Genomic DNA, 288,358 nt, shown 5'->3' with positions numbered 1-288,358 from the left:
CACAAAATACTCAAATATTTAACTTTAAGGTCCTTACTTGGGTGATAAACACCTGATAGTCACAGGCTATAAAAATGGTTAACAAAATAATAGTGTATGATAATGACTAGCCTTGTCTAATATCTCAGTTTTCATAAATAATCTAAGTATAGTTGTGAAAAATAAATAAATTAGGTAAACATAAATGGCACAAATGTTTATAAACTCTTCATAGTTTCAAAAAATCTTTTTGGTAACTTTAAATCTTAAAATTATATTAAATTAAGAAATAAGTACTCATTAAGCATCTGGGTCATTTTCAAATAAGATCAAACACTAAAACATACATTGCTAAACATAAATTTATTTGTTCCTGGCTTTTCAAATTTTATAAAAAGACTATATTTATGTCTATTAATACTCCTTGAAAATTATGTTATGGAGAAATATGTTCCTAACATTATAAAATGATTCTCATCTACAAAATATTGATATGTGACAAAAAGTTCAAACTTTCTTACTTCCTATGTTTCACTAAAATTTAAGGTTACTAAGAGTTAAAATTCTACTAATTTATATATATTACTATATACAAAGTATACCAAAAAAGTAAAATATCTTTTAAATGAGAAAAATAATAAGGAAGGCCGGGCGCGGTGGCTCAAGCCTGTAATCCCAGCACTTTGGGAGGCCGAGACGGGCGGATCACGAGGTCAGGAGATCGAGACCATCCTGGCTAACACGGTGAAACCCCGTCTCTACTAAAAAAAAAACACAAAAAACTAGCCGGGCGCGGTGGCGGGCGCCTGCAGTCCCAGCTACTCGGGAGGCTGAGGCAGGAGAATGGCGTGAACCCGGGAGGCGGAGCTTGCAGTGAGCTGAGATCCGGCCACTGCACTCCAGCCTGGGCGGCAGAGCGAGACTCCGTCTCAAAAAAAAAAAAAAAAAAAAAAAAGAAAAATAATAAGGAAGACATAAAACATGTTCCTTATTGAAAAAAACCTTTTTTCTAATTCATAAGTTGTTTAAAGATTATTTCAAAATATGAATTTAAAAAGAAAATCAAACCAAGACATAAGGAAGCTAATAAGTAACACACAGAGAGAGATAAAAACAACAACAACAACAACAACAAAAAAAGAAAACCACTGTTACAGATACAAAAATGTATTTTTGGTAAAAAAAATTAAAAAGAAAAAAATAATTTTCAAAATAATTAAAAAATTTGTTCTATGGTAAAATGAGTGGCTATTTACAAAAGAAAAGTGGAACAAAACTAAAGACTTAAGCCTGTTGTCAAAGATCCGCACGGGTCATGAAGAGTCCTAAAGGATAAATTTAGTTTTAAAAATGTGTGTGTAATCCTCATGTTCTCTCTTATAAGTGGGAGTTGAACAATGAGAACACATGGACACAGGGAGGGGAACATCACACACTGGGGCCTGTTGCTGGATGAGGTTAAGGGGAGGGAGAGCATTAGGACAAATGCCTAATGTATCTGGGGCTTAAAACCTAGACAAGTTAATAGGTGCAGCAGACCACCATGGCACATGTGTACCTATGTAATAAACCTGCACCTTCTGCGCATGTATCCCAGAACTTAAAGTAAAATAAAAATAAATAAATAAATAAACGTGTGTTTAATCAAGTTGAGTAAAAGTAAAATTATTTTTAAGTCTTTCTAAAGATTGAGACATACACACACACACACACAGATACAAGTTTTCTGTTATAACTACAAAGAGTTCTTACAATATTGATCTTCTCTAGTAATATTTACAAGAAGTTACAAGTTTTGACTTCTAATTCTGAAAATTTTCAGCCATCATCTGAACCACAGCTTTTATTTGTTTTATAGTCTCCATTTAATGTCCCTGGTTTCAGGCTAACAATACTGTCTTCTTCACTTAAAAACGCAATTTCATTTCTAGAGGTAGAGTTTTTTTCTTAAAAGGTTTCAATTCAATTTTGCTGTATCTCACAACACAGAATTTACAGGTCATACATTACTGCCTTTTGTTCTTCCTTTTTCTCTCCTTAAACAGATACATCTCTTTGCTTGGCTGGGGCGATAACACCGTCTTTCAACTTTTTTTGTCTGCCCCAGTAACTTTTTCCTCTGGTCCTGACTCTGTTGGTGTGGCCCAGTGTGAAAATGTTTGTCTGAAAGGCCTAAAAAAGTAATATTTTCCTCCAGTATAACTTGATTCTGTACTCTTGACTTTTCTTGGTATGTTTTGATTGTTCCATTTAGCAGGAAATTTTACACACTTTTACTTTTTTTAAGAGCCATGTACTCCTCTGCTTAAGGTAGTAGTTTTCTTGTTTACTTCTTCTAAGATATGGTGTAAACTCTAACCTTAGACACATACTTTTCTTGTGCCTGATTAAAGTTAAGTACCTTTTCACCAGGTTTGACTTCCAGATTATCTAAGCAGGCTTTCCGTAATGCAAAACAATCACACTGTACGTTTTTTCTTTACCTTTTGGTAACTGGCCTATAAAATAAAGAATTTGTAATTTCTTGTGCTTCATGTTGCTTTTATTAGTTTTTCTGATTAGTTTAAAAAACTAAGCTTTATAAGGGTTATGTTTTCTGTCAGGCCTCTGAGCCCAAGCCAAGCCATCGCATCCCCTGTGACTTGCACGTATATGCCCAGATGGCCTGAAGTAACTGAAGAATCACAAAAGTAGTGAAAATGTCCTGCCCCGCCTTAACTGATGACATTCCGCCACAAAAGAAGTGAAAATGGCCGGTGCTTGCCTTAAGCGATGACGTTACCTTGTGAAATTCCTTTTCCTGGCTCATCCTGGCTCAAAAAGCTCCCCCACTGAGCACCTTGTGACCCCCACCCCTGCCCACCGGAGAACAACCCCCTTTTGACTGTAATTTTCCTTTACCTACCCAAATCCTATAAAACGGCCCCACCCTTATCTCCCTTGCTGACTCTCTTTTCGGACTCAGCCGGCCTGCACCCAGGTGAAATAAACAGCCATGTTGCTCACACAAAGCCTGTTTGGTGGTCTCTTCACACAGACGCGCATGACAGTTTCTTTTTAATATCCATGTAACTTTCTGTATTGCTTTTGAAGTCTTTGATTGTCACTCTGGTTAAATAAATGACTACTATTTCTGTGACCTGTTAACTTGTTTGATCAAATGTTTTGAAACTTTCAACCTCTCTGACAGGGTTTTCCAGGACCAAGTTCTAAATTAAGTCATTTTGACCTAAAATTAACTTTGAGATTTTCCAGTTGGGGCCCTGGAGAATCTGAAAGGATATATCTCTCATTTTGTAGAGATATTAAATAATTAGGTTTATTCTGTAAATTGTATGGGAAGAAACATTGCCAAATGATAAGTGATGCTAGATTTTCTTGTAATTGCATATATGGGTATGTTATTGACATAAACGTTCTAAAATTATAGAAAACTCTTAAAAATATTTTATCAGACTTGATTCTGGTTATTATGCTGTATGCCACAAAATAACCAAATTTCCTTGTCAATTTCTGGTTCTGATAAACTTTCATCAGGTTTTTAACCATGGTTATTCTAAGTTTTTTGTTTTATACAGTTATTATTTAAAATACTTCTCTAAAGGCATCTGCAGTCAGATTCATGAAAAAACTCTAACGAGTACATTTAAATACAGGCTTCTAGAAACTTCAAGATCAATGGACTAAATAAGAAATTTTTTCAATTCTGACTTTTAAAAAACCTGATAAATTCATGAAACTGTTAACCAAGATCAAGTACAATAAAATAAATTATATAAATATAACTGAACTAATGAAAAAAGTATGGTTTTTATAGACTCTGTTGACCAGGCTGGACCGCAGTGGTGTGATCTCACTGCAACCTCTGCCTCCCAGGTTCAAGAGATTCTCTCCTTCCTCAGTCTCCCGAGTAGCTGGGATTAAAGGCACCCACCACCACGCCTGGCTAATTTTTGTATTTTTAGTAGAGATGGGATTTCACCATGTTGGGCAGGCTGGTCTGGAACTCCTGGCCTCAAGTGATCCGCCGCCTTGGCCTCCCAAAGTGCTGGGATTACAGGAGTGAGCCACCACATCTGACCACAATGCTGATTCTTTATTTAAATATTTTGTCTTCCAAATTTAAGAAAACTTTCTGTCTTAAACTGCTTACAATTTACAGCAGGCTGGGCACAGTGGCTCACACCTGTAATCCCAGCACTTTAGGAGGCCAAAGTGGGCCAGTTGCTTGACACCAGGAGTTTGTTGGAGACCAGCCCTGGAAACATGCGGAAGCCCCAACTCTACGGAAAATACAAAAATTAGTCGAGCATGCTGACAACTGCCTGTAGTACTAGCTACTCTGGAACTGAGACAGGAGGATCCCTTGAGTCTGGGGGTTGGAGGCTTCAGTGAGCCTGGGCAACAGAGAGAGACTCTGTCGCAAAACAAACAAACAAACAAATAAATAAAAGACTATGCAGCAATTTAGTAAAATATACCTTTGTAAACAAAAGTGAGAACATTTACTTTTTCTCTGCACACTTGATTCTTCCAAAATTTGAAAACTATTCATAAGTCTTCTCATTTTTTATGAAAATATAACTGTTTACTTAAGTTCAGTAAGATTCAGCTCTTTTTATAACAGGATACAGTTGAAAATACTGGTTAAATTACCAATATTTGACTAAAATATCATATTTAAATTGTTTAGAGGTACTACAGGTCGAAATCTGCCTTGGTTTGGCTTCCTAGGGACAAAAGGGTTTGTTTGGTTTTTTTGTTGTTTTGTTTGTTTGTTTGTTTGTTTTTTGAGACAGAGTCTCGCTCTGCTGCCCAGGCTGGAGTGCAGTGGCAAGATCTCTGCTCACTGCAACCTCCGCCTCCCAGGTTCAAGTGATTCTCCTGCCTCAGCCTCCTGAGTAACTGGGACTACAGGTGTGTGCCGTCACGCCCAGCTAATTTTTATATTTTTTTAGTAGAGAAGGGGTTTCATCATGTTGGCCAGCCTGATCTCAAATTCCTGACTTCGGGTGATCCGACCTCCTCAGGCTCCCAAACTGCTGGGATTACCTGCGTGACCCATGGCGCCCAGCCCTCAAAAGGTTGTAATTGTTTTAATTTAATTTAATGTAACTTAATTTAGGAGAGTTAAGTAATTAAACATGAGGCCAAAGTACGTAAGAAAGTGGCAGTCTCTTATTGCAAATATGCACACACTCTCAGGTGATATTCTCCGGTCCACAAATGCAGGGGCCGAAGAAGTCACACCACGCTTACCGGCAGCGGAGTTTTATGCCTGGGAGCTGGAGGGGGAGGAGTTTAAGGCGTGTGTGTAGGAGTGACTTCTTGAATTTCGGTGTCCCCGGCTTGATGTCACTCTGCGCATGCTCAGTTGATTTAGTTCTTTCCCCGGGCACGGGAAAATCTGTGATGAAGAACCCGGAAACAACAGGGACTTCTCCATCTTGTTCACCTTCCTCCATCTTGTCCCTTCCCCCTCACCCAAACAGTAATCTGAGAATAATATGTGGTCAAATCACTATTCTCACAGACAAGATTTGCTAAAACTAAGCTTATCTAAAAAACAAATGTCTTACTCTGATTGATAAAAATCAGGATGTCTATAGAGAAAACAAGTTTGACTCCAAAGAAAAAACTAAGCCGGGGGTGGTGGCTCATGCCTGTAAGCCCAGCACTTTGGGAGGCTGAGGCAGGCAGATCACCTGAGGTCAGAAATTTGAGACTGGCCTGACTAACATGGAGGAACCCTGTCTCTACTAAAAATACAAAATTAGCCAGACATAGTGGTGTATGCCTGTAGTCCCAGCTACTCAGGAGGCTGAGGCAGGAGAATCTCTTGAACTCTGGAGGTGGAGGTTGCGGTGAGCTGAGATCATGCCATTGCACTCCAGCCTGGGCAACAAGAGTGAAACTTCATTTCAAAAAAAAAGAGAAAAAACTATGATACATCTGTTGGTAGATTGCAGCCCTGTACGTGGTTTCCACATTCTCGTTATTTACCTGTAGAGTGGACTTAGATCCTGAATTTTCATGATTGCCTCCAATATTCGGCCACAGTTCTCCAACTAAGAACAAAAATTGCTCTATTCTTAAAGTCCTAAATGCTAAAGCTAGTTAACTTAATATACATTTCAAGGGACAAGTCTCATGCCTAGTATATGAGCCGCACAAGAAGCTCATCAAACCTGATGTCATAACCAGACACAAGCAGTTGATGACTTCATGCTGTGGATGACTTTCCCAATGCTCTCATACTATATCAACTTTTTAATAACCTGCTTCTTTTTTCCCATAACCGTACATGATGAACATCTTTGCATTTTAAAAAATCTGACCACACTTTTTAAAAACTTTCTTATTTTAAAATACAACATGCATAAAACTGAAGTATACATTATAACAGAATAAATATAAAATGAACACTCAAGGATACAGCAGCTACCTGGGATAAGATGGAGAACATGGCCACTCCACAGGGACTCCCTCCAGGACTACCACCACCACCACTCATAAGGCCACATGATCTTTTCTAAGAACACATAATATTTGCTCCTTCACGTGGATGAACCACAGTTCATTTAATGTAATGTGTCAAATTGTTGGGCATTTTGAGTGTTTCTGGTTTCTGCTGGAGTGAATATCTCGCAGGTACTTCTGCATACTTACTTGTGTCTCTCAGTGATTTCTTTGGGTAAAGTCATAGAAGGGAAATATCTGGTTCAAAGGGTGTGCATATTTTTAAGGCTTTTGATACATTGTTGCAAATTGCCTTTTTATAGGCAGTAGGAGGGTTGGGTCTCAGCAGCCCTTCAGCCTGGTGGATGTTTACTCATCTGGTAGGTGAAAGTATCTCATTGTCTCAATGCATTTGCGTGTCTTTTCTGTTGATGAAATGACATCATTTATGTCATGTAATTATACTTGTCCTCCAAGAATTACCAGTGAGAGATCCTATTATTAAAACATATAATCTCAAGAGCGTGTCCTATCTCTATGTCCACCCATAAGTGATAAAAATCCCACCCCACCCTTTCTCTTTCCCACTCCACATCTGGAACCATTTATCAGCTCCCAGACTTGAAGCCAAACCTGACCTCATTGCAAAGTCCTTGGTTGTGCTAATAAGCAGCTACTGGAAACTGGGCTAAGTCACTCCCCTCTCTGAGCCTCATGGTCCTCAGCTGACAAGGGCTTAGCAAATGAGAGAAACATGGAAGTGGAATAGAATTATGAACTCTAACTTTAATAAACTAATACATGTTGAACATCTATTATATGCTAGGTACTGTGCTAGATACTTCGTGCCTCACGCATCCATGTGAAGAGACCACCAAACAGGCTTTGTGTGAGCAACAAGGCTGTTTATTTCACCTGGGTGCAGGCGGGCTGAGTCCGAAAAGAGAGTCAACAAAGGGTGGTGGAATTATCATTAGTTCTTACAGGTTTGGGGATAGGCAGTGGCGTTAAGAGCAACGTTTTGCGAGCGGGGGGTGGATCTCATAAAGTACATTCTCAAGAGTGGGGAGAATTACAAAGAACCTTCTTAAGGGTGGGGGAGATTATAAAGAACCTTTTTTTTTTTTTTTTTTTTTGAGACGGAGTCTCGCTCTGTCGCCCAGGCTGGAGTGCAGTGGCGCGATCTCGGCTCACTGCAAGCTCCGCCTCCCGGGTTCACGCCATTCTCCTGCCTCAGCCTCCCGAGTAGCTGGGACTACAGGCGCCCACAACCGCGCCCGGCTAATTTTTTGTATTTTTAGTAGAGACGGGGTTTCACCGTGGTCTCGATCTCCTGACCTTGTGATCCGCCCGCCTCGGCCTCCCAAAGTGCTGGGATTACAGGCGTGAGCCACCGCGCCCGGCTAAAGAACCTTTTTAAAGGTTGGGAAGATTACAAAGTACAGTGATCAGTTAGGGTGGGCCAGAAACACAAATCACAATGGTGGAATGTCATCAGTTAAGGCTATTTTCACTTCTTTTGTGGATCTTCAGTTGCCTCAGCCCATCTGGATGTATACGTGCAGGTCACAGGGGATACGATGGCTTAGCTTGGGCTCAGAGGCCTGACACTTTGCATGCTTCATTTCTGAGTTTTGCAACAACACTGTGAAGCAAGTATTATAATCTCTATTTTACACGTGAGGAAACTGAGGCTCAGAGAGGTGAAGTGACTTGCCCATGGTCCCACCGCTGGGAAGACTAACAGGCCTGGCTGATTCCCAAGAATCTGCTCTTTCTGGGAGGACCCAGCACCATCAACATCTCTGGACAGGCATATGGAATGACTATCATTAAATGGTGTCTAGAGCATGTCTTATCAGAAATGTTCTTGGATAATCCCTTTTTTCCCGCTATGGTGTCCCATTGCTGTTTGTCCCATGCACCCCTCCAGAATGTGGGGGGGGACTGTTGCTTGCTGGAAGACCTCCCCAGGACTCAGAGCCCACTTTAGTTAAGCTCTGCAAGAATGATAGGAGGCTCATCCCTCCTTTGGCTCCGTTCTTTGTCTCGACCTCCTGTTACCACCACCTTCCCCACCTTCTCTTGGCTTCTCTGAGACTCACCTGTCCAGGAAGCCCTCCATGATGAAAACTCAGAGTTAACCTGAAGGACTTTCAGAAGAAAAGAACAAGAAGAGAGGGCTTGCCATGACTAAATGTCAACCCTACGCAGGGACTTCACCTACATCATTTCATGCAATTAGCACCCCAACTGTAGGAACTATTATATCCCCATTTTGCCAATGGGGAAGCTGAGCTTCCGGCAGGTAAAGTTCTGAACCGAGAGTTCATGGCTAATGAGAAGAACTAATACTTATTTAGCATATAAGCACCAGGGATGGCTATAAACCACTTGCATGTAATCATCATATTCTACACATCTCCAAAAGGTAGGGTACTGTTTTTATCATCCCCACTGTATAAATGGAAATACCAAGGCAGAAAAAAAAAGTAATTTGCCAAAGATGTCCCAGCTAGTAAGTAGAGCTGGGATTAGAATCCAGGCAGTCGGCCAGGTTTGTCCCTAACCACCATGTCTGGATGACCCCAAACCTCCATGGTTTCTTTTTCCTAAGCAACGAAGTGCCTTCTAAATGCAAAGGTTGGTGGGGAAATGCTTGAAGTCAACATTCTCCCTGTGTAGTTTGAGGAACCTGACACCCAGAGAGAGTGTTTCTGGCTCTAGGTCCCAGGTCTTGTGACTGCAGATCCAGTCTTACCACAATCCAGCCCACACCGCCTCTACTCAGAGGGAGAAAGGGTGTTGCTGCTGATCTCACCTCCTCCCTGCCCCCTCGGTGGTGGTGGGCCAGGACTCTCTCTGAAAGAGGGATCGTGTGTTTAATTATTATGTGAGTAACCGTGGGAGGCTTCCTGGCTGATTATTAATAGAAGCTGGAGAAGGTGTGCGTGTTTAGCAGCAGGCCAGCAGTTTGGGATGCCAGGCTGGCTTGGTCTCTTGGTTTGTGGAGTCACCTGAATGATTTGACTCATCTCCTGACTGAGGGCTTGGCTTCTTACTTCGGAGACACCCCATTCCCAAGGCAAATTGCTGCCTTGCCTCTCTCCTTACACTCGTTTACATCATCTATTTCCAGGCTGCCTGCAGGAACTGAAGCCTCTAGGCAAAGAGACCTGGATTTATTCCTTGCAGATCTCAGCTACATTGTCTAACCTCTTGGGACCTCAGTTGCCTCATCTTTGAAATGGGCATGCCGACATCCAACTCGTCATGAGGACTTATGGAGATGATTGCACCTCAGGCACTCAGGAAGCTGCCACCATTGTGACTAGTATCATTCGGAGTCTGCCACGTTGGAACCTGCTGGCCACAGACCCTAACAAAACTGTTCCTTTGCTGCAAATGTCTTTTCCAGGTCTTTCCCCCTTTTCTCCACATGGGGAGTGATGGTCCTATGAGGAAGAATAATGTATTGCAGTATTAGACAGTGGGGTTCTTCTTTTTATTTTTTTCAGCAGGGCTCTTGGGAAGAAACCTGGCCATTTGAGCCCTCTTGACCTGGGGGTTAGGGTGACCGGGCCCAAAGCAAGACACAGTTTGACTTTTGTTTTGATACGACTTAAGGCATGAAAAGATTTGATCAAGAATCCCAGAAGGGAAGGAGAGAAACTTAAAGCTGGAGAAGAAAGAACACTTCGCCTGAGCTGGGGGCAGGGTCTGGGGTTCTGCTAGCAGCAGGGACCCTTGCTCCTGCCCTGGGGAGGTAGAGGGACTGCTATGTCCTCAACCCACCCTGTCTGGAGAGACTGGTGCCCAGGCAGCAACCCCTGCTCCGAAGAAACCCTGAGTTCCCCAATGCCTGCCCGCTCTGTGAAAGAACACATGAAACTTTGCCTGACATTGGTGCAGGGGAGCTGGGTGCCCACTCACGACAGAGACCAAATTTCCCACTGAGCCAGCGGAATGAGGGCTGCAAGTTCCCACGGACTTAAAAAAAAGTAAGAAAAATGGATATTTCTTGCACATCTGAACTTGTGGCCTCAGATCTCTGCCCCTGCCCCCCTCCCCGCCACCGTGTTGGACCTCTGCACCACTGCAAGGGCGAGAGCAGCAGTGCATGAAGCTGCCATGTAGAAAACAGGTCTTGAGAAGAAATGTCCGTGATAATACAGCGGCTGCAGTTCTGCGAAGGGACAACCCCTGATGGCTAGACCTGCACTGTCTAATACAACAGCCGGCAGCCACACGGGTGTGTGTTTAAATTCATTCAAAGGAAATGAAATTAAAAATTGGCCATGCTTCAGGTGCTCAATAACCCCTGTGACCAGTGGCTGCTGAGACTGGCCGCACACACTTCTATCATTGCAGAATGTTCTCTTGGTCTACTGGTTTATTTGTCTAGACAATTCTATCTAGAGTAAGTAACACGGAACAATTCCCCAAAAAGCACTGGGAGAAAACTTTCTTTATTCCTCTGCACAACAGGTGAAGACTACCTCTGTTTTCAGGGACAGTTTTAATGATTTCTAGCAGTCAATGTGGAGGAGGAGGCCTACAATTACGCTTGGGGGTGGATACAATTTGTGTGGAGGAAGGACGTGTGTGCAAATAACTTCTACCTGGCAAGCACAGGAAGTTTGTGGACACTTTGTTCCTCGAAACACCTCTGTAGGGCCCTCCTTTGGAGACCTTCCAGGCTGGCCTCTCTGGCCAAGTCTCCACTGCCCACGTGTCCCAGCCCCTCACGATGATGACTCTGAAAAAAAGGTATTTTGGAAAAGCAGTGTCACATGTGAGCCCCATTTTCTGTTTGCAGGCCTGTCTCTCCTCTGTGGGGGTTAGCTCTTCGAGAAACATCTCCAGTGTATCCCCAGCAGCCAGAGCCTGGCTACACACAGTAGAGGTTTAATAAGTGTTGATGAGATGAACGGGCACGTTGGCAGATGGGAGGCTGAATTGGGGTGGCTGCCTTTGGCCTCCAACAAAACTGGGTGTAAACTTCATCTTCTCCAGAATATCTTTGTGGACTCCAACCCCCAACTCTGGGCACAATGGTATTCCTAGATTCCGTGATTGCTTTCCTAGATTCCCAGAAGGGGTTGTGGTATAATAGGTGGAAGAGCTGAAGGATCCATAACCAGAAAACGGGGAAGGTTGGGAAGGGGAGGGTTCAGATAGAAACTCAGTAGACAAGGCGGAAGAAGAAAGCCTCATGGGGGACACTGGGGGTGGACAGGCCCTTCTGTCCAGGGGTTTCCCCAGCAGCAGGGGGAAGTAAGTACCAGGTGACACCTCTGTGTGTTGCTCAGAATCTTTTAAAATTTGTGCAGGGAGAATACAATGGAATATTTCACATGCGTCTTATATCCAAGCAATGGAAATTCCATTGCAGATAGGTGCTGGAGAAGCCTTTTATAAAGTTCCCCAGGGCAGGGCAGGAGGAGAAGCCAGACCCAGGAGTCAATCCCAAGCCTGGAGGGTAGGCCCTGCTTTGGGTGACCCACCAGGCAACTAACTGGGTGACCCCCTATCCGAGGGCCTTGCTCAACCCCCGTCAGCTCTGCTGGCGGCATTTGAGGGCTTCTCTGCAGGATGCCAGTGCAGAGCGCTGTTCTACCAGGCGGCCCATCCCTTCAGGTGTCTCCCTAGCTTCTCTGACAGCTTTGCCACGTTGCACCTGCTTGCCCGCGTGCTCAGTCACGTCCTCCTCGTCCGCCGCGTTCCCCAGGCAGCTGTGTCAGCCTCCCAAGATGCAGGTAAGCCTCTGGCCTGGGGCCAGGTGTCTCCGGCCTGGCTCACCTGCTGGGTAGGTGACTGTTAGCATCGCTGCCTCTCCCCTAAAAGAAATCCCCTATTTTCACCCTTAGGCACTCAGGTACCATACCGACTACAAACAGTTTTATCTGTGCCTTTAAGCATTTACAATTGAGATATCCACCGGTATTGAGTGAAACGCCTGTTTCCAGTAAACATTTAAGGCTGCATTCATTCATTCATCATGCATTGAGTTAGCTCAGACCTGGTTTGTCCGGGAATGTTCCCTACTAGGAGCACAGCGTCCAATTCCACTGAATGCTAGAGGGAGAAGCATAGACAGGAACCTCGGCCTTTGAGGTGTGGAGAGGAGGTGGGCGGGTACTCACCATCCATTGTAATTGTAGCTTATTCTTACTGACAGCAAATCCTGTGCCAGGCCCTGTTCTAAGGACTCTCCATATTGAAAGCCTCAGAACATTCGTATGAGGGAGATGTTACTATGCTACCAGTTTTGTAAATGAGGAAAGTGAACACAGACAGTTTAAGTGAAAAAAGTGTCACATCACAGAGCTTGTAGCAGTTTGCTAGGGCTGCCAAAATAAACAACTGCAGGCTGTGGGGTTCAAACAACAGAAATGGATTCCCTCACAGGTCTGGGGCCCGGAAGTCTGAGATCAAGGTGTTGGCAGAGTTGGTTTCTTCTGAGGCCTCTCTGGCTTGTAGATGGTTGTCTTCTTTGTGTGTCTTCAGATGGTCTTCCCTCTGTACCTATGGCATGTTTTCTCCTCTCCTAAGGACACCAGTCACATTGGATTAGGCCACCCTAGTAATCTTATTTTAACTTGAGGACCTCTGTAAAGACCTGTCTTCCAATACAGTCACATCCTAAGGTACTAGGGGTTAGGATATCATCCTACGAATTTGTGGGACACAATTTAGCCCATACTAGAAGCTAGTAGGTGACAGAGTCAGGATTTAAATTCAGGCTGACGGGCTCCAGAATCCATGTGCTGCCTCTCAGAGAGACTTCCCACGCTGGGTAAAAAGTCTGCAGTGATCCTCTACCCTAGGGTTGGAGAAAATTTTCCAGAGTCAGGGTACTGTGGGGAATGAATGGGAGACTGTTGGTACCCTCCAGCCTCCCCTGACAGCTTCCAAGCCCTGAGCACCCCATACGCCCTGGATGTCCTGAAGCTCCAAATGCATTCTCCTTACATGGCCAGGGAATTTCCTTCTTCCTTAGAAGAGACAGGGAGACATAAATAAAAGACCCCCTTCTCTGCCAGGCACCTTTCTGGGCACTGCCCCACGGGACCCACCCAATTTAAACAATAACCCAGCAAGTTAGTGATTGTTATCCCCAGGGAGTAAATGGAAGCCAGCTTCTTTATCATCCGACCTTTCTCCTAAATCTCAGAGACACCTCATCAGGGAATATTCTAGCTAGAAGGTCCTTATCAGTTACAGGATCCAACAATCCTGTAGATAAAAAAACCAACGCTCAGAGAAGGATGTGGTATATTGGAGTCACAAAGCCCATTCAAGTCAGAGGCATGACTCTAACTGTATGGCTATGAACTGTGAGACCACGGCAGCAGAGACTGTGTCTGTCTTAGTTACCCTGGGTCCCCAGGATGGAGAATCAGATGAGCACAGAGGAAACCCTTTCTACATATTGAAGAATTAATAAATTATTCAACAATGAATACATTATTCAACAATGAATACATTAATTCCCAGCCCAAGCCCTTGTTTTGGTCTCAAATAAAGAAATAATAGGTTGTATTCAATCTCCTCTTCATCTTTCATAATAGAACACCAAATTTTAACAGATATCCAGCCCAAATAAATATTTCCCGGTTTCTCTTGTATGTGACTGTGTTTTGGCCAACGCAATCTAATTAGAAGTGGTTGAAACCTAGAAAATACGCTTCAAGAAAAAGCACGCACAAGTTAATTTGTTTCTTCCTTTATGCTGGCAAGAGTGAAATGCAATGGCTGGAGCTCCAGCAGTTACTGTGGACCACGAGGTGACCTTAGGCATGAAACCAATGCAGCACAGAACAACGGAGAGAAGGAACCTGATTAATCAACACTCTGGGGCTCCATACCAGCCCAGACAGCTCCTCGGGTTGCCTTGGACACAACAGAGAAGTAAACGCCTATGTTGCTTAAACGGCTGTTATTTGGGGTTTTTTTCTATTACTCATAATTAGACGTAATCTCACTACTCTAATGACGGAGCCCATTAGAGGCAACATAGATTAGTCAAGAGCTCAGAATGTAAATCCAGATGCACTTGCTAAGGGCATGACCTTATACAAGCTACTTCACTCTCTGGAGTCTCAGTTTCCTCATCCGTACAATGGGTTTAATAACAGCATTTATTCTCTTTCTCAGTACTGCCTATGAGGTGGCAGCCATCTCCTCAGCATCATGGCCACCCTTAGACCCCTTGTGAAGCCCAAGATCATCAAAAGGAGAACCAAGAAGTTCATCCATCACCAGTCAGACTGATACGTCAAAATTAAGTGTAACTGACAGGAACCCAGAGGTATTGACAACAGGGTTCACAGAAGGTTCAAAGGCCAGATCTTGATGCCCAACATTGGGAGCAACCAAAAAACAAAGCACATACTGCCCAGAGGCTTCTGGAAGTTCCTGATCCACAACGTCAAGGAGCTGGAAGTGCTGCTGATTTGCAACAAATCTCCCCGTGCTGACATCGCTCACAATGTTTCCTCCAAGAACCACAAAAGCCATTATGAAAAGAGCCGCCCAGCTAGCCATCACAGCCACCAACCCTAATGCCAGGCAGCGCAGCAAAGAAAATGAGTAGACAGCTCATGTGCACATTTTGTGTTTAAATAAAACTGTAAAAACTGCCAAAAAAAAAATAGCATTTATCCCATGAGATTGGCATAATCCATGGTGTAGATAAACGGTGATACATCATATGAAGTACAAGCGCATAGCTCACTGTGAGGCCCAGGCAGTGGCGTGCTCAGCAGAGTTCTTGCCTTTAGCAGCCAGACCCCAGCATGGGGGTGTGGGATCAGTTTTTGTCAGATGAGGATGATGATGATGATAATGATGATGAGGATGAGGATGCTTTACTTACTCTCACAAGTGACCATGAGCTAGCTTGGTCTTGACTGAGGGGCAGCCCAGGACTCCTGGCTGAACCTTCATCAGTGGAGCAGAGGGGTGCCAGGAAGAATAAGGCACAGTGGGGGACTTCCTGGACAATCCAGCCTTTACCAGCTTGGAGGAGTTTTTGGAAAGGTGGGTGGTTCCATAGGGATGTGGGCTGACCATTCCACAGTGCTGCAGAAATCAGAACAAAACAAAACGAGCTATAATAGTGAAACCATGTGCCCTGTGCATCCAAATTAAACAGCTCTACCACTCTGTGGCCCCAAATATGTTCCAACACTTCAAGTTAAGGAACAAACAGAAATCAGATCCAGACAAGTTTCGTTTGGGAGGATTTGTTCTGCCTCATAACTGTTGTTTAAACAGGCAGGAAATTTACTCAGCCAGCTTACTAGCTCTGAGACCTTGGGAAGAAGCCATTTAAACTCTCTAAGCCTTAATTTTACTACTGTACAATGGGGGTAGTAACATCTACCTCAAAAGATGACTGAAGAGATTAAATAGATTGTCTAGCAAACAGTCAGTACTTAATAAATATCTTCCGTCCGTTTCCTTTCCCACAGGGCCACCACAGCAGAGCCTAGAGAAGTAGTGCCGAGTGAACTGGATACACAGCGTTTATTTCAAGTGTGTAACTGTAGGCTGGGTGCAGTGGCTCGGGTCTATAATCCCAGCGCTTTGAGAAGCCAAAGTGGGAGGATAACTTGAGGCCAGGAGTTTGAGACCAGCCTGTGAGACCCCATCTCCACAAAAAACACAAAAAAATTAGCTGGATGTGGTGGTGCACGCCTGTAGTCCCAGCTACTCAGGAGGCTGAGGAGGGAGGATCGCTTGAACCTGTGAGTTTGAGGCTGCAGTAAGCTGTGACTATGCCACCACCCTCCAGCCTAGGTGACACAGCAAGATCTTGTCTCCAAAATAAAGAAACAAAATAAAAAGTGCGAATGCAGAAGAACATGTGTTGGTCCTACAGAATCTCCTGAAGAAAGGTGAGCCAGGCAGGGGTTGAGTTCATGCCAAATGCCAGTCCCTCAAGGTAGAGCAGGACCTTGCAGGAAAGCTCTGTCCATGACCCGGTCCACATCACATCAAAGAGAAATGTTTTGATGTTAATTAAATGATGTGAAAGTGGTCATCTATTTTAATGTTCTTTAAGTATTAAAAGTGCTTTCTATTGTCATTTTTGATAGAATCTGAGAAATCAGAGGAAGCAAGATTGTGATGGGGCTTTAGATATCTATCTAGAATTACTAAGTGGATTTCACCTCTCCTGCACGTCAGTCAATGGACAATGGCTGTCTGGAACATGGCATTGAGAAGAATTCTCCATGTCATAGGGTAGACTAGCTATGTCTAGGGTAGACTAGCAATCTCTACCCTAGACGTAACATAGAAATGTGACATGTACACATGGTCAGGGTATTTGCCATTCCTGACCTAGTCCCTTTGCCCCATCTGGCTAAACCTAGACTATGTGAACATAACCAATTATCTAGTGAGGCTAGATAATAGCTAGGTAGTTGCTCAGAGATCTCTCCCTGGTGAAAGTCTCCACTAGGCAGAGCTGGAAGTGAAAGATATGTTAACACATGGATCCCATGTGGTTACCCTGAACTGAGCACAAAATACCAAGCACTTTACATGCATTATTTCTAATCCTCCCAAGAATTCTGTAAGTTGGTCACAAGTGTACCCATTCCGTAGATTAGGAAACTGAGTTCTCACGAGCTTAAGCGACTTGCCCAGAGTTACCCTTAACTGTTGAGCATCAGAGCTGGAAGCTGCTCCCCTATCTAACACAGAAACCCACACTGTCTTTCCTTGGGCTACACTGTGCTTTCAGGAAGGAAAGGGAGCGGACAGTCTGACTAGGTGATGGCTGACGGAAGCTTTCTTGTTCCTCTGCCGTTGCTGGGTTGCCTGGACAACCTCCTCGGGCCTCTACTTGGCTTTGACTGTGGGACACAACCTTGGCTTTCGCCAGACAGCTGGGTGCGTCCTCCAGTTGGGAAAGGTTGGTAAAGCCTGCGTTTTGCCCCAGACAGGTCAACTCAGGCCAGAAGCACGTTCTTCATGGACTCACCTTGAGAAAGCCACTTCTCTGCATGCAGAGGCAGGGCCGGATGCTGACTCAGGGCTGCCTGGATGGTCTGGGGTTGCTCATTCTTGCACAACTGGGAGTGTTACGACCTGCGGTCTGTCGGCCAGCCCCTTGCCTGTGAGCAGAGACTCTGAGGGGCCTATCCAGGCTCCTCCTTGGAACACAGGAGCCATTCCTCACCTCTGCCTTGTACCCCTCCATCTCCACGTGACTTTGTGCTAACTTTGCAAAGGTTTCAATGCTTATCAAGTATCTTTGAATAGGAAATACATTTCAATAGCTTACAAAATAAGCAGTTTCGAAAGGCACACAGGAAAAGTTCTTATCCCCATTTTTGCCCGCCATCCATTGAGTTCCCCACCCCTACCATAATAACCACCTTTATTACCTTCCTGAGATTCCTACAGAAAACAAACATGTATAAAGGTATATGCTTATCACCACGTACTTCCGTCACACAAAGTAGCATACCATAAACACCTCTGGCATCCTATTTCAAGTACCAATATATCCCGTATCTCTCATAACATATAAAAATATTTTTATTCTTTTCAGCACCTGCATATATGCCATTTAATGGATATAGTAAGATTATTTAATTAGTCTCCTCTTGATGGACGTTATGTATGTTTCCAATGTTTTACTACAAGCAATGCTGCAATAATTTGTCACTTAGTAACTGAGCAAGCTTATCAGTTGGATAAATTCCCAGAAATGAGAGTGATGGCTCAAAGGGTGTATATGCTTTCATGGCTTTGCTAGTATTTCAAAATTGCCCTCCATAGAGTTTGTACCAATTTACGCTCTCACCAGCAATTTACCAGTTTCCACCCAACCTCACAAACACAATGTATGGTCAATATTTAGTTTTTTTTACCAACCTGACAGATGAAAAATGGTATCTCAGTATTGTTTTAATTTGATTATCTCTTATGTTGTGTCTTTCTGTATTTTAAAAACTGTTTATGTTTTTTACTGTGAACTTTCTATTCATATCTTTGGCCCATTTTTCTTTTTGTTACTACTCTTTTTAGTATTTCTGAGAGCACTTTACATATTATGAAGATTAAAAGCTTGATCTGTAATATGACTTGCAAATATTTTGCCTAGCTTGATTTTGTCTTTTGATTTTGCTAATGGTTTTATTATTCTAGGTAGAAATTTTTAAAAATTGTATATCGTATAATTTGTCAATCAATTCTTTTATGAATATTGGATTCTGAACTGTAATTAAATAAGCCTTCTTACTCCATATTTTCCTGTAATATTTTTATAGTTTGAAATTTTATATTTAACTATTTTATCTATTTGGAATTTATTCTAGTGTATGAAATGAGCTACGTTTAGACTGATATTCAGTGGACCTACTATTCTTTATTGAATCTTTTCTCTGCTGACTTAAGATACCACTTTTATCTTACTTTATACTACATTACAGAATGTATCTTATTGTATTAATCAACTTTCTCTCCTGTTACATTGGACTATTTATGTAACAGTGCAATACTAATTTAATTAATGGTTAATCAAATTCACTAATTATTGAGCTCCATGACATATTTTAATATCTGATATGACTGGACCCCTAGTCATTGTTCATTTTGTTCAGATTTGTCCTTGTTTTCAATATAGACTTTAGAATCATCTAGTTTACTTTGTTTGTTTGTTTGTTTGTTTTTCTGAGATAGTCTTGCTCTGTCACCCAGGCTGGAGCACAATGATGCGATCTTGGCTCACTGCAACCTCCGCCTCCTAGGTTCAAGCAATTTTCCTGCCTCAGCCTCCCCAGTAGCTGGGATTACAGGCACCCGCAACCACGTCCAACTAATTTTTTTTGTATTTTTAGTACAGACGGGGTTTTACCATGTTGGTCAGGTTGGTCTCAAACTCCTGACCTTAGGTGATCCCTCAGTCTCAGCCTCCCAAAGGTGTGAGCCACCACACCTGGCCTGTCTAGTCTACTTCTAAAACCAAAACTAAAACTTGATATTTTTGTTAGGATTACATTAAATTTAGAAACCAACTTAGAGAGATTTGGCATTGTTACACAATTGAATTTCCCTCACCAAGAACAGATTACATCATTTCCTTTGTTCAAGTGTACCTTTGTATTTTATGTAATTATAATAAATTATGTTAACAGATTTTATAATGTGGAACACATTCTTGAATTCTTGCATAAATTCTACCGGGTCATAATGTTTAATTCTCTTAGTGTCATACTAGATTTTATTTGTTAATATATTATTTAAAATTTTTGTTTTAACATCTATTTGGGAGACATTTTTTTGTGTGAAATCTTTCTCAATATTTGGTGCTGATGTGTTTTTCACTTCATGAAAGAATTACAAAATTTCCCTTTTCTCTATGTACTAGATTAATATAAATCATGCTGGAACTGTTTACCTTCTAAGGATTTGGCAGACGTCCTCTGTGAAAACATCTTTTCCCTTTTGCTCAGAGGTGGGGAAGAAGAGATGGTTTACTTTCTGGCAACTTTTTATATTTATTCTCTGGTAATTACAAAGTTTGAATTTTTGTTATTTTCTGGGGTCAAATTTCATAAATTTTTTGTCTGGAAAGATTTTTATTTCACCTGGGTTCCAAACATTTTTTCAAGTTTATTTGCATTATGAAAAATTTTAGACATATATAAGGTTAGGAAAGAATAGTATACTGAGATCCAGCTACCCAGGACCCAGCAACTATCATTTCACAGTCACTCCTATTGCATGTGGAATCCCACGCTGCTTCCCCCCACCCTCCTCCTGAGTCTGGAGTATTTTGAAGCAATGCTGGGATATTGTATTCTTTTGCTTGCAGAACTTTCAGGCTGTGTCACTAAAACATAAGTATTATTTTTTAAACAGGAAGTCATTCAGTTATTTGTTGAAATCAGGGTCCAAATAAGCTCTAGGCAATTACACCTGCTGGGTATGTGTCTTAAATCTCTTCATGTATAGGTTTTTCTGTAAATCTCACCTCCTCCTCTCCCAGATATCTTTCCTCAGAATTTATTTGTTGAATAAACAAAGTCATTTTCCTGGTAGACCTTTTTTTTTTTTTTTTTTTGAGATGAAGTCTCACTCTCACCTAGGCTGGAGTGCAGTGGCATGATCTCGGCTCACTGCAGCCTTCACCTCCCAGGTTCAAGCGATTCTTCTGCCTCAGCCTTTTGAGTACCTGGGACTACAAGCACATGCCACCACACCTAGCTAATATTTGTATTTTTAATAGAGATGGGGGTTTCACCATGTGTGCCAGGCTGGTCTTGAACTCCTGACCTCAAGTGGTTCATGTGCCTGAGCCTCCCAAAGTGCTGGGATTATAGGCGTCAGCCACCAAACCTGGCCTTCCTGGTAGACTTTCCATAATCTGAAACGTGCTGATTTTCTCTCTAGGTATCATTTAGTATGTTCTTATTTCCCCTGCATTCTTCCATCTGGAGGCTAGATCAAATTCAGGTTCTTTTTTTGGCTAAGAGTACGTTATAAGCAGTAGTGTGTCAAATTTATTTGAAAGTTGAGCAATGTGGTCTCATGATTCTTTTAATTTTCTCTCTTTTCATGATTCTTTCCTACTTACCATTTCTTATTTATTGAATCTTTTTTCCTTTTTTTCTTAAGCAGGTTGGATTATAGTTCATCTATTTTGTCTTATTTTTTTTCAAATGAATACATGTCAGTTTCACTTATTAGTTTGCTTTCTGCTTTTATCCTTAAAGTGACTTCTCTCTAGTCATATATTTCAATGTTCTTTTTCTAACCTTTGTGTCTAATGCATACTTTATTTTATTTAATTTTACATAATTATTTAAGTCTGTGAATTTTTCTATGAGCACTTTTTATCTCTATCCATATGTTCGGCTGCATTATTCCTTAGACATTCTGCAGTTTGGGTTTGTATTTCCTTTTTGACCAAAGAGTTATTTAGAAGATAACACTTTTCAGAGTTTCCAAGTAAAAGAGCCTATAGTTTTATTATTAATTTCTAGTCTTACTGAATTATAGTCAGAAAATGGTTTGTACTGTTTTGACATTTTGGAATTTATTAAGGTTTTCTTTTTGGCCTAGTATGTTCAGTTGAAGATGTTTTAAAAACATTTGAAAAGGGAGGATGAGGCAGGAGAATTACTTGAACCTGGGAGGCGAAGGTTGCAGTCAAAGTGAGCTGAGATCGTGCCACTGCACTCCAGGCTGGGCAACAAGAGCAAAACTCTGTCTCAAAAAAAAAAAAAAAAAAAAAAAAAAAAAAAAAAAACCTAAAAAATTTAAAAAGGAATATATTCTAGTTTCAGGGTATGGCATTTGAAATATATGCCAAATATAGTTTATACATTATATTTTTAATTCTGTATTTGAATTTTTGGATCTATCAGGGACTTAAACGAAAATGAATTAAATTCTCCTAATAACCAGTGTTTTTGTTTCTTCCTCCTTTTAGCTCCTATAATTTGTACTTTATGGCTATTACTACTATTATATTTAGTTACAATATTTATAACTTTAATTTTTATCATGAGTTATACCCTTTAGTTTATAAGTTTACAATTTTGTCTTATTTAATGCTTTTTTTGGAAGAATTCCGCTTTGTCTGATATTAAGATTGTGACCACTGCTTTCTCTTGGTTGTTTTTGCCTGCAAGTGTTGCACATCTTTGCATTTTCAATTTGTATGAACCACTTTATTTGATATGTCTAAATGTGATACATTATACATTGAGTTTTTCTCTGTAGTTCAATCTGGGAACTTTTTTCTTTTATAGGCAAGCTAAACTCATTTACGGTGACTGATATGACAAATAACATTTAGTCTTTTTTTGTCATATGATTTTGTGTATTGTTTTCTATTTTAAGAGTTTAAAAATTTAACAGGTGATCTCTGTGTGTGTGTGAGTGAGTGATTCTTAAAATTTGGAAAGTTAATATTTTTATTATAATACCTGTCTGCATAATTATATCTTGGTCTATTTCTTTAGTTTCTTTTAGTTCACTCCCATAAGTAATAATAAAATTCACACTCCCTGATTGGATTTCAGTTAAGGCTATTATTTTTCTTAGCAGTATCTTTTAATTATTAACTATGCTTAGAACTCCACTATTTGATGTGTCAAATGTAAACAATTCTTACACTTCCAACTATTGCAGATGAAGATATCAGCAAAATTACAATACTTCTCATCCCACTTTTCGTTAGCTGTATTTGTATTCAGCTCTGTCACCCAAACTCCATCTTTGTTTTAGCCTCAATTTACCAGTTAAATATATTTAAAGATATCCATGCTCACAATCAACCTTTTGTCAAAGTTCTCCATGACATTGTGGTGAGCAGAAATTAGGTTCATCTTTCAGTACTTCTCTCCCTCAAAAAGGACTCATGAGAACGTTTCCTGAGTTCTTGCATAGTTAAACCTATTTGTCTTTAAGACCAGCCTTACTGGGTATAAATCTTTGTCTCACACATTCTTTTCTTGAAGGTATTGTTGTGTTGTGTCGTTCCACTTTACGTTCTGATATTGAATCTTCTGATATTGGGTTGCTGCGGCCTGTAGAAAATCAGCCTGATTTTTAACCCCTTATTATATGTGACTTGAGCTTTTTGCCTGGCTGGCCAAATAATTGTTTCTTTACCTTAAGTTCAATAACTTTATAGGCGTATATTATCAGTGTTGACTACTTTGGATCAGTTTTCTCTGACATAGAGTATCCTTTGAATATATAGATTCAAGTCTTCTTTTATTTGAGGAAAATAAGTATGTTAGTCTCAATATTCACAAATTATGTTTAATAGTTTCTACCACATAGGGCGGTTGTGAGGATTCCTGAGCTAATGCATGGGAATCACATGTTTCAGTGTCTAATTTCATCTTCAGAAATAAAATTATCATTATTATTATTACTATTTTAAAAGTATTGAATGAGTGCCTTCTCTTGGTTAAGCACAAAGTAATGCCAAAAATAGGTAAGTCACACACATTATCCTTAAGTACCCATGTGTGGTCATCATGTGGTATGTGCTTTCATCATGTAAACACGTAATACCAAAGTGCCCCAAGGAAGGACGCAGGAACCAAGGAGGATCAAAGACGTATTCATGGAAGCAGAGACCAATTAAGTTGAATGTTGGCTGTTATTAAATTTTATATGGTAGTGAGATGATGAAATCAAGTGAAAAGTTGTAGGCAGGGGCATTTTGGGCAAAAAGAACTGCATGAACCAAGGCTTGGAGGTGAGAGAGAGCATGGTATGTTTGAGAAACTGCATATGGCTATAGAAAGAAAGAATGATGGGTGGAGAAGTGGGAGAAGCAGATGAAGGCCATGTCTTGCAAAGTCCTGGGAGCCAGGGAGGAGCTGGGCTCCATGATACAGGATGTGAGGGGCTTCTGCAAGACTATAAACAGAGTGTTCTAGTTAGATGGGGGCTTTATATTGGTAACTCTGACTACAGGATGGACAATGGATTGAGGAGAGTGGCAAGACCAGGAAGGACAGGGAGGGGACAGTTCCACTCATCTAGGTAAGATGTGCTGGTTTTCTGGCCCTCAATTACATCTGTATTAGTTAGTTCTCACATTGCTATAAACACCTGAGACTGAGTAATTTATGAAGAAAAGAAATTTAATTTGTTCATAGTTCTGCAGGAACCTGTACAGGAAACATAGCAACTTCTGCTTCTGGGGAGGCCTCAGGAAGCTTAACAAGCATGGTGGAAGGGGCAGGGGAAGCAGTCACAGCTTACATGGCCATAGCAGAAGCAAGAGAGAGGGGTGAGGTGCCACACACTTTTAAACCACTAGATCTCACAATAATTCACTATGATGAGGACAGGACCAAGGGAGAAATCTGCCCTCGTGATTCAGTTACCTCCCACCAGGTAACATCTCCAACATTAAGGACTACAATTTGACTTGAGATTTAGGCAGGGAAACAGATCTAATCCATATTATTCCACCCCTGATCCCTTCAAATCTCATGTCCTTCTCACATTGCAAAATACAATCATGCCTCCCTAATGAGTTCCTCAAAGTCTTAACTCATTCTAGCATTAACTCCAAAGTCTCATTTGAGACAAGGCAAGTCCATTCCACCTATCAGCCTGTAAAATCAAAAACAGGTAGGTTACTTCCAAGATACAATGAAGGTATAGGCATTAGGTAAATACTTCCGTTCCACATGGTAGAAATTGGCCAAAAGAAAGGAGCTACAGGCCCCATGGAAGTATGAAACCCAGCAGGATGGTCATTAAACCTTAAAGCACCAAAATAATATCCTTTGACTCTATGTCCCACATCCAGGACACACTGGTGAGGGGTGACCTCTCAAGGCTTTGGGTAGCTCTGCTCTGGTGGCTTTGCAGGATTTAGCCTCTGTGGATGCTCTCACAGACTGATGCTGAATGCCTGTGTCTTTTGCAGCTGCAGGGTGCAAGCTGCCTGTGGATCTGCTATTCTGGTGAATGGTAGCCCCCTTCTCACAGCTCCACTAGGCAGTGCTCCAATGGGGACTCTGTGTGGGGGCTCCAACCCCACATTTCCCCTCTGACTGACCTAGTAGAGGTTCTCTGTGAGGGCTCCATCCCTGCAGCAGACTTCTGCCTAGACATCCAGGCTTTTCCATACATCCTCTGAAATCTAGGCAGAGGCTTCCAAGCCTCAACTCTTGCATTCTGTGCACCCATGGGCTTAACACCATGTAGAAGTTGGCAAGGTTTACAGCTTGTACCCTCTGAAGCAGTGGCCTGAGCAGTATCTGGGGCCTTTTGAGCTGAGGCCTCCCAGGATGCAGGGAGCATTGTCCAGAGGCTGTGGAGGGCAGCAGGGCCCTGGGCCTGACCCACAAAACCATTCTTCACTTCTAGGCCTCCAGACCTGTGATGGAAGGGGCTGCCATTTAGGTCTCTGAAATGCCTTCGAAGCCTTCTCCCCATTGTCTTGGCTAATAGCACTGGGCTCCTTTTTACTCATGTAAATTTCTGCAGCCTGCTTGAATTTCTCCTCTGTAAATGGGCTTTTTTTTGTACCACATGGCCAGGCTGCAAGTTTTTCAAACTTTTATGCTCTGCTTCTTCTTTAAATATAAGTTCCAATTTCAGGTCACTTCTTTGTTCATCCATCTGAACATAAGCTGTTAGAAGCAGCCAGTCCACATCTTAAACACTTTATTGGTTAGACATTTCTTCCCTATACCCTAAATCATCACTCTCAAGTTCAACATTCCACAGATATGTAAAGCAGGGGCACCATGCAGCCAGACTCTTTGCTAAGGTACAGCAAAAGTGCCCTTTACTCTAGTTTCCAATAAGTTCCTCATCTCCATCTGAGATCTTATCAGTCTGGCCATCTCTGTGCATGTTACTATCAGCATTCAGATTGCAACCATTAAACAAGTTTCTAGGATGTTCCCTCATCTTCCTGTCTTCTTCTGAGCCTTCCAAACTCTTCCAACCTCTGTCCATTACTGAGTTTCAAGCCACTTCAATGTATTCAGGTATCTTTTTAGTAATGCCTTACTCCTTGGTACCAATTATCTCTATTAGTTCTTGCACTGTTAGAAAGAAATACCTGAGACTAGGTAATTTACAAAGAAAAGGTTTAATTGGCTCACAGTTTTGCAGACTGCATAGGAAGCATAGTGGCTTCTGCTTCTTGGGGCTTCAGACAACTTACAATCATGGTTGTAGCAGGTTAAAGGGAAGGAGGTGAATCTTACATGGCCAGAGCCATAGCAAGAGAGACCGAGGGAGGTGCCACATACTTTTTTTGTTTGTTTGTTTGCTTTTGTTTTTGAGATGGAGTTTCACTCTTGTTCTCCAGGTTGGAGTGCAATGGCATGATCTCAGCTCACTGCAACCTCCGCCTCCCAGGTTGAAGTGATTCTTCTGTCTCAGCCTCCCAAGTAGCTGGTATTACAGGCATGTGCCACCACACCTGGCTAATTTTGTATTTTTAGTAGAGATGGGGTTTCTCCATGTTGGTCAGGCTGGTCTTGAACTCTCGGCCTCAGGTGATCCACCCACCTCGGCCTCCCAAAGTGCTAGGATTGCAGATGTGAGCCACTGCTCTTGGTCATGCCACATACTTTTAAACAACCAGAACTCATGAGAACTCACCATCACAAGGACAGTACCAAGCAGGATATCCACCTCCATGATCCAAACACCTCCCGCCAGGCCCCACCTCCAACACTGGGGATTACAATTCAACTTGTAATTTGGGCAAGGACACAGATCTAAACCATATCAGCATCTATGTGGATTAGGGCTCCTGCCAGCCCCTCTGCCCCTAGGCTAAGTGCCCTTTGCTGGCTACCTTGTACTTAACTGAACCCTTGGTCCCAGTGGAATGGAGAGTGAACAGCTCTAAGACAAAGGATAACATGACTCAGTGGGTTGACTGAGATAGATGAGGAAGAGGAAGAAGTTAAGATGACTCCCTGGGTTTCTGGTTTGAGCAAGTATGAGCCTGGAGAAGCCATTCACAGAGACCAGAAACACCAGGGGAGATGAGGGCCTGGTGTCAGATGAGTTCAGATGTCTTGGGGACATGGCAACGGAAACACCTTGGAAATATCCAATAGATGATTGGTTACATATTTCTGGAGCAGGAAAATATCTGATCTGGAGTGATCAGCATATTGTAGGTGGCATCTGAAAGCAGGGCACATATTTTACCTTCCGTAGATTAGAAATGTATTTCCTAAGATATAGTCATAAAAGTTCTGGACCAGTGGTTCTTAACCAAGATGATTTTGCCCCTACGGAATATTTGGCAATATCTGGAGACTTTTTTGGTTAACGTAATTGATGAGAGGGGCTATTGGCGTCTGGTAGGTAGGGACCAAAGATGCTGCTAAATATTTCACAGTACATAGGGCAGCCCCCTTAACAAAGAACTGTTCACATTATCAGTAAAGTGATCTGATACATGAAGCAACAGTGAAATCTTAATGATTAAGCACTCAGTGTGTTACCTTGACAACTGAGATCATATCTCAAATCCCATTTCCCACCTGGGTGACCAGCTAAGAAATTTACTTGCTCACCCAGGCTCCAGTTTTCTTATCTTTAAAAACAGGCATAAATCAGGCCAGGCATGGTGGCTCACAGCTGTAATCCCAGCACTTTTGGAGGTCGAGGCAGGCAGATTACTTGAGGACAGGAGTTCGAGACCAATCTGGTCAAAATGGTGAAATTCCGTCTCTACTAAAAATACAAAAATTAGCCAGGTGTGGTGGAGGGCACCTATAGTCCCAGCTACTCAGGAGGCTGAGGCAAGAGAATCATTTGAACCTGGGAAGCAGATGTTGCAGTGAGCTGAGATTGCACCACTGCACTCACGCCTGAGTGATAACAGCAAAACTCTATCTCAAAAAAATGTTTTTAAAAAGGCATAATTCATCCTTACCTCATTAATTTTGTAGGATACTTAATTACACATTAAAATGTGTATATAATAAGTACTCAGCCAATGTTAGTTTGTTTTTGTTTTTTTTATCTTACCCTACAAATCTCCTACCTTAGAAATTTAATTTCCATGGGAAGCTTGGGTGTTCCAACCCTCCTCAACCAGGACCCAGGTGGCAGGTGGTGGCAGACACAGTGGCCTTCAGACCTCATGTCAACTCTTGACTGTACAGCAGGGCTCTCCAACACCTCTATTCAAAGATGCCTACCCCCCAGCCTCCCTCTATTGCATAAATCTGTCTCATGCTCACCACGGCACTCACCATGATGGTGTTTCTGTCTTTACTAGCTGGCCTGTTGCTTGCTTTCCCTGCAAAGTGTAAGACCAGGAGGAAAGGAGGCCTGTTTGTCCTAGAATCCTTTGTGCATAAAACACTGCCTAGAATATCACGGACACACGATACATATTTTGCACACGAAATGAATAAATACACAAATAATTCTGCCCCAGTTTAAAAACAAAACAAACAAAAACCTGTCAGAGCAAAGTTATAGTCATAGCCCTCTGTGACTTAGGGCTGAGGGTCTTCAAAGACGGAGATGGAGGTGGGGGAGGTGGCCCACTGGCCACAAAGACCCTGCTGGGGGAGCACACACTTAGAGCAGGTCTAGATACAAGGCCAAGCTCCTGGAGCTCAGAGCCCTGGAGGGAGCTGAGAAGAAACTGCAGGAGGGAAGATGCACATAGCTTCACAAACCTCTGAAGGTGCTGTTGGTCTGGCCTTCTTAATATAGAAGAATTTGGAGCTCGGCTCCTGCTTGGTGGAAACTGAAAGAGCACCCACAGATAAGTAAGCCCATTTCCTTGCTGCTCAGGAAAATACCCAGGTCTGCAGACAAGCAAGACCTGCCCAAGCCACAAGGAGAGGTAAGGAGAGGGAGGTACCAGGATTGCAGAGAAGGTTTAAAATCACATTTATTTGTTAGAAGGTCATTCCTACTGGCCTTTTCATTCACACCCCTGTTACTAAAATTGCAGCATTGTCTTTCAAAACAGTCCCTTGAATGCAGCATCCTTCACTCTGTGGTGGCTCAAAGCTCTTTCTGAGTCTACCCAGGTTGCTCCAGTGTTGGCTATCAGGAAGCATTCTCCTCTGCCCAACTCTCAACAAGAACTCATTCATTCAAAAACAATTTCCTGAGCATCCCTCCTGTCTGAAAGATGTGGACACAGAGGAGTAAGATGCTGTCCCTGACCTTGAGGAGTTCACAGTCCACCAATGGAGGCAAACATGGGGGACAGCTTCACGGTGATGGCAGTAGGTGGAAAGACATTTGTGGGCTTTCTAACAACCACAGAAATCTTTATAGAGTTAGAGAAATGGAGGCAGTTGGTCTAAAGAAGCTTGTCCGGAATGCTCAAGTCAAAATGAGAAAGCTAAGAAAACACAGAGTGGCCTCTTAGGTGACTTGAGACTCTCTCATTATGTCGCCCATACAGTTTTCCCTTCTGCTCCAAGGCCCCAGGTAGAATTTTCCCTTCTCCTCCAAGGCCCCAGGTAGACGGGCCCCCTGAAGCCATGTCACGTGACTAGGCATGGAGAGCAGTAGTGACTGGTGGCACCTGCCGTTGGCATCTCCAGTGTCCACTCTGCAGGCTCCCCTTTCCTGCTGCAACAGTGAGCAGTAATGCTCCTGATGGTGGCGCCCCCACCAGCTTGGGCCCTACAGGTAGGATAAGTATGTGAGCCCTCACCTGCTCCATGACAGTTACATAGGGAAAGTAAGAAACAAACCTTTATTGGTTAAAGTCACTGAGATTTTGGTTTTTCTTGAAGCATAGTAGAGTGTGTCCTGACTGATACCACCCAACCCCAAATGACCTTACTCACAAAGTCTACAATTTAATCCCTAGAAATTTCTTTTCTCAGGGTAAAGATTGATACATTTTATTGTATTAGTCAGGCTTAGCTAGTTTAGGCAACAACAAAAATTCCCTAATCTAAGATGGATTTATTTGGTGCTCAGATCAGAGTCAGATTTGAGTCATGCGGCTCTATTCCATACTGTACCTCTGCCATCAGGACACGTAGCCTGCAAGGTTGCTGTAACAGGAGAAAAGGGAGGCAGCAGATTGACTTGCAACTGACAAAAGCCACTCTGCTCACAGTCCATTGGCCAGAAATAAACATATGGCCCCAAACTGGATCTGGGATGGTCAGTCTTATGTGTCAACTTGAATGGGCCATGAGATGCCCAGATTAAACATTCTTTTGGAGTTTGTCTGTGAGGGTGTTTTAGGATGAGATTAGCATTTGAATCAGCAGACTCAGTGAAGTAGATGGCCCTCCCCAGTGTGGGTGGTCACCATCCAGTCCATCAACAGCCTGCATAGAGCAAGTCAGAGGAATGGGGAATTTCCCTCCATTTTTACAGCATTACTGCTTGAGCTGTAACATCACCTCTCACCTTCTCCTGCCCTTAGAATAGGATTGACATCATTGGCTCCCCTGGTTCCAGGCCTTTGGACTGATCTTCAGCTTGCACATGGCAGATCATGGGAGTTCTCAGCCTCCGTAATCACATGAGCCAATTCCTCATAATAAACCTCTCTTCTCTCTCTCTCCATATATATGCGTGTGTGTGTGTGTGTGTGTGTGTGTGTGTGTGTGTGTATGTATTAGGTCCCTCTCCTGTGGTCTCAGAACATGATCAATTTCCATACTGCACCTGCAGACAGCAGGTAGGAGGTATTCTTGGGCATCTGTCATGCTGAACTAAATGCCTTTTACCTGTGTAAGCTCAAGAAAGTCCTATAACCTCTCCATGTCTCCGTTCCTATATCTGTAAAATGAGAATAATACTGCAATCAATCTAATAGGATTGTTGCGAGGAATCAATAAATTAATATATAGGAAGCATTTACAAGTCCCTGACACAGCCGGGCGTGGTGGCTCACGCCTGTAATCCTAGCACTTTGGAAGGCCAAGTCAGGTGGATCACGAGGTCAGGAGTTCAAGAACAGCCTGGCCAAGGTGGTGAAACCTCGCCTCTACTAAAAACACAAAAATTAACCAGGAGTGGTGGCAGGCACCTGTAATCCCAGCTACTCAGGAGGCTGAGGCAGATGAGGCAGAGAATTGTTTGAACCCAGGAGGCGGAGGTTGCAGTGAGCCGAGATCAGACCACTGCACTCCAGCCTGGGCAACACAGTGAGACTTCATCTCAAAAAAAAAAAAAAAAAAAAAAGTTCCTGGCACAAATTATACAACTGCTAGCTATTATTTTTATTATCGTTACTTACTATTATCTACCCGTCTCCTGCCAAACCCTGTATGAACCACAGTCTGGCTAGTGTGAGTTACATAGGTGTGCCACCCTACCCTGCATCCATCATTTGTTTACTGTACAAAAAAATTTACTTCATATCCCACCCCACTTAAAAATGTGCTACTGAAGTCAAGCTAAGGGTATGAAAAAAAAATGTGCCAATGGACATTCATGCAAGAAAAACAGTTGTTTATGATGACCTAAGCTCAGAATCTAGCTACATGTTATATAGGCACTCAGAAGGGCTTTTGTGCACACTGTTAATATTTCCTAAATGTTCTAGGAAGCATCTACAGTGTAAACTGAGAGAAGCTTGTGCTTTGTTTGGTCTGGAGTTCTTTCAAGAGTTTCTTGCTATTTGGGAAAATTATAACACTCACAGCAATTCTACTCATAGTTTTTGAATCACCAGCAAAACACACCCAAGTTGGTCTGTGTTTATAAGTGTGCATTCACAGTGGTTTCTTATTTATACATGTTGGGAATCTGATTGTTTCATCATGTCTTCCAGTATGGTCATGCCCAAGCACCTGCATATTTAGAAATGTACTACAAATCATTTTTATTCCATTTCTCCTTTATATGTAAAAGTGCATAAAATCTATTGTCTTAAGATTATATATGTAAGGAGATCATAGGATCTATAATTTGGATTTTAGATAGTAAAGAATATCTACTTTACAAAGGGGAATGGAGTCATCAATTTATTTATTTTCTAGGAAATAAATGGGTCAGAAAGAGGAAGCTTGCACTGGCAGAGGGTGTGGTGGAATTCCAGGTATGTAAACAGCGTTTAGAGAAGTTAACCTATGCTCCTCTATCATTCTTCCCTAGCCTTCTGAACTGTATTTTCTTCCAGCTTCTAAGACACAGGCAGTATCCTTGCATCTTTCACTTTTAAATTATCTAGAAATAATTATGTTTCTTGGTCCTCATATCCCAGTGGGTTTGGGTTTTTTTGTTTGTTTGTTTGTTTTGTTTTGTTTTAGAAGAAACAGCACTGGGTGAGGAGACAGAGGACCTCAGTTTGAGTCTTCGGCTTATGACCTCAGGACACTGCATTTGTCTGCGCCTCTGTTTCTTCATCTGCAAAAGTGAGAGCACTCGTCTCATTTCTGAGCGGGGAGTGTTTTGAGCTCTGTAAGGGGCCACAGGAAAACAAGGCAGCAGGCCCAGGAGGGCCAAGACCACAGCCCCTGGAAAGAATAAATCATGTCTCCTGGAGAGCAAGGCTTGTTGGGAGGAGCTCAGACTGGTTCTGCCCCGCAGCAGGCCCTGGGACTCAAGTCTGCTCTCTGAGCCTCAGTTTCCCCATCTGCAAAGCAGGCACAGAGGCAGAACTAACTAGATGAACTCTAAGCTTCCTTTGCTCACAGAAGCCCTGTAAAATTAATTTAAAGGTAGATTTGCCCACAGAAACGAGAAATATATTTATTCAGAAGAGATAGTTTCTGTGTGATGGTTTAATTTTGTGTCAGCTTGACTGGGCCAAGGCGTTAATGCCCTGATGCACCATTTTTTTCTGAGTGTATCTGTGCAGATGTTTCTGGATAAGACTAGCATTTAAGTGGGGGGACTTAGTAAAGCAGATGGCCCTTCCCAATATGGGTGGGAACCATCTAATCCATCGAGGGCCTGAATAGAACAAAAAGGTAGAGGAAGGAGGGAAAGATTCGTCCCTTTTGCTTCCTGCATGCCTGGTTGAGCTGGAGCATCTCATCTTCTCTTGCCCTTGGACTGGGACTTATAGCATCAAATTCCCTGGTTCTCAGGCCTTCGGACTCAGGCTGGAATTACAGCACTCACTTTTCTGGGTCTCTAGCTGGTGGATAGAAGATGGTGAGAATTCTCAGCCTCCACAACCACATTAGTCAATTCCTCACAATCTTTTCATTAATTATATCTATATCTATATCTTTTTTTTTTTTTTTGAGACGGAGTCTCGCTGTGTCTCCCAGGCTGGAGTGCAGTGGCCGGATCTCGGCTCACTGCAAGCTCCGCCTCCCGGGTTCACGCCATTCTCCCGCCTCAGCCTCCCAAGTAGCTGAGACTACAGGCGCCCGCCACCACGCCCGGCTAGTTTTTTGTATTTTTAGTAGAGACGGGGTTTCACCATGTTAGCCAGGATAGTCTCGATCTCCTGACCTCGTGATCCGCCCGCCTCGGCCTCCCAAAGTGCTGGGATTACAGGCTTGAGCCACCGCGCCCGGCCTCTATATCTATATCTATATGTCTTTCCTATTGGGTCTGTTTTTTTGGAAAGCCATAATACATTCTAATCTAATGATGGAAAGAAGTTAAGCCCCAATTGTTCCACATGTCTGGGAATTGCGTTGGAAGAAATAGTCTCCTAGTGGAAGGTGACGGTGGTCATTTCCACATACTGTGGAAGCTCCCAGACAAGGCACATTGTATCTGAAACACAGGCAAAGGGCTGTCACTCATACCCTGGGTTAGTACCAGGGACATGCATTCTCTCATTTGATTAACATATTCTCTCTCTAACCAGGCTCCGTGCTGGGTGCACCACTTAGGCCACACTAGGTCATCAGAGGAAGCAGATACAGAGAAGAGCTGAGCCCAGGCTCTGTGCTAATTGTGATGACCGAGGTAGCTCAGACAACTGTGGCAGGGAGTATAGAGCAGGGTCACCTCACCCAGCCAGGGCACATAGATGTCAGGAGAAGTGCCAAGGAGGCATAATACTTCTAGATAAAGAGAAGGTTTGGAAAGCATGGTAGTTCCAGGCAGTGGGAACAGCCTGTGAAAAAGCATGGAAGCATGAGAAAATGTGGTGGGTTTTAGGAATGATTAATAATCATATCTATTGCGCATAACATATGGGGTTTGGAAAACCTAGAATTGAGGCTGATTGAGTAGATAGGGGCTGGCCAGGAGGGCCCTTGTATACTCTCATGAGGAGTCATGATTGGCCTTTGGGCAATTGGGAGCCATTGAGGAATTAGAAACAGGAGGCTGACATAGTCAGATCTGTGTTTTCAAAAGACCTTGATGTCTTCCATTATGTGCGGAAGCACCAAGTCAGGGAGATAATGCGAGAGAGAATGAAAATTGAACCACGACTGTGGCTATGGGAGTCAATGCAAGACTGATCTGAACGACACTCTAGGTGGAAGAAGAGAAAAGGGAAATCAGAGGGTAGCCTGAGTGGCTGCTGTCAACAAGTCCTTGGGTAGGGAATATTTCCCAGACATGTAGGGGATAAATGTAAGGCATCTGAAATATAAGATGATGATGGGCAACTGATATAGGACACTGTCACCTTAGTCTTTGTGCCAATCCTGAAAGTTGGTTGCTTTGGGATGTTGGATTTTCAGAGAGAAAGTGACTTGCCCAAGTTCACACCTCCAGGAATCCAGCTATGATTACAACTGCCCTATATTAACTGGGACCTGGAAGGACAGAAGTTTGAGAAGCCCTACCAGAAGCTCTCAGTGGCCTGCTGCTGTGCCATTGAAATGTATTTCAGCATCTAAGAGAGACTGCATTGTCCTCCCGGCAGCCCTGGACCGGACCCTGTAGCATGATGAGCTACTCCGGAAGAGAAGAGACAAAGTTCACTCCTCTGAGCAGCAGGGTCTTTGGTTGCCATGTGACTGAAGATGGGTAGAGATTTTTGTTTTGTAAACATAATAAAAATAAAAAATAATAAAACGAGGTATGATTTCTTCCATGAAAAACCAAAAAATCTCTCTCATAGTCTCCTAGTCTGAATGCCTCCTTCCTTCTCTCTTCCCTTTGGCTCGTAAATTCCTCATTCCTGCCAAATAGGTTGGTTGAGTTGGAAACATTAATTGTTTGCTCTGGTGGATGCCAAGGTTCCTGCCTGGCCTTCCTCATCTGACCCAAGTTCATGTGCCTTCCAAAGCCCAGCTTAGATGACCCCTTTTCTTGGACCCTCCCTGCTGCCCAGCCATGCACACATGCAGCTAGCTGAGGTCAGTCACTGTCTCTTGAGCCCTCCTCAGCTCTGGGGTGACCCTCCTCCTCTCAGCACCTGCTCCCATGGGCTTCCCCCTTAGACTCTGAGAATCCTTTCCTGGAAGTGGGGGCCTTGTCTTCTCTGCCTTCATATCTTCCTTCCTAAAATGACTGCCACCAAAATGCTGAATCAGTGGACAAATGGATGAATAAATGAGTGGATTTAAAAGATGCTAGTGAGGTGAACTGTCATGAACACACTATCTCTGAGACATTAAAAATGTTCTATTAAGTTATTTTTATAAAACACATGCACCAAGCCCAAAATATCCTTACAGTGCCCAAGTTTCTAAAGTGAAAAGTGAGTCTTCTTTCCAGCTCCCAGATCACTCTCCAGATGCTGTTGCCCACAGGCGTCTTCTTCCGTTTTGAGACATTTCTCTTTTACATTGTTGACACAATAGGAGGCATGCTGCACAAACTGTTCAAATAAAAGAAATAAAATAAAAAGAAATATTTGCATTTCTTTTAACAATATCATGGAGATCGTTCCACATCATTTTCCATTCAGAGTTATGGAGTTCCTTTTTACATATATATAATAGTTTATTTGGCCAAGCTTCTATTGGAAGACAAGGATGACATGCCAATTAATATTCTCAACTCCTGGGCTTGTTATCCTTCATCCACACTAGAACTAGGTGCTCTTTGATTCATTTTGGACCTTGCTGGTGACTTCTGGTTGAAAGAGATGGTGGCGTCAATGTGCATTCAACGGTTCTATTTTCATTGTATTTACTTAATAATTAATGTTTTTAAATACTTTTGCCAAACACTGTGAAAATACTTCAGAGGCAGGGACAATATCATCCACAATAACTGCTCTCATGTGGCACTAAATACATGTCTGAAATTAATGGGTAAATGAATATTTGGGTGCTCGAATCTCGATGATACGAGTTGGAAAGGGTTGGCGAATATTTTCTGAAGCAAAGTCAGTGGCTTAAAAGCCCCGTTGATTAAGATATTTCCTGCATTATATTCCACCAAATCAATGAAGCAATTCATTTAATCTACTTTCTATTAATGGCTGGTTAAGCTCCTTCCAATCCTTTACTATTGTAAACAATGTTGTGCACTTTTCTGAGTATTTTCTTATGAAATAGCTCTAGAAAGTCCTAAATGACAAATGGCTGAATCAAAACGTTCACTGTTTTTAGAAGTTTCTGATATATATATATATATGAACATATACATATATATGATCGATTTTTTTCCTCTAGAAGATTTGCAGAAATTTTCACTCCAACAGGGGCCTCTGAATCTTTGTCATACCTTGTTCCATCCTTGGGCAGGGAAAATCATGTGAAATGTAGACATGTGTTTCTTCAATTATTAGTTCTGTTGAGCATACCTTTACATGTGTGTTGGCCATTTGTATTTCTTGTGTGAATTATTTGTTCATTTCCATGGTCCGTTTTTCCACTGGGATTTTGCTTTAGTTCTTTCCCAGCAGAATGTCACTGTGGGGTTTCCAGTGAACCATGTCCCCTGGTGTGTGTGCCCTTGTTCCCTTCCCCCTTGAATTTGGCCAGGCTGCTTGGGTGACTCACTCTAACTGATACCATGTGGCAGATGTAACATTGGGACAGTTATAGGGCTAAGCCTTCAGAAAGCCTGGCAGCATCTGCCTTTGCTCTGTTGGAATCCAGCAGCCATGTACCAAGTCCAGCTACCTTCACACCCCCAGACTGTGAGAAGTCTGAAGCAGCCACATGGAGAAACCACAAGGAAGACTGCTGAGGCCCAAGTCCACAGCCTTGCCTGAACTCCTTGCAGCCAGCCGCGTGTGTGAGCCATCTCAGAGGAGGGTCCCCCAGCCTCCCCTAGCCACCTGAGCTGCCATCCCCTGTCCAAATTGTAGAATCAAGAGCAAATAAGTAAAACAACTGTCGTTTCAAGCCACTAGTTTGGGGTAGTTTGTTACACACCGAACTACCATTAAAAACCCAAAACACTTACATTATGTAAGAATTCTACAGATGAAGATTTACGTATTGAAGGTATTAACTGTCAGAAGTTAACTATCATGGTTAGATATCAAGGTAAGATCTAACCACAATTCATACAGTATATTGTGTGTGTGATGCTCTTTAAGTCTCTTTTAACCTGGAGACATGTCTCCAGCCTGCACCTTGATTATTTTGTATTTTTGTACTGGTGGAGAGAAGCCAGATGTCTTGAAGATTGTCTCCTCTAGAATTGTCTGCTGCCTCCTCATCCACTTGCAGTTGGTTTCCAGCTGGGCTTGGACATGGTCATTTTCAGAGCCAGATTTGGTCTGTGGTATGTCTTTATCAGCAGCCCATCTGCAAGCCACGATGAGAGGACTCAGAAGAAAGTAACCCTGCCAAAGCCTTAATTTCAAAGTCCAGCCCCCAGAATTGTGAGAAAATAATTAAATTTCTGTTGTTTAGTTCTGTGGTACTTTTTTACGGCAGCACAAGCAAACTAATATAGCAGATAATCCTTAACATACCCCCAGCATGCAGGAATTCCTTGTCATTACATATTATAGGTGAAAGAGGTGAGGTTAGAACAGATTAACTCACCTGTCCAAGGTCATCTGATATTGTTTGGCTGTGTCCCCACCCAAACCTCATCTTGAATTCCCATGTGTTGTGGGAGGGACCTGGTGGGAGGTAATTGAATCATGGGGGCGAGTTTTTCCTGTGCTGTTCTCATGACAGTGAATAAATCTCATGAGACCTCATGGTTTTAAAAAGGGGAGTTTGCCTGAACAAGCTCTCTTTTCCTGTCACCATCCATGTAAGATGTGACTTGCTCCTCCTTGCCTTCCGCCATGATTGTGAGGCATCCCCAGCCACGTGGAACTATAAATCCATTAAACTTCTTTCTTTTGTAAATTGCCCAGTCTCAGGTGTGTCTTTATCAGCAGCCTCTGCCAGCCACGATGAGAGGCCTCAGAAGAAAGTCACCCTGCCAAAGCTTTCATTTTGGACTTCCAGCCTCCAGAATTGTGAGAAAATAAATAAATTTCTGTTGTTTAGGTCTGTGTTATGTCTTACGGCAGCACAAGCAAACTAATATAGCAGTTAATCTGTGACATACTCCCAGCATTTACGAATCCTTATCATTAAACATTATAGGTGAAGTTGAGGTTAGAACAGATTCAGTCACCTGCCCAAGGTCATCCTATTAGCAAATGGCAGAGCAGATGCTCAGACCAAAAACTATCTTATTCCAAACCCCACACCAAAACCTCCTCCAAAAAATGTCAACAGAAATACCAACATACTCAGAATGTCATATGGACTGGGAATGATATAAGATTCCTGCCCTCTGCCCCATTTTCTTGTGAAATTTTCTCTGGACCTGAGAGAATCAATAAATGACCCCTCCCTCACTCAACACTTCTGTCCTGTCTGGGCCACATATGTTGGGGTTAAGAACATGGAATTTGGAGTTAAACTGGTCAGGATCTGAGCTCCTGGCGACTTGGCTGTGGGTTTGCTGTGTGAAGATGGGTGTTATTCAACCTCTCCGAGCCTCATTTTCCTCATGGAGAAGACTTATTTGCTCTCAACCTTGTGAGGTAACTGTGGGAATTCAGGAGACAAAAGCTGTAGCTCATGGCCCCGAACTTGGCCCCGAGGGGTACCCAGTAACTCAGAAGCCTCAGGACAGGAGTCCTCAGGGCAGTTCTGCTCTCTGGGCCGGTCTCAGCAGCATCCCCTTCTCCCCCAAGAGGTCTCTTGGCCACCAAGGGACTGGGTCTCACTGGGCCTCACTGGGCTGTGTATCTTCAGAGCACAGCCCAATGCCTGGCTCCTAGTAGGCCCTTGGGAAATATGGGTTGAACAAATTAAAGTGGAAACAGTAAATAGAAAAACAAATCTGTTTGGAAACTTCTGTGATGCTATTTGTGCTTTTAGATATAATCTCCCAGAATCCTCTTATTATTTTAATAATTTAGAATTTTATTAAGCTCCTTAAGAAGATGCCAATCGACCTTGTGGTACTACAGGGTGCTGGCCCATTCCAGAGCTGAGCTTCAAAGTGGGTCGGTGGCTGCATCCCCCTGGCCTAGGTATAGTATTCTTCCTCATGGGATCTGAACTCTAGGTCTTGTGATTCATACAAACATATGCAGGGTGGCCCTCAGATGTAATTTAAGGACCCTCTCCAAGCGACAGGGCCAACTCTGAGTGGAAGTGCTGTAAGCCCACTAGTGGGGTGGGCAGAAAGATAAGACGTGTGGGTGTGAAAAGACACGTGTGTGTGTGATGTTCCTCTCCCACAGCAGGAAGCATCCAGGGTGCCAAGGCTGGCCCACACCACCTCTGTGACCTCCCTTCCCTACCCTGCCAGCATCTGGTCCACGCAACACTGTATTGTGCATTTGAAGCTCAGCGATCGTTTTCTAGGGCACGACTTAGAAACTGGGACACAGATCACTATTGATTGGTGAAGACCAAGAGCGTTTCCTCACAGGGCTGAAAAGGTCATTGGCAATTCATTTATTCATTCACCCGTGCATTCACTCACTCAAGAAACTGGCTCTGATCAAGTGCTTGCTGACCTGGGGGTTGGAAGATAAATGAGACCTGGTCTCTGCCCTCTAGACACTTCTGGCCAAACACAAACAAGCATGACACTAAATACCTACAGTGATGTGTGCTTTGCAGAGCCAGGTATGGTACTGGGGAATAAGAGGTCAGCATCTTAACCAACCTAGTGTGAGGGAAGGGAAGAAAGGGGGTAGGGGGACAGGATGGTCTAATTAATAGAAGTGCTGGTCTTTAGGTTCCTGCTCATGAAAATACAACACGTGCACCATCATCTTTATTCTCCTAAGAACCCCAAGAAGATCTGATTCTCAGCCCTCATTTTATAGACAGAGTATCAAGGTTGACAGAGGTGGGGTAATTTTTCCTAACAAGAAAATGATGCAGATGGGATCTGAACCCAGATGTCTGACCCTGAACCCAGATGTCCGACCCTGAGTCCGGCCACTACCATCAGGCAATCAGGAAGGGGCAGATGCAACTAAGACAGAAACTCAAAAGCTGAGAAGGGAAAGAGCAGCCCATCAGAGCTGCAGTGAGCGTGGCAGGGCAGGGGAAATGGTGAGTAGTGGTGGGGCGGAGAGGGAGGATTGAGACCTAAGGGGCTCTTGCCTGGAGCCTCCATTAGCTCAGGGTGGGGCAATGCCCAGAGAGGTGAAGGGAATTGTCAAAGATACACGACCCCAGTGGCAGAACAAGAATTTTGACCCAGCATTCTCTGCATGAGAACCTGCTGTTCTTGGCTGGGCGTGCCGGCTCATGCCTGAAATCCCAGCACTTTGGGAGGCTGAGACAGGTGGATAACTTAAGGCCAGGAGTTCGAGACCAGCCTGACCAACATGGTGAAACCCCGTCTCTACTGAAAATGCAAAAAATTAATTGGGTGTGGTGTGGTGGCACACGCCTGACACATGGAAGGCTGAGGCATGAGAATCATTTAAACCTGGGAGGCAGAGGTTGCAGTGAGCTGAGGTCGCGCCGCTGCACCCCAGCCTGGGTGACAAAGCAAGACTCTGTCTCAAAAAAACAAACAACAAACAAACAAAAAACCTGCTGCTCTTTCCTCTGCAAGGGCTGCCTGGCCAGCCCTGGTCAGCCTTGGGCCTGAGAGGAGCCAAGGTCGGCTGGGCAGTGAGGTGGGGGATATGGGAGGGAGAGAACCAGTCATCTGCTTTTTTTCTCTTCTAGTTAAATAAAAACTCAAATAACAAAAGTGCTGCCTAAGCCCTAAGCCTTCGTGCACACAAGGCCATATCCAGATGGATTTGCTAGGCTGGTTGGTCGAACTCCTCTGGAGATGGGGCCAAAGCTGGCAAATATTTAACCAGGGAGGGGACGGGTAGGTCCCACGCTTCCCCAGACCTGCACGACTCAGCCCCAGCGATGACCCCGGGTACTTGGAAGAAGTGCTGTGTGAGATTTCTGCCTGCATCTGTCTCCCCATCCCCCACCACTGTGGTCTGGGGGTGTCTTCAGGCAGCTGCAAGCCTGAAAGGTGCAGGATCCATCTTTTGCTGGAAAGAAAACTTCTCCAGACCCTCAGCACTGAACAGCTGAGGTGAAGGAATCTTCTACAATCAGGGCATAAACGCTTAGAGGGAAGGTTTATTGTCTCTTCTTTACAGATGGGGAAACTGGGGCCCAGAGAAGGGAAACCCTTACCTAGTGTCACCACAGCAGAATAGGGATGTAAACTCAGTGTCCTGACAGCCAGTTGTGGGCTTTATCCTCCCCAGTTTAGTCTGCCTGGGCTGCCATAAACAAACATCACAGACTAGGGAGCTTAAAGAACATACTCATTTCTCACAAGTTTGGGGGCTGGGAAGTCCAAGATCAAGGCGCTGGCAGATCTGGTGTCTGATGAGGGCTCCCTTCTCACTTTGCAGGTGGCCACCGTCTTGCTGTGTCCTCACATGGAGGAGACAGAGATTTCATGTCTCTTCCTCTTTTTATAAGGGCAGTTACATCACAAGGCTCCCAGCCTCATGACCTCCTCTAATCCTAATTGCCTCCCAAACACCTCACCTCCAAACACCATCACACTGAGATTCAGGCTTTAACTATGAATCTGGAGGAGGCACAAACATTCAGTCCATTGCACTCCCCAAGACTGGGATATACCTTGTGCCTCTTTGGTTCTTCACCCAACTGCAAAATCTCTATCCCACCCCTCCTACCCCTATTGTCAAAATCAGTCTGTCTCCTCCCGGGGTCCTGAGCACCCTCCTCAGGGACTCAGGAACCTCTTAATCTCTCTCTGCAATTCTGGAGCTGGCTCAGTGCCTGGCCCAGGGCGAGTGCTAAGGGAATATTTATTAAATCAATTTAACTTACTCTCTTAATGCATTCCACATCCTGCTTCCAGAGTTATCTTTCTGTTTGTGTACAGGAGGGCAAGGCAGGCAGAAGGTTCAGCCCATGCAAAGGCCTCATGGCAGGAGTGTTCATAGTCAGTACTAGGAAGTTGGAGGAGGCCAGTGTGTGGCTGGAGCACAGAGCAAAGGGAAAGTCTCAGGGCAGTGTGTTAGTCCACTCAGGTTGCTATAAAAAAGTACCACAGACTGGGGGCTTAAGCAACAGACACTTATTTTCTTACAATCCTGGAGGCTGGAAATCTGAGTCCAGGGTGTCAGCAGGACTGGTTTCTTCTGAGACCTACCTCTTTGGCTTGTTTGCCATATTCTCCCTGTGCCTTCGTGGGGTCTTCCCTCTGTTTGTATGTGTCCCAGTCTCTTCTTATAAGGACAACAGTCATATTGAATTAGGCCCCACACTAGCAGCCTCATTTTATCTTAATTACCTCTTTAAAGACCCTCTCTCTAAATGCGGTCACATTCTGAGGTCCTGGGGTTTAGGACTTCAACATAGGAGTTTCTGGGAGACACAGTTTATCCATAACAGGCAGGGCCTTGGAAGGCTTTGCAGAGCCTCAGAGGGAGTTTGGACCTTATTCTAAGTTGCTGTGAGACCAGCAGAAGCCTTTCAGCCAAAAGAAAAAGCACTTTTGCTTTTGAAAAAGATCCCCATGGCTGCTGTGTGGTAACTCAACTTCCACGGGGTTAAGGGTTGAAACAAAGAAGAGGCCCTTGGAGTGGCCCAGTGGACAGATGATGCTGGCCAGACCAGGGCAGGATGGGGAAGGTGGGGAGAAGTGGCTGGGGCGGGGTAAGTTTAGAGACAGAAATGACAGTCATGCTGACAAATGGATGGATGGAGGATTTGAGAGACAGAAGATATAAAGGAAAACTGGATTCAAGTCTTGCTCAGCCTCACAGTGGTGAGGTGACTTTGGGGAGGTGATTTCATGTCACTGGGCTCCTGCTAAGAAGTCTGTAAAATCTGAATCAGGAGGCACAGCTCACCGGCAGATGGGGAAGTAATGTGTGGAAAGTGTCCCATGGAGGCGCATTCATGGGTACTGATGCTGAGCATCCAATATATGTCCCCCAGGCCAGGCACTGGGCCCGACATCCATGGTGGGGGTGATCCAGTCCCTGTAGGGGTATCTCCCGTGCCTCCCAGGGAGTCCATTCCAACACCCAGATGCTCTGTTCAATTTTCAGCAACGTCTACCCTTATTTCTTAGTTTTATCTCTCTAAGTTACCAAAGCAAGTCCATGTCACACTTGTCCCTTCAGGTATGGGAGTCCCCTGTTCCATTCCCATCCTGTGGCAGGTTACCATGGAGTCAGAGATTTGGAGATTTGTGTTAGCTTTTTTTTTTTTTTTTTCCTTGAGATAGGGTCTTGCTCTGTTGTCCAGGCTACAGCACTAACCTCCAGGAGTCAAGTGATCCTCTCAACTTAGGCTCTCAAGTAGCTGGGACTACAGGCGTGCACCAGTGAATCCAGCTAATTTTTCTATTTTATGTAGAGACAGGGTTTCTCCATGCTGCCCAGGCTGGTCTCGAGCTCCTGGGCTTAAGCAATTCTTCCACCTCAGCTTCCCAAAGTGTTGGGATTATAGGGGTGAACCACCACACTTGGCCTGGAGGTTTGAATCCCAGCCCTGGCTCTTAGAGACTGTGTGATCCTGGCTGGCCACATCACCTCCTGGGGTCTTTCTTGCTTTCTTCAGACATAAGGTAAGAATAATCATAATCGAATCACAGGCTGCCGTGAAGAGCAAACAAGATGAGCTCACACAACGGTCAGGACCCAATAAAGGGCAGCAATTTTAACATCAAAATACATCTGTGACAAAATAAAAGTTACTTAAACTTTGTGTGGGAGGCTTCTTGCAAGCTTTAGGATGGGGAAAAACAGATTTGGTGGATCTCCCAGTTTTATTTCCTAGACCATGCCTATGCCACCAGTGAAGCCATTGTCTGGATCATTAGTTGTGGTTATTTTCTCTGTTAGGGTCCCAGTCGTCTTCTCCTCCCTGAGCACACGCTTCATGTGACCAGCATCTCAGTATTTCTGTCCCACTCTTGTTATTCTGAGTTATGGCTGTCATTGACACCACCCTACAGCCCTTCAGAAAGACTTCCGCCTGACGCCCACTCACTTCCTGCTGCCCTCAGCCAAGCATCATGGCCGCCCAGAACAGACGTGATGGGGATCAGGCCGTGCTTGGCCCACGGGCTTCTGCTGAGAGGAAACTCTTTGTCAGCTGGGACGTACTAAAGAACGGGCTGAACTCTAGGTGGTCCCTACCCCACCTTACCAACCACACACCCGTTATGTCGTCCATTCCACTCCGCCTTCCCCTTTCCCCCACCCCATAGGAGTACCTTCCAGACCCACTCACCTTTTACAGAGGAAATGACCAACAAGACCACCAAGGCCTGCCTATCCCAGAGAGCAGCCTTAGAGGGATGCAGATGGGGTTCACCAACATCATTTTTGAGGCACATGCATAAGGTGTTAAATAAAATCAAACCACAGCAGACAAAATTTCTTCCCAGTTCCTTTGATCCTTCTGGTTACATCGAGGAGCAGGCCTCAGTTTCCCACCAGGGCAGATGCTAACACTTCCTCTACTCTCCTTTTAATCTGGAAAGAATAGCCTCTGGGCTGGGCACCTCCCCAGGCAGCTGGATCTAGCTGGAAGTTAATATCTTGCTTGCTTTTGATTGTGTTTATTTTTACCCAGGCCAGCCAAACTGCTTCTCCACTTAGAACAGCTATACACTGGTTTTCCTTTAATTTTTATATTTCAATTTATACAAAGGGATCCATTAAATTTTCAAAAATATAGAGAAATGAGTTTTAAAAAGTGTACTTGGATTATGGCAAAAATCATAACTGTGGTACATGAAAAACTACCATTTGGAAACATTACTTGGACACAAACAGGAATCCAGGCAGGGAGAAAGTGAGGCCCTGGAAGGGGCTTCCCCTCAGCTAATATTTGGTGGAGCTGGGCCGATGGAGGAAGTCACATTTGTTATGGGCTCCCTATGCACTAGTATTGTCCACACCCAGTTGCTCTATACAAGCAGCCTGCGAGTTGCTATTTTCCCTGCAGAACCCAGTTCTGAAAACTGGGTTTCAGAGAGGTTGGGTGACTTTTCCAAAGTCACACAGCTAATTGAGGTAGAGGCAGGACCAGAGGCCGTGTTTCCTGGGCCTATGTTCTTAGAAAGAACCCTAGCCTAAAGCCTTCCCCAAAAAACCCCTCTCCCTGCCCTGTACATCTGGGGAGCTGAGTATATAAGGCCTGAGCTGGCCTTTATCTTGACATGAAGGGCAGAACTTCTCCTTGTACTGACCCACAGCCAAATGCTGACTCACCTCCTAAACCCACAGAACTCAATTTTCTCCTACAAAAGCCAAGTTCAGCCCAGCCAGAATTCTTGTGCCAAGGAGTACCTACTTGGGGCTAGGGCCTCATTTATATTAAACTGACTTTGCATACAGCCTTCTGTGTTAGCCCATTTTAGAGCTTAGTATACTGAGGCCCAGACTGGTTCTATAACTTGTCAAAATTCACCCCGCTGAGAAGAAAAAGAACTGAAATTCCCAGTCGCATTGGTCTAGCTCCAATGCTGACATCAGCATCAGTATCCCTTCCCTTGACCTATAATTTCAGAGAAGCCCCAGTCTTCCCTGACCCCACTATCTCTGCAGTAACCTGAGTCTCTCATCCCTGATCTCCCTCCTGGGGCTGGAAGCACTGCTTTTGGCAGCATCTGTTAAAAAGGCCACGTGGACTCCCACTATGACAGTGGGTTCCTGGGAAGAGGTGGGACTGGGGATCTGAAGGAGGCAGGTAGGTCCAGCTTCTCCCATGACAGATCCTGCCTCCGGGGTATTCACACCCTTGGCCTCGAGGGGCCAGAGCAGAGGGAAGGGTCTGGACTGGGAAGTCAGAAATCTCTCTGGTGGACACTCACTCACTCCTAGTGACCTTAGGCAAACTGTAGCCTCTCCATTTAATCATCTGTAAAATGGAAAAGAGCTTCAGGAATTTTGAAGTTGCAGGCATCATATGGCCCACAAGCTTGTCTTGGTGTTTTTAACGAAAGATGAATAATGCTCAATATTTAATCTCTCTAAAGTAATGTCAGGGGGAGTCAGATAGAGGGTCTGTCTACAAAAGGTACATCTCCCTCCCTTCCTCCCTTTCTTTCTTCCTTCCTTCCTTGCTCCCTCTCTCCCTCCCTTGTTCTTTTCTTCTCCTTTCTTTTTTTTCTCTCTCTTTATTGCTTTCTGTCTCTTCCTTTCTCTCCCTCCATTCCTCCCTCCCTCTCATGTCCCACCCTCTGTCCCTCCTCTTTTCTTTCTTTTATCTTTGCTTGTTTGTTTATTTGTTTGTTTCGGGGGAGGGCACACTGATGCATGTATGGAAAGGAAAACTCTTCCTGTTAATATACAAAGTGAATCTGTGGCCACGGCTGCACCCCTCATTTTCATGGTCTGCTGCCTGTCCCAGGAGGCTGTGGCTCTGGACTGGAAGGGCTGGAGGTCCCCTCCCTGAGGACAGCCTCTGCAGCTGCTGGCCAAAGGCACGGCAGCCCCAAGAGTCAGCCGCCCGAGGCTGAGTCTGGAATGTCTTGTTTTGTTGTGTCATTAACACAGTGTTCATTTTTAGGGCCTGACTTGGGAACGGGTGCCAAGAGCATTCCTGAGGGGTCAGAAGGGAGCGTGTTTATTGTCAGGCTACAGAAGTAACTTCCTTCAGTAATCCCTCAAGTACTCAGCAGACCTTCATTAGGCACCTACTACTGTGTACCAACCACTACACCAGGACCCAGAGATGCAGAGAGGATCAATTAGCTCTAATCCCTGTCCTTGGACAGCTCCCAGGACTGTGGGAGAGGCTGACCTATCAAGGGACAGCCCCCAGGGGTAAGAACAGTGACAATGGAAAGCCCAGTGCACCGTAGGGTAGAGATGGTGACGCAGAGAGGTGGCCTCCAGGCTGCTTGAGTGCACCGGCCCTTTATTCTAGGGAATGTACTAGAAGGACATAGTTACCTCTCCAAGAGGGCCTTTTGCAAAGGTATTCTTTTGCAGTGCGTGATTTTTTTTTTTCCTAATTGCAAGACTCACTTATTCCTACTTTCAAAAATGCTATGAAATATGTGAGTCCAACAGTAAACATTCCTCAGAGATAACCAATGTTGGCTGTGTGCATTTCTTCAGCATTTTCTTGCAGGCTTCAGCATAACTAACACTCCTGGGGCCTCATGTGCCCCAGACCTCCTGAGAAGGCAGCATGCAACCGCTCACTAAGGTAAGTACCATCTGCACGTCCAGCTTACATGTGGAGAAATTGAGACACACTCGGAATGAGTCACTTGGTCCAGATCACGTAGGAAGGAAATAGCAAACCAGGACTCAAACCCAGGATATCAGGCTCCCTCCGAGCCCTTACTCCTGAGAGGCAAGAAGTCAAACGTGGCTAGGCACGGTGGCTCAGGCTCGTAATCCCGGCATTTTGGGAGGCTGAGGCGGGAGGATGACTTGAGACCAGGAGTTCAAGACCATCCTGGGTGACATAGTGAGAGATACCATCTCTACCGAAAAATTTAAAAATTAACTGGGCATGGTGGTGGCATGACTGTAGTCCCAGCTGCTCAGGAGGTTAAAGTGGGAGGACTGCTTGACCCCAGCAGTTTGAGGCTGTTGTGAGCCGTGATTGTGCCACTTCACTCCAGCCTGGAAGACAGAGCAAGACCCTGTCTCAAAAAAAAAAAAAAAAAAAAAAAATTAGTCCAGTAACCCCCATCCTCACCTGGCTAGTGTAGGAGCCAAGGTTTGCACCCAAGCAGTCTTATTCCATAACACTTGGACTCAACCACGCTCTTTGCTGCCTTCACCCTAATGATGACATATATATACTTACATGAAAACATTATTTACCAGTGTCTCATGGTGAACATGATATTCTGCACTTCAAGTAGATCTTGTATCACTTTCAGTGTTATTACAAGCAAATCTGCCTCCTTCACTTCAAGGTCAATTTGGCAATCCAAATCTCAGCATACCATTGTTGATTTGCCCAATGTCTTCTTTATAATTTTTTTGGGTGGTTTCTGATTATCTGCGCTTGCAAACAATGCTTCCACAGAGATCTCGGCACAGGTTGCTGAGAGTTGCATCAGGACTGATTCCTAGAAGAGGGACGGCTGGGTCAGTGGTGTGCACCTGCACACCCTGGCATACCTGCCCAGAGGCCCCTGCAAAGACTTCCAGGGCTCATTTTCATCACCTAAAGGAAGAATGTCAGAGCCAGGTGGCGTTCAAAGGCTTTTCCCCACCATAGCTGGTGGTGGGACTCCATTTCACAGTTTTCATGCACTGTGCATTTTTCTCTGTACTCCTAGATTGCTTTGGGAAGGTCATGATCTAAAAAGGAGAAAAAAAAGAGAAATCAATCATGCTGTCAGCAAATGCCACGGTGCAGTCAGCAGCTGACATTTCCAAGAGACTTGGCTTGGCTTGGCAGTTCTTGTGTGTAAGTTACACAGTGGTGCCTCTTCCTCCAAGCAGCCCCAGAGAGCAGAATCCCGGCTGGATTTCAGGTTTTCTGTGCCCCCGTGGCCAGGCGCCCTTGTGCAGTGCACAGCCTGACCAACCTTACACATTATTTTAGTTAGAGCTGTAAGCTGGATCCCAGCTGCCTGGACTCAAATCTAATCTTTAAATCCTATTAACCATATGCCCTTAGGCAAGCTACTTAAACTCTGTGTGTCAATTTCCTGGTGTGAAATAGAAGCTGATTATAATAATAGTGCCTCCTTTATAGGGCACAGCAGCAGCCGTGAGGAATTAAGTTAAAATATCAAAAGCCCTTAGAAGAGTACCTGGCATATAATAAACACTCCATAGACGTTTGCTACTGAGCAATTAATAATCCTACTGTGCCATTATTTAAGGAGGCGCTACCATTCTGCCCCAAGGCTTTATTTTTCTCCAAATACAAAGACTTTCTTGGGCTTTCAAGGTAGCGTGTTTTGATGGAAAGATGCTGGGTTTGGGAACCAGAGATAATGGAGTTGGAATCCTGGCTTCTTTCCCTTCCATCCTTGTGACTTCAAGCAACTCCCTTTGCCAATCTCACCTTGACTGTGAAGAATTTTGTTTCTATATTGGAGACCTAGTAGTGTCCCTAGCAAGGAACTGCACAGTGGATACTGGTTTCTCTCCCAATTCAGGACACTAGGACTCAGCACAGGATAGAAGGTGAGGGTTTGGGTCATTTCCCAGGAAGGGGGTGGGAGGTGGAAGAATCCAGAGAGAAGCACACATTTTGTTCCCAGTGCAGCCTTGCCAGCCTCTCAAAGGCCTATCCCAGGGCCATCCCAATGCCCAGCCCCTGGCAGGCTCCCACATGCCAGGCCAGCATTCCTGCACTTCCAACCTTGCTCATTCAAGAGCCAACACTTGCACCACCTCCTCCTGGAAGCTTAGAACCTTTCTTCAAACTAGGATTATTCCCTCCTAAGACCTCTCACATCTCTTAGCTTGTGCCTTTTTTGCAGGTGCTTTGATTCCCCTTGTACTGAGCTGCTTCTATTCTCTTTAGGAGACTGGCAACTTCCTAAAGGTAGAGGTTGGTGTAATGGGGGTGGGAGCATTGGCAGATGGTGAGATGGGGACATTGGAGTTGTGGCTTTATCATGGAACAGTTCCAGGGTTTAGTTCCTAGTCCCACCTCTCACTAAGCCAATATCCTTGGGTAAGGCACTTAACATCTCTGCTTTTCTTTTCCTTCCTTAGCATGAGTTGGGAGATAAGTGGCCACCGTTACTGAGTGTCTACTCTGCCCTGCTCTGCACCTGTGGATCTTCAGAACAAAGAAGCTTAGTTCTTCTCCTGCCCATTTTGTAGGGGAGGAAACAGTGGAAACTCAGAGGTGCAGACATTTGCCTAAGGATATACAGAAGATAAGGAGCAGAGCTGACATCAGAACTCAAGCTTGCAAATGTGTATGTGGGCCACCATGCCACATCTGCCACCTCTCTCACAGCACTGCTGGGGGAACAGGGGAGGCATTGGAGGTGGCGGGCTTTGCCCTACTACGCATGGCATATGCATTTTAAATAAGGACTTTGATCTGGAAGCAGGATAGGGTATTTATTGCTTCAACTCAGCTTGATTTGGGCTCTTTTGTCCCACAAATGACACCAACCCTCACCAGGCCTGAAGACCTTGTCTGGAAGAGAAGGAGCAGTGGCGTGAAGTCAGAAGAGGCGCGATTACCTGCCAGCTTTGCCTCTGTGTTCTCTCCCTGAGCCTCTGGAATCACATTTCAGCCTTGGTTTTGCTATGAGAATTTGGAAGCAGCATGTGTAAAAACCCTAGCTCAGACTGGGCACTGGATGGACATCAGCAGTGAAGATTCACCGAGTTTGCCCCAAGGCAGGCAGTGGAACAGGTACATTAATGCATATCCCAAATCCTCACAGCCACCCAGAGGTAGACCCTGTTACTGTCATCACAGCTGCCCAGTCAGAAAACTGAAGTTCTGAACAATGCAAGAACGGCATTGTGAGTGGATTTTCAACCCAGGTGAGTTGGCAGACATGTGTAAACGCTAGATTTGACCATTTAGTTTATGACACAGCACAACCCACAAGCTTGGAGTGTTTATATGAGAATTCAGAAATACAGACTCAGGGGCAGGCATTGCCTGGGTCCATGTCCTTTCCCCCGGGCTGTCTGCCCCTGGGCTGTTTATAATGTTACTGGAATTTACTTAATGCCAAGTGAGTAACAGACTGTTCACCAGCATTTGTTTTGTGACTCTCACTTTTAAACCGGGTTGGAGTCTAACCCGATAAGGCTCAACCCAGTAAACAGCCTATGGAATGACAAACATTTCTGTTAGCCTCAGCAACGGCTACACATTACGCCTCCCATTGGCAGAAACTGCCCCTTTGTAAAAGAGATGGTAGTTTGGGAATGACATAAACAAGGGTAGAAAATGTCAATTCCTGCAAAGCTTTTTTTTTTTTTTTTTTTTTTTTTTCCTGAGACGGAGTCTCGCTGTCTCCCAGGCTGGAGTGAGTGGCACAATCTTGGCTCACTGCAAGCTCCACCTCCTGGGTTCACGCCATTCTCCTGCCTCAGCCTCCCGAGTAGCTGGGACTACAGGCGCCCGCCACCACACCTGGCTAATTTTTTTGTGTTTTTAATAGAGATGGGGTTTCACCACATTAGCCAGGATGGTCTTGATCTCCTGACCTTGTGATCCGCCCGCCCTGGCCTCCCAAAAGCCTTTTTTTCCCCCTCATCTTACTGTATCCATTCCTTTTACATGAACTGGCATGTCGGAAGAGCATTACAATGACAGGTGCCTGGGTTTAGGCTGCGTGACATCAGGCGAGTCACTTATCATCTCTGAGTATTACCGTCTTCAAGAGGAATAATTACACGTATCCACCTGAGTGGTGAGGAATAATAAGACAGAAAAAAGCAAAGACAGTGCTGACAGATGGGCAATGCTTGATTTATGTTAATTTTTTTCCTTTCCTCACTGTTAGGCGTAATTTTATCTGTTTCTTTTTCAGAAATGCATTTGAGTAGAGATGTGCGTTTGTAAGAGGTTGCTCTTGAGAATGTGACAAAAATCGCTGTGTGCCACCTGGCTTTCTTCTTTGTGAATCTATATCTAGGCGCGGACTAGATTGATGCTCTGTGGTATTATTCAAACCAACAGCATTTATTGAATACCATTGTAAGTTTGGCCCGATGGAGCCAGGAGCTGGGGAGTTGAGGAAAACCTGGTACTGCGGAAAGGAGCTCACATCCCAGCTGGGGAGGCAGGAAGCTCTGGCCTGAATAAACCAGGGATTGAAGAGACAAGCACAGCCTCTGAGTATCCCCAGGGAGTTATTCCTCCAGATTGTGGGGCTCTGGGGATACTTTCTGGAGGAGATGGTACGTTCAGAGTCCCCCAAACATGAGTGAGGCTGCTACCGCCAGAGATATGGAGAAAGGCATCCCAGGCAGAGGGAACAACAAAGAAATGGCTGTGCTGTGCAATTTGTGAAACAGTCATGGGGAGCAGTGGCTCTCAAACTCAAGTGAGCATTGGAATCGCCTGGTGGGTGCATTAAAACATAGACTACTGCACCCTGTGCCAGCACCAGAGCTCCCAACTTGGGCAGTCTGGAGAGCAGCCTGTGAGTTTGCATTCTAACAAGTCCCCAGGCGCTGTTGCTGCTGTTGGTCCACACAGGAAGAAGACGTTGTAGAGGAAGCAGATAGGTTGGATGGAGCCAAAGCATGGAGGAACGCGAGCACCCGCCTGGTGCATCACTCACTGGCTATAGCCATCAATGTGTTCATTCAGCCCTTTACTGAGCAAGCAGCACCTCTGAGCCCTACTGTGTGCTAGTACAGTGATGGACTCTAGGTATACAGCGATGAATACAGCAGTCTGGGTTTTGCCATATCTTTACCCTGCTAGGGTTCTCAGAGGAGGATGGATGATATCCTATGTGACGTCACAGGCTGATGACCCTCTGGGCATCCAGGCACAGAAGGCAGGGGCTCTGGAGGTGAAAGTTGCCTTCAACCTCATGGCCCTTTAACAAAAGGCCTCGTCTTACCCATGTTAAATTCAGTTTAGTTTAAATGTTTCTTCCTACATAGTGAACTATCACCTAACTGGATGTGTTAACAGGCTATAAACAACTCTAGTACCAATCTCTGGGTTTCAGCCAATCAAAGACGGCCAACTGTTCAAACCATGTTCAAACAAGTCAAATGCCAAGCTAGAACCCATCCAGCTGTTTCTGTACCTTACCTCCATTTTCTATATGTCACTCTCTTTTTTTCTGCCCATAAATCATCCTCGACCACGCGGTAGCCTGGAAGCCTCCCTGAACCTATCCTGTTTTGGGGATTGCCCAATTCAAGAACCATTTTTCACTCAATTAAATTCTGTTACATTTAGTTTTTCTAAATGTAAGGTTTTTCTCAGGTTTTTCCTTTAACGCCCAAAACACCCTGTGGTGTTTAAGGGAAGAATTGCTGCAGAGCTGACTTTCCTAATAATGAGGGTGATTGAGTCTAATTGTTGCAATATAGGGTCGGCTGCTCCAACTGAGACCAAAAACAATGTGATGGAAACAAAAGAGTATTTTATTTCTCTTTTCATGCAATGGTCTGGGCTTGGGAAATTTCTGGAAGAAATGTTTGTTTCATCGGGGCCCTGGCTCCTTCCTCTGTACTTCTCCACCCTCCCTGGGGTGTTGCTTCATTCACAGGGTTGGCGATGATTTACAGCCAGGTGCCCCAATGCATAACTCGTGGGCATGTTGCATGGAACACAAGGAGAGTGGTGCTCTCTGGAGCCATGCAACACAGTGCTGCCTCTGTGAGGAGAGAAACAGGAAAGGAGTGTGAAGAGGACATCCTTTCCCTTTTAGGGCTCACCCTGGAAGCTGTGCACCTCACTTCTGCTCACAAACCACAGACCAAAACCATCCCATGGCCTTAGATGGCTGCAATGGAGGTTGGGATGTGTGATCTTTATTATTGGCAGTCTTGTATTCAGCTAAACCCCAGCCATTTAATGAATGCAATCTATTCTCTTTTACTTCATTCTTTTAGATTAAGTTTTGTGTAGTCATTCTCTCTAAGGTGTCCTACTCCATCATCTTGCCTCCCTCCTTTGTTTATTGAAGAGATACAGATATTTCCTTGTGGACAATTATTTTACCCCATCAAAATTCTCTGCAAACCTTCTAGAATTAGATCCATTATTCTCAATTCTAACTTTTCAGCAGAATCACAGGAGGGGTAAGGATGAAGATAGGGGAGGCTGTTAATAGTGATGTTCCAGCCTTTTTGCCAGAAAAACAAATTTAATTTGTTTGTGGTAGGGTTGAAACATCAGGAATTTTGTAAAGCCCCCACTCATTATCTAGGTTTAGTTCTTCTTCTCCCTTAAAGTATTAGGTTTCGGCTATCGGTCAGTGAGCTGAAAGACGAGCCATAGTGAACAGGAGGTGTGCAAAGGTATGCATTGAAATGTTGAGTGCTGGGTGCACAAAAACTGAGCCAGATATAAACACTTAGCACCCACAAGTGCTTGCCACACTGCCTCTGAAATGGAGCCTCCGTCCTACTGGCCCTCAGTGTCAACTCTTTGATAATTGATCACCAATTGTTCTGTGAAGATTCACTCCACAGCAAGTTTCTCTGTAGGGGGAGGGGAAGGAAGACAGGTTTAAACAGCAATGTCAAAAAGAAGGGAGAAGGAAAAAAGATATTCCAGGTGGTTATCTGTAGCTATAATTTAACTTCCTTCTACAAAGGTGGTCTGCCCTTAATTATATAGGTGGGTTTTCTGTATTTATTTATGTATGTATATGCATCCATTTAATTGCCTGTGTTTATAGGTTAATACCCCAAATGACCCTTTATTGGGATAAGACAGAATAATTCTTCGATTCCCTGCATCCCTATTCACATCCCTGTTCCTCCAGATGCTGACTTGCTTGTTCCCTCTTCCTTGAAACATTCTCCTCAGGCTCCACGTGCACAGTGAAGAAGCAGGCAACATGGCATCAGCCAGATAGAGAACCCATCTGCATAATAAAAGATTAGGGTGGGGCAGCCAGCTTCTTCACAAGCTATGCAAATGGCACACCTAGTCCAAACCAGTTCTTCCCTTGCCATGCAAATGGCCTGCCTGGTACAACCAATCCTCTGTGTCCTATGTAAATCAGACACCACCTCCTCAAGCTCATCTGTAAAACCTCCTGCAGTTTGCCACAGACTGGAAGACCCACTCAGGAGCCCCACTCTCTGCAGTAGAGAGAGCTTTTCTCTTTCTTTCACCTATTAAACATCTGCTCTTAACCTCACTCCTTGTGTGTCCACATCCTTGATTTCCTTGGCATGAGGGAACAGCCTTGGGTATTACCTCAGATGACGATAATGCTTCATCCGCACTGGATGTGAAAGATGAAGAATGCAGCCCAGACTGCTGCTGGCAGCCACTTTGTGATGAGAGAGGAATGAGCCTGTGGATGAAGCCAACACAGTGGAGGGAAGGATGGAGACATACATGGAAGAAACTGGGCCTTGTTGATAGCCATGGAGATGCTGAATCAAGCCTTTCCTGAAGCCTTTTCTAACTGCCAAGATTTTCAGATCTTACATCAACAAATTCCCTTCATCATTTAGTCTGGTTGTTGTATGTATATGCTGTTTCTTGTAGCTAAAATCATTGTAGCTTTTGTGAGATATTATAGTAGGTTCTGGAACATAGAAGATACATGCTCAAGTTAGTTACCATGTGCCCTGGAGACTGCCAGGCTCAGAAAACCATGCATGCCACCAACACATCTGTCCCTCAGCATTTTTATGTAGACAAAATCAAGTTAAAATGAAAACCATAGATGGTCTTAAGTGGGCACAGAAATCCTTAGCCTCCTTCAGTATTATGGAGGGGGCTATCTCACCTTTTTTAACTTCCTTGAAGGTAGAGCTGATTGGGGTGGGCAGTGGTGCTAGTATATTAGCCTTCTGCTTTTTTCTCTTTCTCTTTTTATCATTTATTTATTTATTTATTTGTTTAGTTTTGGCTGCTCCTCTGAGTCACTGCCCAAGATTGTAGAACATGTTATTAAGATGGGGTGATTACCGAAATTAGCTCTAACTTCACATGGCCCTGCAAGAATTGGGTGAAATGTGAACCCTGGAGATAGGCATCTCTTTCTCAAGAGTCTGCTACATGCACACTGGTCTGAATATGATCCTTCACTTCATCCAAGGGTAGGAAGCATTAGTCCCTTTGTAATGATGATGATTTTTATTTTTGAGGGTGGGTGGGTAACTACTTTTGGTGTCCATATTCTTTTATTGAAAATGAAAATATCTTTTATTTCCTGATAATGCATGATCTCGATCAGCCTTTACTGTGAATTATCCCATCACTATATACAGCTTGCATGATCTTTGAAATCTTGCACAAAAATACCTTGGGGTTATAAATTCAGTCACATTTGAATTGATTGTGGTGTAGATGAAGGTGAATTCAAACTGGGTCTCTGTATAGCTGTGTGGCCTTGGGAAAGTCACTTAGCTTCTCTGAGTCATTGTTCTTCCTGAGGAATGGGGAAGAGTCGTATTAGGCCAAGTAATGGCCTCAAAGATAATCCGGGTCTTAAGCCCTTAAACATGTGAATGATACTTTATATGGCAAAAGGGATTTTGCAGATGTGGCCAAGCTAAGAACTTTGTGATGGACAGATCATTCTGGATTATTCGAGTGTGCCCTAATTGTCATCACAAGTGTCCTTATAATGCAAAGGGGGTTTGGCAGAGAAGAAAAGATGATGTGGCCACAGATACAGGGATCAGAGTGCTGCGGCCACATGCCATAGAGTGCCAGCAGCCACAAGAAGCTGCAAGAGGCCAGGAACAGATTCTGCCCTAGACCCTCTGCAGGGAGCACAGCCCTGAAGCCACCTTGATTTTGGCACAGTGAAATTGATTTCTAAACTTCTAGCCTCCAGAACTGTGAGAGAATACATTTCTGCAGTTTTAAACCACACAGTTTGTAGTAGTTTGTTACAGCAGCTCTAGAAAATGAATGAAAGCATCACCAAGCACAGTTAGAATTCATGAGAGAACACCCATCCCCCGAAAGTCTACTGCTCTGAAATAACACCTAGAATATGTCCAAAATTCAGATTCCCAGGTTCCACCCCAGAAATACAAAACCAGAATGTTTAGGGGGTGGGCCCTGGGCAGCTGCATTTTTAACAAGCTGCCAGGTGATGCATGTGATTGGGGAGCTCCAGTTCTTTCATCAACATCAAGCTTGGCCCTCCCAGCAGGCCTGGAAGACAATTACCACTGAAGAACCCAGGGAAGCTGGAAGTAAAGGAAATCTCCAAAGAAGAAGGCTGGATGGGTACAATATCTAGGCATATAAAGTTCTTATCTATATTTTCATCTGCATATGTAGAATAAAGACACATTGTACATACATTAAAATAACCTAAACAGTACCTGCTCTATAGAAGAAAATAAGAGAAAATAATCCATACTTGCCACTTGAATCATGTGGGTAGTTTTGCTTGCTCTTCCTTCCCTCCATGAGAGTGTACCCCCAGTGGGTGTGAAACAGAGATGAGAGTCTGTTCCCTCAGTTCCCAAGTGCTCCCATTGTGTGGCACCTTTCACAACACCAGTGCCGCGCCAGGATTTAGCCAAGCATATTTTGATAAAATGTGGCATAAACCATTTTTGCTATGTATTGTGTATAACTGTGCAGAGCCATTGAACACTTCTTCAGTAAATATGTATTGAATATCAAGGATGAGCCAGGCTCTGGTATAGGTGGAACAAAGTGGCAAAGACCCTGTCCTTAGGGAGCACAGATTCTAACAGGGGGAGCCAAGAAACACAAGGAATAAAGAAGGAACTAAATGGCTTGTTAGTTGGAAGTTAGTTAGAAGAAAAATAAAGCAGACTAAGGGAGATCTGATGACTCAGGTTGAAGGGAGGTTTCAGTGATCCATTGCCACATAACAAACCCCAAATGTAATCATTTAAAACAACACCAATTTATTATTTTCTGCAATTCTGTCATCTGGGCTGGGCTCAGCTGAGTGGTTCTTCTGCTCCATGTGGAGCCTGCTGGTGCTGCACCAACTGAGTGGGCATGTCCTCTCACTTGTCTGGCACCTAATCTGAGATAGCTAGAACAGTTGGGGGTTCTTGGGCATCTCTTTTCAAGTGGCTTCTCCACCAGGCTTGCTGGGGCTTCCTCACAGCACGGTGGTCTCAGGAGTGGCAGATTTCTTACATGGAAGCTGGATTTCAAGAGGGAGGAAGGGAAAGCTCTCAATATGAGACATGGGCAGGTACAGTGTTATTTCCACCATGTGTACTGGTAGATGGAGTCAAAATCTAGCCCAGAGTCAAAGGGTGGGAAAAACCTTGCTGCCTTTTGCTATAAGGAGTGGCATACACATACAAGGAGGGAAGGTGTTTGAGGCAGCTACTGTTGGAAACTACCCTTCACAGGGAGGGGGACTCTTATATAGGAGAGGTCTCACTGATAAAGGTGCACATAAGGCAAGGCCAGAAAAAAATAAAGGAGACAGCAATATGGATATGTGGGAGGAAATAATTCTAGGCAGGCTGGGCATGGTGGCTCAGGCCTGTAATCCCAGCACTTTGGGAGGCTAAAGCGGGCAGATCACTTGAGGTCAGGATTTCAAGACCAGCCTGGCCAACATGGTGAAACCTCATCTCTACAAAACAAATACAACAACAACAAAAAAATTAGCTGGGTGTGATGGTATGCACCTGTAGTCCCAACTATGTGGGAGGCTGAGGCAGGAGAATCGCTTGAACCCAGCAGGCAGAGGTTGCAGTGAGCCAAGATTGTACCACTGCACTCCAGCCTGGGCAACAGAGCAAGACTCCATCTCAAAAAGTAACAAAATTCTTGGCAAAGGGAATAGCAGGTGCAAAAGGCCCTGAGTCAGAAACATACTTGGCATAACCGAGGACCAGCACAGAGTCCAGTGGGGCTGGAGCAGAAGATGTGAGGCCAAAGGTGTGGAGATGAGGTTGGAGAGAGTCTAGGTTGGCCATGGGTCATTGATGGTATTGGTGCATATGGGGTCATAGGGGCTACGAAAGGACTTGGTTTTAAACCTGAGAAGATGTGGTGTAGAGTGACCAGCTGACCCAGTTTGTGCAGGATGAAAAGGATTCCTGGTATATGGGAATTTCCATGCTACAACCAGGAAATAGACAAAAGGGAAGAGGCAGGAAGACTAAAAATATGAGGTGACTGCAGTACCCCAGGCTTGGGAAGATGACAACTTGGCCCAGAGAGGTAGTCATGAGGCAATAAGAACAGACATGGGCAATCCCTGCACGGTGTGGTTTCCCCCAACTGTGTGGCATGGGCAATTTACAAGCTTCCCAAGGGTAATTTTGATTATAAAAGACTTCGATATAACCAGTTATAATTTGACGGCAGCATAAAGCACAACTTCCTTGATGCTATATGTTCAGCAATGTCCCCTGGGTCCCATTCTGCCCAGCAGCCACAGGCAAATGGGCAAGGGTTGAGTCCAAGGTGTCCCCATCATGAGGCTTCCCCTTGCCCCATGGCAATGTAGAATCTCCTCTGCCAAGCTGGTTTCAGCTTCCTCCCACTTCACAGCTGTTGGGCCTTAAACTCGAGCCTTAAACAAGAAACACAGCACTGCCAGGAAAGCCCAGGAAACTGGCACAGGCTCCCTGAACTTGGTGATTCCCCTGCTGGTTTTATTCTCATGCCATATGGGCCAGCTGAGGCCAGATCCCACAGTCTGCACGGAGACTCCATGGTTCTTGGACACGCATGTCTTGGTCCCTGTGGTGAAGGGACCACTTCCCCAGTGGGAGCCGTGGAGGCCCCCTGCTCTCTGTGTCCATGGGTTACTTTGGCAGTGGTTCCTGAGCACTGGCCTAGGGACTGGTCATTCAGAGAGAACTGTGGCAGCCCAGCCCCACCCCTAGTAAGACAGATGCAGCCCACAGGGAGGGAGACATCACACACACGTCAGTTCAGTTGCAGGGAGCCAAATTTCTGACAGACGGAGGCCCAAGGAGATGGGGAGGCTCAGAGGCGGCCCGGGTTCCTTCCTGGAGGAAGTGGCAGGCAGAGGAGGACTAACCAGGGCAGAAGGGGACAGGACGTGTCCCAGGCAGCCCAACAGCTGGAGTGGGAACAGGAAGCCCCATGCCTGTGGTGTGGGGGGTAAAGAGGCACAGAATTTCGGTTTTGCCAGAGTAAGAAAGTAAGAAGGGAAGGGGCAGAAGGGGCGGAAGAGAGGCGAGGAAGTTGGCATCCTGTCTATAGCAGGGAGCTTATAGAATTTTCCATGCCAGGCAGAGACAGGGGCAGCTTTCCCTGAACCATCCCCCAACCCCAAGTCTTTGGCCACCTGAGCACCCAGCGGAGGCCCCTCTGCATGCCCCTCAGACTGCACATGAGTGCCCTGCACCCGCCTCTCAGCACTTTGCACCCTCCCCTCCCTGCTCCACCCTACCTGCAAGATAACAAAAGGCACTTTCTCCTTCCTCCCATGACCCACTTTCCAGGGCCAAAGCGGGCTGCTGACTTGATAACCTCGACCACAGGTACCCTGCCCACAATAACGTGTTTGCTCACACCCGGATTCCAACAGGGCAGGGCCCGATAACTGGAGTGATCTACACCACAATGCCTCAGATGGGAAAGGAAAGAGACCTTCCTCAAGGTCCCTCAGGTCCCACCAGGCCTGGTAGTCACGTTTCCAGACTGAGTCTCCTATCACTAAAGGTAATCAAGGATCGACCGTGGAAAGATAGAGCTGGTCAGGGAGAATCGAGACCAGTCAACCTCCAGTCTCCAACCTCATAGGGTCTCATGCCTGAATTCTGTGTCTACCTCCTTGTTTATTCACTGCCAATCCGTCTGTAAACATTCGCTGAGTGCCCCTGGGTGCCAGGCACAGACGGGGCTGGCTTCCATTCCCAGCTCTGTCTCTCGCCAGCTGTGCAACCTGGGAAACATAGGTTGTCTCTGCCTCACCTACAAAGTGAGAATTCAGTTACTGTGAGGGTCAGAGATAAGGTACACAAAGCTCCTCGTATACTGGAAGTGCTCAATAAATGCTAGCTGTCATCATTCCTTCAGACATGAAGAGGTCTGAGAGCTCTGGAAAGTTCTGACATTATAGGGTATCTCTGCTGGCATCCCACGGCCCAGGAGGCCCTGGTGTTAGCACCTCGCTCCTTTGCAGGGAGACAGCTGGTCCCGTTGAAAATGTAGACACTTTTGTGGCCACCCGTTCACCTGCACGCGCGCCCGTCTCACACCCAGCCCCCATGCCCTTATTACAGCAGTAGCTTTGAGGGGGCTATTATCCTCCCCAATTGTATAGACACAGAGGTAGTGTGTCCAGGGCCACCCAGAAAGTATGGAGCTGCAAAAAGTATGAAGTCCAAGCCTCTCGATTCCACAGACGTGGTGCCTGGGCCATTTCTAGACACATCCGTGCATCCCAAGCTGCTGCTCCTGGAGTGTCCTTCCTGGCTGTTCAAGCGCCAGCATTTCCTGCAGGCCCCAGTTCACAGGACCCTCTCTGAGAGGGCTTCCCGTGGGCCCTGGCAGAGTTTTAGGTTTCCCCTCAGCTCCCGCAGACCTTGCACATGGCTCTATTACAGCCTTTTGGAAAACTACTGTTAATTATCTGTTTATGTCTCCATTCCATTCCCCTGACCTGGAGCTGCCCAAAGTCCAAGACCTCGGCTTGAGAGGCAAGTCTGTTATCTCCCGGACCTTATCGCGCTCTGCCCTGGGTCACAGTCGTTTAGGTTTCTGCCTCATCTCCCTAGCGGGCTGCCCTCACTTTAAAACATTTAAAAAACCATTTCTCTTTCTATTAGCCACACTTTCCCTAGCCACAACTAGGTTGAGGCTGACAGTTTCCAAACCACAGGTTGGGGGCATAGGCAGGAGGGGAACATGCTGAGGGAGAGGGGCAGGGGATTTCCATAGCCTGGGAAAGCTGGGGAGAGGGCGGAGAGAAGAGAAGAGGAAGGAGGAGGAGGAGGAAGGAGGAAAAGAGAGAAAGGAAGAGGAGGAAAAGGGAGAGAGGAGAAAGAGCAGAAGAAGAAGAGCAGAAAGGAAGGAGGAAGCTTAATGTGTATAAAATGCACAGTGAAAACAGGGTTGACTGAGGTTCAAATGTGCCTTCCTGGGCAGCTCTTTCTCCAGCTCAGCTCTGGCTTCCCAGGGCCTTGTTTCTAGGTGCCCCTGTTCCAGGCCCACAGAGAGGCTCTTGTGTGGCTGATGCAGGTCGGCCATGAAGAAGCTATTTCCAGCAGGCTCTTTACTGGTGGAAACCTGCACCTGCCTAGGATCTGGTACCACACGTGATGGGCAGCCCAGCTGTGGGCCAGATCAGATTCTGAGGCTGGCTTTGGCACCAGCTGGCTGTGTGACTGTAAGCAGGCTACTAGGACCTTTGAGCCCCTATTTCTTCCACCCTGAAACAGGACTAGTAATTCCCAAGCCAGAGGGACCTTATCAGGGTTAAATGAAATGATGGAAGCAGGGTTTGGGGCACAGAGTGGGAGGGTGTTAGGACAATGGTAGCTCTCTTCCTGCGAGCAGCATGCTGACAGCTCAGAGGTGTGTGGATGCAGCCTGGGGACGTGCAGCTCCTCTTGCCAGGACTTGCGCAACTGATGGGATTTGTTGGGTGATCCGGTGACCTGTGGAGCAGGGAGGAGCTCTGGCGGTGGGGAGTGTGGAGGAGAAATCCACAAACCAGGGAGCCTAAAACTGCATGGCAGAAAGTTCTGAGCATCAGAGATGATGTGGCTAGTGCCACAGTCTGAGAAGTTCTCATTTTGAATTCCAGAGTCTTTGGGGGAAAAGAATCATAGGTATGTGTTTGTAAGGTCTCTTTCTGTTGCAAATGTCAGAAACTCAACTCAAATGGACGTAAGATACAAGGAAAATACCCTGGCTCATGTGGCCCAAAATTCTGAAGGGCTGCGAGTTTCAGGCAGGGCTGGATTCAGATATTTAGACATTGTCATCAGAATAGCATGTGTGTGTGTGTGCACATGCGTGCACGTGCATGTGCGTGTGTGTGCGTGCATGTGTGTGCCTGTGTGTGCACACATGTGCTCATGCATGTAGCCATGTCTACGGGCCATGGCTCTACTCTCTTTTATGTTGCCTTCAATGTCAGGCAAACTTCCCAAGCAATAATTAAGGTTTGGTCCTACAGCAGCATCAGGCTTGTACCCTACCCATTTACTGCTTACTATAGAGTTTCAGCAAAAGCCCTTGAGGCAGCTCTCACTGGACTGGTTTGGGTCATGGTTCAATTAGAGTCAGTCACGATGACCAGGGGATGGAATGTTCCCAATGGCCAGATGCACTCACTGGCTGAATAATGTCTACACACCATCCCCTTCCCCTATGTCCATATCCTAATCCCTGAAACCTAGGAATGTGTTACCTTCTATGGCAAAAGAGTCTTTACAGATAGATTTAAATTGAAGATCCTGAGATGGGGACGTTCTCCCCAGCTGTCTGGGTGGCCCTGGTATAATCACAATAGTCCTTATCAGGGGAAGTTGAGAGAGAAGAGGTGGCCTTGGAAACATAGTTGGAGCCATGGTTTGAAGATGGAGGAAACGGCTCTAGCAAGGAATGCAAGCAGCCTCTAGAAGCTGGGAAGGGCGAATAAATGATTCTCTCCTAGAACTTCCAAGAGGGAGTTTGGCCTTGCTGACACCTCTTGATCCAGCAAAACCCATTTCAAACTTCTGAAGTCTGGAGCTGTGAGAAAATACACTGTTGGCACACCTGTAGTCCCTGCTACTCGGGAGGCTGAGACAGGAGAATCACTTGAGCCCGGGAGGCGGAGGCTGCAGTGAGCTGAGATCATGCCACTGTGCTCCAGCCTGGGTGACAGAGCAAGACTCGTCTTGGAAAAAAAAAAAAAAAAAGAAAAGAAAAGAAAATACACTGGTGGTATAGTAAGCCGCTAATTTTGTGGCAATTTTTACTGCAGCTGTGGGAAGCTCATACACCAGGCTGGTTCACATGTGCATCTCTGGAGATGGGGCTGGGGGACATAGAGAGTCCCCCAAACTAGATGGACTGAGTGTGAAGGAGGGGCAGGACCCAAAGGCAAACAAAGCCCCTTTACCAAAGAAAGAGGGTGTGGGAGATGGGTGAAAAAGAAGGCAGAAGACACAAAAGACGCACAGGCATTGTGGGATTCCTTCCGTAGGAAGTTCAAGATCAGGCAAAACAAGCTCATGGAAGGACAGGTTGGGGCTGCTTTTCAGAGAAGGGCTGTATATTGACCAGGAAGGGGCACCAGGAGTCTGCAAAGCTGGGGAACGTTCTCTGTCTTGACTTCAGCGGTGGCTTCATGACGTGTATATATCTAAAAAATTCTCATAGGTCCACTTAAGATGTACACACTGCATTTTTCTCTCTGGGTGAGTCATTCCTCAATTAAACAGCAATAACAGGGATAATTCATGGCACCAAAACTCTGCCATTTGAACCCAATTAGCTGTCTTCTCTGTGCTCTAATAATATCGATTCATCTCAATCTTCACTCATTTGACAGAGGAGGAAACCAAGGCCCATGTGGTGAGGTGCAGAGCACAGGCGGAGTCATGTAGCCAGACCCAAGCCTGTCTACCATGCCCTTCCTCAGCTCCGACGCTTTGAGCTGGCCCAGTGTCCTGCTCTGCAGTCACGGGTGGGTCCCTCACCAGCACCGCCCCACCTGACGTCACAGTTACTCTTTGGGGCCTCCTGGGGAGAAAACATGAGTCTCTTCTCTTTTTCAGTGCTTTTGGGCTGCTAGAAACTTCCGCTCCCTCACTCACCTCTGCTGTCACTCGCCTGCTCTTACTCACCTTCTGCTGTCACCCACCTCCTTGGGATCTGATGCCCAGCTGAGGTCTCACTGCAACCCTTGTTACTGCCCCTATGGAAACACAAGACCTCCTGGGGCAGCGAGGTGAGGTTGTGCCTACTCTCGGCATGCCTTTTGCCATTCACTCCCTTTTATTCATTCAACAAACATTTCCTGAGGGCTCAGGAATTGGGGATACAGCTGCAAATGGGGCCTCAAGGCCCCTGCCCTCAGGCAGCTGACGGTCCAGATGGGAGACACACAGTAGCCAGGTACGAAACCATATGACTCCATAGATTACCCAGGCACCTGCCATGTAAGGGGGAAGCCAGATCACCTGGGCACCCAGGAAGCCCTTGCTGCTCACAGCCATCCTCTCCCCTCACCTTCAGCACACACTTTGGCTTAAGAGGGAGAAGCAAACTAAGCCGGGGGTATTAAATGAGGTCCCAAGTCCTCCAGCGTCCAAATCCTCTGAATGGCAAAGCCAGGCTTCTCCCCAGCGAGAATCTGGTGCCCTCCCTGCTCCAGGCTGGCCCGCTGCAGTTGTCAGCCTCCTCTGAGCCTCAGCTTCTGACTTCACGGAGGCCCTGCCATCTGTACAGCACATGTCCTCAGGTCCAGAAGAGACTGGGCAGAGCAGGTGTTCACATCCATTTTTCACACCTGCAAGCTGTGGCTCAGAGAGCAAAGAGTCCCACCCAGGGATACTGTTGCTGGTGGCAGGGCCTGGCACCTAACATCCATGCACCTTGGGGTAGAATTATAGGCTTGTCTCCTCCACTGACCTGGGCTCCAGGAGGGCTGGGGCAGGGTCTGGATTCAACTCCTAAACCCCAAGTGGGCCTTTTGCTGGGGCCTGGGAAACCAGGGTCTTTTCCCCGCTGGGGCTTACCCAGGCCATGGGTGCTTGTCAGTGCCTGGCACAATCCCAAGACCACTGCTCCAGGCTGGAGAAGAGGAGGGCAGTGGGAAGGCTGAAGGCAAGGGAGGGCTGAGGCTGGAAGCCACCTCCCATCTCCCTCCCACATGGAGACGTGCAGCGCCTCATGCCCCTCCCAGGAATCCCTCAAGGCCCAGAGGTGACTCAGTAACACGTGAGCTAAGCTGTCCGGGCTGTGTCCCGCCTCTTGCCAGATGCAGAGCCCAGTGGGTGGAGGGAACGTGCCACCTGCCACGTGCACCCCTGCAGCAGCTCAGCCAGCAGCAGCAGAGCCGCCCCTGCTTCTCCCTCCCAATCTCTCTCCTCTTCTTTGTGGGGACCTCACATGTTCCTCCTGCCTCCATTCAACCCTCACCTCACTCTGCAGGCATTAAATGCAGGACTGGTGGTTTGCTGTGCTAATGGTGCCACAAAAGCTACCTCCTGCAATCCTCTCTGCAATCCTGCCAGGCCAAGTGGGGAAACCAAGGCTCAGAGACGGTTTGTGACTTATGCAAGGAACCAAGATTCAAACTTAGCTCAGCCTAACCCCAAAGACTGTGCGATTTCTCTCTCATGAGCCATGCTGAGTGAGATCATTGACAAACTCTACCCCCTTTTGCCCATTTTACAGAAGGGGAGGGAAGACTGAGGCACAGGGAAGGGAGGTGACTGGTGGGGGAGAGAGACCGGCATAATGTTGTCCTAGGACAGCACAGTGGCTCTCTGTGTCCCCAGGGCACTGTGGCTGACACTGGGATGGACTCCCTGCCCTAGGAATGTGTGGTGAATGAATGAGTAGGTGCTGAATGTGCTCTTTCAATGTGATGGTCACAGGCCACATGTGGCTATGGGGCACTTGACATGTGACAAAGAAACCGAGTATCTCATTTGATTTAATTTTAATTTAAATGTAACATATCAATACTGTCTACAGCTGATATATTTCAAGACACACAGCATCATTTGCACCATGCTTTAGCACTTGTAGAGCAGTTTATAGCCTCCATCTGCTCTTCCGATTCTCAAAACTCACCAAGATCCACATTTCCACTTTCCAGAAGAACCTGAACTTCAGAGAGGTCAAGAGACTGGCCCAAGAACACACAGCCAGGACGTGGCAACACCAGAGACCCTGGCCACCCTGACTGTCTGCCAAATCCCTTTCCACTTTGTGCTTCAGTCACAGTCGCAAGTGCTTACATGGCAGGTCCACCCCCCAGTGCTGTGCCTACATTACCTCAATGATTCCATCCACTTCCCTAGGGGAAAAGGACACCAGTGTTAAAGTTCTAAGATGAGGGGACACAGACAAGCCGAATTCCTTGCCCACTGCTGCCTGGTTAGAAATCAGCAGAGCTGGGGTTTGCATTTGAGGGTCTGGGACTGGACTCCAACCTTTGTTACTATGTGAATGGCCTTTGAGTGGTGTGTGGAGCTTGCAGAGTCAGCAACGCTGCTGCCACTGAGCGCCTTGGGTGATGCCTGAGTCTCTGAGCACTGGGAAGCCACTGGGAGGTGTTGAGCTGGGACCATGGGAGCTTTAGGAGAGGGCTCTGCTGAGGCCTGGGGAGGGACAGCTGGGGTGAGCTCAGGACGGGGGTGTGCGGTAGGAGACTGCTTAATAGCCAGGCACTGGTCACAGAGAGGGAAACACAGAATGACTAGTTGGAGGACTTGGCTGCAAAGCCAGGCTGTGCAAAGATGCTGCCGCAGCACAAGTAGGGGAAGGGATACAGCCCAGAATTCTCAGGCGGCAGCCGCACTGCCGGGTGGAGGAACAAGAAGGCCCACGCAGAACGTTGCTGGAGGCAAAGGAGCATGATGAGGAGCAGGCGGGGTCTGTGGGAGGAGTCCCCTGCGGTGCCACAGGCTGCTGCCCAGGGCCGGTGACCCAACAGGAGGACACAGAGACTGCAGACGGGAGGCTCCAGGGCACCGGGTTTCCACATGGCTCTGCCCTTGGTGGCCCGAGGCCCCCTGTTTAACTCCAAGCCGCAGCTGCAGCCTCCCAGCCAACCAAGGACACCAAACATACCTTGTCGCAGGTTTCAACCAGACATACCAACGGTGACAGGTAAGGCGCCTCCGCCTGTATCTTCCATCTGCTCATGACTCTGAACACTTGCTTTAAGAGAGGGACAAAAACCCTAAAGGGAAAACAAACAAAAAGTGTCAGGTGATTCTGCTTGTAAAAAACTGACATACGATTAACTTTGAAGAAGGCTTAAAAGCTGCTTTATTGGGTAACAGTATAAAAAAAAACTTATTTAAAGGAACTACTTATTTAAAATTGCAAACCTCCCACACACCTCATGCCCTGTTCTTCTCTCCCATTTCTCTTCCTTTGTGGCACTGATTAGGGTTTCATATGCGGCTTTATGTAAGATACAAATTTATTCTGCTTAAAGGCTATCTTCTTCCATTGGAAACTAAGTTCCACGAGAGAAGGAATGTTTTGGACTTTCTTGTTCACCGTTGAACCTTTGGAGCCTAGAATTGTGCCTGGCATATAGCAGGTGCTCCATACGTTTCTGTTCAATGAATGAATGAAAGGGTGGCAACAAGAAAGCAACGATGCAACGTAATAACGTGGCACCCATGGAAGGAGGTGAGGAAGCATCTGTGAGGCCAGTCAATCACCGAGTGTCGTGCATCTGACATGCATTCAGGGGCTACTAGGGACCAGGCCCTGGGCTAGGGCTTTACAGAGGTGTCAAGCGAGGAGAACATTGTCTGCTAAGTCACAATATCTGGCTAGCACAGCTGAGGTCTCAGGTGAGGCACATTAAGCTCAGCTCAAGGCCATGAGCAAGGTGATGAGCAGGTTTGCCTGCTGCAGGCCGGTCTAGCCCGGCTGTTGGCAGAAATAGCAGGGAGAACTGTCCCAAGCAGGGCGGGGAGGGGCTTCCTGGCCTATTTTTTGTGCTGGCCATTCCTGTCTGCTTCTCCTCCACCCCACCTAGCTTCCCCTTTCATCCTGCAGACAGTCATCAGTGATTTGAAGCTGGGCTTGTCACTGCAAAGAATCTGGAAGCATTTCTAGGAGTTAGAGCTGAGAAGAAAGTGATGAGATGCAAGAGGCACGACAATGCCAGGCTGGTCGTGGTGGACGCAGAGCCCTAGAAGGGGCAGCTTGTGCCACAGAGGGGCCAGCAGAGCCCTGTCTCCTCTGCGAGTGAGCTCCTGTGTAAAACAAGTGCTGCAAGTTCTAGAGTCAGACAGGGCCACATTCAAATCTACCAGTGGCCCTTCCGAGCTGTGTGACCTTGAGCCAGGTACTTTTCCTCTCTAGACTCTGGTTTTCCGCAACTGTGGATGCATGCACATGTGCCCACACATACATACGTGTGTGCGCGTGCACACACACACACACACACGAGAGTAGTATATGTTTGCCTCACAGGGTTAATGTAAACATTATTAAATGGCATACATATAAAGCTTCCCTTTCCGGGCTTTGAGCTCAACTTTTAAATGCTTTTTAAAGAGATTAATAATCAATAATCAAGTGATGCACACATATTGCAAAACAATTATTAAAATGAGATAATCAAGAAGAAGAAATTTAAAATCACCTATCATTATAAGAATGAGAAGAAAAGCCACAGGCTGGGAGAAAATATTTACAAAAGACATGTCTGATAAAGGACTGTTATCCAAAATATACAAAGAACTCTTAACATATAATAAAGAAACAACACAATAATGGGCAAAAGGCCTGAACAAATACCTCACCAAAGGAGACACACAGATGGCAAATAAGCATATAAAAAGTGCTCAACATCATAAGTCATTAGAGACTTGCAAACTAAAGTCTAATGAGATGTCACTATTAGAATGGCCAAAATCCAAAACACTGGCAACACCAGATTCTGGAGAGGATGTGTGGAGCAAAATGAACTCTCATTTGTTGCTGGAGTATTAGTCTGTTCTTACACTATAAAGAATACCACCTGAGGCTGGGCACAGTGGCTCACACCTGTAATCCCACCACACTGGGAGGCCAAGGCAGGTGGATCGCCTGAGGTCAGAAGTTCTAAATCAGCCTGGCCAACATAGTGAAACTGCGTCTCTACTAAAAATACAAAAAATTAGCTGAGCGTGATGGCAGGTGCCTGTAAGCCCAGCTAATTGGGAGGCTGAGGCAGAATTGCTGGAACCTGGGAGGCGGAAGTTGCAGTGAGCAAGGATCATGCCACTGCACTCTAACCCCGGCAACAGAGTGAAACTCTGTCTCAGATAAATAAATAAATAAATAGAATACCACCTGAGACTGGGTAATTATAAAGGAAAGAGGTTTAATTGACTCACAGTTCTGCAGGTTTACCAGAAGTGTGGCTAGGAGGCCTCAGAAAACTTACTATCGTGGTGGAAGGCGAAGGGAAAGCAAGCACTTTTTCACAAGGCAGCAGGAGGGGGTATGTGGGAGAATGAGGAAGTGCCACACTTTAAAACCGTCAAATCTCGTGAGAATTCACTTATCATCACGAGAACAGCGTGGGGTAAACTGCCACCATGATCCAATCACCTCCCACCCATTCCCTCCCCTGACACGTGGGGATTACAACTGGAGAGGAGACTTGGGTGGGGACACAGAGCCAAACCATATCAGTTGGTAAGAATGCAAAATAGTACAGCTATGTTGGAAGACAGTGTGGCAGTTTCTTACAAAACTGGACATGGGTTCACCATATGATATGGTTTGGATCTGTGTCCCTACCCAAATCTCATGTTGAAATGTAACCTCAATGCTGGGGCCAGGTGGGAGGTGACTGGATCATGGAGGCAATTTCTTGTGGTTTAACACCATCCCCCTTTGGTGCTGTTGTCACGATAGTGAGTTCTCATGAGATCTGATTGTTTAAAACTGTTTGGCACCTCCCTTCCTCTTGCACTGGCCATGTGAAATGCTGGCTCTCCCTTTGCCAGCAAAGGTGAGTAAAAGTTTCCTGAGGTCTCCCCAGTAGAAGCCGCTATGATTCCTGAACAGCCTGCAGAACTGTGAGCCAATTAAACCTTTTTTCTTTTTATTAACAGATTACCCAATCTTAGGTATTGATAGCAGTGCGAAAATGAACTAATACACCACACTACCCAGAAATTGTGCTCCTTGGTGTTTACCCAAAGGATTGAAAACAAATGTCCACATGAAAACCTGCGTGCAGTTGCTTGTAGCAGCTTTGCATGTAATTGCCAAAACTTGGAGGCAACTAAGATGTCCTTTAGGGGGTGAATGAATAAATAGAATGTGGCTCATCTAGACAGTGGGATATTATGCAGCACTAAAAAGAAATGAGCTATCAAGCCATGAAAATATATGGAGGAAACTGAAATGCATATTATTAAGTGAAAGCAATCTGAAAAGGCTACATACCGTATGCCTCCAACTATATGGCATTTTGAAAAAGGCAAAACTAGTGACAGTAAAAAGATCAGTGGTTTCCAGGGGCGAGAGCGGAGGAGGGAGGAATAAGCAGACAGCAGAGGATGCTTAGGACGGTGAAACTCTGCGTGACACTCTAACGCTGGATCCATGTCATTATACATTTGTCAAAACCCATGCAATGTGCAGCACCAAGAGTGAACCCTAATGTAAATGGTGGTCTTTGGTGATGATGATGCATCTCTGTAAGATCATCAGCTGTCACAATGTATCCTCTGATGGGAGATGTTGATCATAGGGGAGGCTATGCATGTGTAGGGGCAGGTAGTATATGCGAAATCTCTGTGCCTTCCTCTCAGTTTTGCTGTGGACTTAAAACTGCTCAAAAAAATAGTCTGATAAAAAAAATCACTGATCATCCCATCCCCTGGTTGTATTTACTACTCTGTTCCTAGCACTTAGTGTGCTTCCTGGCACATAAATGGGCCGTTAACTCAATAAATGTTAGTTGGATAAATGAAGGAATAAACAAATAAACCCAAAATAATGTATTGACATTTTGGTGTATACAATTCCAGGGTGTTTTTTGCGGGGTGGGGAACAGAGTCTCGCTTTGTCAGGCTGGAGTGCCGTAGCACAATCTCGGCTCACTGTCACCTCTGCCTCTCAGGTTCAAGGAATTCTCCTGCCTCAGCCTCTGGAGTAGCTGGGATTACAAACGCCTGACACCATACCCAGCTAATTTTTTTTTTTTTTTTTTAGTAGAAACATGGTTTTGTCATGTTGGCCAGGCTGGTCTCGAACTCATGACCTCAGGTAATCTGCCTGCCTCTACCTCCCAAAGTGCTGGGATTACAGGTATGAGTAACCATGCCCGGCCAAACTCCAGTTACTTTCTATGCACATACATACTTTGTTCATTTAAATGAGATTCTACAGGACACATGATTTTTTATAATCAGTTTCATCTCTTGATATACTGTAACTGTTGCTCCAGGGCGATAAATACAGATATTCCTTAGGACCACTTTAATGGCTATGAGTCATTCTGCCACGTGGATAGACCATCATTCATCAAATTTAGCCCTTCTTTTGGCATCTGGGTTGATTTCATGTTGTTGCTTTCAGACACAACACAACAGGCATCCCCATATGCGTGTCGTTTCCTACGTGACTGTTTATCTGTCAGGATCAGTTTTAAACAGTCTGGGCAGGAGAGAGGGAAGATGGAGGTGATGTCATCTTGGCTTCTGGGTCTCCTGCCTGTAGGGGCGTCTCAGTGATGGTGTGCTGCGTGACTCATCTTCTCTGAGAACCTTCCCTGTGAACACACCAGGAACATGCCACCTGCATCAGCCCCACAGCGAGGGTGACCATTTGACCAACTCCAACAGAAGGCCTGGTGGTCTGACAGGGAGGAACATGCTCCTGGGGCCAGCAGGGCAGAGGGGGGCCTGGTTCTGTCACCCCTGAGCACCCAGCAAGAAAACCAGTCAGGCCTAGATTTGAGGCCTGGACTGCCACTTGTTAGGGTGTGTCTTTGGCGAAGTGACTTAACCTCTGAGTTTTGATCTTCTTATTTGTAAAACAGACATCACTCACCTTGTAGGGTTGTCAGGGGGATTAATGGTGATGATACATTAATGCTACAGGAGGTGTTTGTGCAGAGCTCAGCATGGGCTGAGTTCAGCCTGAGTTACTGTGTTGACATCACCACAAACCTGTACATAGGACATGGTGCACCTCGCACCACTCTGAGCTTCTACCTGCTGTAACGTACTGCCCTTTAGCCTTAGTCATGGACTGCTTCAGGAAATTTGTCAGATAGGAGCTGAGCCAGTGGGCCCCTGGGTTTAGAGTTTATTTTGGAAAGAAGCATCCTCACTCCCCCGGTGGGGCCTTTGTTCTCAGGGTAGGAAGAAGGGATTGGACCACGAGACTGGAGGTGGAACCATGGCCCTCAAGACTTCATGATCCTGGAGTCACCAGAGCTCTGAGCATCTGCGTCTCCATCTGTAAACCAAACTAGGGCTCACTGGGTCGCTAGGCCTTCCCAGCTCTGAGAGTCGCAAAATTGCTTCTGAGAAATGATAAATACAACAATCTACACCAACCCAAATTCAGCCCAAAGCCCTTTTTTGTAAGGATCGAAAGCTAAGAACGGTTTTTACATTTTTAAATAGTTGAAAAAAATCAAAAGAAGAATATTTTGTGACATGGGAAGATGATGCAAAATCCAGATACTAGCATCTATAAATAAAGTTATATTGGAAGCAAGCCACATTCACTCATTTGCACACTGACTATGGCGGCCTTGAGCTGAGGTGGCGGATAGAGTGGCTGCCACGTGCTTCTGCCAGCAGAGCCTGGGAGGTTTGCTGTCTGGCTTTTCCCTGGTCTAGGGTTGACTGCAGAGATTACTCACCATCTTTGGAATATCTGGAATTTTTCTTTCTTTCTTTAAAGGTCACTACTTCCAAAGACCAATAATGTTTAGAAAATAAAACAGAATGAGTAGAGAACTTCTTTAGCTTGTCCCAGATGCCTGGGCAGATAGCCCACGGCCCAGGGTTCTGCAGGGTTGGCCCAGGGCAAGGGTTTGTGGATGTGTGGAGTCTCAGTGCCAACCCCCTCTTTTGACACGCTCACCCTGCAGAGATCCAGTTAAGACATGCCCCTGTGAAGTGGCCAAAAAGGGATTAAAGAAGAAAAATCTGTGCAGTGCAGTGGGGCTAAGTGCGTGAGTGTGGAATCAGAGCTGAGTTCCAACCCCATCTACCTACTTCTTAGCTTGTGATCTTGGACATGATACATAACGTCTCAGTGACTCAGTGTGTTTATTGGTAAAAATGGGGAAAATAATAGAATCTATCTGTATTAGTTTGCAAGGGCTGCCACAATAAAGTACCACAGACATGGTGGCTTAAACAATAGAAATGAATTCTCTCAAAATTCTGTAGGCTAGAAGTTCGAGATCAAGGGATGGTCCCTACATATCTGGTTTCTTCTGAGGCCACTTTCCTTAGCTTGTAGCTGGCCATCTTCTTCCTGTGCCCTCACTTGGTCTTCCCTGTGCACCCTTTTGTGTTCAAATCTTTTCAAATCAGCCACATTGGATTAGGGTCCACCCTAATGAGTTCATTTTACCTTAATTACGCCTTCAAAGACCCCATCTCTAAATGCAGTCACATCCCGAGATCAGGGCTTAGGACTTCAACATACGCATATCAGGGGCATATGACTGAACCCATAAATGCTACCTCATAGGGGGATGCGGGGACTGAATGGAATCGGGAATTTGGAAAATTAGTGGTTTATGGAATCTTAGTGAGTCTTCAGCCAATGGAAGCTCTTATTTTCATTCATCACAATTAATATGCATCATGAGGGAGCTATTGCAGTGTATGGAAGAACACTGGAGGGACATACACGCAGGGTTTGAGGGGCTCCCGGGTGGTTCTGAGCAGCCCCGTTGGGGACAGTTGGGCAGTTTGGTCACTGCGCAACCCCAGAGGCTGGTGTTCATGTCGTTGTTATTATCATTATCAATTTGCACACTGATGAGAGACATTTTTCTGGCAGATGTCAGAAGAAAGAGCACCTTTTCTGAAATCCCCAGAGGCTCAGTAAGCCCAGGGCAGTGCTGCTTCCTAGCCTGACACTCAGGTTGAAGAATGCCATGTGGAGAACAGAGCTGGGCACACAGTCAGCGCTCAACACAGCTGTGCTGGACAAGTGCCCGCCAAGGGTCCCTCTCCTGGCCATTCCACCGGAATGCAAATTGCACGAGGGCAGGGGCACTGTCCCAGTTTCCATCTCGGCCATTGATGTGTTTCAGCCTCTACACAGTTTCTGGCACATAACAGGTGCTCAGCAAATATTTATTGAATGAAGTCAATGGAGCAGTTATAGCATTGTTTTTTCCTGTTCATTAAACAAGCCTTCTGCAAAATGCGTAGAGACTCAGGATGGGGGCACACTATCTATTGAACACTACCGTGTGTCAGCTGCTCTCTCACTCACTGTAGCCTTTATGCTTCCCTGTCCTGTTTCCTATCATCACAGCCCTGGAGGGTGGATCTTTTCCTGGAAAGGAAATGCACTGTCCATCAGAGCCAGCCGCTCCAGCTCTCTGAGCCTCCGTTCCTTTTGGCTGGAAGTACTAGATAAAACGGCTCAGCAGTGTGTCATGTACATAGTAGGTGCTCAAAAAATGTTACTTAGCCTTCTCCTCTTTCTCACCCCAGGATGGCTGGAATAATTCTCTCCATTCCAGCCATCAGCATTTCAAGCCCTCTCTTCATCCAGACGGCCTCACTGTTTATTCCTGGGACTTTAGAGGTGAAGGAAAAGAATAGAGCCGAGTGGAGGAAGAGGAAGGAGAAGGAGACCCCACCAAGGCCATGGGACAGGGCCTGAGGAGCCAACTCCTGAGCCTTGAGGGAAAGGTCACCACTCCCACCCTTGCAGGCTCAGGGACCTCCCATGCAGCAGCCAGGGGTCACAGGTGGCTTTGGGGATAGATAAATGTGGCAGCTGCCTGGGCTCCAGGCCTGGAGGAAGCATTGAGCATCTAGGGCCTAGAGCTGAATGGGCCCTTTCTCTTTCAGTAACAAACACATCCCTTGTTTGTAGGTTTGTTTGTGTGTTTGTCTCCCCAGGCTGTTTCTGTTCTCCTTCTCCTCCCACACAGCTCAGCCTCAGGCAGGCAGCTCCAAGAGCCCGGGGCTTCAGCACTTCCAGAGCATTGCTCATCTCTCCTCCAGCCAAGTACACAGAGCATCTGGGGATCAAAAGAGAAGGGGGGTCTTCAACGGATCCAAATCTACTTGGAAAAACAACCTGTCTGCTGAACTGACCTTAGGGAGCCCTTAACAAAGCGCAGGCACCATACTGGGTTTAGGCAGATAATCCTCATAGCAGTCCCTCAGGGCCGGGCTAGTTAGCCACACTTCAGATTGTGTCCCCCTCTAGCTTCAAGCTCTTCAAGGATCCACTTTTCTCACCAGATGAGGAGCTTGAGGCATAGAGAGCTCAATGCCTTTCCAGTTACAGTGGTTGAATCTGACCCCTGGACTCTCTACCCTTCTGCCTTGGGTGAGGATCCAGGCTCAGTACCCTCCTGCTTTGGGTGAGGATCCAGGCTCCGTACCCTCCTTTCTTGGGTGAAGATCAAGAATCAGTGCCTGCACCTCCCAGTTAAGCTTCCAGCTCCATCATCCTTTTCTTTACTACCACACCACTGGCACCTAAGTGCTACTATGCTCTCTGGGCCTCATTCCCCTCCTCTGTAAAATGCAGACAGCAACAATCCTACCTACCTCAGAGTCTGTCTTCAGGATGAAATGTTTTAATTCTTAGGAAGCACTGAGACCATGGCTTGGTCAAGAGAGTCCAGCTGTTCACATTTTCTCATCTTTGAAAGAACAGCTCAAGGAGATGCTGTTGTTATTCCCATTTTACAGGTGGGGCCACTAAAATGCAGGGAAATTAGGTAACTTGCCCAAGGGCATCATACTGCTAGGAATCAGAGGTGGCATGGGGGTTGGCTCTTTCTTGCCAAGGTCCCATACTGAAGTCCGGACGGGATGGAGGTAGAACCAGGAAGTCATGAGCCTGGATAATGACCAGAGGAAATCAGAAAGCTGGAGAACTTTCAGGTCATTCCACATGTTCAGATTTGTGAGGACCAGAGGCAGAGGAAGGCTGGGTGCCTAGATGTCTCAAAGGAGAAACTGATGTACTTTGTTGACTTGCAAACTTTGAGGGAGTTAGAGGAAGTCCTGATGTCAGCACCCCTGTGCCTTCTTTTCTGTTTCCCTGCCGAAACCAACACAGCAAGCATCCCCGAGTCACTCAGAAGCCTTGGACTGATGTGGCCCAAGTATCAGTGAACACTAGAAACTATCCCTCTCCATTTCTCTTTTTTTTTTTTAGATGGAGTCTTGCTCTGTCACCCAGGCTGGAGTGCAGTGGTGCGATCTCTGCTCATGGCAATCTCCACCTCCTGGGTTCACACCATTCTCCTTCCTCAGCCTTCCGTCCGAGTAGCTGGGACTATAGGTGCCAGCCACCACACCTGGCTAATTGTGTGTGTGTGTGTGTGTGTGTGTGTGTGAGAGAGTGTGTGTGTGTGTGTTTTTAGTAGAGATGGCGTTTCACCGTGTTAGCCAGGATGGTCTCGATCTCCTGACCTCGTGTTCCACCCGCCTCGGCCTCCCAATCCATTTCCCTTGAGTTTCCTTCTCATGCTTCCCACACAAGGCCGGGCTCACTGGCTGCTTTCTTCTGATGGAGACTTCCTATCCCCCACCCCTCCCTCTTCCAAAGCAATGGGGCAAAACAGTGGGGCTATGGGCTGCCAGCACTGTGCTGTGCAAAACACAAGGTCTCCTGATTAAGGTGAAATGGTGTCGTTGTCTAGGATAAATACCCGAGATCTTTTGTCTCAAGGCCACAGAAAACTAAGATGCGGATACACAAAAAGTGAGGTTCAGAGTGGAAGTTTAATAGGTGAAAGGAAGGTAAGAGCTCTCTCTGCTGCAGAGAGAGGGGTCTGGAGAAAGGGGTTGCCGCTTTGGCAGTGAAATGCAGGTTTTATAGATGAGCTTGAGGAGGCGGTGTCTGATTTACATAGGGCACGAAAGATTGGTCAGACCGGGTGTGCCATTTGCATAGTGCACGAAAAACTGGTTAGGACTAGATGTGCCATTTGCATTGTGCACGAAGAAGCTGGCCACCCCAGCCTAATATTTTATTGTGCAGATGGGTTTTCTACCTGGTCTGCGCCACGTTGCCTGTTCCTTCGCTGTGCATGTGGTGACAAAGAAAAGGGAAGATGGAGCCTCCATGTTGAACATACCTGGCTTCCAGGTAGCCTTTTATTATTGGTCCAGCTGCCGGCATTCACCTGTGCAAGTTTGCAGCTTGCTTACCTACGTTTGCAGCTCAATTTCTCAGGCTCCTCTTTGTTAGAAAGGAAATGATTTGGGGGTTGTTTTTTGTTAAAAAGTAAACTTTGCCAAGGACTCTTTTGCCCTTACTATCTGCCTAAATGATTTCTTTCCATCTCCTCTATCAAAGGCAAACGTGCCAAGGCCTCTCCAGTTCCTTGAACACACCCTGGGGGCTCGCCCAGGCTCCGAGAGAAGCATGCCCAGAAAAGCATATATTCTTCAACCAGGCAGGGTCTCCCAAGCAGATTCTGCACGTGCGATGCTCCCGCTCTGGGGTGGGGAAGGAGGGCAGGAATAGGTGGAGAATGTGTGTAAGTGGGGACTCAGGCTTGGCTCATGAGGGAAGATGGAGTCAGCACACAGCTCTCCAAGGGCAGGTCTTAGTACTCCATTTGGTGGTGCGGGTAGTCTTGGGCAAGCTGCCGAGGCTTGTGAGCCTCAAGGTCCTCTTTGGTGAAATGAGAGCACTGGGATTCCGGGCTCACTTCACCACATTTCCTCCTAAATTCTGAGCGTCTAAGTACTGCAGACTGCAACTCCATCATCCCCCTATCCCCAGGGCCTGGGCCATGCCAGGTACCCCATTTACTGGCACTGTTGAGTGCACAGTGCATGCCAGGCACCCCACAAGGACCTTCTCATGTTACCCTCATTGGCCCAGTTAGTATCTCCGTTTTACCCATGACAAGGCAGATGCTTGGAGAGGGGAGGGGAAGTCAGCATGCCCCAGATGGAGTTAGGACATGGTGGCCATCAAATCACAGCCGGGCTGATGACTTCAGAACCTGCCAGCTTAACCTCCCCACTACACTGGTACTACATGTGTTCAATAATTACTTATCGAACTGATGGAATTCAATGTTCAACTGAGGCAGTTGAGAGAAGGTGATGTATATAAAGAACCTAAGGCAACATGTGGTATTCAGTAGGAGTTTAATAAATAGTGTGTAGCTCCTCAAAGGAGCTGCCCTTTAGGGCTGTTGGCAGATTTTCTTGAGATAAAGCCATGTATAATCCAACACCCCAGAATGCTCAATAAATGCATCAAGTTCAAGTGTTCTGACTTAGCCCCGGAGAGGCTGAAAATCCAGCCCAAGAACATCTTTCCCACTGAGAAAAATGGTTGCACAGGCTGTTTGCCTTACTCAACTGTTGTTTTGTCTGAGCCTGAAGTACCACCATAGGCACAGTTGGGAGGTGAAGGCCGAGTCCTGGCAACACTTCTCACTGGTTTGAAATTCTGAGCTCTGGCCACAGAAGCACCATGTTTTCTGGGAGTAGCTATTGCTTGGAGAGAATGTGGTGAGGGAGAGAATGTGGTGAGGGCGAGACCCCACCCTTCCCTCAGCAGTTTCAGGAATAATAACACACAACAACCCATGATGATGGAATCTATTATTAAGACTGTTCTAAGCACTTTGCATGAGTCCACTCCTGGGTGAGATAAACACTATTCTTTTTTTTTTTTTTTTTTTTTTTTTTTTTTTTTTTTTTTTTTGAGACAGGGTCTCACTCTGTCATCCAGCTAATTTGTGTATATTTTGGTAAAGGCGGGGTTTCACCATGTTGGCCAGACTGGTTTTGAACTCCTGACCTCAAGTGATCCGCTCAGCCTCCCAAAGTGCTGTGATTATAGGCATGAGCCACCACACCCGATAATCACTATTCTTATTCCCATTTGTAGATAAGGAAACTGGTACAGAGAGGTCAGATAATTTGCTGAAGGTCACACAGCTAGCAGGCAGTGGAGCTGGGTGGGGTTTGAACTTGGGCTTTCTGGTTTCATAGTGTTCTCTAGTAACCCTTCTACCCTGCTGCCTTCCACAAGCCAGCCTGTAGCCAATTCTTCTGTGGTTAAGGGAATCGTTTTGCATGGTACTAATAGATGAACATTCCTTGTTCAATGTTATTCTTTTTTCTGAATTTTCAAAGCAACTTTTTATGGGTCCAGAGACGAGTAAGATACCTTCACTGGCCCTTGAAGGACTTATACTCTACTGGAGAAGGAAAAATGAGGCCATAATTTCACTTTCTCCTTTTGCCAGATGATGAAATATCAGGAGAGGCATGAAATTAACCCAAGGTCCCACAGGCAGGGAGGGGTAAAGTTGGAATTCTAACCCAGGTCAGGCTGCCTCCTTTCCATGCTCCCAAGCCACTAGAGAATGTACTTTGGCAGACACGACAGCTGTGTGCTAATATTTGACGGGCCCTTGAGGGGAAGAAGTTCTGCCTTCTTCTCTGGGATTCCAGAGGGGAGGACTACATCCTTGGTTGGAATTTAGAGGGAACAAACAGAGATCTAATATGGAGAAGACTTTTCATGGAGGGGAGCTCATGTATTTCTGAGGAATGCTTGCGTTTCAGGGACTACAGTGTATCTCTGGTGGTATAGAGAGACTAAGAATCCAGCCCCAGGTTAGCTCAGGACAAAGGAATGCAATATCTTCTTGCGTCTGTTTCTGTCCTGTCTGGAATTGAAAGTGCTCTAAGGAAAATACCCAAGGCACTCATGTTTCCCCACACAGCAGGCAGCAGACAGCATCTTGATTGGGATAATATTATTCTGTAGGTTCCTTCCATGATTTCCTCATAAATTCACCCTCATGAAAATCCAAGAGGAGTCCAGTGTTTATGTAAGACCCTGATCTTATTCTTCTTCCTCTTATGAAGTTAGATTAAATTAGTTAAGAAATGAAGGAAAAAAGAATTAAAAAATATTTCATCTCCTTTTCTCTGCATGAGTAAGTATGTTTACATGAAAAATAACAAAATGAATCAAAGAAGGAAGGAGGAAGAGAAGGAAAGAAAGATTGATTCATGTTGCTGGGAAATGAATACATCTTAAGGAGAAAAATAGGCTGGCGTGGTAAGCCTACCCACTGGATAATGTCCATCAGAGATCGGGCAGCTGCAGAAGAACCAGTATTCACTTTCCTATTCTCAGCTTAATGATCTGGTTAGGGAATATAGCCTCCATCAAATCTGGGATTCTAGAATCATACATGAATTGCTGTTTATTTCCTCCCTCTTGAAAATGACCTTAGAGATTGCCCCCACAGGATTTAGAATCACACACACACCTGAATTTCAATACTGGCTGCACTTCTTGGTGACAACAAGACTTTGGGAAAGCCGTGTCATCCCTCTGCATCTTGGCTCCTCCTCTTGTGAAAAGGAAGGAGCAGTCACACCTCTCCATGAGATCATGTGAGGGTGAAATGAGATTGCATGTGAAATGCTCAGGAAATGAGCTTGGCTCATGATAAATGCTTTTAAACAAAGTTATTTCCTTTCCTCTCTTTTAAGAAACTTTCCTAATTGGAGTTTTTAAATTGTGAAACAATTTCATTGTGTTTAGTTAAACAGTACAAAGTCTACTTCAAAAAAAAGTTGATAACCTTTTTGTGGCAGGGAATGCTATTTGGCCATCCAACATCCATTATTCATTTCTGTGTTAGTAATAAAACTATTATACTATCTGGGCTGCCCAAATACCATGCCATACAACAAGATACAATACAATATATCACAGTTACTGTGGCCAGCTAAAATAAAACTACATTTCCCAGCTTCCTTTGCAGCTAGGCATGGTTGGTGGGACTTCTGGGATAGCTCCCTGAAAGAGGCATAAACTGTTTCTTCCTTGCTCCTGCCTGGGCATGATACTGCAAGCACTGGCTGTCATCTTAGACCACAGGCGGCTTGAGGATGAAAGGATGTTGTTAAGGGCAGTGGAACAGAAAGAGACAGAGCCTGAGTGATGACCTAGAGCTGCAGCTGTATTAGTGCAGGACCATCTATTTCTGAACTTCCTTTACAAGAGAAAACTAAACTTCCTCTTTACTTCAACCACTTATTTTGGGGATTTCTGTTGTAGGAACCTGAATCTAATTATAAGTGATGACATGTCTTTTCCTTCTAGTCCCACCTCTTGACATAACTGGCATTAACAATTGTGTTTTTCTACATGTTTCTTTATGCTCATGGCAAAGATATATTTATGTACACACTTGTATAAAATGGTATCATGCTCTATACCATACTTTTTCATTGCTTAATCATATACATTTCAAGGTAAAATTTCTAGATCAGGGTATGCAGTTTTCTAACCTAATCCTTTTAACATTAGGCCATAAAATTATAGTATGGATACATTGTAATTTATTTTATTTTTTTAAAAGTTCCTCAAATATGTCAACTTTATTGTTTCTCTATACACACATTTATTTGATAATGAATATTGCAAAAATAATAGCACATCAAAGTTTCCTTTTATTGGTATCCAAATTTTTGAAAACCGGAAAATCTAATTATTATGCTGTAGCCCAACTACCCAATGTTTTCATTACATTATTTTCCCACAAGTGACCTTGAATCAGATTCTTGATATTGGGTTTCGTCTCACTGACTTTAGACTTCTAAAATACATGGGAACACTTATGTCCTTTTGGTATTTCTTTGGGTCAAAACAGTGAGTAAATGTAAAGTATACTGGGGTTATTCAAATACATTCAAACTACCTACACAGGTCTCTTAGACATCACTGATTTCATGGTAGGAAGGAAAAAAAAAACAAGAAGAAAAATGTATCATAGAACTCATTTTCTTTCTTTCTTTTTTTTTTTTTTTGAGATGGAGTCTCGCTCTATTGCCCAGGCTGGAGTGCAGTGGCCAGATCTCAGCTCACTGCAAGCTCCGCCTCCTGGGTTTACGCCATTCTCCTGCCTCAGCCTCCTGAGTAGCTGGGACTACAGGCGCCCGCCACCTCGCCCGGCTAGTTTTTTGTGTGTTTTTTTTTTAGTAGAGACGGGGTTTCACCGTGTTAGCCAGGATGGTCTCGATCTCCTGACCTCGTGATCCGCCCGTCTCGGCCTCCCAAAGTGCTGGGATTACAGGCTTGAGCCACCGCGCCCGGCAGAACTCATTTTCAAAATTATTTGTATACAGTCCATCCTACCATAGAGTAGTTTTCTCAACCTGCTACATAAAATTGCCAGCAAGAAAGAAAAGGGTGAGAATAAGCTTTCTGGCTGAATTGGTTCGGTGCCATAATTCCCTATTCTAGCATTCTCAGAAGAATCCCATCTGTGATACACACAGAAACCACAGCCACATTTGAATGGTTCACGTTTTGATCATTCTGAACTCCCTTAGGCCCAGTGTTTGTTTTCTTTCAAGCCTAGGAAACTTGCTGAGTGACACGTATCTACATTTTAACATCATTTCTTTCCATACAGATAGCAATGTTCTTACTCCCTCCTCCTGTAAGGTAAGCCATCTCTGATGTCCTGGAAGATCATTTTTCTTTTCTCCTGTTGTTAGAGTGAACCTTCTGGTAGAGAGGAAGGGAATTTGATACCAGAGTTGAGAAACAAGTTTAAGGTTCTTTATCAATGTCTCGGAGCAGAAGTTATGAGAGGCCCTGAATTGTCCTGGGAATTCTCTTCAGTGAGCATTTTTGAAGGCTTTGGGATCAAAGTTGGGTTAAACCTCTGTGATGGGTCCATTGGCAATTTAGACACAGCACTAAGCTCCTCTTGGGTCTTTGGAACCCAGCAGAAACCGATATCAGATTTTCAAATTGCCACAAGATAACCTGGAAAGAACTTTCTAGCCCAGAAAGACCCTGAAAACCCAAACTCCAACAAATGATAGTGAAAGAGCTGACCTGAAAATTTAGGTCCAGTCTCCTCTGAAAATACAGGTAAGCCAATTATATGTCGTAATTCATTTAATAATTGTCCTATTGCTATACTGAGAAGGTTTCTAGTTGTTTTTCAACTAACGTAAACCTTGCTACAATAGACATTTGGTACAAATAGCCTTGACAATAATGCTTTTATTTTTTAGCACAGATGTCCACAGTGGGGTGACTAGCTCCTTTCCCTTTTACGTCTCCTCTACCCCTTCCTTTTACAGATGAGGCAAGAGAGGTCCTGAAAGATGGTGTGCCAAAGACAACAGAGAAAGACAAAGCCAACAATGGCTCCAGAATCCTTCTGATTAGAATCTGAGGTCCACACCCCTATTTTCCTGTATTTTGTAGCAGTAAATATTTGTTGAAAGAATATGCTAGTAGTCTTTATTAAAAACTGTTCCACTAATCTCTGCTTGAACATATCTGATGAAAAAGAGAGTATCAACTGCTAGAATGTTCTTCCTACATTGTGTTCCAATCTAATTTCTTGAAACTTCACTTGCTACTCTCTGTTCTGACTTCTGGGGTACTGGAGAACTGGTCTACTTCCCCAAAGGACAGGTAGGACTCACGAAGGCAGGCACTTGGTGATAAAGGCATTGAGGATTGTCTCTTTGGGGCTCTCCACACTTCTCACATGTGGCGTGTATGCTACTGGTTAGGTAAGGAGCATGGCTTTGAGGATGCAAAGACAAATAAGACATGGTCTTTGATCTCAACATAGTTACTATCCCGAGTTTGGGGGACATCTCGCAGAGGTGTGGCTTATCCTCTGACAAACTCAGCTTTGGGGCGATCTGGGAACCCAGTGTGATGGCCACAGGGCATCACGTGAGGAATGTTCAGAGGGAGGAGAGGGATGTTTGGAGGGAGAAGAAAGCATGCTGTTGGGGCTAAAAGGTCATTTGAGAGACATAACTGGAAATAAAGTTGGATGAGGAAGAGGGCAGCCTGTTCTCACCCAAAGGAAGAAATCAATTCCGCTCTAAATGTTGATTTGCTTTTTCTGGAAATATTCCTTACTCAAAAGCACAGTCAGTCACATTCTCATGAGTCCCTCTCTCTCGCTCTCTGAGATAATTTAGAAAAGAACTGGAGAAAGCACAAGCTCTAGCTGCTTTTCCCTCCCAACATTCTAAGAAAGTCTTCTTGACTTGGTCATTACTGAGAGAGATCACAGCAATTAAATTTTCCTCTTATTAAAACATTAGGTAATTTGGTGGCGAAATAAAAGTTAAAAATGAATGGTCAAAATCTGTAGAAATTAAACCTTAAACAGCAAAAGGCAGGCAGGCAGCACTTTGGTGTAGAAAGAGCGTGAGGTATAAAGCAGAGGGCATTGAGTTGGAAGCCTAACTCTGTCACCTGTGGCTGGGGAATCTGACTGTGTCACTTCTCCTTGCAGTTTCATTTTCTTGTTGTGGAAAGAGGACAGAATGGTACCTACACAAAAGATGTCTGCAAGACAGTAAATAAAATAAAATAACTTCCATAAAATGCTTAGCCCACTGGAGGTGGCAAGTGCTTGTGGACTTTCCCCTTGCTTGTATTTCCACCTGTCATGGTTTAGGCACATACACAGAACATTCTCTCTGTTTTTCCTGGGTGGCTGAGGTCCTGCTTTAATTTTCAGAAAATAATACATGAAGAATATGGATCAGAAAAGGCACAAAACTCTACACAGTTCTCAGGGGTCCAAAGTGTCTGCTATGGTCTAAATGTTGGTGTCCCCACAAAATGTATATGGTGGAATCTAATACCCAATGTGGTAGTTTTAAAAGTTAAGGCCTGGCCGGGTGTAGTGGCTCACGCCTGTAATCCCATCACTTTGTGAAGCCGAGGTGGGTGAATCACAAGGTCTGGAGTTCAAGACCAGCCTGGCCAACATGGTGAAACCCCGTCTCTACTAAATATACCAAAAATTAGCTGGGTATGGTGATGGGTGCCTGTAATTCTAGCTACTCGGGAGGCTGAGGCAGGAGAGTCTCTTGAACGTGGGAGGCAGACGTTGCAGTGAGCCAAGATCATGCCATTGTACTCCAGCCCAGGCGACACTGTGAGACTCCATCTCAAAAAAAAAAAAAAAAAGTTAAGGCCTTTGGGAAGTGATCAAATCATGACGCTTTCAACCTCATGAATGAGATTAGTTCCCTTATAAATGAGGCCCAAGTGAGACCCTTTGCCCCTTCCACTCTGTGAGGACACAGCAAGAAGTTTCCATTGATGAGGAATGGGCCCACACCAGACACTGAATTTGCTGGTGCCTTGAATTTTTAAATTTATTTGTATTTTTAATTTTTTTTGGAGACAGTATTGCTCTGTTGCCCAGGCTGGGATGCAGTAGTGTGATCTCGCTCACTGCAGCCTCTACCTCCTGAGTTCAAGCAATTATCCTGCCTCAGCCTCCTGAGTAGCTGGGACTACAGGTGCATACCACCATGCCAGGCTAATTTTTATATTTTTAGTAGATATGGAGTATCACCAGTTCATCATGTTGACCAGGCTGATCTCAAACTCCCGACTTCAGGTGATCTGCCCACCTCGGCCTACCAAAGTGTTGGGATTACAGGCGTGAGCCACTGCACCAAGCCTCATGCCTTGAATTTGGACTTCACAGCCTCCAGAGCTATGAATGATAAATTTTGGTTGTTTACAAATTACCTAATCTAAGGTACATTGTTATAGCAGCCTGAATTGACTGGGACAGCTTCTCTTGGGCCTTTGCCCAAATCCAGTAATGCATAGATGGCCCATAAGGTTACCAAGCCAGGGAGGTTGGGCCACAGGTTGGGTTCTTCTATCCTATATTTGGCTGACTGCACTTTATATAAGCCAATAGATGATAGGACAAATGCAATGAATTTAGGGGAAAAAAGGGGAGAGACCTGAGGTCTTGTCCTGGTTCTGCCTTCTGGTGACCTGTGTGACCTGGAGCAAATCAGTTAACCTGAGTGTCAGGTCCCTGCTGTGTAAAACGGGGGTACTAACCCTCTTCTTGCCTCCCTGAAAAATTCTTCACAAATTCTTATGGAATACAACAATGAAACAGTTCAGAAAGTATTTAGTGTTGACAATGCAAAGGTTTCATAGGGACAAACTGCATAGGTGGTGAGAATACCCCATCTAAGGGACCACCAGGGAGTTGAGATTTTTGTCTTTGCTTTGTGGGGAGAATACTGGACTGCCCTTGTTCTACCTCAGCCCCCATCAGGCTGTAAATTTGTCTTCTAAGGTCTTGCTCCATAGGCCCCCCATGGGCTTAGACAATCCCATGCCAGTGATCAGTAAGCAGTCTGACCTCTGCTTTGACAGAGCAGGAGGATTCCAGGTTGTAAGATCTCTGCTGGGGTGAGTGTGGGTTACTGAAGATCTCAGATAAACAGCTGATGTCTGCAACAACAGAGCCTCTTACTGATGGTGTCTATAACAACTAGGCCTAGGTACAGCGGCCCTAGTCCTTGGAGTAAGGTGGCTCTGTTACCTTTGTTACCAATACACTTTGTTAACCCTCATATGGAACCAAATGCTGATTGGGAAGCCTTGTTGTTTATATCCTCATAGTGATACTCTTTATTGAAGGCTTGTTCTATGCCAAGTGCTTTTCTTACATTATTTTTCTCATCTGCTCCTCTTGCAGACTTTTGAATTCAGTGGCACTTCTACATAAATTAGTGCTTGACTAGTCATACCTATGTATATTTGAAAACTGGTAGTACATTTTGTGTGAGAAAAGGTTCATTTAGAGTACATGCCATGCCGGGTGCAATATGGCTTTAGGAATCCCTTCCATTACTCTCTAATGCTTTGGCAAACTTTGCCACAGGTCAGTAGAACATACTGATTGTGTTGGTTAGCGTATCAGTTTGGCTGCTGTAACATATAGTTCTAAAATAATAATGGCTTAAATAATGCAGAAATTTAAATTTAATTATCTTTCCCATAATGGTTGGGTAGGTGGGCCAGGTGTGGTGGTTCACACTTGTAATCCAGCACTTTGGGAGGCCGGGAGGATCATTTGATGTCAGGAGTTCAAGACTAGACTGGGTGAAACCCCATCTCTACAAAAAAAAAAAAAAAAAAAAAAAAAATTAGCCAGACATGATGGCACATGCCCGTAGTCCTAGTTACTCGGGGAGCTGAGGTGGGAGAATCACCTGAGCCTGGGAAGTCAAAGCTGCCGTGATTCGTGATCATGCCACTGCACTCCAGCCTGGGCAACAGAGTGAGACCTGTCTCAAATAAAAAGAAATAAAAGTTTGGGGAAGTGACCCAGGACTCATACAGTGACTCTACAGTAATCAGCATTCAAGCTTCTTTTGTCTCATTGTTCTAGAATTCTGAATATGTAACTTATATCTCATGATCCGAGATGGCTGCTTCAGTTCCATCTATCATATCATCATTCCATATAATGCGCATGGAGAAAGAGGAAGTTGCACATAATATTTCCTCTCACATCCCATGAATGAGAACTTAGTCCCATGATCTGATTGCAAAGGACTCTGGGAAATGTATATTTTAGCTGAGTGTTCTGCTTAGGTAAAAATTCTGCAATTCTAAAAGAAGTGGAGAACGGATATTGAAGGGCAACTCATGTCTGCCATAGAGGTCAAGATATGAACTTGGAGGCCTGTAAACATGAACGGAAACCCCAGTGCCATAGCTTCCTAGCTGTGTGACCTAGCAAGAGTATATCAGTTACCTATTGCTGTGTCACAAATAATCCCGAAACTTACCAGCTAAAGACAACAAGTGCTTATTATCTCACTGCTCCTACCTGTCAGGAATTTTGGGGGCAGCGTAGCTGGGTGATTCTAGCTCAGGATCTCTCATGGAATGGATTGTAATCATGACATTGGCTGGGGCTACAGTCACCAAGAGGCTTGACCATGGATTCCAGGAAGGCTCATCCACATGGTTGTTAGCAAAAGGCCTCAGTTCCTTACCATGTGGATGTCTCCATAGGGCTGTGTGGGTGTCCTCATGACATGGCTGCTGGCATCCCCACAATAAGAGATCCAGCAGAGAGAGCAAAGGGGAAGCCCAGCACATCCTATGACTCAGTCTTTAACACCATCTCTTCTGCCGTATTCTATCCATTATAGTCACCATGGGCAGCCCACACTCAAATGGAGGAGAATTTTCAAAGGCCCCACCTTTTGAAAAAAGGAGGATCAAAGAATTTGTGGACATATTTTGAAACCAACACAGCAAGTTAGTCATTTTTGCTAGCTGAAGTGCAATTTCTCCATCTATAAAATACCAGTAATGCCTGAGTCATAGGGCTGGGGAAGGGTTTATAAGAGAAAATGCTTGCAAAGGAGCAGATACATACTAATTATTCAGTAAGTGCTAGCTAACATTGTTCCCCAATTTTCCAAGATAGGCATGGCCTCACTCTCCCACCACCCACAATGGCCTGTGCAGACACAGAGCACATCTGCAGCACTCATTGCCAAGATATCATTGGAGAGATGCGTTTGTAAAGATCACTTGTAATTGTAAACATAGGAAATTAATTCAAGATCAGTGCTGCAAAGAGTGGGGATGAGCATGTCTGTTCCCAGCTATGGCAGCACAGTCATGTGGGGCAGCATAAACACAGCTCATAGCTCACTCCACGTGCCAACTTTGAAATTATGTGATTCGTATATACCATGGAATACTATGTAGCCATAAAAAAGGATGAGTTCATGTCATTTGTAGTGACATGGATGAAACTGGAAACCATCATTCTGAGCAAACTATCGCAAGGACAGAAAACAAAACTCTGCATGTTCTCACTCATAGGTGGGAACTGAACAATGAGAACACTTGGACATAGGGTGGGGAATATCACACACTGGGGCCTGTTGTGGGGTGGGGGGAGGAGGGAGGGATAGCATTAGGAGATATACCTAATGTAAATGACAAATTAACGGGTACAGCACACCAACATGACACATGTATACATATGTAACAAACCTGCACATTGTGCACATGTACCCTAGAACTTAAAGTATAATAATAATGAAAAAGAAGAAATTATATGATTCGTGTATGGTGGGGCTGGAGTGGGAAATTTGAAATACTTCAGATTTTGCAAACTGAGAATGTTTTGTCATTTTACATTGCATGACATCAAAATCACAGGATTTGGATTCACTCGGAATGTGATGACATTGTAGGTATTCATGTATCTATTTCTGCTGCTACGTGAATTGTTTGAGGACAGAGACCAGGACCTCAATAACCCAGTTCATCTTTGAATCCTCAGTTTTCTTCATCTGTCAATGGGGATGATCTCACTCACTCACACAGCTGCTGTGATGATTAAATGATCTAATGCAATAAAGTGCTTGGCAGAAATATGTTCCAACTGAGCACTCATTAAGTGGCAACTACTATTTCTTTTTAACTTTTAATTTCAGGAGTACAAGTGTGGTTTGTTACATGTAAAGTTGTATCATGGGGGTTTGTTGTACAGATTATTTCATCACCCAGGTATTAAGCCCAGTACCCATTAGTTATTTTTCCTGATCCCCTCCCTCCTCCCATCCTCCACCCTGCAAAAGGCCCCAATGTGTGTTGTTCTCTACATGTCCATGTGTTCTCATCATTTAGCTCCCACTCATAAGTGAGAATATGTGGTACTTGGCTTCCTGTTCCTATGATAGTTTACTAAGGATAATGGCCTCCAGGTCCATTGATGTCCCTGCAAAGGACATGAACTCATTCTTTTTTATGGCTGCATAGTGGATATGTACCACATTTTCTTTATCCGGTCTATCACTGATTGGCATTTAGGTTGACTCCATGTCTTTGCTATTATGAATAGTGCTGCAACAAACATACCCTTTACTGGTGGTAATCAGAGAAAGTCTTTCCTCAAGGGCTCAGTGGGGACAAAGTCCAGGAGGCCTGAGGTAGGGGGAAGTCAAGGGTAAGGGGAAAAAGTGGGAAGTAGACAAAATAGGGGAATCCTTCAAATAAGGACTCAAAAACTGGCATCCATGAGAAGTCAAGGCTCCCAAAGGTCAAGGGTCTAAGGCAGGCCAGCGTCCAGAGCAGGAGCCGACAGAGCCCATGGAAGACAACTGGAAATGGTGGCTGGGCTTGCCTTGGGCTGGGGACCACTCATCTTCCAGCTGCTGTGGCCAGACACAGAGCTGGGTGTCCAGGTCTTGATGTAGCCAAGAAGGCAGGGACCACTAGCAGCCCTGAACCTCTCTTCTGGAAGCAGCTGCCCAGGCTTTCTTAAGCTGTAGATTTCCAGGACCTGGCCCTTTCCTGCCATCTTCTTTGGCATGTCTGCAGGCTCTGCAGACCCAGCACATACAAATGGGTCTCCTCCTCAACCTGCCAGCTGGCTTCCTGCCATGTTTTTTCCTTGGCCTGCCGCTGGACCAGCCATCTCCCCACTCCTGCCTTCTCCCCATGCTTCTGGCCCACCTATCTGTGCCTCATCTCCTGTCACTTTTCTTCTCCCTCCCTTGGCTGGCATGGCTGGCGATGGCCTCTCCTGCTGCTGACCTGTCCTTTGCAGAGCCCGGCTAATGGCAGCTTGGAGCACTCCCACCCCCTGCTCCAAGACCTTCTGTGACTTTTTCTGACACACAGCTGGAAAAAACCCAGCAAACCAGGAGGAGGAAGTAGTTTACCTCCCAAAACACTCAGTATGAATTAATCCCCCAGCCCAGAAAACTTCCAAAACTCACCCTCGAAATTCCCCCCTCCCTCCCGTCCGTCCCTCTCTCTCTTCCCCAGGTCTTCGTCACGCTCGGAACTTCTACAATATACCTCATCACCACTCTTCTGCTAAATGGCTATTTATGTACCTATTGATTTTACTCCACTCAACTGTTGCTTAAAGGCTTTTTCTTATCCAACTATGTAAACATGATAACTATCAGGGCCAATATTCAGAATATTAAGCCCTCTGCAGGAGCGTCCTGACTGAAGAGAAGTCCTGGCTGTTGGATTAACAGATGTAAAAGATATAAAGAAGAATCAGATGGAGACTTTGGAATGAAAAACTATAAAAACTGAAACAAAAACCCCATCCACGAATGGGCTCAACAGCCTAATTGGAATAGAATCCTAACTTCAGGATTGATCTCCCTCATCTCCTGCACTATACCAATGGGTCCTGAAAATATGGGAACTGGGAATAACCATGTCTGTACTCTGAGGGGCTAACCCCAGGAGTGGTTCAGTGGAAAGGCTTGCTTAAGTGTTAGTGGAGTTTGATTTTGGCTATGAGGCCACTAACGGGTAGATGAAGCCTCTAGAGAAGTTGAAGTCTCCTTCTCCTGGGTTAACCCAAGGGCAACATAGACCCACCTCCCTGGATGAAGCTGTGGCTTCCAATTTAATTCAGCTTGCCCAAGGCACCATTAGAAAGTTTCATCCTTCAGTGGTCCTCCAGGAGATCTCAGCCTGCAGGGAACAGCTTCAAAGATTCCAGCCTGCAGCATTGACAGGGTCATTGAAAAGCATCATATCTGGCCCATGTTTCATCCAGGGAAACTAAGGCACAAAGGAAAAGGGACTTAGCTAAAGATCTATTTGAGTGAAACTGTAACAGGATTAGAATGAAACCTAGGCCTTCCATTTTAAAGTTTTTCTCCACCAACTCCCAGGAGTCCTTATCTTTTAAATCATGACTCCTAGTTCCCAGGAGCTGAGCCTGGGTTTGGTAGGAAGGCAAAGGTAGGGAAAGAAGCTGTTTTGCTCTCCATTCATTAAAAACTTATTTACTAAAAACCATATTGTCATTAGAGTTTGTAATGTTTGCCATTGCTGTGTAACAAACCACCCCAAAATTCAGTGGCTTGAAACCATAAGTATTTATTATTGCTCACAAGTCTTTCAGTGGGTGGTTGTGGTCATCTAGTCAGGCTGGGCTGATCTTGGCTAGGTTTTGTGCTAGATCAGCTGGCAGTGGCTGGCATGAAAGGACCTCACTCATATGTCCTGCAGTTGGCTTGCTGTAGGCTGCGGTGACAAAGGTGACTGGGTCATAAATATCTCACCCTCCAGTTGGCAAGTCCAAACTTGTTTACATGGTAGAGGAAAGTTTCTAAGAGAAGATGAAATGATTCAAAGCTTCTGAGCCCTAGGTTTCAAGCTCCACATCACTTCTACCTCATTCTTTTGCCATAGCAAGTTCCAACGCTGACCATGATTCTAGGAGTGGGGAAATAGATTCTACCGCTTGATGGACACAACAACAAAATCCCAGTGCCAAAAGGCATGGATGCAGGAGGGCTGGACAGTTGGGATCACTTTTTTAGTTTACCATGTGGCTGTTCAAAAATTTTGCTTCTATTTCTGTCTGGCTCTTAAGGGCTGTGTGAGCTGTGTTGGTCAATAAATTAGAGTGAATGAAATATGTCACTTCTGGGTGAAAACTTAAAAATCCAGTGTGTGATTCTCTACTTTCCCTTCCTTCTACTGTGAATAGCAGAGGATCACAATGGGGGCCTCCATGACCCCAAGTCCGTAAACGACTGGGATAATCAAATTCCATCCCTTAAGCCCTCGGTCACCCACATTACACATGTAGCATGAGTGAGAGCTACAACCTTTGTTGCTTGAAGTCTCTGAGATCTGGGAATATTTGTTACGTCATCATAACTTGTTATATCCTGACAGATACAAACCCCTACTATGTGCCAAACACTCTCCCACTGGGCATAAATAAGTGAATAGGAAAGGCACAATCCTTGCCCTTGGTCAGCTCACAGCCTTTTGAGAACAAAATACAAAACAAATGAAGAAATAAATGTATACTTATATGCACGTAAATTGTGATCTGTACTGTGAAAGAATAGAATTGGACTGAAAAAGAAATCAGGAATGAGAGGGACTGGGAAAGAGGGGAATCAATGCAGATCATATGGTTAAAGGCAAGCCTCTCTGGAAAGGAAGCCTGGAAGCCAAGACATGGAGGGTGGAAGGAAGAGAGCAGACGCAGCCTGGTAGCAAAAGTAAAGCATCCTGGGGCCGAATAGTGGGTGAGAAGGCAGAACAGAGTGTGAGAAAGCAGAACAGTGTGTTGGAAGGTGGAATAGAGTGTGCAAAGGTGGAACAGTGTGTGAGAAGGCGGAGAAGTGTGTGAGAAGACAAAACAGTGTGTGAGAAGGCAAAACAGTGTGTAGGAAGGCTGAAACAGTGTGTGAGAAGGCAGAACAATTTGTGAGAAGATGGAACAATGTGTGAGAAGGCGGAACACTCTGTGAGAAGGTGGAACAGTGTGTGAGAAGGTGGAACAGTGTGTGAGAAGGTGGAACAGTGTGTGAGAAGGCAGAACAGTGTGTGAGAGGGAGGAACAGTGTGTGAGAAGGCAAAACAGTGTGTGAGAAGGCAGAACAGAGTGTGAGAGGGTGGAACAGTGTGTGAGAAGGCAGAACAGTTTGTGAGAAGATGGAACAGTGTGTGAGAAGAACAGTGTGTGAGAAGGCGGAACAGTGTGTGAGAAGGCGGAACAGCGTGTGAGAAGGCGAAACAGTGTGTGAGAAGGCAGAACAGAGTGTGAGAGGGTGGAACAGTGTGTGAGAAGGCAGAACAGTTTGTGAGAAGATGGAAGAGTGTGTGAGAAGGCGGAACAGTGTGTGAGAAGGCGGAACAGCGTGTGAGAAGGCGAAACAGTGTGTGAGAGGGAGGAACAGTGTGTGAGAGGGAGGAACAGTGTATGGGAAGGCAAAACAGTGTGTGAGAAGGCAGAACAGAGTGTGAGAGGGTGGAACAGTGTGTGAGAAGGCTGAAGCAGTGTGCGAGAAGGCAGAACAGAGTGTGAGAGTGTGGAACAGTGTGTGAGAAGGCTGAAGCAGTGTGCGAGAAGGCAGAACAGAGTGTGAGAAGATGGAACAGTGTGTGAGAAGGCGGAACTGTGTGTGAGAAGGTGGAACAGTGTGTGAGAGGGAGGAACAGTGTGTGGGAAGGCAAAACTTTGTGTGAGAAGGCAGAACAGAGTGTGAGAGGGTGGAACAGTGTGTGAGAAGGCTGAAGCAGTGTGTAAGAAGGCAGAACAGAGTGTGAGAAGGTGGAACAGTGTGTGAGAAAGTGGAACAGTGTGTGAGAGGGTGGAACAGTGTGTGAGAGGGTGGAATAGAATGTGAGAAGGTAGAACAGTGTGTGAGAGGGTGGAACAGTGTGTGAGAGGGTGGAATAAAATGTGAGAAGGTAGAACAGTGTGTGAGAGGGTGGAATAGAATGTGAGAAGGTGGAACAGTGTGTGAGAGGGTGGAATAGAATGTGAGAAGGTAGAACAGTGTGTGAGAGGGTGGAATAGAATGTGAGAAGGTGGAACAGTGTGTGAGAGGGTGGAATAGAATGTGAGAAGGTAGAACAGTGTGTGAGAGGGTGGAATAGAATGTGAGAAGGTGGAACAGTGTGTGAGAGGGTGGAATAGAATGTGAGAAGGTAGAACAGTGTGTGAGAGGGTGGAATAGAATGTGAGAAGGTGGAACAGTGTGTGAGAGGGTGGAATAGAATGTGAGAAGGTAGAACAGTGTGTGAGAGGGTGGAATAGAATGTGAGAAGGTGGAACAGTGTGTGAGAGGGTGGAATAGAATGTGAGAAGGTGGAACAGTGTGTGAGAGGGTGGAATAGAATGTGAGAAGGTAGAACAGTGTGTGAGAGGGTGGAATAGAATGTGAGAAGGTGGAACAGTGTGTGAGAGGGTGGAATAGAATGTGAGAAGGTAGAACAGTGTGTGAGAGGGTGGAATAGAATGTGAGAAGGTGGAACAGTGTGTGAGAGGGTGGAATAGAATGTGAGAAGGTGGAACAGTGTGTGAGAGGGTGGAATAGAATGTGAGAAGGTAGAACAGTGTGTGAGAGGGTGGAATAGAATGTGAGAAGGTGGAACAGTGTGTGAGAGGGTGGAATAGAATGTGAGAAGGTGAACAGTGTGTGAGAGGGTGGAATAGAATGTGAGAAGGTAGAACAGTGTGTGAGAGGGTGGAATAGAATGTGAGAAGGTAGAACAGTGTGTGAGAGGGTGGAATAGAATGTGAGAAGGTGGAACAGTGTGTGAGAGGGTGGAATAGAATGTGAGAAGGTAGAACAGTGTGTGAGAGGGCAGAACAGAGTGTGAGAGGACCAGAGAAGGAAGGGTTGTCTCACTGCAGAAGTGAAAGGAGGCCAAGCAGCAGGGAGAAGTGAAAGGGCACGGTTCCCCAGGATGAGGAAGGAGTGAGGATGGGGCCACAGGACCTCAGAGCCTGTGGAGAGGAGCTTGGGCTTATTTGAGGCACCTGGGCCCCCCAGTGCTCAGGAATGTGAAATGGAGTCCTTTGGGAAGCTTCCCATTTCCTGCTGGGCTGGTGGGGGGGTGGTGCAGCAAGCTGGTCACATCCCTTGTCCTTGGGCACAAGCTCCGGAGATATCAAGGCTCATGCCAGGCCTCACCGCTGCCTCACAGAAAGGGAAGTGTGACTTCCCCACAGTAATTTTGACATAGCACAATAAACACTCCTCTCTTCCTGCTTGGCTGAGGCCCTGGTCAGGTGGACGCTGGCCATAGGCACCTCTCTGTGCTCTAGCCCCACTCTGGATCCTGCAGAGACCAGAGTAGGGGCAGCTGGTGACCAGAAAGCTGCCTGCAGTTGCTCACCCCTGCCAGCCTCCAGCAGGGCAAGAGACGTAGGCCCAGGGCTGGCTGGAGTGACTCAGATGTCCTCATAAGACACCTAGGCCAGGCCAGACTCTGGGATCCTCAGTGGTGTCCCAGCGAGAGTTTCAGTCCTCCCTCCCACGTGCCTGCAAGAAAAATAGTGTGTTGTATGGTGCCCATGAAGACCACAGGCCAGCGAGGCTCAGGGCCTGGGACGGGGCTGTGCAAACACACTCTTCTCCTCCATTTTCTCAGGCTGTGTTTCTGTCCCCTGTGACAGCTCCTGATGCATGACAATGTCCAGGCTTGTGGGTGAGTGTTTTGCTTGACAGTGGGTGTATGGGGGCAGGGAGAGGTGGGGGAAGCACAGACGGGATTTCGCCTGGGGTTTGTGTTCTACTTTTCTCAGTCTACACACTCGCACCACACTCACACACCCCACCACACATCACACCACACACACACCACACAAACCACACCACACCACACACACATCACATATCACACCACATACACACACCACACACACACCACATACATCACACCATACACACCACACACACACCACACAAACTACACCACACCACACATACATCACATATCACACCACATACATCACACCATACACACCACACCACACACACATCACATATCACACCACATACACACACCACACACATCACATATCACACCACATACACACACCACACACACACCACATACATCACACCATACACACCACACACAAACCACACACACCACACACATCACACCATACACACCACACATACACCACACACACACCACACACACACCACACACATCACACCATACACACCACACACACACCACAGACACACCACACCACACACACACATCACACACCACACACATATACCCACACACCACACACATACCACATACAAATAGTCACACAATACACCACACACAACACATACAACACCACACACACATACAAACACACACATATATCACACACCACACATAAATACCCACATGCCATACCACACACCACACACACCCAACACATATACCCACACAGTACACACCCCCCCACACACCACACACATATACCCACACACACCACGCACATACTACACACATACACCCACACACCATGCACACACCACACACACCACACACATACCCTCCCACACACACCACACAGCACACACACCCCCACATAAATACCCCCCCACACACTGCACACACCATGCACATATACCCACACCCACACCACACTGTGCACACACTGCCCACCCACTCTAATCTCTGCCTCCATCTCCATGTGCCATTTCCCTCTTTGTGCCTCAAATCTCCCTCTCCCTTCATCTATAAGGAGACCTGACTTTGGATTTAGAGCCCACCCTTAAATCCAGGACCATCTCATCATAAGATCCTTCATTACATCTACAAAGATACTTTTTCCAAATAAAGGTTTTTCCAAATGAGGTTCCAGCAGCTATATCTTTCCATATGAGGTTCCAGGCAGCTATATTTTTGAAGGGTAGCTCCGTTCAACTCACAGGGTCAGTGGGTTTCACTAGACTCCTAAAGGCAGTCTTGGAACTTGAGCCTTATGACTTTTCTCTTGGCGACGCTGCACAAACACACCACAGGTCACAGCAGTAATGAGAGCAGAATGGTACCTTCTGCACTGGGCCCCGCCAGCCACCATACAGAAAGGACTGGCTGGGCAGGGATTGCAGGAGCTTGCTGTGTTCTCTTTTGCCTCCTCCCCTTGGGGTCCTCGAATATGAGAATGATGTCGTAGTTGCAGCTGGCCCAAATACCCCACGAACGGTGAGGAAACTGAGGCCTAGCTCACATGAGGAGTCTCTGACCCAGCTGAGGGCCTGGCCAGGGACTGGAACTCTGGATTTTTGTATCACCTGGAGTAGGACCCAGAGGTGAGAAAGTAGTTTGAGAAACTGAAAGAAGTTATTGTGGCAGAGGTGACATGGACTCTGGGTGAGACTGACAGGTGGGCTGGGTAAGGCCCCGACAAGGATACCTTGCTATACCCCCTGGAACAGCAGGAGCCCCTGATCCAGGATTGGCTTCTCTCTGGTGACCTGTCCCATAGAGGGACAGACCCTACCTATCTTCCCAGATCAAAACATGCTTTTGATGGAAACACAATGAACCCGTTCACGCTAAGGCACAAAGGGTCATGGGGACAATCGGAGTTGACCTCTTCAGAGGCGCAGCCTTCTTCAGGAAGTGGACTCTGAGAAGACTCCGCCTGCAGGAATCTCCTGAACCCTCTCCCATCCTCTGTCTGCAATGCGTAAGGATGCTGGATTCAGAGAAGGGACGTGACTTGCCAAAGTCGCACAGTGAGTTAGTAGCAGAGTCAAGACCCAAGCCACAAGACTCCTACAGGTATCCTGCACTGTTTCTAGCCAGCAGCCCCCACACACAGTTCTCCCAGTCCAACAGCTCTCATTCTACAAACAAGCAAGCTGGGGCTGCCGGCTGAACATTGCTTTGTTGGTTTGGGAACAAAACAATAAAAACAATGTGTTGTGTAGACTCTTGTTTTGCTCACAAGCTGAGATCTCTTGGGGCAGAGTTCTTGCTGGGCCCTTCTGAGTCATTCAACTTCAGGCCATCGCAAGCCAGAGAAAAGAGATGTTTTCTGGGTCTGGAGTGGAATGAGGGTGTCTTCCTCCAGCCCCCCAGTTCCAGTCCTTGGTTCATGCTCCTTGTTCCCAAGGCCACTTCTGTTCTGAGAGTCATTTCAGGAGGTAGGCTATATGGGCTCTGAGGTCTAGAAGAATCAACTTTGTGTCCTGGGATCTCCTTTTCCCACTGTGTGACCTCAGGTGGATTGCTTAACCTCTCTGCAGTCTCTGGCACTCCCAGCTCAGGGATGCACAGAAGAGAACTTCTGTGGCTTACAGAAGAGAAGCCCCACCCTGCCTGGAGTCAGGAGCAACACAAATCCTCCATGTGAGCCAGTTTCCTCCACTCCACTTCAAACTCAAGGCGGTCCTTTCCTAGTGGTACAAACAGGAACTGAGCAGGCTGGAATGGCTGTTTAAAAGAACTCTCTGGCCAAGAGGGTGTGTCTATACAACTTGGTTCTCTGCCCCCAGGGCTCTGGGAAAAGTTCCAGGCCTGAGCAAGTTTATCAAATTCCTTTCTTTACCCACCCAGCCTTGAATTTCATGGAAAACAAAATAGAGAAGAAAAAAAAACAAAGTAGCTTAACATTTGCTTTAGTTATTGCATGGATTTTAAAGTCTCTCAAAGCTGGGTTTCTGCACTTGGCTGTCTCCTAACCGGTTCTCCTGGGTAAGATATTTCAGTCCCTCTGAGCTCAGTTTCCCCATTTCCTGCATGTATAATGGGCACAGTGACGAAGCTCCTGCTCTGTGTTGAAGGGTGAGCGAGCCATGCCGGAGAGCGTGCAGCACAGCTCTTGGTATGACGTTAGTGGTCACAGTATGACAGAACTGGTTGTTGCTGCTGTGGACAGCCTTTCTCACTCTCTGCCACAGTGTCTTCCTGCAACAATTCTTGGCTCTAGTGCTATTTCTGTGTTCATCCAGAAAGTTCTCGTTCTTCTCCACAAGATTGCTCAGCTGCTCACGTGCTGGTGATCTCAGTCAAAATGCTACTCTCTTTGGGCCACAACTTTCTCCCCTGAACAAGCAGAGGTTTAGTGACCTCTGAGGGATTGTTCGGCTGTGACATCCTCAGAGCCAATGTGGCCTTTGCATATTTTCAGAAAGCTATAACGTCCTTTTCCTCACACATTAACCTCCTCTTCTCCAACCCAAATGGAGCAAGTGCGTGTTTTGACTCTTCAGTATCCACTCCCCCTAGAGTCTGATAAGTGTCAGGTCTCTGAGCCCAAGCTAAGCCATCATATCCCCAGTGACCTGCACGTATATATCCAGATGGCCTGAAGCAACTGAAGATCCACAAAATAAGTGAAAATAGTCTTAACTGATGACATTCCACCATTGTGATTTGTTCCTGCCCCACCCTAACTGATCAATGTACTTTGCAATCTCCCCCACCCTTAAGAAGGTTCTTTGTAATTCTCCCCACCCTTGAGAATGTGCTTTGTGAGATCCACCCCTGCCCCCAAAACATTGCTCTTAACCCCACCGCCTATCCCAAAACCTGTAAGAACTAATGATAATCTCACCACCCTTTGCTGACTCTCTTTTTGGACTCAGCCCACCTGCACCCAGGTGAAATAAACAGCCTTGTTGCTCACACAAAGTCTGTTTGGGGGTCTCTTCACATGGACACGTGAGACATTTGGTGCTGAAACCCAGGTCAGGCGGACTCCTTCGGAAGACCAGTCCCCTGTCCTCACCCTCACTCTGTGAAGAGATCCCCCTACGACCTTGGGTCCTCAGACCAACCAACCCAAGGAACATCTCACCAATTTTAAATCAGGTAAGCGGCCTCTTTTTACTCTCTTCTCCAACCTCTCTCGCTATCCCCCAACCTCTTTCTCCTTTCATTCTTGGTGCCACCCTTCAATCTCTCCCTTCTCTTAATTTCAATTCCTTTCGTTTTCTGGTAGAGACAAAGGAGACACATTTTATCCGTGGACCCAAAACTCCCGCACCGGTCACGGACTCCGCAAGGCAGCCTACCCTTAGTGTTTAATCATTGCGGGGATGCTTCTCTGATTATTCACCCATGTTCCATTGGTGTCTGATCTCTGTGGGGACGCCTGCCTTGGTCATTCACCCACATTCCCTTGGTGGCAAGTCAATTGCAGGGATGCCTGCTCTGGCTGCTCACCCACCCCCTTCTCCATGTCTCTACCCTTCTCTTTAAACTTGCCTCCTTCACTATGGGTAATCTTCCACCCTCCATTCCTCTTCTTCTCCCTTAGCCTGTGTTCTCAAGAACTTAAAACCTCTTCAACTCTCACCTAACCTAAAATCTAAGTGTCTTATTTTCTTCTGCAACACCACTTGGCCCCAGTACAAACTCGACAATGGTTCTAAATGGCCAGAAAATGGAACTTTTGATTTCTCCATCCTATAAGACCTAGATAATTTTTGTCAAAAAATGGGCAAATGGTCTGAGGTGCCTGATGTCCAGGCATTCTTTTACACATTGGTCCCTCCCCAGTCTCTACTCCCAATGAGACTCATCCCAAATCTTTCTTCTTTCTCTCCTGTCTATTCCTTCAGTCTCCACCCCAAGCTCTGAGTCCTTTGAATCCTTCTTTTCTACAGACTCATCTGACCTCTCCCCTTCTCCCCAGGCTGCTTCTTGCCAGGCCAAGCCAGGTCCCAATTCCTCAGCCTCTGCTCCCCAACCCTGTAATCTTTCTATGACCTCCTCTCCTCACACCTGGTCCGGCTTACAGTTTCGTTCAGCAACTAGCCCTCCCACACCTGCCCAGCAATTTCCTCTTAAAAAGGTGGCTGGAGCTAAAGGCATAGTCAAGGTTAATGCTCCTTTTTCTTTGTCTGACTTCTCCCAAATCAGCTAGCATTTAGTCTCTTTTTCATCAAGTATAAAAACCCAGCCCAGTTCATGGCCCATTTTGCAACAACTCTTAGACACTTTACCACCCTAGACCCAGAGAGGCCAGAAGGCTGTCTTATTCTCTATGCGTTTTATTACCCAATCCCCTCCCGGCATTAGAAAAAAGCTCCAAAAATTAGATTCCAGCCCTCAAACCCCACAAAAGGACTCAATTAACCTTGCCTTCAAGGTATACAATAATAGAGTAGAGGCAACGTATTTCTGAGTTGCAGTTACTTGCCTCTACTGTGAGAGAAACCCCAGCCACATCTCCAGCACGCAAGAACTTCAAAACGCCTAAGCCACGTGGTCAGATGTTCCTTCAGGACTTCCTCCCCCAGGATCTCACTTCGAGTGCCAGAAATCTGGTCACTGGGCCAAGGAATGCCCGCAGTCTGGGATTCCTCCTAAGCCATGTCCCATCTGTGCGGGACCCCACTGGAAACTGGACTGTCCAACTGGCCCAAGGCTCTGACTGACTCCCTCCCAGATCTTCTCGGCTTAGCGGCTGAAGACTGACACTGCCCGATCGCCTCGGAAGCCCCCTGGACCATCATGGACGCTTTGGTTAACTCTTACAGTGGAGGGTAAGTCTGCCCCCTTCTTAATCAATACAGAGGCTACCCACTCCACATTACCTTCCTTTCAAGGGCCTGTTTTCCTTGCCTCCATAACTGTTGTGGGTATTGATGGCCAGGCTGCTAAACCTCATAAAACTCCCCAACTCTGGTGCCAACTTGGACAACATTCTTTTATGCACTCCTTTTTAGTTATCCCCACCTGCCCAGCTCCCTTATTAGGTCAAGACATTTTAACTAAATCATCTGCTTCCCTGACTATTCCTGGGCTACAGCCACACCTCATTGCCGCCTTTTTCCCCAGTTCAAAACCTCCTTCACATCCTCTCCTTGTATCTCCACACCTTAAACCACAAGTATAGGACACCTCTACTCCCTCCTTGGTGACGGATCATGTACCCCTTACTATCCCATTAAAGCCTAATCACCCTTACCCCGCTCAACGCCAATATCCCATCCCACAGCACGCTTTAAAAGGATTAAAGCCTGTTATCACTCACCTGTTACAACATGGCCTTTTAAAGCCTATGAACTCTCCTTACAATTCCCTCATTTTACCTGTCCAAAAACCAGACAAGTCTTACAGGTTAGTTCAGTATCTGCACCTTATCAACCAAATTGTCTTGCCTATCCACCCTGTGGTGCCAGACCCATATACTCTCCTATCCTCAATACCTCCCTCCACAACCCAGTATTCTGTTCTGGATCTCATGATTTATTTACTATTCCTTTGCACCCTTCATCCCAGCTTCTCTTTGCTTTCACTTGGACTGACCCTGACATCCATCAGGCTCAGCAAATTACCTGGGCTGTACTGCTGCAAGGCTTCACGGACAGCCCCCATTACTTCAGTCAAGCCCAAATTTCTTCCTCATCCATTACCTATCTCAACATAATTCTTCATGAAAACACACGTGCTCTCCCTGCTGATCGTGTCTGGCAAATCTCCCAAACCCCAACCCCTTCTACAAAATAACAACTCCTTTCTTTCCTGGGCATGGTAGGGTACTTTTGCCTTTAGATACCTGGTTTTGCCATCCTAACAAAACCACTATATAAACTCATAAAACCAAACCTAGCTGACCCCATAGGTCCTAAATCCTTTCACCACTCCTCTTTCTTTTCCTTAAAAACAGCCCTAGAAGCTGCCCACACACTAGCTCTCCCTAACTCATCCCACTCATCCCAACCCTTTTCATTACACACAGCCAAAGTGCAGGGCTGTGTGGTCGGAGTTCTTACACAAGAGCCAGGACCGCGCCCTGTAGCCTTTCTGTCCAAACAACTTGACCTTACTGTTTTAGTCTAGCCCTCATGTCTGCGTGTGGTGGCTGCTGCTGCCCTAATACTTTAAGAGGCCCTCAAAATCACAAACTATGCTCAACTCACTCTCTACAGTTCTCATAACTTCCAAAATCTATTTTCTTCCTCCGACCTGACACATATACTTTCTGCTCTCCGGCTCCTTCAGCTGTACTCACTCTTTGTTGAGTCTCCCACAGTTACCATTATTCCTGGCCTGGACTTCAATCCAGCCTCCCACATTATTCCTGATACCACACCTGACCCCCATGACTGTATCTCTCTGATCCACCTGACATTCACTGCATTTCCCCATATTTCCTTCTTCCCTGTTCCTTACCCTGATCACACTTGGTTTAGTGATGGCAGTTCCACCAGGCCTAATCACCACTCACTAGCAAAGGCAAAGGCAGGGTATGCTATACTATCTTCCACATCTGTCATTGAGACTACTGCTCTGCCCCCCTCCACTACCTCTCAGCAAGCCAAACTCATTGCCTTAACTCGAGCCCTCAATCTTGCAAAGGAATTACATGCCAATATTTATACTGACTCTAAATATGCCTTCCATATCCTGCACCACCATGCTGTTATATAGGCAAAAAGAGGTTTCCTCACTATGCAAAGGTCCTCCATCATTAATGCCTCTTTAATAAAAACTCTTCTCCAGGCTGCTTTACTTCCAAAGAAAGCTGGAGTTATTCACCACAAAGGCCATCAAAAGGCTTCAGATCCCATCTCTCAGGACAATGCTTATGCTAATAAGATAGCTAAAAAAGCAGCTAGCATTCCAATTTATATCCCTCACGGCAGGTTTTCTCTTTCTCATCTGGCCAGTCCCACCTACTCCCCAGCTGAAACTTCCACCTATCAGTCTCTTCCCACACAAGGCAAATGGTTCTTAGACCAAGGAAAATATCTCCTTCCAGCCTCACAGGCCCATTCTATTCTGTCGTCATTTCATAACCTCTTCCATGTAGGTTACAAGCTGCTAGCCCATCTTAGAACCTCTCATTTCCTTTCCATCGTGGAAATCTATCCTCAAGGAAGTCACTTCTCAGTGTTCCATCTGCTATTCTATTACTTCTCAGGGATTGTTCAGGCCCCCTCCCTTCCCTACACATCAAGCTCGGGGATTTGCCCCCTCCCAAGACTGGCAAATTAACTTTACTCACATGCCCCGAGTCAGAAAACTAAAATACCTCTTGGCCTGGGTAGACACTTTTACTGGATGGGTAGAGGCCTTTCCCACAGGGTCTAAGAAGGCCACCGCAGTCATTTCTTACCTTCTGTGGGACATAATTCCTCAGTTTGGCCTTCCCACCTCTATCCGGTCCAATAACGGACCGGCCTTTATTAGTCAAATCACCCAAGCAGTTTCTCAGGCTCTTGGTATTCAGCGGAACTGTCATACCCCTTACCGTCCTCAATCTTCAGGAAAGGTAGAATGGACTAGTGGCCTTTTAAAGACACACCTCACCAAGCTCAGTCTCCAACTTAAAAAGGACTGGACAGTACTTTTACCTCTTGCCCGTCTCAGAATTAGAGCCTGTCCTTGAGATGCTACAGGGTACTGTCCATTTGAACTTTCATATGGACGCACTTTCTTACTTGTCCCCAACCTCATCCCAGACACCAGCCCTCTAGGCGACTATCTTCCAGTCCTCCAGCAGGCTAGACAGGAAATTCACCAGGCTGCTAATCTTCTCTTGCCTACTCCAGATTCCCAGCCATATGAAGACACCCTAGCTGGATGATCAGTTCTTGTTAAGAATCTGACCCCTCAAACTCTACAACCTTCATGGACCAGACCCTACTTAGTCATCTATGGGACTCCAACTGCCGTCCACCTGCAGGACTCTCCCCATTGGGTTCACCATTCCAGGATAAAGCTGTGTCTGTCGGACAGTCTGCCTGATATCTCCTCTTCCTCCTGGAAGTCGCAAGTATTCTCCCCTACTTCCCTTAAACTCACTCACATTTCTGAAGAACAATATAACCCTTATGAGCCTAATACACCCCTTCATTCTATTAGAGCTATCCATCCTTACCCTACTCTTTGCAACAGGGCTTTATGCAGTCACCCCCACTACTTGGACTGTGTCCCAAAAACTTATCATCCCTACTATATTCTGTCTAGTCATACTCTTATTCACCATTCTCAACTACTCATAAATGACCTGCTCTTGTTTACACTGCTGGTTTACATTGTTTCTCCAACACATCACAGCTGATATCTCCTGGTGGTATCCGCAAACCGCCACTCTTGACTCCCTCTTGGAGTGGATAGACAATCTTTGGTGGCAGGGTACCCTCCAATACTTCCACAAAAGTATTGTGGAAGTTCTATTCTTTACTTTTATACACACTCTTATTCTCATTCCCATTCTTATGCCACTCTCTACCTCACCCTAGTTACCTCCAGCATACTATCAATCTCACCCACTCTCTCCTCACTGCCTCCAATCCTTCTCTAGCAAAGATCTGTTGGCTATGTGTTTCCCTTTCTTCCTGCTTTTACACAGCCATCCCCACTCTCCAGGCCGACTGGGCTACCTCTCCTGTCTCCCTGCACCTCCAAACCTCCTTTAATAGCCCTCACCTTCACCCGCCTAAGGAACTTATTTATTTTGTAGACAGATTTGATGAGAACTTCCCAGACATTTCATACCAACAAGCTGCCACACTTCTCCGCGTCTACTTATGGCACCTTTCTCCTTATGTCGATTCCACCCCCATCATATTTGGACCCCAACCACAAAAACAACTATCCCTGTTGCCACTCCTTTATGCATCTCCCGACGACAGCTTACTGGAATCCCTTTAGGCAACCTTCCGCTGTCCAAATGTTCCTTTACTTTATCTCAAGAACCCAGCCACACACACTACAAACAGATGGGAGCATTCCAACTTCACATTACTGATAAGCCCTCTATCATTACTGATGAACTCAAAAACATTGGCAGTCACTATTGTTTAAGAAGACACCTACCCTGCATCTCACTCCATCCTTGGCTACCTTCCCCCTGCTCGTCTGAATCTCCTCCTAGCCCCTCCTCTTGCTTGCTTATACCCAGGCCCATGAATGGCAGTGAAAGTTTACTTGTAGACACTATGTGCTTTCTTGTACACCATGAGAACTGAACCTCTCCCTCTACACAGTTGCACCATCAGTCCCCATTACAACCTCTAACAGCTGCTGCCCTTGCTGGATCTCTAGGATTTTGAGTGCAGGACTCCTCTGTCAGTACACCCTCTCACCGTTTCACTTTACATTTCCAGTTCTGCCTGACAAAAGGTCTCTTCTCTTTATGTGGCTCTTCCACCTACATGTGCCTACCCGCCAACTGGACGGGCACATGTACTCTAGTCTTCCTTACCCCAAAATCCAGTTTGCAGAAGGGAACGAACAATTGCCTGTCCCCCTCGTGACATCAACATGACAAAAAAGAGTCATCCCACTAATCCCTTTACTTGTGGGTCTAGGACTTTCTGCCTCCACTATTGCACTCAGAACTGGAATAGCAGGCATCTCAACCGCTACCACAACATTCCACAGCCTCTCTAACAACTTCTCTGCTAGTATTACAGACATATCAAAAACTTTATCTGTCCTCCAAGCCCAGGTTGACCCTTTAGCTGCAGTTGTCCTCCAGAACTGCCGAGGCCTCAATTTACTCACTGCTGAAAAAGCAGGACTTTGTATATTTTTAAATGAAGAGTGCTGTTTTTACCTAAATCAATCTAGCCTGGTATATGACAACATAAAAAAACTCAAGGATAGAGCCCAAAAACTCGCCAACCAAGCAAATAATTGTGCTGAACCCCCTTGGGCACTCCTCTCTAATTGGAAGTCCTGAGTACTCCCAATTCTTAGTCCTTTAATATCTATTTTTCTCCATCTTTTATTCGGACCTTGTGTCTTTCATCTAGTTTCTCAATTTATACAAAACCACATCCAGGCCATCACCAATAATTATATACAACAAATGCTCCTTCTAACAACCCCACAATATCACCCCTTACCCCAAAATCTTTCTTCAGTTTAATCTCTCCCACTCTAGGTTCCCACGCCACCCCTAATCCCACTTGAAGCAGTCCTGAGAAACATCGCTCATTATCTCTGTATACCACCCCCCAAAATTTTTGCCACCTCAACACTTAACCACCATTTTGTTTCATTTTTCTTATTAATATAAGAAGATAGGAATGTCAGGCCTCTGAGCCCAAGCTAAGCCATCATATCCCCTGTGACCTGCATGTATACATCCAGATGACCTGAAGCAACTGAAGATCCACAAAAGTGAAAATAGCTTAACTGATGACATTCCACCATTGTGATTTGTTTCTGCCCCACCCTAACTGATCAATGTACTTTGTAATCTCCCCTACCCGTAAGAAGTTTCCTTATAATCTCTCCTACCCTTAAGAAGGTTCTTTGTAATTCTCCCCACTTCGTACATTCTCAAGGGTGATCCACCTCCTGCCTGCAAAATATTGCTCCTAACTCCACCGCCTATCCCAAAACCTATAAGAACTAATGATAATCCCACCACCCTTTGCTGATTCCTTTTTCGGACTCAGCCCACTGGCACCCAGGTGAAATAAACAGCCTTGCTCACACAAAGCCTGCTTGGGGGTCTCTTCACACAGACACATGAGGCATCAAGAATTTTATTTAAAGAGTTATTCTCCCTCAGTTGTGGGCCAGTTTGGTGGGACATAAGTCAGCATGGGCTACACACCCCCGAGTGAGCTGTCGGTGTTTGGCCAAAGCCAGGCCCTTTACACTATCTTACCAGACTTTGAATCTCTGGCAGAGATATATGAGATGGAAGAATGAACAGAGGTCATTTGTTCCAGTGATTGGCCCCATGGTCATCTGAATACAGCTGCCAAAGATATCCATGTTTCTAATCCCTGGAATCTGTAAATATGTTATTTTAAATGGCAAAAAGCCGGATGCGGTGGTTCACGCCTATAATCCCAGTACTTTGAGAACCCGAGGTGGGTGGATCATGAGGTCAGGTGTTCGAGACCAGCCTGGCCAACATGGTGAAACCCCATCTTTACTAAAAATACAAAAATTAGCCAGAAGTGGTGGCCCATGCCTGTAATCCCAGCTATTCAGGAGGCTGAGGCAGGAAAATCCCTTGAACCCGGAAGGAAGAAGTTGTAGTGAGCTGAGATCATACCACTGCACCCCAGCCTGGATGACAGAGTGAGACTCTGTCTCAAAAAAATAAAATGTAAATAATAAATAAATAATAAAAAATAAATAAATGGCAAAACAATTTTGCAGATGTTATTAGGTTAAGATTTGAGATGATGTATTAGTCCGTTTGGGCTGCTATAAGAAAATACTTGATACTGGGTAATTGATAAACAGCATAAATTTATTTCTCACGGTTCTGGAGGCTGGGAAGTCCAAGATCAAGGTTCCAGCAGATTCAGTGTCTGGAGAGGGTCTGCTTTCTGATTCATACATGGCAGCGTCTAACTGTCTCCTCACATGGTGTAAGGAACAAACAGGTCCTTTTATGAATCTCATCCATGAAGATGGAGCCCTTATAATCTAATCACCTCCCGGAGGCTGCACCTCTTACTACCACCATGGTAGGGAGTAGGTTTCAACACATGGGTTTTGGGGGAACAAAATCATTCAGACTATAGCAGTTGAGGAAATTATATGGATTGACCTGGTAGACTAATATAATTACAAGGGTTCTTAGGAGAGGGAGGCAGGAGGATCAAGGTCAGAGGCAGAAGAAGATGATGTGATTATGGAAGCAAGGGCGAAAAGGGCATTTGACATGGGGGCCATGAGCCAAAGAATGTGGGCAGCCTCTAGAAGCTGGAAAAGGCAGAAAATAGATTCTCCCCTGGAGCCATCAAAAGGAATGCAAACCTGCTGACATCTGGATTTTAGACTTCAGACCTGAAGAATTATCAGTGAACAAATTTGTGTTTTTTGAAGCCACCAAATTTGCAGTTGTTACAACAGCAAGAGGAATCTAATGTAGGCCTTGGTGAGACATTGGCACTGAAGTCCTGGAGCTCCTGATTCCAGCCTTTTCCTGAGCCTGCCTGTTCAGCCTTCTCTTTGATTCTGCAATATTCCTGACGTTGCACTTTGCCCACGCTCCACTGAAGAGCCGCTCTACTGTGCTCGGCCCAGCTGAGCATGTTCTCCACCCTGTGTGGTTCTGTTTGCCCCACCTGGTTGCTCCTTTGGTTGTTTATTTCACATTTAGGTTGGCAGTTCTGACTCATAATAGCTGATAGAGCATGTGTTGATGATGTTTGTTTGGACTTGTTGCAAACACTCAAAGGAAGAATATTATGCTGGATGTAACAAATGCAAGTTTTTGGGTTTCTTAAGCTGCCTTTTAAGAAAATTTTAGAGAAAATACAGGAGAAAGATGAGCAGAGTCTGGAATCTTCCTGAGAGGGTTGGCCACAGTTGTATTCATCATGGTAGCTCATAGATCATAGAGGTCACCCCATTTTTGACTTCAGGGTTTGAAGAGAGCAGAACGTGTGTGACACAGAGAGCTCATGCAAAGGCGGCTCCTGTTAGCTTTGATTTTTGCTTTCATTTCTGTGAAAGCATTCCTAGTGCTAATGGTCTGAGACTTCAGTTATTTGTTTAACTCAGATATCTCTGGAAATCATGTTTTCCTGTGTTCCCCTATCACCATCTTCATTTTGTTGTTGTTGTTGTGTTGTTGTTGTTGTTGTGTTGTTGTTGTTATTGAGACAGAGTCTTGCTCTGTCACCTAGGATGGAGTGCAGTAGTGTGATTACAGTTCACTAGAGCCTCCACCTCCTAGTCTCAAGTGATCCTCCCACCTCAGCCTCCTGAGTAGCTAGGACTATAGGCATGTGCCACCATCCCTGGCAAATTTTATTATTTTTTTATTTTTTTATTTTTTGTAGAGATGGGGTCTACCTACGTTGCCTAGGCTGGTATCAAACTCCTGGGCTCCAGCAGTCCTCCCACTTCAGCCTCCCAAATTGCCAGGAATACAGGCATGAGCCACCACGCCCAACCACCATCTTTGTGTTTTCCCTGTACCCTTCTCCATTGGCCTCCAGACTCTTCTTCTCCTCTGGAACAGGAGTGATCTAAGAAACTAGGCCGTTGAACATTAACTCTCCCCTGCTTCACATTCATGAAAGCTTTCTATTGATCTCAGGCTAAAGGTTCGGCCTTTAAGCATGGCTGACCAGGTCTTTCCAGTTCCGTCCCTTCCCTTTCCCACAATGGGCCCCTGACACCTCCTCTTATTCCAGCCACATGAGATGTCTCTAGCTCCCGATCCACTTTGGATTTCCTGTCCCCAACCCTTTCCTCTGCCCACCATGCCAAGCCCATGAAGATGATAGAGAGCAATGGTTACATGGGCAAGCATTAATGGTCATAATCCTTGTTCTTCCATCTCCTAGCATTGTTGTCTTGGACACAGGACTTAACCTCACAGGGCCTTTGTTTTATCATTGCTCTGATGAGGAAAATAATATAACTCCTTCTGAAGGGTAGGGGTAAGTTTTAACGAATTTTTATACGTAGGGCTCAGAACAGTGCCTGGTATGTACTATATGATATTCTAGTTGCTATCTCATTTCTTTAGCTAAGAAAATATTTTCTGGTATTTCAAGACTCTGTTCAAATGATAATTCTTCCATGGAAACTTCTTTGAATTCTGCTATTTCACCCTCCCATTCTGCCAATGTTTGCTTCATATATTTTGGATCACTCATGTTTGGTACACAAATATTTATACTTGTTATATCTTACTGCTGAATTGACCCCATTATCACTATATAATGTCCTTTTTTCTCTTGTGATAGCATTTGATTTAATGTCTGTTTTGTCTGATTTTAGTAAACCACATCTACTTTTTTTGGGTTACAATTTGCATAAAATATATTTCTCTATTCTTTTACTTTCAGCCTATGTGTGTCCTTAAGATCTTAAGTGAGTCTCTTATAGGCAGCATATTATTAGATCCTATTCTAAAAATATCTGTTTGGCCCATCTATGTCTTTTGATTAGGGAGTGTAATCCATGTGGAACCTTCTTTAACCATTCCTTTCACTGTGAGGGTTCTTGGTGCCCTCAGAGCCTGAACATCTCCCAGCATGGCACTTGAGCTACTAGACTGTTGTATTTGTTTATTCTCAATATTTCATATAAGTCTGTGGCTCTTTGAGAATAAGAATTTTGCCATTTCTCCAGCCTCTTAGTATAGTGCCTGGCATTTAGCAGCCACTCCATACATTTTATTAAATGAACACTATAGATGAGAATAACAGTAGCTAATATTTATTGAACACTTGGGCTAGGTGCAGTGTGAAGCTCTTTACTTGCATTATTTCTTTCAATTCTTACCACAAACTTATGAAATAGGGACCATGATTATCTCTATTTTACACATAAGGAAACTCAAGTTCAAAGGAGTAAAGAGAATTTTGAAATTTACCCAAATGGAAAATAGCAGACCAGGATTCAAGTCCAGGTCAGCCAATTCCAACGCTGAGTTTTTACCCACCTCACCACTGCATCAGTTAGCATTAGGGATTGCAGCATATAACAGAAAACCCCAAGTTAGTTTCCTAGACAGGAGGAAAGTTATTTCTCTCTTATGCAAATGAAGCCCAAAGGAATGCAGCCCAGGTTGGCCTGGCCACACAGCAGTTTCACCAGGAGACTAAGTTTCTGTTTCTGTGTGCCTCCCTCAGTATACAGCTTCTGTCTTCAAGGTGTCGTGGCCCAGGATGGCTTATATAGCTCCAGCCAAACATATATTAGGCACTGTTCTAAGCCCTACTGATAACATCCACATTCCACATCAATGGCAGGGTGGGGCAGGTCAGAAGGGGCACTCTTTCCCTTCAAGTTAACTTGCTGGAAATTTTATGAAAATTTTTTATTGCTGTATAAGAAATTACCAAAACTTAACAACTTAAAACAACATGCCTGTATTGCATCAGTTTCTGTGAGTTAGGAGTCTAGGCATGGCCTAACTGGGCTCTCTACTTCAGGTTCTCATGAAACTGCAATCCAGGTAACCTTGGCTATGTTCTCATCAGAGGCTCAACTGGGGAAGTGCCTACCATAATAATAGACTAGTAAGAAATCCACTTCTTTAAAACAGCAGTGATGGAAGCTTTTGCCTATCATAGCAAGTTTACATTTATGTATGCCTGCTGCATTAGCACATCTCAACACACTTATTCTGCCTTTGGCATCCTTAATTTTTGTGGAGGCTGTCTCATCAGTTATAGTCAATATTTTTTGGGGCAATAACACCAAAATCAGGATGTTTCTTCAGTATATTCTTCTTCATAGACTTGTTCTGGCATCAAGTTTTTATTGGGAATGGCCTTGGCAAACTCATCAATTAATTTCTCTGTTGCTTCATCATCAGCAGATGCTTTATGGTTACAAATCATTAAAAATTTAATGTCATGTCTTTTCTCCAAATTCTACAACCATCTTGTTGAATTTTCACAGTTTCCTTCAATTTGCAGTTCACTGGGATTGATATTTGCTTGTTTCATGATCACCATACTATTAAGTGGCATGTGTTCACTGCAATGCTGACAGATTCATTTTTTTCAAAACACAACTGAGACCTTCATTTTTGGCTTGATGCTGAAAATTTAGTGTTTTTCTATTATTTTAATGTATGTTCATCACTTTCAGCATAGAACTTTAATAACTTATCATTCTGTTTCTGCAGGTTCTATATGGTGGACATTACAACACCACAGTCTTCTATAAGATATTTCACACTTACAGCATTGTCTGGTTTCTCCAACAGCTTTGACTTTCTGTGCTATAAGCATAAATGCTCTTTTTCTTATCATTCTTATCCATGGGGGTATCTGGAGGCCTTGTTGACATTTTCATCAATGTCTTTACACCACAGAGCAGAGAATAAGCAAACAAACCATGAGTAATGCATGATGGTCTTGGCCCCACGTGGAGCATCATGGAGAATCTGCCGCTGGTGCCTCCAGCCTGCACATGTGTCAGGTAATTATCCTTTGTGTGCTTGCCTACATGAGAAAATCTGGGCATGCTCAGAAAAGATACATCATGGCTAAACAGGGCTGGGAGGATTTTATTTCCTTTGGGGACACTGACGAAATTGTGTGTTGTGTGCCTGAGTTTTGACTGTGACCCATCATATGAGGTAAGGTGTAGTGTTTTTCATTTGTGGCGTCATATCGACACTCAAAATATTTTGGATTTTGGAGCATTTCCAATTTTGGATTTTCAGGTTAGGGATGTTCAATCTGTATAACAGCAACAACAAGGATGCATTAGGTTAAAAAAAATAGGACAGAGAACTGTATGTACAAAATGACCTCAATCATGTAAAACATATATGCAATAAAAATAATATGAAAGATAAATTACAAAAATAATTACAATGTTTATATTTGGCTGATGAGATTCCAGGTGCATTTACTTCCTTCTTTGCATATTTAAATGTTTCCTATATTTTACATAATTGGCAAGGATCACTTCTAGTGTCATAAAAATGGGGGAGAAAGATAGACATCCACTTGCACTGATAGGGAACTGCACGAGTGGCACATAGTTGCAGCAGCGGCTGGCTTCAGGGCTCTCTCTGTCAAGCTGAAAATGAGTATTCCTCCCAGAAAACCATCAACTAGCAAGGGGGGAGGGTCTCTGAGCCCATTAGGCTAGAGTTACTCTTCCCATTGCACCCAAAATGATCAGAAGTGGAAGAGTTGTTTTGAGGCTGGGGCAGGATGATACACAATCCATCAGGGCCTACATGGTGCTCACCCATAGGCAACAACAACCTAGGAAAAAATCTCTGCATCCTGCCTGCAGCTGATGCTGTCAATGTCCTGTCCAGATGCCCTCAGCAGCCTGTTGCTTCCTTTCCAAAGCACCTGCATGTGTGTCTGAGCAGAAACTTGCTCAGCCTGTGCAGAGACCAGACCAGAGGAGCCCTGGAGTCCAGGAGCAGCCCGTAGACAATGACATATAGGAGTTGGTGGATACAGGTCCAGCTCCTTCACCCACCAGTGCTGAGTCAAGCTCTCTGCTCTCTCCCAGAGACACCCAATATGACTGAGCCATGGGGCTCACAGTAGTAACCTGCTCGTTGGTGCATTCTGCATTGGTGTTCTCTTCCCTGCCTCACTTGCTTGCTCCTGGTGCTTCCTGAGATCGTTTCCTAAGTAAACTATGTCCACATATCCCTGTGTTAGAGTCTGATTCTTGGGTAGCTCAACCTAAGACTTGACACCTCTCACTGGCTCTGCTGCAGCCTTGTGAACATTCTTAGCTCCTCATATCTCTTACCCCAGGGACACAGGAAAGGCAAATGTCAGCACAGGACATAGAGGTGGAGAGAACACCAGAATAGGCTAATAATGAACACTGAGTTCATTCAAATGTTGAAACAGTTCAAAACAAATGCGAGACTCATGGCTTGGAAACAGACTGCAAGTAATTTAAAAAATGACTAATAAAAAGTGCGATAACTATGTGATGGAAACAGAGGAATGTTAGAAATATACATAGCGGCATAGGCTTTTAAAGAATAGATGGATGGAGAGTCAGATGGATAGATGACAAATTAAAGAATGAATGTGTAGATAGTTGAATGCATGAGTGAATGGATGGAAGGCAGTCAATGAGCTAGCCTCTTGTGCAGTGTCACCCTTTACAACTCAGGGTCCATTCTATCATTGCCAACTGGAAATCTCACAGTGTCACACCATGCTCTCAACTTTCCATCTTCTCTCCATCACCTAGTAGATAAAGTCCAAGCTCTTTCCTGTGCCATATGATGTGCTCTATGACCTCATTTCCTCCTTCTTCTCTAAGTTCTTTTCTCAGAGCAACTCCTGCCCCTGACTCAGCATCGTATATGACAGTATCTACATGCTCTAAGCTACATTCCCTCACACGGCATTTAACAGGCGTCTTCCAATTTTTATGCTTCTGCTTTCTCTACTTGGAACTTACTTCTCTCCCAGGTCTCTTTCTCTCATCCTTTTGTTCCTTGTTTCTTTATATAGAATTACATCTTTGCCCCTCCAATTCCTTAGCTTGCCTATTTGTTTACCTGTTTGTCATTGGTGCTAGCCTGTGAATTCCTTCAGAAAACAGGCTTAGATCTTATTCCACTCAGAGGAAGACACCGCACCTGGCAAAATGCAGGCACTCAACATATATGTGTTAAAACATAATAGTATGACAAAGTAGAGTAATGGCCCCTAAAGATGTTCATGACCTAATCCCCAGAACCTGTGAATATGTTACTTTACATGAAAAAGGGACTTTGCAGGTGTTATTAGATTAAGGAATTTGGGTTTTGTTGTTTTTTTGTTTTTTTTTTTCCTATGAGATAGAGTCTCGCTCTGTCGCCCAGGTTGGAGTGCAGTAGTGTGATCTTGGCTCACTGCAAGCTCTGCCTCCCAGGTTCACGCCTTTTTCCTGCCTCAGCCTCCCAAGTAGCTGGGACTATAGGCACCTGCCACCACATCCTGCTAATTTTTTGTAGTTTTTAGTAGAGATAGGGTTTCACTGTGTTAGCCAGGATGGTCTCAATCTCCTGACCTCATGATCCACCCATCTCAGCCTCCCAAAGTGCTGGGATTATAGGCCTGAGCCACCATGCCAGGCCAGGTTAAGGATTTTAAGACAGGGAGATTGACCTGAATTATCCCGATAGGAGCAAGGTAATCACAAGGGTTCTAAAGTGTTCGAAGAAGGAGGCAGAAGAGCCAGTAAAGAAGATGTGAGGATGGAAGCAGATGTCAGAAAGATGTGATTGCTGACTTTGAGGATGGAGGAAAGGCCACCAGCCAAGGAGTCTAGGCAGCTTCTAGAAACTGGAAAGGAATCAAAATTTCCCCAAGGCCTCCAGAAGGAGGGTAGCCCTGCTGACACCTTGATGTTTGCCCATGGAGTTCCATTGAGCATGCCTGACCCCTAGGACTGTAAGCTAATAAGTTCATGCTGTTTTAAGGCACTACATTTGTGGTTGTTGCAGCAGTAATTGGAAACCAACACAAATGGTTACAGCTCACATATTTTTGGCCAGGGGTTGGTGACTGAAGCAGAGCTAAGATATTGTCTTTCTTTTTTTTTTTTTTTTCTTGAGACGGAGTCTCGCTCTGTCGCCCAGGCTGGAGTGCAGTGGCCGGATCTCAGCTCACTGCAAGCTCCGCCTCCCGGGTTCGGGCCATTCTCCTGTCTCAGCCTCCTGAGTAGCTGGGACTACAGGCGCCCGCCACCTCGCCCGGCTAGTTTTTTGTATTTTTTTAGTAGAGACGGGGTTTCACCGTGTTAGCCAGGATGGTCTCGATCTCCTGACCTAGTGATCCGCCCGTCTCGGCCTCCCAAAGTGCTGGGATTACAGGCTTGAGCCACCGCGCCCGGCCAATATTGTCTTTCTTTTTGCTTCAACAATTATATGTGCAGCTTTTACATAAGATATTAGAAAATTGGATCAATTTTCCTAAGGATTTTTAAAGAAATTTTAAAGGCATTCCATTTATTAGTTAATATCCCCAGTGCCATATGAGCCAATGTGATGTTGGATGTTTAAAATGACCAAAACTCAGTTGCTCAATCTTAGGCCATTTTGCCAACTGTACAGTTTTTATTATACCACATCCACAATTTCTGGCAGCTAAATGCTGCATGTGAGAAGATGTTCACTAAATCTTCTGGAACAGCTAACAGTGATTGAAGCCTTCCTACATGCCTCCTATGTGCTCCACACATTGCGTTCAGCTCCTGGAGGCTGAAGGAAGTGATGTCACTGTCACCTGGATAGTAAGTGGCAGGTGGTGACTGGAACACAGGCAGTCTGGCTCAAGAGCCCCAGCTCTTAGTCTCGTCCATGAATAAAAGAAAGCTAAAAACCTGCATCTCTGTGATCCAGAGACTCACTGGCTGGCTATTTTAGTATCAATTCTGAAGGAGAATCTAGAATGCTCCTAGGTCCTTCCTTAATCCAGGCCCCAGAAGCAAGAATCTCTTCCTTCTCTTCCACATTTTTTCATCTTCTCTTCTCCTTCCTTCCTCACGAGGAAGCCATCAGCACTAAGGAAAACAGGCTTCGTGGGAGCCAAGTGAGCTGGGAGGCAGCTCCCTGAGCCAGCCAGACCACATGGCTGCCTCTTCTTCAAGGCTCTCCTTCTCCTGCCCCATCCAAGCCTCCCACGGAGGAAAGGAGGTGGTGGGGTGCCAAGTCAGCCTCAGGTTCTAGCCAGGTGGGCTGTGGCTTTTCCCAGAAACCTTTGTGCTGTGCCAGATTTTTCTGGAATCTGCCTGCCCACTCTGCCAGGTGAAGTTCCATGCTGCTGCAATGATCTGCCTCCCTGGAACAGGCAGCATGAGGCAGGGTGCTGAGCCCCAGCAGCTCGGGGCAGACTGTCCAGGCTCAGCGGCCAAGGCCCTCTCCAAAGTCAATGCTTGAGGTCTACATCCTTGGCTCCCACGGGCACAAAAGACAGCAAGAGAAAATGTGAATAGTTCATGAATAAATGGAAAAAGCATTTCCCCCACTAGCAGTCAAAGAGACACATTGCTTACCTAGCAAATTCCCAAAGTTAAAAAAAATGCTAATATTCTTCACTCTTGAAGTTCCCGGAACAAATTTCCTGTAATTCAGCTTAGCCTTATGTATTCCTTTATAAACTTCTTACCCTCTGAGCCCCTAATTCTACTTCTAGGGAGTCAAAATAAAAAGAAAAAAACCCAGACATCTGGGTTTTATTATTAATGTTGAAAAATCATGATTGTTGTGTTATTTATAAGAATAGAAAATAAGCAACAACACAAATGTCAAACATCAGGGGTGAAATAAATACATGTTGGTAATTCTACGTGATGCTATGTTAAAGACACTGACTAGAAAATGAAAGTTTTATAATACGTTGTTAACATAATACATTTTTTCTGATAAAGGATTATGTGAAAATAAGAAGATTCAAATGTATATATAATATGTGATTCAATAAGAATAGACACACGTGCACATACGTACATATACATGGGTGTACACACACACATATTTTTTAAAGAATACATGAAATGTTAAGCATGGTTTTCTCTGTAACTGGGTTGTAATTTATTTATTATTTATTTATTTTTTTGAGACAGAGTCTCACTCTGTTGCCCAAGATGGAATGCAGTGATGTGATCTCGGCTCACTGCAAACTCTGCCTCCTGGGTTCAAGCAATTCTCTGCCTCAGCCTCCTGAGTAGCTGGGATTACAGGCACCTGCCACCATGCCCAGCTAATTTTTGTATTTTTAGTAGAGACTTGGCCAGGCTGGTCTTCAACTCCTGACCTTGTGATCCACCCACCTTCACCTCCCACAGTGCTGGGATTACAGGAATGAGCCACCACGCCGAGCCTGGGTTGTAATTTTTAATTTTCTCCTTATAATTATCTATGTTTTCCAAAATAACATTACATTAAGTTTATGTTACATTTAAATCAGAATAAATATAGGTGTTCTTTGTTTTACCTGCATCTGAGCTATACTGTCTCACTCATTGATTACGTTGATCAAGTGCCTACTATGTGGTAAGCGCTCATAAAATTGGGAGTTACAGAGACAATTAAGGTCTGGTGTGAGTTCCTTCCAGGAGCTCTCAGATTTATGGAGGAGATGAAAGCCGTGGCTGGCCCAGTCACACAGAGCCCTTAGTGAATCAGCTTTTTAAGGAAAGGTCTTAGGATAAAAAACAGGTCTGTCTGTGGAGCTCTACCAACAGCTGCATCTTCAGCAATCAGCTCCCAATGTGGCACTGACCTCACCTCAGCACAGGTTTCCAACATGCCTTCCTGGGAAGGACTCCAGGCCTCTCAGGTGGATGGTTATAGTTTTGAAAACAAAGCTGACCAATAATAGGCAAAAGCATTTTCTGGCTCCACTTTTCAGGAGCCTGGTTCCAACTCTGGAGATTCAGATCTGACTCCACAATGGACCCTCACAAACCCTTCCCTTACACTCCACCCCAGGTTGGTCTGGCCTGGCCTCACAGGGCAGCCCCTAGTCTTCCAGGGCACCAGGCTCCTTCCTTCTTCCTTCCAGCCATGAAGACTGTGCTTTTCCAAAAGGTTGGGCCTCACACAGTTGAGAGCACAGTTTTGGAGCCAGAAACCTGAGTTTGAATTTCAGCTTCATCACTCACAAGTTACATGATTTAATAACTGTGCAGATTGCTAAGCTCCCTAAAGCTCAGTTTCCTAATTTGAAACAAGGAGGTAATGCAATGACTCTCAAAGCGCTGGATTGTGAGAGCATTCATCAGATGTGTATTACCAAGTTTTTTATGTGGGTGGGCCTGGTGCAGAGGGGAAGAGGCCGTGCCTGGAAATCACACTCTGCAAAAGAAGAAAAAATCCCTGATTTGTAGCCTTTGCCAATTCTCATGCTGTAAATACTCCCACTCAGGCCAATTTCAAGCTACTGAAGTTTAACTGGTTGGCAAGAGTCCTGTGTATTTGACAATCAGCTTTTAGGATCTCTATAAACATCAGCATACCATTTGACTCAAAAAGACAAGCTTGGTCCTGGTCTTCACGGAGTTCATGATTCAATAGGAGGAAACCAGTTTGTGCCATTTGTGTAATTACTTAATATATACCTGTCTTACCTCTAACCTAGAAGTTCTGTGATAGCAGGGACAATTTATTTTTTTAAAAAACATATTCTCACTATGTTATCCTCAGCCCTAACAGATTGTATGTAACTTATAATATGTGTTGAATAAATGAATGCCTTTAGTAACAAACATAATAATCAGAAGTTGAGTTAAGAGCTGAGATGAAGAGCCATATGGTTTGGCTGTGTCCCCACCCAAATCTCATCTTGAACCGTAGCTCCCATAATCCTACATATCAAGGGAGGGACCTGGTGGGAGGTAACTGAATCATGGGGGCAGGTTGTTCCCATGCTGTTCTTGTGATAGTGAATATGTCTCAGGAGATCTTACGGTTTTATAAAGGGAAGTTCCAGCTGGGTGCAGTGGTCATACCTGTAATCCCAGCGTTTTGGGAGGCTGAGGCAGGTGGATTGCTTGAGGTCAGGAGTTTGAGACCATCCTGGCCAATATGACGAAACATGGTCTCTACTAAAAATACAAAAATTAGCCAGGCATGGTGGTGCATGCTTATACTCCCAGCTACTTGGGAGGCTGAGGTGGGAGAATAACGAACCTGGGAGGCAGATGTTGCAGTGAGCCGAGATCATGCCACTGCACTCCAGCCTGGGCAACAGAGTGAGACCCTGTCTGATTAAATAAATAAGTGAATAAATAGCAGTTCCCCTGCACATGCCATCTTGCCTGCTGCCATGTAAGACATGCCTTTGCTCCTCCTTTGCCTTCTGCCATGAATGTGAGGCCTCCCCAGCCATGTGGAACTGTGAGTCCATTAAACCTCTTTTTCTTTGTAAAGTCCCCAGTCTCAGATATGTCCTTATAGCAGTATGAAAATGAACTAATACAAAAAGTAATAGGAATAACTATTTGAAATAGTTGGCCTCTTTAAGGAAGAGATATTTAAGGATTAAGTGACACCATATATTTAAAGGATATAGCACAACGTCCACTATATGGAAAGTGCTTAAGAACTCAATACATGGTACTTAACATTTCCCTTGCTTTGTTCTTTGGACCAAATCTTACTACTATCTCAGCTCAAATGATTTGTCACTTTCTGGCACAGTACCCTCCTACTTCATATCCTCACAATCACCCCCTGTGGACACCCCCACAGTGGTTCTGCCATAGCTTCCTGGAGGTGTCGATGTCTTTTCCTGCCCTTGGCCTTGGTGGTTAAGTCAAGGTTTCTTCACATTCCCACATATGGGCTCTGGAATAATTCTGGCTGCCAGTGACCAGCATGGACTATGGGGCCTTCTCTCCATCAGGGGTGTTTGGGGAGCCTGAAGACACTGGAGGGAAGACTGTTAGGTTAAAACTGGCATGGTTGAGGTTGCAGGTTGGCTCTGGTTATGAAGAACTGCTCAGATTCCTGGTTAATACCTTGGGCAAGTCCTCATCCCCTGAGGGCTCAGTTTCCTAGTCTGTAGGATGAGGGTTTAGACCCATTCCTGTCTGAGCCTTCTTCCAAGCTTTAACATGTTCCAATTATATGAGTGGATACTCTATGAAGTATCCTTGATGTTTTCAAACTCTCTGGACTTGAAGAATTAGCTGTGAGTCCTCATGACCCATCAGCTCCACTGCTCTCTTGCCCTCATGGCTCCTGGCTCCCCAGTGGTCAGCTGTCCTGGAGTATCCTGGTAGCTCCCTGTGGCTCAGCTGGACCTCGGGCCACTGAGGGTGGCCATCTTTGTCAATTTTTCTTAACACCAGAGGCATTTGAACAGAGTGACTCCATCTTGAATAGGGGCTGGGTAAAATAAGGCTGAGACCTACTGGGCTGCATTCCCAGTAAGTTAGGTATTCTAAGTCACAGGATGAGATTGGAGGTTAGCACAAGAAACAGGTCATAATGACCTTGCTAATAAAACAACTTGCAGTAAAGGAGCTGGCCAAAACCTGCCAAAACCAAGATGGCAAAAAGAGTGACCTCTGGTCATCCTCAGTGCTCACTATACACTAATTATAATGCATTAGCATGCTAAAAGACACTCCCACCAGCGCCATGACAGTTTACAAATGCCATGCAACATCAGGAAATTACCATATGTGGTCTAAAAAACGAGGAGGAGCCTTCAATTCCAGGAGTTTCCCACCTCTTTCCCAGAAAACTCATGAATAACCCACCCCTTGTTTAGCATATAATCAAGAAGTAACAATAAGTATCCTTAGGCCAGCAGCTCAAGCTGCTGCTCTGCCTATGGAGTAGCCATTCTTTATTCCTTACTTTCTTAATAAACTTGCTTTCACTTTACTCCATGGACTTGCCCTGAATTCTTCCTTGCACAAGATCCAAAAACCCTCTCTTTGCGTCCAGATTGGGACCCCTTTTCTGGTACCATTAATGCTCCACATGCAGAAGTCCAATTTCTGCTGAGATGCTTCTGCTTATGGGGAGCTCCCTGCCATACAAAATAAAGCTTTCCTTTGTTGGGGGGTGCTCTGAGAGCATGGGCAAAGGCAATGAAGCTGGAGAGAAGAAAAGCGGGCTAACTTCTCACTAAACCCTTAGGAGGTGCCAGTCACCCTGGACACAGCTCTCTGCAAGTCATCTCACCAAATCTTCCTAACAATCTTGGTGTCAGAGGCATTTGAAACAGAGCAACTCCATCTTGAATAGGGGCTGGGTAAAATGAGGCTGAGACCTCCTTGGCTACATTCCCAGACAGTTAAGGCATTCTAAATCACAGGGTGAGTGAGATAGGAGGTAGGCACAAGATACAGGTCTTAAAGACCTTGCTGATAAAACAGACTACAGCAAAGTAACCAGCTAAATCCCATCAAAACCAAGAAGGCAATGAGAATGACCTCTGCTTATCCTCACTGCTACATTCCCACCAGTTCCATGACAGTTTACAAATGCCATGGCAACATCAAGAAGTTACCCTATATATATAATCAAAAAAACCCATAAATATGGGCAACAGCAGCCCTCAGGGCTGCTCTGACTATGGAGCAATGCTTCCTTATTCCTTTTTTTTTTTTCTGAGGTGCAGTTTCACTCTGTTCCCCAAGCTAAAGTGCAGTGGTGCCATCTCCACTCACTGCAACCTCTGCCTCCCAGGTTCAAGCGATTCTCCTGCCTCAGCCTCTGGAGTAGCTGGGACTACAGGCTCACACCACCAATTTTTGTATTTTTAGTAGAGATGGGGTCTCACTGTGTTGGCCAGGCTGGCCTCAAACTCCTGACCTCAGGTGATCCGCCCACCTTGGCCTCGCAAAGTGCTGGGATTACAGATGTGAACCACCGCTTTCACTTTCCTCGTCAGACTTGCCCTGAATTCTGTTTTGAGTGAGATCCAAGAACCTTCTCTTGGGGTCTGGATCTGGACCCCTTTCTGGTAACACTGGGAGGCATAACTAATCACCCTCTTTTTAGAGATGAGAACATTGAGGCTCGGAGACACTGGGTCACTTGCTGGAGGATGTACATCAGGGATGCCTGAGCCTGAGCACCTTGCCTCGTGCCACATGCTGATCGGGACGCAAAGCCCAACCTGATCTCACTGGGAATGCACTACTACTCTCACCTTCAGCATGCCCCCAGCCACTCTACACTTCTCTGTTAGAGGCCCTGTGTCTCTGGGAGCCCTTGGGAGGAAACTCTCACCACCTTCATCTACACCCACAGACTCAGAGGAAGATTTTCAATTATTGAATACTTAACTAGTGCTAAAAAAAAAAAGAGAAAATCTCTCATGTACTTTGCTCCATTATATCATATATCCCTTAACACAGGTTGTAGAGTTTATGGTTAATAAGTATTCACTGAGTGGACAAAGGCACGTCTCTTGCAGAGATGGAAGTGGAGGTGCTAAGAGGCTGGTTGACATTTCCACCCCACAGCAGATAAGGAAAGCTGGGACTTGAATCCAAGGCTAGCTGGCTCAGGGCTCAGGACCCTGTCCCCAGAGGAAACTACAAGTCCTCAATTGTGTCGAATTTACCCCTGCACCCCCATCCCCAACCCTGAGCTCCAAGTCCCCAGGGAGATTAAGGCTAATCAGCTGTGTTTATAAAAGGCAGGTATAGAAGCCTCCAGACCCTGGTTACTCATTACATTGCACTAAATGCTGATATTGCAAACTCTCATATATAGGCCAAAGGGTGGTAAGTCACCAAAAGGCCAAGCCAGACAAACAAGAGCCTTGCTGATTAACCAAGGCCCTGCCTTCCAGGCTTACCAGCTGCCCAGCAGCCATGGAGGGGCCAAAACAACCCCTCTGCCAAGGTGGCCAAGCATCAAAGGCTGGGCTTGTTTGCTAGCCTCACTCATCAGGAATCTGAAAACCTGGCAGTGGAAAGGAGCCCTTGACGTTGGTGCCAACTCCCAGAGCCTCTTAAAGGCCCCATTGCTGGAGGATTTTAGGAAAGCTGTCCCTGAGTACTGCTTCCTCTGACCCCATGTGGCTTACTGAGGGGAAATGGGGAAATGCGCTTTCCTCCTGCCTTCCTCAGGGACATCTAGAGGGCTTGACTCTCTTCTCTCCCACTGGACTCAGGGTTTCAGCTACCACCACTGCTTTGGTCCTCAGGCTGGATCAAAGTCAGGGGCACTGGTGACATTCTTTGGCACCCCCAAGATAAGCCCACTAGTGTTCTTGGCTTCAAAATTTCCATGAAGAATTTTTGTGGAGAAACAGAGACAGGGGAAGAAGAATGACTGCCAGGGGAAACAAACAGCAACTAAAAAAAGCTCTGGATTTTCCCCCAGTCACTGTCTTGGTTGGTGGGTGTGTGAGTTTGCTATGGGGATTGTTGCAAATAACCGCAAACTCGGTGGCTTAAAACAACAAGAATTTGTTATTGTGAAGTTCTAGAGGTCAGAAACCGAAAATGCATCTCCATGGGCTTAAATTGAGGCAGGACTGCATTTGTTCTGGAGGCGCCAGAGGGGAATCCATTTCCTTGCTCCTTCCAGCTTCTGGGGGCTGCCATCATTCTTTGACTCAGGCCCCACATCACTCCATCATTACATCTCCTTATCTGCCTCCCTCTGATAAGGACCCTTGTGATGACATTGGGCCCACTCAGGTAATCGAGGGTAGCATCTCCACCTTGAGATCCTTAATTTAATCACATCTGCAAAACCCCTTTTGCTATGTAGGGTAACCTATTCCCAGGTTCTGGAGATTAGGACATGGGGGCCATTATTTAGCAAATCACAGTGGCTGGAGCTCTCTCTGCAGTGATCATGGACAGACCCTTTGTCCCAAAGGTCACCCAGCTTCCCAATGACCTAAAAGCACAGGCACCCCAGACTTCTTACTTGGGGCTCTCTCCCCATGGCTCAGGGAGTAGGCACTGGAGACCCCTCCCTCAGGAAGGCAGGGTGCACCTTTGGGCCTCCAGGTGGGGAGGTTCTCATGCTGCCAGCCTTTGGGTCTTCAGCAATACCCCTGTGGGCATTTCTCCACCCTTGGATCCTGATGGAGCTTTGGTTTCTGTTCTCAACCACATTTCCTCTCTTGGGCTTGGATCTGAAATCAGACTTGGCTGTGCCAATGTCATGTGTGATTATAGTCTCCTTCTAACCCTCCATGTCTTCATAGTCATGAAAAAGCCCAGTATTATCTCTTTTTAAGCTGTTATGAGGATGGATTGAAATGGTGGCCATATAACTCAGATACCTGTGAAGGTTTCCTTGGCCCTTGGAATCAGGATATTTGAAAAACACAGCTCAGATACTAGTACTCCCTTGCTTTAAATCCTGCAGTGGCTTCCCATAGCACTTAAAATTAAGACCTAAATGCCCCTCCTGGAGCCTGTGGGAACCTGCATGATCTGACCACTGCCTGCCTCTCTGATCTCACCCCAAATCATCCTCTCTTTGGCTTACCAGACACCAGTCACACTGACCTATTTCTTGTTCCCTGAACACACCAAACTATGATTGTCTTACTCAAGTTTCTGTTGCTATAAAAGAATACCACGGACTGGATAATTTATAAGGAAAAGAGGTTTATTTCTTACAGTTCTGGAGGCTGGGAAGTCCAAGGGCATTGCGCTGGGATCTGGTGAGGGTTATTCCAAAGTAGAAGGCAGAAGGCAGAAGGCAGAAGGCAGAAGGGAGATAGGAGGCAAGACCGAGAAAAACAGGGGCCAAACTTTTACACTTACTTCCATGATAGCAACATTAATCTATTCATGAGGGCTAACACTGTCACAGTGGCATCATGTTCCCAACGTAGGAGCTCCTGAGGGACACATTTAAACCATAGCAAAGTCCCACTGCTGAGGTTTGTCCTTGTTTTCCATTGATTCTAGAACACTCTTCCCCAGAAATTTGAATAGCTGTCTAATTCCTCTTCAGATCTCAGCCCAAATCCCACGTCCTCAAACAGTCTTGACCTGGCCACTCAATATGAATTAGTTATCCCAATATGAATTAGTACTCCCAGTCTTGATACCGCCTTTATTTCCTTGATAGCATTTGTCTCATTCCTCCTCCTCCTCCTCCTCCTCCTCCTGGGCACCCTACTGGACCACATTTCAAGCCTTGTTTGCAGTGAGGTGTGGGTGCCTTTATGAAGATGTCCCAGTCAATGGTATGTGGGTGAGAGTAGTGTGGTCTGTTTTGAGTCCTGGTTTGAAAAAATCTTCCACATTGTCCTCTGTGCTCTCCCTACTCCTGTCTGTAAGGGGCAGGCACAGAGAATTCAGTGAGGACAAAATGTCCTTAGCCAATGGTGGAGTTATGAGATAGTGGAGCCTGTACCCCCACATCAAGCAAGACCTCCTAATAAACCCCCATATTGAGTTTCTGTCTGAGGAAAAAAATACATTTTCATTGTATTAAGCCACTGAGATGTTGCGGGTGTCAGCCAACCTGACATTTTCATTTGTATTATATTTTCTTACTTGTTTATTGCCTGTCTTTTCCTGCTAGAGCAGAACCTCCATGAAGCCAGTCCCTGGCTATTTTTGCCCCGATTGTTGCCTCAGCAACTAACACAGTCTCTGGTGCACAACCAAAGCTTCTTGAATGAATGAACAAACAAAACAGGCTTGAATTCTCTTTCTATATTCTATGGAGATCCAAAGCCCACCCCAAGTGTCTGCTCATTTCTAAGGACTTGGGTTCAAGGGCTCAGGGTTCTGGCACTTTGCTTTTCTTCTTGTCAAATTCATTAATTTTCAGTGTCATTATTCCATCTTTATTTACATTTTGATAAGTCAGGCATGAGGTGCCATCCCTTTCTGTGACACACACACACACACACACACACACACACACACTGTCACAGCAGCCCAAGGCCTTTGTGTGTGTGCAGGATCCTTGGCTAAAGGTGGAAGGCAGAGGAGAGCCTTCACTCCATAGCTATGTCTACACCTGCAACAACCTATTTCTTGAAATTTGTTTATGTATTTATTTACTGAGACAGGGTCTCACTCTATTACCCAGCCTGGAGTGCAGTGATACCATCACCACTCACTGCGGCCTCAACCTCCTGGGCTCAAGCAATTCTCCCATTTCAGCCTCCTGAGTAGCTGGGACCTCAGGTGTGCACCACCACACCTGGCTAATTTTTTTTTTCCTTTTGGAGATAGAGTCTCACCATGTTCCCCAGGCTGGTCTCAAACTCCTGGGCTTAAGCAATCCTCCTGTCTCAGCCTCCCAAAGTGTTGGGGTCCTAGGCATGAACAACGATGCTCAGCAATGACCCATTCTTAAATGTCTAGGGCCACCTCTTATCTCACCCAGGCCGTTTTCACTGTCATTCCTTCCACATTTTTTTTTTTTTTGAGACGGAGTCTTGCTCTGTCACCCAGGCTGGAGTGCAGTGGCCGGATCTCAGCTCACTGCAAGCTCCTCCTCTCGGGTTCACGCCATTCTCCTGCCTCAGCCTCCTGAGTAGCTGGGACTACAGGCACCCGCCACTTCGCCCGGCTAGTTTTTTGTATTTTTTAGTAGAGACGGGGTTTCACCGTATTAGCCAGCATGGTCTCAATCTCCTGACCTCATGATCCGCCCGTCTCGGCCTCCCAAAGTGCTGGGATTACAGGCTTGAGCCACCGCGCCCGGCCATTCCTTCCACATTTTGTTCTAATGGTATGCTAGTTTTTTGGTTCTCCTCTTCTTTTTCTGCCTCTCCTCTATCCCAGATTATGCTTTTTGACTCAGCAAAGGTTGCAACCATATATCCCATCTCACATGCTCTTCTACCATATAACCCTGCCCTGTTCCCAACCAGAGTGGCAGTTTCTGCCCCGTCCCTGGGCTATTCAGCCTGAGATGGCTCCACCCAAGCAGGGCATGGAGAGAGTAATTATGTTCCCTGCAAAGCAGCTTCTGCCTCCTCCACTGGATGCTGCTTTTGGAAACGTGAGTTGACAGGTGAGAGGTTCCACTCCCCTGAGCCACAGTCCTGTGAGGAAGTCCTGATCACATGGAGAGGTTGTGATGGATGCTCTAGTCACCAGCCCTGACTGAAGTCCCATCTGTAAAAACTGAAAGTGCCTTTTGATGGCCCGAGCTGCCTGTTGTTGAGTCACCCCAATCGGTTGAGTCTTCCCAGTTGAGGTCCCAGACATCCTGGAGCAGAGGTGAGCCACCTCTGCCATGCACTGTCCCGGTTCTTGACCCACAGAATTCATGAGCACAATAAAATCGTTGTTTTATGTCACTAAGTTCTAGGGCCTTTGCTCTACAGCAATATAGCAACAGGAACATCTCTTCTCTGCTCTCTCAGAGGCAAAGAAGAAATTCCCTTTATTTTCCTCAGCAGAGCTGTGCAGTGGGTCCTTTCTTTGTCTCAGTCCCTGCCCTCAGGGTCTCACATTCTACCCCAAGTGACTTGTGAAGGTATTTTCTTAAACAAAGCTCAGAGGTGCTCTGATGCCAGCAATTAAGATAGCAAAGTGTTTTATCTCTGCCAAGTTTTTTAGTACTTGGCACATAAGATGCTTAATGAATGTTGGTTTTAAATTCCATATTCTTCTTTGAACTCATGGGGAGTGGGAAGGTGAGTAGAAGGCTGGAATAGGGAATAATGTCAGGATTCCAGAAATATGCATTGGCTCACATTGAACTCAACATCTGTACCAAGTGGGATCCAGCAATCAAAGAGCTTCTACTGAAAGTTTAATGGAGGAAATTTAATCCAGAGAATTAGGTTCAATGGTATTGGAAGAACTGAGAAGCCTTTTATGTAGGGTTGCCAGATAAAATACAGAATTGCCAGTTACATTTGCATTTCAGATAAACAATGATTTTTTTTTACATGAAATTGTGTGTCCCATGTAATATTTGGAAATGGGTTTGTTGTTTATCTGAAATGCAAATTTAACTGGACTTCCCATGTTTTTATTTGCTAATTTTGGTAACCCTACTCACAAGGAGGACATTGAGACAACTGAGAGGTTAGAACAGCAGGAAGCTTCCTTTGCTGGGGCTGGAGGATGGGGTGTTAGCATCCCAGGGTTAGTGGAGCTAGAACCCTGGCAGGGGCTGCCTGGCAGAGGCTGGGACCAGGGAGGAGGTGCAGCCACTGCAGAGATGCTGCCTGAAGACCAGCAGGAGGGGAAAATGCCCAAACTCTTTCCTTCCTCCTGCCCTCACCACCCTGTCAGTGTCTTCTATTGGTTGAACCCAGCCACAAGCCATTGACAGGGAGCTTGGGAAATGTAGTTTGCAGAAGTCAGACCTCTGGGACCCAGGCAGAGCAGGACCAGGGCACAGTGTCCATCCTGTAAGTGTCACTATATTTACCAAAAATGTGATATCAGATTTCTATAGTTGTTTATTGAGCTCTCCCAATATTTGTGGCTCCATATTAAGCAAACTCTATTACTTCTCTCAAACCTTAACCAAATGAGGAAGGCACTATTTTTTTTTTTTTTCCATATTTTACAGGTAAGGATGTTGAGTCTCAGATAAACTAAGAAATGTGCCCCAAGGCCGGAAGCAGTGGCTCATGCCTGTAATTCTAGCACTTTGGGAGGCCAAGTCAGGAGTTTGAGACCAACCTTGCCAACATGGTGAAACCCTGTCTCTACTAAAAATATAAAAATTAGCTGGGCGTGGTGGCAGGCCCCTGTAATCCCAGCTACTCAGGAAGCTGAAGCAGGAGAATCACTTGAATCCAGGAGGCAGGGGTTGCAGTGAGCCGAGATCACGCCATTGCACTCCAACCTGGGAGACAAGAGTGAAACTCCGTCTCAAAAAATAAAAAATAAAAAATAAAAGAAATTTGCCCCAAATCTCACATAAAATGTATATGGTGGGGTCAGGTCTTTGCTGCACCAGCAGGGGGTGCTTCAGCCTGGTGGGCAGGCCAGGGAAGGTCAGAAGTCAGAGAACCGTGGAAAGCATCCATTCATCATAGGCTGCTGGGTCTACAAATGACACTGCCCTGATCCACGGTGCCCATGTGCTTTGGCTGATGCTGTACCTGAAATGCCGTCTAACGCTCTCCCTTGTTAAAGGTATTACATTCATTGGCTCTTTCTTTCCAACATTCAAATCATACACGTTGGCAGCCAAGCACGGTAGAAAACGGCAAACTATAGTAAAATAGTTAATAGTTTGAACTCTAGAGTCAGATGTCCAGGTCAAATGTGGATCTATCATTTACTACCACTACTACACTGTCATCACAGAGCAGGGCTCTGTGACACTGAGGGAGGTGGTGAGGGCAGGAGGAAGGAAGGAGTTTGGGCATTTTTCCCTCTTGCTGGTTATTTACTAGCTCTGTGACTCTGGAAAAGATCCTAAAGCTTTCTGGGCCTCTTTTTTTTTTTGAGATGGATTATCGCTTTGTCCCCCAGGCTAGAGTTCAGTGGCGCGATGTTGGTTCACTGCAACCTCTGCCTCCTGGGTTCAAGCAATTCTCTTGTCTCAGCTTCCAGAGTAGCTGGGATTACAGGCGTATGCCAAAACATCTGGATAATTTTTGTATTTTTGGTAGAGACGGGGCTTCACCATGTTGGCCAGGCTGGCCTCGAACTCCTGACCTCAAGTGATCTGCCTGCCTAGGCCTTCCAAAGTGCTAGGATTACAGGCATGAGTCACCTCACCTGGCCCTTTCTGGGTGTCTTATTGCTCATTTTTTACAGTGCAACTGGTGATGCCAACTATAGCGTCAATGACAATAATGATGATTATGTCTATATGACAGGTAGGCCTGCCAAGGACAGTCACGTAGGTTGCTCACCATTCAAGGGTGCCTCTGAGTGTCTGGGGCTAGCCACAGCCCTGCCCATAGATGTGCAGGTTCAATAAATTCTTCCATATGAAGTCCTGGCCCAGTGCCTAGTCTGCACCCGACACATATTGGCTGTTACGCATATTACAGAATAATCTAAGTGCAGGATAATGTGTTAAGCATGGGGACACAAAGCTAAAAGTCCTCGTGTGTTGTGTCATGGGGAGATAAGAGGTGGCAGGTACCACACTACTTTAGTGTCTTATACTGAGTTCTAACTTGGGCACTGTCATTAGTCTCAAGGTGGACAGAGGATAGAAGGAACCAGCTGTGACTGAGGGGCGAACTGGCATTTCTATTATATTTCAACAAGGAGGAGTTGATCTTGTAGAGAGTGTGGGGAAGGGCATTAGAGGCAGGGAATAGTCGGGACAAAGGCACGCGGCACGGCAGGCACACAAGTAGAGAGAATGGTGAGATGTGGGGCACAACAGGGGTGAGATGAGAAAAGCTGGCAATGTGAGCCACGGAGCTGGGAGAGGTTAGCAAGAGGCAAATATTGTGGATCTCACTAGGCTTATCTGCAGTGGCAGGAAAGAATTCAAAGGTGAGAAGTTGCTTGTGCAGTGGTAGGAAGGGCAGGAGGGAGGAGGCTGGAAGGAATGACTCTCCTGATGCTTTTCTTTACCCCTGGGTACCAACCCTGTTTTCCTCCTACTTCCCCATGCCCTCGTCCACCCTCATCCTTCACTTTGCCACTCCTTGGACCCCTTGCCCTGAGATAGCACCCAAACTGGCAGGACACTGCATTCTGGAGCTTCCCAGCCCAGCCTGACCCCTTCAAAACGTATGTGAACTCTATTCTCAACCCTCTGTGTCCTGCTGGGGCTCAGGAGAGCATGCTGGGCAGTTTAAACAAAGGGGTCTTGGGCATGCGGACTTACTGAGCTCTTTCTCCTACATCAGTTTTGCATTTCAACAGATACCTTCAAAGTCCAACGAAGGATAGCAGTGTTATTTTGTTGGGAGCCCTTGGGTAAGTAACTGCACATCCCTAAATGTGTGGCCCCTGCTCCCTGGCTCTCTGCAAGAGTCAAAGAAAGCACATACGATGGTAGACACTAAAGTATAAGGGAAAGTCAGAATTCAAGTCTGAAGCAAAGAACCCCAGGGATCTAGGTTGATCCTCCTCCCTACCCCAGGTGGACCTGTCCATGGAAGGCAACTGTCCAAAATTCCCTGACTGGAGCCTTTGGCCTTGGTAGGGTCCCCTCCATCCCACAGAGGAACATGGGCTCCAAATCTTATAGAGGATCAGAACAGGAAAGGCTTTGGGGGACCATGCTGCCCAAACCCTGTATCTTATAAATGGGAGACTTGGGGTCTGAGGAGAAACAGGGTGGTCCTATGGCTTCCCAGTGAGTTGGGATCGATGTGGGAAGGGGTCTCTGAGCTTGACCCCTAGTCACCTTTTGTTTGCACTCAGCTCCAATCCTTCCATTTATTCATCTACCTTTCCATCCAACTTTTAAAAAGCGATGCCCTTTTCAATTCAACCAACCCTTACTGAGCTCCTACCAGATGCCAGGCACTATGTCAGGCACTGAGAACACAAAGAAAACACACATCTTGAACTAAAAGCTCCCCATCACAGGAAGTAGACAGAAACAGAGAAACAGTTCTGATCAAATGAGAGCAATAGTGGTCCTGGCAGCTCTGGAAGCCTGATCAGGGATAGAAAGAGGTGACTGGTGCTCCAGCCAAGGCTGGAACAGGCAGGGGATGATTTTCCAATAGACCGGAAGCCTGCTCCCATCCTGGACGAACTAGTCCAGTAGCAGAAATGGAGACAATCGCTGGCAGCCACAGCAACTAGCTCAGCAGGGCTGGGGGACAGGGCCCTGGGGAAGAAGTTAGGGCCTTTTCACTACAGCTTGGACTTGATTTTGCAGGGGGTTGGGAACTCTGGGAAGAATTCAGCCAGAGGGATAACCTGATCAGCCCTGCTTTTTCCAACACTCCCACCCTCACTGTGTCTACGTGAGCCAGGGCAACGAGACTCCCACTGTCCACGCAATCATGGCCCAGAGTGGCTGTGCACTCTGCATTTTCCACCTTACTTCGGAAAGTTCAGCGGCTAAAGGGAAGCCACATTTATGTAACAGGAAGCCTGATTTCCAGGACGTGCAATACAATCAAAGCTCTATTTGTGGAACAATTCTGTGGGCTCCGATTTCCTTAGAAACTTAAATGGAACCTCTGCCAATGGACAATGGAAGGGCTCAGCTTTTCTCTTTCCCTGTTCCTGTTCTGACCCTTCCTCCTTATTTTGCTCTGATCCTTTCTATTCTAAAGGCCTGCTGCTGGGAATGTGTAACCTGTATCCCCTAGAAGAATTCCCACCCATCGAGCACAGGCCTGGACAGCTGCCCTGAAACTCAGCCTGCAATAGGCTCCTATCTCCCCAACCTCTGGCCCTGAGGCCCAGCAATGGAGATGCTTGGCCCCTGCATTCTCCCCAAATGCAGTAAGGGGGCTAGATTTATGTAAGCTTTCTACTGTTACTAATGCCCTGTGAGATTCTGAGCACGTCTTTTAACCACCCTGGGCCAAGGTTTTGACATCCATGAAAAGGGATTATTAACACATCCTCTGCCTGTCTCATAGGGCTCGTTATCAAATCAGAAAATGTATAAAATTTTAATATATTCATATTCATAATATAATATGAATATTATAATAATATAGATTCATATTTAATATAATATACATTTCTGTTTATTATTTTTAGTTGTTTTTTAAGTTGAGGTGAAATGTGTATAACATACCATTAGCCATTTGGAAGTGCAGTACTTAGTGGCATTTAGTACATTCACAACGTATAATCACCACTTCTATCTAGCTCCAAAATATCTTCATCCACCCGAAGTATAACCCTGCCCCCACTAAGCAGTCACTCCTCATTCTCCCCACACCCTTCGTTCCCCCAACCCTGGCAACCGCTGGTCTGCTTTTTGTCGCTATAGATTTATGGATTTTTCATATAAATGGAATCATATGACATGTGACTTTTCCTACCCGGCTTCTTACACTCTGCATAATGTTCTTGAGGCTCCTCCACACTGCAGCGTGCACCAGTACTTCATTCCTGTTTATGGCTGAATAATATTCCGTCTTATGGTACAGTCAGTCCTAAGTATTTGTAGATCCTGTATCTATGGATTCAACCAACCACCAATTGAAAATATTTGAAAAATTTGCATCTGTGCTAAATATGTACAGACGTATTTCCTTGTCATTATGCCCTAAACAATATAGTATAGCAGCTATTTAAATAATATTTACATTGTATTAGGTATTATAAGTAACATAGAGATGATTTAAAGTATACAAGAGGATGTGCCTAGGTTACAATATATGCAAATACTACAGCTATTTATATCAGGGACTCGAGAATTTACTAATTTGAGTATCCATGGATTTTGTTTTTATGGATTTTGGTATCCTAGAAGCACTTCCTCACAGAAACTGGGTGATGACTGTATATGCCATAATTTGTTTGTCCATTTTTCTATTGGCCATTTTGATTGTTGCCACATTTTGGCTATTGTGAAAAGAGTATGTGTTTATTTAAGTACCTGTTTCCTATTATTTGGGGTATATGCCTAGGAGTAGAATTGCTGGGTCATATGGGTAACTCTGTGTTTAACAGCCAAACAGAAGCTGCACCATTTTAAATTACCACCAGCAATGCACCAAGACTCCAATTTCTCCACATCCTCACCAACATTTGTTAGTTTCCGTCTTTTTCACTATAGCTATTTTAGTAGGTGGGAAGCGTTACCTCAGTGTAGTTTTGATTTGTATTTTCCTAGTGATTAATAATGTTGGACCTCTTCAATTGCTTATCATCCACTTATATATATTTTTTGGTGAAATGTCTATTCACACCTTTTGCCCATTTTGAATTTTCTTCTTGTTGTTGAGCTGCAAGAGTTCTTTATGTATTTGGGATATTGGGCCCTTATTAAGTATATGATCTGCAAATACTTTCTCCCATTCTGCAGGTTGTCTTTTTAAAAATTATTTATAATAGTAGTTAGAAATAATTTTTTTAAAAGTTGTGTAGTAGTAGCTTTTGCATTGCCTTACTTGCTGTTTATTATTTATTTATTTATTTAGGACACTAGCTATGTTCTAGCAACTGTGCTAAGAGCTTTACGTGCCCTTCCCTTCCCTCCCTCCCTCCCTCCCTCCTTCCCTTCTTCCCTCCCTCCTTCCCTCTCTCTCTCTCTTTCTTTCTTGTCTTTCTGACTTTCTTTCTATTTCTTTTTCTTTTTTTTTTGAGACAGCGTCTCACTTTGTCACCCAGGCTGGAGCGCAGTGGCATGATCACGGCTCACTGCAGCCCGGCCTCCCGGGATCAAGTGATCCTTCTGCTTCAGCCTCCCAAAACACTTACATGCATTTTATAATTTATTCTGGAGGTACAGTCATTTCTACTTTGAAGATGAGGAAATGAAGGAGCAGAAGGGCTTTGCATGTGTTTTTCTGCCTGCCTGGACATCCTTCTCTGGCCTCTTCACTTGGCTAACTACTGCTGTCTTCCCATCTCGCCCTTCTGTCTCCTTCCCTCAGCCCAGGCTTCCTCTAGCAGCGAGAAGTGTCTTCTGGATCCCTGAGGCATCCTGCCCCTTCCTATCAGGCTTGTTCATTTAATGATATTGTTCCCCCACTAAGCACCCACCAACCCCCCCGCTCCCTGACTGCCAGGACCAAGGGCCTCTCTCTGTGTTCCATAACACCACATTTAGTGCACAGTGGATGTTCAATAAGGTGTATCTCCTAGATAAAAGTGCTCACTGCTGTTGAAGTGGGGATTGGGAAATGTTTCAGCAGGGAGAGTAATAGTTATAGAATAACAAGCCAATAAATAAAACCCAAAAAACTGATTACCCTCCATTATTGCAACTCTGTTAAAATACACTTGCATATATAAGGAGGGGGGAAGAAGGAACCACCTACTGGTTCCTTCTTAACTCTTAACTCTCCCTCCCTCCAGCCTTTCCCTCCCTTCCCCTCCCATCCCCTCCTCTCCCCTCTCCTCCCCTCCTCTCCTTTTCTCTCCTCTTCTCTTCTCTCTCTTTCCTTTCCTTTCCTTTCCATTCCATTCCATTCCCTCCCCTCCCCTTCCATTTTCTCTCTCTCTCTCCTTCCTTCCTCTTTCTTTTCTTTCTTGCTTGCTTGCTTTCTTGCTTTCTTGCTTTCTCCTTCCTTCCTTCCTTTCTTCCTTCCTTCCTTCCTTCCTTTTTTTTTTTTTTTTTTTGAGACAGGGTCTCACTCTGTCACCCAGACTGGAGTGCAATGGGATGATCTCAGCTCACCAAAACCTCCGCCTCCTGATTTCAAGTGGTTTTCCTGCCTCAGCCTCCCAAGTCGCTGGGATTCCAGGCGTGTGCCACCATGCCCAGCTAATTTTTGTATTTTTAGTAGAGACGGGGTTTCACCACGTTGGCCAGGCTGATCTCGATCTCCTGACCTCAAATGATCCACTTGTCTCAGCCTCCCAAAGTGCTGGGATTACAGGCATGAGAGACCGCACCTGGTCAGGCCTTTCTATTACAAATTCATTCAGTCCAAACCAGTTCCATTCCTCACACACATTATGCGCCTGAACCAGGCTCTCCCCTCACCTCTGGGGATCCAGGGTGGTCCTGGTTCTGTGGGATTTACAGGCCATTTGGGGAGATGCACGCCTCCTCCCTTAATCCCAATACGAGTCGAACTGTCTGGGGAGTGTGAACTGGAATGAACATCATCTGCCTTGTGATTGTGCCCTACTCTCGGCGCTGGGACTTCACAGTGCTCTTCCCTCTGCCTAGCACACTCTCTTCCCTATTCTGTGCTTGGCTAACTCTTATCCCTCATGTCTCAGCCTAATGGCCTCTTCCTCCTGGAAGTCCTCCATGACTTCTCTAGGCAAGCTCAGGCTCTGTACTCTTCCTTGGTCACTTGTCTCACTGTCTTCTGGTGGCTGGTTTGGCCACCTCCATTGGGAGAATGCAAGGATTTTATCAGGGTAGTAAGAACCACCAACAGCTGTCACAGTGCTGAGACCAATGAACTTGGGTGGAATGAATAGCTGTGGTAGCTATCCTCACGTTCTTGTGGGGCATCTGAATCCTCAGGTAAGGGCCAAACCAACGGTTATCTCCTGCAAATGTTGCAGCCAAGACTGAGGCACTCATGTGCAGGGAGGTAATTGGTGGTTGCCAGAGGCAAGTCCTATTCTTAGCTGACAGCTCTCCAGCCTCCTGTCCACTGTCCTCAAGCCAATGGGCTCTTGTCCATCCAGCCCATTCACACAGGCCGGAGTTGAGATCACCCGAATACTGCTGCCCTCGCCCCACCCCCCCACCAGGCCCAGCTCAGGAATCATGCAGCCTATTTCCTCCTCTGCTTCTTCTGTTGGGGTGATGAAATGCTTGCGATCCTCCGTGGCATCCCACTATCCTGGATTGCCAAGTCTGGTCACATGTGGGCTCCAGAGACAAAGAGAAGATGCCAGCTATACCTCCATCCTCTGCTTCTGCCAGAGTTCCTCTATGCCGCTGGAAGACACCTGGGCTTTGAGATCCAGCAGACGTGGTCTTGCTCACAGCCCTGCCACACACTGACTCTGTGAATTTGGGCAGTTATTGAGCCTTCTGAGTCTTGTTTTCATTTTTCGTCTCATGAATAATATCACTGCTGCCACTGCCACCTCCACCACCACCACATTCAATGCTCACTATGAACCTAGCACCAGCCATTCTTCACTTCATCCTCACAGCAACCCTCTGAGTTCCTATTTCCATTATCAAAGGGAAGGAACAGATATCCACCAAGAGCCTACTATACACTAAGGCAAGGTACCAAGAACTTCATGCACTGGCACAGGACAGGTAAGACAGAAGATTGCAATGGGCTGGAACAGTGAGAGAAAACCACATGACCTCTTGTGGAGGATGATCTCATAGATTATAGGGATGGATTGAAGGTTGGGAGTTGGGGAGAGAAGGTGGACTCAAGGCGAGTCCCCGTGGCTTAAGCAACTGAGCAATGATGGAGTCTGACCTGGACTGAGATGGGGAGGGTCTGGGGATGTCTCAGCACACTTCCTTCTCCATGTGCAGTGCCGGAACCCTGGCACCTGTAGCCTTGCTCCATCATGGCCTCATTGTAGGATGAGGTGAACAATGCTCTTAGTTGGAGACTAGAGGTGGTTCCTGGAAGCAGCCAGCTTAGTGCTTGGTGGAGCAAGTGCTCACTGGATATTTACAACTCCTGTTGCTCAAGTGTCCCTTCTGGTCCAAGCATGTGCCAAGTTCTGAGGACATCGTATGGAATACAAACTGGATTCGGGTCTTCAGGGGCCCCAGGCTAAGGTTAGAGATGGATGAATACAGAGATGTCTCCAACCATGTGATAAGAAAGCTTGGGATCCTTTAGAAGGTCTCTGTGCTCCTATGAGGAAATCAGGGAAGACTTCCTGGAGGAAATGACATTGAAGCTCGGATCAGAAGGTTGGGCAAACCAATGAGAATGAGAAGAGCACTTTAAGAAATACTGATAGCAGACACTGAGTCCCAGAAGTGAAGCGCAACATGGGTCTCAGGGACTGTTGTGTCGCTGATGGGGCCTGTGGATGTGGTGAGGAAGAAGGTTGGCTGGAACCAGCTCCTGGCTCCCTTTGGAGTTTGGTTTTTACTTTTTCCTCAGTATTAGATAAGAAAGTAATGTCTATCAAGATAAGTAAATTTTTGCATACCTACCAAGTATACACACATTGCTTGTAATTAACCCTTTAAATATCCCTTGAATAAGTTTCCTTATTTTGTATCTAAGAATATGAAGTATAAGAAAAGATAACAGGACTAACAAGTGATCTGCTGCAAAGCCTTTATATCTACCACCATGTCACTGTCCTTTAATGAATGTACTGAAGACAGATAAATTCCACTGAAATGTAAGCTTCAAGAAGGCAGAATTTTTGTCTGTTTTATTCACTGCCATATTGCCAACCCTAAAACAGAACCTAGTACACACTCAATAAATATTTGTTGAAGGAATGAAATGATTTGAGAAGTCCATTATCATCTTTTAAACATGTTTTTGTACCTGAGAAAATTATATGTATATTTATATACTTTTATTATATTTCTACATAAATATATGTATATACTTTTATCATATTTATATATAAATATATAAACATATATAGTGTATAGTTAACATATGCATTACCTCATATCTTTTTGTGTGTGGTGAGAAAATCTTTTGTGGTGAGAAAAACTAATTCTCTTAGCAATTTTCAACAATACAATACTATGTTATTAACTATAGTCAGCATATTGTACAATAGATCTTGTAAACTTATTCCTTCTATTCAACAGAAATTTTGTATGTTTTGACCAACACCCCTAGTCAACCTCACCCCTAGTTTCTGATAACCATCCTACTCTTTGCTTCTATGAATTCAACTTTTTTAGATTCTACATGTGAGTGAGATCATGTGGTATTTGTTTTTCTGTGTCTGGCTTATTTCACTTACCATAATATCCTCTATGTTTATCCATATTGCCATAAATTACAGGATTTCCTTCTTTTTCAAGGCTGACTAGTATTCCACTGTGAATATATACATTTTCTCTGCACATTCACCCATCAATGGACACTTAGGTTAATTCCATATCTTGGCTACTGTGAATAGTGCTGAAATAAAAATGGAAATGCAGATATCTCTTTGAGATCCTGGTTTCATTTCTTTTGGATGTATACTCAGTAGTGGTATTTCTGGATCATATGGTAGTTCTATTTTTGATTTTTTGGGGAACTGTCTTACTATTTTCCATAATGGCTGTCCTAATTTACATTCCCACCAAGAGTGGGCAAGTCTTGGTCTTTATGTTGGTGGGGGAGCCAGTGAAAGTTTGAGCGTATGAACAACATAGTCATTGCAGTAAATTAAATGAGTGACCCCAGTGTTTAACTCCCTTGTAATGGGGTACAGCTATACCCTTGCCATGGCTTCCTAGTGCAAAGAGAGTCTTTCCTCATCATTGACATTAGGCTTAGCTATCTTTTCTAGTTATCCATTGCTATGTAACAAACTACTCCAAATCTTAGTGGTTCAAAAAAAGAACAAACTAAACCAAAACAAAAAACCAATTGACCCAGCTCACAAACTTGCAATTAGGATAGGTCTTGGTGGGCATGATTCATCTCTGTTCCACATGATAGCAGTTGGAGCAGCTCAACGGGGACTGGAGAATACTCTTCCAACATGGCACCCTCACATGGTTATTGAGTTGGTATTGGCCTTGATTCCTGTCCATATGGTCCTCTCTGTGGGGCTGCTGGAGTTTCCTTGCACTGTCATGGCCAGGTCCCAAGAGTAAGTGTCCCCAGAAATAGAAGTTGGAAGCTTCCAGACTCTTAAGGCCTGAACCCATAACTGGCATAGGGTTCTCTGCCATTAGTTGAAGGAGTCAAAGGAGCTTGTGCAGATTCAAGGGAATCTGCAGGAGCACTCTTGAGAGGAATGCCAGAGAAGTTGTGGTCATCTTTAATCTGTCTCCTCATGTGATTTTCTTCAGCTCATCTGATTTTAGAGGACATAACATAAAGGCTTAAATGTGCTTTAGCAGTCGGACTTGTCTCCCTGTGCTCCTGCCTTCTGCCGATGTTCCGGATCCGCCAAGAGTGATGAGTGGACAAGACCTGGATACCCTTGCAGGCTAAAGGCAAGTGGAAGTGAGCTAAAACCTGGAGCAGAGCCTTCTCAGGTAACTAGTCTCATAGTTTGTTATGCAGCATTACCATGGCAAATAGCTGACAGGTACAATCAGATTTGGATTTTAGATAGATTCGTTTGTACACTGTGTAGAGAATGGATTGGAATGTGGTAAGATAAGTAGCAGGAAAGGGAATCTGTAGTTAGTAGGGTCTTGATATCATCTCATTGGAAGATAAAAACCTAAGCTAGAGCTGAGGGCAGGGGGTTGGGGAGAAGACCGGGTTTGAGCAATGGAGATTACAGAAGCAGAATGGACAGAGTTTGGCGATGGGACAGCCGTGGGGGAGGAGAGAGAGGGAGCATCCAGGATGGTGAGCTGGCCTCTGCCTGGCATACCAGGGAGGCCAATGTGCCTGAAACAGACACCCATGGAGCAGGAGCAAGGGAGAGGGGAAAACGAGGATGGTGGTGTGGGCCTGTGGTTGTTGAGCACTTTCAGACATCCAAGGGAAGCTATTCAGAAGATTATGGATGTGGGGACTCGAGTAAGGAAAGAGGAAAGTGGGGAGCTGTGGCACCCATGGCCAGGATGAGTGTGGTGTGACTGTGGTTTGTAGAAGTGGGACAAGGATGGAGCCTTGGGGAGTGCAGCTAGTTGAAGGCAGTGTTGAGGGCGGGGGACCTACAAAGTGCTTGAGAAGGAATCAGAGAAGAAAACGGCAAACAAGGACAGAGGCATGTCCTGGAAGTCAATGGAGGACACGTAGCCTCTCCCCTTTTTCTCTCTTTGGTAAACTCCTAATGTACCCTCAGCACCCAGCTTGGTGTGACCACACTCTCTTCTCTGAGCTGCATGAGCACTCACACTGCTGCCTGCTACACTCCCACCTGGGGCTGCTCAGTGCTCTTGGCCAAAAGAATCTTCTGGCATCTCCTGGTATTCCCTGGATAGGGTTGGCTCCTTGGTGATGAACCAGCTGATGGGGCCAGGACTGAAGGGCCTTTGGAGCAAAGCTGAAAGTCTCTGTCCCTACAGCCTTGAGGGGGATGGAGTGCAAATCATCACTAGCCAGGCCTCATATCATTTCAGGCATGTTTCCTCTCCAGGAGCTCGATCTCTGCTTTGGCTAACACAGCATCAGGTATCTTGAAGGCACGTGTAATGGCCGTTTCAGGGATGCTGCAAGGGAACGGTTTGGAATGCAAGCTTTGAGCCTGACTGCCGGGTTCGCATTCGGGGTGATGGCTGCTCAGCCATGCACGCTGGGCGAGGTGGTCCACCTCTCAGAGCACTTGTTTTCTCTTCTGTAAAACATGCATGTCAGTGAGGCTCCCTGTCCCAAGGGTCATGTGAGAAGCAGATGGGTGAGCTCATGCAAACACCGAGAATGGGCTGAAACATGGGACCCACTCAGCAAATGTTAGGTCTCCTTCTATTCAAATAGAATAAACTCTCAAAGGCCTACTAGTCAATCGACAGGATTTTTATTTGCACGCCTACTATGTGCCTGGCATTGTGTTAGGTGCTGGACATTCAGAAGGGAAAAAGAGCACCATTCCATCCTCAGTGAACTTCTTCATAACTATCCTGGGAAGTGAGCAATTAGGCAAAACATTGTAAGACACATTGATTTTTTCCAAGCCCTCCAATGTATAGATTTGGAAACGGAGGCATCAGAAGCCAGTGTAGGTAGGGAAGCAGCCACCTGTCTGCAAGATAGCAAATGGCCTGGATTCATGAGCAGAACCTGCTCTCTTTCCATTATCTCTTCTCTGATGCCCAAGTTGCTGCACAGCATCTCCAAAAAGCAGCTCTCCAGCCTTCGCCTGTGTGGCTCTGAGGACAGAGCTCACTTTCCCATGAGACAGCAGCCCAGCCATCACAGCCTGCAGTGGGAACAGGCTTTTGCAGAAGGAGCCAGAGGCCAGAAGCACACCTAGCTCCTCTCCAGCACACCAGCCTTTCAGACAGCAGGAGGCAGGGATTGAGACTGGGGTGAACAGCCTTGATCCCAGCGCTCCTGTCGCCTGGAGTCTCTGCCGTGGGTCTGCCCTGGCCTGTCCATCCCACTGAGCCTGCAGAATGGAGCGCTCAGCCTGTGTTCACTCAGCACTGACAAGGGCAGCACCAGGAGCCTCTCACCAGCTGGCTCCATGGCCAGGCCTGTGACATCGAGGAGAGGCATGAGAGGAGAATTGGTTAGTGCCCCTCCACTGTTCCAGGGGCTCCGAGGCACCTTCCAGTTTTCTTGCAGCTTTGATTGGACAATGTAGCTGGTTTTGGCTCTAGAGCTGGAATGAAAGCGACGAGTATCGAATCCATGTGGAGAGTTAGGAGCCAACAAGCCACCTTTATGTCCTTCTCCCCTTGTGCAGTGACCTTGAAGGGCACATGCTGAAGTCGAAGTTGGTGTTGTCCCAAGATGAAGACAGCTGGGTGGCCTGAGCCGCCACACGCAGGGCTCATGTAGGATCCTGCAACTTCCATCAGACTTTGACCCGGCAATAAAGAAACCTTTGTTGTTCCATCTTAGGTCGTTGGATTGGGGGGTTTGTCAGTATTGTAGCAGCAGCCTCTTCTGTCCCGGCTGAGGCAGACTCAGACCTGGTTTTTAATCCTGGTTGATCAGTTATGAACTGTGGCTACGCGCCCATAACTAACAGTTTCTGTGCCTCAGATCTTCCATGCGGACACCACCCCCGTGTCATTCACGGGGGCTGTTGTGAGAATTAAAGGAGAAAATGCGTGTGAAATGCGTGGCACACAGAAAGGACTCAGAAAATGTTGCCTGCTTTCTTTTCTTAATATACACTATGTCACCTTATACCCATTTATAAATTAAGAAACCGATGTTCAAAGAAGTCAGGTTTTCCGCACTGGTCACACAGCTAAGAAATCACTGGAGAGTCAAGGAGAAGGGGTGGGAGAGGGAGGCCGAGTAGAAACGCCAAGGCGTGGCGGTCTGGACAGGCAGGAGCGGGTCGCCCTTTGAAGCCGTGGGCCGCTGGTCAGACACTCACCCTAGATTGGGGCTTTGACATTTTCCAACTGGACACAGACTTCTTCTCAATCTATTTTCTTAGCTGGATGACAGAGATACAATCTCCTTAGCTGGAATGTGTTGTCCTTGTTACTATCTAAGATCAAGTTCTTTTAAGTTTCGGCCTTACACGTGGGCGTGTGGCTTTTCCCTTGAGGTTTTCAGTTTGTGTCTGGTTCCCGACCAAAACCCATGTTGAATCCGGTGGAAGGTGGGTCCGTTGCGCCCTCTGGTGGCCACCGTCACCAGGCGCTCTTGGCCCAGGTCCGGATGAACAAACCTGGCCGTCGGGCTGGGTCAGCTCTGTCGCCATGAGCCAGCCACGGGCACTCATCCCCAAAGTGCTTTGCTCTGGAGCAACACCGTCCTCTGTCCCCACACCCCTGGGGAGTATGGCGCACTTGCAATCTTTACCCAGGACTCAGGAACCCTAGCCCTCGCGATTTAAGTTCTGGCTACATCCCTAACTTCTTGGCAAGTCACTTAACCTCCTTGAGTGAGGCTCAGTTTCCTCTTTAAATTCCCCTCTCTGGAGACCAATGGCTCTTGGCAGGATTGTTGCAGGATTAAATGAGCTTAATGGAGGTAAAGCACTCAGCCCACGTTGCTGGCCTGTGAAAGGGAGCCAGCTGCGGTCATTATTCACAAGCCCCTTTTTTTCATGGGAGTTGCGGCTGTCTGGCTGCCCGCCCGTCCCCCCGTTAACTCTCACCCTCTGGTGGCAGAGACCTTCTCTTGCCCATCTCTGTATCTCCAGCCCCCGTGGCCCTCAGTGCGTATTTGCCAAGTGAAATATACACATAAAGCACGTTCGCTTATCACAGTCCTGTGAGGCAGATACACCCGGAATCACTGTTCCTGGTTTGCAGAGAGGGTCTGTCCTTGAACCCCGGTCTTTGACTGCTGGGGCCTGTGGCTGTCCATGGGTGTCCATGACCCAGTCATACCCTCCCCTTGGGTGGCCGACAAAGGGAAGAAATCTTCCAGCCACCTGCAAATCTATGTAAACGATTGTTCCCTATTTTGGACACAGCTTCAGGAAAGCCCGTCCCAAACTTACAAAAGTGGGAGGAAAGTTCTCAGAGCGTTTAGGTGCCCACCGGAAGCTGGGCCTGGGTATCTGCATGTGAAAAAGTCCGCAGGACATACCACTTCCCATGGCAATTGGCTCTACGGAGACACCCTCCCCAGGGCTCAGAAGAGAGCGTTCTGATATCTGCCTAGGGTACCCTGTATGCCAGGAGGTGCCCAGCACCGTGGCATCCCAGGGAGTCACCAGCCTGTGAAGGGGCAGGCTCTTGCCTGACCAGCACAATGAACCTGGGGGCTCTGTCCCCTGCCAACATCCCAGCCCACAGCTCTCTTACTCGGCTCCGGCAGCAGTGCTGGGGCGAGGTCTGCATCTTCCGGGGCCTACGTGGGTGTTTAGGACCTTTCTTTGCCACACGCTGCTCCGAATTTCCTGTTGCCAGCACCCACCATCTTGCTGCCTGCATTCCCTCACTCATGGCGGGCTTTGCACATCAGTGAGGGTTTTTCTTCCCAACCTGTGCCCTTATCTGGCATGACTCTGGTGTCCCTGTGGAGCTCACGTGCAGCCCCTGCCCTCCGAGACCCTGGATGTCTTGCACCACCTCTCCCTGGGCCCCGCTCCATCACTGGGAACTGCGCCATCTTGAAACCGCTGTTCGCACTCCTTGTGCCCAGGTTGCCCAGACTCTCAGCCCCCAGGTGGTTCCTGGGAAGACCCTGTGTCCTAACACCCACAGGAATCCGCTCACGGGGTCTGCATCTTCTCCTGGCTTTCCTCTTTCATTCAGCTTCCACCCCCACATGCAGGCCAGCAGCCCACCTCCATCCCTGCACCCAGGCAGCAGCTGAGTAAAGGCACCTGACTGCACAGGTGGGGCCCTCTAGACGCATCCTCTCTAGCATCAACCCAGCTCTCCACGCCAGCTGCCTGTCCTCATAGTCATTTACTCTGATGACCCAGTCCATGGGAAAACGTGCCTCAATTGTTCTCTCCGCCTGTCTTCGCCTCAGCTCAGCATTTAATCTCCCCAACTCTAGGGGAAAAGGAAGCTATCAGATGGCAATGACCTCAGCTTTGTGCCACTAAAGCTGTCTGCCCCTGCCTGGGTCCCCACCCCGGCACCTCACCATCTTCTTGTGATGGAGGCGGGGGTCCCTCCATGCCATGTCCCTCTCGAGAGCCCTGCTCCACCCTCCTTCTCTCTGCTGCATCTTCCTCTCTCTACTGGCTCCTTCTGGACAGCATTTAAGTCTGCTGCAGTCTCTGCTGCTAGTCAAAACATCCTTCCTCAAATATGTGACCTTCTCCTTTAACCCTGTGCCCGCCCTGCACGGCCCTTCCCTCTTGGCACACTGCCGGAGGGCCCTACTCGCTATTTATACACGAGTCTTTGTAGCTCTTAGGCGATTCCCGCCTAGTTTCCATCTCCATCCCAAAGAGAGCCTGCTCTCACCTAGGTCATGCATGGTGACACTTCACCACCTCTGGGGACAGGTGTCACCAGGGCGAGGCCTCAGTCTCCTTGAAGTGACCTTGCTATAGCCTCAGAGGCACCACGATGCCAGAGACCTGTGGCCTCCTTGGCTGCTGCTTCTAACCTCCTTTCCTGTGTTTTGCCCCTTGGACCATCTCATTCAACTCCCTGCAGGCCACATCCAAACCCAGGGCTTCGTGATCTATAGCCTGAAGAGGCCCAGAGTTCTGTCTCCAAGTGGCTGGGGTCTTAGGGCCTCAATCCCATTACCCTCAATATGGGCTCTGAGCTAATGGAGGGATTGATTCGGGAACCACCTGCAGCTGTGTTCTGAGTCAAGCTGAATTGGAACATGTGGCTTAGAATTGCAACAAAATATCCCTCTTCATTATCTCATCCAATTGAACTGACTTTCTGTATCCAAACACAGCCTCCCCTTTGTGGCAGCCCCATCAGCCTGGAAGGTGAGCCACGTGCAGCCAGGTGGGGGCCCAGAAAACAGGAAGCCTCTGCTTTTCAGAGCTCAGCTGAGAGGTGGCTGCGCTGAGGGCCCCAGGGTCCGATCAGTCAGCTGAGTGTTTTCCACCTGCAGGAGGTGCATGTCCAAGGGAAACAGAGGAGGGCAGAGCTGCCATCCTTGGAGGGCTTAGGGTGACACCTCTACAGGAGTCTTAGGCAGTTGGGGAGAGGGAGAAATTGGTTCCCTGCACCAAGCTCTTGACCACCATCTGCGGCCCGCTACTCCATGTCCCCTACTTGGCAGACATGGGTCATTAGTCTACCCCTTACAGCAACCTTTCAGGGCAGGTATTATTATTACTTCTATATTTTGAGGGAGGAAACTAAGGCTCAAAGAGGCCAAGTCTCTTACCTGCCTGAGGTGCCTCACCCTATGAAATGGCGGCAGTGTTCGTGCGAGCAGGTGAATCAGCTTGGGCTACAATTAAAAAAATACCATAGGTCAGTGACTTAAACAGAAACATATTTTCTCGCAGTTCTGGAGGCTGGAAGTCTGGGGTCGGGGAGCCAGCGTGGCGGGGTTCTCATGAGGCCCCTCCTCCTGGCTGCTGACAGCTGCCTTTCACTGCAGCCTCACATGGTAAAGAAGTCTGTGGGTCTCTTCTTCTAGGGCACTAACCTTATCATAAGAGCCCCCATCACTTCATCAAACCCTAATTACCTCCCAAAAGCCCCGTCTCCAAATACCACCCCAACAGGGTCTTACGGCTTCAACATATGCATGGGTGAGGGTGACACAATTCGGTCTATAGCAGTAGGATTGGAGTCAAGCACTCACAAGATACTGGGAGGATACGGGCACGTAACAGCTGGCATCTCTGAGAAGCAGGTAACCTGGAATATGCCGAATTATGGAGACCTCAAGTTTCAGCTGCAAATGACCAGGAGGTCTTTGACTCTGACACGTGGAGGAAGCTTCACCTGGTTCTTCAGGAAAGGATGGGCCCAGGGCAGGCATCAGATGGAGGGAGGGGGCAGGGCAGATAGCTACATTGTTACCATCATTTCTATAGAGAATGTCATCAGGGTGGTATCCCACAGGTGTTTGAACATGACCCCCAGAGTCCTTGAATGAAGCAACTGAAGCAGCAGGGGCTGGCCCTTCCCCAGCAGACGAGGAAGGTCTGGAAAATCACAGACATTTCCTGTCCAGGTCCGCTAGAGCATCGGCCTCCTGGACTTGCCTCAGATAGCCTCTGTCCCCTAGTAGGGGAGGAGCCTCTGAGGGTACATAGACAATTTCTTTTTGTGGCATGAGGAACTTCAGTGAATCCTGTGTGAATAAATCAGCTGCCAGAGGCATTGGGAGGACAAGCGGGGAGGCCCCTATGACTGGACGCTGGAAGACAGGGCCCTCCCCACCCCCTACCCTGATAGGTGATGCTGCGGTCAGGGAGGACGGCTGCACCTGAGGTGCTCACTCACAGTCAGGGGCAAAGTGGCAGCCTCTGAGGCTCACCCCTGGTCACTGTGGGCCATCGACAACCAGAAAGAAAAGAAAAACGGGGGGGCATGGGTGGGAAATACCAGCCATGGCTGAATGTAGAGAATGAGCCAACAGGGCTACCACACTCCTTTCAATCCCTGTGCACATTAAACATCCTGGGAGAGTGAAGAGGAAATGGAAAATTCCACCTAGGAACTTCTTTTTAGTCCCCTCGCTTTTTGTTGATGGCCAACCGTGCGTTTGGAGCAGCCTGGCGGGTATTCCTAGGATGTCCCAGGGCTTCCAGGCCAAATCCTGGGAGGATCTGCATTTGGGGGAGGGGTGGGAGTGCAGGGGCAGATGGGCCTTGACTCTGCTCCCAGCATCCAGGCAGGTGCCGGGGCGTCCTGGAGGAATGCCTTTAGGCCCTCAGGGCTCTCCACGGAGGGCCCTGACGATTTCTTTCCCTGGCCATGGGCTCTAGCCTGAGGCCAGGGTGTGGGGTGCAGGACAGGGCGGCCAGGCACTGGAGCCCGGCAGAGCTGGGCTGGAAAAGTGGGCGGCGGGGCCGACTGCAGCAGGGCACCACCTCGTGGCCACTGGTCCACATTGCAGCTGTGATGTGAGGCCAACCAGGAGCGAATTTGGGAGAGGCTGTATCTTCCATAGAATGGAGGGGTGGGAGCACGCATCAGCGCCAGGTGACAGCAGGGCCCTGTAGGGAGAGGACAGAGAAGTGATGGGACGAGGAGGAAAGGGAAGTTGAGGAAACAACTTAGAGAAGATACAGGGGCAGCATGAAGGCCCGTGGCAGGGGGCAGGAGCAGGACAGAGGCATGGGGGGAGGGAGGGAATCAGACCGGGCTCCCCAGCAGAAACTTGCTGTTCATTTCAGTCTTGCAGACAGCTCCTTCTCTGCTCCTGTGTCTGATGTACTAATAACTAACATTTGTTGTTGTAAGCCTTTTGCGTAGGTTAACTCAATTTAATTCTCTACGTGTATGTATACGGAGGTATTACATCATAACAAACTTACCCATCATGAGATCAGGCAGAGAGGTTAAGTTACTTGCTCAGACTCACACAGCTAATAGGTGGGACCCAGGGCGGCCTGGCTGCAGAGCCTCTGTGTGAATCTTTGCCCCATCCTTTCTCTGGGGACTGCCTTCAGAAGGTCCCCATAGACAGTGTCTCAAATATCTCAGGAAACATCCTTGCTAAGCACAGAGTGACAGGGAGGCAGCAGGGCAGACAGGAGGCCCAGGACTGGAGAGAGACGCCTTGCTGTGAACCCACCTCCGCCCTCAGCCATGCACCAGCCTGCAGGGCTGTTCTGAGAGTTAAAGATCACGCCTAGGGAGGTATTGTGTGCCATACAAACTGGGAGGCCTGGTTACTGTTTATACCGATTTTATCTTACAGGCTCCCAACACTGGGTTTCTGAATCTGTTTTTTTTTAAGGGAGATTAGTGCCAACTTTGGACCAAACTCATGCCCATCCCTGGGTGTGCCTGTCTCTGTGGGGGAGGACAGACTCTAGGCCAGCCCATATCAGGCCCTGGCCAAGGTGAATTTACTCAGCAAACGTTCAAGCAGGTGGTGCATGTCTACTGGGCCTCTTGAGATGCTTTTGTTTTTAATCTCACATCCCCTCTGATGGCCAGTGTTGTCACGCCCATTTGACACATGCGGCAGGCAGCAGAGGTTCAGAGAACATAGGTGACTCGCCAGTCACACAGCAGGGCACGGCACTCCTGGGCTTGAGGCCTCTCCAAGGCCTACGCTGGGGCTCTCCTCTGTATTCTGAAATCTGGCCATTCAGTAGTGGTGACGCCAACCCAGTAGGCACTCTGAGCTGGAGGGTTGAAGGCAGCGCAAATGCCTGACCCTTGTAGAAAAACAACACACACACCCAAATGATAAAATAGCTCTTTATTTATTCACTTTGATTTGGATCATTGGAAATATTAAACAATAAATAAAACAGAGCGGGGGCTGAGGAAAGCAGGACCTTGCTAACGTTATTTGAATGCATCCCAACCAGTGCTCAGCTGCGCAACAACATGGAGAGAGGCGAGGGGGAATAGAAAGCAAATTTTAAAACACCAACAGCCAAACACACAAGACTGCACACAAGAAAAAGTGCTCAAGAAACTTTGGCTTTCAAGGGAATTCAGCGAAGGGAAGCGATTGTGCAGGAGGAAGGGAAGGAACCCGCGATCACCCTAAGGGGCGGGGGGCTGAAGGGGGAGGCCCTGACACAGGCTAGGGTTAAAGCTGACGTCCCCCAGCTCAGGACGTGCAACCAATGGCAGTTTTGTACTAGGAAGAAGCTGAGTGATGAGGCTGGATGATGGGATCGCCTGATGGGCTGGGAGGGAGAACAGGAGGTGTAAAGGCGGCTCACCGCCCATAGGAAATTCAGTGCTCTTTTGGTAAGAAAAAAAAAAGTTGGTAATGCCCTGATCCTGACAGGCTGTGAGATGCTGCCTTGCCTGTCTCTGCCTTTTCTTCTAGGTCTTCCTCTTTTTCTTTGCACAGGTGTCAGGGAGCACCCGAGGTGCAGGAGCTGCTGTTTTCATGACAAACAAAAATGGGGAGGCTGACTCTATCTCAAAACTGGCTAGCCCAGTTCACAGGGCAGGATAATCCTGATGGCATGTAGCCACATTTGCTGCAAACCAGATGTCCACGATGGATATAATGATACCCCTGGGGCTCTTCTCAGGGGCAAGGACAGGTGCTGGTTCCTGATGGCGCATGGCTGGTGTGCAGTCATCTTTAGCTGGACAGTGGCCCCTTGAGGCTTGGGCTTCCCTGCACACAGCATTTTTGATCCTAGCCAGGGGAGGGAGAGAGAGTTCTTTTGGTTTCCTTTTTATTTATTTTCAGACTACTTCAAAGCAAACATACCAGTTCAAAATGTTCTTTGTGGTTTTAATCCACCTTTGCCAAGAGGCCAGAGTCACATCCAGGTGGGACTGGCCTCTAGCACCACCTTCTGGCCACGGCAGAGAATGGGATTCCATCAAAGCCTCCCAACCAGCCCTTTCCCTAAAGAATCACCCAGATCTTAACTGCCCTCTCTACCTTCTTTCTGTTCCCCGCCCCCCATTTTACGTTCTATTTTCTCATATCTGGCTTTTCTCTCTAAGCCTAACCAAATGCTTTGCTGAATGATGTTTGGAAAAGCCAGAGTTTTAAAAGGCATTCATCCATTTATGAACTTTCTTCCAGCCCAGGATCCCTGCAGAGAACCAGAGGTTATAACGCTGTCCTCCTTTCTCCCCTAAAAGGTGGCTGAGGGCAGGGGAGGTACATGTAGCTCCAGCTAGAGCAAATCAGTGCCCTGACTCACTGGGGAGACCCAGGGGGCTGGGATGTTGCTGACACCTCATGGGCCACTTCGTCAGCCTATCTTTGCAGCTTCAGGTTCAGCGCTGGGTGCTGCAGGCAGGGACCCCTCTGTTCTCTGCTTGAACGCAGGGCCAGTCTCCAAGGAACAATCTGTCTGCAGAGTAGAAAGAGTTGTGGGCTGGGATTCAGGGGCCTGCGGGAGCCCCCGCCACTACGTGCCTGGCACGAGTGCTCGTCGTACTCCTGCTGACAGCATGCATACTGCCCTTTGGCTAACACACACACTGTCTAATTCCCAGCCACCTTCACCCCAGGGATGAGTTCCAGTTGGTTTAAGCCAAACTGGTGCATTTAATTCTGGCTGCAACAACTGGCTTTTATTCCATTAAGTGCCCATTGCTAAGCCAATGAAACATAAGAGCTATCTGCTATGGGAAAGAGAAACGTGGTCTCCTGCACTGGAGGGCATGAGAGGCCACCCAGGCAGCCTGCGGACAGAGCTCGGTGCTGAGAGAGCCCAGGAGAGTCAGACGCCTCCATTCTGGTTACACTTTTTCCAGACGCTGAATGGAGACTTGCTGGGAAAGCCCGCCTCCAGACAATTTCAACATAGCGCCGGTAACACCCTTTTTCTGCTCAAACTCTGACTTGTGCTATCTGTCCCAGACAGTTCACGACTGCCCGTCACTTCCCTCCTTCACACTCCACCAGGAAAAGGCCACACCTCCCTACACAGCAGCAGCCTTTTAGGAAATGTGCTCAACAGGAAAAGTGGTTTTTCTGATTAAACATCAGTAACTAGAGTCAACAATCACTGTCCTCTCCCATGCCTGTCACGCTCCACTCCCCACCCAGCTGCAATGTGGCCTTGATTTTCTCATCAGTATAACGGCAGAGCTGGATTTGGAGGCTGGAAGAGATCTCACAGCTTGACCATCCTAGTGGGAGATGGGGAGACCAGACGGAGACCAGGCCATCGACCCAGGCAGCATGTGGCTCAGACACAGACGCCTCTTCATGTCGAGGGACCTATTCTTACACAGCAAAACCCAGAGAAGTCGATTGCTCAGCCCGAGCCTGCCATCCCTGTATAGACTCAGCTTTCAGGAGAAAGGGAAGAGTTCAGGAGATAGCAACACTCTCTGTTTCAGTGTCTGATGATCTGGAGTCTGCCCCTGGAGTCACTCAGCCACCCAACAAACGTTTGCTGAGTTCTTCACCTCATATATGGCTATATGTCACCTCATATCTGCCCTTCGAGGCTGTATGTTCTGAATGACGACTCAGCGATTTACCAGCCTTTCTCAGAAAAAAAAAAAAAATCAAAGTTTTGGAGGATTTTAAAGCTGAAACAGGTTTTCTGTTTAACACATTCCCCATTCTGAACCTTTGAGAATCTGATAAAAGCTATAGACCCTCTCTCCAGAAAAATGCTCATAAGTAGAGATTCAGGGAAAAAACCAAACTTGGCATGCAACTTCCGGGGACTCTTGTGAATGGCCTGAAGCCACCTGTGACCCATGACTGGTGTCCCCAAGCTCCTCCCTCCCCGTGTGCAGAGGGATCTCCCCCGCGCCTGGGAGCACAGGCCCCACGCCTCCGTCACGCTCCACCAGGAAAAAGTCACGCCTCCTCAAAGCAGCAGCGGCCTTTTCAGGGATATTTTCAACAAGAAAAGTGGTTTTCCTGCTTAAACATTAGTAACTGGAGCCAACAATCACTGGTTCCCATATTTCTGTTACTCTCCACTCCCCACCCAGCAGCAGTAAGGTTTCACAGAGTTTTGGAGACTCCTAGCCTGAGAATAAATCCAAGTCCACAAAGAGGAAGAAGGAAGGTTGGGTTGGAACGGGAGGATGCTGAGGACATTCCACAAACCATCCAAGCCCTAGATACCCCCAATATCCCATGTCTGAGGACTCCTACACACCCCCCTTAAACACACCCCCGTTTCCCAGCTACTGGGTGAGGCAAACTTCATTGAAACACCAGGACCACCAACAGAGCCAGGGTGCAACAATGTCAGTTGAATAAAAAAAAGAATCAATAAATAATCACGAAAGCTAACAAGGAAAGGAGAACAGCTGGGGAGTAAGAAGATGAGGTATGTGGCAGTCACCATTCTTGGGATATCCTTGGCCCAGACCCCCAGTGACAGCCCCAAGATGGCCAGCAGGGACTTGACCCTGAGCTCAGGCCCTCGGGGAAAATGCTGCTGGCAGCCTCCTGTGTGGCTTTGGAGGTTGCGGGCACCCTATTGAAGAGTCTGAGAATGAGAATGTACGTTCCATTCTGACGTGCTGCTGGGTGCTGTTGAATATCCTCAGAGCTTTGTTCCAATTCAGGTGCTGGCTCAGGAAACCAGAAAAGATGTTCCCAGCCAGAGAGCAAGCAGGGCCGCTGGTGGGGGTCCCTTTTCCCAAGTAAGGGCTTTTGTTTCATTTCAGCCCATGCATGCTTTTCCTTCCCAAATACAAAGGCACATGGAAGTGGTCAGATCCGCTCTCGCCACGATTAGAACCACGAGATGGACTACTCAAAGGAACATCTGCTTGGGAAGAGGTATCTGCAGGAGTCAGAAACACAGCGCCAAGTTTTTGGGATTTTTTCTTTTCCTTTTTTTTTTTTTCAGAGACAGGGTCTCACTCTGTTGCCCAGGCTGGAGTGCAGTGGTGTAATCACAGTTCACTGCAGCCTCAAACTTCTGGGCACAAGAGATCTTCCCTCCTCAGCCTCCCTAGTAGCTGGGGCTACAAGTGTGTGCCACCATGCCTGGCTAATTTTTTTTAAAATATTTAATTTTTGTAGAGACAGGAGTCTCACTATGTTGCTCAGACTGGTCTTGAACTCCTGGGCTCAAGTGATCCTCCCGCCTCGGCCTCCCAAAGTGTTGGGATTATAGGTGTGAGCCACGGCACCTGGCCTCCAGTTTCTGTGAAAATCTTTGGGGTAGGAGCCTCTGGTGGCTCATAAATGAGTTTTGGGAAGAAGATGACAGGGTTGTCACGCCAAGCGAGAGGCCGGGCTTCGTGCAAAGAAGGGCAGCATCTTGCCCCGGGTGCCAACAGCGCCTGGCATGTCTCTGTGCTAGACAGAATCGCCACTCAAGTCTCTGCCCATCTTCCTGGGAAACTGTCCTGTGTCTCAGAATATAGGCGTCTTCCACATTCGTTCCCCAAGCTCGCTCCGGGAGCTAAAATGATTGTAGTGTGTGGAGGTTGAACCTTTCCCAGCGCCTCCCCAGCTCTGGGGCAGCGGTGGGGGGACGCTGTCCCCACTCAAGACAGGTTCCGAGACATGCTCTGCCACTCTGGCAGAGCTTAGTGACCTTGCTGAATAGATGCTGCCAATGGCTGGGTGCAAGAGGCTGTGGGCGGTGCCTGGGCACACACCTGAGGCTGCCCCTCCAAGCTCCGGGATGGAACGGCTCCGGCAAGATGCTGGGGCTGGAAACACAGAGGTGTGACAGTGCGTCCATCCTCCACCCTTCACTGCGTCATCTCCCCTTGAAGATCCGGATTTTATTGATGGAGGCCAAGGTGGCCGTCACGTTAGACTCGAAGTCTGCATCGTGCACCCCTGTCTTGCGAAAAGCCCCCGCGGACGGGTTGTTTTCCCAGTAGTGGTGCCAGTTCCCTTTGCTGTCTGCCCCGAAGCCGTACAGGTCCACCTGTAGGGGCAAAGCAAAGATGAGAACCAGACAGCAGGGCTGCTGGTGGCACCTCTGAGAAAGGAAGCCTGTAGGCGTTCCTGGAATCCCACAGGACCATAAACAGCATTTCCAAGGACTCAGACTAACCCTTCATTAAAACCCTTCTCTACGTTCCTGGAACTCTCAGAGGCTTGGTGAAGCAAATGCAAGTTAAGTAAAGCTCAAGTCCAATGCCAGAAGCACCCTGAGAGATGACTGCATGTGGGTGGTCTCGGAGCCCGGGTCTTACCTCTGCAGCAAGGGCAACCTATTCTTCCAGAATCGAGGAGCTACAGAGGGAAGCAATAGGAAGGAGGCCATGGAATGGAAGAGAGTGGAAGGAAAGCAGGGCTTTGGGGCCGAGCAAACTGCCCCAAATCCCAGCTCTGCCACTCCATGATGCTCTGGGCATGTGAAATCACTTGTTTGAGCCTCACTTGCCTCATCTGGAAAATGGGTCCAAGAATCACGATTGCAATGAGGCAGAGGGCAGGGCTGATCCCTTTCTTCTCTGCGGCCAACATTCATCTGGACCAGGCGCCCTCGTGGCCACTAGGCCAGGCCTTTCACATACATGACAAACGCTGTGCATTTATTCTGAGCCCAGCACCCTACTGGCTGTGTTGAAGTTCAGGCAGAGCTTGATCAGATGCCAGCTGGGCAGCTGCTGGGGGAAGCAGCCTTGGGGCTTACAGCTTCTTGGAGTCACTGACTGAGCGATGCTTGTTGGAACTGGGGCTAAATTCAGGGCTCCCACAGCACAGAGGAGGGAGGGGCTGATGCCCTGAGAAGTCAGAGGAAGCTCTTCAGAGGAGGTGGCATGTGGGTCGAGTCTTGGAAAATCAGTACAAGATGACCGGAAGGAATCGCATGGAGGGGTTTCCAGGGAGAGGATGTGCTATATGCACTGCAGCGTGGAAGACAGATTGGAGGGGTGGGGACAAAGAGGGGACAGCGGACAGCTCCATGCCATATGTGGCTTTCTAAGGAAATGCAACATGGACATGGGCCTGCTCCAGGGCAGGGACATTAGGGCCAAACAGGTGGGAACGATGGGAGAAAGGGCTGAGCAGAAACCCAAGCAAGGGTCTGGGACCAGCTGGCTGGAGGTGGGTGGGGTGGGGAAATGACAGGGGCACCCACGTTGCAACCTGGGAACACCAGGGCAGGGCTGAGCCTGGGGACCTGCCTTGCAGTGCCCCTGACCCATTCCTGGGATTTCCACCAGGCACCAGGCAGGGTGGGGCTGGGGCTGGGCTGGAGACAAGAAGGGCCCTGCCTGAACCCAGGGTCAGGGAGGAAGTGGGGGCTGTGTGACCCGCCCTCCTGCTCCTCTTCCTGGGGCGGCAGCAAGCCTCTCAGAGCATCTGTGGAAACTCCAACACAGCCTGGTAGACAGCGAAGGATGTCAGAAGGGAAATGCATGCTTCTCGAGATCACTGGTTCTCAATGTCAGCAGACAGTGGAACCCATGGGGGCCTGGCTCCATTAATTCTGGAAAAATTGGGCCAGGATGTGGCCTGGGTGCTGGAACTTAGACCCACAGATGATTCTAAGGAGTAAGTGGGATTGAGAACCGCAGCCTTAGACAATTCTCACTATGAGAATCCGCTCCTGTATCCGGAATCTGCTGCTTGATCCGAGCTTCCACCGCCATGGTCCTGGGCACTCACATAGAATGTGCCAGAACTCTTGCTCCTGAGAACTTTCTCATAGAGCACTGTTACTCACTGAAACACCCTGGGAGACACACGTTGCAAGCCCTGACATAGAGACAGAGAATCCGAGCTTCTGGAAGAGGCAGGCTAGGTCTACCTGCCCTCCCTCCCCCTGCCCTCCCTCGGGAACACAGGACGGTGAGCTCTGTCCTCTGGGCAGCCCTGCGGGAAGGGGGAGGGTGGCATACCTCATCGCAGACATGCATTGAGAAGATGACCGAGAGGATGCCGGTAGATGGGTACCGCCCGTGCCCTTGCAGCCAGTTGTCAAACACATACTTGATGAAGGCTGGGTGGTAGATCAGGATCTGCGGGGATGGGAAGACACGGCCCTTAGTGAGTTCCGGTGGGCAAAGGACATGGAGCGCCTATCAGACACACACACTGTTGCGGCCATGGAGGCACAGCCATGAGCCTGACGGATACCCCTGCACTCGTGGGCTTCCACGCTCGTGGGAAAGATGGACACTCATCCACATGAGTAAGAGACAGAGGTGCTGAGCTAGTAAGTGCTATGGAGAGCAATGATGCAGAGGAGGGCCCTACAGGACGGTGTGAGGAGGATCGCTGAGCTGACACACAGAAAAACCCAAGGAGGCCAAGGAGTGAGACAGGAGACTGCTCAGGAGAAGGGGGCCCCAGGGAACAGCGTGAGGTGGGATCAGACACTGTCAATGAGTGAAGACGTAAGCACCAAGCCACCTGATGATGGCTGGAATCATCGCCAATCCTTAAAATGACCTCATGTCCCAGGTTTCCCTCTCCTCCTGCTATAGATAAGAAAACTGAAGCCCAGAGAGGCTAAGTGACCTGCCCAATGTCACGCAGCCGGCAGTAGCTGAGCTGGGAGGGGGCCGGTATCAGGCTTGGCCTTGGTTCCTCACCCAAAGCCGGCCTTGAGGACAATGAAAGGGACTTCTCAGGCAGGAAAGGGCGTGAATGTCCAGAATGCCAAACTCCAGCCTCTTGGAATGGACTGGAAGGGTGGATTCTGTGGACCTCTGGTAAACCATTCACCTCTCAGTGTGGCCTCCTACTATCTCTAGGAGGCTGTCCTTTCCACCAATGCCACCCTGTAGAGACCCATAAGTGGCCTTTTCCCTGAGGCAGCACAGCCCAATGCAAAGGGCAAGATGCTGGAGGCACAGGAAGTCTTCAATTCTACCCTTATCCAGAACTAGCTGTGTGTCTCTGGGCAAGTTTCCTGACCTCTCTGAGCCTATCTAAGTTTGATAGCGTATGTAAAAGGCCAGTGTGGTAGGCACCTCACTTCCCTCCTTCTTCTGCCCTTTGCCCATCTCTTGACCAGCCTCATGCCAGGGGCCTGCTGGGGAAGATGCAGACATGGAAAGAGATGAGAGGCAGGAGGTGAGGCCTGGCTTTGAGAGTAATTCACAAACCACAGCGTGCGTAGGGGTCCCTGGAGAACATGTTAAAACCAGAATGCGGGGCGGCCAGGGTTTCTGATCAGTAGGTTTGAGACGGGCCTGAGGATGTGCATCTGTGACAAGCTCCCGGGTGGTGCTGCTGGCCCGGGGGATCCCGCTTTGGGAATCTCTCCCAGTGTTTGACCTCTTCCCCCAGGGGGCTAGCTAAGTGGGAGACGCTACCTCCAGCAGCCTGGGGATCTGGGGGCTGTCTTGCAACTCAATGCTGTACCTGAGAGCAGAGCCTTAGATGAGGAAGCCTGAACTTAGAACAAAGGAGCTGGGGCCTCCACTCACCTTATCCTGTTTCACTCTGATCTTTGCAGGAACCGGGACATAAGTGCTGCAGTTGGAGAAAGAGAAGCTGGTTAACGGGGCAGGGGACAGGCCCAGGAACCTGGGCACGCAGCTCTGGGGGTAGTGACTAGAGAATGAAGCAGGCGTAGCCTCTCCTGCCCCCCACACCTTCCCTCAGGGACCCTCACCTCCCTACCTCAGCCACAGAAACCCCCTGCCACAGCAATTCCCGATAGACACCAGAGAGCGGCCTTGCCTAATTTGAGGACATTCTGCTGGGTTTTGACCCCTATTCCCCAAAAAGGTGAGGAGGACTTGCTCCAAGCACAGCCTTAAGGAATGGAGTGGGGGCCGTGGTGCCTCTACCTCTCAGGGCCACGGCACCCCTGCCGAGCTGGGGCACTGGCTTATGAGACCCGCGGCTGCCCCTTCCTCAGCTGGGCGGTTGCATGTACCGCAAGTGCAGAGGTGTCAAAGCTGGTCCCACGGGTGTGATTCCTGCTCCCGGAGGAGACTGCAGCTGAGCCACATCCAGACCTAGCTCCCACCCCGCCCCACCCTGGTCTGCCTCCCTCACCCCTAGTCTCCTGCACCCACATCCCGGGGCTGGCTCTGTTCCTAGAAAACCTGGCCGAAGACAAGACGGCTTGTGGAAATCTGGACATCAAAGCACTTCCCTTCAGTCAGGGTTAGAGGAGAGCACAGGCTCTGTGTGGAGTTCAACCCTGGGCAAGGTGCTTGGCCAAGCTCCAGAGTCCTCACTGGGAGAATGGAGCAAACGATAACGGCTATTGTGAGGATCAATTGAGATAATATGTGCCAAGTGCCATGTGCGGTGCCTGCTCAGAAAACTAGGTTCCTGATTGTCAGGGAAGCCACAGCTGCTTTGCTCAGCACTGCCTGCCCTGGGGAGGGGCCCAGGCTGCACCTGTACTCCCCATCCCTCATTTCTTAGGAACCCTCACCTGGCCAGGCTCACGTAAGTTTGAAAAGCAAGGTGCTGTTATTTGTCAGGCTGCACTTCAGAAATAAAGGGAGGCAGAACTCGTATGTGCCGCCCCTTTCTAGTGGCGGCCCCCTTCCCGAAGAGTCTCCGGGGTGCGTGGAGGTCCCTCCGGGCATTGTTAGCAAGAGGACACTAAAGCTTGTGGTTAGTTAAGTGATGGGGAGAGAAGAGTTGGAACAGTCGGAGAGGCAGCCACAGGAACGGGGCTTGTGTGTGCCGGAGGAGGCTGGGGGAGGGGAGGCACCCCGGTGGAGGCACAGCAGGACCACGGCAGGGCTGGGGGACAGGGTGTCACTGCAGGGGGCGGAGCAGTGAGGCGGGGCCACAGGGGGGACTCACTGGGAAATGGTGCCCGTGGTGGTGGCGCTCACCACCCACTCCAAGTCGATGGTCTTGAAGGGCACCAGGATCATGCTGACATTATCTCCCAGCTCCCGGAAGCTCTCAGGGTACACCAGATGGTGGGTGGTCTTCGTCCCAACATCAGCCTCAAACCCTGCCGTGGGCGCCTTGTTCATCCTGGGAGAGAAGGGGAGAAAGCTGAGTCTTGTAGCATGGGCACCCGTTCTCAGCGAGCCTGAGCTCTCCGAGACAGACAGTGAGCCTCCAGTGTGACCTCAGGGGTGTCAGCTGCCTTCCCCAGGCCTCCTCCTTTTCATCTGTAAAATAGAGACAATGAAGACACAGCGAGAAGGCTTCTGCTATTTTTCTCTTTCGTGACCTCAAGGGAGTCTAGCCATCACCACCGCTGCCCGCCTGTCACAGACAATCTCATCCAAAGGCTATTTCCACAGCCCTAGTTTTGCAGCAAGGAAACCTGACTCTGATCCTTACCATGGACTTTCCCGTGGGACACCTGGTACACTGAGGCTCCGAGAGGCAGGTAAGTGGTCTAAGGACTAAAGTCAGGAATCACAGACAGCAGAGACTATTCTAGAAGGCTGCTGGGGATGGCCAGTCCCCACCCCCGCACTTCTCAGCATGCAGCACTTATGAGTGGGAATGGCAAGAGACCCAGGACAGACTTGGGGCATCTTCCTGGAATATCTATTTCACTTGGTGACAGGGAAAAACACATTTTACATAAAAGATGTGGTTTTATTATGGCCTAGATTACAAAATGGGGATGAATTTTAAAGTTTTAAGAGTCCTCACATTAATTTTGCTCTCTCCCCAGGCCTCCATGTGGCAAGCTTCCAACAATGGGGGAACTCCTGTGTATGGCTTCCTCTGCACGCAGAGGCCCTTCTAGTCCATTCCCGTCCTGCAATAATGCAGAGGTGGGGAATCTGAGGCCTAGGGGGTGCAGTGTGGAGCCTGGGGTCTCTAGGTAAGTCCAGAGACACCAGGACTGAACCTTGCCTTCCTGAGCCTGAGCCAAGATGCTTCCTATAGCTCCAAGGGGCCTCCGGGTGCAGCACAGTGGGCTTGGGACAGGGTGTGGCACTCACCGGAGCACAAAGTCGTGCCTGTCTATCTCAGGCCCATAAGAAGACTCCCTCAGGTTGCCTGAGTTGCCCACAACGGCACAGCGCCGGCAGCCCACCGACCTCTTCTCCAGCATGGGGTCCACATTCCCAGGCACCACTCTGAACAGCTCCTTGATGGTGTCGTTCAAGTTATTGGGCTTCTTCTCCCGCTGGAGCCTCTGTGGGCGGAGGACAGAAGGTGGTCAACCTGGCTTTGTGGCCCCAGCTTCCTGGCAGCAGAGCCCTTGAGCTACCTGCTGTTGTTTACTGGGGCCTCCTGTTCACCCTTCTCTCTGCTGGGTCCCTGGAGATGGAGGCGGCTCACACACAGACACCTCCACTTCCTCCTTCAAGGAGACTAAGGGTTACTCCGGAAGTAAAGAGATTATTCATGTATTCTGCAAGTGTTTACTGAGCACCTACTATGTGCCAGGTACTGCTGAAGCCACTTGGGTGATCCAACCACACCTGGCCTCAGAGGCCCCTCCAACTCCACATGCCATCAGCGTTTCTCCAACCTGCTCCTCCCTGAGGGCTCCCCTCTCTCTGAAAGGCCCTCTATCCCTCTACGTGTCACCGCTGCTTGAAAGAGAGAAAAATAGCAGGAGTCTTCTAGCTGTGTCTCACTCCCACCCTGCTCAGACACCAGGGCCCAGGGGCTATGTGCTCTCGCTCAAACCTTAACAAGAAGAGCGAGGAGTAGGTGAAATGCCAGTTCTCCAGCCCCAGCCAGGGATGAGGGACAGAGCAGTAGGGACATCTGCCATCTCTCCTGCCTGACCCTCAGTTCCCCTGGCCCCAGGACTGTTGGGTTCCAGTCAGACTGAAGAATCAGCAGTTTGCTGGAGGCACAAGGCCTCTGTGATCTGCCTAGCAAATCGTTTTCATCTTCTTTTAAAGACCTAGCCCAGGCCAGGTGCGGTGGCTCACGCCTGGAATCCCAGCACTTTGGGAGACCAAGGCAGGTGGGTCGTGAAGTCAGGAGTTTGAGACCAGCCTGGCCAATATGGTGAAACCCCATCTCTACTAAAAATACAAAAAAGCCAGGCATGGTGGTGCACGCCTGTAGTCCCAGCTACTTGGGAGGCTGAGGAGGGAGAATTGCTTGAACCCGGAAGGCGGAGGTTGCAGTGAGCCAAGATCGCGCCACTGCACTCCAGCCTGGGTGACAGAGAGAGACTCCAACTCAAAAAAAAAAAAAGAAAGAAAAAAGAAAAAGACCTAGCTCGAGGGTCAGCTGCTCGCAGGCTGAACACTAGTTTTATTCCCAGGGTGACTATCCTTATTTGCCCAGGTTATGGGGTTTCTCTAGATGCAGGACTCTCAGTGCTAAAACCAGGATGACTTGGTTTCCCTGTTGACCCCCGCTGCACGCCCAGGCCGGCCCACCGCCTCAGGTGGAGCTCTGGCCACACTGTGTAGTGATGCCTGTTGGTGCCTCAGCCTTCCTCACCTGTCCCCATGCCACAGTGCTGTGTCATTTCACTGTGGGCGAGGTGAGATGATCTGCGGCCAGAGAGGTAAGCAACACACCCCAGATACAAACCAGGATTTGAATCCAGGCTACTAGAAACCCACCTGCAGGTTTCTCCCACAACACAACCCTGACTCTGGCTCTTGGAATCTTAGCCTTTGGAAAGCCTGGACCCTGGGTTTTTTGGTAGGTGTGGTAAGCTGTGGGGCGGTTCCCATCAGCTACTCCAGGCCCCAGAGGCAAGGAGTGGCTGGGAGAGGAGGAAGTGACCAGCAGTGGCTTTGGCCACTATCCAGAAGATGAGTGACCTGGGCATATGTAGGGAGATCCCAGGGCACCCAGTCCCCACTGCAATGGAAGGAATCAGATGCCCCAAGGGGAGGCACGCAAGCAGAACCAGATTGCTCTTCCAGTTAAACCCAGGCAGCCTCTCCTCTGGCTTAAGACCATTAAACACGTCATGGGAAGCAGCACAATCTGGACCACATTTCATACCCACTGCTACAGTATAAGTAAAAGTGCAAAACAACAAGTCGGTGAGAATGTGGAGAAAATGGAACTCGTGCATTGCTGGTGGGGATGTAAAACTGTGCAGCTGAGGTAAAACACAGGTGGTCTTTCAAAAGGTAAGACAGAATAGCCATGTGGCCTACCAGCTCCACTCCTACGTATACACCCCCAGAAACTGACAGCAGGGTCTCAAGCAGATATTGGTATACCCATGTTCAAAGCAGCATTATTCATAATAGATAAAAGGTGGGAGCAACCCAGTCTCCAGTGATGGATGAATAAACAAACATAAGATGTTCTAGACACATGATGGGATATTATTAGCTATAAAAAGAAAAAAGTTCAAAATTGTTACAACGTGGATGGACCTTGAAAATACTAATATTATGATTAGCGAAAGCTAGACACAGACAAAGATTATATGATTCCACTTAGTAGTCAAATTCATAGAAACAGAGAGTGGCAGGGTGGCTGTCACGTGCTGGGAGGAGGAGGAGGTGGTAAGGGGAAGTTACTGTTTAATGGGGACAGAGTTTTTGCTTGGGATGACAAAAATCTGCTAGTTATGGTTATAGATAGTGGTCATGGTTACACACGCTGTGAATGTATTTAATGCCACTGAATTGTACACATACAAGTGGTTAAAATAAATATTATGAATACGTTGTCACACACACAAATGCGATGTCCAGATAAAATGCCTGCTTCTGATGGAACCGCCCAGGACAGCCCCATGATCCTGAATGTGCGGAAAACGCCCCAGGAGGCTTGCTAAGGCGCAGATCTGACTCAGGAGGTTTGAGCTGGCCCGGAAATCCTGCATTTCTAACAGACTCCTGGGTGATGACGCTGCCAGGGCTGTGGGGGGACCACGCTCTGAGAGCCCCAGGGTACAGGACCACAGCCAGACTCCCCTGCAGGAAACTCCACGGAGGTCTCCCACCAGCAAGGGCTGCTGTGCCCCCCAGGCTTGTGAAGATGTGCCCGGGCCCACAGGATGGCATTCCATCATGCCGCTACTTTGATTTGGGAGCCTGGCACCGTGTATCCATCATACAGTGACACTTACTGAGTGCCTACGGGGTGCCACAGAGGTCCGAGAAGCCAGGACTCAAGGTCGGCCGTGGATGTGTGTGGGGAGCATGTTGCATGCTTCACACAGCACCACATCACCTCGCTGGACTCTTACTGACTGACTTTAATGACTCATTTAAGAAAAATTTATTTATTTATTTATTTGAGATGGAGTCTCACTCTATCGCCCAGGCTGGAATGCAGTGGTACTATTTCGGCTCACTGCAACCTCCACCTCCTGGGTTCAAGGGATTCTCCTGCCTCAGCCTCTCAAGTAGCTGGGATTACAGGAGCATACCACTGTGCCTGGCTAATTTTTATATTTTTACTAGAGACGGGGTTTCACCATGTTGACCAGGCTGGTCTCGAACTCCTGACCTCAGGTGATCCACCCGCCTCCACCTCCCAAAGTGCTGGGATTACAGGTGTGAGCCACCGCACCTGGCCAAAAAATAAAAATAAATTTATTTGAAAAGGAAACCTCTCATCTCTACCACAAGTAGAAAGCAAGAATTACCTGGCAGAAGTAAAATGGTAGTTGTACAATGCAATGAAAACTAAGCTACTGTATTCGGTTCCAGCTCTACCCTGCTGCCTGCCCAGGCAAACTCTCCTCTCCCTTAGAACAAGGCTCACAAGCCCTGACAAGGTGCAAAGTAAGACACCAGGCCAAACTGAAGCCCCAGCACTGCAGAGACAGGCGGAAAGGAGGGACGGCAGGAATGACCTCCGGGCTCTGTGATGTGACTTTCTCTAATGCCCTGCCTCACCTAACAACTCAAGCCCCACACTTCAGAAATCTCGGATCCGTTCCAGTCTTTCACTGGCAAAAGGGGAAACGGAGGCCCAGGCCCTGGAAAGGGCTCATCTGAGGTCACTGAGTGAGTGCAGGGCCAGGTAGAACTCAGATGGGAAACTGGCTCTTTCTCTAGATTATCATCCTAAGTCCTCCCCGTACCAGCTGAGATGGAGCGGCAGGTTACTCCATGTAGCGTCACTGTTTTGGGAAAGAAAGATTCTGGTTTTCTCTGCCTTTTGTCAGTGACAATAAAAGTATGACAGTGCTGGCCAGGCGCAGTGGCTCACATCTGTAATCCCAACACTTTGGGAGGCCAAGGTGGGCGGGTCACCTGAGGTCGGGAGTTCGAGACCGGCCTGACCAACATGGAGAAACCTGGTCTCTACTAAAACTACAAAATTAGTTGGGGGTGGTGGCGCATGCCTGTAATCCCAGCTACTCGGGAGACTGAGGCAGGAGAATCACTTGGACCTGGGAGGCAGAAGTTGTGGCGAGCCGAGATCACGCCATTGCACTCTAGCCTGGGCAACAAGAGTGAAACTCCATGTCAAAAAAAAAAAAAAAAAAAGGTATGACAGTGCTACTGATATGAACACAGGACAGAGTGTTTGGAAGTTCAGAGACACGCCCTCCCCAGCCTTCCTGGCTAGTTTCCAAGTATATGTCTCTGTATACAATCAGTGCTCAATCAATGCCTGCCGCCTGGTGGTCTGAGCTCCTTAGGGAAGCATGGGGCCTCGGGTCGGCTTCCCTGGAAGCAGGGGCTGAGGCGCGGATGCAGGTGTCCATGGTGGGTGCCATCTGGAGAGGGATGAGGAGTAAGGCAGGAGAAGGAAGGGGGATCTCCATGGAGTCAAGCACTACAGGCTGGGGGCGAGGGTGGGCGAGGCGAGTGAGGAGTCAGGCAAGTGGGGTAAGAAAGCCCACTCATGCCCAGGGGCATAGCCCAAGAGTGGGCATCTCTGTGAAGCTGAAGCCCTGGGTGCCTCAACTCACCCTGTACTTGGGCATGATCCATGGGAACTCTGGAGCGTGCACTGTGGCAGAGTTTGTCCTGTCTTGAGGCACGATGGCTGGAAGTCGTCCCTATCCACAGGCCACACCTGTCCCGAGAGTGTTGGGAAGAGGTACCCGCACTCCCTTCCCACCCTCCTTCCTCCTTCCATGGCCAATGATCGATGCATCACCTTCTGAGAAGCCTCCCTTGGACCCTGGAAATATCAGTCTCTGGCCTTCCACACATGGCTGGCACCACTGGGGCCTCACCGCAGGCCTCGTTCCAATCCCCAGCTGCTGTTGGTTTCCCTGGCTCCTTTGGCATTCAAGCAGCAGACACAAGCATGCCAGGTAGTACAGGCTCAAGATATGTCTACTGAATAAGTGAATGACAGCTGCTAAAGCTAACACACATTCATTCATTCAGCTCATCACAACAGAGCCCCTACCACATCCTTGGTGCCGTGTGGATGGACAGGTTAGCGCAGGGACAGGCGGTGCTTAGAAAGGGCTCGTGCAGGACTCCGATGGCTCACCCTGGGTGGAAGCGTGCGTTCTATGGTTGCTCTATGCAGGGCTCTGTGTTGAGAACCTGATAGGCAGCTTCTCACTGAGTTCCTATAATGGTTCTATGAGAAAGGTGATCTTATAGACCCATTTTATGGGTGAGGAAACTGAAGCTTACAGAGATAAAGTGAGTTTCCCAGGACGAAGACAGTTTGAATATCCTGCGTCTGACTCCAGACCATGTCCTTTAATTAGAAGGGGATCTGACTGTGCCCTTCGACAGTGGGTGACCCGGTAAGTGCAAAGTGAGGACAATGAAATAGCTACACCCTCGTGGCGGTGGGGGTGGTGACGGCGAGGCAGTGGTACCTGGATAGCTGGGTCCAGGACCTGGCCAGAGTTGGTGCTAGGTGCCAGGTGGACAGTATGATGGTATTATTTTGCATTTGGGCACTGAGCATGGATGTCTGGGATGGGAAGATGCCTTAGGAGGGCAGGGGGTGGAAACCAGGGGAGGATCGCACTCTTTCTGTCCCTTGAGAATGTTCCCTGTGTATCACAGAATGGTTTCCCAAGTTGGGAGCAAGTAGAGAAGGCAGAGTCAGAATTCAACATAGCTTGTCTCCGAATTGGACATGGGGACTGGGGAAGAAGGGATCCCTGTTCCTGGATATCTGGGACAGAGACCCGAGGAGAGGGTCACAGGGGTCAGTAGGTCCAGCCTGGGATGGTGGTGTAGTCTCTTGCAGGGCAGGGCACAGGGCTGATTTGGAAACTCAACTCAACTCAACTCAACTCAAAGAGTGAGCCCCGGTGACTGCTCCTGTGTCCCTCTTCCTGCCAGGGCTGGGACGAGGTGGAATTGTGATGCCCACTTGACTGATGAGGACTATGAAGCTCAGGGCAGGATGGGAGCTCGGGACCTCACATTCTCACCTAAGACTCTTCCAGCTCCCTCAACAGTATGGGGGGAAACTGCCCCTATGATTAATTATCTCCCACCGGGTCCCTCCCAAAACATGTGGGATTTGTGGGAGCTACAATTCAAGATGAGATTTGGGTGAGGACACAGCCAAACCATATCAGGACCCAAGTCCAGTTCTGTTCATGAACTGGTCCTGCCTGCAGAGCAATGGCGCAGCCAGGAACTCCCAGGATGGCTTTGATGTCAAATATTCCCTGCCTCTATCCCGATTCTTTATTCAAAGCATGTAGTCTCTGTATTATCTGTACATTTTTTAGAACCCCAAAGCTCTAAAGCCCCGCTCCTTTCTGTTGATTTCCAGAGGATGAAGCCCCATTCCTTCCAAGTGGCTACCCTGGGATCAGTCACCAGAGGCTACACTTCAGAAAAAGACTGCAGAGAAGGGCTACAGGTAGGGGAGGACATCTGGTAAACAGGGAACAACTAAGTGGAAATATATTCAGCCTTAATTAATACTGAAAACAAAATAAAACACATAAGTTCAGTATTACTTGCCCATTAAACCAACAAAAATAAACACAATTGTTAAAACTAATGATTGCAGGGTTGTAGAGAACCTGGTGAAATAGCTTATTCCTCCCATGTAACAGGAAGGAACCTGAGACGCAGTGAGATGAAGAGCTTCTTCACAGTCACTCCTGATGGGACCTATGAAGTCTGGGACAAAACCCAGGAACCCTGATGCCACGCCTCAGTTCCTAAGTCTACATGATAGCCTGTGTTCTTTGAAGACACATAGGTTATATCCAAAAGCTGATGTTTTTCCCTTATGCCTTTTTAACCCCCTTGGGTGACACCAGCCTAAGTTTTAGAAACCGCCTTCCCCAAGAAGAAAGATCGATACTGTCTTGGTAATGCTCTCTAATAACAGTTTTTTAATATGGTATTTCTAGAGGCTGGATTTGATGTTCTCTTTTGCAAAAGTCACCTAACTTTTCTGAGTTTCAGTTTCCTTATCTGTAAAATGAGGACAAAGGCCCCCAAGTTTCTCCTTTACCTGCCAATGTGTAAGGTCCCTTCCTGTTTGGTTTATATCCAGGCTATGTAGCACCCTGTTTGTCCCCAAAGGCCTTTGTAAACAGAATCCCATGGTGACACTGAGTATCACAGACTCCAGGCTCTGAAGAGGAAGTCTGGACTTAATGTGGTCCCAGCAACGCTGCTACAGGGGGAATCAGATCCAGAGAGGAGATGGGATGTACGTGAAGCCACCTCTGCCATCGATGTGTCATTTTCCCAACCCTGCTGGTTCTCAAGGGAGGGCAATTTTGTGCATGCATGTGCACCCCCCACACACACACACCCCACCTGGGACACCTGACAATGTCTGGAGACTTCTGGCTATCACAACTTGAGGATGGGGCACTCCTAGCATTTAGCAGGTAGAGGCCAGGGATGCTGCTAAACATCCTGCAATGCACGGGGCAGCCCGTGTGGCTAAGGCTGATCCAGCCCCACAAGTCCATAGTGCCGAGGCTGAGAGCAGACCCTAATCCTTACCATGCCTGGCTCACCACCTCCTTCCCTAGACCCTTGGATCTCTGAAAGGAAAAGACCCTACCTGCCTGGTTCTCTGTCACCTCCCCAGAGCCCACCCCAGGACCTGCACACAGCGGTGCTCAACACAGATCAGCAAACCAGGACTCAGCCAGGTCTTCAGAAGCACAGTCCAGGACTTTCAATCCTTCTCAGTCTCACGCATGTTTTCTGTCCATTTCAAATAGACCTTCCTCCAGAATCTACCTGGATAACCTCTCTGAATCCTTCATGATGAGCCTGGCCATCACTTCCTGTGGGAAGCCTTCTGGGATAACCCCAGGCTTCAAGGGGAGTTGGACATGGAGACCACAGCTCCTGCGCCCACTTCCTGCGCAGCACCTATCATCCTGGCTTGAGTTTGTCTGTTTTCCCTTCTCTCCCCATCACTCCTGCAACCCAAGAAAGGAAAGACTCTACCTTTTCCATCTCCATGTAGTGATGCTTGGCATATAGTAGGTGCTTAATAAATAAGAAACGAGCACATATATCTTGCTCTTCTTCAATCTATTTTGCATTTAACAATGGGAATGACCTTTCAAACGACACGATCAGATCATGAAACTCCCTGATAAAAATTCTACAGTGACTTCCTGTTGCACTTACAAGAAATCCCAGAGTCCTCTCCCGGGTCTTGCCGACTCTCAGGCCTCGTCTCACTGCACCTCGCAAATTCACAGTCCCCCAGCCTCCACTCCCCAACACATCCAGCAGAGGCCACCCTGGGGCTCCTGCACCTGCTGTCCCAGACATCTGCAGTGCATGGTCCTGCTCTTCTCATGGCTGCTGCCTTCTCTGCCTGTGGGTCTCAACTTGAGTCCTGCTGTCTCAGAGACCTCCCTGGTGACCCCATTTACAGAAGCCCCCTCTAAGTTTCTATGATAAACCTCATTTGCTCTCTCTTCAAAGCACTGCTATGTGATGTTTATTTCTTACCTTCCTTGTTTATTTCTTATCTTCCCCTCCCAGTCAGAATGAAATTCCATGAGAATAAGGATCTCTCTTTTTGCATTTCAATAGCTGTAGTGGGTGAAATAGTGGCTCCCAAAGAGATATGTTCAAGTGCAAGTCACTGGAATCTGTGAGCATGACATTTGGAGAAAGGGCCTCTGCGGGTGAAATTGTTGAGGATCTCTGCATGAGATCATCCTGGATTAGGGTGGGCCCTAAACCTGATGACAGGTGTCCTCATAGGAAAAGGAGAGGGACATGTGAGATATAAGGGGACACAGGGAGGAAGGCCCTATGGAAATGGAGGCAGAGGCTGGACTGTCGCAGCTCTGAGCCCAGGAACACTCAGCACTGCCAGCAGCCGGCAGGAGCCAGGAGCAGGCCTGGGGTGGCTTCCTCCTCAGAGCCTCCAGGAAGAGCCAAGCCTGCCCATAATTTGATTTCAGACTTCTGGCCTCCAGAGCTGCGAGAGGATGCACTTCTGGTGTTTTGAGCCATGAAGCATGCAGAAATTTGCTATGGCAGCCACAGGAAACTAAAGCCGTGCTTCCTGCTCTTAGATATAATAGATCCTCAATAAATAGTGTTGGACAATAATCTGAATCCTACTGAATAAACTGCCTCGCAGGGCCCCAGGTGTACACGGGGACTGAGCATTTAATTCTGGGAGCACCTCACTCTCATTACCAGACCCCTACCCTCAGCCCAGACCCCCACTCTCAGCCCAGGCCCCCTACCCTCATCCAGATCCCCACTCTCAGTCCACACCCCAACTCTCAGCCCAGACCCCACTCTCAGGCAGCATCTCACCAGCCACCATCGGTAGGTGTCGTCCTCCAAGAGTGCATTTTGGGCGGTCAGCAGCGGCTGCACAGTCTGGTTGAACCTCTCGTCGAACCAGACCGAGAGCTTGCGCTGCCCGATGCAGTGGGTGCAGGTGCAGGGCCTGTGCTTGATCAGCCTCTTCAGGTTCTCGGAGAGCTCCAGGACCATCTGCTTGGGGAACCAGGTGGTGGCCACCATGGTGTGGGAGTAGTTCAGGAAGAAGGAGGTGAGGAAGATGAAGAGCACGAGGAAGGTGAGCACCTTCAGGGTCCTCTTCCGCAGGGTCACCATCTTCGCAGCCCTGATGGCGGCCTCCCACGATGGGTAGCAGAACTCCCTCCTAAGAAAGGAGAAAAACGGAAGAAAAATCCCAGAGGTGGAGGCTCAATCAGAAGGGATGGCGGGAATTCCAAGGGAGGACACAAGGGCCGCTAAGGTCGACTTCACTCCCGCTGGGGGATGACCCCCCACTGTGTCCCAGACACCGCTGTGTGGTAGACCAAGGCCATTCGTGACATGTTGGCTTTGCTTGCATATATTTACCTTTTCAGAAAATAAAGTAGCCTATTCTTCTGCGATCCTTAAAGAGCTGATAATGTCTCCTGATCAAGCTTTAACCAGTGATTTCCTTTCCCATCCAAACAAGATAAGGGGTCATTAATCGCTGTGACAGTCCAGGGTCCCTCAGGAGCAAGGACCTCGAAGGAAGGGTCTTGGTATAGCGGGGAGGGAAGCTGTGTCTGCCGTCCTCCTCCAACTGTGGTTTCTGATGATCCTTAATTAGGGCTTTTTCTTTCTCATGCTGTTGCCAGAGACACGGTGGGTACGCAACCAGCTTGATGAAGGCACAGAAGGTTGTCTGTCATCTGCAAAGAAAAGGAGGAAGAAAACAGGGTGAGATTCTGTGATCCTGCTATAAAAAATGTTTCTCTCCACATCTCCACCAGGATGCATTCTGTGGTCTTCCTTCTGGTGTCATGCCAACCTGGCAGGTGGCTCCGGATGGTTTGTCTACCTTTGTGAGCCCCAGTGCGTGCATACAATGGATGTTATCATCTCTTTGCAAGGTTACTATGGGATGCAGAAAGTGTCCCCTCCATGCTTCCAACAACAAGAACCTAGCACACTGACCCACTCAACAAACGTTTGTAAAAGAGCTCATGACGCATGTAGGTACAATATACACAGGGATTGTTAAATCCATGTTATTTGCTTTCTCTCTACTTCATTCTCTTCCAGATTTTGGATTTCAGCAACAAGCACAACAACAATGGTATGCTTAGAGAGTGACCCAGGGTTCCTTTTACCCGGGCCATTCAAGCTCTGCCAACTGGCCTTACTTCCATAGAAGGGGCTTTAGACAGTCCAAGTTCAAGCTCTGATTTCCCATCTGTGGAGCCTTGGGAAAGTTATTCAACCTTCCTGACCCTCAGTTTCTTCTTTTGTAAAGTGGGATATTAACACCCCTACTTATAGAATGGTTATGAAGATAAGATAAAATGATGTATGCTGGGCTTCTGGTATCTATTAGGCCATTGCTGAACTTTAATTTTCCTTCTTCAGTCGGGCGCGGTGGCTCACGCCTGTAATCCCAGCACTCTGGGAGGCCGAGGCAGGCGGATCAGAGGTCAGGAGATCGAGACCATCCTGGTTAACATGGTGAAACCCCATCCCTACTAAAAAAAATGCAAAAATTATCCGGGCATGGTGGCGAGTACCTGCAGTCCCAGCTACTTGGGAGGCCGAGGCAGCAGAATCCCTTGAACCTGGGAGGCAGAGCTTGCAGTGAGCCGAGATTGCACCACTGCACTCCAGCCTGGGCAACAGTGCAAGACTCCATCTCAAAAAAAAAAAAAATTCCTTCTTCAGCACATGAATGAATCAATATTATTTGATGATCCACTAAGAGCTGAGAGCATGAGATATTCATGCATACGTATCTCTTCAGATAATCCTCGGAATATACTGCCAGCTAGATACTAGTTTCCCTTTTTGTCTTGAAGAAACTCTCAGAGTTTCTCAGAAGAAACTGAGACTTTCCCTAAGGAGAGTGTCTCAGAAGAAACTGAGACTCAAAGAGGTTAGATGACTTGCCTAAAGAAAGGAAGGAGTAGGATCTGAGTCCAAATCCACAGTCTTCTGATTCCTTGCATCTGGAGGGGTTAGGGTTAGGGTTACTGTGGTCCCCTCTTAGGAGACCAAGAACAGGGGGTTGAGGGCTCTACCCTGGAGCAGACACCTGTCTTGTTAATTGTTCTTCAGACTACTACAGCTGGAGGGATATAGAGCAAGGGGGGAATATTCTTTTGAAGAAAGCAAACGGGTACCTTTCAAATGCCCATCAGAGACCCCCCTGGCTCTCACTGACACCTTGGGATTTCTGTATGATACAACTGCAGTTACACCTCTGCCCTGGAGCATGGTCTCTTTGGTCTTTGCTTGGAATGCTGAAGAATGGAAGGAATCTGATCAATTCCTCCCCATCCTCAAGGTGTAGATCGCCAATAAGCAGGGTATTTTTTTTCCAGGAAAATTAGAATTGAAAAGAGATTGATAACCTTTTGGTAGAAAGGGGGGCAGCTCAAAAAACCATATTAAATCCACAGTGCCTTTCTAGAGACATCCAGGGTCCAAGATACATAGGGTGCAACCCTCTACAGCTTCCAGAAGTAGAAGCCCAACGTATGGAGGATAAGGTCTGAGCTCTGCAGCTCAGTTGGCAATGTCATTTTTATCCGGCCCCTGCTCCAATTTTCCCTTTTCATGAGAACCTAGATTTTGTTTATAACCTAGAGGTGTCCACAGGTGTCCCATCCAATTCTCTCCCCACCTGCCCCCATCAAGGAGCAGTTCTGTAATTTGAGTAAGAATAACTTCTGCATCACCACAGGTAGGCTCACAATTCACTTGACTGGCAGAGGGTTCCCACCTCTTACCCCAGTAATTGATCCAGGGATGGGCATGTGCCTTAATTCATCCAGTCCAGCTTCTGTAGCGAGGGAAGAAACTCTTTTGCTCTGGTTGGCTTGTTGTTGACATGTGGAACATCCTGCTGGCTATTTTGCTAGCTTGTGTAGAAAAGACTAGAGCTGAACAACCTGAACAAATGGTGCTAAATCCTTGATCCTGCTCAACTTGCAGCCCCACCCTCATCTTGACTTTTCAGATACGTGAAGGAATGCGCCCCCTTTATGGAATAAAGTAGATTATTCGTAACGTCAAGCATCATGACTGACCCACAGGTCACAGTTGCTCCTACCTCTGTGCCCCCGCTCAGGCTGTTCCCACTGCCCGGAAAACCACCCCCACCCTGCGTGGCCGATGGTTCTTACTTATTCTCTAGGGCTCAGCTGGTGCCGACTCCTGGAGGAAGCCCTGTCCACTCCTGGAGTGAGTTAGGGGCCTCTCCTGGCTCCCCAAGGTCCTGGCTGCACTCTGTCTGCACTCTTCACACATATGTCTCCTCCCTGGACGAGGAGCAACGTGAGGATGGAAACTCAGCCTCACTATGGCAGTGACCCTGTCACCCGTGCACACACTCAATGCTCAGTGGAGGCTTGGGTCATGAAGGAACCCAGAAATGAATGGAGGGAAACAAAACAGCCAACAGTCCAGAGGGAGATCTGAGAAAGAAAGCACAGATTCCGAGTCAGATTTCCATTCTCAGCAGCCTGTCCCACTCTACTCACTGTGTGACCACGAAAAAGTCGCCTAGCCCTTCCGAACCATCCCTTCAATGGGAAAAAGGGATTGATAACACAAATTCTCCTAATTTCTCAGGGCTGCCAACCCATCAAGGTTGTCCATTCATCTCATTCATTGACTGCATATTTGCTGGTCCTTGCATTGTCCAGGCCCTGGACAAGGTGGCTGGGGTACATTGTAAAGGGATCTAAGGTAGGGGCCTCCCAGGCATCAATAGGGCCCCAGATCCTTTGGAACAAAGGAGGCCAGTATGCCTGGATCAGACCCAGGCTGGAGGAGAGGAGTGGGTGGGGGGTGAAAGGGAATCTGGGCATGCAGCTGGGGTGAGAGTGCGTTCGGCCAGAGAAGCCACAGTCAAGACTAAGTTTTCTTTGGGTTAGCAGGTTTCTCTGGAAACCTGCTGGTGGGGCTGAGCAGAGGAATGCCATGGTCTTATTACATTAGCCTTTACAATGAACAGGGCCTAGGGCACCCTTGCCCTTAGTGTTTCTGCACCCCTAATGCCAGGGCAGAGATGAGTTCTCTGAAATAGATGACTGTTGAACCGTGTTGATCAAACAAGGCTATGGATGACAGGTCATGTTTCCTACAATGCCCTGCCTCTGCATGAGAGACATGAATGCTCTAGGCTGCTGCTAGGGGTTGGGTGAGAGGCAGGGCAGACAGCAAGGTTGTGCTGCACAGGCTGTGGGACTGTGACAGCCTCCTCTCCTCTGGGGCATCCTGCAGCCACACCTCCAAGGCCAGGGCACTCCCCATAACCATTAGAGGCTTCCGAGCTGGTATCATTTAGCGCTTTCCAAAGCCCTGGATAAAACTGCGATGGAAAAGCAAGAACGCCGCCCCACCCCTTCCCTGGCTGCAGGGAAGGAACAGGACTGCATGTCTTCTCTGTGCTCTAGCAAGTGTGGGGCAGCCCGCAGGCATGGGGGAATGCCAGCCCTGGCTCCCAGAAATGAAACCTGGGTCAAGACGCCACAGACCAAAGATCTGTGCATGCCAAGTGTGTGGGGAGGGAGGCCTGGCCTCCCAGAACAAAGAGAAAGAAGAGAGGGAGCAGGGAAGGATGGGGAAGGAGGGAAGCTGGCTTCCTGTCCTCTGCCAAATGGCAGTCATTTCCCAGCCACATGCTCAATACGAGGAGGCATGAAGCACCTGCACACAACAGAGCTTAGTGGGGTCACCAGCACAAGACTGACAAATGTCAGCACACTTTTGACGACTGGAAAGTAAGAATTTCCATACGGAGAGTACCTAATGAAGATAAACTCCTCTGGCAATAGGGAGTTGAGGGGCAATGCCCAGAGACTGAGAGAACTGTGTGGAACTCCTGCAAACACGGATGAATGAACTGCATGGGGTTTTGAACCTGTAGTAAATACCCGCTGAACGGGATGGTAGTAAATACTCATCACAGGCTGGGATGCCCTCCCAGCCCTTCACACAGCCCCTGGCACTATGGTCACCAGAGAAGAGGTGTGCCTGAGTGAACTGTGCAGGCTGTTGGCAAAGTTGACACTTTCAATACAGAGTAGCCACAACTTTCCCCATGTGATCCCCAAGCCACCGGGAGAGGTGAGTAACCCTTAGGCTTGTTTCCCTGAAACCGAGAGAAGGCAAGTGACTTATCCAAGGTCACACAGCAAAATGGTGGCAAAGCCAGACTCCTGCCTTCTCCTGTGGCTTTCTATGTAGCCATGGCTCATCGTTCAATTCCATCAATACCTGCTCTTATCTGCCCTATCTCCCCCATTCCCTTTCTGATAACTTCTTTGGACTTGGTTTACTGTCATCCCTCCAGCCTCTTATGTTGGATACTACCTTGTTTACCTTCCCTTCTTGCTGTGCCTACTCTATTTGAATTATGTATTCAGTTCTTCATTTCAGTGGTGTCTTTTAGTTCTGGAATTTCCACCTAATTTTTTGACAGGTTCTACTCTGCTGGTGAATTTCTCCATCTTGTCATCTATCTTTGTGCAATTATTTACCACAGCCATCTTAAAGCCCACATTGGATATCCTGTGATACTTGGATAACATGGGTCTATTTCTATTGTCTATTTTCTCGGTTGCTCTGTCTTTCTTTGGTTATTTGGTTATGTCCTTGGCAGCCCTGGTTGCTGTTTGTATTGTATATGACAAAAATGTAGAGGCTCTGGATGAGGCTGTCCTCCTTCAGAGAGGACTGGTTGTCTCCTGACCAGCAGGTACAGAAGGGGCACATTACTCTGTTCTAACTGCGGCTGTGTTTCACTTTTCATGAAGACTGGTCTATTTCTGGTTTACTCTTACCCCTGGGGCATAGCCATTCTCAACAGGTAAACTGAGATGCTTATCAGAGTGACTATTCCTTACAGGCTCCTATCTCCAATTTCTGTCTCCCCTGTAATATGGGATCACCATAAGCTTAGCTTAACTTTTTAGCCTTCCATTTTTGTTGTTGTTGTTGTTGTTGTTGTTGTTGTTACTGTGTTTTTGATTTTGAGATAGAGTCTCACTCTGTTGCCCAGGCTGGAGTGCAGTGGTGTGATCTTGGCTCACTATAAACTCTACCTCCTGGGTTCAAGTGATTCTCCTGCCTCAGCCTCCTAAGTAGCTGGGACTATGGGCACACGCCACTGTGCCTGGCTAATTTTTGTATTTTCAGTAGAGGCGAGGTTTCTCCATGTTGGTCAGGCTGGTCTTGAACTCTCGACCTCAGGTGATCCACCCACCTCGGCCTCCCAAAGTACTGGGATTATAGGCATGAGCCACCATGGCCAGCCTTTTCAGCTTTTCATCTGCTGTTTTCTGCTTGGTTTCTTGGACTCTGGACCCATGAAACTTAAGTGCTGGCAAATGCCTTGAAAGGAAAATTTTAAAAGGCACAGAGCACACGTTCTTTTCTTTGTGGTTCTTTTTGCTCTAGGTTCTTGGTTCCCTGGGTTTTGGTTGACTTAGTAGTCCTGAACTCACTGACTCCCTCTACCTACCTACCTATCTCTGTTTTGTTTCCCCACCTTGTGAGACTGCCAAACACTTTGAACTGTTGCTCTTTGCTCGTCCTCTGAACCCTCTGCAAAAATCAGCACATACCTTGTGCAGGAAAGGAGCAGGGAGTATTGGGTTTCCCCCAACTTATTTCCTTTCTCTTGGGGGTCTTCACACCTCAAGTCCTGGCTGCTTTAGTTGTTCTCTAATGCCTTCAAAGAGCTGGATTTCAAGTTTTTCCAGCTTTTATAGTTCTCAGTGGGAGAAAAGATCTGGTACAAGCTTCTGCCATTGCCCAAAGTAGAAGTACAGCATCTTTCCTTTGCCTTTCCATGTTCCTGTTCTTGGAGTGGTTGCCTGTATGTGTCAGGGGCTTGGCAAATTCAGAGAAGAGGGTGGGGCCAGAGAGGCCTCAGAGGTGCCGAGGCAAACCTCCTCACACCAGCCAAGTGCACAGATGGTGGGAGGAAGAGGCAGATTTGCAGGCTGGAAAGTTGCAACTGCACCCGTGGCAGCCACCACCTCCTTGCCCCACCCAAGGGGCCCCACTGCATCTGCTTTCACTTTATGTCAGAACATCCTGCTCCCAGGCCAGCTCTGCACAGACAGCGAGGATGACTTCCAGTGCAACACATCCGGGGACTTCCCATTATTGAAAAACAGATCCTCCCATGGGCTTTGGGATCCTGGCCGGCTGGCTTCATGTATGGGCACAGGGTGGGACCAAGTAAGACCTGACCAGTAAATCTTGGATACTTAAAGGCCCTCAAACCTTCCAGTAAGAAGAATGACTCCTTTCTGAACTGCTCTCTGGCCCCGGCCTGGTCACTGGATGCTTGGAACCCATTTAATCTGGTTTTGTAAAGAATTTCCTAGTGGATCATGGCCAACAGTTGTCTGAACAACAAAAACAACAACAACAAAGGCACAGACAGACCTGCATTCAAATCCTGACTCTTCCCATTCCTGGATGTGTGTTCATGGGCAAGGCACTTGCCCTCTCTGATCCTCAATTCCTGAATCTACAAAATAGGATTAAAAATGCTCACGCAGGCCAGGCATGGTGGCTCACGCCTGTAATCCCAGCACTTTGGGAGGCCAAGGTGGGTGGATCACCTGAGGTCAGGAGTTCGAGACCAGCCTGGCCAACATGGTGAAACCCTGTGTCTACTAAAAATACAAAAATTAGCCGGGTGTGGTGGCGGGTGCCTGTGATCCCAGCTACTTGGGAGGCTGAGGCAGGACAATCACTTGAACCTGAGAAGTGGAGGTTGCAGTGAGCCCAGATCGCACCACTGCACTCCAGTCTGGCTGACAAAGTGAGACTCTGTCTCAAACAAACAAACAAACAAAAATGCTCACACGAAGGGTTGCTGTGGGATAAAAGGCCTTGCACAAAAGTGACCAGCTAGTTCCTGCCACAGCGTAGATGACCACAAAGGTCAATTCTGTCTCTCCCCACTAAGCTTCAAGGTCCTCATTTGTAAACAAAAAGGAGAAAGTCCAGCAGAACCCTTGGCCCGTCCCACTGGCAGCGTTGTTTAAAACCAAATGAAATCAGGCATCAAATCATGCAAACCAGTGGTATCACACAAATGATGATTCTCGCTGAATTCATTATTTGTGTGAATTCCTTGATGTGTTGAACAGCTAAATCTTCATGCTTTCTACTCCTGTGGCCCAGACCTCCCAGGACCTGCAGGAAGGAGCTCCTAACATACTGGGGGAAAGGTCAGGGTTCCCAGAGGCTCCCAGACCCAGAGGACTCTGCAAAAGCCATGCCTCAGGTCAGGAGGTAGCTGTCCCAGAGCCTTATGTACAGAGTCAGGCCCACCTGAGTTTGCAACCAGCTTTGACCTTCCCCAGGAAAAGGTTCCTCAAAGTTGCTCTGATATCTCCAATTTTCCACTCTCCAATCAGTCTTTTTTCCCACATGCTTGGAAACGCAGATGCATTGTCTTCTAAAGTATCCACGATTTACACATCCGCAGGAAAGCCTGGCCACCCTCACAGCCTCTGACTGCCGGTCTTGAATTGGGGGTCATCTCATTTGTTTTGCATTGTTTTTTATAGTTTGCCAAAACAGTCACAGCTGCCATCCATTTGACCCTTTCAGCAGCCCCACTCACTGGGTGGTGAACAGAATACGGGTATTGGGGGGTCAGCCAGATCTGGGTTTGAATCCTGAATCTCCGACCTCCTAGCTGAGAGGTCTTGGGTAGGGACCTCATCTACCTCATCGGGCTCAGCGCCTGCACCAGCAAGATGGGGGAAAATCCCATCTCTTCAAAGGGACACATGAGGATTAAGTACATAAATGCTTCACATGTAACAGATGCTCAATACATGGGAGTTACCTTCACTGTCAACTTGCAGACAAGGAAACTGAGGCTGACAGAGGGCAGGCGCCTGGATTGAGTTAAAACAACCAGATGGCAGAGCCAACTTGGACCAGGTCTTTTGTATCTTTGGGATCAATGTCTAAACGTTTCTTTCCTCCCTCCTTCCTTCCCTCCTTTCCTACATACTCTGTGCTCAGCACGGGTCCCCAGGAAGAAGATGCAGTCCCTGGAAGCTGAGTGTGTGGAACTTCCATATGGAACTCTCCCAGTGCAGTCCCTTGTGCCCCTGTGTTATTACAAGGGGGTGTGTCTGACCTCCACTTTAATCCCTCATTCAGAAAATCCGCCTAATAAGAAACCTTGGCCAAGTCAGTCAGAGCTAGAGGCGCCTGGTTAGAAGCCTTGCTGGGCTTTAGCAAGCCCACCCCTGCCCCAGGATTCCTGCCACCTGTCCATCCCCCTGCAGCTAAGGGGTACTCCTGGCCTGATACCGCTGACCCTGGGTGATGAGGCCTTCTCTTTGCTGATATCCTTAACCCTCCCTGCTCCCTGGGTATCACACACAGGGAATTGTGATGGGAGACTGTTCAGAAACATTTAAGAACTCGGCAAACTTGTAGCTATCATCAACGAATAAGGCTAGAAACTAGAGTGGTATCTGCAAGCCACACGGCTCAAATACCCTATTGAGAGTTGCATCAATCCTGCCTGCATTTGAGGGTTCTCAGAGCACCCTGTTTCTTGTTGCAGCAGGGGTTCCTATGCTGGCCACTGTCTACAGGAGTGAGGGCTTGTTCCCACCCGCTGTGTGCTTCCCCTGACTGCAGGGGCTGGAAGCCTGGGAACTACATTTCCCAGCGTCCCTGTCCACAGTGCTCTGGAAATGGTTGAGATCTGAGCAGTGATAGTTGGGATGGCAGGTGGGCGAGGCAAGAGCCTTCCTCCCTCCGGCAGTGGTAGAAGCTGCTTTGTGGCTGCCCCAGAATCTGGACTCCAGAACCTGCCTTCTTCCACTTCCAGGCAGTGGGGCAGCTGCAGATTCTGTCCTGACTTCCTGAAGTTTCGTGGCCTGTGGGCCTCAACCTGAAGCACTGCAGCCCAAACCCCGGAGGGCCCCCATTCTCACTGCCCTTCTCAGAACTTTATAAGCACTTGGATCCCTGAATCAAATCCTTATGCTTCAAGTTGCTGCCTCACTTCATTCCACAGATGTGGAAGCTGAGCTCAGAAACGGGAAGGGACTTTTCCAAAGATACACGGGAAAAGTGCACCAGGGCTAAAGAAAACCAGATGACCAAGTCCCAAGACACACTTGACTCCTTAGACAGAACCTGCTGTGTTCTACAGGGCGGCTGCCCTGGAGTGGGTGTTCTTCCCATTCCCAGGGCCAGGATCTTAGGAGGTGTCATGGGCTGCAACTGAAAAGAGAGAGAGGGTGGAGCTTTGGGGAGGAGAGAAGGTCGGGAGTTGGTTTAGCTGTTGCCACAAGGGGTCGAGGTCTGTTTGCGGTGACCCCCAGGAAGTTACATGGGCTGCTGAGCTTCAAGTTCCTCATCTATAAAGCGGGAGTTAGAATCCATCCCTACTTGAGGTGACTGCATAGAGCAGTAATGTGTCAACACTGAGGACACCTACCATCACCTTTATCTTTTCTACATCCTGTTCTAAGCACAATACCGGTGCACATTGGCTGGGCCCACAACAAGCTCCCAATGAGGGTACTGGGTATTATCTCCAGCTTTCAGAGCTGGGACAGAGGCCTGCAGTGGTCAAGCCACCTACCCAAGGCCCTCGGCCGGTAGGTGTAAAGTCAGGATTATGGCCAATGCAGAATCCCAACTTCACATCTGCTGGTATGAAGTGGATGGTGCCAGGCTGAGGTCCGCCCCTGCCCTGGGCCTCCTTGGTGTCTGAGCTGTGGAAGAGGGACCAGCCTATCCCCATTCCATGGTGGCAGTGCGAGCACTGGGCGGGCTTTGCGTGTGACGCAGCTCAGGGCCTGGCAGGGGCAAGCGTGAGCCTTCCTTTCCCTTGTTTTGTTTTCTCCTTGCAGCTCAGCTCCACCCGCTGAGTCACCCCTGAAGCTGGCAGCTATGCTCTCATGGCCGAGCCAGGCCTGGACCCACTCGATGCCGCTCTCCTCCCCCGGGTCAGGAAGGATCAGCCGTGAGGGAAGCCAGACCCATTTCCCTCCAGAAAACATCATCCAAGAGAAAGAGGACCACAGTGAGGTGAGGCTTGAGAGGAGGCCCTGGCCACTGCAAGGTAAACAGGTGATGACAAGCTCCCTGTCAATGGCAGGACTGGGGTAGACATTCCTCTCCTTCTATCGATTAAAAAAAGCAGTCTCAAATGAAGCCAGTCAGCAACTGTGCTGCCCTGAGGCTGCCTGCGCCTCCCAGGAGAGGAGGGAACACCCAGCCCAAGCCCCTGGGGACAGCAGCCATGGAGCACAGCGTGACTGGGGCCACCTCAGGAGCCAAGGCCAGTCAGCTCTTCATCTGTAAAATGCGACAATGATCCCAGCCCCTGATCACCTAGACTCGGCTAATTGAGCAAATTAATGAATACTGGTTTAGTCCTGAGAGTCACTGTCTGTCTTTCTTTCTTTTTTCTTTTCTTCTTTTTTTTTTTGAGATGGAGTCTCGTTCTGTCACCCAGACTGGAGTACAGTGGCGTGATCTCGGCTCACCATAACCTCTGCCTCCCGGGTTCAAGCGATTCTCCTGCCTCGCCCTCCCGCGTAGCTGGAACTACAGATGTGCACCACTGTGCCTGGCTCATTTTTGTATTTTCAGCAGAGACGTGGTTTCACTATGTTGGCCAGGCTGGTCTCGAACTCCTGACCTTGTGATCTGTCCACCTCGGCCTCCCAAAGTGCTGGGATTACAGGCGTGAGCCACCGTGCCGTACAATCATATTACTAATAATCTTGAATATTTAACACACATTGGAATCAATACTATTGGCATATATATACATATATATATATATGTATGTATATAGTGCTTAGAACAATTCCCGACCATCACAAAAAGAATATTCAACATTAATATTAATATTAGGAAAATGTCACCTACCCGGGATCATCATTCCTCTGAGAAATTCAGAACTGCATGTGTGTGTGTGTGGATAGTGGCTGGCGGGGTTGAAAATGAAGAAGAAATGGCATGTGTGAGTTTCACACCTACTACATGCAGACACTTGACATACAGCATCTCACTTTGTCTTGGCAACATCTCTGACCTGGACACTGCCAAGCCTCTTTGTGGATTCTCTCTCTTGCTTTCATTCTTTCATTTGACAGTTACTCACTGGGCACCAGCTGTCTAGCAGTTACTGTTAAGTGCTGAACAAAACAATGGTTAGACAAAGTAGAATGGCCGGGTGCGGTGGCTCATGCCTGTAATCCCAGCACTTTGGGAGGCTGAGGAGTGTGGATCCCTTGAGGTGAGGAGTTTGAGACCAGCCTGGTCAACATGGTGAAACTCCATCTCTAAAACTAAAAAAAATTAGCTGGGTGAGGTGGCGGATGCCTGTAGTCCCAGCTACTCAGGAGGCTGAGGCAGAAGAATTGCTTGAACCCGGGAGGCAGAGGTTGCAGTGAGCCGAGATTGTGCCACTGCATTCTAGCCTGGGCAACAGAGCGAGACTTGGTTGAAAAAAGAAAAAAAGAGAAAAGTAGAATGATTTTCATCCTTGCTCACTGAAAACAACATCACAGGGCAGGACAGAGGCTGAGATTATTAAGGAATCACACAAAAGACCAGCTGTGATGGTTAGATGTGATTTATCAGCAGTCACGTGGCTTGTACCTGCCATCCCAGCTATGTGGAGCCTGAGGCAGGAGGATCACTTGAGCCCGGGAATTCAAGGCTGCAATGAGCTATGATCATACTCCAGCCTGGGGGAGTGAGACTTATCTCTAAGTAAATAAATAAATGTAATGAACCAGCTTGGCTAGGAGTTTGGTCAGACACTCTAGGTGTTTCAGGGAAGGTAGCATGCAGATGTGGTTAAGATCTACAATCAGTTGACTTTAAGTAAAGGAGATGAATGCAGGTGGGCCCCATCCAATCAGTTGAAGGCCTGAAGGGCAAAAATTGAGGTTCGCTGGAAAAGAAGAAATTCTGCCTCAAGATTGTAACAGAGAAATCAAGTCCTGTCTGAGATTCCAGCCCTCTGGCCTGCCCACCAGGTTTTGAACCTGGCAGCCCCCACAACTGCCTGAGCCAGTTCCGAAAGTTGAATCTCTTAACATGCATACACAAATATGGGATAGGCTCTGCTCTCCTGGAGAGCCCTGACTGGCAGCCTTCAGTGCCACGAAGCAGAGGGCATGGGAGGGACGGGCGGGTGTCTGGGGGAAGTGGTAGTGACTGAGGGTCCACAGGGTGGACAGGTGATTGGGCAGGGAGTGTGACAGCCTGCCAGGCAGGGGAAGCTACAGGTGTGAAGGGCTGTGGGGACAGTAGGTGAGTCCAAGGAACTGAAAGAAACAAAGTCAAGTGGATTTGTAAGACTGCAGCGGCACTGGCAGGCAGGGGTGGGCCAGGCAAGATCTGGTGGCCCGATGAGGTCTGGACAACCTCCTGGGAGCCACATGAAGCCCTGGAGGAAGGCCAGAGGGAGAGAGGGGACTGGGGACAGGCAGTGACTGCCTTGGTGCCCTCCCTGTTGGACAACCAAGGGCTGGTGGTCCCTTGCTTCTGTCGAATGGCCCCATCCACACATTAGCTGTGTTCTGGGGGTTTCAGTAAGTCTCCGTCCTCTTGTCCCTTCAGCCCTAGGGTTGGAAACAGCCCCACTATTTCCAGTCCCAGGGACTGCACCATATTTGCTGTTTCCCACACCACACTATGACTTTGTGAATAACCTTTCAACTCAGCTCCCCTCCACTGCCCACTTTTAATGCACTATTTGTGTCCTGCCAGCACCATGACCAGTCCAGGTGACCCCACAGACCTAACTCCAAGGGGCACAGCTGACAATGTTCTCTAAGCAATGAGTGCCCCAGGAGCTGTGCTCTACAGAAAGCCATGCCTCCAGCCCCACCCCGGAGACCCCTCTGAGGCGCTGGCCACCTCAGAGGATTTGCAAGAAGCGCATGAGTCAGCTGGATGCCCTGAGCTCTGGCCTCGCCTCCACCTTGGGTAGCTGCTCTCGCTAGAATCTGCCCAAACTCTGCTCCAGCTGCTGCTGGGGCACTCACCCATGGGGAGATTTCGTCATCAGGCTCATGACACTGATAGGGTCTTTGGCAGGGATGGCACCAGGGGAACCCTTGCACCACTCAGCCAAGCTCAACACATTCCAGGTCCGACCAGGGGGACACCCCAAGCATCCTGTCCCCTAGGCTCCCTGATGACAGCACCAGCCCCTCCCACAGAAATGTAGTCAACACCAGTAGAGCCAGAGGGCAAGGTCCCCTTAGCCCACCCATGGCTGCTCGAATCAGTGCCTGTGGCTTGACCACCGCCCACTCCCTGCCCACTCCCAGGCCCCTCTGGGAGTTTGATCTGCTGGGTCCTCTCCTGTTGTTCTCCGACTCCTGCCGGGCTTAAATATCAAAGAATCCTCATTGTTTGATAATTCTGCAGACAAAAGCCCATGGAATATCTCTAACTCGATCTAGTGGCCTCTGGTCCGCTCTCCTTCTCCCTATCTCCTGCCTCCCCACCTTATCTGTGTGTGCCTGACCCATCCGTAGCTAACACAGTTCTTTTGTGCGGACGCCTGGGTAAAGTCCCCAGGGGCTCTTCGGGCAGGCATTTGTTCTTTGGGCAGAGAAGGAAGTTGGGCTTTGAGAGACTATGCAGTATTTTAGGGACTAGCTAGAGTACAGTTCCAGGTCCTATGAGGGAGGTGACACCATAATCCCATTTTACAGAAGGAGATGCTGAGGCCCTTGGGCATCAGTAGCTTACTCCAAGTCATGTGGCTAGGAAGGGGTGAGGGCTGATTCCTGAGCCTGCTCTTCCATGCTTCACTGCCATACCTCTCACCCAGCTACCCAAGCATGCCTGCCATGCTTCAAGAACACAGCTGGCGGCATGAGTATCTTCACTGCTAGATAGTGAAGCCACAGACTAGGCCGGCTCCAGGATCCAGCCCGGGGCAGTTCACACATAGAAATCTGCTCATGAGGGACCAGTGCCTTCCAGGACATGACGCCAAGGGCCGTAGTGATCCACAAGTGGCAGGTGAATGACAACCAAAGGGAGAGGGAAGGCTGTGTAAGGCAGGTGGCCATGGAGACAGGGGGCTTAGCACTGACGGAGGAGGGCAGAAGGGGAGGGTAAACCAGGCCTGTGCCCAAAAAAGCACATGGTGGTGATGATGGAGACATCGGTATGTTTCAGCAAACAGGACGCCCTTCAGAGTGGCTGCTGTGGGTGGAGTTGGATCATGGAAGTCCTGAGGAACATGGACTTGGGGACTGAAGGCAAGGGGGTGCCCGGCTGGCTTGTGAGCAACAGACAGCAGTGATTGCAACTGGCACATGGTGGCTGAACTGGAGAGGTGTGCACGGGACACCCTGTCGGAGTCGAGAGGGTGGCCCAGTCACCATGGGGGTGACTTGGGAAGCCTGTTTCCTTTGGAGCCTCTGTTTCCCTGCTCCTTTGTGCATCGACGCCTGCCCATTTCCCCCACAGCCCAGCAGTGCCAGCAGGTTGAGAGAACCCTTCGATGTGCTTGCAAATCTTCCTCTTTGCACCTTGGTGCCTCCTGCTTGTTCCTTTGCTGGGGAACTTGGGGGAAATAAAAAGATTCCCCTGAAGCACAAATAGTGGCTCAGAGTAGGCAGTGTGGAGAAGTGCCCCAGAGAAACACGATTAACCAGGATTAGGATCACATGAGAAGGAGGCGAATATGTTTTCATATTCACAGCCTCACAAAAAGAATTTAAATCCACAAATCTTCTTATGTGTGTGGATTGAGGAGTGCTAAATTTGGAGTCCCAGGACATCCAAATGACATTAGAAGCGTGTAATGTGGCTAGGAATTTAAGCGGTTGCACCATAGGGCATTCAGGCTCACACCTGTCCCAGAACAAAGGATTTCTCCCCATTTGGGTGGTGCAGGAGGCTGATAAAAAAGAGACAATTCAGAGCTCCTAATGCCCCTTGCACCTGCCCTCAGGCATCTGTCGCTGGTTCTAAAACCCTCAGCATAAAGGAAGGGCTGGGAGTGTGGCCGCTCTGGAGCTGAGATTCAGTCTGACATGTGGCTTAAAGAGGCCCCTTCCTCCCTAGCCCCTGACTTCATGGAAATATTTTAACGCTACTGATTTTCAGGGGCATCCAGGAGGCGCCTGAGGGAGCCGAGGGGCAACCTCTAGCGGTGTTCACAACGGGGATTAAGATCACATTATAAACCCAGCTGCGACGATGGCGAGGCGCGCAGCACCCTCCAGGGTTCTGGGATGGGTGGGAACGTCAGGCGACAGCAGGCATTTGGCATGAACCATCCCATCCCCAGACACTGAAGGTTGGAGGCGTGTCACGGTGTCCAGTTGGATCACAGGATTAAACTGCCCGGACCCAGGCCCAGCTGCACACCCATCCCTGGGCCCCAGAGGAGAGGAAGGGTAGCTCTCATCAGAAAGGGCCCAGCAGTCAGGAAAGGAGGGAGACCTCGCCCTCTTGACAAGGGACTGCCAAGTTGTCCACTGGGATGACCGAGAGCTGTCCATGGGTGGCCGGAGCAGAGGGGCAAGGATGGGCACCACGGGTCTAGGGCATGTTCAGAGCAGCTGAAGCGTGGCGGTCCTGGTGAGGCTCGGGATGGAAGATACGAGAGGACACTGGGCAGCTTGGGCCTGCAGAGGCCCAGCAAGCAGATAGGAGAGCAGGGGCCCGTTCTGAACAGGAGGCATTCCCAGAGCCTGTCCCTGGGGGACAGGAGGCGTGGACTATGGAGAGAGTGAGATACTAGTATTGATGTCTCCCCAAATGTGGCCTCAGCTCACGAGTCCTGGAGATGGCTGGGGAAGAAAGCACTGGGTCCTGTCCCTAAAGTGCACCAAGTCTGCACCAGGCACCAAGTCAGCACTTCTCTCAGGTTGCTTGTTTGACCTCAACAGCTTTACCAAGGGGGTGATATGTTCTCTTTCAAAGTGAAGAAATGGGGCTAGGCGTGGTGGCTCATGCCTGTAATCCCAGCACTTTGGGAGGCTGCGGCGGGTGGATCACTTGAGGTCAGAAGTTCGAGACCAGGCTGGCCAACATGGTGAAACCCTGTCTCTACTAAAAATACAAAATTATCTGGGCGTGGTGGCACACGCCTATAATCTCAGATACTTGGGAGGCTGAGGCATGAGAATTGCTTGAACCCGGGAGGTGGAGGTTGCAGTGAGCCGAGATCATAGCACTGCACTTCAGCCTGGGTGACAGAGTGCAACTCTGTCTCAAAAAAAATAGAGTAAGATAAAAGGTGATCCAAGCAGCCCGGCTCCAGAGGCCCAGCTCTTCATTCTAAGAATCTACCTTTCAGCCTCAGCTGGTCTCTCTGGATGGCGCCTATGCCCCACCTGGGGGAGCGTTCATGCGGCAGGGGGAGTTCACCTCCACTCAGCCCTACTCTGCCCACCCTCCCCACAAAGTGATCACGAGTCCTCCTCACCCTCTGTCCAATGAGGAGGCAACTCTGGCAGGAGAGGTAAAGGGAGCTATGCTGAATGACTGCTGGGAATGTCCAAACACCCTCATGGCCAGAGGAGCAGGAGGCAGCTCTGTCCCAGTTCTGTCTGAACTGGTCACCAGGTGGGCATCCGACGCTGGGAGTGTGCCTCCCATCCCACGCTGCAGTCCCTTCCGGGACCTCCCGGGGGTGGGAGGACTGGACGCCTTGTCCCCAGCTGCCCATTAGAAGGCCTCCCACATAGGGAACACAGCATTTTAAAAACGTCTTGTTCTGCTCAACTTTAAAACACTCAAGTGCCATTTTATCTCCTCCCACAATGCAGCGACAAGAGGCGGGCCTTGCCAAGGCCGGCTGTACTGCTTAGGTCTTTGGGAGAAACGAAGACTGGAAAGGCACGAGGTCTAGGGATGGGGATGGCAGAATGTGCCCAGCACTGGCTAGAGACGGCCATCTGAATTCCAGCTCTAAAGCTTGGCCAGCTGGCTGAGCATCCTGGGGTGGGTAGAGGGTGCACATGAGTTTGCACGTGGGGGACACTGCGTGTAAGCCTCAGCTCCCTTCAGATGTACAGCATGGGGCGGGAGGAAGAAACGTGATCGAAAGAAAAACCACCCTGGCCAGGCGCGGTGGCTCACGCCTGTAATCCCAGCACTTTGGGAGGCCCAGGCAGGTGGACCACGAGGTCAGGAGTTCGAGACCAGCCTGGCCAATACGGTGAAACCCCGTTTCTACTAGAAAAATAAAAAATTAGCTAGGCGCGGTGGCACACGCCTGTAGTCCCAGCTACTCGGGAGGCTGAGGCAGGAGAATCACTTGAATCTGGGAGGTGGAGGTTGCAGTGAGCTAAGATTACGCCACTGCACACCAGCCTGGGCGTCACAGCAAGACTCTGTATCAGAAAAAAAAGAAAAAAAGAGGCCGCCCTGGCTGTTTTCTCTTGCCCCTCTGGGGTTCTGACTCTTTTCACCTTCTTCTCTCTGCTTGTCCCCTAAATGACCAACACCATCCTTTATCTAGGAAGACACTGGCAGGCAAACTTTGCAAGCATGTCTGAGAGTGTGTGTGTTGTGCACCAGAGCTACATAGAAACATTAATAGCTTCTCAGTGAAGAAAGAGGATCATCAAAAACCTAGAAGGATAAATTATTAGGAAGAATTTGCTGTTTCTTATTAACTCAGAGAATAAGTCTTCAGATTCAATTTCTATTTACAAGGCCCCACAATATGCCTGGGAAGCAATGTTCTCCCTCTTTTGCAGGTAAGATGTGGAGGCTGAGAGAGAATAAGAGCCTTCTGATACGCTGTGTTCTGGAATCTGTTCCAAGAATCTCATTCCTATTTGTTGACCGAGGCTCAGCTTCTGAAAGTGTTGACTGAGCTATCATTCCCCTTCAAACTCAGAAGAGTTCATTCTGAGCTCAGGCTTTGTGCACAAAAAGCAGTCAGATCTTTCCCACTTTACAACACTCCGGACCCAGGAATCTCACGTCTTCTGCCAGGATCCGTGAAACACTAACAGGCTAACTTGTTAGTAGCAGCAGGATAAAAGCAAATCCCAGACCTTGCAGCCTCTCCCGGCCTCCTCCACGCCATTTTCTCCTCCTGCCCCCACCTACCTGAAGCCTCCAGTGGGTTCTCTCCACACCCACAATGCAATCCAAGGCTCTCATCAAGGCCTGCAAGATCCTACATGAACTGGTCCCTGCCTACTCTGATTCCATTTTCCATGCCTTTTCCTTGTTCACTCTGCAGAGCTGCATCATCTTCCACGCTATCCCTCAAGCAGGCCAAGCATAGGACCTACGCACAGGCTATCTGTTCTGCCCAGAATGCTCTTCCCACAGGTAGTAACGTCATTCCTTTACTCCATTCAGGATGCTGGGTCAAATGGCAAATCCTTGCAGAAACTGTCCCTGAACCATGATATGTATCGGCCTCTGCATTTTTTCCTCTATTCTTTTATTTTTTTTTATTTTTTTGAGGTAGAGTCTCGCTCTGTCGCCCAGGCTGGAGTGCAGTGGCACGATCTTGGCTCACTGCAACCTCCACCTCCTAGGTTCAAGCGATTTTCCTCCTTCAGCCTCCCGAGTAGCTGGGACTACAGGCATGTGCCACCACGCCCAGCTAATTTTTTGTACTTTTAGTAGAGACAGGGTTTCACCATGTTAGCCAAGATGGTCTCCATCTCCTGACCTCGTGATCTGCCTGCCTCAGCCTCCCAAAGTGCTGGGATTACAGGCATAAGCCACATACATGACTAACTGACATTGCATACTTACATATGGCTGAAAGGATTCCCCAAGCAACTAAGTTTCTTGAACTCAAGGGCTTTCTTAGTTCCCTACTGTATTCCCAGAGGAGTGACCCTACACTCTCTTTTACAATCACCTGGAAAGTAGGCATTATCCCCACTTTATAGAAGAGGAAACTGAGGCTGAGAAGTCCAGTGATTGCAATTTACCCAATTTAACACTTAGTTAAATTGTTAGAGGTAGGATTCAGATCCAGATATGTGCAATGCTAATGCATTGTTTGCAGACATTTCTCCATGAGTTTCTTGCATTCCTACACATCTTGCTGTGTAGACAAAGAATGCGAGGCTCTGACTGCTCTGTACCTGGCTTGCATTTGCAGCAACCAATCCTGAGACATGCGGTAGTGTCTCCCTCTGGGACAAAAAGCTGGCTTGCTCGCTGTCTGTCACAAGATGGTGGATCCCCCCAAGCTTGGTGTTCCTGTCCTATATCGTAACCCATTGCATGTGCAGGCATCTATATGGGCCCTCTGCATGCCCACTATGGCACTTAGGGGGTGAAGGGGAGCCGACACAAAAGCTCACGCCGCTTTTGAACTGCGAATAATAAAGTCAAGAACTCTCTGAGTTTTACCGAATAGAGAAAGTGGTCATGTTGCGCCTGAACTGCTGTGGAGGGCACGTGCTGTGTCTTATTTAGCCTTAGTACTCTCGGTATGTGCCCCTGGCCCCAGGCCCCTCTTAAGCACTTGTTTAATTGACAGGCAGACACATGGATTACCCAATGGTGCTGAATGATAATGGGCTTGCTGGTCAACCACTGAGCTGCCTGCTCCTTGGAGGGAAGCTGCAGGGCTGGGCTCCGAGTCACACAGCACAGACGTTTTTTGAGCCTTCCTTACAAGAACTCTTCAGGAGCTTACAGGCCAGAAACCAGACAGAATTGCTTTCTGAGTATTATTTTTCCAGCGGAGTAAGATGCAGTTAATGGGAGGCTTAATAAATACTTCTGAGCCCTGTGGAAACAGAGACATTCTGCTGCTTCTGGAAATGAGTTTCTGGTTCTGCAGCCACAGGTCTCAGGTCAAGGAGAGGTGAGAATGGGCGGAAGCTCTGGTCTAAATGTCCAAGACAGGATCACCAAGGTACTGCCCCCCTTTCTAGGACATGTCTTTGCTAAGAGCCAGAGGTCTACAGAATCAAAGGGGAGCTGACAGAAGCCCAGTCCCCATGCCTGGCTGCTACCTGCCTTAGAGGCAAAAAGGTTGTAGCGTTTCCAGACCACAGGAACATACAGATGACCACACCTTTCTGTTCCATTTTCAGAGTCTCCAGGAGGGGGCGAGACTTGCCCAAGGTTGTACACTGGCCGAGGTGGCACTCAGATGAGACTGCAGCACATGAAGAGGCACCTGGCCCTGCTGTGGAGCCCAGGGGTCTGGTTCCTAGAGAGCCTGGAGCCTCAGAGCAACTTTCCTGGGATGGGGACCAGGGCCTCTGCCGGCCATAATGGGCTCAATCCTGAACGCTGGTGTGTGGATGCTCTGGGATTGTCCAGGCCATGGCACCCAACGGGGATGGGGCTATTTTTCCCAAATACCACCCCTCTTCCGAGTTCTCGGACCCAGGAGCCCTTCTTTTTTATCAACTTATAAATCTATGTGAGCAAAATCAAAACAGAAAACAAAGTCAGAGAGAACCTGGGGTCCCTAACTCCTCAGCATGTCTCTTCCAGCACACCCAGCCCCACGAACCGCTCCCCCAGGAACTCGGCTGGTGCTACCACCACCCTGTGATGAAGGAGGGACCTGAGTTCGCACACAGGGGCCTGAGCCTAATGGCTGTGCCCAGACAGAGGTCCGGAGGTCTGTCAGCCACTGCACCCCCACCCAGCCACTGTCTGCCTGCTGCACCTCCCTCCCTGAGCTCAGCACAAGGTCGGCAGTGTAGTTTCCAAAACTATTTCTTCTCCTATTTCTGTGGTTTTTGAATCTGGGTTCCTGCTCTGCCTGGAAAGACTGGCCTGACATAGTGGACTGCAGTGTGCTGAGAACTCACAGCTCTAGTTAAAGAAGGTATTTTGAGAATACATACAAAGCAAGAAGATGAAACCATTGCAAGCTTCATCAAAGACAGAAATTGTGCAAAGAGGATTAAGGACTAAGACAAGTAGTTTCCTATTATACACCTTTCTTCTGCCCCATGCAATTTTGTTTGATTTTTCTTGCTACACAACCCCCATCCCACTGCCACACTCCTGCAGACACTTGGAGGTGACTAAGGAAGGGATACTAGAGGTGAGCAGCCACTGTGATGGTGGGTGGGGGGGGGGGGGGTAGCAAACACCCAGAGAATCAAACTCAAAGAACGTGATGGTACACCAAGCATATTCTCTGCCTCAGGGCCTTTGCACCTGCTGTTCCCTCTACCAATACTGTTCCTACCCCAGAATTCATATGGCTTGCTCACCCACTGCATTCACGGTTCTGTCCAAATGCTTTTCCTTGGAGAAGCCTAGCCTGATCACCCTAAAATAGCATCGCTGTCTGTGCCACTTGTTCTGTGGCATTCCCCTTCACAGCCTTCATGAGGAACTAGCACTTGACAGTGGACTGAATGTCTGTCTCTGTGTCTTCCCCCACCAGGAGGCAGGCAGTTCAACCGACTCCCTGACTGCTGTGTGCCTGCTGGGAGCAGCAGTAGGCCCTCAATGAGTATGTGTGGACTGCAGGGACAGCGAGCTGTGAAACAGCAAAGCACTCAGCACTCAGGGAGCAAAGATTCATTCTGAGTTGTGCCTCCCAAGAGGTGAGGGTGTGGTTGGTTCTGGGCCTCAGTGTCCTCATCTGGAAAATGGGATGATTGTAACGGAACTTCCAATGAGCCCTGCCCATGAACAGCCACAGTGCCACTGTCCGGCTAGGTCAGGTGCCCTCTGATCTGTGAACTTTGTGTTTGGAGGGTTTTTTTGTTTTGTTTTGTTTTTGTTTTTTCCCCTAGCTGAGCTCTGCTTGCCCCTGACTGAGCAGACCAACTATCCTCAAAGAAGGGAAGGTAGAACTCAGCCCACAGACTTCCTTTGGCTTTTGCAAAAACAACAAAACCAAAAATACTACAAACCACACCGTGTAACTATGCAACCATCCAGAGTGGTGCTGAGTGAGACTGAGTCCTGCCTGCCGGGCTCCTCTGTGGTTGAGGCAGAACGTGAGGCACACAGCACACGAAGAGGCACCTGGGCCCTGCTGTGGGGTTCCAGGGGTCTGGTTCCTAGAGATCCTGGGGCCTCGGAGCAACCCTCCTGGGAGAATGGACCCAGGACCCTGCTGGCCACAGTGGGCTCGATCCTGAACCCGGGTGTGCTGAAGCTCCGGGTTTGTCCCAGCCACGGCACCCACTGGGAATGGGCCTGTTTTTCTCAAACGCCACCACCCTTCTGAATTCTTGGACCCAGGGGCCCTCTCCTTTCAACCCAGGAATCTGTGTGAGCACCATCAAAACAGAAAACAAAGTCCCAGGTCTCCCCATTTTAAGGCAAAGAAAGCAAGGCAATTTAGAGCACAGGTTCTGGAGTGAAAGAGAGCTGGGTTCGAATCCCAGCTCTGCCACTTACCGGCTGTGTGACCTCAATGGAGTCTCTTAACTTCTCTGAGCCTCAGTTTCTTCACCTGAAAAATAGAAGAAAATACTCAGGACACTGAGCATGGGGAGAGGGCGTGAGGATCGGTGAGACAGTTTCTGTCCCTGCTTGGCTCAGATATACACAGTAAATGCTAAGTGCTCACATGAAGCCTCTGAGCCCTATCAAGGCACTCAGTGTGGGGAAAGAAGACAGTCACTTAAGGAGCACTGGACGGGAGCCAGGGGACCTTCGTGCAGAAGCTTCCTGTCCCAAACTGCAAACAGAAAGCTCTGAGCTGCATGAGCTCTAAGACCACTTCCTGTTGTAAAAATACTAAATTTGGAGAGCCTGCCCCAAAGAGTTTTAACCAACGTGCAAAACACTGAAATGGGGGAGGAATGAGTCAAAGAGGGCCAGGACAAGCGGATCTTGCTCAAACCCTGAAGTATAAGGACAGGTGGAGTAAACAGAAAGTGAGAGGATGGCACATCCGTTTTCTGGGACCTGCTGTGTGCCCGGCACTGGGTTAAGGCCTTTCACATCCATTATTTAGCCTCATGACAGTCCCTTGGGGTAGCTCCAGCCTCGCCATCACACACAGAGTGAAACCAAAGCTCGGAGGTCGAGCAGCTCGGTGGACTAAGGGGGGCAAGGGCAAAATGGGGACTGGAACCCAGGTCTACAGGTCAAAGGCTGTTCTCACCCACCCCCAACTCCAAGGAAGTGTGTGCATTCACAATAGGGCTGGGGGCAGGTCACAGATCTCATTGGGACGGGGCGGGAGGTAGTTCTGAGTCTGGCATATTCTTCTAACTGGCAGGAAACAGACAGCTAGGCATTTTGTGAAGGAACAGAGAGATGTGAACCTAAGACTCAAGATCAGAGAAGTGGTGTTGCCATTGCTGTAATTTTTTTCCTAAATCCTGAATGAGAAGTGGGTGCTCAGTAGGGGGCAATAACAAATGATAATCATGCCCTACCCACGGCTGGCAGTAGCTTCGGTCACAGCTGCTTTTGCGCCTGTCACCTGTAATGCACTTTTCCACCAGGGACAGGGATAAAAAGAACTTCCTGAGCTGTTAAGACTGCCTGGGCCTCAATCTCACCCTCTCCCCACAGTGTACCCATGCCCCATCAATAATGGATGAGTCGGAGGCCTTCAGACATTAATATCACACCGAGAGGCCCACGGGGGCCTGAAGGAGGGAGCAGGTGCCCAGGGAGGGGCTGCCTTGCCTCTGACTCTCTAGAGAAACAACACGAAAGGGACATTTTTAGTTTAATTAAAAGTAAGTACTTTTCAGAACAAGCAACATCTGCTCTTTGTGTCCTTTTCCCCAACAGTGCAGGGAAGGTTGTAGGGAGGAGACACAGCTTGACATAATTAATGTCACCTGGGTCTGAGGGCAGTGATGAGGGTCAGGGGCTATGGAGCAAGGCAGCCTGGGTCCAATTCCCAGCCCTGTCATTCACTGGCGGTACATCCTGCCCGGAGTCACTTAACCTCACTGTGCCTCAGTTTCCTCATCTGTAAAGAAAAAGAATAATAGAGCCCACCTCCTAGGGTTGCCAAGAAGATTAAGAGGGTCAATGAATATGAAGTGCTTAAAGCATTCCTGGCCTGTCAGCAATGCTCCCTAAGGGCTGAGCTATCATCATCTTCATCATCATCATCACCTTCTACTCTGGGCCAGATGCTGCACATCTCACAGAAGGTATCTTTGTTCCTGTTTCCCTGATGAGGAAGTTGAGACTGAGAGGGTCAAAAATGCACTGCATCAGTCATCATACAAATAACGAATTAGCAACGAGCTGGGAGGACGCCAAGAACTTTCACCTGGTGCTCTCCCTCCCAACGCTGCCGGGCTGAGCCACACCAGGCAAGGGGACTTGGACAGGCTTGGCTGTCCCCACGGCCTTTAATCTGTCCCTCCTCAGCTAACAGAGCTCTCTACTAAACAAACAGCCTCAGACATCGTTCTTTCTAAGCAAGGCCAGATGTGGGAAAGGTAACACGAGCGAGGATAGAAAAATCCACACAGGCTTTCTCAGTGTTGCCACAGAATCCCAAGAGGTCGCCTTAAGCCTGGGTGGTTCTGTGTCTGTGGGTAGCTACTCAAGAGCAGGAAAACACTCACTCAGTGAAGGATGAGGATGGGTGGGGTAAACAGAAAGTGAGAGGATGGCACATCCTTTTTCTAGGACCTGCTGTGTGCCTGGCACTGGGTTAAGGCCTTTCACATCCATTATTTAGCCCCATGGCAGTCCCTTGGGGTAGCTCCAGCCTCGCCATCACCCACAGAAGGAAACCGAAGCTTGGAGGTCGAGCAGCTCGGTGGACTAAGGGGAGCAAGGGCAGAATGGGGACTGGAACCCAGGTTTGCAGGTCAAAGGCTGTTCTCACCCACCCCCCAACCCCAAGGAAGTGTGTGCACTTAGGCATAACCCAAAAACTGCCCCAGACACAGGCAGCGAGAGTAAGTTCTCCTGTGCCTGTCCAGCCTGGCCCTATCTGGCAGGGTCATTAGGTGCTGTCTTAAGGTGGGGAGCAGTAGCTGTGGGAGGGGGTTTGGAGAATTACTGTCAATTTGGAATCTATAAGAACATTTCTGTAAAAGAAACAATCTCTCTGGCCGAGTGCAGTGGCTCAGCCTGTAATCCCAGCACTTTGGAAGGTCAAGGTGGGCGGATCACTTGAGGTCAGGAGTTCAAAGACCAGCTTGGCCAACATAGTGAAACCCTGTCTCAACTAAAAATACGAAAATGAGCTAGGTGTGGTGGCAGGCGCCTGTAATCCCAGCTACTTGGGAGGCTGAGGCAGGAGACTCGCTTGAACCTAGGAAGCAGAGGTTGCAGGGAGGCGGAGGTTGCAGACAGCCAAGATTGTGCCACTGTGCTCCAACCTGGGTCATAAGAGTGAAACTCCGTCTCAAGAAAAAAACAAAAAACAAAAACAAACAACAACAACAACAACAAAATCCCAATCTCAAGCACTTTGGCTCTGAGCACTACCCAATACTTAGGAATAGCCACAAAAGGCCACGGGCAAATGAAATCTGCTGAGATTTTGTGGACAAAACAAGCTTTGTCTTAATGAGATGCATCCTGGCTGGCAGAAGACGGTGGCTTGACCAAAGTCACCAAGCAGGTCAGCAACACAGCAGCGAGTGCAGCCCAGGGCACCTCAAACCCTGTGTGCCTTCTGTCAACTGCCTCAGGATTCACTGGGGCACACAAGCATCCATTTCCTGGTCACCTCATTTATGCCAGGAATTGGGAGAGGTTGCAAAGGACAAAGAAAGCAAATGAGGCATTATCATTGTAGGGAATGCCCAATCATGATACTGTGGGGCCTGCTACCACCAGGGCACTAAGAGCAGCCTAGCTCTTATTCAGTGCTTGCCTGTAGACCAGACACTATCCTAATCCATTTAAATCATCACAACAGCGCTGCAGAATTGGCCCTTGCTATGGACTGAACTGTCCCCTACACCCCCACCAAATTCATATGTTGATGCCTTAACCCTCAAGATGACTGTATTTGGAGATAAGACCTTTAGGAAGATAATAAGGTTAAATGAGATCATAATGGTGGGGCCACAATCTGCTAGAACTGATGTTCCTATTAAAAAAAAAAAAAAAAAAAGTGCCAGAAAGCACTCTCACCATATGCACAGAAGAAAGTCATGTGAGGACAAATTAGAAGGCAGCCATTTGCAAGCCAGAAAGAGAGCCCTCATCAGAAACCAACCCTGAGGACACCTTGATCTTGGGCTTCCAGCTTCCAGATCTGTGAGAAAATAAATTTCTGTCGTTTAAGCCACCGAGTTTGTGATATTTTGTTATGGTAGCTCTAGCAAATTAATGCAGGACTATAATTATCATCCCCATTTTGCGGATGAGAAAGCTGAGGCACAGTGTGGTCAAGCACTTTGCTGTAGGCCATATGACCACAACTATTAAGTGACAGAGATAGGAGTCAGACCCAGGCATCTGTCTGCAGAGCCCAGTGCGGCCCAGCCAACTGTATTATGCAACTATTTATCCCCCTTCTAGCACCCTCCACCTCTCACTGTGGGAGGACAGACAATATCCCTCCCTGCTCCACTGACATTGGGCTTGGCCACGTCACTTGCTTTGGTCGACAGAGTATGTGCGGTTCTAACATGCCATCTCTGAGCAGAAAGCTGAAATTTGACTACGTAGTTCTTTCAGTTCTGGTTAGAGGACAGCATGTCCTGGTTAGCGACTACCTTCACCCTGGACCTTAAACTGAGAAAATTCACAGAGCTTTGCTGAGCCACAGCTGACCTGCAGGTTACCCAGGCATTTTCACTTGTAATGAACAAGAAATAAACATTTGTTGCAAGTCACTGAGCTTGGAAGATTTTGTTATGCAGCAAAGCTGACAAACAGAGTTCCTTTTGCAAGCATTCTATCTCCCCCCAACAAACGTTTGATTTGTAAGAACTGAGTAGGTGGTCAGGAGATCCGACTCCCACTTAGGCTCTGCAATTTTGCAGCTCAGTGGCCATGGATAAGACATTTCATCTCTGAACTTCAGTTTTCTCATCTGCAAAACAGGGATAATGAGCATACCCATGTCCTGGGGCTGCTGTAAGGATTCAGTGAGAGGTGATAAGAGTTCTCAGCACAGTGTCTGTAATGATTAGGATCCACTGTCTGCTCCCTCTCTGCCCCATCCCTGACACCCCTCCTTGAAGACTCTCCCTCCCTCCTTTCCTTCCTCCCTCCGTCCAGCCCCCCACTCCCTGGTTGCCTGGAGAACCTCCACCCTAGCTGGGCCAATTGTTCTTCGATCAGTTGTTTTTCTTTATCTGTGTCTTTAACCTGCACAGACTCCTCTGCCTGGGTTTTACAAATGGAAAGTACATCGCAGCTCCACCCTAGGCCTTATCCTTAACAAGGACTTTCTGATTTCCTGAATCTCTCCAGATGTAGTGAAAGCAGGTAGATGTCAAGTGTATGGGAACTACATGGCATTTCCTAAAAATAACTGAATGAGAGTGCAGAGAAAAACATGCCCACCTTTCAAGGCAGCGATGGCGGCACTGTGAATTATGTTTATGATGAGGTAATGTATCAGGGCTGAAGATAGAGGAGTTTGGATTAGAATCAAATGCTGCTATTTCAGCACAGCCTTACAGTAGGTGCTCCCTCAGCCAGGCAGTGTGCAACGTCTACACTGTACATGGAGAGGAGGGAAGGCTGGTCCTGCTCAGGGAGGTGGCAGGAAGTAGGCTGGGAGGAGCAGAACGTCACTGAGTTCCTGTGAAGTGAAGGCTGGGCTCTCCTGGCCCGGAGAGCCACTGAAGCCCAGAATGGAAGGTAGGGTGGGAGGGCAACTGGAGAGTCTGACTCCTCTCCCCCTCCTCCAGTCCTGCATCACAGATGAGAAACTAAGACCTGGAAAAGGCGAGTGTCTTCCCCAAGGTCATGTAGCCAGCCAGCCTCAGAACTTGGACTAGAACCCAGTCTCCTGAGACCTGCTCAGGCATCATTCCATCGCCTCCTGCTCAGTTAGAAGGAAATGAGATTCCTCCCTCTTGCTGGCTCGGAAGGCAAATGTCAAGTTTCTCTACTCTTGTGGGTGGATTTACCAAAACTCAATCCAATCCAATCAGCTTTTCTTTGAGTCATTTCAAAACATCTCCCCTTTCTGGGAAAGAATCAAGCCCATTCACCCACTCCCTGGGGCCTGGAATTGAAAGTGGGTAGTGAAGTGGGAAGTCAATCCCAGGCATAAAATAATAGCTGCTTGTTTCTGGTTTAGTTTTTTGAGTTCTTATTTGTTGGTTTGTTTTTCCCCCAACTCCTGAGATAGGCCATGTTGGGGAAGAGTGGCCATGGGAAGGTACAGGCTCTGCCCTCAAGAGCTGTCAGTGAAGAGTATGAGATAGGACCTTCTATGATCGAGAAGAGACAGGGGAGTTCAGCATAGGTTGGGCTACGCAAGGAAGGCTTCGGGGAGGAGGTCAGACTGGCAACTCTTCTGGAAAATCAGCAGAAGATGACAAGGCAGAAGAGAAAATGAATTCCAGTTTTGGAGGGTAAAGTTTTGAAAAGGAGTGAGGAGGACAAACATTCCAGGTTTCTGTTTTTTGGGGGAACAAGGGGGAAGTAGAAAGAGTTGGTATTGGGTAGGAGAATCCACGATCTCAAAGTTCAGGAAGCTGGGTGGGAGTGAGCCTCAATTTCTTCACCTGCTAAACAGAAAAGACAGGCTAACTCTGCAGACATCTGGGGGTGGTCAATGATGTAATACATGTGAAACATCCCAGAACAGTCACTGCAGACAATTGGGAGTTGCAGTATCCAATGCAGCACCACGGTTGACAGACAATTCTTTATGGGTCTCTTGCACTTCCGTGTGTCTTGCAAGCAGAAGCACAGGGAGGTTTCTTTTCTGAACTACCTTTTTAAGGAGGCACAGAGCATGGAACATAGAGACAGTGTCTCCTTCCAGAGCAGGGCTCAGGTGTGCTCACTCTCCAGGATCATGAAGATAATGATAACTTTCCCAAGAGAAAAGTTGAGTAGGTTCACTTGCAGACCGTTATTGTAAAAGATTGAGGTTCCTCATCTATGAAGCAAGCCCATGAGACTTGGGGTACAAGTAGAAATGATGCAAACGTGAAACTTAGGCTGCCTGCTGTGCTGGAGTAAAGTCTTTTGACTCTAATCCAGGAAGCTGCTATCTTTTGTCAGCATCTGCCAGCAAGCTAATCTGTTGGCTTGCAAATAGGGTGACATCTCAGGTCTGTCACAGTTCTTTATGTCTACTAGCCTCACGTGGCTATTTCTTTTTTTTTCTTTCTTTCTTTCTTTTTTTTTTTTTTTTTTGAGATGGAGTTTCACTCTTGTCGCCCAGGATAGAGTGCAGTGGTGCAATCTTGGCTCACTGCAATCTCCAACTCCTGGGTTCAAGCGATTCTCCTGCCTCAGTCTCCTGAGTAGCTGGGATTACAGGCGCGTGCCACCATGCCCGGCTAAGTTTTGTATTTTTAGTGCAGACAGGGTTTCGCCATGTTGGCCAGGCTAGCCTCGAACTCCTGACCTCGCAGCTCGCCCACCTCGGCCTCCCAAAGTGCTGGAATTACAGGTGTGAGCCATCGCGCTCACCCGCTATTTCTAATTAAACGTGTATTTTAAATTTGAAATACAAGTCCTCAGTTGCACTCATTAATTAACTAATTAATGCCACTAATTAAATTAATTGAATTAATTAAAATTGAATATAATTTAAAGAACAGTTCCTCAGTTGCACCAGCTAAATTTTAAGTGCTTAACAGCCTCATGTGGTTAGCAGCTACTGATCTGGGCAGTACCAACATAGAGCATTTCCATCATTGGGAAAGTTCTATTGGAGAGTGCTGACCGAGAAGTAGAGAGCACAGGGTCTAGGCCAGACTGACTTGCATTAATCCTTGTTCTATTCCTCACTGGCTTTGAGACTTTGAATAGGTTATTGTACCTTGCTGAGTTTCAATTTTTCATCTATAAGATGAGAACAACAGGACTGACCTGATGGGGTCCTCGTGAGGCTCACACAAGACCACACATACAAAGTGATCTGCCCATCTTGGGGAGGTGGCATGGGCTCCCTCAATAAGAACAAATATTTTTAGGTATTGAGCAAATAAATGGCAGATCTCCTTTGTATTACAGTGAGAGATGGTGATGGGCAACCTTGAAAGATAGGATTGGTTGGAAGAAACTTGGCAAACCGTGGCTGGGCACAGTGGCTCACATCTGTAATCCCAACACTTTGGGAGGTCGAGGTGGGCAGATCACCTGAGGTCAGGAGTTCGAGACCAGCCTGGCCAACATGGTGAAACCCCTGTCTCTACTTAAAATACAAAAATTAGCTGGGCGTGGTGGTATGCATCTGTAATCCCAGCTACTCGGGAGGCTGAGGCAGGAGAATGGCTCGAACCTGGGAGGTGAAGGTTGCAGTGAGCCAAGATTGTGCCATTGCACTCCAGCTTGGGGGACAAGAGTGAGACTTTGTCTCAAAAAAAAAAAAAAAAAAAAAAAAACCTGGGCCGGGTACAGTGGCTCACGCCTTAATCCCAACACTTTGGGAGTCTGAGGTGGGTGGGTCACAAGATCAGAGGATGGAGACCATCCTGGCTAACATGGTGAAACCCTGTCTCTACTAAAAAAAAAAAATTACAATAAATAAATAAATAAATAAATAGAAATAAAGAAACTTGGCAAACTGCAGAGGGATCTCAAAACCCAGGCCTATAAGTTGGGCCTTGACCCAGAGATATTTGGGAGTCTCAGAAGATTATAGGCAGTGGGAAGGAAAGACGGGAATCCAAGAATTCCACATAAGACACGTGTTCTAGACTCTGGAGTCCAGGTCATTTGGTGTTTGAATCAGATGCCAGGTGACAGTAGGGAAGACCAATGAGTGAACTTCCATGCTGTTGGGGGAAGATGCATTCTCAAATCCACTACTCATCAGTAGGGGAAACCATAGGCTAGGGTTCCTTGACTTCCCTCTTCGCTCCCTGAATTCCTGCAGTGCTTGCTGGGGCTGCCTGGAGAAAGAGAAAGAACAGGAAGGCACAGTCTCCTGATGCGTCCTCTCCCCGACCCACGCCCATGGAGATGGTGGGGAAGAGCACAGGCTTTGGCCCAGGAGGTTGGCTTTGAGTCCTGGCACTGCCATTCCTAGCTGTGCGGTGCCGGGATGGGATTTCACCTCGGCCAGCCACGGCTTCCACCTTGCAGGCACTGGCATTACAAGGCCCATTTCTCGGGGTTGCTGGGAAAGTTAGATGAGATAATATAGGCCAAGTTTCTTGAAGAGTTCCTGGCACATTGTAGGGACATGAAGAAAAGAAGACTTATTGTGTGTTTCTTCTCCAGGCCGGCCCAGAGGACGAGCAGGAAACCTGAGCGGCGTGGAGGGCAGGGGATGGTAATCAAGAACCGCTGGACTTTCCTTAGGTAGCAAATTACGCCCAGTGACCCTCGGAGCCACTTCACCTGGAAAGGCAGGTTTCAGGTTTTCATTTCCTTAGCTGGGGTCAGGCTACCTGGAAGGTGCTGGGTCCCTGCAGGGTAGATGCTGCTGGCACTCTGCCCAGGGGCCTCTTCTGGCTGGGCCACCACCCCTCAGCTGCTGTGACTATTGGCAGCTGACAGCTCGCAGCTGTCCCTTGATCCAGAGAACTGCCTCTGGCCACACAGGAGCTGCCTCCCCTGGGAGGTGCCCACCCTCTCACCCCCCACACCCTAGGCAGCCCACAGACAATGACGGAGGGACACGGGGTTACACAAGGTTGGCCTCCTTTGCCTTTTCCTTCGGTTTCCCCCACTGATGGTAAGTACTAGAGTTGAAAAAAAATGCACCTTTCCCCAACAGCATGGAAGCACGCTCATTTCTCTTCCGTACTGCCACCTAGAGTCTGAGTCAAACACCAAACTACCTGGACTCCAGAGTCCAGAACACGTTTTCTTATGTGGAATTCTCAGATTTCTGTCTTTCCTTCCTGCTGCCTATAATCTTCTGAGGCTCCCAAATGTCCCTGGGTCCAGGCCAAACTTTTAGGTTTGTGGGACAGTCTCATGGTGCAGTTTGTGCTCTGGGATTGGCCATAGTATCTAGCTGGGAGTATATCCCTGTGTCCCCCATCCTTTCCCTGGAACACTTCCTCTGCAATCTACGTGCACGGAGTCCCAGACTCAGGCCCTGCAGGGAGGAAACTGAGAGCCCTGTTTGAGGCTGATCTCTGCAGCGACTGTAAGGAAGAGACAACCTCAGACGCAGGGCACTCGCTCAAATTCAGAGACCTTCTTCAAGAGCTGGGAGGATCCTCAATAACCACTGGGTCCAGACTCTTGGCTTCTGTGAGGAACCAGAGCTATTGGTCATTTAGTAGAGACTTGTTAGGTCCCTAGAATGTTCCAGGCTCTCTTTGGGATACTGGAGATACAATGAGGAGTGAAATATATAGTCCCTCTCTCTGAAAGCTTGTGTATCATACAAAACGGTGCAGATAATGGTAAATGCTTTTACACAAAACCCCATGGGACTTGGAGGCAAGCAGAAACGACACAAGTATGAAACTCAAGCCGGCTGCCCGCTGTGCTGTGAGTAATGAAGTCCCTCGTCTCTGATCCAGGAAGCTCCCGTCTTCTGCCAGCAGCTGTCAGCAGGCTAATTTGTCAGCTTGCAAATAGGGAGACATCTCAGGCTTGTCACAGTTCTTTACAGTTACTAGCCTCATGTGGCTATTTCCAATTAAAATTAAATTTTAAGTTTAAAATGCAGTTCCTCAGATGCACTCATTAATTAACTAATTAGTGTTCCTAACTAAATTAGCTAATCAATTAAAATAATTCGCTAATTCACTAAAATTGAATGAAATTTAAAGCACAGTTCTTCAGTGGCACCAGCCAAATTTCAAGTGCCTAGTAGTCTCATGCAGTGAGAGGCTACTGAACTGGACAGTGCAGATACTGAACATTTCCGTCACTGGGAAAGTTCTATCAGAGAATACTGGTTGTACAGTTGAGGCACAGGGTGTAGGGCCAGACAGAAGTGGGCTCCACCCTTGCGTTTCACTTGCTTCGAGACTCTGAGTGAGCTATGGAGCCTCTCTAAGGTTCGTCGGTAAAATGAGAACAGGACTGACTTCACAAGGCTCCTGTGAGGATCACAGGACACCACTGCAAATGACAGGGCATGGGGCACCGGGGAACCGTGAGACTGAGCTCCTGAGTGAGCCACTTGCAAACACCAGGTGAGGAGAGTGGAGCTCAGGTGGAGGGACATGCCAGTGGGAGATCACAGGGTGGAAAGGAGCTGGTGGTATTCAGCCAGTGTGGGGAGTAAAAGGGATAATTTTACAGGACGAGGTCAGTGAGGGAAGCAGGGCAGATCATGTCCCTCTGGAGGGCAGTGACTGTAACCCAGCAAATTAGTGAAGGAGGGTCAGGCGCCGTGGCTCACGCCTGTAATCCCAGTCCTTTGGGAGGACAAGGCGGGTGGATCAACTGAGGTCTGGAGTTCGAGACCAGCCTGGCCAACATGGTGAAACTCCATCTCTACTAAAAATAAACAAAATTAGCTGGGCCTGGTGGCACATGCCTATAATCCCAGCTACTCGGGTGGCTGAGGCAGGAGAATCACTTGAACCCAGAAGGCAGAGGTTGCAGTGAGCCAAGATCACGCCATTGCACTCCAGCCTGGGCAGCAAGAGTGAAACTCCATCTCAAAAAAAAAAAAAAAAAAAGCAATGGAGAATGGCTCTTCACACTTCTCCTCTCTGGAAACTTCCCCTGGTTTCCTGCTGTCCCTGAGAAACTGCATCACACACCTGTATTCAGTGGACTTCCCAGGTTAGGTCTTTCAAAAAAGAGATTTCAACACCTGAAGATGAATCCTCGGGAATAAGCCAATTAGTGACCTTTTGAACACCAGCTCCACTTCCCAAAGTGCTTCTCTGGGCACAACGTGCGGGCAACTATCAGATACGAGGCCAATAAATACGCCATCGCCCCTTCACCTCACACCTGCGGAACACAGGCTACAGGAGGCTCAGAGAATACCTGCTGAACATCATTAGAGAGGAACTGCGGCAGAGAGAGCTTTCAGAGATCGTCTGCACGTATCTGAAGAGAGCAGGTCCACTACGTACACGCCGGGCAATTCTAAACCAGTGCTGAAGCATTTGGACCCTCAGACTTCTCCTCTGTAAAATGGGAATGCAAGTAAAAATGAGAGTGGATTGAGAATTTCAGTTTAAAATACAGTTCTTCAGTTGCACTAATTAACTAATTAGTGCCACTAATTAAATTAGCTAATTAATTTAAATAATTAGCTAATTAATTAAAATGGAATAAAATTTAAAGCACCATTCCTCAGTTGCACCAGCCTAATTTCAAGTGGACTCACAAACTCCATGCACTCTGAGCAGTGTCTGGTCTTCTCATCATTACTGACAGTCTCACATGCCTGGACCCAGGGGTCCTCCTGTACCCCGTGGTGGCCACCACAAGCTGAGAACAGCAGAGACTCAGAGCAAACTCCATCATGGGGGAAGGACAGGGAATTAAGCAGGCGACTGCGACGGCCAATCTTTGGCTCTTTTTTCCTAAGTCCTCACACTGATTCACGCAAATAACCAGTGACCTTTTCAAATAGGATTTAAATGATAAACAGAAGCGCTCATAGCCGTAGCAGATAGAAGGCAAGGAAATGAAAACGTCGCCATTTTCCTTCTTTAAATCTCCAGCATTATTATCTAGCGCCTGAATTAAATCCTTGCGATACACTTGCACATTTTGGCAGTAAATATTCATCTCAGGGGTTTTAAAAGATCAACAAACACATTTTGAAAATTCTTATCAAGCCAAAGCTTGCTAAGGACAGAAAAGCAAGGTTATCTGGGCTTGGGGGCTTTAATTAACAGTGCTTATGGGGAGGTAGATAGGCATTAAATCTGCAGTTCTTACAAAAGTAGCAAAAGTTAGTGTAATGGAATTGTTCCAGCACATCTAATAACAGAAAGATGGTTGTATTTATTGAACACCTACTATGTGACTGGCACTTGGCCTACAATAGCTAACATTTCCCAACTACGTAGATGTGGACTGTTTCAGACACCTGATGTGGATTAAGCCATTCGATCTTCCAAACAATCTATTATTAGGTGCCTTATCATCCCCCCATATTTACACAAGCACAAAGAAGTGAAGTCGCTTGTTCCAGGCTACACAGCTAGTAGGCAGCAAAGTCAGTCACCCAAACCTAGGTCACCAGGCTCTGGAGTGATGCCAACATGTCACGCCAATACATACTAGCTAAGTTGTCTCACTGCACCTTCACTAGAGACGCTTCCAGTCACATGTTTCCAGTCAGGGTTCTCTAGAGGGACAGGACTAATAGGATAGATGTATATATAAAGGGGAGTTTATTAAGGAGAAGGCCAGGCACGGTGGCTCACACCTGTAATCCCAGCACTTTGGGAGGCCGAGGTGGGTGGATCATGAGGCCAAGAGATTGAGACCATTCTGGCCAACATGGTGAAACCCCATCTCTACTAAAAATACAAAACATTAGCCGAGTGTGGTGGCAGGTGCCTGTAATCCCAGCTACTTGGGAGGTTGAGGCAGGAGGATCGCTTGAACCTGGGAGGCAGAGGTTGCAGTGAGCTGAGAATGCACCACTGCACTCCAGCCTGGCGACAGAGTGGGACGCTGTCTCAAAACAAAAACAAAAACAAACATTAAGAATTGACTCACAGCATCACAAGGTAAAGTCCCACGATAGGCCGTCTGCAAGTTGAAAAGCAAGGAAACTAGTGGCGGATCAGTAGGAGTCCCAAAACCTCAAAAGGACGGAAGCCGACAGCACAGCCTTCAGTCTGTGGCCAAAGGCCCAAGAGTCCCTGGCAAACCACTGGTGTAAATCCAACAGTCCAAAAGCTGAAGAACTTGGAGTCTGATGTTCGAGGACAGGAAGCATCCAGCACAGGAGAAAGATGGGGGCTGGAAGACTCAGCCAATCTACCAGTCTAGTCCTTCCATGTTCATCTGCCTGCTTTTATCCTGGCCACGCTGGCAGCTGATTAGAGGGTGCCCATTCAGATGGAGGGTGTGTCTGCCTCTCCCAGTCCACTGACTCAAAGGTTAATCTCCTTTGGGGACACTCTCAAAGACACATCCAGGAACAATACTTTTTATCATTCAATCAAATGAGCTGACATTCAATATTAAGTTAAGCATCACATATACCATCATCTCGGAGGCCACTGAAAGGTGAAGGGCCTGTCCCAGGTCCCATGGCCAGCTGTGAGTCTGTGAGTCTGCACAGGGTTGGTCCAGGCCCAAGCCTGTTTCTCCAGTATGTCATGAGAGCAACCAAGCTGAGGGTTGGGAGGAGAAGGGGAGAACACCCATCCGACCCTCTCACACTCAGAAAACCCTTTGCAAAACCAGCTGGATGTTTTAGTTTATATTCAAAGTTATAGGATAGGAAAGTTATATCTTAAATACAGCACTGGGTTTCAGAACATCTGTGAAACAGCATTAAAAGAAAAGGGGAGAGGAGCTAAGTGTAAAATTCACATGTGATTCCTTAAGATCAGACCTGACAATCCAGTCCCTGGGGGGGCCCAGATTAGAGGGGAGGAAGAGGCCTGCTGTTTCCATAGAAGGAAGCTAAGGGGTTTCACTGGGACTGACAAAGACCAGGTGGTTGGCTGAACACATCTCTCAAGACACAATTGGGCCCAGTGTCCTCTGAGAACACAGTCATCAAGGTCAGCAGAGAGAATAAGGATCAGAGGACAGGCACAGGATGAGGGGATGCCCCTCTGGAGTGCCACCCCAACCCCAGCCCTGCTGAAGAGCTCCCCCAGGCCCGGATGCCTCGGCTTTCCCTTGTGACTTTGCCCCTGCCTGCAGCAGTGCTCACTCTCGCCTCTTCTCCTGGGGACTAAAGACCTGCGGAGATCCAAGGCGATGTTAGTACATCTTCTGTCAGCACTCATCACTGCTTATTACACTTATACCACTTTTGAGGACTTTTCCTCTTCTCTAGTTTTTTGTTTTTCTTTCATTTAATTTTGGAGTAGGGAAGTCCTCCCATATTTACATAGAAGAAAAGACTGAATACATAAGAAATGTGAACGTCTGTGTAAACAGTGTCCACGGCTGCTTTCATGCTCCAATGGCACAGTCAAACAGATGGAAGTGTGATGGCATGGCTCTCAAAGCCTAAAATATTTATTATCTGATTCTTTCTAGAAAAAGGTTTTGGCTGGGCGTGATGGCTCACACCTGTAATCCCAGTACTTTGGGAGGCTGAGGCGGGTGGATCACGACGTCAGGAGTTTAAGACCTGCCTGGCTAACATGGTGAAACCTCGTCTCTACTAAAAATACAAAAATAAAAATAGCCAGGCATGGTGGCTCGCACCTATAATCCCAGCTACTCGGGGCGCTGAGGCAGAAGAATTGCTTGAACCCAGGAGGTGGAGGTTGTAGTGAGCTGAGATCACACCACTGCACTCTAGCCTGGGTAACAGAGCAAGACTCCATCTCAGAAAAAAAAAGAAAAAAGAAAAAAGAAAAAAAAAATTGATTCCTGTGCTAACAGACTAAATGCCCTGAATGACAGTGCAAAATAAATGGCAAACCAAGCGTCTTTTCAGCCCAAGCCAGACGCCTGGCTAATATCCATAATAAATGCAAAGAGCTCTTGCAAAATGATTGTCACAAATGCACACAACACAAATTTTTAAAAATAGTAGATAAAAGGCAAATCAATATTGAAGAAATGCACATGACCAATAGACTACAAAGAGTATTTCTACTTCACTAATCATCAAAGTGACACAGGCAACAAAGATGTATCCTTTCTTACTCATGGGGATCTAAGATTAACACCAACGACCCACCCCTAGTTCATTCTTCATAGGACCATTTCCCACCCAGCGCAGCGAGCTCCCTGGCCACAGGCAGTGGGCACTATTCATTTTGGCTTTAGGATCACTGTAGGAGCTCAGAGTGGACCAGTGTCACAGCTATTTGCTCCCGTCATATCTCCAGCAAGGAGCCTGGGGTGGGAACTCCTTCCATGCCATGGAAGAGAATGGAACAGGCAGGAATCAAGAGGGTGAGGGTGGGCTGGGGTTGCCCTGCTCCCAAAGGATCCTGTGCTCCCATCTCACTGCCACCAGTCCCTTCCTGAGGAGCACCTCTCCTCCACCGCATGCTCTCCTTGTGGGATGGTAAACACACAGGCCTCCCTCCCACAACAGAAGCAAGGGCTCCCTAGAAGCTCCTCATGCTCCTGCGTTCTCAGGCAATGAGATTCCATCCTGGGCCTTGACTTCTGAGCAAATGAGCAAGGCTACAAGGAAGCGGGTGTTCTGCAATCCTGGGGCACTAGGTGGGGAGGGTCAGGGTCCAGACATTATATGGGTCTGCCTGCTAAGACCCTTGAGATCTCCTGGGTTCCTGTTTTTTCCCATCCAGGGTTCAAGGCCTTCAATTCAATCCTGTGGGGCACTCACAGCTTCCAAAGCAGGAGGGAAGCAACACCACACAATTCCATGTGCCGTCCCCCCGCCCCCACTCCCCTGGCAGAGGCCAAGCCCTCTGGAAAGTCCATCTCCCTCTCGCTGCCCAGACAAACCCTACTCATATTTCACAGCCCAGATGACCTGCCCCTGTCTTCTGGATGATGTCTTTGGGGTGATCCAACTCCCCCACCCTCTGCCAGCTTCTTCATTTTCTGGACCTCTCTGCTATCCCATCATGGTCCTGGCCTTAGTGGAAAGGCCTGCCTCTGAGGACGAGGTCCCCATTGCCATCTTGCAGGAGAGCTCACTCCAATGCCATGCCAGGCCGTCAGGCCTCCTGGGTCCACACCCTGCTCCTGGCAGGACTTCGGCCTCCTGTCTGCTTTGTCCTCCTGCTGTCTCCCTTACACTGTTTCCGTCGTGTCAGCTCCTGATATAGTCTGGATATTTGTCCCCTCCAAATCTCACCTTAAAATGTGATCCCCAGTGTTGGAGGTGGGGCCCTGTGGGAGGCATCTGGGTCATGGGGAGCAAATCCTCATGAATGGCTTGGCGCTGTCCTCAGGGTAATGAGTGAGTTCTCACTCTGCTAGATCTCAAGGGTTATCATTGTTAAAAAGAGCCCCTACGAATGTAGTTTTGACCCAATAGGCTCTGGCCACGTCACCTTTTTCATAAAGTTTTCTCTAGTAGCCATGACATTTCTCCTCTTTGAAATCTTCCTACTATTACCCTTACCATGAGTTTTTCAGACAAGCAACCTAAAATTAATAATTAGCACAGCTCTTATACTAATTATTATTTTAATCCTAGGCCTAGCCTATGAGTGAGTCCAAAAGAGGTTAGAACGAATTGAATTGGTAATTAGTTAAACCAAAACATATGATTTCAACCCATTAGATTATGATAAATCATAATTACCAAATGCCCTCTATTTATATAAATATTATGTTAGCTTTTATTATGTCTTTTTTTGGGGGTGGGGGTGGGGGATGGTGTCTTGCTCTGTCACCCAGGCTGGAATGCAGTGCAGTGGTGCGATCTCGGCTCACTTCAACCTCCGCCTCCAGCCTCCCAGGTTTAAGTGATGCTCCTGCCTCAGTCTCCCAAGTAGCTGGGACTACAGGTACCCATCACCATGCCCAGCTAATTTTTGTACTTTTACTACAGATGGAGTTTCTACTAAACCCACCAGGCTGGTCTTGAACTCCTGACCTCAGGTGATCCGTCCACCTCAGCCTTCCAAAGTGCTGGGATTATAGGCACGAGCCATTGCGTTGGGCCTTATTATGTCTTTAATGCGGGTAGGTCTACTGATCCTCCCTGCTATGCCTAGAAGGTATAATTTTATCAATATTTGTTATGAGCACTCTTCCCTCTCTCTTGCTCCCTCTCCCTCCATGGGGCATGCCAGCTCCCCTTCTTCTTCTGCCACAACTTGAAGCTTCCTGAGGTCCTCACAAAAAGCAGATGCCAGTGCCATGCTTTTTGTACAGCCTGCAGAACTGTGAGCCAAATAAACCTCATTTATTTATAAATTACTCACCCTCATGCATTCCTCTATAGCAACGCAAGAACGGACTAATACAATCCCCATCCGTTCTTGACTCTCCAAGCTTATTCCTGCCCCAGGGCCTTTGCACCTGCTGAATTTTCTGGCTCCCTCCTATCATTCCTGTTCCAGTGCAAATGTCATCCTTCAAGGAGGAGGAATATAAGGCCAAAACCAGTTTACATTTCTCTAGCTGTTTTTTTGGCAATTGAGATCCATCCACTCAACCAGAGTCTCACAATAGCTCTGTAAGGCTGGCAGGGCAGCAATGATAAAAGTGGCCAGCCCAATGTCACAGATAAGATACTGCAAGCTGGGAGTGTTTACGACCCTCATAACTCTAAGCCCAGGTTCGTTTCCTAAGTCATGTGCCCGATCACAAAGAAGAATCAACATCCCTCACTGATTATGAGATTTTATAGGCAGGCTCTCTAAGAACACCAAGTCAAGGGTAAGAGGAATGTCCTTAAATCAGACTCCAGGCATCCAGCTGGAAGGACCCTTCAGGAAGAGATAGAGTTGATCTCTGCTCACCGCAGCCTTTGCCTCCAGCCTCATGTTAGTTCAGCAAACACACAAACCACTTTCCCTGGGCAGAGGTAACACCTTGGCAGCTTCCTGCCTACTGGCATGACAGCTGTTTTCCTGCTGGTTGGCAGCAGGCTAGAATTTGCCCTGTGCCAAGTTCCTGGTTAGGACTTTACTGAAACCATTACGGGGACGTTTTCAGTAACACGGTGGCTGGACAGTCCCATGGATAAGGGCCAGCAAGCCCCAGTCCGTCTCTGGATTCTGCTGTTCCAAGCTATGTGACCTTGAGCAAGTCCCTTTACTCCTCTAAGCTTTAGTCCCTGCCTTGAATAAAGGTGCTGGGGAAGAGCCCACCAAGCTGGTGGATAACTCACCCAGACTTGTGCACTTTTTTATTTTTATTTTTATTTTGAGACAGAGTCTCACTCTGTTGCCCAGGCTGGAGTGCAGTGGTGCAATCTCGGTTCACTGCAACCTCTGCCTCCCGGGTTCAAGCGATTCTCCTGCCTCGGCCTCTCAAGTAGCTGGGACTACAGATGCATGCCAACCCGCTGGGCTAATTTTGTATTTTTAGTAAAGACAGGGTTTCACCATGTTGGTCAGGCTGGTCTTGAACGCCTGACCTCAAGTGATCTGCCTGCTTTGGCCTCCCCAAGTGCTGGGATTACAGGTGTGAGCCACCGCGCCTGGCCCAGACTTGTGTACTTTGTGTCCATCATGGTCACTAACTCCCTAGGGACTTCTGAAAAGTCCTTAACTGCTGAGCCTCAGTTTTCCAGCCTGTCAAGTATTGGGCTAAATCAGGTATGAAAACAGTTGCCCCACAGGCACGTTCTGTCTGCACCTTAGAGCACAACGAAACTTTGAATTAGGTGCAACAATAATCAGAAAGTTTTACATAAAAATCTAGAGTTCTGGCTACCTTTGAAAAAGGAGGGGAAGATCCAGGAACCCTGGGCTCACATTACCCATAGAACGATCTTGCAGAGCTGAGCAGCAGCCATCTCCTTTGGCTGGCACCTAGTCAGTTTTACAATTCGCTGCAGACCCCACTGCTCTCTACTGTCTTGCCCAGATGTTTCAACCCATTTGTGTTACCCACGTGGCCCCTGGGGATATATGAAACTGACTCCTGGGCTGAGTGTTCCAACAGTCACCTCTGTTCCTACTGTGCATGACCTGTCTGATATTCACATACCACCAGATGCTGCCTGCCATCCCCTGGGGTAGTCAGTGGAGAGGTGACCAGCTTAAGGGTGGGTCCTGCAGGGCTGCCTTCCACTGCACTGCTAAGGGAGAGGCCCTGCCTCTGCCAGGATTCCAATCCCCCATTCAGAACAAAGATGGCAGCCTCCAAAATGCACCAATCAGCCACCAGCCGTGTGATGCTCTCTGCCGCAGCTGCAGCCTCCTGTAATTACCTGCCCCTTGTAATAATTAATTTCATTTAGAAATCTTAGAAAGGATCCTGCAAGGAGAATTTTTTCCTTGATAATTTCCTGATCAGAGAATTTCACGGTTGGAAAAGACTTTTAAAAGGGCATCTGGACCAACCCCTCATTTGATGCTTACATCTCCTCCAGCGAGACTGACGTACCAATTGGCCAAGGACTTCAGGTTTGCTCAGCGCTGCTGGAAGCTGGGAATACAAAAATGCAGCAAACACAGCCCCACCCAGGAGGCCTCCCTAGGCTTGGAGGCTGGTCAGGTAAACATAGTCACAAGGAAGGACTGCAAGGACTCTAAAACCCAAAAGCTACCATTTGCTCAGCCATACTATGCGCTAAACACTTTGAATAAATTATCCCACCTCATTCTCAAGAAAAGTCTTCCAGGAGGTGCTATTTTTAATCCCCAGCTTGCAAGTAAGGATCTGAGGCTCAGAGAGATTAAGGCCCTTGGTTAAGGCCACAGAGCCTGTAGGTGCTGGAGCAGACTCTGATCCCAGCAGTGCAAGGCTCTGGAGAAGAATTTGTAAACATGACCTCAGCCTGCTATTGACAAGGGCAGCCCGTGGAGGGAAGAGAGGAGGCCTGAGATTACAGCCTCTTGGAGGTGCAAATGTCTGTGTTAAATTCTGAAGGGTAAGCAGAAGAGACATGGAGGTCAGGGTGGGGTAGGGAAAGGGAGGACAGAGGGGGCCTGGTGAGGGCAGGCAGGGCAGGCATGAAGGTCTAGGGCCTCAATAGCAATCAGAAATGCAAACGAAAATAGAATGAGACATCCTTGACACCTACTAGCCTGGCAAAAATTAGAAGGCACTGTGATGCCAAATGTTGATAGGCCATGTGCAGACACGCCCTGACAGTGAAGTGTGGACTCATTAGCCACACTAGGTACCCCTGGTAGTACAGGGGCAAGTTACACACAGGCACACCCTAGGCCCCAGCAATTCCATTCCTGGGTAAATACTAGAGCTGTGCAAACTATTGAGCAAATTCCAAAATGTTCTTATGTATGTTAAAGGAAGATAAATTATGGTTCAGAAAGAATTTAAAATAGCATGGGGGAAATGCTCTATTATAATGTCAAGCTGGCATGAGTGAGGAAATAAATGGGACAACAGCAGTCACCTTATCCATAACAGAATTACCTGGGAGGTGTCCGAGAGATACATGCCAGGCACACATTAAGAACTCAGTAAAGGAGGCCGGGCTCGGGAGCTCACGCCTGTAATCCCAGCACTTTGGGAGGCCGAGATGGGTAGATTACTTGAGGTCAGGAGTTTGAGACCAACCTGACCAACATAGTGAAACCCCATGTCTACTAAAAAAAAAAAAAAAATACAAACATTAGTGGGGCATGATGGCACTTGCCTGTAATCTTAGCTACTAGGGAGGCTGAGGCATGAGAATCGCTTGAACCTGGGAGGCAGAAGCTGCAATGAGCTGAGATTGCACCACTGCACTCCAGCCTGAGTGAAAGAGTGAGACTCTGTCTCAAAAACAAAACAAAATAAACAAAAAGAACCCAGTAAAGGAATGCGGGCAAGTATTGTTACTTCCAAGCATCATATTTTGGGACTTCTGAGCAGGTCTTTACAATCTTCCCCACTCATCATTCTTTCAGCCCATGCATATTTATTGAGCAGCTGTAATGGGCCAGGTAATGTTTTGGGGGGCTAAGGCTACAGCAGAGAACAAAACAGATGAAGAGAGCTGAAATTCTAGGGGAGGCAGAGACTATGCAAAGAAATGACTGTGTAGAGCTCAGCTGATAGGGAGGAACGCAGAGGAGGGGCTGGAGCCGGGGACAGCTCGCAGCGGGGTGTGGTATGCACAGCCCCTGCCCACATGCTGCTTGGTATATATTCCATGGTGAATTCCATCTTGCTGGAGGCAGCCCCCTCTTCTGGCACCACAGAAGTTTCTGCGTCTTGACACTTCTGCCTTCAAAAGGCTCCTAGTTCCGCTTTCAAGTGAAACAGTTTAGATCATCGAGACTCCTAGAGCTTCTCACAAGTCACCATGAAAAGATGTTGGGTATGGGCCAACCTAGGACCTTTCCTGAGTCAGGAGCTCATGGGTTTGGACCCCTGTTCAGCAGAAACATGAGCCCCGCCAGGGAAGCGGGTCTCTGGCAGCCCACCCCACTACAGCCTCCAAGTCTAAAACAAAAGGACATTTGCTTGAGGCATCAAAAGCCTCAAAAAGTGCTCTCTGCTTCCACCGCATACATAATTCCCCTTTTAGGAATCTATTCCAGGAAATAGCTCAATGTGCAGTTTTGTGCCCAAAGATGTTTATCATGTTTTTTGTGGGTTTTTTAATTTTAATTTTTATTTTTTAGACAGATTCTCGCTTTGTCATCAAGGCTGAAGTGCTATGGTGTGATCCCAGCTCACTGCAACCTCCGCCTCCCAGGTTCAGGCAGTTCTCTTGCCTCAGCCTCCTGAGTAGCTGGGATTACAGGTGTGTACCACCACACCCAGCTAATTTTTGTTTTTATGTTTTTTTTTTTTTGTTTTGAGACAGAGTCTTGCTCTGTCACCCACGCTAGAGTGCAGTGGTGTGATCTCGGCTCACTGCAACCTCCGCCTCTTGGGTTCAAGCGATTCTCTGCCTCAGCCTCCCGAATAGCTGGGATTACAGGCACCTGCCACCATGCCCAGCTAATTTTTGTATTTTTATTAGAGAAGGGGTTTCACCATGTTGGCCAGGCTTGTCTCGAACTCCTGACCTTGTGATCCACCCACCTCGGCCTCCCAAAGTGCTGGAATTACAGGTCTGAACTACTGCCCCGGCCTATCACGTTATTTTTAATAGCAAAATGTTAGAGAGCTCCTCCTGCATGCTCTACATTAAGGAAATTATTAGATAAATCATGATATGTTAAAATATCTGTTACAGGACAGAAACTTTCAATCATTAATAATGATCATGAAGAATTTTAAATAACATGCAGGACTATCTACTACACTGTTAAATTGGAAACGAAAACAGAAGAGAATTTCAGAATCATAATTCCGATTTTAGTATACGTAAACCTAGAGGAACCAAAATCTCGTGAAAGAAAACAGGATGAACTACTGAGATAGGTGCTTTCTGGGAGAGACGGTTTCGGTAGGTGTTTCTGTTTTTGTTTTGGGCCTTTATACTTTTCTCTGTTTTCAGGATTTGTTTCAATGGTCATGGGCTACTTTTCTGATTCTAAAATGAAACTTCCAAACAAAACAAAACAAAACAAAAAACCTTAAAAATGGTGGTGCCTTTACAGTCTTCTCCAGCACCCCAACTCTGGGCGGAAAGCCTCCCAGAAGTGTGATGTGATCACTCCCCAGCGCTATACAGAATGGGGAAGCCATCTAAGATTTAAAATTCTATTTCTAAAGCCTATGCCCAAAGCAGAGAAAAAATAGGAAGCAATATAGAAAACTAGCAAGAAGGAAAGTTCAGAGGAGATAGAAAAACACAGACCCAGCAACATTTTTTAAAAATCTTCAAAAAAAAATTGCAAATGGCTTCCCTGGAATGGGGGCTCAGGACACTGCCCCTAGACACTGAGGCTCCCCAGGCACAGAAGGTTCTCTGCCTTACTTCAGAGCCCCATCACAGGCACAGTGTGGTTTGACCTCTACCTCTCCGGAAATGTTTTCCAATTCTAAGTCATAGCTGAGGGTCTGAGGCTCAGAGAGGTCAACTGACTTGCCTGAGGCCACACAGCCTGTGTGGGACAGAACAGTAAGTGGGACCTTAAGCCTTCTGATCTGACTCTCAGAGTACTTTACCCTGTACCCCAGCTGGTCCAGGGTGCTGAGGTGCTGGCACAGAAAAGCCTACGTTCATATCCAGCAGAGTCACCTGGTGGCCACAGGGTCTTGCTAGTTAACCCTGAGAGCCTGGGTTTCATCCAAAAACTGAAGGCAAACATAACGCTGGCCTAAGGGGCAAAGTGTTAAGCACGTGGCACTCCACAAGCACACACTAATTACTGTCGTTATTTTGCTACCACTATCCTCCCTGGAGTACAATCCTTCTCTGGACTCCTGGTGTGCCCCCAACACCCTCCCCAGGCAAGGGAAGGGGCTCATCTCACTGTCTCTGTCCCCAGAGCCTAGGACAGAGAATGTGCTGAGAAAATGAGCACTGGGGGAAGAGACAGGATGAAATCCCTCAAGGAGAGACAGCCTTGCAGAGGGGGAGACATTCAGCACCATGTTTCTAAACTCCACGGAGTTTCTGGACAACTGTGCTCAATCACTTCTAACTTCAAACAGATGGGGCTGCGCTCTGTCACTCCCACCTGCCCCAGGGTGCTGGCGAGCAGCAAGGGCTCTCCCTTCTACCCTGCTGAGAGGGGAGCTGCATGGCTTCTGGGAGCAGGGGAAGTGGCTCCTCACTCTTTTGTGAGGGGTTGCTAAGTCTCCCAAACACCACAGAGCACATGGGAGACTGGAGGGTCCAGGTCTTGATTCACAGACACTGCCACACCCCCATGCATGCCTCTGTCCTAGCGTAAGTCACAGAGATGTGGAGCTGTTGCTTTCTCCACCCCCAGAAGCAGTACAGAGACTCCACAGCCAAACCACCTGAGCCTCAATCTGGCTCTGCCCACTCTTTGCTGGACACCCTCAGGCAAGTAACTCAACCTCTCTGAGCCTTCATTTCTTCCTCTGTAAAGTGAAGATGGTGATGCTTAAACTGGCAGCTACTTCAAAGGGCACTGCAAAGATGCATCAGGAGTTCCTGCAGATCATTTAGAAGGGTCTTATTACAGATGGAACGGCCACTTGTCCTGCTGTGTGACAAAGCAAAGTCAACTCTCATGGGACTCTCAGGACCTCCCTGGAGGCCTGCAAGAGGTCAGCACCATCCCTAGGTAGCAGATTTATGACCAACTGAGAAATGTCTGTTGAGCTTCTTGCTGGCGAACAAGTGCAAACGGGCTGGCAGAAGGCTGGGTATGGGAGCCACAGGAGGCTAGGGGTCTCTATCCCAGGTCCTCGTCTCTTGAAGTGGGAGTGTATTTTTTCACGCTCTGGATGTTGTGACATGCTTTAGCCAATAGAATGTGGGAAGAAGTGCCAAGATGCCAGTTCAGAACCATAATCATAAGAGCTTTGTGTACCTGTCCTTTGGGGAGCTTCTGACCTCCATCATGAGAAAAACATGCTTCAGGCAGCCTGTGACCCTCCAGTCAGGGCCAACTCAACTCAGAGACTAAGCCAGAACCACCACATATGACCCACAGACCCGTGAGATCTAAATGAATGCTCTTATGCCATTTCATGGTTTCGTTACACAGCAAAAACTGACTGACACACTCTCACTGCTCAATTGCTCCTATACCTTGACTCTGGCTGGCCCTCTCAGCTCAAGCAAAGCCTGGAACAATAATTTAAAAACCTGCCTCTTAAGTTTTTAATGAAGACTGAATGAGCTATTATTACCCCAATTTTTCAGATGAAAATGTGAAACACAAAAGAGTTAAGAACTTGTCCAAGGTCTCCCAGCTAGAAAGTGGCAGAGCCAGGACACAAACCCAGGCATTGTCCCCTAGAGACAGAGCTCTCAGCAACCAGGCAACACTACAGCCCCAGGTGAGACCAGCATTTTGCAGGTGAGCAGATCCTGATGTCACAGGATCCTTGGGTGTCACTTTGCCAGCCAGAAACCTCTGTGGCCAGCAGCGCCTTCTACTTGAGTATTGCTCATGCCTGCTGGGCTCATTTCACCCACTCGGCCCAGTAGGTTGTGCTTAGCTTATGCTACCAGCCTAGATCACACACTTGGTAAGGGCAAGCCAGGCATGGAGCAGCAAGGGGTGTTTGGGTGAGCTAGCAGAGGGTCCAGCCACTGTGCACAGCCAGGCATGCTGGTTGCTGCAACAGGCAGTTCTGGGTACTGGCACAGGTGCCAGCTCCGTGTGAGGCTGCGGCTGGACCAGATGTACCACACACGGCTTCTGCTGCAGGCACCCATTTCTGGACCTGTATCTGGATAAAGAAGCAAGAAAGCTGCCACATTCCTAAGTAACACATCTAGAAACGTTCCAGGGGAACATGGTGGCACCCAGAAGCTTGGAGACACCAGGAACTGTGGAGCCCCAAAGAGGTTGTCACAGCCCTGGCTTGGGGAGCCCCTAGATCTGGACTCCCCAAAGGGCCACAGCTCTTCTCTCCTTCTTGTCACCTGCAATGTGGTGAATTGGGGGAGGAGGGTGTGTTTCAGCCCTGTTTGTGTTACAGCACTTACAGTCCCACCATTTGGCGGATCCTGAGTTCTTGTCCCATGTCCAGGAAGAATGAGGCACGCAGACAACTGGAGGGTGAGCAAGGCAGAGAGGAGCCTCATTGAGTGACAGAACAGCTTTCAGGAGACCTGCAGTGGGTAGCTCCTTTCCACAGGCAGGTTGTCCCAATGAATGTCTAGCTCTCGGCAGAGGAGACACATAGTGGGTAGTTCCTTTCTGCAGTTAGGTCATCCCAAAGAGTCAAGGAGACCGAGAGTGGGTAGCTCCTTCCTGCAGCTGGTATTCCTGACACCTGCATGTCTGGATGAGTCCAGGGTTTTTATGGGCTCAGATGGGCGGAAGTGCATGCTGACTGGTCCATGGGCGGCCCTGGGTGGGCTTGGATAAAGCACCATAAGTTCTTACTCTAGGCCATGGACTCCCCCCAGAACTGGCAGCCTGGCCTCCAGGCTTCAGGCTGTCTCTGGGTTGAAGGTGGTGTTTCACCTGGGACCCGCCCCTTTCCACCCAGGAGCCTGTCTGCCTCCTGCCACCATCAACATGGCATCCAGAGCACCCAGGCTGTGTGTGCTGAGGGATGTCTGCCCTCAGTCTCCTCTTGGCTTCCCTCCTGTGCCTGTTGGTGACCAAAGTCTGGAGGGGGCCAAGGTGGCAGGGGTCTGGCATGTCAGCACCACCCAGAGTACATGCACACCCAGCTGGGTTGCGACAGCACTCAGACTCAGCTTCAACTTTGTTCTAAAAATCAGAGTGGGCACTGGGAGTGGTGAGATGCCAGGGAGCAGGAGAAGGCAATTACAAGCCTTCACAACAGTGGGGCTTTCTGGGCCCCTGAGAGCAGCAGGATCCCTCGGTCCAGACCTGTGGCTAGGTAGCTGCAGCTGTGCCTGGGAGCTCAGGGCTCCTGCCCTGCCAACTTGGTAGAAGGCGGGGTTCCCACCTGTTCCTGGCCCCTGCCAGCTCTGTGGAGCACGCAGCCCCAGCTACACCTCCCCTGCTGCAGCAGGCATCCCCACAGCAGCTGCTCCAGACAGGCCACCGCTGCCATCACTGACAATTCTTTCAGCTCACAAAGGGAGCTGAATTAGAAAAGTTGGGTCAGGCTCCAGGCAGCCTGCATTCAGGCAAGCTTAAGAGCTGAGGATGCCCACCTTTGCAAACACGGCAACTCTACCCATCCCTGTGTCTCCTGGACACTAGAGCCCCCAACCTCTGCTATTATTCTACCACACTCATTCCCCAGCCAGAGTCTGGGGCCTGGGCTCCTGCAGATAATTCTATATCAAAAACAGGGGAAGTAGAAAAGTTCATGAAGACTCCTAAGTCTCTCCAACCACCCAGGGCCACAAAATCCATGTAGAGGCCTCATGAAGGGTTTTGTCTATTCGAATAGTTTACTCCAACCAGCCAGCATCTTTCTTTTGATCTAGATGTCTGTCTCCATAGAAAAGGGCATCCACTGAGGGTCAGGGACCTAATGGCTTGTGGGTTCCTGAGATACAATTATGTGTAAGAGAGAAACAAAGAAAATGTTGAGACTTTTAGGCAACAGAGAAACCACTGTAAAACCCTGTAATTACAGGCAAGAAGAAAAAAGAGTGCTGCCACAGTGCCTGGGGTAGAAATAGCCCAATGTTGCTTCCTGGATGGACCTAGAATGTTGCACCAGGTGACGTCAGAGTGGTTGCTTAGAAGAGAGGTCATTGGATGCAGTTTTCCAGCTGAGTACAGTGGGTGGGGTACACTGTTGTTCCTGGGGCAGAGTGGGCGAGAGAGCTGTGGGGAGAAATGAGGAAGCAGGACAGGAAACCACATTTGCTGAAGGCCAAGGGCTGTGACAGGCAGGCACTGAGACACATCACTGCACTCAGCTCTTGGAACAACTCAGCCAAGTCAGGCCTTGTACCCCTAGTCACCAGACGAGAAAACAGAGGGTCAGAGAGGTGAGGAGACCTGCCCAAGCTCACCTGATTCCTGATCTGACTGATTCCAGGCCCAGGGCACCCATCCATGCTAACGAAGGTGCAAGTTTGTACTGTCACTTCTCTGTGAAGGGGCTGGTCTTTCACAAAGGATAAGATGAGAGTAGCTTCAACTCTTTCCTCTACTAATGCCACGTGATCTTGGGCCAATTACTTTAGTTCTCTGTGCAACAGTGTCGGCATCGGGAGTAAAGGGGTTGAGGTGGTGGGGTGAGAAGTGTCCACTTTTGGTCCCTGCAGGTCTGAATCCTTTACACTGCATGTCAGTTTGAATAATGATGGTTATGAGCAAGGACCCTGGAATCAGATTGCTGGGTTCAAATCCCAACTTTGCCCTAAGCTACAGTGTGACCTCAGGCAAGTTGCATATTGTAACTCAGTTTACCCTGTGTAAAATGAGGATAATGATACTATTCACCACCCAGGTTGCCATGACAATTAAATGAGATCACGTGTGTGCAACCGTCAGAATAGCACTTGGCTCATCCTAGGCACGGGAGAAACGTATGCCAGGACTCAGCCCATGGCCCACGCAGGGCCAGAAAAGATCCGCGGGAAGCAAGGAATAGCTCGCTTGCTGGTGGGTCCCATGCTGCAAAGTCTCCACCTGCCCAAGCTCACATCATAGCTCGTTGAAGTCAATCCAGATGGGCTCTGGCCACCCCAGGGGACTGAGCCCACCCCCATCAAGAGCTCATTAAAATCACCAGAAATGGGTTGGGCGTGGTGGCTCATGCCTATACTCCCACCACTGTGGGAGGCCAAGGTGGGCAGATTGAGGTCAAGAGATTAAGAACATCTTGGCCAACATGGTGAAAACCCAACTCTACTTAAAAAACAACTACAACAACAAAAAGCAACAATTAGCTGGGTGTGGTGGCCCACACCTGTAGCACCAGCTACTCAGGAGGTTGAGGCAGGAGAATTGCTTGAACCTGGGAGGCGGAGGTTGAAGTGAGCCAAGATCGCGCCACTGCACTTCAGCCTGGTGACACAGCGAGACCCTGTCTCAAAAAAAAAAAAAAAAAAAAATTACCCAGAAATGGTGCACTTGGAGAAGCCTATTTAGTTTCACTTCCAGGGCCCCCAGAGACCACACCAAGCCCTTTGCCAGCATTTTGTGCCTGCAGGGAAGGAGCAGGGCCTAGCCTAGATTGCTAAGCTCAGTACCCATAGAATTTCCATTCACTTGCTCATTGATTTATTCACACATCCTGGGTGCCTACCCTGTGTCAGGCGCTGTGCTAGGCATTGAGGGCACAATGCTGACTGCGGGACAGTCTGTGCCCTGGAAGAGTCTCTGTCCAGTGATGGGAACACTAGTAATTAGCAATTAGTGAGTACATTGAGCTATACAAGCTGTTTCCCTCTATGGCCTACACTGAGTCAAGATCAGGGTCACTGAATGACAGCTCACGGGCCAAATCTGGCCTTGCCACCTATTTTTGTAAATGAAGTTTTATGGAACACAAGCACATTCATTCATTTATGTTTTGTCTATGGCTGCTTTGCGCTACAACAGCAAATGTGAATAGTCATGAGAGATACGATTTGGCCCACAAAACTTAAAATAGTTACTACCTGGCCCTTTACAGAAAACATTTGCTGAGCCTGGAGCTAGGGTATTAGGGCTCCATGGGCAGGACCACATCTCCCCTCTCCACCCCAGGGCCTAGCATTCGCAGTCCAATGTATCCAGATGAAAACGTGTCACAAGACAGGGCATCAGCTTCCTAATGGAGATGGTCCTTCCAATGAGTTAGCAAGGGCCAGTAAATGCACTTGCTGGATGAATAAATAGAAAAGTGGCATTTCTGGTAAAGGAATCAGCCTGTGCTAAGACACATGGGGCTCTGCAACTAACAAGCTAGTACAGGAACGCAGCACGGGTGGGACAAAGCGAACCAGCGGTTGACCGAGCAGAGCGTACACAGGAGATTCACAGACAGCTAGGCAGGGCCAGGCATACAGGACTCGCTGGCAAACCCCTGTGGTGATGGGTCCTCCCACCGACGGGACAGGCTTTCTAGCCCTCTTGCCATAGTGCTCAAGGTGACGCAGATGGAGGCTGACTGGGTCCTCGCCCTGGGGAATTTGGCATCTAGTGGAGGAATGTGTCAGGCAAATGCCAGACAGAAAGTGGGCCAGAGAGGATGCGGCAGTTCTAATGAAGGAGAGAGACAGGTCTTAGGAGCTTAGAGGTTGAAGGTGCTGCTACCAAACAAATGTACAAGGTCATAAAACTCAGGACCTGCCGGCTGTCCCTTATGGTGGGATGGAAAATTGAAAGGCCCAGCTAACAGGGGAGGCAGACAGGCAGACAGATGAACACCCACCTGAAGGTGAGGACACTAGGCGAGAGCTGACATAGAACATCAGGGGACCCAGAAGAGCGGGTCCAGGACCCATGGTGGGCTCTAGGGCAGATGCCCAGAGAAGCCTAGGAAGTCAAAAACAGGAAGTCACTGCAGTCCAGCAAGGGGCAGTGTCACCTTGGAGGCATGCCATATCACCAAAAGTCAACAAGAACCCCTCTGGTCTGGCCGCCCCCTTCGCATCTCACTTGACCATTAGCCCCTGATGCACTGCCCAGGCTCCCGGACTCTCAGTTCCCTGACTCACCAGGCATAGCTCTGTATCCCCCATTCGAGGGCTGTCCCCCAGACCCACGTGGACAAGGTTCTCGCCTTCCTCAAATCTGTTCATCTTTCTCTTCTCGGTGTTGCTGACCCCGGGCCCCTCTGCTGCCAGCGCTCCCCAGCCCCCTGCCTGCTCTTTTCTAGTACCTGTCCTCCTACGCATCATGAAATCTCTAATTTGTGAACTTTGTTATTTATCAGAAGTCTCCCCGACTGAACTGTAGGTTTCGCAAGGAATGTTTGCTTGTGAGTTTATGGAAGTGTCTCCAGCGCTCTGAACGCTGCCCGGCCCTTGTAGGCATTCCACTGACGTTTGATAATTGAATTAATGAATAAACTAGAGCAGGGGGGTGACGTGGTGGGTCTCGTCCTATTCAGAATGCCTTCCAGGTGAGCGTCACGCTGAGGACCTCACCGCACAGCACGCACTCAGAGGACAAGGAGCCGGTGTCCTGATGCCTTCTTTCATTTTATTTATATATTTATTTATTTATTTATTTATTTATTTATTTATTTTCAAGACGGAGTTTTGCTCTTGCTGCCCAGGCTAAAGTGCAACGGCACCATCTCGGCTCACTGCAACCTCCCACCTCCTAGGTACAAGCAATTCTCCTGTCTCAGCCTCCCAAGTAGCTGGGATTATAGGCATGTGCCACCACGCTCACTTAATTTTGTTTAGTAGAGACAGGGTTTCACCATATTAGTCAGGCTGGTCGTGAACTCCTGACCTCAGGTGATCCACCCGCCTTGGCCTCCCAAAGTGCTGGGATCACAGGCATATGCCACTGCTCCCAGTCCCCGATGCCTTCTTAGCATACTCCAATGCTGTGCTCAGATCACTGACGCCAAGGCTTTTTGTTGTTGTTGTTCTTGAACCTATGAGCATTTTCAAAGGCTAAGGGAATGTACATGCCTTTGTAAAGCTCACATGGAGAGCTTCCAGACAAAAAGTATTTCGGGAAAAGCATCCCGTATGAGAGGAGGAGCTGCCTGGGGTTTCTGGGGACTTCCTGGGGCCAGCATCGTGGTTCCTTCTTTGATTTCTGTGGTGCCTGGAGCCAGATGTTCTCCCTCAGGCAGCCAAATGAAGACAGTTGCTTCCTCAGACAAAGGGAAGGAAAGAAGACGAGGAGTTGTCAGAAAGCCCTTAATCTGGAGCTCCGGTGACACAAAGAGGTGAGAGCAGGGGTCCGCAGACTCCTGGAGCCCCAACAGCTGACCTGGATCTGGACTCCCACATTTATGATTATGCTCTGCAGCACCCCAAACAGGGCAGTGGCTGTCCCCCGCTCTTAGTAGGTGATAGAAAAGCTGCCTTAAGAAATGGCTCTTACATATTCATATTTTTAGAAATAATGTGAAATGGATGACTTGCTATAGTAACATTTGTGATTTTTCAGTTGGTTTTAGTATATGCAATATATATATAGCATAAATATACATGAATATATAGTACACACACATATATACTCACATATATAGTATATATATGTTATGTATGTGTACATATATACATATGTATATAGTATGTATGTATGTGATACGTGTGTGTAGCTATAGATACATAACCTGTATAGCATTTAATATGTACCTGACTGTTCTAAGAGCTTTAAAATATTAACTAAAGTAACTCTTACAATAATCCTATGAGTAGGTATTATTATCCCACTTTATAGAGGATGTGAGGTGCAGAGAAGTGAAATCTCTTGTCTATGGTAACTCAACGGGCTGCAAGTGGATCCGGGATGCAATTCCTCCCAAACGCCTCCCTGACCCCAGGCAGCCTGCTTGAAAAGCCATGTTCTTCTCCAATGAAAACACATGGACACAGGGAGGGGAACAACACACACCAGGGCCAGTCAGGGGGTGTGGGGAGGAAGAGCATTAGGACAAATAACTAATGCATGCTTAAAACGTAGATGACAGGTTGACAGGTGCAGCAAACCACCATGTCACATGTATACCTATGTAACAAACCTACACATTCTACACTTGTATCCCAGAACTTAAAAAAAAAAAAAAAAAAAGGCACGTTCTTAACCACTGTACTGAGGTTCTTAAAACTATGTTTCAGGGATCTCTGTGGGTCATTGAGATCCTTCTGGGGAATTCACGATGTCAAAGCCATTTTCATAATGAGACAAAGGCTTCATTTACTCTTTCACTCTCATTCTCTCCTGCATGTACAGTAGAGCTCCCCGGAGACAAATGACATCTGATTTCACAGAAGACTGAATACAGAGGCAGAGATGAAAACCCAGCTGTTTTCCTTTAAGCCAGATAGTAAAGGGATCTGTAAAGTAATACCACTCTTCTTATTTTTTGTTGTTGTTGTTTGTTTGGGTAAGTAGTTATTTTTTCATGAAAATATCATTTATGGGATGGGCACAGTGGCTCACACCTGTAATCTCAGAACTCTGGGAGGCTGAGGCGGGTGGATCACCTGAAGTCAGGAGTTCGAGACCAGCCTGGCCAACATGGTGAAACCCCCATCTCTACTAAAAATACAAAAATTAGCCAGGTGCGGTGGCGGGCACCTGTAATCCCAGTTATGGCAGGAGAATCGCTTATACCTGGGAGGCAGAGGTTGCAGTGAGCCAAGATTGTGCCACTGCACTCCAGCCTGGGTAACAGAGCAACACTCTGTCTCAAAAAAAAAAAAAAAAAAAAAAAGTCATTTATGTTACCATATGATAGATTCATTATTATTTTTCCAATGAAGTACTAAATAAATATTTAAATAATTCCTCAATTTTAATATCGAATATGACACATATTAACAGATAAAAGCCATGACATCAAAAGCTACTTGTGATCAATCAATAGTAATCGCGTGGAAGGATCATCCTCCAGGGTGAAAATTTTGGGGCGGCTCGTGTGACGCCATGCTCTGCTGTTCCTCAGTACTGAACGTCCAGTGGTGTTCTGAGGAGGACACGTTTAGCAATTTGCCAGAACTGTTCTCCCTGACCTTGTGCAGGAGCTAGAGCATCCTTAGCCCTCAGCTACAAAATGCCAGAAGAGTCCGCATGACAGCCACATGCCCCTCCCCAGTGTGGAGGGGGTGACATTTGAGGATGGGAAGCATAGCTTTGGAGGGCGATCTTCTGCTTCACTCCTTCTCTCACCCTTTCCCATAGTCATTCATTCAAACCACTAAGGCACTAATTAAGTGCTGGGCTGGAGCTGAAGGAGTAGCTGTAAATTAATTTGTCTTTCTTGACTATGTTTCCTTCAGAGGAATTACTCAGGGGCCATGGTTCTCTGAATTTCTACTGGATGCTGGAATTCCAGGAATCCCTGGATTTCCACGGAATGTGGGTCTTCTAGTCCCCCCCGCCACTCCCCACAGCCCAATGGCAGTCTGAATTCCGTGGAGACCCATAGAATTCCAAACCTCAGAGTTGTGTAAAATTCCTTAAGTCTGTGGCACCCTGGGGACTACAGAGAATGACGTGCAGGTGTTGCAGACAGCCAGGATCTCTTGATCCTTGTCTGTGCTATTTTTCCCCTGTGAATTACCAACACTCTAATTTTTCAAATGGACTTGAGGTGACTCATGGGCTCCAGTGCAGGCATGGGCTCTAGAGCAGCCTACACACAGATGTTAAGAGCTCACCCCGCTCCCCACTGACTCACTGCACATTAGCCCCCAAGAAATGAGAGGCATGAGAGTGGGCTTTCTCTCCTATCAGGAGCGAGTTCCTCTGTCTGAACTTCCTGTCTTTTCATCCTTGTGTCCATCCCTCCCAGCTCCTCATTCCCCCCTGACCTGCACTCTGCGCTCCACTGGAGGCAGACCCACATGCCCGTCGAACAATCCCACCGTGGCTGTGTCCTGGCCTTTGCACTGGTCCCTGTCCCAGGCTCAATAGGGATCCCCTTCCAGCTCTTGTTCCCCCCATCTCCCTTCCACTCCTCATTTCACAGCAAAGTCACAATGAGTAATAGGTGGCAAGAACCTTCAAGGCATTTTCAGTATCTCTCTCCTGAGAACTTATTGCAAGGACATAGCTCAAATGACAGAAAATGCTAAAGGCGACACGGCGGTGTTTGTGATAATGATGATGACATACACTAATATGCAAATATGCAGCAACAGGGAGAGATGAGTACTCTTGATGAAATATTAACACAATACAACCATATAGCACAACTGTTGGGGGCAATTCCGGAACACTCCCTGAGTGACCTCTCCTTTACCAAAGTACTGTGGATTCAATGGGGAAAAAGACAGGCCCCACCTCCAAGGAGGTTCCAGTTAGATGACTGACCATCTGTTGAGGTTGTAAAGTGCAGAAAGCCAATTCCATCCTATTCAACCAACAGAATAAGCAAATCATCTCAGACCCAAAGGCCTTCCCTTCTTCCTCTTTTTCTGACAGCCAATCCTCCAGCACAAAGGATATTTTTAGAGACTGTGAGAAAGTGTTTACATGAATGCCATTTCTTCATTGCCATTGAGCAAAACGGTGAACTGACTTCCCCACACAGGCACTGAATATAGGACATAGCACAAATGCTTGCCAAATGGATTTCAGACTCGCTGGCTTTGGGTTCACTTGCGTCTTCTTCCTCCTCTACCCCGTGCCATCCATATCAGAAAGGGTGTGGGGTATTTTGACAGGATGTGTTTGCATGAGTTAATTGGAGGCAGAGAGAGCTGCAAACAGCAGGTGTTCTGTATTCTGGCCTGCATGGAACGCAGATAAGGCGTGGACCGGAAAGTGAAAGGACCAGGAGCCTACAGACACGGGGTCCGCCCATTTCCAGTTCTCCAAAGGCTGGAGGCAAGTCGGAGGAGCTAAAGAAGAGACAAGTAATCCCCACGGGGGCCCAGGCATGTGTCCAGGCCAGTAGCATGGCCAGCTAGCTGGACATCATGTCTATCAAACCAGCACCTGGGCTGGCTCTTTGTGGCTGAGACAAATGGACACACTACACCAGCCGTCAGAGCACCAGTCTCGGTGCTGGTGAGGGAAAGGCATGCCTGGCCCAGAGGGTGCTCTGTGAATCCAATGAAGAATGAAGCATAGACTACCACTGCTCAAGGGGCTCCCAGTGCAGCAGGGGAAACGCACAGGTACACGGGCCCTTCTTCATAAGACAGGGTCATGGGTATTGAAAGGAGGAAGGACATACCCGGATGCCCTTCAGGAACAAAGGTTATCTGTAAATGCCCAAATGCTTATAGCTGGGCATGACTAGAAGAAAATTAGTCTTTTGAGAAGGGATCAATCTAGAAGCACATAGAAAATTTCCATCCTTCTGATGGCCCTTCTCTTCTTGGGACATTAGTATTGTAAAGGCCTCTGGGCCTGGCCACAGTGGTTCACCATGGAAAGCCCCTTCTTTCTGGGAAGAGTGTCTCTGCTGCAGCCAGACAGCCTTCTGAGCCAGCAAGGTGGGAGGCCTGGCTCCTGTTCTTGCAGCTCACTCATGTCCTGCCACAGGCTCATTTATCACGGGCTCAGCGAGGAACCATAGTGATAAATGCACCTGTCAATTACTCAGCCTTCACGATGGGCCAGACACCGTACCCAGCTTTTTGAGTCCTCGTGTCATTTAGTCCTCACAGAACTCTCCCAAGTGGGTACTGTTAGTATTTCCTTTTTTTACAGATGGGGAAACCAAGTCTCAGAAAGTGTTATTCCTACCTGTTTTGTAAAATCTCTCAAACCCTGCCTATCCTCTGCTCTCAAACCCTAACGGTCAACACAGAACCCTTCTGTGCCCACACGTAGAGGAATTCTTCCCCACACACCACGCAGTGGACACCAGCTGGGTGTCCTCCAATTTAATTCCGACACCATCTACCTGGAGACAGTGTCAGATCCCACAGGTTGAGAGATCAGTTCCCCAGACTGCCCCCCAACTCCTACCCCAAACACAAGTCTCAAGTCTGGTTTTCTGCAATTTGACCAACTGGCTTCAAATTGGGTTCCTAAGACCCCCTTTCCAGGCTCGATTAATTTGCTGGAATTAATTTCCTGGAACTCAGGAAAACATATTTACTGGTGCAAATGATACACATAGAGAGATGCGTGGGGGGATGTATGCGGGAAGGGGTGTGCTACCCTCCAGGAAGCTCCAGTGCTCGGCTATCTGGAAGCTCTTCCAACCCAGTCTTCTGGGGTTTTATGGAAGCTTCCTGATGTCAGCATTCCTTCTCCCAGGGTACAGGGCAGGACCCTCTCTGGGGAGGATCTCAAGACCCACAATCAGAAAGGCAGGGAAAGATTAGAGTCCTGTGTTAGGGCAGGGGAAGGAAGGCAGGAGAACGTTGGAGAGATCCTGTGTCCTGAGGCCTGCCACACCCAGTATTATCACAAAAGGCTGTAACAAGGGCTATAAAACAATCAGCCAGGAACTGTGGAGGAAACCCAATAATCATCCTAACACCACACCGCCCAAGCTCCAAGGGCTGGAGAAAAGCATCCGGGAGGGGTGCCAGGCTTGCTGAACGCCAGGCCCATTCTCTGGAACCCTCTACAGCTTGCACATCCCTGCAGCATCCATCTCCCCTGGGGGCCGGGATTGGCCCCCACTGAATCAAGAAAACAAGGCCCTGCATGAATGAAGGTCACGAGGCTGGCAAGCAGCAGAGACATCTGGAATCTTGTTCCTACAAACACAGGGCCCGGCTGTCTTGGATCTTTGAGCGCCCAGGGAGGGCACTTCCTGGTGCTGGCTGCCATGGTTTCAGCTGTCCGGTGCCTGACCTTTCTAGAAGATGGTAATGATGAGAGTTGTGACTGCAAAGCCTCTAGCCAACAAGTGAGAAGAGCTACACTCTGATGTCCGGAAGGTCTGTGCGTCTTCTGGTCCATTTTACCCATGAGACAATAGCGGCAGGGAGGGGCTGCATCTGAGGGCACGGGGGAACCATGGAGGGCTTCCAAAAGATCTCTCTAGTGAAAGCTGGAGGGAGAAAGTATAGGCAGAAAGAGCAAACAGCAGGCCAGACTAAGTTCCATGACAGCAGAAACCATGTTTTTGTTTTTTGCTGCTGTATCCCCAGTACTCAGCATGTCAAAGGCATTGAATTAAAAGTTACTGAATGGCCGGGCATGCTGGCCCATGTCTGTAACCCCATCACTTCGGGAGGCCGAGGTGGGGGGCATCCTGAGGTCAGGAGTTCAAGACTGGCCTGGCCAACATGGTGAAACCCCATCTCTACTACAAATATAAAAATTAGCCAGGTGTGGTGGCGGGGAAGCCTGTAATCCCAACTACTTGGGAGGCTGAGGCAGGGAGAATCGCTTGAACTGGAAGGCGGAGGTTGCAGTAAGCTGAGATCACACCATTGCTCTCCAGCCTGGGAGACAGTGCAAGACTCCATCTCAAAAATAATAAATAAATAAAACCTATTGAATGCATGTGTGAGTGAGTGAGTCTGTTATAGCTGTCCAGGAGAGGATGCAAAAGGCTGAGGGAATTCAAGCACTGTTAGCACTTGGTATTCCTTTCTCTGTGTATATGTAATTAGATACCCCACCTTCACACCAGAAATCAGAGCATTCCACTGTGCTGGTTGTGTGGCTCAAATGAGTATTATTCCATTCTGCGGCTGTACTGGATTTAGCCCATCTCCTAATCTTGACATTGCAGGTATTTCCAGCATATTGCTTAAAAGCATTAGGCAGTGAGGATGATGGGGAGGCAGCAAGTGGACTGGGCTCTGGAGACCCTGTAAGCCTTCAAAGCGCAGCCCTCCGACTTAGCTGTGTGATTGTAAGTTACTTAACTAGTCTGTGCCTGGGTTTCATCATCAGTAAAAAAGAGAAATGACAGCAGCTGGCTGCCAGGGAGTCTGTGGGGGTGAATCTATGTGTGGGGGGTTGTTAGAAAGGCATAAGAGCCACAGTCAGCCCTGCGAAAGTGCTCACAAACACTCTACCAGCCCCAGGACTCCTGAGCTCAACTGATTGCTGAGAATGCAGTCCCTGACATGGGATCACAGGTCAGCCTGCAGAACTGCAAGGAAAGTGCCTTCGAAAATCCCAGCAGAAACAAGAAGAACAAAGTTCTTTAGCCCTATTCCCTGAGCCCAAGAACAAGGACTCAGAGGATCCAGAAGGCAAGTAAGTTCACTGTACCATGGAGCACCAGGATTCCCACCGCCAGCTCCCCTTGTGGTCAGCTCATCCGGCAGGCAGCAGGTAACAGAAGGGACTCACTGACACTGCAGCTTGCAAACCGGGCAAAGAACCAGAGCACGAGCACGTCCAGGAAGCTGACGTGCCAGTCCCTGGGCTGCACCCCACTTATCTAGGACTTGCATTTTATTTTAACGTCATAACTTTGTATTATTTTTCCTTAAAGAAAACTCCCAAATTGTATAAGCTTCAGGAACCAAAGAACCAGAACTGCACCTAAACATACCACTGATTTATTAATTGATCTGTTTCTCCCATTAAATTATTATCATCGGGCAGTTACGGTGGCTCATACATGAAATCCCAACACGTTGGGAGGCTGAGGCTGGGGAATTGCTCGAGCCCAGTAGTTCCAGATCAGCCTGGGCAGCATAGCAAAACATCATCTCTACCAAAAATAAAAAAATTAGCCAGGCGTGGTGGCGCACGCTCTTATTCCAGCAACTCAGGAGGCAGAGGCAGGAGGATCGCTTGATCCTAGAAGGTCAAGGCTGCAGTGAGTCGTGATGGCACAACTGTACTCCAGCCTGGGTGCCAGAGTGAGACTCTATCTCAAAATAAATACCTAAATAAAATAAGGAAATACATAAGTTATTAACATCTTGAGGACGTAGCTCTCATCTTATTGTTTTACCTCCAGTGCTCAGTCAAGTGCCAGTGAGCTGGAAGGCACTCAGTAAGTATTTGCTAAATGAATGAATGAGTAAGAAAAAAAGAAAAACAGCCTGAATGAGAACCTCCCTCCCTCTTCACTTCACTCATGCAACTTAGATCCATCCTCAAAATCACCCTCTACACATTCATCCGCTAATCCTTCTCTCCCCATCAGCCTTTCAGATACTCCAGAGTGCTCCCAAGTCTCCTCTCCCCTCCCACCCCAAACAACCCCCATTTCTACCACTGCTGCTCTTAAAGGTTATCAGCAACAGAAATTCCAACAGCTCCTTGCTGCTGCCCATCAGAATATTGAATGACAGACAGGATGTCCTCTTATCTAATCAGAGTGCCCTGGCCTGCAGTTGGTCTCTGGGCCAGCTGATAACATTTTTTTGTTGTTGGAGGAAATGCTTTAGCTCCCAGGGAGAGTGTCCCCCCATGTGGCACTGAACAGAAGGAAAACAGGCCTGGTTCTCTGGGGGGAGGCCACAGTCCCCTGAAGAAGACTGAATCAGTCCTTGCATGTCCTTTGATCAACAGCCCCTGCTCTCCTTCTCACCTCCCTATTTGTTCTTTCCTGTCTACCATGTGACTTGGTTCTAGAAACATTTCCTGGAAGAGACACTCCTTGACCACCACATACATGCTGTGCCCTGCCCTGGGACCTCCTGCCCCTGCCCATACCACATATATATATATATATATTTTTTTTTTTTACTGTATATCTCTTCCTCTTTCTCACCCCTAGCTAGGATCTTTGTCTGATTAGAGCAGTACCTGGCACAGAAGCAGCTCAGAAATGTTTGTCAATGCCTGCCTGAAACCAGCATTTATCTGGTGCACATTCTGCATCTTTGCTGGGAGCTGGAGACCAAAACGTGTTTAAGTTAAGGCTTCCACACTGAAGCAGCTCTCCCAAGAAACCACCCTGCAAGAGAAGAAATGTTCCCTCTGCGGAGAGGCCCGGTTCTGTAATCACATCCTCAACCTGATCAATGTCTTCACAAGGACAAGACAACAGTCCTGCATCCCCCACAGAAACTCTCACTCCCACATGCAACACACACCACCATGTGCATCTACACACACCTTCTAACAGGACTCCATCTGAGAGACGCAGACCATACACATGGTCCACATGTTTGGCTGGCCTGCACTGTGACAAATGCTGTCAGCAGGGACAAATGCTACCCCAGTCTTCTGCTCTTGTTTTTGTCCTGAGACAGAGGTTTCTCCCTAGGCCCTTTGATCAAAAGCTGAGGGACAAACAGGTGCTCCCTATAAGCTTGCCACTTTACCAGCTGTATAACTTTGCACAAGTTAATTAGCTTTTCAGAGTCTTGGTTTGCTCATCTGTACTTGGGCCACTGAGTTGATGTCAGAAGTAACAGAGAGGGAAAGGGTCTAAAACTGGGCCTGAACATGGTTTAATAAATGTAGCTGGTGGTAGCGTTGACAGTGAAAGTAGAATGACTGTTCAGCATCATTCAGATAGACATGAATTTCCAGAATGTCCTAGCACCATTAGTGTGAACTCACGGTGATTTTAATAGATAGATAGGTCAATTTGAAAATGATCTGAATGATGTGTGGATGTACATGTGGATGTGCATATGTATGTATAGAAATGTGCTTGTCTGTGTGATACACCACACACACACACACACACACACACACACACACACCCCAATTATGTCTGCCCAGAGGGCCTAGAGGCAATGCTACCCCAGGAACAATAAGCACACCTAGTGGCCAGATCTTGGTTTCTAAACACCATTTCCCATGAAAAGGAACCAAGGCTCCCATGTTGATTCCACCACTGAGGTGAGGAGAGTAGAAGATGAGGCTAGAATACCTTGCTGTGACAACAAGGCAGCAAGTGCTCAAATTATGATGGAGAAATGTTAGAGACACAGGAGCCAGGCCCTAGTGGACAGATTTGGGGCAATGTAAATATCAAAATAATTGATGATCACAAAAGACTGCAACCTATTGAATAAAATTAAAATCCATGAGTCCACACTGATATAAAGAAAGGAAGGGCTGGGCATGGTGGCTTACACCTGTAATCCCAGAACTTTGGGAGGCCAAAGCAGGCAGATCACTTGAGGTCAAGAGCTAGAGACCAGCCTGGCCAACATGGTGAAACCCCATCTCTACCAAAAGTACAAAAATTAGCTGGGCATGGTGGTGCATGCCCATAATCCCAGATACTCAGGAGGCAGAGGCAGGAAAACTGCTTGAACCTGGGAGATAGAGGTTGCAGTGGGCAAGGACCAAGACTGCACCACTGCACTCCAGCCTGGGTGAGAGTGACTTCTCTGTCTCAAAAAAAAAAAAAAAAAAAAAAAAAAAAGATGAACAGAGGAAGAAAATTTCTTCTTTATAGTAGGAAACCAACTAATAAACGAAAAAGAAACAGTGAAATTAGAAAAATCACCATTTGGCAACTATGATAATAATAAATCTATTCAGGCAAGAATCATCAAAAGATGCTAAAACTAATGACTGATAGACTGAGGACTAATCAGATATCTACACAATCTCAGAACTTCTCCCCGTAAGATGCTTATTAATGGCAAAGGTGAAACAGTAACTTTGCAGTGGAGACACCTGGAAGACACCACCTTAACTGAGAGCTCCAAGCTAACATCACCAGTAATGGGAGACAGCCACACTGGTGCCTCCTGATACAATGCACTGAAAAGGACACATCAGCTCTGGGCTAGTCCTGCCAACCTAATCACAAGGAAACATCAGAAAAGCCAAAATTGAGCGCATTCTATCAAATAACTGGCCTGAACTTGTCAAAAAGGTTAACGTGCTGAAATACGAGATTAAGAAAGTTTTCCAAGAAAGACACATGCCAACGGGCTTTTCTTTTGCCATAAAGGAATTTATCGGGGGCAACTGGTGAAATCTGAATGAGAAATCAGAAAGTTAGATAATAGTCAAATTAACATTAAGTTTCTGACTTAGAAAGTTGTATTCTAAGATACAAGTTTCTGATTTCAGAAAAAAATGTAGAGAAAAAAGAAAAAATGAACATGATAAAATGCGAACATTTGAAAACCTGGACAAAAGGAGTCCAGGAATTTGTTGGCTGTTCTTATAACTTTTCTATACATTTGCAATCATATAAAAATAAAACAATTGAAAAAAATTACAAATGGAAATGAATGCTCTGGTTTCACGAGATTGAGAAAAAAATCAATATATTACTTAGTACATTGTATGTGCCCAATAATTTAAAGCTATAATAATTATTATTAGTAATAATGATAATAATTATTAGTAGAACAGTGCACTTGGCACATAATAAGCTAGAAATGGATAAAAAATATTATCACTGTTAACATCATCACCATCATCATCATTCTTGATATGCTTGATTCTAAGAAATAACTAAAAAATTAATACTATTATTTGTATTACTTATAATTACTTCGTATCTGCATTAAACTCCATGGTTTGAAGGTTTGCTATAGAAATGCCTGCTTAAAACGCATACAGCACTCCTCTGTAATGGTGAGGTGCTTGAAGACCAACCAAAACAAAGAGGCAGGGGGCCATTTTCAAACCTAGATGTGCAGAATACATATCAATTGGATCTTTTCTCATCAATGGAGTCTCTGCTTTGTTCTTGCTTGTGCTTGGGTAACCCAAAGGTAAGAAAGCCCAACTTCTAAATGCCAAACGTAGGGCCTTTGCCCAGACCTGTTGGCCATCTAGAGTCTCTTCTCTCTTCTTTCTTGGGTCCCTTCCATACAAACTGTGCATCTCAATGATCAGCCCTTGTTATTCCCACTTGCATTGGTTTATGCACCAAGCAGAACCTCCTGTTATGCTCCCAATCTTGTCCCATCTAAGATGGTGAGCTAGCTCCAGGTTCAAGGCTCTCCCCCACCTGTCTATCATATAGAACTGTCTGTGTTCAGCACAATTCTGAGAGGTGGTATATTCCCAAGCATCATTACTTTGTTCAACATGTTCTCTCAAAGTAAACCTATGACCATAACCAGGAACCATATTGTCTTTTGTCTCCATTCTTCCTCATTCTTCTAAGACTCACACATGCCACATTTTCTGCTCATTTTCTTCCTCTCCTTGTTTCTTATCGCTCTTGACCATATATTTACCCCTTGGGAACGTGGAAGCCATTGCTTCTTCCCCTTTAGAGGAGGCCCCACATGGCCCCTGACCTACCTGGGACCCCAGAAGGGCTCAAGCTCACATCCATATCTACTTGTATAAATAAAACGAATAAACCCCAAGGCCCAAGTGGATTTGTTTTACATGGAGTCACAAACAGACACCACAAGATGGCTCCCAAAGAAATGTTAAAAGCTACTCCATTCTTATACTAGAGAGAGTGAGAGAGTGCACACGAGAGAGAGAGAGGCCCTTGCCAGTAATCATATAGAAAACAGCTATACACACTCACAGACATCAGCCTTCCTTCTTCTTCTGCAATGATTGCAATTATGCCCAAGCTGGGTTAGAGACCAGCAGAATGAAGTGACACATCCCGGGTGATCTCAATTTTTCCCAAGCTAACTCTGCACTGATAAAAATGTCTTCTATCTGCACTGTCCATGGGTACCCATAAGCAACATGTGGCTACTAAGCACATGAAATGTGATGTGACTGAGCCCTGAATTCTTCATATTATTTCATTTTAATTAAAATTTCCATATCCCCATATGGAGTGGCTCTGTGTGGACAGCTCAGCTATAGAACAGAGGTTGCAACACCTTTTCTGTTAAGGACCAGGGAACAAATACGTCAGACTTTGCAGCCACACAGTCTCTATAGTAATGACTCAGTCAGGCTGCCGCAGTGTGAAAACAGCCGTACATGACACCTGAACAAATGAGCGTGGCGGGGCACCAGCGAAGCTTTATTTACAAAGGCAGGCTGGGCCAGGCTTGTCCCGTAGGCCACAGTTTGCTGACACTTGCTCTAGGACACACCAGAGTGTCGTGTCAGGCCTTCTTCGGGATGACAGGCACTTGTCATCAAAGGATGATCTGAATTCAGGTTTTTACTTACCAGTGTTCATGAGAGCTCAGAAAGCTCTCCATTTAAGAAAAAGAAAGGCTGCTAGATACTCTAACAGTCACCAGTGTTCATGAGAGCTCAGAAAGCTCTCCATTTAAGAAAAAGAAAGGCTGCTAGATACTAGCAATCTGCATCTTTCTCCTGAGGGACACTGTATTCCCCTTCCCCTGCCATGGGAATTCCTCTTTTTTTTTTTTTTTTTTTTTTTGAGACGGAGTCTCGCTCTGCCGCCCAGGCTGGAGCGCAGTGGCCGGATCTCGGCTCACTGCAAGCTCCGCCTCCCGGGTTCACGCCATTCTCCGGCCTCAGCCTCCCGAGTAGCTGGGACTACAGGCGCCCGCCACCTCGCCCGGCTAGTTTTTTGTATTTTTTAGTAGAGACGGGGTTTCACCGTGTTAGCCAGGATGGTCTCGATCTCCTGACCTCGTGATCCGCCCATCTCGGCCTCCCAAAGTGCTGGGATTACAGGCTTGAGCCACCGCGCCGGGCCTGGGAATTCCTCTTAATGGCACGTTTCTGGACAAGCAGGACATGTTTCAGACACCAAGAAATAGGAGAATATCTTCCACATCCTCCATGTAACATAATCAATGGAAAACAAAACAAAACAAAACAGAAAAGGCAGCACATCTCACTTGTGCTGCGGACAGATTAGTCACTTACCTCCACAGGCTGAGTGACCGTCCATCTCTGGTCCCCAAATGGAACTGTCCTGACCCAAGCTCAATGCGTTTGCTCACTGCAGCTCTTGGGGATGTTAATTTCCTCTCATTCGCATTTCCAGTTCAGGAAGATGAAATCTGAAAATGGTACCGGCTGGAGGGGAAGAGGAGAAAAGTTTAGGTCAGTTTTGGCATTTAGTCCATCCTCTGCCTTTTTAGGATGACTCAAGATAATGAAAAGAGATTCACTCACTTAATCCATTCACTCATCCAATTATTTATATAGCACTATCTGTTAAACAAACACCTATTCTGTTCCAGGCAAAGAGCCACACACCAGGACAGGAAGGTGAGTAACTCACAACTCCTCTCCTCAGGGAGTTCAGACCGGGAGAAAACAGAAAAATACACAAACAACTCAGGAAAATGTAATACAGGCTTGGGCACCTGTAATCTCAGCACTTTGGGAGACCAAGGCGGGCAGATCACTTGAAGTCAGGAGTTCGTGACCAGCCTGGCCAACGTGGTGAAACCTCATCTCTACTAAAAATACAAAAATTAGCTGGGCATGGCGGCACACGCCTGTAGTCCCAGCTACTTGGGAGGCTGAGGCAGGAGAATCACTTGAACCTGGGAGGTGGAGGTTACAGTGAACTGAGATCACACCACTGCACTCCAGTCAGGGAGACAGAGAGAGACTCCATCAAAAAAAAAAAAAAAAAAAAAACAAAAAAAGGACAAATGACTAACTCCGTCTGGAAGAAGAATTTGAAGAGGAGATGATATTTTTAGCTGCTCCCTGAACGAAGCACTAGTGAGGTGCTGTTTAGTAAAAACACAAAACATGGGGAAAGGAAAAATAAATATGTAAGATACGAATGTGAAAGTGTGACATCGGGGTTAGGATAAATCCACCTGAGGCCAGGTAGGAAAGGGCTTCTGAAGACTTCATCTGGCTGGGCGTGGTGGCTCATGCCTGTAATCCCAGCACTTTGGGAGGCCAAGGCAGGTGGATCACTTGAGGTCAGGAGTTCGAAACCAGCCTGGCCAACATGGTGAAACCTTGTCTCTACTAAAAATACAAAAATTAGCCAGGTGTGGTGGCACATGGCGCGTGCCTATAGTCCCAGAGACTCAGGAGTCAGAGGCAGGAGAATTGCTTGAACCTGAGAGATGAGGTTGCAGTGAGCTGAGATCACACCACTGTACTCCAGCCTGGGTGACAGCGAAACTCTGTCTCAAAAAAAAAAAAAGAAAGAAAGAAAAAGAAGACTTCATCTGACACTAAGAATAGCACAGAAACCCTCAACTCTTACTGGGCCCCAAGCACTGAGAGACGTGCAGACACTCAGTTTTCTCTTTAGACCCTCTCATGAAATCACTGAGGTGGTCCCAAGGATGATTCCCATTTTAAGGAGGGGCAGCTGAGGCTTTGAGACCTGACGAGTAAACCTGTTCAGTAGGACAAAAGCAGTACGTGGCAGGGAACAGACCACACAGAAAACATCCCCATTCAGTCTGGTTGTAAAGTCTCCCTCATAACCGTTGCTGTAGAAATGGCCCCAATTTGTTCAGGCCACCTGCATGCACACTCTGCAGTGTGGCTTTGCCCCCCCGCCCCCCAGCATGAAGGGGAATCAAAGTTTGGCCACGAGACTTGCTTCAGCCAATGGCACAATAGCAAAGGTGACACCAATAAAGACTTTAAAAGTGCTTATGTCTAAAAGTTCCTCTCTCTTGCTGCTGGGAATCATTCTTTTTTTTTTTTTTTTGGGAGTGGGGGAGATGGATCTCACTCAGTTGCCCAGGCTGGAGGGGCCGTGGCATGACAACCATCCACTGCAGCCTTGACCTCCCAGGCTCAAGTGATCCTCCCTCTAAGCCTCCTGAGTAGCTGGAACTACAGTCTCATGCTACCACACCAGGCTAATTATTTTTATTTTTTGTAGGGTCTTGCTGTGTTGCCATGGTTGGTCTCAAGTTCCTGGGCATTAGTCACGCCATGCCCAGCTGCTGCTGGAAATCATTCTGCTGTCACATTGGCAAGCCTGAGGTAGCCCCCGGAGGATAACAATGTGTGGAGAGAGGCTGAGGCACCCCAGCTCAGCCTCCAGATGTGTAGATGGGCCAGCACAGGCAATCAGCCTAACACACACTGCGCAGACCAGATCATCAACCCACAGAAATCATAAATGTCTGCTATTTTTAGGCACTGGGGTTTGGGGCTGTTTGTTATACAGAGAAAGCTGACTGATACAACTACTGAGGTATCTTTACACCCCTGGCAATGGCGACACATGAGGATAAACATGTGTGTTAGGAAGAAAGTTCAGTCCCTGTCGAGTTGGTGATTTTGAAGAGATAATGAGGGCCAGAAGGCAGGGCCCTGGGCAAAAGGAGGAGTGGGAGATTCAAGAGCTCTTTTAGAGGGAGAAACAACAGCATTTAGTGACTGTCTAAGCCCAGAGTTGTCTAAAGGAATTTGCCTGGCTCTGGAAACCAACCATGTGTGGTGTTGACTATAAACAGATTCTATTTGGCACCTGCTGATGGGGGCAGGATGTTACATAGAAGATACACGAACGTGACCAGAGTCAGCACAGTTAGGGGTCAGGGTCTGGGAAAGCTACAGGAACGAAACTCTTTCTTTTCAGAAATGAGAATTAAGGCACGAAGATCACTGCCACAGCCTCCTAGCCAGTCTTAAAATAGCCATCGCCTCTAATGCCAACTCCCGCTCTTGGCAGCAGCCAGGGGGATCCTTGTAAATTGTAACTCAGGCCTCCCTCCCTTGCATCACTGGCTTACACCTTCCCCATTCCCTCTGTACTTTCTACTCACCCTTCAGATTTCAGTGTAAACATCACTTCCCAGAGAGATCTTCGCTGACTCTGGGGACGAGGCTGGGCATAGCCCCTCTATATTTTCAGTGTTCCTTGCATTGCAACAAAGCATTATCACCAACATGTTAACTCCATAAGGGCAAGGGCATGTCTGCCCCACATACCACTGTGTCCTTGCCACCCGGCACACCACTTGGCATGTGGGAGAAAGTCTATTCCTATTTCTTGAAGGAGAGAGTGACCAAAACAATATAGGTATCACACTTTTAAGATGTTTTCTTGGCCACACCCCCTTCCAGTACCCATGGCTTCATTCTTGTGTTTCTTCATTCATTCCTTTTTTTTTTTTTTGAGATGCAGTCTCACTCTGTCACCCAGGCTGGAGTGCAGTGGTGCAATCTCAGCTCACTGCAACCTCTGCCTCCCGGGTTCATGCCATTCTCCTGCCTCAGCCTCCCAAATAGCTGGGACTACAGGCGCCCGCTACCACGCCAGGCTAATTTTTTGTATTTTTAGTAGAGACGGGGTTTTACCGTGGTCTTGACCTCCGGATCTCATGATCCACCTGCCTCAGCCTCCCAAAGTGCTGGGATTACAGGCATGAGCCACCACGCCCAGCCTTCATTCTTCCATTTAGCAAGAATTTACTAAGCACCAGGCATCACCTCAATCCCACCATTGGTTGCTCTCACTAGACCGAGCCGTCAGAGGTGGGGAAGGGGAGCTGTTATTTTACTTGACACTAGGTTTCCCCACTCTCACCCCCACTGGCTATCCTATGGGTGTAGGAGGCACTAATAATGACCAGTGAATCCATGAATAAATGGGTGAACAGGCAGATCAATCTCAGATAATCCAGCAGGGTGTGGCTGATTTATAAGTCCGCAGAAGCTCATTACTGAGTCTGGGCCTTCTGTATGTTACATCTTACTAAATAGTCGAGAATCCTTGTAATATAAAAATCTGCATGTATATATGCCTATGTCAGGATATACACTGTAACTGTTCTACGCCGTAAGATATAAGGGGGTAATGCAAGAATCAGATTAAACATGGAGCCCTGCTCTGAATGAAGCCTCTGACTCCACAGCCTGGCACCTGTGGCCAACTGTGATCTTCAATTAAAGCCTAAGACTCTACTTGAAGCCATGCATAACATCCTGAACCAAATCTTCCATCGGTCTTAGGTTGGCTTTGAAAAAAATAAGTTGGCAATTGCATTGGATTCCAAATTCCAACGGACAAGTTTGCGACCTGGAGGCTTATCTTAAAAACTAGAACTCGCTGGGCACGGTGGCTCACGCCTGTAATCCCAACACTTTGGGAGGCCGAGGTGGGCAAATCACCTGAGGTTGGGAGTTCGAGACCAACCTGACCAACATGGAGAAACCCCGTCTCTACTAAAAATACAAAATTAGTTGGGCGTGGTGGTGTATGCCTGTAATCCCAGCTACTCAGGAGGCTGAGGCAGGAGAATCACTTGAACCCGGGAGGCAGAGGTTGTGGTGAGCCGAGATCCTGCCACTGCACTTCAGCCTGGGCAACAAGAGTGAAACTCCATCTCAAAAAAAAAAAAAAAAAAAGGCAAAAACAAACCAAAACTAGAACTGCATCCCATGGGGGACTCACCTTCCGCAGCCTCAGTTTTTCAGCTTCTCTAATATAGGACTAGGGTGTTAAATGCAGAGGCAAGGCACTTATTCCACTGTCTTTCTGCCCCAGATCCCAGGAACAGCCTGACAGCTCCTCAGAGTTTGCTTGCCTTTTGGTTTTAACAGGAGCCTTGGAAATCTTTTCTGAAAGCCATGTCCCAGTTCTCTTCTCACTCATGCTCTGCTGTCATGCCTCTTTCTATATTGAGTCCCTATTTCCCCACCCTTCCAAGATTGCTTCCAATTAGGAGCAACAGCTAAACTCTTACCGCTGAAACATCTGTGAAGCATGTTCATACACACGAGCCATACAAGAAAGACAAATCAGAAAGTGTCCCCATTTCTGGAGAGGTTCAGAAAAGCTCGTGTGACTCTCCAAGACCACAAAGGAGGAAACCAAGGCCCAGAGAAGTGGCTCCTCCATGACATAGCTTGAGAGCTGTGCAGCTGGACAGTGGGCAGAGGGCCTTAGACCCAGGGTTCAGTGTTCTTCCCGATACCAGGCAAACTACTATCATCCTATTCCAGCCCATTCATCCCTTTCATTTCCATCCATCCAACTGGTAGCCACTAGCACCAATCTAGGAGCTAAGCAGGGAACTGCTGGGCTTAAACCAAGAGACCTGGAAGCAAGAAAAATGTCTACCTTCTCCAGCTACAGCACAGATTAGGACAAATTCCACTCCAACAAATCATGGTTATGTTCTCATTCCTCCTGTTCTGAACCCATAAATCATTATTTCTTGGCCCATATTCGTACTTCCACCATCCACAGCCCCCTCATGCCACCAGAGGCTCCTTTCTACTCTACAATATAATACAATAACTCTCACAAGAGAGTGTGTTCTCCAATTTTGTGTCTTCTTGGAGCAGAGCAGCAAACTAGAAGTAACGCTGGATATCACTCCTGGAGGAGCAGGCCCAGTTTGCTTAATAAATCATAGCTTTTCCTCTCCATGCAAACAATCATCTGGATAACTGTTACCACTGGGTCTGGCTGAATACTATTGCTGCATTTTTAAATTATAGGGATCTTTTCTGAGGCCTATGGGCATGACATGCAAAACAGTGTGGCCTGCTTTTAGGTGTGCCCCCAGGGGGAGACTGGTCAAGTCAAGCTGTGCAATTTTAGAAAAACAGCCTTTCGATGACTAACGCCTGTAATCAAAACACTTTGGGAGGCCGAGGCAGGTGGATCACGAGGTGAAGAGATCAAGACCATCCTGGCCAACATGGTGAAACCCCCTCTCTACTAAAAAACAAAAATTAGCTAGGTGTGATGGCCTGCACCTGTAGTCCCAGTTACTCAGGAGGCTGAGGCAGGAGAGTCACTTGAACCTGGGAGGCGGAGGTTGCAGTGAGCTAAGATCCCGCCACTGCACTCCAGCCTGGTGACAGAGTGAGACAGACAGAAGGAAGGAAGGAAGGAGGGAAGGAAGGAAGGGAGGGAGGGACGGAGGGAGGGAGGAAGGAAAGGAAAGAAAAAGAAAGCCTTTCTCTGAGTTTTACTTTACTCATTGGTAAAATCGAACTGTCTCTGCTTCAACTACTTTGCAAGGCTCTGCTAAGAAGTAAGTGAATACAAAACAACATGAAATCACTTTGATACTAGTAGTAGCAATAACAGATAACACTTAAACTAGCATAACAGATAACATTTTTTAAGTACTTATGCGCATTTGCTAAACTAAGCCCTTTATACTCAAAAGCTCAGTTAATCTTCACAATGGTCCTTGGATGTGTGTACTATGATTTTCATCATTTTGAAGGTGAGTAAATGGAGGCTTGAGGAGATTAAGTAACTTGCTGAAGGTCATAAGACTGATAAAGGTTGGAGCCTGAATGATTAACTAATTCCTAACTCTACTGTAGTGTAAAGTCTGGGACTAACACAGTTCACTTCCCATCAGCATTTACTGAGCCTTGGCCTGGGCTGTGCCAAGCACTGTGTTCTGCCCTGCTGGGGACAACAGTACACTTTGGGCTCTGCCCTAGAAAAGGCCACTGCACGGGGAGAGAGAATACAGGTCCATCAGCCTGTGTGTCCAGGGCAGGCTCTGTGTTCGGGACCACTCTGTGTCCTGGGCAGGCTCATGGATGTGCAAGTAAGTGGTTTCTTAATCTAGATTCCCACCCAGGACATGACACTGACGGAGAATGAAATCAAGACGGAGACAGTTTAGCCAGATCAGTTCGCAAACGGGACAGTTGTCCCGGAAGTAGAAAAGTGCAAGAGCAGACACAGAAGCTGAGTGAGGAATGGTGAGAGGACCTAGAAACATCTGGTGTGAGTGCTGGAAGGCCCTCAGCAGAGCTGTTGGCTGGGCTGCATAATGATAACCAGGTTTCCGGGTAGAAATTCTGGGTGTGTGAACCAGGAATGACATGGCTCATGCCAGCGTGTGAGCAAACTGAGCAGGGAAGCTCAAAGGGTGGGTCCCCTTTGGGTGCGGTGGCACCTCCCTCTGTGGAGACCCAGGGACTCCGGAGGCCAACTCGGCTGATCTGAAAGTAAGAATGAGAAGAAGTTTGGGCAGGAAGCGCATGCACTTGTTAGACTGGGAAAGCTGTTCTCACTTTTAACCTCTCTCTCGGAAAGGGGCTGAACACACGGGATCCCTCATAATGAAGTGCCTTTCTGAATTTGAAGGCTAACCACTGAGGTCTGGCTGCTTTGCTGGAAGAGCTATTATCATCAACAATAGCAACCATGGGTTGAATACGGACAATGAGGCCAATAGCATGCAAAGCATCTCATGTGCATGATTTCATTCAAGCTTCACAGCAGTCCTCTGGGGCTGGTAGTTTTACCCCCATTTCACAGATGTGGAAATTAAGATTCTGAAAGAGTATAATTTGCCCAGGGCCACACAGCTAGAAATTGGCAGAGATGAGACTCAAAGCCAGGTCTGTCTTGAACACAATATCCCTTTGTGCTCAAAGGGATATTGAGTTCAAATGCAGAGACGGCACCAGGATTGACATGACCTTGAAGCATACACTATCCAACCCCCTGCGCGCACCAGTTCATGACCCCCCTGTTTGCATAAGAAGCCCTCCCTGCTCCACTCTGCTCTGCTGTTAACAGCTCTTAGCACCACATGGGCTGTGAGCAGATTCAGTGGGGCCAGAACGTGAGCAGAACTGAGACAACCAACTTCTGGCTCTCTCCACCTTCAACCCCAGGGTGAGTTCCTGTACCCCAGCATCCAAACCCCTAGATCCCAGCTCCTGTTTCGCCAGCCTTGCCTGTGTGCCTCTGGAAGCCTCAGTTTCCTCATCTGTAATGTGGAAATGCTGATGATGATGGTCATGAAGAAGACAGATGAGGAAGAGCGGTTCACTTTGCCTGCTGTTCGAAAGGGACAAACACAATAATGACTCGGCCAATGGCTATGCCATCGACTGACCAGGGTCTTGGACAAGTTATCTCATCACTCAGTACCTGTGTCTACTCTTTTGGTGATGGGGATAATAGAAGTCCCCGACCTCATAGGGTTATGAGGTTACGAGAATGAATTAGAAAATTACACAGGAGCACAGAACAGTGCCTGGTATGCTTGTTGAGAAGTGGTAGCGAGTATCCTTTCTGTTATCATCATTTGAGGCACTTAGTAAAGCATGGAACACTCAGAAAACATCAGCTGTGATTAGGATCATGCAGTGAAAAGGTCCACAGGCAACCTGTGCCATCTTCGGGGATCTATCTTAGGACTAAATTAGAGATGGCCAACAGCCTGGACACCAGGTTCCTAGAACAAAGTTTGCAACATAGGTTGGGGAAATCTAAGAGGCCCCACAGTGAGGGTCCAGAAGGATCCAGTGAGCAGGGTGCTAAGGGGGCCAGGAGCAAGAGACACACGGGAGAAGAGTACAGGGAGGTATCTGGGGCCTTATTGCTTCTGCAGACTCCATGCACTGAGCCTCTGAAACTGGGGCCCGTCAACAAGATCCACCCAATCAGGTCTGTACAGCGGCTTCTGATTCTCATCAAAGGTGGAGGGTTTCTGTCTTTAGGGAATAGGAGTGCTCCTCCTTGTTGAGCTCCTACTATGTGCCAGGCACTATTCCAAAATTTAATTTTGCAACCTGAGCATGAGTCAAATTCTAGACCCATTTTCCAGAATCTGCAATCACCTGCCCAAAGTCACCAGGCTACTCTGGAAGACACCTGAATGCACATGACCATCTGCTGCTCTCTGGCTGCCCCAATCCCATGCTCCCTTGCAGCAGATGACATGAATGAACCACGTTTACACTGCAGCAGTGGGGGTGGATCCATTCCAGTGACCCTCTGACAACGGCGTTCTAAAATTCTACACTCGACAGTGGGATGTAGGGGTGTAGGCAGATGAGGGGCTGAAGGCTGGAGAGTGAGAACTATGAATCAAAGGAGATGGCCCCTTTCCAAAGGGGCTGAGGATGTCAAGAAGGCTAGGACCGCACTGACTGCCCATGACCAGGTCAGCATGAGTGAGCGAGGGTGCGTTCTCCTGGGCCACCACCTCCTCCTCCTCTCCACACCTGCTACTGCCAGTCTGATTCAGATTGGAGAAACTTTAACTGAATACCTACTTTCCTCCCAAGTGCTGGTCCAGCCATCTACTTGGGGTTTTTTTTCTTTTCTTTTCTTTTTCTTTTTCTTTCTTTCTTTCTTTTTTTTTTTTTGAGTTGGAGTCTTGCTCTGTCGCCAGGGCGGAGTGCAGTGGCACGATCTCGGCTCACTGCAACCTCCGCCTCCTGGATTCAAGCGATTCTCATGCCTCAGCCACCTGAGCACCTGGAATTACAGGCACACACCACCATATTCAGTCATATTTTTGTATTTTTAGTAGAGGTGGGGTTTCACCATGTTGGCCAGGATGGTCTCGATCTCCTGACCTCGTGATCTGCCAGTCACAGCCTCCCAAAGTGCTGGGATTACAGGTGTGAGCCACTACGCCTGGCCTGTTTTTTTTTAAAATCTCAACTCTCACCCAGGAAGATGAGTTGGTGTCACCCCCAGAGCACAAGGGGTGACACTAAGCTCGGATGTGGAAGTCACTTGCCCCAGATCTTACCACTGATCAACAGCGGGCCTGGTGACTCCAGAGCCTGTCTTCTCCCCCTGGCCTGGGCCTCCTGGACAGGAGACAGCCCCTTGGCCTTGCTCTTGGGTGGACTGAATTTGCTTTCAGAGGAGTGAGATGCTGGCAGGCTGTACAGCTGTCCTCTAGGCCAGAATGTATTATTCTGTCTGCTCAGAGTTGCGTTCCTTTCTCGGATCTGGGAGGAATTGTGAAACAGGGACCTGTTTGCCTTGTATACAACCTCAGCTAAGGAAGGCTGCATAGCTATGTACTTTTGAACAAGATTTTTAGGATGAAGAAAAAAAAGAAGGGAGAGAGAAAAAGAAGGCACGAAAACAGGAAGGAAGAGAAGGGAGAATGAAAACTATTAGCCATGGAAACCTTGGACCCAAGGACATGGCTGACATCATATAAAGTCTGTCCCTGGCAAATGTGACCCAGAGTGCCACCACTAACTGTCCTATTTATAGCCCTTTGAAATATGGTGTGGTGGAGGGGGGACATTTTGTTCTTTTGGCCTCTTAGATGATAAAACTAAGTGGAGGGAAGTGGGAGGGAGGTTGGCAGCGGTGCTATTAATGCAGGCAGGGAGACCAGATACACTGGGTCTCGAGCCTTTTACGATGTGCATGCGTGTGTTAGAAGGAAACATTGTGACATAGTGGAAAGGGGTACGTGACAACCCCCCAACTTGACCCTCCCAACCTGGGGGACCTTCAGGCAATGGCCAACTTCAGCGAGCCTGCCTTCTCAGCTGTAAAACACTGATGGCACTAGTGAGCTCAAAGCCTGATTAGACAGCGAATGGGTCTAGAATGACCAGTATGTGGTATTTCCTGGGCAGAACCTCAGGAAGAAAAAGAGGGAAGGCAGATGCCAGAATTCACAAAAGACAATACAAGCTTGCTCACAGGGAGGTCTAAAGGGAGAGAGGAGACTGTGCAGTGTAAACACACTGGAAATCATCTAGCCAACCAAGGCCTGGCACAATGGGGTCCTCATAGGATACCTGGTACCCACGGTCCAGGCTGCTCTTCCTGCCTGTTCTAGTGCAGGAGGGCACAGGAGCATGTTCTCTGGGGCATCCTGAGCAGCCCGAGATGAGAGGAGAACTGAGAGGTAATATAGGCCTTGGCAGTATCGCCCCACGGGCTGGCCTCCCATCCAGGTTCTGCCTAATGATGGGCTGAGCCGTCGCACCAGCTAGGCCCCGTCTGAGCTGTCTTCTCAGCTGTAAAATAAAGAGGCCAGGGTCTGACTCACACCTGTAATCCCAGCACTTTGGGAGGCCGAGGCAGGTGGATTACGAGGTCAGGAGTTTGAGACGAGCCTGACCAACATGGTGAAACTCCGTCTCTACTAAAAATACAAAACTTAGCCGGGTGTGGTGGGGCATGCCTGTAATCCCAGCTACTCAGGAGGCTGAGGCAGGAAAATCACTTGAACCCAGAAGGTGGAGGTTGTAATGAGCTCAGGAGGCTGAGGCAGGAGAATCGCTTGAACCCGGGAGGCAGAGGTTGCAGTGAGCTGAGATTGTGCCACTGCACTCCAGCCTGGGCAACAGAGTGAGACTTTGCCTTAAAAAAAAAAAAAAAAGAGGCTGGGGTCTTGAGGTCCCTCTCATGGCTAAAATCTTAGGTATGTCTCTTCTGCCTCTGATGTCCTACAATGATACCCTAGCTTCAGAGCCCAACTTCCCCATCCTTAAATTCAGATAGCTCCTGAGAGCACCACTCTGCCACCTGCTCTAGGAAGCTCTCTTTGGTTGGAAGCTTTGAATGAGAAAGAGCCTTTTAAACCACAAAGCTGCCCAGAGGTCAAACGCCACTGTGTGAGGCAGAGAGCTCCCTACCACAGGGAGTGATCAAGCAGGTACAGGATAACCACCAGGTAGAGTCTCAGTGAGGAAAACCGCTGCTCGAGGGAGGTGGAACAAGAATGTAATTGATGATGATGATACGTTGCCCACAACATATCTTTAACAAGGACTCTTCTGAGCACCGTCCAAGTGTTAACTCATTGAATGTTTATTTACTACCTCCTGGGAGGTAGGTACTATTATTATCCAGATTTTATGGATGAGGAAAGGGAAGTAAAGGGAGGTTCAGCAACTTGCTGAAGGACACACAGTTAGGCAGTGGCAGAGCTAATACATTTATTGAGTAAATCAAGGAATCAATGAATGACTCAGTAGATTGAAGAAGGTTGAACAAGGTCACTGCTAAGGCTCTTTGCAAATGCTAAGATTTTATAATTCTTTGACACTATTAAAGTGTGCAACCTCTGTAACTAATTATTCAACCAACATACCATACCCCCACCCTCCCACAAATAATGGTGACTAAAGTTAATGACACCATGGCTCAGAGAAAAAGAGAAAACCTCCTTTACTCCATCCGGGGCAGGTTCCTGACAATACAGAAATATTCTGATATTCAAAACTGTCTCCACAGCCAGTATATTTTTTTTCTCCTTATTTGGATTTCTGACATTGCATAAATATCAGTTTAATGCATAAAATCCCATACCGCAGGTCTTCCAATAATGCCATTTCATTCAACATCATTTCATTATAACATTGATGAGAAGAAGATGGATTCCTGGCCGGGACCACTGTGTATGTGGAGTTTGCAAGTTTTCTCCATGTCCTCGTAGGTCTTCTCCAGGTACTCCGGTTTCCCACACCCCAAAAAGCTGTGCATGTCAGGTGAACTGATGTCTTTATATGGTCCCAGGGCGAGAGAGTGTGGTTTTGTGTGTGTGTGTATGTGCATGTCCTAAGCCACTGGGACAGGCTGTGGCCACCTGCGATGCTGTTTGGGGCCTTCATTTAGAAGTTTGGTGATGTTTTTATGAACAGAAATACACCAGAGAAACTGAACTCTGGTTTATATCAATTACCCTATGGTGAAATCAGGTTTTTGATGTCGTTTCCCTTAAACTCACGATTTCCAAGGACCTATCAATGTCATTAAGTGAGGACTTACTGTGGTCCAAGGATCATGTTTGCTGAGCTCAGTTTGTTCCAGGTCACAGGGAGAAACAGAAAAATAGCAGCAGGCCTTCGGTTGGAACCAATTCTTCAACGCATTCTGAAAGGTGTGTTTTCCATTTGAAGCTTCTATCAGGCAGTGAAAGAAAGAACAATGGTACTGTCTGCCTAATCTCTCCCTTTCATTTTAATTTTCTTGTTTTGCCAAAAGACTGAATTTTAAAACGTAAGATTATGTTTTAGAAACAACCAGTAATACACTTCACAAAGACATTCCTGTTCGTGGCAGCTAATATGTTTCCTGAGCAACGGTCTTTATTCATCAAACTCTCCACCAGGTGGTAGGATTAACAGCGTTTTCAAGTAAGAAGAACGACAACAAACCTTTCTCTCCATTGTGAAGATGTTATTAAAAGGGAATTTTCCAAGGTTGCAACAGCGACGCTGACCATTCCTTTTACGTGAAGCAGGCTGCCTCCAAGAGGCTCCCATCTAGCTAAGTGATTGCAAACTTTACACTCAGCCTTCCTGCTCAGTCCTTTCTCCAACCCCCCAGTAGGCTCAAAGTGGCTCACTGCCTCCCTCAATCCCCAAGCACCTTGGGGCTCTTGGAATTCACTCTATACCGACAAGCCACAAAGATGAGTTCTTGCAAGCAGCCATGCAAGGACAGACGTGGAGCAGTTAAAAGGATACAAAAGTACAGATAGGAGGAATAGGTTCTAGTGTTCTGTGGCACTGCAGGGTGGCTACAGTTAACAAGAATTTATAGTATATTTTCAAATAGCTAGAAGAAAGGATTTTGAACGTTTCCAACACAAATGATGAACGTGTGAGGTGATGGATATGCAAATTACCTTGATTTGATCACTCTACATTGCATGTATGGAAACTCACTATGTACCCCATAAATATGTACAATTACTAGATGCCAGTTTTATTAAAAAAACACACACACTGAAATACCATCACTCCCATCAGCATGACAACTTACAACAGAAAAAATATTTGCATTTCATGTTTATTATCTATTGCTGTGTAATAAATTATGACAAATTTAACAGCTTACAGGAAAAAAAAGCCAGTCTGTAACAGGCTAAATAAACCCACGGACCCATCCCAGTGATGGTGAATCGGGGAGAAGACTCAGAGCCTCAGCCTTTGGGAGAATGAAGCTGCTGGTGTGAGACCTGGAAAGCACTAGGTGGAGAAAAGTCAGGAACTCCTGCCCAAAAAGATATTACAGGGCATAGGTTCATGGTCACCATGTTCATGTGACACACGTGGTCACAGCACATCTCATGGGCTGGGCTAGGGGCCAGGCAGCTGGTGTGACCAGTTTCCTATCTGAACCTTAGAGAAGCTGCCCTTCCCTTCCAGGGTCCCCACTGAGCCAGGGATATAGGATGACCTGGGAATTACATTGCATGGGGCCTGAGGCCTCAGGCTTCGGAAAGAAATGGTGCGCTTATAAATCCTGGTTCTGCCACTTTCTAGCTAAGTGACCTCTGTTAAGTGACTTAACCTCTCTAAACGTTGGTTTCCACACCTATAAACTGAGATTAGGGAAAAGTGGAAACATACACTTTACAGAGAGTCACTGTAAAGACTAGGCTCCCATATCAAACGAGTGAGAAATTCTAATGAAGTAAAGTAGGCAATCCAGCCCAGCCCAGGTGGAGGGCAGACAGCACCCAGACAGCCTGTCACGTAGAATGCATAAACTCTTAAAGTTTTCTAGAAAATACAATCAATTGAAATTATTTTCTGTGAAGCCTTACTCAAGGTTTGCCCAGAGCCATCTTTTTGCTTGCTGCCGGTTAATCAGTTTGCCCCAAAAAATATGCAAGCAAGATACCCTGTCACCAAACTGTCTGCCGGATTTTCCTCCCCTCTGGCCTCTGTTGCTTGACTTTGATTCCAACTCCTTAGAAGCTGATTTCCACCTCTGCAAGAACAGGATTTACGTGCAAAATAACTAAATAATGAGCAGACCACCCAACTACATGTCTCTGAGTGCCGTGAATTCCTTGAGCTTTCTGGAGGTTCCACTGAGACACATGTACCTGGGTCTCACCATCAGAACCCTCCACTGCCTTCCCTGTCTCACAGGTAGCAACTGAGCTCTCTGACTTCCTAATGCTAAAGCTGGTTCTTGGCCAAATGAGCTTCTGGTGCCGGTTCACTCCTATTTCACATGAACTGTAAATGGTGGTTGCAGTGGTTGTGTTATGTTAGATTGTTGTGATGATAATTTGGGCTCCATCAGCTGACTCTAGGATCTAATGAGGATGTAGAGACTTAGATTTATGTTGTTGTTTTTGCCACTGTTCTCACGCTCAGTCAAGGAGGGAGCACGGGGGTGAGGTGGAGGCTGTAAGGTACTGGGGTGCCGGGAATGAAGCGAGGTAGCTCTACCAGGGCTGGAGGCCTAGATCTGCCATTTCCCAGACACTCGAGCAGATGTTGATCAAGTCACCTCACTGCGCTGTGTACCCCTCTACAGTTCAGAGTGGGAAGGGTGATTGATGGAGACTCTAAAGGCATAAACTAAGGACGAGTGTGATAGAACTGCACGGTTGGTGAAGGTCTGGGCTTATTCCTTCCCCAAGAGTGATCCACAGTGGCATATACCTGTAGTCCCAGCTACTCAGGAGGCTGAGGTGGGAGCTCAGCAGGCGGAAGTTGCAGTGAGCCAAGATCACATACTGCACTCCAGCTTGGGCAACAGAGCGAGACCCTGTCTCCAAAAATAAAAATAAAAAAAAGAAAGACCCACCAAGTATAAATGATAATTTCAGACACACAGATCTGGAGGCAGGGCCCCATGTGACATTTGCCAGTAAGTCACTTCTCCCCTCTGAATCCACATCTTTTTTTTTTTTTTTTTTTTTTTTTTTTTTTGAGACAGAGTCTCATTCTGTCACCAGGTTGGAGTGTAGTGGCAGGATCTCGGCTCACTGCAACCTCCACCTCTGGGGTTCAAGTGATTCTAACTCAGCCTCCCAAGTAGCTGGGACTACAGGCACACACCACCATGCCCAGCTAATTTTTGTACTTTTAGTAGAGACGGGGTTTCACCATGTTGGCCAGGGTGGTCTTGATCTCTTGATCTCGTGATCTGGCCACCTCGGCCTCCCGAAGGGCTGGGATTACAGGCATGAGCTACCGGGCCTGGCCTGAATCCACATCTTTATCTACAAAATCAGGAAGACCCTCAGAAGAGCTGAACTGAGGGCCAACTCGGGTCAGGGCTGTAGATGCTGGTGTCTGTGAAGGTCGCTGGGTTGGTTCAGGTGTTTGAGCTCTTGACCACTGAGAGTTCTTTGCCCTTGTTAGGGCTCCAGTGCATTAAAGGCAGGGAAGGAGAATAGAGTCGTTTAATACTTGGCCAAATCCAGGGGATTTATTTTGGGCTCCAGTCTAGTCTTCTAAGGATCTAACAAAAGGGATTTTTTGTTGTTTTTTTCTTTTTTTTTCCCCACCGGGCCTTTTATTTCCAAAAAGGTAAATGCCCAATTAGATAGATTTTTGTTTTTTATGTGGAATTGTTTTAGGCTTTTTGAGCTTGAAACAACATTTTGGAGTCATTCCACCCTCTCAGCTAGAGAAAGTAGCTGGTTTGCTTTGGTTGGGGTTTACTGGTTGGGTTTTTCTCAAGAGCTCTCTGCTAAGTAAATATGCATGAAGGGACTTTTTAGCTACTCTGGTGTTTTAGTTCACTGTGGATTCAAATGGATTTTTTTTAATGTAGCAAAATCTATTACAGTGCTATCTATTGGGTTTGATCTTTTCTTTTTTTAATGTAGCTAATGAAATCCAGAGAAAGTACTTTATTTGCACACTCTAATGTGTACTTTCCAAAAGTCATTTGTAACCCTCTTTTTAATTCTGCCAAATACTTTGGAGCTAATGTTCTTTTCTTCTCAGCTTTTCTGAATTATTGCAAGTAATTTTTAAGTCATATTTTATACTCCCTAAGGGCTACAGAATCATACATGATTAGATAGGCTTTGTTTAATAAAAATTATAGAAGGCCATTGTTTTGGATTAAGTTTCTGCACTAGGCCCCAACAGGGCACACTGAAAATCAAAATAGAGTTACCCACGCTAAAGTTCCAGGTCCCTAAACCCAAACTGAGGGGGGATAGGTAGTCAAAAACGGAACCATATCCTCGAGATGTGGCAACCATGGCACAGCAACCTCAGGGTCAACATGAGAAGCCACAGCATTCACACTATAGCCCAGTTTATTCAAGCCAAGTTAGCTCCAGTAAGGAATTTCCCCCGTAAGAGGATGCACATTTTGATTTTACCTGTCCTCAGACTGAATATTTGCTCATTATAATAGCAAAAAACACACCCCTGGTTGGAGATTTCAGATGTTAATGAGACATGTGACATATGAGCAAGCATGTACGGCTGCCGCACACGTGCACCCCGAGGACCACCCAGAACATGCGTACTAGTAGCACCTCTTCCCGCCTCCTTGTGAATAACCGCGTAAGGCTCTCATCAAGGGAGTCTCCCCAGTAAGTCAATCCTGTCCCGTCCTCGCGAACAGCCCGCCCTGAATCCTCAGTCAGAGTGTACTGTCTGTTCTGCATGTCACTTTCAGAATACCCTGCCTCTTTTGCAATAGACGGCTCCATGCTGCATCTCCTTTGCCGTGTGTCTCTTGTTTAATTTCTTTTAAACTAAGGAGACAAGAACTGAGGTTTTACAACAGCCATCGACAAAACTAAGTTGTCATCTCACTTCCTAAGAAATCAGGAGACAGTCAATTTCCCAAATAGGCGGGATTAAACTGTCAACTGGTATGATCATGAAGTTCCCTCAGCTCTAATCCTTCTGCAGCCTAAAGTAACCGGATGTTAACTAATCAGTTATTTTTCTAGCGTTCTCTCTAAATGTAATGAATACACACTTTGTTGCTTCTGGTTTCTTCAGTCCTGTTTATAAAGCCAACCTCCTCTGCTCAGCTCACTGGAAAACTTATTCTGTTTTGTGGAACAAAGTGTTGCTCAATTCTAGAATCACAATAAAGCCAATTTAGGTCTTTAAATTTCTTGTCATTCTGCCCTTTGGCACTTTCATGTGTTTTAAAGAGAAAATACACACACACACACACACACTCACACACAGTCAGAAGAAATGATCCAAACATCGTCAGAATAATTGGAAGAAAGAAACTTTTAACCTACAAATATTCAAATCATATTATTTGAATGCTGAATAGGTTAAAAGGCCATGTTGGAGTACCACTCACCCCCACACCACCCTGTCTAAATCTTGACCTTCTCAGGAATCAAAACTAACATTTGTTGAGAGACCTTTACTGAATAAACCTGTTTAGTTTTCACATCAACTGTACAAAGCGTGACCTCATGACAGAAGAGGAAGCTGAGACATAGAAAAGGTCAGTAATTCGATCATGAAGTAATAAACCTCTGATTGAAACCCAGGCAAACCTTAACACTTAAACTATTCTGCTTCTCATTAAGATGCTACTGATAACAATTTAAAGGTCTTCACAATGTCTTACAACGGATGTTCTTACTTTACTAGGGCTGATAAGATACGATGGGTTAAAATGTGGGCTCCCACCAGCTGTGTGACCTTAGGCAAGGGGGTTACCTTCCAGTTCCTGGGCATCCTACCTGCCAACTGGTAATCTTGTGACTACCCCCTCTCCACCCCCGGCTGTTGCAGATTCAAATGAGATGACAGCTCTGTATGTGTGTGTGTGTGTGTGTGTGTGTGTCTCCTCAATCTGCCCTCCAGGCCTGCTCCTAATCCACCTCCACCTTGTCCTGACCTGGGGGGCTCCATCAAGGAGCTCCCTGCCTTTGGCCGTTGGGTAGGCTCAGATCTTGGTGCCACAGAATTGCACAGGGCAGGCCAGAGGAGAGCAAGGTTGTAGGGTTGGTCTGCCTGGCTCCTGTCCTGCCAAGTTGAGGAGGGGGCCTGTGGTCTCTCTCTTCCAGAGGCTTCTGGCAACTACTGCGATGCTCTCCTGGTTCCCCTAGCCCATTCCCCACCATGCCACTTCTCCTGGGGGTGGTAACTGGGCCCAGGTGCTACAGCATCCCTTGCTGACTTCTCTGAACCAGGGCACCATCTCTGTAGGCACACCTTTATTCAGACCCTCCATTCAATGCTTCCTGCCGAACCCCAGAATGATAAGATGTTCAAAATACTTGGCACTACTGGGTATACATTAAACTATGAAAAGTAGATGCTGCTAAAATTCTTATCAACAAGGCAGGTTCCTGTGCTTCATTTTGTGGGGTCCTCCTAACTCTCCTGTAATAGAGGGAGTGGGAATTTATACTACCATCTCCCAGCTGAGGAAACAGAGGGTCAAAGAGGTTAAACAATGTGCCCAAGGTCCCCAGCCTGGAGCAGATGGGACAGGGCCAGGGCCCAGGAGTTCTATATCCTTGGCCAGCAGTTTCCCTGCAGGAATTCCCCTGACTCTTTAGAAAACACCTCAACTGCAGAGCCCTCTCTAACAGTTGTCCCAGGTGGGAACCACAATAGCATCCACTGCAGGTGCCTTGAACTTTGACACAAGTCCCATCCCTGCTGGCCAGCCAGGCCACACAGGAAGGGCTCCCGCCAGGTGGCCAGGGTTCATGATGCTGGGCACCTCAACCACCTTATGCTACCCCCCACCTCCCTCGTGTGTCCCTGCTTCTGGTAACAGTGCTTTGGGTGGCTTCTTAGGCCAGAGCTCTGGCTAACGAGTAATTCTGTGTCCTGCCCTAGGGACAAAGAAGCCAGAAGTTTGACATAACCCATAGGAATGAGAGGAGTGTGCTGCCCCAACACAGTCATTAGGCCTTGCTGCTTCCAGGCGGATCATTCACAAACCATCTTACCTTAAAATCAGCCTCCTCCTACTTCAAAAGTGCTTTTCCAGGCGTTTTCCAGAACTTCCTGCCTTCAGTCAACTCCTCCATTTCCCACAGGCTCTGTCCTGAGGAGTGCCCCATGCGATCACTTTCTCTTATACACAGACTTAATGCAACTGGAGTCAGGGAGGCTCTGGGACTCCTGCACACACAACTCTCCCACAAGAATCCTCTCCCTTAATCCTCCTGGCGTCCCCTGCCTCCCCTGCATTGCAGGGGGCGATCACCCACATGCACCTCAAACCTGGCTCACGGAAATGCAGGGACTTGCTCCAGCTCACCCAGCCAGCCTGGATAGTAGCGTCCCCCTGAAAACCTGGGCGCTTTCTCCTACCTGCCACCCGCCATGCCATTTAAACTCACCCTCCTAAATCAGCTATGAAAATCTGAGATAAAGTACACGGACGAGCATTAAAAATAAAGCACTAAGTTCTTTTTTTTTTTTTTTTTTTTTTTTAAGGCAAATGCAAAGCAGCCACTCTCTGTTTTATACACGGGCATTCCAACACTTGGAGGCTCTCGTGGTGTAGAAACTTGCAGCCTGGCTGCGAGGCAACAATTCCTCCCACACAAACCAACCAGAGATCAGGACCTACGGAGGGAAAAGAGGCCAAAGCATTGAACCTCTAAAATTCCCAATTCCCTTACCTCTTCAGAACCATGTGGAACAGGATTACAGCCAATCTATTTATTTTACTTTATTATTATTATTATTTTGCACACACAGGGTACATGACGCTTTGATATTGAATGTATTCAAGAAGATACCTTTGCTCTTTTGCAGTCTGACTCATCCATCTCTAGAACACCCTTCTGTGGGTCCCTCAAAGTGGAGGGACCCTTTCCCTTCTCCGTTCCCATTTTGCTTAGCACCTGTGTATTTCTACATGCAGCCTGACTGGGTATGTCCTTGTCCCCCTCCCCAGGGCACGGTGATCTCTGGGACAGCAAGGAACAAGGACCGAGTATTCTTTCCTCTCTGTATCTCAGCATTTTGCATGGTGCTCCTGGAAGGTAATAAGTTCCCAGTAAATGTTGGCTCAAATGAAATCAAAACCCAACCACCACCAATAACAAGACCAAATAAACAATAAAACCCCAGATTTTACAGTTCATTGACTTCCCCTCTGAGCCTCAATATTTTTGCATTAAAGCAAAAGGGTTGACCAAAGCGATTTCTAAGGTCATGTTCAGCTTGTAGATGGGAAGCAAAACAGGCGCTGGTGAGATTACTGGGGTTCTTTCTGCAATATGCACCAATTTGGGAGCCCCCACAAATGGCACCCTGGCTCTGTCAGGTTTCAGACCTCAGAGTCTGAAACTTCTGAGACTCCTTTCAAAAATCTAGTGTTGAGAACTGCTAGAAAATGACTTTGCCAAGGGGGTGTGGGCTCTGAATGGTCCTGGCCATTCTTTGAGAAGGGAGATGCCCTTGGCATGGGGTAGTAGACAGTCCAGCTGCCCCAAGCCAGGGCTGTCTGTGATACCAGGAGGGTTTTGAGGGTGATGCTGGCTGAAGCAAACATAAATGAGGTGGTGGCTGTCTTCACAAAGAGAAGCTTTTAATGGACCCACAATGACGGGCAGCAGAACTCTAAAGCTTCGTTTTTTTGGGTTTTTTTTTGTTTTTTTTGAGATGGAGTCTCGCTCTGTTGCCCAGGCTGGAGTGCCATGGCACGATCTCGGCTCACTGCAATCTCCACCTCCCGGGTTCAAACGATTCTCCTGCCTCAGCCTCCTGAGTAGCTGGGACTACAGGCACCCACCACTATGCCTGGCTAATTTTTGTATTTTTAGTAGAGGCAGGGTTTCATCATGTTGGCCAGCTGGTCTCAAACTTCTGATCTCAAATGATCCATCCACCTCGGCCTCTCAAAGTGCTGGGATTACAGGCATGAGCCAGTGCGCGCAGCCAAGCCTCTCATTTTGAGAGTGAAACTAAGACCCAGACCCGAGTTGCAAAGTAACTCAGCGCTGCCACTGGAACTCAAATGCAGGCTCTCACGGGGCCCCAGTCTGGGCTCCTGTGACCAAATTAGAGCAGAAGAGAGCTCTCAGCTCCTCAGGTGTGCCAGCAGGGATGCTGAAGTTTCCACACAGGCTACACAGCTGAACGAAGCTGCATGTAAGTCTTATTCTAGAAATCTTTGTGACCGGGCCAGCTCTTCCATCGGCCTGTGGAGTGTGTGCACACAGGCATGCAGAACTCACTGGAAAGCTTTACAAGATGACTGGTGGATTTTATTTTTTGCTTTCCTGGTTGCTTTTTGTGATGTAGGAGGGGCCTAGAGTGAGAGTTAATGTTTAGATCCCTGGCCAAAGCTCTACCCAAATATAAACCCTTTGAGTCAGCAACCTTCTACACAGGAACTGACTCAAGCAAGGTTAACTGATCAGAAGGCTCAGAGTCACACATGGGAGAGGGCTCCTCCTTGGGCAATGTCAACTGCCTGCCTTTGGGTGGTGTCCTGGCTTGGGGGCTGCTTGGTGGGGAGGGGAGACAGAGATCTACCTCAGCCCCAAAGACCCAGGACCTAGAAGGACTCCTTCCTGTCAAGCTCACAGACGACTTCATCCCCATAAGAAAGGCTTCCAGATCAGTGACAGCCAATTCTGTGAGTGCCACCAGGGAAGTGGGGCAGCACAGCCCTGTCCATAGTCATCAGGAAGGCTGCTCAGAAGGCAGTTTCCGCCTGCTGCTGCAGAGCTTCGAGGAACAGACTCCATACCCCCTAAGAAACCCTCTGCCATCACTTCTAGCAACACTTCTTGTTTTTCTCTCTCACCCTGGGTGGGGTGCTGTGGCCTCCCAGCCAGGGAGGTAGGCGACCAAGGCCCTGCTCAAGCCCAGGCCCTGGCCTTGCCCAATCGCACCCCAAACAGCAAATCCCAATCCAGAAAAATGCAGGGAAGGCAAATTTCACGGTTTGTGGGATTTTGAAAAGGCAGGAGAAGGAGCACTCTATTCATTCTTTATTTAGCAAAAAGCGTACGATGGAACTTTTTCCCCTAGACCTGAAGTCAAGGTATACACATACACACATATAGAGTATGAACTACCTATATATACACACATTCACTTAATTACATGTATTATAGCCACACGCTGTCTATTCTGCAGAACGTATTTTGGAGAATGTATTATTGGCCTCATTTTGCAGATATGGAAACTGAGACGCCGAGAGGTTAAGTCTGGTGACCAAAGTAAGAGAGACTGGAGACCAGAAGAGACCGCATGCTGTACCCAGACATTTGCAGAGGCGGGGGGGCACGGAGTGGTAAACTCTGTCAGTCATTTCAGCCAACCATGGGATTTCAGAAAACAGCCGGCAGGGGTCCTAATGTTTGGGGCAGGAAGGGGAGGTGGGGGAAGGCACTGTGAGGGACTCCAGCACTGGGCGCCCCTTCCCCACCGCAGAGACAAGCGGCAGTTTCCACAGCAGCCGGCAGGGGGCAGTGCACCTTGCCTTTTCGAAGCCCAGGAAAGAAAACCAGGAGGCTCCGCCCGCAGCTTCTAGGAAAGGCAAGTTGAGCCCCGCACGTAGTAGGTGCTCCAGGCACGTCTAGAAGCCCAAAGGGCTTGACAGATACATTTGAACTCCATTTTAGAGACTGGAAGGGAAGAAGGGGGCGTCCCGGCCCCTGCCAGCACCTTCCACCTTGGGGCCTTGTCAGTGAACACAGTGTTAGCACCTACGACGTGCCAGGCGCCCTGGCGACTACTGGAAAACCAGGCTCCCCTCTCACCCCGTTTTCCTCGTTGGCGAGTCGGCCTCGCCTCCTCCTCCTATCTCTTCCTCTCACCACACACACCCAGCCGCAGAGGGGGGTGGGCGCTCGCTGTCTCCCTGGAGAACCAGCTCGTCTCAAACTTGCGGGGCTTAGGGACCCGCGAGGGGGAGAAGTCGGGAGAGGCCAGGGGTGCCCGGAAACAATCACGAGAAAGCCGGGCGAATGCCTGATGCAGGGACGCGGCGAGCCAGTCACTGCCCCCAGGGTCACGGCTGTCTCCCTCTGCGGGACTCGCCCGGCCCACGGGACGCAGTGACCTGCCCAACCCCCACCCCCTTGCGCGCTTCTGGGCGCGCACGTGTCCCCTAGCGGAACGCACCACCGAGCCCCGCTCGTGGTACGGCCGGCGAGGACCCTCGCGTAGGAGGGAGGAGCGAGTCGGAGCTCCAGACAACGAGCAAAGCCAGACGATACCCACACGCTTCCTGGGAGACCTGGCTGCAAGGCCAGGCTAAGGCGCGCTCCGGAGTCTCTGTGCTAAGCCGGGGCGCAAGCTCAACTCCCATCTCAAGTTCAGCCGCGCTTCCTCCCGCAAGGTCACGCTTAAACACTCGCGCAGAGAAAGGAGGAGCGGAAAGTTGCGCCACCGTCCCCATTTCAAACTAACTGTACCCTGACCAGGGCGCCTCGCCCCAGTGTCACCGCTGTCCGTCCCCGCGCGCTCCCAGAAGGGGTGGCCCTGCCCCCACGCAGGTCACATACACGACAGACACAGGCAAGTTGCTAACTTTTGTCATATTATTTCTCGGGAGCTGCGGCGCCTCAGGGGGTTGGGGCGGATTCGGAGTTTCGAGTTTGCCACTAACACTACTTGGGCCGTGCTCCCCTTGGCCCACCCGCGTCCCCCACTGTCCGCCACGCCGCGTTCAGCTCTCTTGTCCCGGGTGCCAACTTCACCCCCAGATCCGGAGCAGTGTGCGCTGAAGGCGTCCGCGGGGCGCTACCCCCCTCCCAGGTCTTCGCCTGCTCGCAGCGGATTGGGGGACTCGATCCGGATACTGTCCCACGGCCGCTCCTCCAGACACTGGCGGCCTCCGCGGTGTCCCAGCCTGTGACCCCAAATCCGCTCGAGAGCGCCTGAGCCCGGCCACCCAGCGAGATCTCCTCCCACGGGCGGCCCCAGCGGGGGAGATTCCAGCCCGGTGCCGGGTGCAATGTCACTGGGGTTGCTTTCGGGAATCGCTGCCCGGGACTTGGCGTAGGTTCCCCGCAGAGCTCCAGGCAGCTCCTCCAGTGTCGGCCAAAGACCCCTAAGCCCGAACCTCCACCCCGACCTTCTTCCGCTCCCAAAGCCCCGGGTGGTCGCCGCGGCTAAGGAAGGAGTCTCACTATGAATCCTAGGGTCTTCAGTCCCAGCTCCGCAGTCACACCCTCCTAGTCCCCTCCCCATCCCTTCAGTTCCCGGGTCCAGACAATCAACCCTCCACTCCGAGAATCCACAGGAAACTGCCCGAGCCCCAACTCCGGCGGACGCAGCCCCCGCGCACCCCGAGCAGGGTTCGCCTCCGCGCGCGCACTCACCACGGCTGGAGACACGCTGGAGTTTCCGGGATTTGGGCATGAGGGGGTTCGGAGGAGAATAAAGGGGTGTGGGTGTCCCAGACACTCGCCCCCTTCCCAGCTCACATCGTCTCTTCCTTCTTTCTCCGCTCCTCTTCTTCCTCCTCCTCCTCCTCCCTCCGGTCTAGGGCTCTTTGTCTTTGCAAAGTGTCGAAACTGTCTGGCATAGTGGGTTCCGCCGGCGGAGGCTGGAGCCGGGGAAGCGAGGAGGCGGGGTGAGGGTGGGAGAGGGCTCGGGAACACCTTCCCCCGGGTGTAACGGGAGTGAAAGGCGGGGCGACCAAGGAGGGGCCGCCTTTCCAGGCCGGCCGGGGCCGGGAGCCAGGGCGCTCCAGAGCCCAGTCAGCGCCTCCCCTGCGCGCGGCCCTCCCCTTCCTCCGCCCAGTGCCCGCCCCTCCCGACCCGGCGCCTCCGTTCGGCCCCGCCCACCCCCTACCCCCCCTTCCCCGGCTCGGCTTTCCCCTAGCTCCGGGCTTCCTGCAAGCCGAATTTAGCTCTGCCAAGCCACGTGGACCGCAGCGGGCTCGGCAGAGGCCGAGCCTGGGAGACGCCGGAGGCGGCGGCGGCGGCGCGGGGACCTGATCGGCGCCCCGAGAGGAGCCCCCCGCTCCCCGACGCCGCCCTCAAGCTGGCGGGGCTAAGGAAGAGGGCCCGGGCGGGCCGGGAGCCACTGGGGTCCGTTTCAGGAAGAAGACGGGCACTCACCGAGAGGATGGCAGTGCCCAGAAGAATTCGAGTCGGGGGCACGGTGGGGAGAAGGGGCCGATCCCCTGCTGGCGACCGGGCAGAGCCACCCATTTCCTCTAAGGGCGCGGGACTCGAGGTGGGATTTAGGGAGGGGGAAGGGAGGAGCGTGGGCTGGAGGACTTTTGCGGCCAGAACCTCGTTCAGAGCCACAGAGCCGGGCGCTGCGGCCGGCCCTGGTCCCGGCCCCGACCTGCCACCGCTTTTTTCTTCCAGATGCGGAGGCTGCGGCTGGGGCTTGGGGTTTGCGGATTAAGCTTGCAGTTATTTAGCCCTCCCTTTTTTACAGGGAAGCGGGGGCGGTGGAGACTTATTTTGCTGAATGGCAGAGTGCAGGGCTTTCATGCTAAATGCTGTACACAAGTCATGTAAATCTGGTTTTACGGTTCGTAGCCGCTTACTGAGACTACCTCTTTCGCAACTTTTCGGAGGAATGTTAGAGGAAAGAGGCACAGTTGGCACAGTTTGGCTTTAGGGTCATTGCATCCTTCCAGCGCCCCTTGCTCCAGCTGGAGAGAGATCAGCCTTTTGCAGTGGAAGGGGAGAGTCCCTCGGCCTTTGTTTCATCAGAGGGCTGCTGTAGTACAGGGATTCAGGCCAGGGCCCGCATGGCCAGACTTCTTGGGTCAAATCCTGCACTGCCACTCAACGGATGTGTGAGCTTGGGCTAGTGACTGAACCTCCCAGCCTAGGTGGCTCTGTGCCTCGGTGTCTTCATCTGTGAGAACCGACCTAAGAAGTGTCTGTCTGATAAAGCTGTTGTGATCAGTTAGTGAATTCGTACACATAGAACCTTTGGAACTGTCTTTGACATGTAGTAAGTCAACTGTGTAGATGGTGGGTTTCTCCAGTGCCAGGTCCCTGCCCATGGAGGAAGATGACCTGCCCTAGAGGATGGGGGCTAGGGTGTTTGGGAAGACTTCAGGGACTTGGGAGAGAAAAGGAGAAATATTCAGGGATGAGAAAAGTAGAAGAGAAACCAGCTTTTAAAAGGAGGAGGAGAGAGAATGAGAAAAATAACTACTAGAAAGGAAAGGAAAAGATGAATAGCCTTTTAGGAGATTCTGGACCTGCTCTGAGACCTCTTGCCTGACGCCCTTGGTTTTTGATAGAGTTCTAGAGAAGGGGTGAGCCCTTCTGTCTGCCTGGACACATCCTGTGGGCTTTTCTCTTTCCAAAACTCGGGTCAAGGTGTTCACTGCATCTACAAACTGCTTGTGTGCATGGGAGGAGGGGAGCAGAGAGTTCTACTTGCATCAGCTACTGTTCCCTCCAGCAGCAGCGTCTTCCAGCAAGGAAGAGCTTCTAACGTGCACCAGACTTTTAGCTTTGGCTGGGAATATCATCTGGGCCAATAAAGAGTTTTTGGATGAAATAACAAAAGTGTTGTTTATTGTATAGATCAAATAATGTATGGGAACATATTTGAAAAATAGAAAATGCTATACTCATATTAGACTACACTAGTATATCCTAGTAGATTCTATGGAAAAAAGATCAGATTTGGCAAGTAAGGAGCCCCAGGTCATCCAGCTGTTTCACTTTGCAGCCAAGAACCAAAAGCAGCTCAGTTTTAGCTGAGTTCTTACTGTACGTATTATATGTGCAATACTGGCAGTGCAGTAGTTTTGTTTATACCAGCATCACCACAAACACGTGAGTAATGCATTGAGCTGATGTTCTGGTCACTAGGCACAGGAGTTTTTCAGCTACATTCGTGTATTGTGAGACCACTGTCTTATATGCATGTGGTCCATCATTGACCGAAATGTCATCCAATGCATGACTATATATATGAATAGTGTAGATTGTATGGGTTCTGCCAAATAGTTCTGCTAACTCAAATGCCCACCAACATTCTCAGGGTTGGAGGGAGGCTTCAGGACCATGTCTTGGAAGTTCTCCTGGATGACTCTATAGTGAGATGGAAATTCCTTATTAATTGACATTATGGTGAAACACATATAAATCACCACCTTATTTGAATAAAAGGTTGTACATCAGATGCATCTTTAGCCGATCTCTGAAGGGTTAACCTGGGCAAGGCCTTTTCTGAAAGCCCCACTTTCTTTCTGTTATGTTTCTTCCCAGGTAACAGGGACAGCCTCTCCCTCTCCTTTTTTTTTGAGTTGTGACATTCCATGCAAGTAGCACTCTTAACACCCCCTTTTAAGACCCCTTCCAGGGGTTGCATGTCAGAAGTGTGTGCATGCATTTCTCTTTGTCACCCTGAGTGTATCTCCCATCACATCCTGCCAGAGAACAAGGAGTCACAGTCATTACTGGGAGTGTCTGCACAGCGGGTCCCTGGGGAGCCCTGACATTGATTTACTGCATGCTGCCACCTCCTACCTTTTTGGAGCACCAGCAAAGCTCTCAGTAATGATGGTTAAGGAAATTGATTTCATCCTTTCCCTACCCCCCTTTCTTGGCACAGCAGAGTGGAAAGATCCTAATGGGTTCTGATCCCATTTGGGTGATTGTGCAGAAAAGAAAAGGGCTGCCTCACTTGTGAGAGATGAGTTCAGAGGTGCGGGCACAGCACGTGGTGTTTTGTGTTTCAGACAGTGTTTTCCTTAGGGCTCTTGGGACTGTGAGGAACTCACTCAGGTTTCCTTAGAAAAAAAGAGTTTTAATGTAAAGATGTGCCGAATGAAGCTGAAAACAAGCTGGAAGGAGAGAGAGCCCATCTCTGTGTCTCTGTCTCCCTCCTGGCCCCACCACTGCCCGCCCTCCCCCTCTCTGCTCTGTTCTCTCTCTGCCCACAGGCTTTCTCTGTTAAATCCTGGGGTCTGTTCTAAAGTTTTCTGCATGTTTATGGCCCCAGCCTTTCTGCATCCTGGCAATTGTGGAAACAATCTTTTCAGCTTCACTTCCCACTGTGGTTCCACCAGGTGTTTTAGTTTTTCCAGGAGAGGAATCTAACTGACAGGCCTCATCTACAGAGTCATGAATCACCAATCCAACACAGAATGGACTGCGCAGGCAGCCTGAGCCCACCTCATGAATGACTATCCAGAAGGACAGTCCTCCAGGAGATGTTGCATTAGAGGGAATGTAGGAGACATGGTCCTGACTCTGAGAATCTTGGCAGACATTTGAGGTAGCAAAACTATTTGGCAGAACCCAGCTACATTTTTCACATGTACAGTTGTGCATTGCATAATGACGTTTTGGTCAACAAAGGAATGCACATATGACGGTGGTCCCCTGTGATGGCACCGATAAATTCCTGTCACCTAGTGGTGTAGCTGGCATAACGTCAACTCATCGCATTACTCATGTGTTTGTGGTGATGGTGGTATAAACAAACTTACTGCACTGCCAGTATGGTGAGCATAATATGTACAGTACATAATACTTGATAATGATAATAAACAGCTATGTTACAGGCTTATATATTTACTGTGCTATACTTTCAATCATTTTAGAGTGTGCTGCTTCTGCTTATAAAAACCAGAGTTTACTGTAAAACAGTATTCTGTGTCATACCGGCAGTAGCCTTATTCATCTCATTTTTTCCTGATTGCATCATTTTCTCTTGTGCTTGATTTAATCTCATGCTGTTTTGTTCCTCATGGTCCCTAAGCATACAGAATCTATGGCTAATGTTGCCAAAGAGAAGCCACATTAAGTGATTGTATTAGTCCATTGTCACACTGCTAAGAAGGACATGCTTGAGACTGGGTAGTTTACAAAGGAAAGAGGTTTAATAGACTCAGAGTTCAGCATGGCTTGGGAGGCCTCAGGAAACTTACAATCACCACCGATGGGGAAGCAAACACATCCTTCTTCACAAGGCAGCAGGAGAGAAAAGAATGAGTGCCCGGTGAAGGGAGAAGTCCCTTATAAAACCAGATCTCATGAGAACTCACTATCATGAGAACAGGATGGAGGAAACTGCCCCTATGATTCAATTATCTCCACCTTGTCCTTCCCGTGACCCATGGGGATTATGGGAACTAGCAATTCAAGATGAGATTTGGGTGGGGACACAACCAAACCATATCAGTGATTGAGCTGGAAATGAAATTAAAAGTGATTAAAGACCACGGAGGTGGAAAATTGGTGATGGTTATTGCTCGCCAGGCAGGTAGGTCGCATTCCATCGTAGCTACAATCTTGGAGAAGAAGAACAAAGTGACAAAAGTTGAAACTATCTGCTTCATTGAAGGCAATGGGACTATCAACAATTTAAGAAGGGCCTATACTAGATATAGAGACATTTCCTATGACCCAGATTGAAGACTAGACTGACACACAAGTGTATCCCACCCAGCCCCATGATGATCCCAGCCAAAACAAAGTTTGTGATGTTGAAAGAAAAGGCTGGATTTGACTAGGATGCTGAATTTACTGCTAGCTTTGGGTGGTTTAAACGACTGAAGAATCATTCTTTATTATATAATATGAAAGTGAGTGGTGAGTCTGTGAGTGCTGATGTGAAGGCAGCTGAAGAATTTTTGGAAACTGTAGATAAGCTGACTGGAGGAAATTTACTTGCCAGAGCAAATCTTCCAGAATAAGGATGAAACCTCCTTATTCTGGAAAGGGATGCCTGAAATGACTTTTATCTATAAGGAAGCCAAGTCAATGTCAGGTTTCAAGGCTTTGATGGACAGGGTAACAGTCTTGCATGGGGGAAATGGTACAGGCTACTAGTTGAAATCCTTTGTGATCTGGCCCAGTGAGAACCCCAGGGCCTTCAAGCATAGCACTAAGCATATACTGCTCGTGGGCTACAGGAGTAGTTAGAAGTCATAGTGGATGCAGCTCCTTTTCCAGGGTGCTGTACTGCATTGCTGTACCAGTGAAAGGAAAAGCACTGTTTGAAGAATGATCCATCTTTCAAGATTTTACTTATTGTTGATAATGCTCCCACGTGTCCTCTTTTTTACTGGTGATCTTCATCCCAATATCAAAGTGATATTTCTTCCTCCAGGTACCACCTCTTTCATCCACACAATGGATCAAGGAGTTATAGCAGCTTTTAAGTTCTACTACCTGAGGAGGGAGGACTTTTGCCCGGTGCCATACTGCAGTGGAGGAAGACACTGAGAAGACTCTGATGAAATTCTGAACAGCATCAAGAACCTTGTTTAGGCTTGGAGTATGTCGCTAAGGACTGTAGGAATGGCACCTGGAAGATGACACGCAAGAGGTTTGTCAATAACTTCAAAGGATTTGCCAAGGATGAGGAAGTTGCAAAAATCAAGAAGGCCGTGGTTGAGATGGCAAACAACTTTAACCTGGGTATGGATGAGGATGACATTGAGTAATTCCTAGAGAGAGTTCCTGAGGAATTGACTAATGGGTTGCTTTTGGAACTGGAATAGGAGTGCATAGCTGAAGAAGAGGTAAAAGGAAAAGAAAGTGCAGGAGAAACGAAAAAAGAACTCCCAAGAACACTCACAGCGAAGGGTGTAGCAGAAGTTTTTTCAGGCTCCAACAAGCTCCTTAAGAAGTCTGAAAACATTGGCACCAAAACTGAAAGGTTTTCACTAATAGACAGGAAAGTTCATGGTGCATTATCTGCCTACAAGCAAATCCAGGATTCAAAAAACACCCTTTGAGCTGGAGCTTCAAAGCACAAAAAAAAAAAAAAAAAAAAAAGGATAAAAGAAGCAAACCAAGCAAACCACCATGGACATAGTTGTGAGTCTATTAGTGATGGGGATACATTCTGAGGAATGCGTTGTTAGGCAATTTCATCCCCATCCCTGTGTCAGCGTCATAGTGTACTTACACAAATCTAGATGGTAAAACCTACTGCACACCTGGGCTATATGGTTTAGCCCATTCCTCGAAGGCTGCAAACCTGTACAGCATGTTATTGTACTGAATACTGTAGGCAATCGTCACTCCATGGTAGGTATATATCTAAATGTATCTAGATATAGGAAAGGTACCATAGAAAAATGTCATAAAAGATAAAACCAGTATGCCTGTATAGGCCACTTACCGTAAGTGGAGCATGTGTTACTGGAAGTCGTTCTAGGTTGAGTCAGTGAGTGAGTGGTGAGTGAATGTGAAAGCCTAGGACATTGCCATATACTATTGTAGACTTTATGAACACTGTACACTTGGGCTACACTGAATTTATAAAAATGTGTTTTTCTTCAATAGTAAATTAACTGTAGCTTATTGTTACTTTTTATACTGTATACACTTTAACTTTTTATAATAATACTTAGCTTAAAATAAAACATTTTGAACAGCTGCACTAAAAATATTTTCATTTTCTTTCTTTTTTTTTTTTTTTCTGTGATGGAGTTTCGCTCCTTCGCCCAGGCTGGAGTGCAGTGGCATCATCTTGGCTCACTGCAAGATGAGCCATCTTCAATCACTTGATCCGTCCCCCAGGTTCAAGTGATTATCCTGCCTCAGCCTCCCAAGTAGCTGGGATTATAGGTGTACACCACCACAACTGGCTAATTTTTGTATTTTTAGTAGAGTCAAGGTTTTGCCATGTTGGCCAGGCTGGTCGTGAACTCCTGATTTCAGGTGATCCACCTGCCTCAGCCTCTCAAAGTGCTAGGATTACAAGCATGAGCCACTGCATCTGGCCTAAAAATATTTTCTTTATATCCTTATTTCACAAGCTTTTTTTCTATTTACAGATTATTTATTTATTTACGTTTTAAACTTTTTTGTTAAAAATTAAGACACAAATACCCACATCAGCTTAGGCCCACACAGCGTCAGTCTTCAATATCACTCTCTTTCACTGCATATCTTGAACCACAGGAAGGTCTTTAAGGGCAGTAACATGCATGGAGTTGCCATCCCCCAAGGTAAGAGTGCCTTTCCCTGGAACACATCCTGAAGGTCCTGCCTGAGGCTGTATTACAGTGAACTCTGTGAGGTTTGCATAACCATGAAATTGCCTAATGACGCTTTTCTTGGAATGTATCTCTGTCATTAAGCCACTCCTGACGGTCTTAGACCCGAAATCTATGCTAAGCCATCTGATTAGTCTCAGTCCATCCTACCCACCCTAATCTCTTTGTCAAAAATCAACTCATGAATGAGTAGCTTTAATCCCTACTTGGACCACCAAGATAAAGAGATAAATATATTGAGTCTCCTAGGAAAAAAGTTTCTAAGAGTAAGCCCTGAATATAGCTTATTTCTACCTGGACATGAACAAAAGATCATTTTTAACACAGTTGCTCTGGGAGGCATCTTTGTGCCCATGAAGAAAGCCAAATAAAATATTAGGTTCAGAGTCCTAATCACACAATACATGAAGTCTGTTCTGGAGTTTCTGTTTCGTGAGTCAATAAAATTATTTTCTTACTCCACTTTAAGTCATAGTTCTGTTACTTGCAACAAAACACTTGATAACGACAGTCAGATTAATTTTCCTGAAGCCCCTCTCCTTCCCTCAAGTCATTTCCAAGCTCAAAACCCTTAAAACGTTTGTGACTTCCCATTGCCTAGGGATGTAAGTCTGAATTTCTGAGTCTAGCAATTGAGACCCTCCTTGGTGTGGTCCCAATGTATGTTTCTCACTTGTTTCTTTCCAATACTCCTCTTTACAAACACTCTACTAGCAGGCATGACTTGGCCCAGAAGCTCTGGTTAACTTGTATGTTAAGTTCTTAAAATCAACATAGATCTCTATCTTGCTGGACTGGTGAAGCCCCCAAGATATACAGAAGTCCAGAGGGCTAATGCAGGGCCTGGTGTGAGGGAACTCTGACTCCTGGCAATCCTCACTGCTTCTGCAGTGCCTCCCACTGTCCTAGGCTGTGAGATCCATAAAAATCATGGTTCCTAAGCTTCCTCATCATAGGGTCCAGCTAGCCCAGATATATGTATTTCCTAGGATAGCCATAACCAACTACTACAAACTGTGTGGCCAGAAATAGCAGAAATAAATTTTCTCACAGTTCAGGAGGCTGCAATGAAGGTGTTGCAAAAGTTGGTTCCTACTGGAGACTCAGAGAGAAACTGTTCCATGCTTTTCTATGTGACCTCATCTCAACTTGTTTAACCGATTACATCTGCAAAGACCCTATTTCCAAATAAGGTCAAAATCTGAAGATCCTGGTGAGCATGAATATTTCAGGGACATTATTCAACCCACTAAACCAGGGACACCGACATCTCCATGCCCACCTCTGGAGCAGATGGCTTCCATTCTCTGTAGCTCCAGCTGACGGCCAGCCCTGGAAACCCTTTTCATTCTTTTCTTTCTGGTGTTCTCAGAAGCAGATTCCTGTCCCCTTTTTTCATGTAAATGGATTTAAGTTTGATTTCCAAAAAGCTAGACCTTCAGTAACTTCTAATTTTCCCTAAGGTAGCAGTCCTTGGGGCAAGGAAACATTAAGGGCCTGACTGCAGGCTTGAAATGGGGGAAATGGGAATCTATAGTGGACAAAAACCACAAATGAATATTTGAAGTGTCCTGCCATACCTATTGCACCTGCATTCCACACATACCAGTTAATGGAACACCCATCGTTCCTTCTAGAAGAGCCACCACCTGGCTTTGCATATGGACCACGAGTTCCCTGGAAGGCTGTCTGTCCACCACCTGAATCCCCTCCTGTCTAATGTGCACAGCTCTTCCTGAGGCAGCGGGGGCCGTGGGGGTGGGTAGTGGAAGGGCTGCCCCCACATGAGGCCTTTGCTGTTGGCCCTGTGCAGACCTCATACCTTCTGCTTATCCCTACTGGGTCTCCCTTAAAATCTGTCACCACTTTGCATCTTTGCAGTTACGTGCTTATTAGGCTCTGTTTCCTGTTCGATGGACAGATCCTGAAGGAGAGGTGCAATCCTCCCTTCTTTCATTCATTCATTCAGCAGAAATTTTTTGATCATCTACTCTGTGCCAGATACTGTGCTAAGTGCTGAAGCCATGCAGGTAGACATGACATAATTCCTTGTCTCAGGGAATCCACAGTTTGATGGGGGACTGACAAACTTCCAGTTAGTTCTCCACATTTGGGCAGTGCTGTGACACGGTAACAAATGGGTGTAGTGAAACCTCTGGGGTCAGGTTCCCTGGACTTTCGCCGAGAACTGAGTGTGCAAGCCTAGTGTGTGTGGTGCCTCCCTAAGCCAGCAGAACCCTGAGAGCCAGAGTCTGGCTCTGTTTTGAGGGCAGTCAGAAGCTCTCAGAGAATTTTACATGGTGAGCGTTGGCAGATTTGCATGCTAGGCAGACACCTCAGGCAGCCTTGTGGCCATATGTCCAGACGAGAAGCAATGAGACCATAATTTCAATCATCTAAGAGCTGCCAGGGCTCTGACCTAAGGACGTGGCAGAAGCCTAAAAAGAGGTAGATGAGCTTCGAAGAAGGTGAAATAGATAGATCACAACCATTTCGATCAGGGGCAGGAGGAGAAGGAAAAAGCTTGTATTTCTGTTTTCCATGAGAGCAAGCAGTGGCATTGCTAATTACCCTGCCCCCTAGCATCCATCTCTTACTTCTTTCTGGCAACAGAATTATTTTTGTTTTGTTTTTGTTTTGTTTTAAACATGCATGTGGTATCTGGAGAGGTAGCATCCATCTAGTATGGCAAAACTAGCATGAGAAATATGGGGTTAAAAGATAGAAAGCTCTTTGATCCTTGAAGACATTCTTGAGCACTGGAATCTATGCCAGCAGTATCCTATCTGGGGATCTTTTCTCTGTTTTGTGAAAGAAAATATGCAACAATGTCTGGGCTGGGTGGCTCATGCCTATAATCCCAGCACTTTGGGAGGCCGAAGGCGGGTGGATCACTTGAGGTCAGGAGTTCGAAACCAGCCTGGCCAACATGATGAAACCCCATCTCTACTAAAAATACAAAAATTAGCCAGGCGTGGTGGCAGATGCCTGTAACCCCAGCTACTTGGGAGGCTGAGGCAGGAGATTCGCTTGAACCCAGGAGGTGGAGATTACAATGAGCTGAGATCACGCCACTGCACTCCAGCTTGGGTGATAGAGCGAGACTCTGTCTAAAACAAAAAGAAAGAAAGAGAAAGAGAGAGAGAGAGACAGAAAGAAAGAAGAAAGAAAGAAAGAGAAAGAAAGAAAGAAGAAAGAAAGAAAGAGAAAGAAAGAAAGAAAGAAAGAAAGAGAGAAAAAAAGAAAGAAAGAAAGACAGACAGACAGCAACAATACTCAGCCCTAGTCCTAGTCCTTCAAGATATCACATGGAGGTTTCTTGTTACTTGCAACCCAAGTACAACCCTCACCGACACTCAGTGGATGGTGACAATCTCCAGAATGGGGCATCTGCCAGGATGGAGGAGAAGAGGCAGTATCATTTTTGTTTGTCACAGTACTTTCTGTGCACCATTTAGTTGCAGCTGGTTCTAGATACTAATTCTGCCTGACAAACCATCCCAAAATTCAGAGACATATAACTGATATTTCATTATGATCATGGAATCTGTGGGTCATAAATTTGGATGATATTCAGCAGGGATAACATGTCTCTGCCCCACCATATCTGGGAAGACTTGAAGCTGAGGGTAACTCACAGGAGTCACCTAGAGGCTTCTTCACTCATGTATGTAGGATCAGGAATGAGTTGACTTGAGAGCTGGACGCAGCAGGGACTGCCCACTGGAGCATGTCCATGTGGTCTCTCCACATGCCTTGGGCTCTTTGCAGCAAGGGGGCTAGACTGTGAGAGTGAGATTCCCTGGGGAACCAGGGGGAAGCCACGTACCTCTTGTGGCCTAGCTCCAGAAGTAAGGTAGCTTCACTTCATTGAACTGTATTCCTTTTGATGGGGAGAATGGCAAAGAGTCTGTGGCCACGTTTTAGAAAGTCATATACAGTTACAGGCAGCTGCATTTTCAGGAGTTGGGGGCCAGACTGTATTCACAGCCAACAGACGGAGGTGGAGCCAGATGTGGAGGAGATTGCCTGGGAATATTGCAGAAAATGAAAAGAGGGCCAAGGCTGGGGCCCTGCCGACATGGTGATTCACAGGAAAGGCTAATGGAATGAGTAATTCATTCAAGAACATGACTTTATATAGTGAATTCCCCAGGTCCATGATTCTTTAGTCAGACCCAAGTAAGAGGATTTCAGTTGGCTGAGCCTCTAGTTACCTTTGGGAGTCAGACAGGAAACCCTTAGAATTCTGCTTCTCAAACCTTAACGTGCACCAGAGCCACTTCGGGAGGCTTATTCTAAATATAAACCCCTGAACCCCTTTTCGAGGAAATTCTCATTCAGTGGACGTTGAGATCTGAATGTTTTTGTCCCACTGCAATTCATATGTTTAGACCTGATTACCAGTGCAATAATATTAACGTGGAGCTTTTAGGAGTTGAGGAAATCATGAGAGCAGAATGGAATTACTTCCCTCATACACGAGGCCCACGGAAGCTCATTTACCCATTCCCGGTGTGAGGACACAGCTGGAAGGTGCCATCTATGAAGCAGAGAACAGGTATTCACCAGACACCAAATAAGTTGGCATCTTGACCTTGGACTTCCCAGCCTCCAGAACTGCTGGAAGAACATTTCTGTTGTTTAGAAATTACCCAGTCTAAGGTATTTTTTTTAGAGCAGTGCAAACAGACTAAAACAGGAGACCTGCAGTGCAGTCCAGGAATCTGTCTGTTTAAAACAAGTGCCTTCTGTCATGACTGTAGAGACTGGGCCGACCACACTCACAGACAGTCCAGTCCTCAGCCACCCATGCATAAATCTCAAAGGGACAAGGCAGTCTTTTTGCTAAGATGTTCTGGCTTCAAGTCCTCTCTCTGCTGCTTTGCAGCCACCTGATTCTGATGGTTTCCCTCTCTGACATCAATGTTCTCATCAGTACAATGAGAAGGTTAAGTTAGATCAGGATTTTCCAACTATCCTCTATGGAACCTGAGGGGTTCCACATTGGACACCCATCTGCATCAATCAATTTAGCACGTATTCATTGAATGTTTGCTGGATGTCCGTCCCTGGACTAGATGGTGGGCATGAAGTGGCATACCAGATGGGCACTGTGTGTGCTTCAGAGGGCTGACATTGTAGGAGAGAATGCCAGGAATTACAAAATCAATGAATAATTATCATTATGGGGCTGGGTGCAGTGGCACATGCCTGTAATCCTAGTACTTTGGGACGCTGAGGCTGGTGGATCGCCTGAGGTCAGGAGTTCGAGACCATCCTGGCCAACATGGTGAAACCCCGTCATTACAAAATACAAATATTAGCCAGGCACAGTGGCAGGCATCATAATTCCAGCTACTCAGGAGACTGTGGCAGGAGAATTACTTGAACCTGGGAGGCGGAGGCTGCAGTGAGCTAAGATTGTGCCACTGCACTCCAGCCTGGGTGACAGAATGAGACTCTGTCTCAAAATAATCATCATCATCATCATTATGAAAGATGCTTCAAAGGAGAAGCACTAGGAGCTATGAGAAAAGGTAAGAAAGGTGAGAGACAATGAATGTCTTCATTCATTTCTGCTGCTATAATGAAAGTATCCTAGACTGGGTCGTTTATAAACAACGTCAGTTTATTTTTCACAGTTCTGGAGGCTGCGAAGTACAAGATCCAGGTGATGACAAACTGGCAAGGGGCTACTTTCTGGATCACAGAACGTGTCATCTAGGTGTCCTTACACAGTGGAAGAGATGAAAGAGACAGACTCTGAGACACTCCTCATATGGTGTAAGGGACATAGGGGCACACTCACTCTCTAAAGTCCTTTTGTAAGGGCACTGATCCCATCCAGGAGGCACCACTTTTATGGCCTATTCACGTTCCAGAGGCCCCACCTCATAGTAGCATCACCTTGGGTTTCAAGTTCCGATGTATGAAATTTACTAGGACACACACATTCAAAGCAAAGTAGCAGATAAAGACAGCTGAAATTGTGTCTCTGTGTGTGTGTGTGTGATTCTGCTTGGGTTGCCATTTGGACAAACTGTTCTCAGGATGGAAAACACTGGCTTAGGTCCTCTCTAAGGGCTCTTACAACTGGAAATCTTGCAACTCAACATCATAGTCCTTCTATGATTTTACCTCTAAGTAAAGTCATTTAGTTAGAATGTAATTACTGGATTTTAAATCTGTCTAAGACCCCAAGGTTACCACTTTCATTCTTGAAAATAAATTATGGGGCTCTTTAGGGATCAAAAATGTTCTATATCATACTTTGATGGCATTTGAAAATTAGCACTTTAACCTGGGAGATTGAATGAGAGATCAGACAAGGAAAACTGAAATGCAGCCCTGCCTGGTGCAGGAAGCTGCAGAGCACAAAGGATGGGGATGAGGACTCTGGGCTCAGACATGTGTGGTTGAGCAGCTCACCAGATGTGCTAGTCAAGTGATTTACTTTTTTTTTTTTTTGAGATGGAGTCTCCCTCTGTTACCCAGGCTGGAGGACAGTGGCGCGATCTCAGCTCACTGAAACCTCTCCCTGCCAGGTTCAAGCAATTCTCCTGCCTCAGCCTCTTGAATAGCTAGAATTACAGGCATGCACCACCATGCCCAGCTAATTTTTGTATTTTTAGTAGAGAGAGGGTTTCACCATGTTGGTCAGGCTGGTCTCAAATTCCTGACCACAAATGATCCATCTGCCTCGGTTTCCCAAAGTGGTTTATGCTTTTACAGGCATAAAACACCATGGCCCCCCCCAAGTGATTTATATATATATTTTTTGAGATGGAGTTTCACTCTGTCACTCAGGCTAGAGTGCAGTGGTCTAATCTTGGCTCACTGCAACATCCGCCTCCTGGGCCCAGTTGATTCTCTGGCCCCAGCCTCATGAGTAGCTAGGATCACAGGCATGTGCCACCACGCCTGGCTAATTTTTGTATTTTTAGTGGAGATGGGTTTCACCATGTTGGCCAGGCTGGTCTGGAGCTCCTGACCTCAAGTGATCCACCCACCTAAGCCTCCTAAAATGCTGGTATTACAGGTGTGAGTCACCGCGTCCGGTGGTGATTTACATTTCTGAGTCTTCGGATTTACAACTGCAGAATGGGCATCGTGGTACCGGCCTCAGTCATTTTAAGGAAGATTATATAGAAAAAGTTACTAGCTCAGTGCCAGACAGTAAGCACTCAATAAAGGATGGTTATTACTAATTTTAGTATCTTTCTTATATGCATTATGCTTGTCAACATATCTGCAAATGTTTTATAAAGGAGAATGGAAAATTACATCATTTGAGAGTTGCCAAGTATCAGAAATCTGCCAGGCCAACTGCAAATCTCTGGGGAAGAAAGCCCTGTGATTCTTTTTAACATATGTGCCCGGCTGGGTGTGGTGGCCCACGCCTGTAATCCCAGCACTTTGGGAGGCCAAGGTGGGCAGATCACGAGGTCAGAAGATCGAGACCATCCTGGCTAACATGGTGAAAGCCTATCTCTACTAAAAATACAAAATTACCTGGGCGTGGTGGCACACGCCGGTAGTCCTAGCTACTCGGGAGGCTGAGGCAGGAGAATCATTGAACCTGGGAGTCGGAGGTTGCAGTGAGCTGAGATCGTGCCACTGCACTCCAGCCTGGTGACAGAGCAAGACTCCGTCTCAAAAAACAAAAAACAAAACAAAAACAATATGTGCCCATGGTGATAGCCTTAAAATTTTGAGCTTGTCCCGTCCCTTTATTTTTTGCAAGGGAGAGCAGGTTATTTTTCCCAGTTGAAACCAAGCATGAATATCCAAATTTCGGATATAAGATTTCCATGCTCAAAAAGAATGAAGTTGACATTCATATATGTTGTTGAAAAATAAAAGAGGGCTGGGCATGGTGACTCACACCTGTAATCCCAGCACTTTGGGAGGCTGAGGCGAGCAGATCACCCGAGGTCAGGAGTTTATGACTAGCCTGGCCAACATGGTAAAACCCCGTCTCTACTAAAAATACAAAAATGAGCCAGGCGTGGTGGTGCGAGCCTGTAGTCTCAGCTGCTGAGGCAGTAGAATTGCTTGAACTCGGGAGGCGGAGGTTGCAGTGAGCCAAGGTCGTGCCACTGCACTCAAACCTGGGTGACAGGGTGACACTCTGTCTCCAAAAAAGAAATAGAAAAGAGGCCTGGAAAAAAAAGTATATGGATGTCTTATAGTTTAATAGGTTAACTTTCTTTGAGACTAAACCTTCAAATCTTTTCCTTTTCCTTTTCCTTTTTTTGTTTTTTTTTTTTTTTTGTTGATAGTTAAAACCATACAGAGAAAGTCCAAGCCAAGCCAAGCCAAGGAGAACTTCTATCGTTTAGTGGTTTGTGGAATGAAGCTGCCTGTAGGAACTTGGGCAAGATGTTTAGCCTTAGCTTTCTTTTTTTCTTTTTTTTTTTTTTTTGAGATGGAGTTTTGCTCTTTTTGCCCAGGCTGGAGTGCAATGGTGCCATCTTGGCTCACTGCAGCCTCTGCCTCCCAGGTTCAAGTGATTCTCCTACCTCAGCCTCCCAAATAGCTGGAATTACAGGTGCCCACCGCCACGCCCAGCTAATTTTGTATTTTTAGCAGAGACGGGGTTTTACTGGGTTTCACTATGTTGGCCAGGCTGTTCTCAAATTCCTGATCTTAGGTTATCCGCCCGCTTTGGTCTCCCAAAGTGCTGGGATTACAGGTGTGAGCCACTGTGCCTGGCCTGTCTTAGCTTTCTTGTCTTTAAAATGGAGATGATGCTAGAATGAATCTTCTAAGATTGTTGCAAAATTCAATAAGGTGATGTATTAAATGAGCCAGGGACAAAGTAAGTGCTCAGTAACTTAGTCAACTTACTAAAAATAGCTATTGCTATTTTTAAGTATATGATTTACCAAATATTCTGGTGTTGACTTACGAATTTTGAACTGCAAACTATATATGATATATAATAATGTTAGCTTCTTGCCTTGAATGATCTACATTTAATGATTCTGGAGGCAACTAAATCTATCTTGAAGTTACATTGGAAGCTATGTCCCCAGTTCTAGGAGATGTGATATCCTGCCACTAATTTTGGAATCAATAAGGTAAAACCATTTAAATCATTAAGGTGCCTTAGGACTGTGTTCTATGGCCAGACATGGGGAGAAGGCTGAATTTTATCAAGCAGCCAAACAGCTCACTAGTGAACAATCCTGTGGGGAGTGGGAGCAAAGTCTCAGAATGTCATCTCTACAAATCATGTGCTAGTGTCTGCAGTCATTAGGATTAAGTTTTGCTGCAGAAAATTCAAAGTAAGAGTGGCTTAATTAGATAGAAGTTAATATAGTCCTTTTATAAGTCTTCGTGGACAAGGCTGGTATGGCATTTTACAGTTCCAGGGACCTAGGGTTCATCCACCTTGTTGTTTTGCAATAGTAAATAATAAATACTATTCATCCCCAAGTTTACCTCATAGTCCAAAGTTGGCTGCTGCAGCTCCAGCAATCAAATCTTTATTCCAGGCATTCAGAAAGAGAGAGAAGAACATGATCTTTACCTTTCGTGGCAATTTTACATATTACTCACAACACTACTTCTTACATTTCATCCCTCAGTCTTCTTTTAGTTGCCTAGTTGCAAGCAATGCTAGTACATCTAGCCTTTATCCCGGGAACACATGTGCCGAGGGGAACTGGCATTTAGGGGACAATTAGCAGTCTGTGCTTCAGGGTACAAGTGGTTGGATTACTAAACTTAGATCAGGCCACGGATGCAAAAACTAGTTTCATCTATAATGTGTGGATTTGGAGTTTCTTGTTGCCATAGTAACCAGAAGTAACTAGAGAGAAGACTGAATATGCCCAACTATGATGAAGAAAAAGTTATTCTTATACCTTAGACCTTGTGTCCTAGCAGAAAATCTCAGCCTGATAGATCATGAGTTCAGAATGAAACTTTCTTGTGATGTTAAACACAACTTGTTTATCTTTTCATGCTGGGAAAGTTTAGAATTAATTATATGGAGAGATTAGAAAGTAAATCACAGAAATAGCACTTAGAAAGTAAATCACAGAAATAGCACTGTACAGGAAATCAGCTTATGTTTGGTATTTGAGTTCTGTGTAATTTTTTAGAAAAGTTTTTGACATATTTGTAACTGAGTAGTAATTTGATTTAGACATGCTTTTTCATTGAAAAAATTTAAGGAAAATATTAGAAAAATTACTATGTTTGATTGTTTAAAAGAACTCAAGAGTCCTTCTACCTGTAAGCCTAGTTATTACTTTACCAGATTTTGGCTGGGCGTGGTAGTGCATGCCTGTAATCCCAGCACTTTGGGAGGCTGATGCGGGAGGATCATCTGAGGTCAGGAGTTCGAGATCAGCCTGGCCAACACAGTGAAACCCTGTCTCTACTAAATATACAAAAATTGGCAAGGCATGGTGGCGTGCACCTGTAGCTACTCAGGAGGCTGAGACACGAGAATTGCTTGGACCTGGGAGGCAGAGGTTGCAGTGAGCTGAGATTGTGCCACTGCACTCCAGCCTGGGTGAGAGAGTGAGACTTTGTCTCAAAAAAAACCCAAAAAACAAAAAACAAAAAAAAACAGATACAGGGTCTCACTCTGTCTCCCAGGCTGGAGTGCAGTGGTGCAAACAAGGCTCGCCGAAGCCTTGAACTCCTGGGCTCAAGTGATCCTCCCACCTCAGCCTCCTGAGTAGCTGGGATCACAGGTGAGTGCCATTGTGCCCGGCTAATTTTGTAGAATTTTTTGTAGATGTGGGTCTTACCATGTTGCCCAGACTGGTCTTGAACTCATGGGCTCAAGCGATTCTCCCATCCTGACCTCCTAAAGTGTTGGAATTACAGGCATGAGCCACTGTGCCTATCTGTTGAACCAGATGTTTTGACTACCTTTGCTTGTTATATCATTTTAAACGTTGGGGGCAATTTAATGAATTTAGTTGTTACCTGAACTCATTGCATAAAGTTAGCTAAGTTTATTTCAACATTGACCAAGGGACCTGTTGCAAGTGATGGTTAAAGCATCGTCTATGTTTAAATGAATTTGCAAATTCAAGTTAAAACCTGAGGGAAAGTGGATTTTTTATTATTTTCATGTTAATACATTTTTAGAAACCAACCTTAAATATTTTTTCTGTATGTAAAAGCTGCCCTCATAGATAATAACATATTTAAATTCATACTGACAACTTCACTTTTATCTTTATTTGTTTTAAACAAACTAAAAGGGCTCTGGGGATAATTTCTTTAGTCTCTATTAGGGGAACTCTTACTTGTTTATTTGTTTATTGTTCCAAAATGAATCGAGGCTGGACATGGTGGCTCACACCTGTAATCTCAGCACTTTGAGAGGCCGAGGCAGGTGGATCATCTGAGGTCTGGAGTTCAAGACCAGCCTGGCCAACATGGTGAAACCCCCTCTCTACTAAAAATACGAAAATTATCAGGGAGTAGTGGCGAGTGCTTGTAGTCTCAGCTACTCGGGAGGCTGAGGCAGGAGAATCGCTTTAACTTAAGTGTTGGAGGTTGCAGCGAGCCAAGATTGCACCACTGCACTCCATTCTGGGCAACAGAGCAAGACTCCATCTCAAAAATAAATAAAGTACATCTAATGTGAAATATTGTGTTTAGCTTTTGTTTTGAGAAGTGACCCTCGCCAATTCCAAGTAAATTTGGGAAACCTGTCAAGCAAGAGACTCACCTTCCTCAGTTGCAGGGTGGCAGGTGTCCCCAGCCAGGTACATCCTCCATGCCACTTCCTTGAAGAGCCTGTGCTTTATTTTCTTCTACCTAGATCGCTAGTCTTTACCTTCTCGCTTCCAGTTTTTAGCATAGTAGTAAGAAGTACTGTTTCAGAAACCAGATTTTGTGAGTTCAAATCACAGCTCTGCTGCTTCTTCACTGTGTGACCTTGGGTTTGTTACTTAACTTCTCTGAGTCTCAGTTTTCTCATCTATAAAATCGGGATCATAATAGTATCCTCTGTCTAGTATTTTTGTAAGAGTAAGTTCATACATGTAAAACTCTTAGAGTAACAACTGATACACAGGAGATGCTCAATATATGCTTATTATTATTGTTATTATTATTTATCATTACTTTTTTATTATTAAGACCTAGTTGCTGAGGTTTTCTTTCAATTCTGTAAATGAAACAACATCTTTCCATTGAATTCTTTTTGCATCTTTTTTTTTTTTTTTTTTTTTTAACTAGGGTTGGTTTCTTTTCCTTGTAAGCAAAGTCTTCTGGGTGTAGCAAGCCTAGTAGAAAAGAAGGTGTCCTCGGTGCAGGAAGGAAAGGCCCTGGCCTCACCTCATTGACCTCCCTTTACCTGCTGCAGTTTAAGATCACGGATCAGGGGCCACCAACTAACACAGTTCAAGACCCACTGGCTTCAATTATGCTAAGAGGTCCTTCTTGGTTTACAGGCTCTGACTTCCTTCTCCAGTTACCTCTGTGGGCCTGGGCCACAGGGTCATGTGCAGAAGAGTGACTTCACACACTGGACAAATAGCCAAGGAGGACCTATGATGTTCACAAGAATTGCTTATTAAAACAAGGAACTAAACTCATAATTTTATAATGTATTCAACAAGGGCCAATTTAAAAAGAAGGAAGGGGGAGAGAAAGAGAACAGCACCAGCACCATCACCTCCTCCTCCGGACTACCTAGGAGCTGTGACGCAATTGCAGCTTATTGCGGCCTCAACCTTAGAGGCTGAAACGATCCTCCCACCTTAGCCTCCCCAGTAGCTGGGGCCACAGCTAAGTGTTGCGGTTTAACATGTTCTTCTATGACCCCTCTCATCTGTGGACTGAAGCTGGCAACTCCCCAGCAGGATGCTCACAGACCTCCATGGACTGCCCTTGCCACCTCTCCACCTCAAATCTTGCTCCTCTTCTCTCCTCCTCCCCTCAGATTTCATGTTCCAGCAACACCAGCCTCCTACTACATCCTATCGATTCCATGTTCTCTCATGCCTCCACACCTTATGCATTTCCTTCCCTTCTTGCTCTCTTGGCCAGTTGGCATTGCACACTTGTCCTCAAGCCTCAGCTTCCATGCTATTTTTCCTGGAAACTATCCCTGACTTCTCCAGGCCTGCCATTGAACTGCTTCCTCTACTGCCCATTGCACCTGGTACATAACTGCATTTTTACAAGCAGTAGATGTGACGTCCTTGAGAACAGACTGCCAACCTAGTCCCTGACACAGACCCAGTGGTCTTGAATATTTCCTGAACGTAATCTTCCCCAGACCACACTGTTCCTCTCTGATGTGCTTTTCTTTCCTGGGCCTGGGTGGTAGAGCATTATTCTAGCTGACTTGCTTGTTGGTGTAAGTATTGGTTTGATTTCTGCATCTCCTCTTAAAGGGATGCTCCATGAGGACACAGACTGTCTTATTTTTTTTTATAGCTGGTTCCCCAGTGCCTAACATGAGTGACTTAAGAAGATGCTCAAATGAACCTGATTTAAATAGAATAGCAAATTTATCCACCCACATATTTGCATATCTCTGTAAATGCAGGCCCACTGTGGCCTTCAATAAAAAGGCAATCTCAGCCAAATAGATGGGCTGTCATGTTCTGCTCGCCCCAGCATGAGGGGCTGTCTGAGCTATCCCTGGAAGTAGAAGCCTGTTACTTGAAATCTGTAGATGCCAGGGTTTGGTGTCAAGGTGAAATGATTCTGATACCCGTGAGCAATGTATCTGGTACTGTGATACCAAGGTGAAAAGAAAGCTTGTCAATGCCACCCTGGGGACAGTGTGACAGTGTCAAAACAAACTCACAGCAAATGCCATTAGCTTGGACTGAAGGAACATGATAGGATGCACACAGAAACGGGGCCCAAGGCAGAGAGATGACATTATGGGCGTGCGGCTCTCTTGCTCAGTCCCCGCACCCGTGACCTCTCAGGATCTTCCCCTTCCAAACCGAGAGGAAGTCAAAGGCTCTGAAATTCTCCCATGGCAGTTCTTCCGTGAAGGCAACAAAATCAACCATAGATTGTTTATTTTATGCAATTGTTTCTTTAATAAAATATGAAGTTTTTATGATAACAAACAGACGGCATCTTGCAAAAAACAAAACTAATTAAAAAATTCACTTATGTATCCAAAATTGTTAGGGAAGCTGCAACAGTCACATGGAGTCCTGGGCTGGGTACCCACCATGTGCCACATTTAACACACAGCCTGGCAGGCAGGGAAACAAACAAGTGGATTCTAATCCAAATGGTATTTTCCCTCTGGCATTTGTGGGGTTTTTTGTTTGGTTTGGTTTGGTTTTGATACAGTCTTGCCCTGTCATGTGGGAAGATATGCAGTGGTTCGGTCATGACTACAGCCTCCAACTCCTAGGCTCAGGCAATCTTCCTGCCTCGGCCTCCTGAGTAGCTGGGACCACAGGCATTGCTACCATGCCAAACTCACTTTTGTATCTGATGCAGAGATGGGGTCTCCCTATGTTGTCCATGTTGGTTGGTCTCAAACTTTTGGCCTCAAGGGATCCTCCTGTCTCAGCCTCCCAAAGTGTTGATCTTACAGCCGTGAGCCACTGCACCCAGCCTGTGTGTTATTCTTTATTCAGACCCTTACAACATAGCACAAATATTAATCCATCTCATTTCACACATCTGCCCCAGACCATTTGGTAATGGTCACCCTTTTTATTGTGATTTATCAAATATGCAGAAGGCTACCCCTTCCACAATCTAAAAATTGCCAAGAATGCAACTAGCCTCGCTATTTACATCTTCAACACCAAAGCTTAGGTATCCCCAGTCTTACTTAATCATTGTGCTCTGTGCCGCAAAAAGGGCTTTGGACTCAACCAGATACAAGTTTATATCCTAACCCTTCAGTTCACTCTGCACCATGGACAAGCCACTTTACCTCTCTGATCCTTCTTTTTCTCATCTGTAAATTACAGGAGAACGCACCACAATGTCACCGAGCTCTTGCGAGGATTAATTATAGCGTAATATTTCTAACCTAGAGACCATATATATATAAGCTCTTCAGACTATTCCTGTGCTACAAAGGGGCTGCATTTATGTTCGTGCCTGGGTCATCCTTAGAATATCAAGGGTCAGAACTGACAGATACTTGAACACTGCTAATTCAGACCTGTCATTTTATTGCTGAAGAAACTGTGGCCCAGAGAAACTCACTGACTTCCTCAGAGTACTGCCTATTAATTCAAGGGAGTTATTTGTTGATTTGTACATTTAATGAAGACATAGATAATACTTACAATGTATCAGACAGTGTTCTAGGTGTTTTACAAATATTAGCACTTTTAAAATGCACAGAAACCCTATGCCATTTAGGGTTATTATTCACACTTTGTCGATGAGGAAGCTGAATGTTAAGTAACTTGCCCAATTACAGGTTTGTAATTATTAAGAGGGATACACACCCAGGCAGTTGTCTCCAAATTCTGTGCATTGAACTGGTCTCCTCTCCTGTAATACTCACCATACCTCTTCAATATCCATTGACACAATCTCCCTGAAATAATCCTCCTGCTTTAGCTTCCTCAATAACTAGGACCACAGGTGTGCACCACCACACTGCTATTTTTTTTATTTTTTTATAGAGATGGGGTCTCCCTATATCATCCAGGCTGATCTTAAACTCCTGGTCTCAAGCTATCCTTCTGCCTTGGTCTCCCTAAATGCTGGGATCACAAGCATGAGCCACCTCACCTGGCCATGTACTCAGTTTATAACCCAATGTCCCTGCTTGAAGATGGGATCAATGGATAATAAATACACCCTGCTTTGCCTTATTGTGAAAGAGGTTAACTAATTATTCAAGATATTAGGTAAGTTTTGATAAAATGTATTATAAGAATAATAGTCATTTATTAAGCACTTCTTAGTTCCCAGAGACTGTGCTAGGTGCTGTATCAGAATGGTTAGAATTTTTTATGCACTTCCTATATTCCAGCATTTCTCAATGTGGGGCGGCATGTGTGACCCATGCAACCCTCGAGACAGTCCTGGGAGACAGATTTTCGTGAATATCTCCATTTTGCAGAAGAGATAAATGAGGACCAGAGAAGTTCAGTAACTTGCCCCACATCACACAACTGGT

The 288,358-nt window shown here is 47.2% G+C and overlaps 1 protein-coding gene, 1 long non-coding RNA gene and 1 pseudogene across 10 annotated transcripts; 1 reads left to right on the top strand and 2 right to left on the bottom strand.

Annotated features, from left to right (window-relative positions):
* Nucleotides 1–13,952: 13,952 nt before the first annotated feature.
* On the top strand, nt 13,953–15,102 carry LOC126961369 (60S ribosomal protein L32-like; annotated as a pseudogene).
* Nucleotides 15,103–117,121: 102,019 nt separating this feature from the next.
* Nucleotides 117,122–138,601, bottom strand: LOC126960871 (uncharacterized). Its single transcript, XR_007728136.1, has 3 exons — nt 138,518–138,601; nt 134,480–134,616; nt 117,122–118,060 (listed from the first exon to the last, which is right to left on the bottom strand). It is a non-coding gene; the product is annotated as an uncharacterized LOC126960871 (long non-coding RNA).
* An 11,990-nt stretch (nt 138,602–150,591) lies between these two features.
* On the bottom strand, nt 150,592–265,019 carry ST3GAL1 (ST3 beta-galactoside alpha-2,3-sialyltransferase 1). 9 transcript variants are annotated; one of them, XM_050802257.1, is made up of 13 exons: nt 264,623–265,019; nt 239,838–239,990; nt 206,422–206,564; nt 194,824–194,878; nt 174,627–174,917; nt 174,231–174,362; nt 171,838–172,160; nt 171,280–171,634; nt 161,620–161,816; nt 160,508–160,687; nt 159,163–159,208; nt 157,627–157,746; nt 150,592–155,699 (listed from the first exon to the last, which is right to left on the bottom strand). In XM_050802257.1, the coding sequence occupies exons 8-13, from the start codon at nt 171,583–171,585 to the stop codon at nt 155,526–155,528; spliced, it is 1,023 nt and encodes a 340-aa protein (XP_050658214.1). In that variant the 5' UTR covers nt 171,586–171,634; nt 171,838–172,160; nt 174,231–174,362; nt 174,627–174,917; nt 194,824–194,878; nt 206,422–206,564; nt 239,838–239,990; nt 264,623–265,019; the 3' UTR covers nt 150,592–155,525. The 9 variants fall into 9 exon arrangements, with proteins under 9 accessions (XP_050658214.1, XP_050658209.1, XP_050658211.1 ...); XM_050802252.1 differs by lacking the exon at nt 206,422–206,564; XM_050802254.1 differs by lacking the exon at nt 206,422–206,564 and having other exon boundaries at nt 174,231–174,358.
* Between the last annotated feature and the right edge of the window lie 23,339 nt (nt 265,020–288,358).

This window comes from Macaca thibetana, chromosome 8 (assembly GCF_024542745.1).
Source record: "Macaca thibetana thibetana isolate TM-01 chromosome 8, ASM2454274v1, whole genome shotgun sequence".
NCBI classification, from domain to species: domain Eukaryota; kingdom Metazoa; phylum Chordata; class Mammalia; order Primates; family Cercopithecidae; genus Macaca; species Macaca thibetana.
The sequence above is the reverse complement of the archived record's forward strand: the minus strand, read 5'-3'. Positions and strand labels throughout refer to the sequence as shown.

Coding starts and splice junctions, on each gene's coding strand:
- ST3GAL1 (XM_050802257.1), bottom strand. CDS start 171,585: ATGGTGACCCTGCGGAAGAGGACCCTGAAGGTGCTCACCTTCCTCGTG. Junction 160,688..161,619: donor AGGCACGACTTTGTGCTCCG/GTGAGTGCCACA, acceptor CTTCTCTCCCAG/GATGAACAAGGCGCCCACGG. Junction 159,209..160,507: donor ACCACGGGCACCATTTCCCA/GTGAGTCCCCCC, acceptor CTCCAACTGCAG/CACTTATGTCCCGGTTCCTG.